The sequence below is a fragment of the Chiloscyllium punctatum genome, chromosome 6 (genome assembly GCF_047496795.1).
Source record: "Chiloscyllium punctatum isolate Juve2018m chromosome 6, sChiPun1.3, whole genome shotgun sequence".
Taxonomy (NCBI): Eukaryota; Metazoa; Chordata; class Chondrichthyes; order Orectolobiformes; family Hemiscylliidae; genus Chiloscyllium; species Chiloscyllium punctatum.
Genome location: NC_092744.1, coordinates 46906917 through 47195274, shown reverse-complemented (window position 1 = coordinate 47195274; position 288358 = coordinate 46906917). Strand labels below are relative to the sequence as shown.

The following is a 288358-nucleotide window of genomic DNA, read 5'->3' as shown; positions in this document are numbered from 1 at the left end:
TACTGTTTGGAGGCCTGCATCTAGTTGCCATTATGGTTTTTTCACTTTTGCAGTTCCTCAACTCTACCCACACAGATTATACATAATCTGACCTGATGTCGTTTCTTGCTATTGGTTTAATTTAATTATTTTACTAACAAGGCCTCTCTGCCCACCTGCCAGTCTTTTCGATAGGATGTATATCCTTGGATGTTTACCTCCCAGTCCTGATCCCCTTGTAGCCATGTCTCCATGATGCCCACCACATCATACCTGCCTATTTTGAACTGCATCACAAGCTCATTTACCTTATTTTGTCTTCTCCATGCATTCAGATACAACGCCTTCAGTGATGTGCAGGTCAGGTGAATTGGCCATGCTAAATTGCCCGTAGTGTTAGGTGAAGGGGTAAATATCGGGGAATGGGTCTGGGTAGGTTGCTGTTCAGAGGGTTGATGTGGACTTGTTGGGCTGAAAGGCCTGTTTCCACACTGTAAGTAATGTAATCCTCATCTAAAAATCCTCATGTGCTGATCGTTCCTCTTCTCATTGTCATCCCTTTATCCAGTGTGCTTGAAGTTTGATTCCTAACCCCTTTCCAAATGCTCTGTCTGTTTTGTGCACTGGTGACTTTAATAGTCTCTCCTGAGTTCTCCTTTCTTTTTATTTTTTCATATTTTCCAATGTAGTTGAATCCACCCCCAAAGATGTTAACCTGCTGCTTTGTTTCCCACTGGGCATTATACCCCTCCCCCCCCCAACCCCACACACACACACACACACACACACACACACACACCATTTACTAGTTTAGATTCAGGTAGTTGTCGAGTACAAACATAAGGATGTTATATAAATCTTCTATCAAACATTGATTTGGCCTCGGTGGAGTGTTATATCCCTTTCTGGACACCATACCATCATATCAGCATTGGAATATAGTGCAACCAAGACTTATGGGAGTGGTTCCTGGGATAAAGAACTTCAGATGGGTGAATAGATTGAAGAAGCTGAGGTTGACAGCAGTTGATAGAGGCATTTACAGTTATGATAGTCTGGACAGTGTAGACAGAGTAAAACTATTCCCGTTATTGGCAAGGTTGAAAAATAGAGTGCATAGATTTAAGATGGTTGGTAATAGAGCCAATAGTAACAGGCAGAGGTAAAAGTGGTTATGATCTGATCAGGTGTTGCCCGGAAATTTGTGGGAAGCTAGGGAAATGATTGCTGGGTCCCTTTCTGAGATATTTGTATCATAGATAGCCACAGTTGAGGTGCAGAAAAATTGAGGTTGGCTAATGTGGTGCCATTATTTAAGAAAGGCTGTAAGGAAAAGTCAGGGAAGTAAAGGCCAATGAGTCTTATGCTAGTCATGGGTAAATTGTTGGAGGGGATTCTGAGGGACAGGACACGTATTTGGAAAGGCAAGAACTGATTAGGGATAGTCAACATGGCTTTGTGTGTGGGAAATCGCGTCTCACAAACTTGATTGAGTTTTTTGAAGTGACAAAGAAGATTGATGAAGGCAGAGTGGTGGATGTTGTCTATGTGGACATCAGTAAATTGTTTGAGAAGTTCCGCATGATAGGCTGGCTAGTAAGAATAGATCACATGGGACCCAGGGGGAGCTAAGCAATTGGATTCAAAATTGGCTTGAAGATAGGAAACAGAGAGTGGTGGTGAAGGAATATTTTTTGGACGATAGGACAGGGACCAGTGGTGTGTCACAAGGATCAATGCTGGATCCACTGCTTTTCATCATTTATATAAATGATTTGGATGCGAATATAGGAGGTATAGTTAGTAAGTTTGCAGATGACACGAAAATAAACGGTATAGTGGACAGCAAAGAAGATTATCTCAGCGTGCAACAGGACCTTGATCAGATAGCTGTGGAGTGGCAAGTCGAGTTTAATTTAGATAAATGTGAAGTGTTGCATTTTAGTAAGGCAAACCAGGGCAGGACTTATACACTTAATGAGAGGGCCTTGGGGAATGTTGTCAAACAAAGAGGACTAGGGGTGTAGATCTATAGTTCGTTGAAAGTAAAGTCACAGTTAAACGGGGTAGTGAAGAAAATGTTTGGCATGCTTACCCTCATTGGGCAGTGCATTGAATATAGGAGTTGATGTCATTGTTGTAATTCTACAGGACATTGGTTAGGCCTCTTTTGGAATACTGCGTACAACTCTAGTAGCTGTTTGATAGGAAGGATGTTGTTAAACTTGAGAGGGTGCAGAAAAAATTTACAATGATGTTGCTGGGACTAGAGGGTTTGAGGGAAAAGCTGAAGAGGCTGGTACCTCTTTTCCTGGAGTTTTAGAGGTAGGGAAGTGAAGTTATAGAAGTTTATAAAATCATGAGGGGCATGGATGAAGTACATAGTCAAGGTCTTGTTCCTAGGGTGGGGGAGTCCAAAACTAGAAGTCCAAAGCTAGTATTAAGGTGAGAGGGGAAAGATTTAAAAGGGAACTAAGGGGCAACGTTTTCACACAGAGGATGGTGCATGTATGGAATGCGCTGCCACAGGTGGAGGTGAGTACAATTGCAACATGTAAAAGGCGTCTAGATGGGTATATGAATAGGAAGGGTTTAGAGAGTTATGGACCAAATGCTGGTAAATGGGACTAGGTCAGATTGGGATATCTGTTCAATGCAGATAAGTTGGATCGAAGGGTTTGTTTCTGTGCTGTACAGCTCTGTGACTATCTGAAATATGCTCTTTGAAAAAGTGATGGGGGCAGATTCAATTATGACTTTCCAGAAGATTTATGAGAAGCACTGGAAGGAAAGGAGTTGCTCATCATTATCTGTGTTAGCCTTTTGAATAAGAATTTAGCTAATCCTACTTTCTTGTGCTTTCCCCAATACAATGCTTTTTTTCTGTCAATTTGTTTGTTTCACTACCTCCTGAAGACCTATGTCTTCCTGAAGTCTATCACCTTCCTCCTCACCATTCAAAGTACCACCAAGTTTTTGTTAGCTAAACATTTTGAAATTGTGCCCTACGTACCCATCTTTAGGTCATGACTATATTAAATGCAGTCGTCCTTTACTGACGCCAGGGAACCCCATTGTAAGTATTTCTCAGGTCTAAAATTGATACATTCACCATTTCTATTTCCTGTAAGTTTGCCACATTTTCATCCATGCTGCCAAATCCTTTAACATTAATCTTTAAAAAAAACTTGTAAACTTTACTGACAATTCTAATATGTTGCACCTTATCAAATAACATTTGTAAATCCATGTACACCAGATCAACCACAATACACCCATCAACCATCTTTGTTTCTCATCAAAAGACTCAAGACAGTGAAATGCAGTTTTCCCCTTATTAAATCCGTACCATGTTTTTCTTTGTAATTCACATTTGTCAAATTGACTGTTAATTTTGTCTCAGATTATTGTCACCTAAAGCTTTCTTATCAGTAAGGTTCAACTGACTGACCTCCAGTTGCTGGGTTTATGTTTACACACTCTTCTTTTTGAATAAGGATGTAATTTTCGCTGTTCTCTTGAACCATCACATACCTAAAGAGGATTAGAAGCTTGTGGTTACATCTCTAATTTACTTCCTTTACTGTCCTCAGCCTTGTTCAATGCATACCATCTGCTTCTGATGAATTATCAACTTAACTACAGTGTTATGATTCCAGGCAATGTTATTGTGGAAAAGTCAGAGCCCAGAACTGAAATATAACTTGATAGATCATAAATTCTTTTTTTGGTTTTGATCAGGTGGTCTTTCACTAAACACAAACGTATAATACTGAAGATTTGGTTTTAACAATAAAACAGAAGTTTCTTATGCAAAAGAAATGAAGATAGACTGTAAACTGTTTGGTTTATTCTCATACAAAATTGAAGACTTTGAAACACATGGTAAAAGGCAATCCCATTAATACCAACAATACTCCACTGCAGTACACACAGCAGAGAGAGAACTTCCTTCTTTTCCACATCTATAGAACTTGATTTAACTATGGTTTCAATTCCACATCATCAGAATTTGATGGCCTCTTCGGATTCTTCATCCAACTGACCTTAGAGTTTCTCAGTGACAACTAACTCCTTCAGGGTTTTAACCAAACACTACTAGTGTGGACCTTTTAAACTAAACTCCTTATGGCGAGGTAACCTTTTTCTTTAGAGTTTTAAGTTATAACATGTTATGGAAAATATGCTTTTGTAAATTGAGAAATAAGAGGCCTTATGGGGATTAGGTTATGGTGGTTGGTACAAAGATATTGAGGACTTTGTGGATAAACTGAAGATGGGAAATGATAGTTCAACAGTGTTGTTATAGATCAGAAAATAGAGCAACTTTCTTTGTCCTGTTGCTTATTACATTATGCTGCAGATAAAAGGCATAATTTTGGGCTCACAGAAGGCAATGATGGTTTCAGGGAATGCTAGTCAGAGAACTTGAATGGAATAAAACTTTATCATTATCTTATGAGTGTGGTTTCCCATTGGAAGCATTGAATCAGAGCTCACTTGCAGTGAATTCGCTTTCTGAGCTAAAACTCATCTTTTTATTTTTTATGCCTTGCATTTACTGTTCAATCTCCCCTGCCATTGCACATCAGAACTTCTAATCAACTGTGTAGTTAACAGGTGAAATAATAACCAGTTTTTACAATTTCAGGATTCAACAACAAAATAAATTAATAAATGTGTTCTTAATGGTGGTGTGGGGGATCTTTGAGGCAAAATTCAACCATGTTGTACTAAACCGAACATTTGCTACATGACAAATTGATGTGGGAGAATCCATTATAAAAGTAGTCATGGAAAATTGTGCTGGAAGAAAATTGACATTAAATATGATTAAAATGCATAATTTGAATGGATCAGATAAGAGGTTTCCAACATTCATACATGTATAATTCTGTTAGTAATTTGGGATGAATTGTATAGACAGATGTTTGATAATCACTTGGTGTTTTTAGGATGTGGTATGATCAACAAGAAGCCGTGGTAGAAGCAGAATTAGTAATAACATTTAAAAGGAAAGGATGATGATTTATAAAATAATTTGAAAAGGGTTGGGAGGAGGAACTCTCCATATAAGAAGTGAATTGATGAGGTTGAAAAGGCCATCTGACATTTGACACCCAGTAAGGGCATTAGTGCAGATAGAATCCCTATTGCAATATGGCAGGGAAGCACCCTTCACATCCATGATGTGACCATCTTCTAGGGAGGTCATTGCAAAATTTCTTCTCAATTGCCTCCTCCCCAGTGGCTAAAGAGCTGATGCTAGAGTCATAATGGGGATTTTCTCCATCAAGAGGTACAGTGGACATGGTCTTCATAGCAAGAGAAGTCCAGAAAAAGTACAGGGAACAGCAACAACCTTTATTCCTGACATCCAGCAACTTTACAAAGGCCTTTATCATCTTCCCCAGATGACAGAATCAAAGTGCTTTCCTCAAATTTAGCTGTCCACAGAAATTTGTCACCATTTTCTGCCTGCTGCACATGCAAGTCACGATCCTCACCAATGGATCTACCACAGGCCCAGTATATGTGTAAACTGGGGTTCAAGAAAGGCTCTGTCATTGCACCATTGCTCTTCCCCATCTCCCTCACTGCAATCCTCCATCCCATATCCATTACAGAACCAAGACCATCCTAAGCTGCAGCATGGAGGCAGTGCTTGTATTTGTGTACATTTGGAGGCTGACCTCCAAACCATTGTTGGAGCTCCAATCATTCATGAAAGGAAATGAGAGAATGGGCCTGGGGTTGCACATTCAGAAGACAACAGTCCTCCATGAGCCTGCTTCTGTTGCACAACACTGTCCCCCAACAATCATGACCTACAGTGAGTAACTGGACAAGGTGGATCAATGTACCTTTAGAACTTCTCTCAGTGGGAGCAGACGTCGATGATGGAATTAAGCGTTGTCTCCAGTGTGTCAGCGCAACCTTTGGCCATCTGAAGAACAGAATGTTAGTTGGCAAAACCCTGAACCTGGCACCAAGCTCATGGTTTGTAAGGCAGCACAGTGCTACCTGCCCTCTGTATGCACTAGAGATGTGGACATGGTGTACACTTCAAATCCCAACAGAAACATCATCAGCGATGCCTCTGCAAATCTGGCAGAGTAGGTGCTGCAAGTGTTGAAGCACTGATTATGCTATGTTGGACATGCCACATCAACTGCATGTCTGACAGGAGACTTCCAGAGCCAGCATGCTGCACACTACTTCATCACTGCCAGCGGTTACCAGGACACAAGAGGAATTGCTTCAAGCATATCTTCAAAGTGTCCCTAAAACATGTAGTATTCCAACTGACTTGTGGGAATCTCCTGCCTAAGACATCCCAAATCTGGGAAGAGACAACAGCAAAGGATGACAACCATTCCCAACAAGTCCAGGTGTACGCCAGTTACAACAACAGAGGGAGCATATGAAAATCTGAACATCTTATCCACTGTCTCTGCAAACATTATTTGCCCCAAATGTGGCAAGGTGTGTGAAACTAGTATAAAATTATTGAGTTACCTCAGGACCCACAGGCCTGGAGCAGAAAAGTCATCCTTGGCTCCAAGGGACAGCCTAAGATGGGCTGAACAGCCTCATGTTTGTTGGAAAAGCCTGTGACTCTGCAGGTAAATTGTGTATGAAATTTTATTAGTGATACAAACATTATTTATCTCTGAGACTCTGTATAACCTTCTGATCCAGGACCAATTTAAATCAAGAGTACTTTCTAATAAAATCATCTTGAGTTGCCCTATGATGAGTGATGAGTGGTCTTCCTCTTGATCTACAGTGGGTTGATACAATTGAATAACTTTGAGGGTGTGGTGTTGGAAAAGCACAGCAGGTCAGGCAGCATTCGAGGAGCAGGAGAATCGAGGTATTGGGCAAAAGCCCTTCATCAGGAATGAGGCTTGTGAGCCGAGGGGGTGGAGAGATAACAGCACGAGGTGGTGCTGATACAGTCATCAATGTAGCAGAGGAAAAGGTGGGGAATGGTACCGGCGTGCCCACTGCTGCCACTTGTGCTGATTGCTTATTATTTTTTTCTATGCAGTTACACCAGTACCATTCCCCATCCTTTCCACCACTACATTGATGACTGTATCGGCACCACCTTGTGCTCCCATTAGGAGGTTGAACAGTTTGTCAACTTCATCAACGCGTTCCACCCTGACCTTCAGTTCACCTGGACCATCTCAGACACCTCCCTCCCCTTCCTGGACCTCTCCATCTCCATCAATGGTGAACGACTCAACACTGACATCTTCTACAAACCCACTGACTCCCGCAGCTATCTGGACTACTCCTCCTCCCAACCTGCCTCCTGTAAAATGCTATCCCTTATCCCCAATTCCTCTGCCTTCGCTGCATCTGCTCCCAAGAGAACCAATTCCACCGCAGAACACACCAGATGGCCTCCTTCTTCAAAGACCCCAATTTCTCCTCCCATGTGGTCGATGATGCCCTACAGCGCATCTCATCCACTTCCTGCACCTCTGCCCTCGCACCCCACTCCTCCAACTGCAACAAGGACAGAATCCTGCTGGTCCTCACCTTCCACCCCACCAACCTCCATGTGCATTGCATCATTCTCCGTCATTTCCATCACCTACAAATGGACCTTGCCACCAGAGATATATTTCCCTCCCCTCCCCTATCTATTTTCTGTAAAGACCATTCCCTCCTCAACCCTCGTGTCAGGTCCACGCCCCTCCACCAAACCACCCTCCCCTTGCGGCACCTTCGCCTGCCACTGCAGAAATTGCAAGCCTGCGCCAACACCTCCCCCTTCAACTCCATCCATGGCCCGAAAGGAGCCTTCCACATCCATCAGAGTTTTACCCTGCATTTCCATACATGTCATTTACTGTATCTGTTGCTCCAGATGCGGTCTCCTCTACATTGGGAAGACAGGACACCTACTTGTAGAGTGCTTCAAAGAACATCTCTGGGACACCTGCACAATCCAACCCCCACTGCCCTGTGGCCAAACACTTCAACTCCCCCTCCCACTATGCCAAGAACATGCGTGTCCTGGGCCTTCTCTATCGCCACTTCCTCACCACCCGACACCTGGAGGAAGAACACCTCATCTTCCACCTTGGTACCTGCCAACCACACAGCATCAATGTGGATTTCACTAGTTTCCCCATTTTCCCCTCCCCCTGCCTTATCCCAGTTACAGCCTTGCAATTTGGCACCGCCTTCATGAACTATCGTCCCTGACCATCTTCCTTCCCACCTATCGCCATTACCCCCATCTCTGTCTACTTATCGCACTCTCAGCTACCTTCCGCCCAGCCCCACCCCCTCCCATTTATCTCTCCAACCCCTCAGCTGAGAAGCTTCATTCCTAATGAAGGGCCTTTGCCTGACTCTCTCGATTCTGATCTCTTGCATCTGCAGTCCTCACTTTCTCCACAGTTGAGTAGCTTGTTAAACCATTTAAGTGGACAGTTAAGAGTCAACCACATTAATATTGGATGTAGTCATCTCGGACAGAATGGGTAAGGGCAACAGGCTTCCATCTGGAAAGAAAATTAATGAATCATTTGGATATTTACAGTAATGTAACAATTTCATGGTCATTTTTATTAAGTCAGGTTTCTATTTCCATATATCTAAAACTAAATTAAAATTCTGAAACTGCTATAGTTGGATTTGTACTTGGTTTCTGCTGACTTATTTGTTCAGACTGCTGAAGTACTGGTCCAATAAGGTAACAAGTACAAAGCCATACTTTATTTTTATAAAACCAATGAATTCAATTAACACAGAAATAAGCTCATTTACAAAAATATTGCCAAAATCATTTCTAATGCTTGAGAATCAACTGTTGGTCATTTTATCTTATTTTCTTATTCTTATATCTAATCTAATCTAATCTGATAAATTTCTTCTTGGCATTCATCAGCTTGATTCTCTTGTCCGTGATTCCCATGTTACTTCTGTGTTGTTGCTGTTTCATGTGCAAGAATGATGCACGTCAGTGTATGAGTATGTATCTAAATATAAATATAAACTTGTGAAGTTTATCATCCTTGCCTTTTCCATCATCACCAACAGGATACTATCAACCAACACATCTTTCCTTGCCTCCACTGTCAGTATTCTGCAGGGACTGTTTCTTCCACAACATCTTAGTTCACTTCTCTATCACTCCTAATACTTCCTCATCACCCTCCCCAATTGTGGCACCTTTCAATACAATTACAGAAGGTGTAGCACTTACCACCCCAGTCCTCACTGTCCAAGACCCTCTGCACACCATCTAGGTAAATCAGTGTTTTACTTGTATTTCTTTCAATCTGTATTATGAACAGGGAATAGAGTCTTTACATTGGCAAGACCCAAATGCAGACTGCTTTGGAGAACAGTTTGCTCTGTCCATAAGAATGAACCTTACCTTCCAATTGCTCTATTTCAATAAGCCATCTTGATCCCATGCTAACAAATCCTTCCTGGGCCAGCTGCAATGTTCCAATGATGCTCAACACAAGTTGAAAGAACAGCATGTCATCTTCGACTCAACATCCTTCAGGATTCAGGGCAACAACTTCAGAACATGTTACCTGCCTTTGATTATTTAAGTTACTTTAACATGTCTCTCAGCAGAGTGGAAGTGAATCCATTTTCTTTTTTTCTCGTGTATTATTTAGAACTATACCACCATTAGCATTTCATTTGTTTTTGATTCTGGGCACCATTACCATCTGTTCCATTAGCTCCTCCTTCTGCTCTGTTTTCAGCATTAAACACCTCCACAATTCATTTTCTCTCTCTTTTCTCTCTTCTCTCTCCTCTCTCTCTTCTCTCTCTCTCTCTCTCTCTCTCCATAGATGCTGCCCAATCACGCCGCATTGAGTTTCTTCAATATTTTCTGATTTCCAGCATCCACGGTATTTTGTTTTTATTACCCTGAAGTTTCTTACTCAGTATAAAGAATTTGTTTGTAACATGCTATCCCCAGAATAAATGGGCTTATGAAGTTCCACAGGATTGTACAATTTAAATATACCTGACATGACTGCTGTAAACCACATAGGTTTGTATTTTTACAGTTTAGAAAGATGTCCAGCAAATATTAGAACCTTTTATTAAATACTTAAACTTTGCAGTTAAGGCAGTTAAAAAGTTAGTTGAAAAGAAAAAGGATAGCAAACATATGGAGGATAGTGGGTTAGTGTAGGTTAGGTGGGCTTTGATCGGTGCAACATCGAGGGCTGAAGGGCCTGTACTGCGCTGTATTCTTCTATGTTCTATCATTATCATGATTGATTCAAATCAAACAAGTCTTTTTTTCTTGATCTTAAAATTACAGAAAGCCACTGGAGCTTCTGGTGGAGGTGTACCTAAGAAGAAATCTCAGATCATTTTTGGTAAGTTACTTCATTGATTTTCAGACGATTGCTTTGAACGGTAATTTAACAAAAGCAGGTTTTGTGATGTACATTTGAATTTCAGCTCTATGTTTGTTCTTTCTTTTAATAATATGGTCGGTTAGCTAAGTTGGCTGGATGGCTGGCTTGTGATGTAAGTTATGCCAACAGCGTGGGTTCAATTCCTGCACTGGCTGAGGTTACCAGGAAGGACTCTCCTTCTCAACCTCTCTCCTCACCTGAAGCACGGTAAACCACCACCAGTTGTGTTTCTGTAATGAGTGAGCAACCCTGTGGTCTAGCAAGACTATGGTGACTTTCTATAATCCCTTATACTATGGATACTGATTCCAGGCCTTTGCTCAGGTTGATCATTCAGTCATCTACAAGGATGAAGTCAAGTAATCAGCACATTTTTTCCCCTCTCTCCTTTTATCTCAGTAAGGAAGTGGTTGCTCTCTGTTACATTCACAGCCACAAATGTTTAGTCGAGTCAAAGAAACTGATTTTTCTTTTTACTACTAAAAATATTCACTTCAAAGATGGCACATGTTTCAGCAATATTCACAGATGTGCTAAAATAAATGGTATCTGGTGTAAATGATAATGCTTTGAGAAGAGTTGCTGTTGAAGCTACGAAAAGCACCACAAAATCTAATGATGTCACCCAATCTTTGTGTGGAAGAGGAGGAGCCTAGCACAAGGTCCAGTGGAGACAGGCATGTCACCTTTGTAACCATGCTCAAGGAGCCAATACAGCTTGTAGTATCTGTTACTGTCATGTGATAAACAACATGAAGTCTCTCTTCTAGTTAAAACCCAACAGTGGTTTTTCCTCTAACATTGCTAATTGTCCTTAGCTTCAGCAAACAAAGGGTTATGTATGAGCTGTTGTGACACAGTGGTAATGTCCCTACCTCTGACCAGAAGTCCTAAGTGACGCAATTGTTTCCAACCATTTCTCAATGTAAACCGAGTAACATGTTTGCATTTTTAATTATTCAAGGTCTTGTAATGCAGTGGCAGTGTCCATATTTCTGGACCAGACCCTGAGTTTCAGTTCTATCTGCTCCAGACATCTGGCATAATGTGTCTGGGCAGGTTGATTAAAAAAGTATTAAGAGGAGGATTCTGTTGATCTTTTTGATTTTATTTTTGTTACTGTGCCCTAGAAAGGGCTGTTCAACTCACTTCTTTCCAAAGAGTAGAGAGGAGAATTGGAGGCAGCACTTTACACAAACCCCAAGCCATCACTGACTAAAATCGCAACATAAGATAGTGCAAAACACAAACTTTTGACAGTTTCTTAAAGGAAAACAAAATCTCCTTGCTTAAGGAAAGAAGTCATAATTGTACAGATATGCATAATCTAACAGAAAACTAATGTGTTTAACAACTGTGTTCTTCATAATTGAAGTTTAAAAAGAATGCAAATGCACATAATTGTATCCATCTTTGATTCCACTGCCGAGCAAAGCTTGACACTTTTTTCAATCTCATTCAAGACCTTTTGCTTTTGCTTCCATCTTTGCACGTTCAAGTCCAATGGACTCAGCCTTCAGTAAGTCTAATGTACAGTTGGATTTGACAACGATCACCAGATCTGGCTTGACTTCATTATCAAGTTTTTGTTTTAAATTATTCTTGGAATGTTGGGATCACTGACCTAGTTTAGCTCATCACTAATGCATTGAGAAGTTGGTGTGTGAACTACCTTCTTGGACTGTTGCAGTCTATGTGGAATAAGTACACCTGCACTGCTATTAGGAAGGAGTTTCAGATGTTGATTCAGCAATTATGATAGATCCTATCTATCCTATCTTCTCTCCAAATTAGGACGATGTGTGACTTGAAATGAAACTTACAGGTGATTGTGTTCTTGTGAATCTGCTGCCTTTTGTCCTTCTAGATGGGAGATCCAGGTTGCAAATTTGGAAATTGCTATTGGTGGAGTTCTGGTGAATTACTGCAGTGCATCTTCTGGAAAGTATGTGCTGCTGCCACTGTGTGTCAGTAGTGAGGGGAGTGAAATAGTAGATGTGATGGTCATCAAGCAGGCCATTTTGCCTTAGATGATGTTGAGCTTCTTGAGTGTTATTGGAGGGGCTATAGATGAAGAAATCCCACAGCCCACAGCTCCGGTCAAAACTCTGTGGTTCCAACACATCCTGTCATGAATCGTTATGGACAGCAAGCAATCAGCAGGAAGAAGAGACTCCACAAATATCTCCATTTTCTATAAGAGGAAGTCAATCACTTTTGTTCAAATGTCCAGACTTGAATCTCTGGTAATCATCTTCATCCAGAAGTGCTGAGTAGAAGATTCCTGTGACCTTCTCCTGAGGACCCCACCATTAGGGATGTCAGTCATCAGCCAATTTGATTTACTCTTAGGCAACATTTGAACCCTCCAGATACCGCAATGACTTTGTGACCTGGCAAATTTGTTGAGATAAATTCATGTCTGCTGACTTGTAGATGAATATTAACAGGCTTTATTAAATGTAACTATGTTCAGGAGATTTAAGAAGACCACAGATTTTGGCTCCTATTCCATGTGATATGACATAACTACAATATAGCTCCTTGCGCACATGCCCAATAGATATTAAAGGTATAACTAATTCTTTACTCCACAATCCTGTTAATAGTACTAAAGAGCTACCTGCACCTGTAGCTAAGTTGGTCCAGTGGCTATACTAGAATCTACCCAACTACCTGAAAAGTTGTTTAGGTGTACCATGTTCAGGACAAATCCAAACTGGTCAATTACCACCTCAACGGTCTACTTAATCATCATCAAACTGATAGACAGTGATATTGATCTTGCTTTTGAACAGCATCTACTCAGAAATAAGTTGCACATCATTGCTCAACGAGGTTTTGCCAGGAGCACTCTTGATAATATGGATTAAAAGTGCTTAATTCCAGAGGTGAGGCACGGGTCATTGGACTTCACTTTGAGGCAGCATGTGACAGAGGGTGGCATCAGAGATGAAAGGGAAATTGAGTTCAGTTGAATTAGCGGAAAGCTCTCCACTGGTTGGAATTCTATCTGGCACAAAGGAAGATGGTTGTTGGAGGCCAGTCATCTTAGTTCCAGGGCATCACTGCAGGATTTTGGCTGCATAGTGTCCTAAACCCAATCATTTTCGACTGTATCATCAGTGACCTTGCCTGCATCACCACGTCTGAAGTGAGGATGTTCATTTAGTGTTGGATTAAAAGTGGCAAGAAACGTTTACACCAGACAAGTGCCAGGCGATGACCATAACCAGCAAGGCAGAATCTAATAATTTCCCTTTGAAGTTCAATAGTGTGCCTTCATTGTACTATCTTATCATCAACATCCTTTGGTAGGTCAGGGAGTTGCCTCACTTGGCGTATTGTGTACAGTTCTGGTTGCCCCATTACAGGAAGGATGTGGAAACATTGAAAAGGTGCAGAGGAGATTTACCAGGATATTGCCTGATCTGGAGTGAAGGTCTTATGAGGAAAGGCTGAGGGACTTGGGTCTGTTCTCATTGGAGAGAAGAAGGCTAAGAGGAGATTTAATAGAGACATACAAGATGAACAGAGGATTAGATAGGGTGGACCGTGCGAGTCTTATTCTGAGGATGATGACATCAGCATGTACGAGGGGGCATAGCTGCACATTGAGGGGTGATAGATTTAAGACAGATGTCAGAAGCAGGTTCTTTACTCAGAGAGTGGTAAGGGCATGGAATCCCCTGCCTGCCAATGTAGTTAACTCAGCCCCATAAGGGGCAATTAAACAGTCCTTGGATAAGCATATGGATGATGGTGGGATAGTGTAGAGTGATGGGCTTAGATTAGTTCAAAGGTTGGCACAGCATCGAGGGCCAAAGGGCCTGCTCTGTGCTGTTTTGTTCTATGTTCTGTGTACCTTTAATCAGAAACCTAACCATGGCTGCAAGGGCAGGTAAGAAGCAAGGAATTTTGTGGGACATAACTCCATCCATGTGCTGGGTCCTCCTCCACCACCAAGATACGCTAAAGTCTGTTCTCCATCTGTAAGTTAGAATGAGGAATGTGATGAATTATTTCCACCCGCTTGGATAAGTGAAGCTCTGATAACACCCAAACGAATGCAACACCATCCAGGTCAAGACAGTGAACTTTATTGGCATTCCATCCACTACTTTAACCATTCATTTTCACAACTGCTGATGCATTGTCACATATTTATGGTAAAATTTAAAGTTGTGCAATATTCATCCATAGGTTTGGGGGAGCAAATAGCTTCAGGTGAAATGTGATTTTCTGAGTATGTAGTACCTTTATGGAAATGCAGATTTGTTGAAAAGACTTGAATTTTACAGGAAGGAATTTTAACTTTTACATAATTTCATACATTTTGTTTGTATCAGATATAAATTGGTTATTTATGAAAATAAGTTATTTAAAAAACCTGTTTGGTTTACTTCACTTTCTATCTTAAGTGCTGCTGCATTTAAGAATCATGCTTTTAACATAGGAAAGTCTTTTAAAGCAGAAAAAATGTTTCAATGTCTCCTTAAATTTTTATGTAAATTATTGATTTGAAAGAAATATTTGTGACAATTGGAAATGTAAACTTAAACACAAACAAATGTTCGGCCTGTGCTGGTACATCATCTTTAAGCGTTAGATGATGTCTAATCAGTATTTGCATGCTATGGTAATGTTCCCTTTTATGTGTTTGGCTTTCTTGTGAGCATGTCACTTTCATAAAAATAGTACGTTGTCATTTAGTAACTGTCTACTGCTTGCCATTTCAAACTTAGGGGCTGGCCTGCAAAGGATCTTCCTTTTGAAATGAAGAAGGGATAGCTCATAATTCCAATGTGTTGTCAGAAGACTAATTTAGATTTATTGCCATCCACTCAAAGATATGTATGTAATTACATGACAGTAAGAGTGTATTTGTTGGCTGAGCCTGACAAAAAAACAGCAGCTGTTTAGTTGAACCTGCATTGTGCTGTAAACAAATCCAACTCTGACACAAAAAAGGGCCATGGCTAATATAGATTCAAATCTGTTACAAATTGACTGTAGAAATAATTATGAACAAGATAGCATCAGTCGATGTATTGAGTACAATTTTCATGATTCTGGCCATGGGGAATAATACTTTAAGGGTTTTGAAGAGCTCTGAGCTAGCCTGTGATATTGCTGATGATTCATCAGCAAGTGTGGCCAAAAGGGGGATATCATCGCTCAGTTAATCACAGTGTCCCTTTGTGATTGGATTTGTGGTATAGAATGTGGAGTAAGATAGGTGATGGCCTGCTGGTATTGTCGCTAGACTGTTAATCTAAAGACCCATGTAATGCTGCGTGACAGATGGTGGCATTTGATTTCAGTAAAAAAAAACTAGAATTAAGAGTCGAATGATGACCATCAGAAATCATTGCCAATTGTCATATAACCCATTTGGTTCATGAACACCCTTTAGGGAAGAAAATCTGCCCATCCTTACCCCTGTTCTGGCTTACATGTGACTTCAGACCCATAGCAATGTGGTTGACTCTGAACTACCCTCAAGGTAATTAGGGATGGGCAGCAAATGTCCATGTCCCTCAGCCTTTCCTCATAAGACCTTCCCTCCATACCAGGCAACATCCTAGTAAAATCTCCTCTGCACCCTTTCCAAAGCTTCCACATCCTCCTTATAATGCAGTGACCAGAACTTATCTATTTTATCTATTTATTAAAAAATCATAGTCCTGAGCAATGCAGACAATAAGGAGGGTGTGAAGGGGAACTACACTTTGACAGTCCTGGTGAAATTATTGTTTCTCCCTACAGGATAGCCACATCCTGGCTACAATCCTAGGGTCCTAGATGAAGTCAACTATTTACAGTCTCAGAAAGTTAGTTTTATAGAACATTAGAACTTAGAACATTACAGCGCAGTACAGGCCCTTTGGCCCTCGATGTTGCGCTGACCTGTCAAACCAATCAGAAGCCCATCTAACCTACACTATTCCATGTACGTCCATATGCTCGTCCAATGTTGACTTAAATGTATTTAAAGTTGGTGAATTTACTACCATTGCAGGTAAAGCATTCCATACCCTTACTACTCTCTGAGTAAAGAAACTACCTCTGACAGCTGTCCTATATCCATCACCCCTTAATTTAAAGCTATGTCCCCTCGTGTTCACCGTCACCATACTTGGAGAAAGGCTCTCCCTGTCCACCCTATCTAACCCTCTGATTATCTTATATGTCTCTATTAAGTCACCTCTGAACCTTCTTCTCTCTAACGAAAACAGCCTCAAGTCCCTCAGGCTTTCCTCGTAAGACCTTCCCTCCATACCAGGCAACATCCTAGTAAAATCTCCTCTGCACCCTTTCCAAAGCTTTCACATCCTTCTTATAATGCGGTGACCAGAACTGTACACAATACTCCAAGTTCGGCCGCACTAGAGTTTTGTACAACTGTAGCATAACTTCATGGTTCCGGAACTCGATCCCTCTATTAATAAAAGCTAAAACACTGTATGCCTTCTTAACAACCCTATCAACCTGGGTGGCAACTTTCAAGGATCTGTGTACATGGACACCGAGATCTCTCTGCTCATCTACACTACCAAGAATCTTACCATTAGCCCAGTACTTTGCATTCCGGTTACTCTGACCAAAGTGAATCACCTCACACTTGTCCGCATTAAACTCCATTTACCACCTCTCAGCCCAGCTCTGCAGCTTATCGATGTCTCTCTGTAACCTACAACATACTTTGTCACTATCCACAACTCCACTGACCTTAGTGTTGTCTGCAAATTTACTAACCCACCCTTCTACACTCTCATCCAGGTCATTTATAAAAATGACGAACAGCAGTGGACCCAATACTGACCATTGTGGTACACCACTGGTAACTGGACTCCAGGATGAACATTTCCCATCAACCACCACCCTCTGTCTTCTTTCAGCAAGCCAATTACTGATCCAAACTGCTATATCTCCCACAATCCCATTCTTCTGCATTTTGTACAAAAGCCTACTGTGGGGAACCTTATTGAAAGCCTTGCTGAAATCCATATATACCACATCAACCGGTTTACTCTCATCTACCTGTTTGGTCACCTTCTCAAAGAAGTCAATAAGTTTTGTGAGGCACGACCTACCCTTCACAAAACTGTGCTGACTATTCCTAATCAAATTATTCTTTTCTAGATGATTATAAATCCTATCTCTTATAACTTTTTCCAACACTTTACCAACAACTGAAGTGAGGCTCCCTGGTCTATAATTACCAGGATTGTCTCTACTCCCCTTCTTGAACAGGGGAACCACATTTGCTTTCCTCCAGTCTTCTGTCACTATTCCTGTAGACAATTATGATTTAAAGATCAATGCCAAAGGCTTGGCAATCTCTTCCCTGGCTTCCCAGAGGATCCTAGGATAAATCCCATCCAGCCCAGGGGACTTATCTATTTTCACACTCTGCAGGATTTCTAATACCTCTTCCTTGTGAACCTCAATCACACCTAGTCTAGTGGCCTGTATTTCAGTATTCTCCTCAACAACATTGTCATTTTCTAGAGTAAATACTGTCGAAAAATATTCATTAAGTGCTTCCCCTATCTCCTCTGACTCCACACACAACTTCCCATTACTACCCTTGATTGGCCCTAATCTTACGCTCGTCATTCTTTTATTCCTTAAATACCTATAGAAAGCCTTAGAGTTTACCCTGATCCTATCTGCCAACAACTTCTCATGTCTCCTCCTGGCTCTTCTGAGCTCTCTCTTTAGGTCTTTCCTGGCTACCTTGTAACTCTCAAGCACCCTAACTGAACTTTCACATCTCATCCTAAAATAAATCTTCTTCTTTCTCTTGACCAGAGATTCCACTTCCTTTGTAAACCACGGCTCCCGTGCTCTACAGCTTCCTCCCTGCTTGACAGGTACATACTTATCTAGGACACACAGGAGCTTTTCCTTGAATAAGCTCCACATTTCTAATGTGCCCATCCCCTGCAGTTTCCTTCCCCATCCTATGCTTCCTAAATCTTGCCTAATCGTATTGTAATTGCCTTTCCCCCAGCTGTAACTCTTGCCCAGTGGTATACACCTGTCCCTTTCTATCACTAAAGTAAACATAACAGAATTGGGATCGCTATCACTAAAGTGCTCACCTACTTCCAAGTCTAACACCTGGCCGGGCTCATTACCTAGTACCAAATCTAATGTGGCTTGCCCCTTGTTGGCCTGTCTACATACTGGACAAAAACTGACCCATCTATAGTACTCGTACTATAGTGTTCCCAGTCAATATTTGGAAAGTTGAAGTTCCCCATGACAACTACCCTGTCTCTCTCACTCCTATCGAGAATCATCTTTGCTATCCTTTCTGCTACATCTCTGGAACTATTCAGAGGCCTATAGAAAACTCCCATCAGGGTGATTTCTTTCCTGTTTCTAACCTCAGCCCATACTACCTCAGTTGACGAGTCCCCAAACATCTTTTCTGCAACTGTAATACTGTCCTTGACCAACAATGCCACACCTCCCCCTCTTTTACCATCTTCTCTGTTCTCACTGACTAATATTGTAATGTACGTTGCTTTTAAACATTTGGAAGTGATCTTTGCATATTATCAAGTCAAATGTATTTCTTGCCCTCCCAATGAGTTGGCAATAGAAACATGACTGACAATAATAGTTTGGCAATTGCGTGTAAGACTTTTTGATGATGAGAAAAGCCCAGCCTTCATTCATGTATATGACTGAATTGATAAGTAAGATGGAATGCAAAACAAGGTTTTGTTCATCTGATATATATTTTACACAGAGCTCTTACGATGCAGTGGTAGTATTCCTACCTCTGAGAAATAGGACCTAGGCTTAAGTCCATCCTGCTCCAGAGATGTGCAATAACATCACTGAACAGGTTGGTTAAAATATCTACATATTTCATAGAAATACCAGTTTTAGTTAATTTTACATTGAATTATGAACAGTTTTCTTTTATGGACTGTTGTGACTCAGGAGTAGATTGGAGTTATCTGACTCATTTCATGGTAAACCATTGACTTGGATAGTTTGAGCCAAGGATTCAAGGTGAAGTGAAGTGCCATTCCTTTATCACAATAGTGATGAAATATGGACTATCAATTTTTAACAGCGATCACCTGAATTTTACTCCTGGAGCTTCCGTGGACTGAACTGGTTTTAGAAAGGAAAGTCTCTGACTTGAAAATAGCCGTAGTTATCACCTGACCACAGGTTAATTTAATTTGCAGTATGCTTCCCATATTGAATGTGAAAGAGTCAGCTGCAATTGTCCAGGTTGGAAACAATGACTCGAATAACACAGGAATGTCACAAATGAGCTGTATTTGAAGCAACAGCTTTGGCAGAGTGGAAGAGATGGATTTGCAACAGCAGAACTGAAAAAGGTTGTATCTCTCTATTGTGTGCTCTCTTTTTCATATGCCTTCTCTTTCATTCTTTCCTTTGTGTGTACTCTCTCTCTCTCCTTTCATTCAGGAGAACAAAACAATCATTGACTGCACAAATTGGAGACATTTTTGAACACTAAGAACACAAAGTTATCTGCAATGTTCACAGCTGTTGCTGTGGCTAACTATGCAATCTCAGGCTAAACTAAAACAAAAAGTACTGGACAAACTCAGCAGGTCTGACAGCATCTGTGGAGAGAGGAGTAGACTTAATGTTTTGAATCCAAACGCTTTCTTTGGAACTTTAATTCTGAAGAACAGTTATTGGACTCAAAACATTAAACCTTTTTTAAATTGAAACAGCTCAAGGTGAGAATTGAGAATCCTAATGAAGGCACCTCTGGTGAGGCAACCATACCCAACTCCAACTTAAAGGCTGAGATACTCAAGCTTGCTTTTTTAATTCTGATGTTTAATGAAAAAGAGGTGCTTTCTTTACCCCTTTGAGCATTTAGCACAGCACTTAAAGTGGTCAGTCCAACTGACAAAGCATAATCTGAATGGGACCTGGGTGGGAAACTGTGCAATGATTGTTTCCAACGTGGAAAATCTGGATGTGTAATGGGGTGGTGCTAGTTCTGGTAGCACAGAAAGGCCAGCAACAAAACCAGTGTGTGTGGCATCAAAGGGGTCAATGTCTGCTCAGGCATTATTGTCGACAAGGCTAGCTGTCAGGAGTTTATGTTCAATTGAAACCATGACCGCCATCTGTTATTTAAACAACATAGATCAATTTCTAAAAACTGAAAGAACTGCGGATGCTGTAAATCAGAAACAAAAACAGAAATTGCTTAAAAAGTTCAGCAGGTCTGGCAGCATCTGTGAAGAAAAATCAGAGTTAACATTTCCGGTTGAGTGACTTTTCCTTAGAGATATTTTAGGTGTTGGAGGTGACTTCCTCAAATTCCAGGAGAGCAATTACTGTTTTATATGCTGTTGTATTATTTTGGAACTTTGGAGAAAAAGAATGTCAAAACAACAGAAGTTTTAAAAGGGAGAAGAACAGACAAAGGAAGCACATGGTGAGGGCAGTGCAGGAGAGAGAATGTTGAATTCTTGTATCGCTGGACATCGGAGTGCATCTGGGAAAATTTAAAAAGTGTAATTCACAACTGATCTTGGAGGAATCTGTTTGGGAGAGGTCACAGCACAGAAGCAGATAAGTGGATTTTAAGCGTGGCCTTAAAATAAGTCTGCAGTAGTGAGTAGAGTGGGTTCTTTCTTGATTATATGTTTTACTGAGCTATGTCTCTTGATTAAACTTAAAGTATAAGCCATAAGTATTAATTTAACCTGGAGCAATGTTTTATAGAGGAATACGACAATGCTTTTTTCTGGGTCTGTAGATTGAAAGAAGCAAAAATGGTCATTAGCAGAGTGATATGCTCTTCTTTTCAGATGTGGGAGTTTAGGGAGAGTTTACGGGTTACTGAGGATAATATCTGCAATAAATACTGTTGGTTGTGAATCCTATCAGATCGAATGGATCGGTTGGAGAGGCAGTTAGAGGCAATGAGAAATTTACAAGAGCAAGGGGATGTGATGGATGGCAGTTATAGGAAGGGAGGGAAGTCTCAGATGGGTTAACTCCAGGAAGTTACACAGATGGGTTAACTCCAGGAAGGGTAAAATAGTTAGGCAAGTAGTGCCTATTCTGTGGCTATCCCCATTTCAAACAAGTAATCTTTTTGGAAATGTAGGGGGTGATGGACACTCAGGAGTATGTAGTACGAACAGCCAAGTTTCTGGTATTGTGACTGGCTCTAATGCAATGAGGGGCATATCGGGTTCCAAGCAATCGATTGTGTTGGGGACTCTCTCGTCCAAGGTACAGACAGACGTTTCTGTGGCCAGCAGCGAAAAATCAGAATGATGCCAGGATCAAGGATGTCTCAGAGAGGGTGCAGAATGTTCTCAAGGGGGAGAGGGACCAGCAGGAGGTCATTGTACACATTGGAACCAATGACATAGGAAGGGAAAAGGTTGAGATTCTGAAGGGAGATTACAGAAAGTTAGGCAGGAGTTTAAAAAGGAGGTCCTCGAGAGTAGTAATATCTGGATTACTCCCAGTGCTACGAGCTAGTGAGGGCAGGAGTAGGAGGATAGAGCAGATGAATGCATGGCTGAGGAGCTGGTGAATGGGAGAAGGATTCACATTTTTGGATCATTGGAAGCTGTTTTGGGGTAGAAGTGACCTGTACAAGAAGGATGGATAGCACCTAAATTGGAAGGGGACTAATGTATTGGCAGGGAGATTTGCTAGAGCTGCTCAGGAGCATTTAAACTATGGGACCCAGGGAGCTAGTGAGGAAAGATTTCAACCTGAGACTTGTACAGTTGAGAACAAAGGTGAATCAAACAGTCAGGGCAGGCAGGGACAAAGCAGAGAACAAAGTAGGACTGATAAATTAAACTGCATTTATTTCAATGCAAGAGGCCTAACATGGAAGGCAGATGAACTCAGGGCATGGTTAGGAACATGGGACTGGGGTATCATAGCAATTACAGAAACATGGCCCAGGACTGGCAGCTTAATGTTTCAGGATACAAATGCTACAGGAAGGATAGAAAGGGAGGCAAGAGAGGAGGGGGAGTGGCATTTTTGATAAGGGATAGCATTATAGCTGTGCTGAGGGAGGATATCCCTGGAAATACATCCAGGGAAGTTATTTGGGTGGAACTGAGAAATAAGAAAGGGATGGTCACCTTATTGGGATTGTATTACAGATCCCCTAATAGTCAGAGGGAAATTGAGAAACAAATTTGTTAGGAGATCTCAGTTATCTGTAATAATAATAGGGTGGTTATGGTAGGGGATTTTAATTTTCCAAACATAGGCTGGGACTGCCATAGTGTTAAGGGTTTAGATGGAGAGGAGTTTGTTAAGTGTGTACAAGAAAATTTTCTGATTCAGTATGTGGATGTACCTACTAGAGAAGGTGCAAGACTTGACCTACTCTTGGGAAATAAGGCAGGGCAGGTGATGGCTGGAAAATGGGAAGCCTTCAGGAATAAGATAGCGAGAATCCAGAGAAAGTAAATTTCTGTCAGGGTGAAAGGAAAGGCTGGTAGGTATAGGGAATGCTGGATGACTAAAGAAATTGACGTTTCCGTTAAGAAAAAGAAGGAAGCGTATGTAAGGTATAGACAGGATAGATCGAGTGAATCCTTAGAGTATAAAGGCAGTAGGAGTATATTTATGAGGGAAATCAGGAGGGCAAAAAGTGGACATGAGATAGCTTTGGCAAGTAGAGTTAAGGAGAATCCAAAGGGTTTTTACAAATACATTAAGGGCAAAAGAGTAACTAGGGAGAGAATAGGCCCCCTCAAAGATCAGCAAGGCAGCCTTTGTGTGGGGCCACAGGAAATGGAGCAGATACTAAACAAGTATTTTGCATCAGTATTTACTGTGGAAAAGGATATGGAAGATATAGAATGTGGGGAAATAGATGGTGAGATCTTGAAAAATGTCCATATTACAGAGGAGGAAGTGCTGGATGTCACCAGGACCTGATCAGGTGTACCCTAGAACTCTGTGGGTAGCTAGAGAAGTGATTGCTGGGCCTCTTCCTGGGATATTTGTATCATCGATAGTCACAGGTGAGGTGCCGGAAGACTGGAGGTTGACTAACGTGGTGCCACTGTTTAAGAAGGGTGGTAAAGACAAGCCAGGGAGCCACAGAGCGGTGAGACTGAGGTCGATGGTGGGCAAGGTATTGGAGGGAATCCTGAGGGTCAGGATGTACATGTATTTGGAAAGCAAGGACTGATTAGGGATACTCAGCATGGCTTTTTGTGTGGGAAATCATGTCTCACAAATTTGATTGAGTTTTTTGAAGAAGTAATAAAGAGGATTGATGAGGGCAGAGCAGTAGATGGGATCTATATGGACTTCAGTAAGGCATTGGACAAGGTTCCCCATAGGAGACTGGTAAGCAAGGTTAGATGTCATGGAATATGGGGAGAACTAGCCATTTGGATACAGAACGGGCTCAAAGTAGAAGACAGAGGGTGGTGGTGGAGAGTTGTTTTTCAGACTGGAGGCCTGTGACCATTGGAGTGCCACAAGGATCAGTGCTGAGTCCTCTACTTTTCATCATTTACGTAAGTGATTTGGGTGCGAGCATAAGAGGTAATAGCAAGTTTGCTGATGACACCAAAATTGGAGGTATAGTGGACAGCGAAGAAGGTTACTTTAGTTTACAATGGGATCTTAATCAGATGGGCCAATGGCCTGAGAAGTGGCAGATGTAATTTAATTTAGATGTGAGGTGCTGCATTTTGGGAAAGCAAATCTTAGCAGGACTTATACATTTAATGGTAAGGTCCTAGGGAGTGTTGCTGAACAAAGAGACCTTGGAGTGCAGGTTCATGGCTCCTTGAAAGTGGAGTCGCAGGTAGATAGGATAGTGAAGAAGGCGTCTGGGATGCTTTCCTTTATTGGTCAGAGTATTGAGTACAGGAGTTGGGAGGTCATGTTGTGGCTGTACGGAATATTGGTTAGGCCATTGTTGGAATATTGCATGCAATTCTGGTCTCCTCCTATTGGAAAGATGTTGTGAAACTTGAAAGGGTTCAGAAAAGATTTGCAAGGATGTTGCCAGGGTTGGAGCATCTGAGCTACAGGGAGAGGCTGAACAGGCTGGGGCTATTTTCCCTGGAGCGTCGGAGGCCGAGGGGTGACCTTATAGAGGTTTACAAAATTATGAAGGGTATGGATAGGATAAATAGGCAAAGTCTTTTCCCTGGGGTGGGAGAATCCAGAACTAGAGGGTATAGGTGTAGGGTGAGAGGGGAAAGATATACAAGAGACCTAAGTGGCAAATTTTTCATGCAGTGGGTGATATGTGTGTAGAATGAGCTGCCAGAGGAAATGGTGGAGGCTAGTGCAATTGCAACATTTAAAAGGCATCTGGATGGGTATATGAATGGGAAGGGTTTGGAGGGATATGGGCTGGATTCTGACAGGTGGGATTAGATTGGGTTGGGATATCTGGTCGGCATGGATGAGTTGGACTGAAGGGTCTGTTTTTGTGCTGTACATCTTTATGACTCTATGACTCTATAAATTAGTAGTCTCTGAACTGGGTGTGCACAAACATTGATAGTGAGTAAATAAAAGAACTCCTCACCTGAAAGTAAGTTAAATCCAAGTGTACTGACAACAGAGATCATGGGAAATGTACAGCAGTATTACTGGTTAAGGTTTACTTGCAGAATAAATATGTAATGGGCCTTGTTTAAGGGTCCAGAGGAGAAGGCTGGGGTATTGGACCCTGAACAGGGAGACAGTGGAGGGGGATATGAAGATAGAAACAAAAGACAGAAAGGTAAGAAGCAAAAGCAGAAGGTAATAAAGCACATAGCACCATGGTCCAAAAATAGCTAAGATGATTAACAAGGTTAAAAAGATAGAAAATAGATACAAGAGTAGGCCATTCAGCCCTTCAACACAGTGGCTGCACCCAAAGTGGATTTTGAACCTTGTTCGGATGGAGAGAATGTGTGTTGAATGGATGTGCTGTTGTTCCATTTTTGTTTGTATTCTTAGTTCATCCAAACCTTGTAATGAAATGTACACCTTAACCAAGAGGGAGGTATTGTTTTGTTTCCCTTGAGGTGGGGAGTTGTCATGATAAGGATGGTTTATTAATTTTCTACTTCCATTATCTAATTTTAATACCTGGGACTTGCATGGACAAATGGTTTTAAAAAGGAAATGTGCTGACTTTAAAAAAATGACTACAGTGATCACCTGACCACAGGTTGAGCCAAGCTCCAGGAAACCATGTACAATAAACAAAATAATCTGATCTGTAATTAACACTTCTTTCAAGAGACTGAAACAGTATGAATGAACTCTCAATTCCTAATTATGGTTTATACTTGTATAATAATATTGGAGATGAAGGATTCACCTGCACTTATCCAGCTTGAAGCAATTATATCAGAATACAGAAATAAGCTGGATTTCAAACAACTGTTTGGCAGAGCAGAGGAGATGGACTTATCACAGAGCTGGAAGAAGTCCTCCTTTTGCTTTTGCTTAGAATGGACAAAATAGCTGGTGACAACACAAATTGAGCAAACACCTGAACGTCAAGAATTGAGATATCTGTAATATTCAGAGATACTATCCTGGTCCAGGACGCCTCTAACCAATTGGAATCTCATGTTTACATTCCCAGGGCACACTGAGGCCTTTAAACTGCATTTGTTTTATCTTTCCTTTTGTATTTGACATTATCTCCTTTGTAACTTTATGCTTATCTTTGAGTGTGCTTAATGTCATGCCTTTCATATTTTCTTAGGATTAAGAAATAATAAAATTCCTCTTTCTTTCAATCAAGGAAGTCCTGGCATTAACTCCTTAATATTTCGGGTGAACTAGTAAGCTACCTTTCAATTGTAGTGAGGTGTCGCTGCATGATTTTAAAAAAACAAAATTGTTTTGGCTATCCAAGAACGTTAAAAGGAGTGGAGCTGGTTTGCCACTCCTTATCTGGCCATAAGACCTTTTAAAGTTTGATAAGTGACAGCAAGAGAGGAGAAATGGCAAGATAATCCAGTTTGCTTGTGGCAGTGTTGAATTGAGGTATATCTTGTGACAAAATGACATAAAAAATCCTCCTTTATACTTATGTGACTAATTACATGTCAGCAGATGTCGAATATTAATATTTGCAGACAGAAACAAATGCTATTTTTATCACATGTTGCTATGTCACCACACTCTGTAAAATAATTGAGAATTGGAATGCAGGGAAGTATTGTATCGATTTAACTGGTGTGGTATTTAAACTACAAATTAAAGTCAGAATGTTGCGAGCAATAGTTCTAGTTCTTGATATTTCTATTTTGACATGATTTTCCATATCAATTACATTGCAAATTTACTCCTGTCTTTCAATGGCCATGCACACTAAAATTGCATGGTGTTTGAGTCTTTATCTCCTGCATTCAGGTTTTGTTCCATTTATAGGATATTTGTCATCCTGGTCAGAGATTACAGAAATAATGGGATGAATGCTGATGGAATAAATTACCCTATTCTATTCTTGTGTCATTATAATTTTTCTGGATTGAAGTGACATCCACTTTTTGTAATAAATTTAAATGAAGTGAGAAGGCATGCAGAGCCCTCCTCGTAAAATGTTGGGTTGAATAAATGAATAATCAGAAATGCATTAGTTTTGTTTTAATCTTGTTTTTTTTTCTTAGAACTGGAGAAGAATGAAGACCTCAACAATGAAGATTATGAATACGAAGATGAAGCGAAACTTGTTATATTTCCTGACCACTATGAAATTCCTTTGCCAAACATAGAGGAGTTGCCAGCACTGGTCAGTGAGTTTGTGCAGCAGCATCTATTGTTTATCTCTTTACAGTCTCAAGCTTCAGTACATTTGGGATAGAGAGGAGAAAGACTACTGTTTTTAGCCTCAACAGGCTGATCCTGTTATAGCAGAGATACTAATAGCAACAAAAAATGTGATACATAATTAAAGGGAACAATTTTTCATACACAAGTCAAAGTTACCCAAGTTTCTTTTTATGATTTGACTACGGATTTAGAGTCATAGAGCTGTGCAGCACAGAGTCAGACCCTTTGGTCCAACTTGTCCGTGCCGATCAGATATCCTAAATTAGTATAGTCCCATTTGCCAGCATTTGGCCCATATCCCTCTAAACCCTTCCTATTCATATACCCAGCCAGATGCCTTGTAAATGTTGTAATTGTGCCAACCTCCACCACTTCCTCTGGCACCTCGTTCCATACACACACCACCCTCTGGGTTAAAACGTTGCCCCTTGGGTCCCTTTTAAATAATTTCCCTCCCACCTTAAAGCTATGCCCTCTAGTTTTGAACTTACCCACCCTGGGGAAAAGAACTGCCTATTTACCCTATCCAGGCCCCTCAAGATTTTATGAACCTCTAAAAGGTTTTCCCTCTGCCTCTGATGCTCCAGAGAAGATAGTCCCAGCCTATTCAGCGTCTTCTTATAGCTCAAACCCTCCAACCTTGGCAACATCCTTGTAAATGTTTTTCTGAACCCTTTCAAGTTTCACAACATCTTTCCAAAGCAGGGAGACCAGAATTGCATGCAGTATTCAAAAGGTGGCCTAACCAATGTTCTGTACAGCCACAACATAACCTCCCAACGCCTATACTCAATGCACTGACCAATAAAGGCAAGCATACCAAACGTCTTCTTCACTCTCCTATCTACCTGCGAGTCCATTTTCAGGGAACTATTAACCTGCACTCCAAGTTCTCTTTCTTCAGTAACACTCCCCAGGACCTTATTATTAAGTGTATAACTCCTGCCCTGATTTGCCTTTCCAAAATGTAGCACCTCACATTTATCGAAATTAAACTTCATCTGCCCATTGGCCCATCTGATCAAGATCCCATTGTACTCTGAAGTCACCTTCTTCGCTGTCCACTATACCTTCAATTTTGATGTCGTCTGCAAACTTACTAACTATATCTCCAATGTTCACATCCAAATCATTCATATAAATGATGAAAAGCAGTGGCCCCAGCATCAATCCTTTTAACACACTGTTGGTCACATGCCTCCAGTCTGAAAAGCAATCCTTCACCACCACTCTCTGTCTTTTTATCTTTTAGCCAGTTCTGTATCCAAGTGGCTGGTTCTCCCTATATTTCTGTGTGATCTAACCAGTCTACCATGAGGAACCTTGTTGAATTGAAAATGTGTTGCTGGAAAAGCGCAGCAGGTCAGGCAGCATCCAAGGAGCAGGAGAATTGACGTTTCGGGCATGAGCCCTTCTTCAGGAATGATTCCTGAAGAAGGGCTCATGCCCGAAACGTCGATTCTCCTGCTCCTTGGATGCTGCCTGGCCTGCAGCGCTTTTCCAGTAACACATTTTCAGCTCTGATCTCCAGCATCTGCAGTCCTCACTTTCTCCTCAGAGATACTGCATGGCCCAGTCCATGAGCTGGGTGTGTGTCCCTGAGAACATTGTTTCCTTGCTGCAGCATTACAATGGTAACAATTACAATTGCAACCTTAGCTCATGCACTGAGTGTAGAGGCATGCTATGGATCATGAGAGTGTGCCATGAGGATTCTTTGAGGTTGGCATATATTGGATGCAGTGTCCATGGGCATGGAGTGTGTGAGGCTGGTGCTCATGGAGTGTACCCTGAGATGTCAGCCCCACAACAGTGAAAGGGTCCCCTTGTTCTCACCTACCATTGCATTCTGATTTCTCGCTGTCTGTGCCTCTGACTGGAGAGTCCCTATCAGAATCGATTGCTTGGAACCTGATATACCCCTTGCTACATTAGAGACAGTCTCAGTAGCAGAAATCTTTGCTACATTCCCCTGAGAGTTCATCACCCTCTACATTTTCCAAAACAGCATACTTGTTTGGGCTGGGAGTAGCCACAGGAGATTCCTGTGGGACCTGCCACCCTCTCCTATCTTTCCTGGTAGTAACCCATCTGCCTGACTGTATCTGTGGTTTGCTTCTTCCTTCCCACAGCTGTCATCCATCACACCCCTAGCTCTTGTAAATTCCTCATTGTGTTTCATTAACTATCTGCAGAATTTTAATTTGTGCCGTTGTTTTAAAGGCTTAAATTTGATGTCAATAGGTATAGAAATGTCTTTTAGAGTCATAGAGACGTACAGCATGGAAACAGACCCTTTTGTCCAACTCGGCCATGCCGACCACATATCCTAAATAAATCTAGTCCTATTCTAAACTCTTCTTATTCATATATCCATCCAGATGCCTTTTGTGTTGTAATTTTACCAACCTCCACCACTTCCATCAATATATGCACCACCGTCTGCATGAAAAACTTGCCCCTTAGGTCCCTTTTAAATCTTTCCCCTCTTACCTTAAATCTATAACAAATAATGTGAGATTAAATATAGTAAAGTAAATTTAGATTTTAAATAAAATACTTTAGAAATAAAGACTTGAATTTATATAAAAGCTTGCAGAAGTACCAACATTTCAAAGCACTTTACTGCCAATTAATTACTTTTGAAGTGTGTGAAATGTGAGAAAGGCAGAAACCAATGTGCGCACCACAAGTTCCGACAAACAGCAATGTGGTGGAGTGTGAACAATCTTTTCTTTTCGATGTAGATTGAGAGATAACTGCTTGTGAGGATTCTAAGGATAATTCCTCTGTTCTCCTTTAGAAAAGTGCCATGGGATCTTTTATATCCGCATATGAGAGGTGAAAGACTGTCATTTTAACATTTCCTCTGAAAGTTGGCCCCTCCAACAGTACAGCACCCTCACAATACTGCACTAGCATGCCTCTCTTGCTTTCTGTACCAAAGTAGACTCAAACACACATTCTTCTGAATCAGAGGTTCGAGCTGAACTATGGATGACATCAATATGTATGCTGAATCAATTTGTGTTGAGTCATATTTAACAGAGTTGTTTAAAACTGATAGACAACTTGAGTCAGTCATCATTTGTTTACATTCTTTTCCATTCTATCTCCAAAATAAAACATTCTGTTGAAGCACATCTGCTATGTTCTGATAGTAATGCAATCTATTCACTTGTCTGCAAACTAATGAGTTTGTTTAGCAAACGAAGGTGAATCTCACTATAAGGCGTGAGTGGGCTTTGCCATGGTAGCCATTCAGTTTACGACAATTTAGCATAGAAGAAAGTGAGGACTGCAGATGCTGGAGATCAGAGCTGAAAAATGTGTTGCTGGAAAAGCGCAGCAGGTCAGGCAGCATCCAAGGAGCAGGAGAATCGATGTTCCGGGCATAAGCCCTTCTTCAGGGATGAGGAAGGTGTGCCGAGCAGGCTAAGATAAAAGGTAGGGAGGAGGGACTTGGGGGAAGGGTGTTGGGAATGCAATAGGTGGAAGGAGGTTAAGGTGAGGGTGATAGGCTGGAGAGGGGGTGGGGGCGGAGAGGTCGGGAAGAAGATTGCAGGTCAAGAAGGCGGTGCTGAGTCCGAGGATTTCTCCAGCTTCCTCATTTCCCCACCTTATCTCAGTCCCAACCCTCGGACTCAGCACCGCCTTCTTGACCTGCAATCTTCTTCCCGACCTCTCCACCCCCACCCCCTCTCCGGCATATCACCCTCACCTTAACTTCCTTCCACCTATCGCATTCCCAACACCCCTCCCCCAAGTCCCTCCTCCCTACTTTTTATCTTGGCCTGCTTGGCACACCTTCCTCATTCCTGAAGAAGGGCTTATGCCCGAAACATCGATTCTCCTGCTCCTTGGATGCTGCCTGACCTGCTGTGCTTTTCCAGCAACACATTTTTCGGTGACAATTTAGCATAACCCAGAGTTGACTAGTTCAATCAGAATGTGTTACACTAATAGCACAATCCCATTTAATATCACAGTAGTTTAGGACCTCGCTTTAGTTACAGCAACTTTGTTAATTCAATGTCTGATCACTGACTCTTTAGCAACAATATGCACTGCACCATCTTCAGCTTTTTCATCATTCTTGACCTCAAATGATTATGACTTTCTAAATGCGCCAGGTGTGCCTCAGAGATTGAGTATTCATGTAGAGACAAAGCAAAGAACTAAAGTATGTATTAAGGAGGAGAGAAATCATTATGTTCAGGGAAGGATTGTTTATTACAGTCCCACTGCTGTGGTGATACATTGAATTCTTCACAGTTATAGAAAATCAATGGATTTCAATCCAAGAGAATTGTGTTGCACACATCCAAATCTGACAGTTGCATAAATCAGTGTTCCTTAGTGGAACAAACTGAGGCAAAAACCAAACTTATTTGTTTACCGTTGTGGTTCTGTTCGCCGAGCTGGGAATTTGTGTTGCAGACGTTTTGTCCCCTGTCTAGGTGACATCCTCAGGGCTTAGGAGCCTCCTGCGAAGCGCTTCTGTGTTGTTTCCTCCGACATTTATAGTGGAGGGTGTCACCTAGACAGGGGACGAAACGTCTGCAACACAAATTCCCAGCTTGGCAAACAGAACCACAACAACGATCACCCGAGCTACAAATCTTCTCACAAACTTTATTTGTTTACCTTTTATTAGCTTGATGTGATTGAAATTACAATGTTTCTTCACAACATCCTCTAACTGGTCTGAGTATATGACCAATGCACCAATGCTTTCCATAGTGTGTCAGCCAGTAAACTTATTTTCGCTGCACCTTTGCTAGCAGAGAAAAAATGAAAAGATAATTATTTTCCACAAAACGATGTACAGCTGTTTTTATTCTGTGTCAGTTACTATGAAAAACATTTGTTCTGGAAAGTATGTAAGCAATTCAGAACAAATTGTTAAATCAGAAATTACATAGCTTAGATTTAACATTCATTGTAGCAAGATAGGAAACTGGGGACCTGTCCTGCAGAATAGAGGGTTCATGACCTGCATGTAACATTAATTTGTATTTCCTAAATATGCATCTTGCATATTAATGCAAAGCATCAGAAAAATATCTGTGATATTTCCATTTTTATTTGTCATTCCAACACTGATGACATGTTCATTGTAAATGAAAAAAAAGGTGGATGGAGGTTGTTTGCTGATCTGGAGCATGGGAAGTGAATGCAATTCTGTTCTACTCATGTTCTTTCTAGCGTATGTTACTGTATAACCATGGATAATAGGAGACCAAGATTAAACATTGTCAGAACTCCACTGTAAGCATAATTTAGGAACCTGAGAAACCAGTAACTAACCTTAAATACAATATTTTCCAGAGGCTTCTGTGAAGTGTGAATTCTGAGTTTGATTTTAGTGTGCTCCAAAGGAAAACTGAAATTAACTGCAGCATACTAACTATTGAGCTTACCAGACATATCTGAGCCCATTCTGATTGTATGGTATCATTATAACTAGTCTCAGTATCTGTGACAACTGCAGCATTTAAAATAAACCAGCAGTGAACAGAATATTGAAAGACACTGAACACTATAGTATAGATAGTCTCAGTGGACGTGGAGGCTCAACAGTGTCAAAATGGTGATTTTGAACAGGTGCATTGCTAAAAAGAAACCCTTTTCTTAAGTTGTCTTGATATATTATCTTGGAAAGTAATCTCTGACAGAGTTCCAAAAAAGAATCTTTGAAGTTGGTCATAAAAGGTTGTGAATTTTATTTTGAGACTCTTTATTGAGTCATTTTTTTGACTTATTCTTATATCCACCCCACCAGGTAACAATAGCATGTGATGCTGTCCTAGCTGCAAGGTCTCCATTTGAAAAACAGGATTCTGAATCATGGGAAGAGGAACTTAAAGACTCAAAACATGAGAATAATCTTCAACAACTGGATAATGGAGTCCGTATTCCACCCAGGTCAACACCTTACCTACCTTAAACATGAGCTGTGAATGAGCCAGTCTTCATTTTCATTTGTTCTGAGTACTGTTCAGATATGAAATCATAATTTTTTAAATAACTTTTCATGAAATGTGACAAGATGAAATATGATAACATTTAAAATTGATAATACTTCCTTGATGTCCCCAGAGAGTTTTGTTCACCTAGTTTCATAACTAAATTATTTGACAAAAAAAATGTTTTGACCAATGGAACAATTCAAAAGGCTTTCCCAGCCAATTAAGTAGTTTTGAAGTATGGACACTGTTCTTAACACAGGAAGATCCAATAGGTAATGTCAGCAGAGCAAGATTTTATAAATGACACTGTGGTAAGAAAAGCTAATCTAAATGATCCTGATTGAGAAATAAAGAATGCCTAAGACAGCACTCCTTCTCTTTGAAAAATATTAAAGGATCTTTTGCATATATCTCTGAGGGAGTAAGGGACCCTGGTTCATTTGCACATCCAGTTAACGGCATTACTGAGAGTGCTGTACAAGATAAGTTTTGTGCTCAAGTCTCTGGAGTGCAATTGTGCATTTGAATTTCTGACACCAGCCAAATCATGTTTAAATAGCACTTTGTACAGCATTTGATTGTGGCACTACCAACCTGCTATTTCTTCCTTAGCTTTTCCTCAATATTTCTGAGGAAGGGGTTACTGTACATGATATAATTGAAATGTTTTTAAATTATGAAATAGAATATTATATTTTGTCACCACTTTCTCATTCATAGGTATTATTATGCTATTTATCAACTCTATGCATGGTATATTTTTGTGGACTGATAATTGCCTCTAATTTATATTTTATTCATTCTTGGAATGTGGGTCACTGGCCACACCAGCACATTTTGTCCATCCATAATAGCAGAGGGCAGTTGATAGCTCTGGAGGCTACAGAGGCTACTGTAGCTATGTAGGCCAGACCAGGTTCCTTCCCTCAAGAACATTATTGAACCAGATGTTTTTTTCCAAAAGTCAACAATGGTTTCATAGTCCTCATTAATGTTTTTAATTCCTGATTGGCCATGTTCGAATGTTCCAAAGTGATTGATGGATCTGGGAATGGCACTGCTGCAGAACTGTCCTATTATTGAACATATTTTCCAAACCACTGACTTTATTTATGAAGTGAGAACATACAGTGTTGCTTACATCAGTGTGTTGTCATTTGCATGTATTTGGAAAAGCAAGGACTGATTACTGATATTTCTTATCCTTTCACAATTTGTCACAGTGGCTGGAAATGTGCCTGGTGTGACCTGAGGGAGAATCTTTGGCTAAATCTGACAGATGGCACCATATTATGTGGGAAATGGTTCTTTGACGGCAGTGGTGGAAATGGACATGCTCTCCAACATTACCGTGAGACAGGTTACCCTTTGGCAGTTAAATTAGGAACCATCACTCCAGATGGCGCAGGTTAGTTCATTCTTTTAAATAACGAGATGTAAATTGATGATCTGGTTTATTAAATAATAATCTTATTGCTACTGGCACTGATTCTAAAATGATACCTTTTGAATTCTCTGAATTGGTTTGGCTGCATTTACAATACTGTGTACAGTTCTGGGCGCCACATTACCAAAAGGAATTGGACGCTTTGGATAGGGTGCAGAGAAGGTTTATGAGGATGTTGCCTGGTATGGAAGGTTCTAGCTATGAAGAGAGGTTGAGTGGGTTAGGTTAATTTTCACTAGAAAAAAGGAGATTGAGGGGGGACCTGATTTGAGGTTTACAAAATCATGGAAGATATAGACAGGGTGGATAGAGACAAGCTTTTTCCCAGGGTGAAGGATTCAATAATGAGACGTCATGCTTTCAAGGTGAGAGGTGAAATGTTTAAGAGGGATACATGCGGCAAGAACTTCATACAGAGGGTGGTGGGCACTTGGAATGCATTGCCAGCAGAGGTGGTAGAGGCAGGCACAGTAGATTCATTTAAGATGCATGAGTAGGTGGGGAGCAGAGGGATACAGATGCTTAGGAATTGACCGACAGGTTCAGACAGTACATTTGGATCGGCTCAGGCTTGGAGGGCCAAAGGGCCTGTTCCTCGACTGTAAATTTTCTTTGTTCTTTGTATTTCCTGAAAATGCAAGTTGGGGTTTGCATTTTCTTTTGCTTAAAGCAAAATTGAAATTGTAAAAACTGGTAATGCAAGAATCTAAAAAAAACGTGAAATATGCAAAAGGCTTTAATTTCTGAAAATAAATAGAATACAATAGAAACAAAGTTTTCCTGTGGCTATATATGGTCTTGATGAGGCCACATTCAGAGGATGTCTAATTTCAGTCTCCTTATTTGGAAAAGGATATATTAGCATTAGAAGTAGTTCAGAAGAAATGCATTCATGTCATTCCAAGAATGAAGGACTTATGTAAAAATGTTCAACAAGTTGAGACTTTACCTGTCACAGTTTAGAAGAATGAGTGATGACCTTATTGAAATATATAAGATTCTGAGGGGACTTACTAAGCATAGCTAATGTTTGATGTTTCCTTTCATGGGCAAAATTGGAACACAGAGCACAGCTTCAAAATAAGAGATCATCCTTTATAGGACAGAGATGAGATTTTCTTCCTCTCAGTGAATTGTTAGTCTGTCAAATTTTCTTTCTCCAAAACAATGGAGATGAGGTCATTGAATTTATTCAAGATAGTGTTTGGTAGATTTTCGATAGTCAAGGATTTCAGAGTTATGGAGATAGGCAGGGATGTATACTTAAAACTATACTTAAATGTATACTTAAGACTAAAGAATGGCAGAACAAGCTCAAAGAGTAGAGTGATTTATTCCTGCTGAGGAGAAAATGAGGATTAGATTAGATTACTTACAGTGTGGAAACAGACCCTTCGGCCCAACAAGTCCACACCGCCCCACCGAAGCGCAACCCACCCAAACCCCTACATCTACCCCTTACCTAACACTACGAGCAATTTTAGCATGGCCAATTCACCTGACCTGCACATCTTTGGACTGTGGGAGGAAACCGGAGCACCCGGAGGAAACCCACGCAGACACGGGGAGAACGTGCAAACTCCACACAGTTAGTCGCCTGAGGTGGGAATTGAACCCGGGTCTCTGGCGCTGTGAGGCAGCAGTGCTAACCACTGTGCCACCTGCCGCACAATTGCAGATGCTGGAGATCAGAGTCAAAAAGTGTGGTGCTGGAAAAGCACAGCAGGTCAGGCAGCATGTACTTTTCCAGCGCCACATCTTTTGACTCTGATTTACTCCTGCTTCTACATTCCTAAATTGTACAGAATACAACTTTTAAAGAGGAACAATCTGTTTATTCTTTAAATGAGAAAATTACTATTAATTATTTAAGTTAATACACATTATAACAGTCTATTTAAATAACAGACCTAAGGATAAAATTGTTCAAAATTCTGTTATTTGAATGATATTGAAATTTGCAATTAAGGGAAGAATGACAGAGAAATATAGGCTATTTAGAGAAAACCAACTTGGATTTGTAAGATAATTAAAACTAGAAAATACTGGAAGGGCTCAGCAGGTCATGTATCATCAAGAGTTAATGCTTCAGGTCAATATCACTTCATCAGATGGATAGTAACCTTCTGGTAGTGGAAGGAAATAGATGAGGAAGCATCTTTGTGCAAAGGATGGTAGAAGTGTAGAGTATTCACCACAAAAAGCAATAGATATTGGAAACTTTTAAGTCTGAGATCAATTTATCTTGGAGAGGCAAAGGTATAAAGTCAATTTGGTCAATATGCGTTGGTGATCAATCATGATCTCACTGAATGGCAGAACAGGTTTGAGAGATTGAGTGGCCTACACCTGTTCCTGTGTTACTGGGCTAATGCAGTCAGTAGATCTTTCATATGCCCATTTTGAGATGTGAGATGCCTGTTAAATATTTCCATCTCACATGACAGGACCTGTTTGTTTCCAACTGTTGTAACTACTCCGAGTGCCAGGAGCTAATATGTCAATGTTTAGCTCCACATGTTCACACAGACAGAGCACCTGATCTTGGACTATACATTCTACTTGATCTGTGCAGTCTGTTATTAACTCACGGATTGATACAGTAGATGATTGTGGTTGCTCAATGTTTTGATCTACCTGCCTAGGTTGTATAACTTTGTTAGAAATTTGTCCATATTAATTTCTTTATTAGAAATCTGTCCTTCAGATTCTGAAGTCTAATCTGGTTTAAATTTTGGCATGAGCTCATGGTAAATAGATTGTACTCATATTTTCATTTATTTTTAGCTGGAATCAGGAAGATTCATATTTCTCACTTTTCTGTCAATTTCAACCCAGCATATTTTAGATGCTCAGCCACCTTCTCCATTTCCCATATGCCACTGGCATTGCTTATGCGCTGTGTGGAGAGAAGAGGGTTTGGGGTTTCAGAACACACAGATGCTTGACTGGAAGTGAATTACTTTTTGTTTGCATTGAACTGATGTTTTTGATAGAACCATTTGTGGTCCCCTTTGACAGTAAAGTTTGTACTCAGACTCAGACGTGTTCCTAAACTTTTGCCTTATCAGAAGCTATGTTTGGTGGTGTTTGGAGTTCTGTACTTCACCAGAAAATTAGCTGTTTCATACTCAGTTTTCAACATCCATACAGTGTTTGTTTCCTAAATGCTTCTTGAGCTATCCTGATAGATCTTTCAGCTGACAATGCCAGATGATAAGGATGAATGAAAATATGTTTGATACTATTTTACTTGATGAAATTTTGGAATGCAACAGATTGAAATGGGGGCTCATATCTAACGCTAGCTCCTCAGGTAATAGAGTCCTAGAGTCATGCAGTATGGAAACAGACCCTTCAGTCCAACTCATCTGTGCTGACCAGACATCCCAATCTGACCTATTCCCATTTGCCAGCATTTGGCCCGTATGCCTCTAAACCCTTCCTGTTCATGTACATATCCAGATGCCTTTTAAATGTTGTAATTAAACCCGCCTCCACCACTCCCTCTGGCAGCTCATCCATACACACACCCCTCTGTGTGAAAAGATTACCTCTCAGATCCCTTTTAAATCTCACCCCTCTCACATTCAAACTTGAGCTTGTCTGTTCTTCATTAGAAGTTGCTGTTTGGACTCATGTTTTACTTTGATGCACTTCAATAAACTGTGTGATGATATGTGCCTTTAGGAGGAATTTGTTCTGTCCTGTTTCTCATGAAGAGGGCTGTTGTAAATTTGATGCTGAGGTGTCTGCTCCATGGAAAGCAGAATAAAAAGCTTCAGGTTTTTTTTTAAATAGACAAAAGAAGCATGAGTGACTGGAATCAGGCTGTCACAGACCCAGGGTTTTAGTTTTTGCTTTCAGCTGTTGAAGTTGGGTTTTTTGGAATTGAAGCTGCTGCGTTCAGAGGAAGGGTCACCGGACCTGAAATGTTAACTCTGATTTCTCATCACAGATGCTGTCAGACCTGCTGAGTTTTTCCAGCAGCTTCTGTGTGTGGGTTTAAAGAATGCTGCTATATTGGAACAGTTCATGAGTAGCAGTTAAATAATATATCATTTGTTAAGTATTTTGATAGAGTTAAAATTATGGCAATTTTTTTGTTTGTTCTAACTAGAGTGTACAAATAAAGTTGTTTTGCTTAAAGTCTAGTAGTTTGACTAATCAAATCACACCTGGAATGCAGTACCTTACACTTTCCTCTTAAAAAATGACCAAAGTTAGCGTCTAAAGCACCTCCTTGATATGTTTTGAAGGGGTTTGGTCTGGTCCATGAGAATTGTTATTGTAATTTTTCTTTTCATGAAAGTCTACATGAATGCTTTGAATTGGTCGAGTTAGCCATGATCACGACTCTGAAGTATTTTTGGTAGCTCATTTTTACATTTTTGGAAATGAGTGCATTTGCTTACCAGTGATTCCAGGTCATGATCCAAATCAGGCCAATAAATTAAATCTTTTGCTATGGGTTTCATATTGACTGCTCCTGTATGTTCAGTGTGGTGTTTGGCCAGAATCCCTTCTCCCAACTAACTAGATACTACCAGTCTGTGACCCCATGTGATGTGGCACTGCTTATAAAGTGACTCATTGTGGAATGGTTTCTGTTCCATGTCTCTACACCAGTCAACTTTTCTTCATCCATTCAGTATCGGTTTGGAGATTCTCTTCAACATGAGTCCTTAAGAACACAATGTAAGAAATAGGAGGAGGGGTTTGCCATCTGATGCATTAAGCCGGATCCACTATTCATAACTTATCTTTTTTGTGGACTTATCTCCACTTAACCCCTCTTTCACCATCACCTTTAATTTTTTACTGTTCAAAAATCTATCTTTGCCTTAAAAATATTAATAACATTACCTCTATGAGGTAGCCTCAATTGCTACCTCATTGAGGGAATTCCACAGATTCACAACCCTCTGGGTGAAGAAGTTCCTCCTCAACTTAGTTCAAAATCTGTTCCCTTTACTTTGAGGCTAGATCTAGTTTCACCTGCCAGTGGCAACAACTGTCCTGCTTCTACCATATCTATTCCCTTCATAATTTAATATGTTTCTATAAGACCCCCCCCAATCTTCTAAATTCCAATGAGTATAGTCCCACTCTACTCAATCTCTCCTCATAAGGCTGTCCTCTCGATTCCTGAATCAACCTAGTTAACCTCCTCTACACCCCCTCCAGTGCCATTGCATCCTTTTTCAAGTAGGGCGACCAAAATGGACACAGTACGCCAGATGTGGCCTCACCAACACCCTATACAGCTGCCACATAACCTACATGTTTTTAAACTCTATCCCTCCAGCAATGAAGGACAATATTCCATTTGCCTTCTTAATTACCTGCTGCACCTGCAAAACAACTTTTTGTGATACTTCCTGAGTTTCAGCTGCAACCTTAGTTGGTGTAATTAGAAAATGGTAAGCTGCTACTCCAATCATTAAGTTTGCACCTTCACTGCTTTTAAATTCTCTTACATTGCATTAGCATTCTCTTTCAAACTCTAATATTCCATATTGTTGTCATACAATCAGAGGTGTGCAGCCCCATGCTGTCAGATTTGATTCCAGAATAGCAACTAAGGGTTTGTGATCTGTTAGCATTGTGAAGTTTCTATCCAACAAAGATTGGTAGAATGCTTGTTTTGATTCCTAAAATGATTACAAGCACTTCCTTTCCTGTTTATGTGTAGTTGCAGTCACTCTTGGTCTGAGTTTCCCTTGACTCTTATTCATGACATTGCTGATCGCTGCTCTAATTCAATAGTTTGAAATATTATATACTAGTTTCAGGTTGTGATTTGTGTCATAATGAATGAGTGGTGTGCCGAGCTTCTCATATGTGCACCATTTGTATCTTGTTGTTCTTTCGATCTTTCCCTTTTCATAACTTTCTTGAATAAATCAGTAATGAATGACACCTGAAAAAAAGTAACCTTACACACATCCTTTGGATTTGGAGCACTATTAATAGTCTCCATCTTCCATTTTATTGTTTGCAACTTTTTTTTCCATTGAATTTTAGGCCAAGGTATATTAAGTCAAGTGCATGAAAGCATACATGCTACCTGTCAGCTGAGTTGTTTCTTAACACTCGAAGCTTCTCTTTCTTTATTGCCGTTATGATCTGAGTATCATTCTGACTGTACAAACAATGAGAACTCCTTGCGCAATCTTTCCCATTGTAGCTTGGAGGACTTTTGGAGCAGACTTCAGATTGTAGATTCCTATCTAAAGTTTTCTGATACCATATGAATGTTTGATCATGAGATACTGCCTGGTTCTCTCAAGTATAAGCATAAGAGAAATCCAACTTTGAATAACTTAGATCCTGCTAACTCTTACAATACAAGGTGTGTGATGTGTGATTTAAGTGCATAAATATCATTTAGGTTTGGATTTTTGAAGTTTGAAATTGTAGCCAAAAGTTTTATGTCATTAACTTGTAAGTACTTCTGTAGCCATGGTGATCATTTTTTTAAAAACATATTCGGTAGAGAGAGAAACTATCAGGGGAAAATGGGGATCTGTTTATATTGTGACCATTCACAAGAGAACAAAGTAGGCATTGTATTTTATTAGGCTTTCAGATCGAAGATTTTGAATATTTTTTGGATTCAGGGAAACCACAGATAGCTTTGGGAAAAAAGCTGTTTTTTTGTTTCAGTTCGGGCAGTTTCCCTGAAGTCTTGCATGAAGCTAGAAGTGTGAAACAGTTGCTCCTAAGAAAAGGGAGATTGTGTTGAACTATTCAGAAAAACGTTTCTGCAACATAAGTAGCTAGTTTATAAATTCCAGACCATATGTTTTTGGTAAAACCCTGAAGGTTATTTGATGGTAAGCTCAGTTGTGTGCAGTCATCTGGAAGATGCTATTAGATTCTCAAGATGGGGAATTGAAGGCAGTTAAATTCTATGGATATTCAATAAATCTGTATTAAATTATAATTCAATTCTTCTGACTTTATAAAACCCTACTGAGGTGAAAGAGAAGGAATCTCTCTCTCTGGCATAAGTGCTGTAAGGGATTGTTGTTGAGGTTAATGCAATTATACTTTACTGTTGTTCTGAGATCTTGAAATTTGTGTTATATGTAAATGGTTTTGTTTATTCTATTTTATCTTCTTTCCTTTTGCATTATAGGCTTCGTTATTAAACCCAAATCTGCATCATTTGTACTTATGATTCAGTGAAAGACCATCTCATTATAGCAAAAATATTCAAAAATGTGATCTATCAAGCCATCTTTTAGGCTGGGATCTGACTTGTCCAGTAATAACATGAGCTGGGATCATAACAGTCCACACTTAAATCTTTGGTGTTTGATAATGGATACTGCTCACCATCCACTCACCATTAATGTTGGAGGCCTTAAACCTGTCTCTTTTTGGCTCTGCTACAATTGGAGTTGTTCATTTACTGTGATCAGTGTACACAGTGCACAGTGTAGTATCATACACCATGTATTTCTTGATTCTTGCCTCCTCCTCACTCTTGGGTTTGAGAGTATAAGGAACCAGTGTTGCATGATATGATTTGTACCTAATTCTAATGTACACTTTCACATCTACTATGGCCACATAGTTGTTCTTGAAAATTTTGGTAAAAATATTCAATAGCTGATCAAACCACTTGTTCTCCTTAATTTGAAAGTTTAAAATAATAGTCATTGCACTTTGAATTGTTAGTATATCTTGCGACAATGGTGGGCAATTGGATTTGCTGTTATAATGGATATTGCACTGCACTTGTCTACATGCACATATAATTTCAACCAAAGTAGGATTGAACTAAGCTGTGCTCTGTGTTGGTGTTGCATTACTGAAATTTCTCTTGGTCATGTCTCTTTTCAAAATGGAGCAATCTGCAGTCACCTCAATGCACATATTTATATGCTGTTGATGAACGTACAAATGTACAAATGATTACTGGTGGCATAAAGGCTATACAGAGCAAGTTGCTGTTTACCTAGGCACTCTGAATTAATTTCAAGATTGTAATTCTATCCTTTGGATGCTATTGTTTTCCCTTATGATCGGAATGATTTCTCTTTTGTCTGTCGGTCAATAAATGATGGCAGTAGTGCCATTTTACTTAAAATTTAAACATTTGATCTTTCTGTGCTCAAGCTATATTCAACCAAGAGAAAATTCAGTGCTGACTGCACTGCTAACTGAGAACACCAGTTAAGTTCAAAACCTACTTGATGAGATGTTAGGCAATTGTGGACAAATGGCATACATATGGTTGCCATTGCAGTAATAGTAATTCACTAACCCGTTATCTCCAACACTCTAACTGGGGAAACCTAGTCATTAGACTTGGCAGAAACCTGTGAACAAAAGCTGGATGAGACACTTGCATAGGAAGAAATTCCCAAGCATTGTTGATTGACATCTCCATGAATGAGCAATCTTACACAACACCAACACGATTACAATGTTATGTGAGTTCAGTAACTGCAGGATTCTTTCCTTCATTCACCCACACACACACATCAGTCTGATTATATATAGTCTAAGTATGTGTCAAGATTTCAATGTAATGATAAATGTTCCAGTGCCAGAAAGTACTCATTGAATGTCTCAGTACTTTTCTGATTTCTGGATAAAAGTGTGAAGCTTTCTGCTAGCTCTACATTCTTAGGGTTGAAAAGTTCCTCTAAATTGCTGACGTCTGTTTTGGCTTTTGGGAGCAAGGAGATTTGTTGGCGTGCCAAACATTTTCAGATCAGTCCCCACTAGAAAGGTTGCTACCTCGTGCCCAAGCATTTCCTTATTCTGGGTCTTGGCCCCTTTACTTACATATTAAAATTCAAAAGCATTATTAGTTCTGAAAAACATGCCCATTCTCGCAGTACAAGAACTGCATAATTCTCAAACCCCCTCAGATTTTCTGAGCATTCGGATGTATTCCACCAGCAGAGCCATATCTTACAGTTTTCAAATATGGCAATGACAAAATAACTATGGCTCCATTCACTTTGCCTCTCAAAAACAGTGATACACTGTGTCATCCATGGACAGCTTGGGTGCAAGCAGACAAGGCGAATACGAGTGTTCATGATAAATTATCTCTAAGTCATCTGAGGTTGTAGGAGCTCAATCAAACAAATCTAGTTGGTTGTGAAAATGCCGTCTTAGCCAGATAACAGATTTTAATCAAATGCCTTTTAGGACCTTGCAGCAGTCTCTTTGTTGAGGAAACTCAGACATTGTCTGAGTATGCCAAAGCCAATAGCAAATCCTAATTTTTCTATTGTTTCTATGGTTGTAGTCTTTTCCTTTGGTTTCCAGTTCTGAGAGATTAATGAGAGAGCTTGGTCTGCTCTGGATGGCCTTTCAGGAACATGACCATGTAAGGAAATGGTACACACCACACAACCCACTGAAATCATCTTCATCCCAGCAGACACATCATTGGGAGCTAATGGGTCCTTTGCACCATGGTTGCTGCTGCTCTTCACGACTATATTTGTGGATTCTCGTCCCATCCTGTCTTCAAAATTTGTTCGCGATTTGAGTAGAACCAATATAAAAGACAAACCCCAAATATAGCTTGTTCACCTCTTGTTATTTAGTAGTTTTGCACTATGTAAGCTCATAATATATGAAAACCGTGCTCAAAATCCAAGAGAAACCATAGAAGGGTGTACATTTTAGATACTGTTTGCTTTCTTGAGTACACTTTAGCTTTATTAGCCTGTATAAGTGTAATATTTAAAAATCTAAACTTGTATCATATTTTTTGTTTATAATACAGATGTATACTCATTTGATGAAGAGGAAGCAGTGCTAGATGCAAATCTTGCAGAACACTTGATGCACTTTGGTATTGACATGTTGACAATGCAAAAGGTCTGTAGAAAATACTATGACTTGTTTTTGACAAGCAAACCAATTGACAAGCATTAAAATAATGAATCTTATTACAGCTGGGAACAAGCAATTTTGGTGGAATAAAATTTGTTCATAATTTTTGGAATAATCATAATGGAGTTAAAAGGAAGGTTGAGAAGATAAAACATATCTGATTTTAACTGAGCTAGCTATGTCCCTTCACATTTTTGTCCTGATTACAATTAATGACCTACTTGGCGCTGGCATATATTGTAAATATCTTCTTAAATTGTTTATAAAACTGCTTTGTAAAATTAGAAGGGCAGCCTTATTATAGTGACAGTCATAGTGTCTTTGTTAGCATTAACAATTTTCTTGTTTGTGAAATCACCAACTAATATGTACACAATGGTTTCATCAGAAATTTGGAGCAGCTAGAGTCTTTAGTATCACCACACAGGTTATCTGTGATTCATTGTCAGAAATGCATCTATACAGTATCAACTATGTCATGGTTAGTGTTGATGTATTGGATGCAGATTTGTGAAAGTATATGATCAGTTAATTATTTATTACATCTTTTTTGATAGTCAGAAAATGTTAATCCTGTCGAAATCAAACCACGAATCAGTGAGTGGGAGATGGTTCAAGAATCCGGTATGAAGTTGAAGCCAATGTATGGTTCTGGATACACTGGAATCAAGAACCTTGGAAACAGCTGCTACCTCAGCTCTGTTATGCAGATAATCTTCAGCATACCCGACTTTCAGCGGAGGTGGGTTTTTAATGACATTCATGTGTACTTGTGTAAGATTTTTGTGATTTTATTGAGGTATGATTTTGAGCTTTCATGTTATAACATTTGATCTTTATAAGGTATTCCCTGTTGCTCCACCTACAACCCTTTTCTCTACCACAGCCATTTGAAGATGTTGGCTCCTGAATTTTGCTTATCTTTCCTAGAATTCCATATTTTAGTCGCTCCAACTGGGTTTCTGCCCCACCCCAGTACTGGAACAACTTAGAACATAGAATATTACAGTGCAGTACAGGTCCTTTGGCCCTCGACGTTGCGCCGAACTATGAAACCAATCTGAAGACCATCTAACCGACACTATTCCATTCTCGTCCATATGCCTATACAATGACCATTTAAATTCCCTTTAAGTTGGCGAGTCTATAACTGTTGCAGGCAGTGCATTCCACACCCCTACTACTCTATGAATAAAGAAACTATCTCTGACATCAGTCCTATATCTATCACCCCTCAATTTAAAGCTCCCCTTGTGCTAGCCATCGCCATCCATGGGAAAAGGCTGTCACTCTCCACCCTATCTAACCCTTTGATTATCTTATATGTCTCAGTTAAGTCACCTGTCAACCTTCTTCTCTCTAATGAAAAAAGCCTCAAGTCCCTCAGCCTTTCCTCATAAGACCTTTCTTCCATACAAGGCAACATCTTGGTAAATCTCCTCTGAACCCTTTCCAAGGCTTCCACATCCTTCCTATAATGAAGTGACCAGAACTGTATGTAATACACCAAGTGTGGCCATACCAGAGTTTTGTACAGCTGCAGCTTGACCTCATGGTTCCGAAACTCAATCCCTCTACCAATAAAAGCTAACACACTGTATGCCATCTTAACAACTCTGTCAACTTGGGTGGCAACTTTCAAAGACCTCTGTACCTGGACACTGAGGTCTCTCTGCTCAACTACACTACCAAGAAACTTACCATTAGCCCAGTACTCTTTATACCTGTTACTCTTTCCAAAGTGAATCACCTCGCACTTTTCTGCATTAAACTCTATTTGCCACCTCTCGGTCCAGCCCTGCAGCTTATCTATGCCCCTCTGTAATCTACAACACGTTTTGCCACTATCCACAAAACTACTGACCTGAGTGTCATCCGCAAATTTACTAACCCATCCTTCTATGCCATCATCCAGGAGATTTATAAAAATAACAGACAACAGTGGTCCCAAAACAGATCCTTGTGGTACACCACTAGTAACTGAACCCTAGAAAGAACATTTCCTGTCAACCACCACCCTCTGTCTTCTTTCAGCTAGCCAATTTCTGATCCAAGCCCACCAAATCACCCTCAATCCTATGCTTCCATATTTTGTTCAAAAGCCTACCATGGGGAACATTATCAAATGCCTTACTCAGATCCATATACACCACATCAACTGCTTTACCCTCATCCACCTGTTTGGTCACCTTCTCAAAGAACTCAGTAAGGTTTGAGAGGAATGTCCTACCCTTCACAAAATTGTGTTGACTATCCCTAATCAACATATTCCTTACTTGATGATTATAAATCCTATCTCTTATAATCCTTTCCAACACTTTACCCACCACTGAAGTATGGCTCACTGGTCAGTAATTGTTAGGGTTGTCTCTACTCCCTTTCTTGAACAAGGAGACAACATTTGGTATCCTCTAGTCTTCTGGCACTTTTCCTGAAGACAATGATGACATAAAGATCAAAGCCAAAGCCTCTGCAGTTTCCTCCCTGGCTTCCCAGAGAATCCTAGGATAAATCACATTCAGCCAAGGGGACATATCTATTTTCACACTTTCCAGAATTGTTAACACCTCCTCCTTGTGAACCTCAATCCTGTCTAGTCTAGTAGCCGGTATCTCAGTTCTCTTCTCGACAACATTGTCTATTTCTAGTGTCAACACTGATGAAAAGTATTCATTTAATGTTTCCCCTATCTCCTCTGACTCCATGCACAATTTCCCACGACTGTCCTTGATTGGCCCTAATCTTACTCTCGTCATTCTTCTATTCCTGAGATACCTATAGAAAGCCTTAGGGTTTTCCTTGATCCTATTCGCCAACGACTTCTCATGGCTCTTCTTAACTCTCTCTTTAGATCTTTCCTGGCTAACTTGTAACTCTCAAGTGCCCTAACTGAGCCATCACATCTCATCCTAACATAAGGCTCCTTCTTCTTCATGACCAGAGTTTCAACTTCTTAGCAAACTACAGCTCCCGCACTCAACGACTTCCTCCCTGCCTGACAGATACATACTTATCAAGGACCCACAGTAGTGCCCATTCCCTGCAGTTTACTTCCCCATCATATGCATCCTAAATCTTCCCTAATCGCATTGTAATTGCCTTTCCCCCAGCTATAACTCTTGCCCTGCGATATATTCATATCCCTTTCCATCACTAAATTCTTAGAAACATCAACCTGTTCATGCTTGATCATACAACTCAGTGCCCTATTCCCACTTTTCCCCCATAACCTTTGATTTCTTTCGCCGTAAGAACTATATTGATCTCCTTTTTGAAAACACTCAACGTTTTGTTGTTGGAGTTCGTGGAACTCTGGAACTGATGGTTGATCTGTGGTCTGTTCAGATGACGAGTTCTCACCTTCCTGATTGGCTGACTCAGTGAATGTTCAGTCTGTCCAGATATGCATTTGTACCTCCAGTCGCTGGAGTATATCTGAATGTCAGAAAAATCTGTATGATCAGTGTAACAATAGCTCAGTGAAGGTCCCAGTTGTCATGTGGACTGACTCGTGTTGAGATTGTTGAAAATTTGTACCCTGCCTGGCTCTCTAGTGCACATCTCTGACAATGGCTTTGACAAAATGAAATTTGGCTTTCTGTCACATTTCATCTTGATGCTCATACCTATTACTACTTCTGATTCCTTTAGCCTTTTAGCTACTAGTAGATTAGTGTGGGTCCAGCATGCCATTAATCTTTGTACTGGACTACTTTCCAAGGCTTCAGTGGGATATGTTTTCCACTCAGTGCTGATCTTCTATAGTATATTTCCTCTCAATATTTTTAATTCTGCATAGATCTCCAAAACTGGAAGTCATTGCTGGGAATGATGTTGATGCACTGACAGAAATGTTTGGTCTTTGAGTGGAGCGTTGAGGGAATATTGCATGTATACATCTGTGCTGGATGTGCTTGATTTCTTTCTGATTCCTTTGGTAATTTTTTATTGGCACCACAGCCATTCCATTTGACTGGGGTTACTATGGTGATGATGTATGATGTTGAATGTCCCAATTCTTAATGAAGTAGCTGACTTGTTCAACATGAACTAAGGGTCATAGTCACTCATCACAATGTCTGGAATGCTGTAATGATCGAAATATGTTTGCAAGCATTTGACAATTTCACTGGTAGTCATTGTAGTCAGCTATTCTGATTCCCTGTGGTCAGAATAACAGTCTAATCAGTTCCTGAGTGAGTGAAGAGTTCTGTTCTCAGCTTCATTAATGACCTATCTGGAATGCCAAGTGGGTTTGGTAATGCACTAGCTTGATTAGCACTGGGTTCATTACAAACACTGCATTGGCTGATGTGGTCCTTGATGTCATTGCTCACATTTGGCCAGTAGTGCACTTGGCTTTCTCAGACTCAATTCAGTTCCTTCATGGCTTGCATGGATTCACTTTAGCATCTCTCCTCTCAAGTCCTTAAGAATAAGGACTTGAGAGGATTTAAGAATAAACTGTACTTCCTTTGTACAGTATCACAATCTCAGGCTGTTAATTCATCTCTTCACACCAAGCTCAGCACTACTCTTGCCCATATTAGGAACTCACTGGGCAATAGTTTATTGAACTAACTGAAAAATGGATGTCTGCAATGAGTGACCCATGGTGGAGTTCCCATGGCTGTGGCAGTACAGAAAACACATTTGTATAGTATTGCATTTCTACCCAAACAAGGTGTTAATTTGTTATTGTTTGTATCTACCAGGCTATTATCTCCTTATTTTGAATTGGGCAACAGGTAACCACTCAATCTATAGGTTCTTGGTACCAGCTAAGTATAAAATAGTTGCTGTTTTCCTCAGCAAAGAGGTGCGTGGAGGTTTCTATTGCTATATAATCTTTCACCTCTCTAGTTCCTGGCACTATAGCACAATTTACCACCATGTAACCTGACGGAATTTTAGACTAAGATTTTAAAAAGATGATTTACCATGTCATTTTTTTTCATTTTGTTACATTTCCAATAGTCAGTCATTTTAAAACTAAAAACTGTAATGTGTTCTTAAATGTGAAAATGATTGCACACAAGTTGGCTATTAGGAGGTTGTTTAATATCATAGATGGGAATGTGACACTGGTGATCCCAGTGGCAACAATCTAGAGACACAAGGCAGTGATGCAAACAGTCACAATATCAGCATATGGTTAAGTTTAACTACTACTTATGTTACAGTTTCCATTAAACAAATCTTTGGGCTTTATGAATTTGTGTATAAATATATACACAACTGTATAGTACTGTATTGTCTAAGAAGCCGTTGATGTTGATCTGTTTTCTAGTAGGTTCTCACAAACCCCTAAACTAATACACAATTATTTCATTAGTGATATTTATTTGAATATATTTGAGGCAAGGCGTGATAGATGGGGTTATGTGCTAGATGAATTGGCAGAGCATGGCATTATAAAGGCTGGTGGTTGGTACTAGAGTGTGGGTTGGCATAGGGGATATGGGGACTGGATTAGAGGAGGACAGTTTGACTGGATAATGAGTTCACAAAGAAGGATAGGACAGTGTATGTGGAGTGAGGGGTGCAACACATTGCTTGTGGACTGATGGTGGTCTGCGTCCCAGCCCATATCTGGGGCCAGCATCCTTTTGTCCTGGTTGTTTGGCCTGCCTTCCTGTGAACCCTGCTACCTGAGAATAAAACCTGAGAACAACACTACCTGAGGTTTGTGGATCCAGGATATGTCCTACCTCTACTCTTCCAATCCAGTGAAGATTAGGGACATGCACTTTTAAAACAGATAATGCATGTTAGTTTAAATCATGTCCCAAAAGCAAAATAAATAGTGAGAAAAATAAATGGGATGAAGAAAAAGAGAGTAAAGCAACAGAGAAGAAGTAAAAATAATTGTTAATTTTATATTTTTAAACCTCCACTTTACTGCCTAGAAGTGTGCTGGAAGTACATTTAATTGAGCCATTGAAAAGGGCATTAAATGGTTGTTCCTATTTAAATAATGTCCAGAGTTACAGGGAAAAGATAAGCCAGTGAAGACACAATTGTCCAAATGGTCTTCTGCACCATAATAATTAGCATTTAGCAATTAGTGGTTAGCTCTGTTGTCTCACAGCATCAGGCACCTGGGTTCAATTCCAGCCTTGGATGACTGTGTAGAGTTTGCACATTCTCCCCATGTCTGCTGGGCACTCGTTTCCTTCCACAGTCCAAAGGTGTGCAGATTAGGTGGATTGGCCATGCTAAATGACTCCTTACTGTTCAAGGATGTGCAGGCTAGGTGGATTGGCCATGGTAAAGGCACCATCTTGGGGATCGGGTGGGGCGGGGGATGCTTTTCAATGGGTTGGTGGCCTGTCTCCGCACTGTGGGGATTTTAATATTCTATGAATTCTATAAACAACTGGAAAAAAATTAAACTCCATGTTTGTTAAATTATATTTTCAGGACCAGGGAGTTTGATTGCACTTATCATGCAATTAAGACTTCAACTGCTCCTGAATGCATCAATCTTAACAACATTTGAATAGAAATGTTTGGGGCACACCTAGTGATAAGTACCCTAGGATCATGTTATTGCAGTGGTTTCTATTGATGACTGTATAGCGGACTGGCGCATTTCTGATAGCAGCCTCTGACTTCCATGTTTACAGATGCCCAAATCACTGTCAGGTTTCCTCTTTTATAACTATTAGTGTTCTGCTAGTCTCATTGTTGTTATCCAAGCTATTACATGTGAATAGTGTGCCCTTGTATTGCAGATACGTTGGAAACCTCCAAAGAATATTTGATTACTCCCCTCTAGATCCAACTCAAGATTTTGATACACAGATGTAAGTATTGAATTTTGTAACAATACTGCACTTGCTGAGCTGTGCCCAAATGTAATTGTTAGCTGTCAATAATTTATTTAAAATAATCATGTGCATGTTTATAATTTTGTTTGCTCCCATTAAGTAGGCAATTAAAAAAAACACAAACCAATGTATAGCTCATAAATCAGTAGAAATGTTGCAAAGTTATTCTGAGTTCCACCTTTTACAAAGATTTTGCTGATAGGTAATGAGTTTGATTTAAACTCTAAACTGAATATTTTTAATGGTGACTACTGACATGCAAATAATTTGAGATGTTGAGTCAGATGATGGGTGAGTCAAATTTTTATAGCATCCTTGGCACAAAATGGCTAACTGAAGTTCTAATAGAAGGAATGTATTGTGGGTTCTAAAAATCTGATTTGGCAACAGTAACAGTTGGTTTGACTTGGGTCTGGCAGCACCTGTGGGGAGAGAAACAGTTAATGTTTTGAGTTGAATATGACTCGTTCAGAATGGATGGAAGGTAGGACTATGATAGGCTTTATGTCTGAGAGGGGAAGCTCTAGGGTAGACAGCAGGAGAAAGTAAATTACAAAGCTATTATGGAACATTTAATCTCCACTTGGAGAGACAAGAATTATTTAAGGATAGTTACTGTGATTTTGTCAGGGAGAGGTCAGATTTAACAAATTTGATTGAAGTTTTTTGATGAGGTGGTTAGATGTGTAGATGAATGTAGTGCAGGTCATGCAGACTACATGGACTTAAGTAAGTCTTTTGACAAATTATCACATGGCAGACTAGTTAAGAAGCTAAGAGCCTATGAGATCTTGGGCAATCTGGAAAATTTTGTGACTGGTACCCTACGTCCAGTGATGTACCATAGATTTGGTACTGGGTCCTTTGCTCTTTGCCATACATATTGATGAATGATGCAGTGGCTTAGTGGTCAGCACTGCTGCCTTACAGTGCCAGGGACCTTGGTTCAATTCCACCTTGGCTGACTATCTGTGTGAAGCTTGCACATTCTCCTTACATTTAGGTGGGTTTCCTCTAGATGCTTCAGTTACTAGTGAGGTACTGCAAAGATCTGTTTTGGGTCCACTGCTATTTGTCATTTATATAAATGACCTGGATGAGGGCAGAGAAGCATGGATTAGTAAATTTGTGGATGACACTAAGGTCGGTAGAGTTGTGGATAGTGACAAAGAATGTTGTAGGTTACAGTGAGACATAGATAAGCTGCAAGGCTAGGCTGAAGGTGGAAAATGGAATTTAATGCGGAAAAGTGTGAGGTGATTCACTCTGCACAGGAATGCAGAGTACTGGGCTAATAGTAAGATTCAAATGAGCAGAGAGATCTTGGTGTCAAGGAATATAGATCCTTGAAAGTTGCCACACAGCTTGATAGGGTTGTTAAGAACGTATAAGGTGTCTTAGCTTTTATTGGTAGAGGGACTGAGTTTTAGAACCATGAGCAGCTGTACAAAATTCTGGTGTGGCCACACTTGGAGTATTGTGTACAGTTCTGGTCACTGCATTATAGGAAGGATGTGGAAGCTTTGGAAAGGGTTCAGAGGAGATTTACTAGGATATTGGCTGGTATGGAGGGAAGGTCTTACAAGGAAAGGCTGAGGGACCTGAGGCTGTTTTCATCAGAGAGAAGAAAGTTGAGAGATGACTTAATTGAGACATATAAGATAATCAAAAGGTTAGATAGGTGGACAGTGGGAGTCTTTTTCCTTGGATGGCTATGGCTAGCGCGAGGGGACATAGCTTTAAATTGAGGGGTGACAGATACAGGACAGATGTCAGAGATAGTTTCTTTACTCAGAGAGTAGTAGGGGCGTGGAAAACACTGCCTGCAACAGTAGTAGACTCGTCAAGTTTAAGGGCATTTAAATGGTCATTGGATAGGCATATGGATGAGAATGGAATAGTGTAGGTTAGATGGGTTTCAGATTGGTTCCACAGGTCGGCACAACATTGAGGGCCAAAGGGCCTAAATTGTGCGGTAATTTTCTATGTTCTGCAAAATAACGATCTAGATATACTTGTAGGAGGCATAATTTGTAAGTTTAAAGCATGAAAATTAGCGGTGTAGTAAATATTGAGGAAGAGAACCTTGGACTCTCAAGATGATGTAGATGGGCTGAACATTGTAAACTGGAATTTAATCCTGAAAAGTGTAAGGTGATATTATCTTGGGAGGACTGAGAAGGACAGGAGTACATATTGAATGGAAGTACCCTAGAAAGTATAGAGGACCAGAGGGACCTTGACATACATCTCCATTGATCCTTGAAAGCTTCAGGACAGTTAGATAAGATAGTTCCAAAGGCATTTGTGATACCTGCTTTTTGATGAAGGAATTGTAAACAACTAAAAGGTTATGATGAAGCTCTATATAATGTTTGGTCACAACGTTAGTACTCTGCAATTCTAGTCATCACACTAAGAGAAGAATGTGATTGCACGAGAAAGAGGGTAAAGGACATTCACCAGGATATTGCCTGGACTGGAGTGATTCAGCTATGAAGAGAAACTAGATAGGCTGTGGTTGTTTTCCTTAGAGCAGGGAAGGTTGAGTGGGAACCTGAATGAGGAGTACAAAGTTATGAAAGGTATAGATAAAGTCAATGGGGAGACAGTGTGTGTATGTTTATGGGTGGGTGTAGGGGTGTACAGTTTCAAAGAACAGGAGGTTTAGTGAGGATTTGAATAATTTTTTTTTCACTTGTAGATAGTGTGTATCTGGAAGTCGCTGCCTAAAAGGCTGGTAGAGGCAGGAATTCTCAAGACATGTAAGAAATATTTAGATGAGCACTTAAAACATCATAGCATACAAGGCTATGGGCCATGTGCTGGAAAATGTGATTAAAACTGATTGATTCTTATGACCAGCATAGACAGTTTTGGGCCAAGTGGCATCTTTCTGTGCTGTAATGACACTATAACTATAAAGGTAACAGTTTTGGTAGCAGTTGTAATGTAAAAAAAACAAAGCTTTTATCCAGTGAGTGTAAATGCCAGGATATTGAGAACAGCTTTGTGCAAAAGCAAAAAAAAGAAAAAAAACATAAAGAAGCACATGGCAAAAAGAAAAAAAATCGCATGGACGACTGAGTGCAAGGGGAAAATTGTTGAACCCCATTTTGTTAAACATAGCACCCTTTTCTACTTCAATATAAACTATTGTGGTCCATCTTATGTTTGTCTTACTGGGTGTAAGATGGAAGTCTTTTCTGACATTTCTTTCTTTTCAATAATATTCAAGTTCTGTACTTCCAAGAGATTAAAGTTATATTTTAATATTGGGCTTCTGAAGAATGGAAAAATTTTATACAGCTTCTGAAAACAAATGAGAGTAAGAATTCTGAAATGAGTACATTAATTAAAATGCCAACATTATCATGGATGTTTTGCAGAAATATAGCTTTACAAGAGTAGACAGCATTGTAGTGGTATGGTCATTAATTATCCAGAACCCAAGCCAATGTTTGGGACATTGGTTTTAATGCCACTGTGGTAGATAATAAAATTTGTAGTTATTAAAAACTGAGATAAACAACTGGTCTAATGGTTGCCCTGTAACCATTGTTGTAAAAACCCATCTGCTTTAGGGAAGGACATCTGCCATCCTTACCTGGTCTGGTCTACATGTGACTCCAGGTCCACAGCAGAGTGATTAACTCTTAACTGCTTAACTATTGGATGGGCAATAAATGTTGGCCTAGTCAGTTAAACCTACTTTCTATGAACAGATATTTTTTAAAAAATGAAAAATCTTAATAGTGATGTTGAAAGTAATTTCTGATGACTTTACAACATGGGCATAATTCTTTTAATATTTCCTTTCTTAAGGAGAATGGTACCATTTATCTTTGTCAGCTTGCTTGTGATATAATATGTATCAGTGCCACTGTGGTCCCAGGACATGGACTGTAAATTATAGTGTAAACAAATCAAAGAATATTTACTTTGCAGAATGAGACCATTGGACCTGATATGTCATTGCTGGCTCTTTGAAACTGCAACTCAATTAGTCCCACTTCCCACCCTCTTCACCATAATACTGCAAATTATCTGTCCTGGTAATTATCCTATTTGTTTTTGAAAGCCATGATTCATTAGGATACAAATCGTACTTATTTTTCACCAGGAAAGCACCAGGAACAAATCATAACAACTTGTTGGGAATGCAGATTTTTTTAAATCTTGGTGATCAAATGATGTTTCTAAATGACATGACCAATATTTTGAATTCAGTGCTAAATGACTGAAATTTATTATTCTGTTTGTTTCGTTTGTCTATTCACAGTTGCTCCACTGGAGGGAGCACTACTGAGAGTGAACATAGACTCATAGAGCTGTACAGCACAGAACAGACCCTTCAGTCCAACTCGTCCATGCTGACCAGATATCTTAAATTAATTTTGTCTCATTTGCCAGCATTTGGCCCATATTCCTTTAAACCCTTCCCACTAATGTATCCATTCAGATGCCTTTTAAATGGTGTAATTGTACCAGCGTCCACCACTTCCTCTGGCAGCTCATTCCTTAATGTACCATCCTCTGCGTGAAAAAGTTGCCCTTTGGGTCCCTTTTATTATCTTCCCCTTCTTACCTTAAATGTATGCCCTCTAGCTTTGGACTCCCCTACCCAGGACAAAAGACTTTGACTATTCACCCTATCTAGACCCCTCATGATTTTATAAATTTCTATAAGGTCACACCTCAGCCTCTGATGCTCCAGGGAAAATAGCCCCAGCCTATTCAGCCTTCCCAATAGTTCAAACCCTCCAACCCTAGCAATATCCAGACTAGCTTGCATGAGTCTCTGTCACAAGTCATTAATATTTCAAAATTTCCACAGTTTCAATCCCTTGCCACCTAAATGTGCCATGACCTATTTGCTTCTTGTTACCTGACCTAATCCCTGCTTTTATTAATGCCATTTCAGAATTTATTCCACTTTTTTTTACTCTCTATCCTCTGCTTGACATCTCCACAGAATTTATATCTTGGGTTCCTAAAAACCAAAATGGCTTTGCATCCTACAGGTGATTGATGCAGTAATGGATGTACTGTATTTACGATTTCGTCAGAATATTGGAACCTAAATGCATTCACAAGGAATAAATAGTATGTACAATTGTTTTGCATTAGAAGAAGCATTTGAAAATGGTACTGTAAATAACACGAAATAGGAAAACGTATACTTGTTGTAGATAATTGAACTGAGCATTCTGAACATTTATACAGGGCCAAACTGGGTCATGGACTTCTCTCAGGCCAGTACTCCAAACCTCCAATGAAATCAGAAGTGATTGAACAGGTGATGAAAGAAGAATGCAAGGTATTTGATTGCCTGTGTGTCATCTTGATACCTATATGTGGCAGAAACGATGTGCAAAAAAAAGTCAATAACTGGTTTCAAACCATACAGTATTGCATGATAGTAATGCTAACGGGAGAGTGTTGTGTGCAATTGACACAGCTTTAGGCACCTCCAAAGGCTTTCAAGCAGTTTTACTTTCAGTCTTCCAAACAGTAACTCCACACTCAAGAGGAATTTATTTTTAAAATATTGTAAGGGAATTGTGGGCTAACCTAAGAGGCAAAAGTACTCCATCCTTCTGCAGCACATTTTCTACAACTCCATTCTCTAATGTAGAATGACTGGAAATTAAGCCAGTGCTTGGTTGACTGACATTGGGGATTCTGTTTCATCTTCTAAGTAGTGGAAGCTCCATCGACCAAGCAGAGGTTACAGAGCAAGAGTTGGATCTCTCAGAGTTAAGAGAGAGTTATGGAGGTTAACAAAATAAAATTTTCTATCGAGCAATTTTTTCACATCCTACTACTTCTTTTAACTGCAAACATATCACTTTGATAACTGTTTTAATTCTTTAATTTTACATCACAATACCATTTTTAAATAGTTGTACACATACTTCTACACTGAACATAGTGAAGTATTGAACCTGAGTCTCTAACTTTTTGATTGCAATGACATTCCTTCCTTTTTTAGAGATATAACATTTGATTGATGGCTGTTGCCATCAGTATTCTCTTTCTGTATTAGTTCATTTCTGGTTGTTTTAACTTATCTGCTCTAAGCTAATGAAGTGTCGGTCGGTTTAGATCAGTATGCTGGGTGACTGGTTTGCATGTAGTGTGATGCCAACAGCATGGGTTCAATTCCCACACCATCTGAAGTTACCATAAAGTATTCTCCTTCTCAACCTCTCCCCTCACCTGAGGTGTGGTGAACCTCAGGTTAAACCACTACCTCTCTCATGCGACAACAGCGCCATGGTCTGGTAAGACTATCACAACTAGATTCAAGGAAATATTGAGGCTAGTGAATGATAATTCAGGAAAGTAAGTTTATAAAGTTTCCGGGAATAAAATTAATGTGACCAAAAGTAGTTAGAGGCTGAAACTGGCAAAATATAATGAATTACAAAGGAAATAGTTTAATTATATTGATGCCATATATAGTGAATAAAAACAAATTCTTGACCATAGGATTTTAGTTGTAATTTAGAAGTGCTTTAAATTGGTGCCACATTTAAAACAACTGTACATTTAAAAAAGAATTTTAACTTTTGGCCATTGCCATACTTGGTTTGAATAACATTGTAATTTAGTCACTTTATGTTAGAGTCTTGTGGAAATAGTCTTATTCTGCTTCACTTTGGAGTTATGTTGGGCTGCAACACTTGATTTCCATTCAAAGTTTATTTATCATTATCAGGTGTTTTATGCTATGGTTTGCTGCTAAATTTATGGAGTGTGATTAGATTCTGATCTTAATCTTTTAACATTAACAGCTTTATGGGCATGAGGAAGGTCAGTCAACCCAGGAAAATCTCTCTATAATGAGTTGGATTTCTATTTTGGCTCCTACTTTATATTTCTGGAACACAAGATCTGTGAACTTCCAGTTGAGTTCTGAGGTTGGGAGATCTAGACAAATGGTCTTTCTGACTATTTCATAGAATTTAACTGGAGGACAACTTCACCTATGATTCCTGATCATAAGAATTTGAATGATTGTCTGTGGGTTGTTTTACACAGAAAGTTTCCTTTGTAAGGTCAAGGTCTAAGACAAGTAGGGAGAGTGGGATTGTAAGAAAGTAGGAAGATTGTGTATCTAAATCATGGGAAGGTCCAGGTTATGGGTTGGAAAAGGAATTGGTGGTGCTTCATGAGGAGTAGATAGTGTTTGGAGTAAAGTGGGGTGTGATGTCAGACTTCAGGAATTGGTTAAGTAGCTTGTTAGGCCTGCATAAAATCCTCTCACTCCTCTTGACCTACAAGCCTACAAGGTTTAGAGGGGATTTGAGGAAAAATGTTTTCACATAGAAAGCGGTGAGGGTCTAGACTGCACTATCTGGGAGGGTAGGTGAGGCAGAAGACCTCACAATCTTTAAAAAGTACTTTGATGAGCACTTGAAGTTTCATAACATTCAAGGCTCTGAGTTTCATCGGGAAAGTAGGACTAGCAGAGGCAGTCGTATATTTTTGGTGGTACAGATTTGATGGGCCAAAGGGCCCCTCTGCACTGCATGATTTTATGATTCTATAAGCAGTGCTATAAAAACACTTAGCTCATTGTCATTGTTTCAGCTCGTTTTAGTTGTTGTATTCCCTGAGACAGGGGACACTTGGTCAATGTGACTCAAGTAGAATGACTGTTCAAATGAAAGCATGTAGCCTATGATTGTACTGAGATGACAAACTTGCCTCCTGTCAGCAGGATGGCCACGCAGCCATTGTCCTGCCTCTGTTAAAGTAGAGAGGATTTAACATGGTTTGGGTTTATATTTCAAATTTCTTTCATTTCTATTCCTGACACAATCCTGATTCCAACGTTTTTGATGGTTGGATAATTGTTCAAATTACAATATTAATATTTTAAAATATTTGCATTAATTATCTCATTCTTTATAATTAAATTCTGTTTTGAGTTCTAAGTTGAACACAAAAGTGTGCAACAAATGCTGATGTTATATTCCCAATGCAACATATGCACAAATACAGATTGATTTCTTTATGGAAATGAGACCCATCAAATGTGTAAGCAGTAACAGGGTAGCTAGATGGTTTCAATTTGAATGAATTTGACTTGCAAATGATTTTGTAAATTTTAATAGTTCACATATCTATTCAAACACTATGAGTAGTTAATTACTTCATAATTTCTTCCGGCAGTTTGTGTTCAATTTTGTTTTTACAATTATATTTAGGTTCAACTCTATCTGGAGTCTCAAGCCTTACTTCTAACAATTTTCACCCCAGGGAATGCCATGCAAGAGCATTTAAAATAATGACTCATTATTTAGCGCAGTATTTCTCAACCCTTCATGTCAGTTGCTGTGTTAGTATACTTTCCATTTCAAGTTCTATATAAAAGTTACGTCTACTGCCCATTTTAGTTTAAAACCAATTCCTTGTTCCCCCAGCTAGACATGTCAGCATTGGTGTGATGAGCTCTAAAAGAGTACATAAGGCAACACTGAGCTCCAGCTTCCTGGATCAGAGAGGAGCATTTTGTTGTGGAATGGTTACACTTGCACCTGAGCACAAGTATAAAAACTGACAGGATGCCCATTAAAATAGACAAATTCTGGCTCATCTAGATTAACGAGATCCCCTAGCAGTTTCTCACATATCTTCTCCAGTGGAAGTATTCATGCACATAGCATAGGAATACTGCAAGTTATACTAGAACCAACACATTGTTTGCAATCAACTAACTTCACTTCTGAGCCATAACGTATATCTCAACCTAAATTCACCAAAACGTTTGGAGTCATTCAAGCACTGGCCCAGGAACAAACCATTATTATCCATCCAGCTGAGGAGGAACCAGTGGAAGATTTCACTGGATTTTACAGTTTTACAGAACAAAAAACAAAGAGAGAATCAAGTGAGATCTCTTATGTTGTCATAAGAGAACTGTTTAACACTGTCAGTATAGGGGAGGTCAAAGTCTTCACAGAACTGATGAAAATTTTCAATCATCTGTCTTCTAAAACAGACTGTCAATGCTAGTGACATAATGCTGGATGAGCAGAAGCTCTGAGTCTGAAACAATTTACTTTCACTGTCAACCAACCACAGCAGCTGACTGAAGATGCCCAGCCTAATCAACAATTTGAGAGAGATAGTCTGCATATGATGCTGTAGGAGCAACATCACTGACTACACATTTAGGGCACAGTCAAGAATCTCTGGGGTCCAAGCATCCATGGTACTGCAAGGAAGAGATTACCTCTTCCATTTAGAAAATTGTAAACTGATCCAGGATACTACAAGAAAGTACCTATTTCAACAAGGCAGGAGCTTGCCAGGAAAAGAAATTCCAGAGATTATGAATCCTCCAGGTAACATTATGTGTTAACAACCACAAAAGATCTGAGAGACTGAGAACAGATTCTCCAGTGAATAAATGATCCACAGATCAAAACTAGGATCAACAGTTCTTCAACAAGAGACCTAGCATTCTTCCAAGGATGGAGACAGGTTTTCTATTCTAGGTTTTGGAGGATTCAGATGTATCCCTGCCAACTCCCCAATGGCCAAGTCATTATACCTGACCAAATAGAGTTATACTTATTGCTATTTTGTAATAAGTCTTGTTACCTAAGAACAGTGCCTCTTCTGTAGTTATTTTGCAGCACTTTTCAACTCATGCCACGTCAAGGTGAGCAGTGTGCTGTGAAACTCTCAGCTGCACTACATTGCATAGTGCCTTCTTATCGCATGCATGTGTGGAGATTCAGCGCCTGTGCGTGTGCAGGACTGAACATTCGAAATGAGAAGAAACTGCACATATGCAATAAAGAGGCATACATCGAAATAGCTGTCGAACTGGCCTGTCTGCCTGGATGTGCTTCCACTTTAGCATAGATTTTAAAGTGAATATTTTTGGAATTTCTTTACTTATACTACCTATCTACTTCTTGGAGTATAAGAAGAAATGGGTCAGTTTATTGTCAAAAGAGATGATTCCTCTGCTGGTTCAGTCAGTGAAAAATCTGAACTCAAAGGAAAAAAAAGAACTTCAGGGACAGAAGAGGATGTGGAGCTGCCTGTGTTGGACTGGGGTGTACAAACTCAGAAGTCACATGACACCAGGTTATAAACCAACAGGTTTATAATTCTAAACCTTTGGAATGCTGCTCCTTCACCTGATGAAGTGGAGGGAAATGTACAGGCATAGGATTTATAGGCTGAGAGATCAAAAGATAGTATGAATGCTGTGAGTGGAGTCATTCTTTGACTTGCTATTCAGCTGTAGACACTTTACTCACACTCTGATGCTTTTGATCACCTGCAGGGACTTGTTATTCGGTCTGTTGACACTCCACTCACGCTGTTTGTATTATCTTTAGATCTCTCCACCTATAAATGCTGTGTCTATGTGCTTTCCTCCTGATGAATGAACAGTGGTCTGAAAGCTTGTGATTACAAATAAACCTGTTGGACTATAACCTGGTGCCGTGTGATTTCTGATAGTGACAGTAAAATGAGAGTTATCTGGCCTCCTACTGTACCTCAGTCTAGATCCCATTCCCTTACTAAATTAATTTAACATCCTCTTACAAGGATGTTAGTCCCGTTCCAGTTCTGGTACAGTATGCCAGATTGTACAGGTCTCGCCTTCCTGAGTAACAAACCCAGTGATCCAGGAATGTTCTGCTCTCCCTGCTGTTCCAACTCTTCAGCCACACATGGATCTGTTCCAAGATCATTTTCCTAGGGCCAAGACAAGGAATGCTTGGTGGTAGTGGACTATTTGAAACAACCCTTACCCAGTACCACAAATAGTGGATATGTTAAAAGACACAAATTACTAGGATGATCCTCTGGGAAAATTCCACATCATGTGGTAATAAGTTTTGAAACTCAGTCTTAATGTACATATTAGTATTGCTTAGCTTGATAATGATTGATTGGTGGATAGGGTTGTTCAGGTGCTTGAGTGACAATCTATTTTACTGGTATTATTATTTTACAATAACATAGGAATAAGAATAAGCCAATTAACTACTTGCGCCTATTCCACCATTTAGTTAGATCGTGCTCGTCTGTACCATCATTTCATTTACCTTACTTTATTTCATACTGTTGAGATTTGAGATACTAATAAGTTGTTGATTCTTTTATTAACCATAGCCTCATCCACAAGGAATGGCACCCAGAATGTTTAAAGCATTAATTGGAAAAGGACATCCAGAGTTTTCATCAAATCGGCAGCAGGACGCATTAGAATTCTTTCTGCACTTGATCAACCTTATAAATGTAAGTCGCTGAAAGGCAATAATTGTTTATAATTTTTTCAGTTTCAAATGTTGATTCCAGTAGGTTTCAGGTGGATGCTGCCAGGTCTTTTCTTGATGGATAACTTTAGTAACAAATGGATCTATAACTAGATCATACAAGATCCTAACTTTTATCAATACCACATAGTTTTGCTATGTTCTCAGTTTTGACATAATGTTCATCTTGATCCTTTATTTCATGAAATCTTCTGGAAGCTAGACTTTAAATCTCATATAATATGTGATTCGTCTATTCCACATTGTTCTCACTGATTCGTCAGTTCTTTCGGGAAACACATACAAATGATCAACATTATGATTTAAAATAAACTTTCAAAAATGCTTCTTTATTTTGACAAAACATGTAATTTTAATTGAACACTATGTAGAAAGAGTGTAAGCATTTTCTTTAAAAAGGAAAAAAATATTGTATGTATGTAAATGCATAATAATGTCAATCTATTTGAATAAACCAAGTGTGTTTCAATTACCATACTGGATTCTTCCAGGCTGTTTTGTGATATGAGATGGCTCAGGAACATTGGGACACCTCTGAAAAGTTTAACCAGTTAGTCTGCATACAATCCAGGCAGACCTTTTGCAGTGATTGGAACCAAGTGGACCTTGTTAACTACAAGGTAGTTGATTGGAGGTGTTAACCTGGACCAATCAGGAAAAGAAACAGGAGATTAGAATCTCCTCAGTTAAGGACTGACTCTGAAAAAAAGTCTGTTTGTGTATATCTCCTCAATTCAGGGAACTGATTCTGTGCTGGATGGTGCCACAGTCAATGTGTTACTGCTGATACTCTGTGTTTTGGAGGAGGAGAGTTTTCTTTTTCTTTCCCCTCCTTTGAAAAAAAAATAATTGGAAGAGTGGACCTTGCCCCTGTGCGTTAACTGCACCTTTTGCAATGAACTGTATTCCTGTGAGTGGAAAAAAATGTATAACTGGGAGATTAGAGCCTCCTCAGTTGAGGACAGACCTGAGCTGGCTGGCCATAGCCAGTGTACTGTGCACTAATAAATAAATAAAGGGTGACCTGGTGACAGGACACCAGTCTTTGTGAAGTTATTTCATCTTTATACCCTTGCAGTGCTGGTCTTTTCAGTATTACCATTCTGTTTGTTATTTAGAAGATGATTAGATTGGATTCCCAACAGTATGGAAACAAGCCCTTTGGCCCAATAAGTCCACACCAACCCTCCAAAGAAGAATCCCCCCAGACACATTTCCCTCTGACTAATGCACCTAACACAATGGGCAACGTAGCATGGCCAATTCACCTGACCTGCCCATCTCTGGATTCTGGGATGAAACCGGAGCACCCGGAGGAAACCCACGCAGACATGGGGAGAATGTGCAAACTTCACACAGACAGTTGCCCGAGGCGGGAATTGAACCTGGGTCCCATGCACTGTGAGGCAGCTAACCACTGAGCAACCATGCCATTCATGGATATTTTACTCTCCAAATATCTAAGTTTTCTTTTAAGAAGTGAATCTAAGTAGTTAACAATACATTTATTTGAAGGAACATGGATTACTTAAACAATTAAGTGGGGATTCTGGCTATTCATGCCTGAATAGTTTAAGTTCTTTGAAAGAATATGTCATAGTTGTTGTTGAGTTTGATTTTCACAAGGGATTTGATAAAGTACTGTATACCAGGATTGTTATAAAATAGAAGCACATTAAAGGAATGATAGTAACTAGGCTGAATGCTTACTGAAAGTATGGAGATAGAGATTTGATGAATGGATTTTTTTTGGCTAGAGAATGTAGCAGGATTGAAAGATCAGAATAAAGGGATGCAAATTTAAGACTGAGTAAAGGGGGGATTTCTTATCTCAGAGGAACTTCTTACTACAGAGAGCTGTGGGGATAGAGTTCTTGTGTATGTATAAAACTGAGATAGATAGACTCATGATCAGTAGGAGAATCAAGGGTTATAAGGAAAATGCAGGACGATGGGTGTGAGGCATATCGGATCATCTGTTTAGTGCATTAATGACCTAGATTTGGGTATAAGGAATTAAATTTGAAATTTGCTAATGATCTAAAACCTGACATCTTAGAAAGCAGTTCGAGGGATAGTAGTAGACTTCAGGTGAACGTGGGTAGACAGGTGAAAAAGTTGATAAGAGGAGAGTTGCTGGCACCTTGTGAAAAGACAATTATGGATGTGCAAGAAATGCTGGTGAAGACAGTGACTCCCACATCATATGATTGAATGAAAAGTGCGAAATTAGGAAGGACAAAATTGGAAAGCTATAAGTTCTAAATGATGCTATATTGAAGACAATGCAAGAGAAGGCTGCATATTCAAGAATCTTTGAAGGTGAAAAGTTGACAATGTAGTTATGAAAGACAAGAGATGCTTCATTTTATAAATAGGGATTATTGGATACAAAACAAGTAAGTCATGATCTTTACAAATAAGGGATTAGGCCTCAGTTTGTCTAATGTGTATTATTCTTTTCAGTATACTTTAGGAAGGAACTTAGTGTCTTGGAGAGGCTGCAGAAGAGGTTTACCAGTCTGATATCAGAGAGAAAGGACTTCAAGTATGTGGAGATATTGGAGCAGTTGGGATTGTTCTCCTGAGAGCAGAGAATGATAAGTGTAGTCCTAGCAGAGATGATCAAAATGAGGAATGTTTTGATGAACAAGTAAGAAAAGATTGTGTCCTCTGGCAAATGTGTCAATAACCAGCGGTCATACATTTTAAGTAATTGATGAGCAAACAAGAGGGACAATTAAGAGTATTCATTTTCCATAAATAGTTGTTAAGATCTGGAATGTGCCAGTGAGGTGGTAGTGGAAACAGATCCTATTGGAAGATTCAAAATGAATTAAAAGTGTAGTTAAAAGGACTAAATTTGGAGAGTCATGGGGAGAAAGTTGAGCTGTAAGACCAATTTGATCAACTGTTTCAAAGAGCTGGTATGGCATGAAAGACTTCCTGTGCTTCAAGATTTTAAGATTTTATTTTTAACAATATCAGTATTATTTGAATTAAGAATCTTCCTCCATTATAATCTGCTGCTGATTCTTATGAAATTCAGACCTATTAAATTCAATGCTCTTATGATTGTTTTTTGCATCCCAGAGAAACAACAATGGCTCAGATGATCCCAGTGAAGTCTTTCGTTTTATGGTAGAAGACCGGGTCCAGTGTTGCCAGTCCAGGAAAGTCAAGTACAAGCAGAGAGTGGATTACATCATGCAACTTCCTATTGTCATAGAGGCTGCTAGTAATAAAGGTGTACATTACATATTTTCATGCTTATGTCCAACTTAGGGGAGCCGATGAGGAAACTACATGGAGTATAAATAATTTAAGAGTTCTCTGCTCACTAAATTCACAGTGCCAAAGAAATTTCTAACTACAGCATTTTGCTTTTGAAAAGATTTAGGACAAAATAATTATGGTTATATTTTTAAAAGGATATTTAACAATATAAAACTGGAATAATTTTGAAATGGTGGTTTTTAATTGATTTTTTAAAAAGTATGAATATTTGTTTTGTCGTGATTGATTTATACAAAATACATGGATTTTTTTCTACTTACTCAAAATAACTTTTTTACTATAACCTGTTCCAGCTTAAAAGTAACTTGAATATTGTGTAAATTGTGTACTGCAGTCATTATGTAATGGTGATTTGCAGTGATACTTGTGTGATTAAAATATTGGAAATCATACTGTTAAGTTAAAGACAACTTAAAGAATTACAAAAAAACTCCCATAGAAATGACTGCCCTTTCTGCTAGTGCATTTTTCTCCTGTTTGTGTAGTATCTGGGTTCCTCCCTTTTGAGTTGCAGAATCCAGTTGAGAAGTCAGTATGTGAACATGGTAATAGCTAAACCCTTTTTGTAATTTAGAACACTTTAGCGGACCAGGTCACAACTTTTATCGGACAAACTTTCAGTCTGGTGGGAGAATTCATTTAGATTAGATTCCCTACAGTGTGGTAACTGGCCCTTCGGCCCAACAAGTGCACACCGACCCTCCAAAGAAGAACCCATCCAGACCCATTTCTCTCTGACTAGTGCACCTAACACTATGAGCAATTTATATGGGCCAATTCACCTGACCTGCACATTTTTTGGACTGTGGGAGGAAACTGGAGCACCCAGAGGAAACCCACACAGACACTGCAAGAATGTGCAAACTCCACACAGACAGTTGCCCGAGGCTGGAATCAAACCTGGTTCCCTGGCATTTTGAGGCAGCAGTGCTAACCACTGAGCCACGGTGCTGCCCAAAGTCAGAGTATTTGCGAGGTTCATGTGTGAAGAATGCTGCACTGGGTTACAATAATAGTTGAAGATTCCTTTACTTTGAGATACTAGACTAGACATTTTGGCTTTCAGACTACATCCTAAAATCTAAGGGAATACCTCTAATTCACATTCTTAGTGAATTTTTATACATGTAGTTTTTCAGTACAAATTTAAAAATTGATTATGCTGTTTCCCAGAGGAGCTTTTAGCATATGAATTAAGGAGGAGAGAGGCTGAGATAGCAAAGAGACCTTTACGAGAAGTTGTCCGTGCCAAGGTTCCATTTAGTGCCTGCCTTCAAGCTTTTCAAGAGCCAGAAAACGTCACTGACTTCTGGAGTAGTGCACTCCAAGCAAAGTCAGCAGCAGTAAAGTAAGTGGAATTTTGGAAAATATTATTCTTGGTACTCACTTATTAAGTGAGAAATCTGCGGTGCTGAAGACAGTAAAATAATGCATTCACTTATCATACTAGTGCATGAACAGCATAAATGTTTCCCAGTTCTTGCCCAATAGGCAATTGCAATATCAAATAATTCCTGCAGTTTGATTTGAGTGTAACACAGTATTGATGAAGATTGTAGGTATTGTTCCTCTGAACTTTATAATAACTAGCTGAAACAGATGAGCTCTGCTGTTGTTTGTCCAAATATCTTGTTTCTTCCAGAAATTAGGAGAGCCAAGGCTTAGAGGATGACTCTGTCTGTTCTATCTATTGAGGAATAGTTATCATCATCTTTTAATAAGGGAAAGCAACATAGAAGGAAATGTTTTCTAGATGGAGGGAGTGGACAAACAGTCATTTTTGTTTTTCTTTGCAGTGAGCTTAAATTTGTTACAGCAGTTTATTCCATGCATTTCTTCAGAAATACACAGGTAGGGTTAAAAATAAAATGGAGAAAGTGAGGACTGCAGATGCTGGAGATCAGAGCTGAAAATGTGTTGCTGGAAAAGCGCAGCAGGTCAGGCAGCATCCAAGGGACAGGAGAATCAATGTTTCGGGCATAAGCCCTTCTTCAGAAATGAAGAACGGCTTATGCCCGAAACATTGTTCTTTTCCATTGCGCTTTTCCAGCAGCACATTTTCAGCTCTAAAAATAAAATGGGTCTCACTTTGGTCTGTTGACTCTCCTCATCTTGCAGAGGTAAGTCTGCCTCGCTGTGGTTGAAATCTGAACATAAAGCTGCCAGTTCAGGAGAAAAACCATAGAATACATTAATTCTGAAACTGAAAACAACTTCATTAGCAGTATGAGGTCACAATTTAGGAAACTGCTTGAAATCATCATAATACCATATCACTGCTACATTATCTGAGCACAGGTATTCCTTTGGTAGAAGGGCCCATTGTAATGTTTACTAAAAGACAAAATCACTGGAAGTCACAGGTGTGGGATGATGACCACTGACTTGAATAGTTTTATGCACCTAGTTTGGTCTACAGGTGAGCATTACAAATCATAAGAACACACTTTGTCACATCTGTTTACATGATAGGGGATCAGAGACTTAAAAGGAATAAATTGGAACAACACACTGATAATTTTCTCTTGCAGCTTTTGTTCCTCAGATACAATGATCTGTTTCACATTTTTATGTCATATAGACAATTTCATTGCAATGTTAAACAAAAACTGAAAGAACTGCAGATGCTGTAAATCAGAAAAAAAACCCAGAAGTTCCTGGAAGAGCTCAGCAAGTCTGGCAGTGTCTGTGAAGAGAAATCAATGGGTTCCAAGGAAAGGTCACCTATCTGAAACGTTAACTTTGATTTATCTTCACAGGTGGTGCCCGACCTGCTGAGCTTTTCCAGCAACTTTTGTTTTTGTTAATTATAATATTGAAACTCTCATCTGCTTTACCTTGAAGGATTGTATTGGGATCAACTAGTATCAGAGCACGTTTAGCCAATGAACGTTGAATTACTTGGATCAGGAAGGTTTCTAGTCAACTGAGCTTTTTTGCATCATTTTACCTATGCACTAAATCCTCAAGTTTCCATCAATTTCAAATGGATAATGATAGCGAATGCTTTCTAATGTCATTTAAGATGAATTAACTTTTTAAAATAGACTCTGCTGTTGTGAGCATGTGTAAAACCAAAATAAGTTGTTCCAAACTACTTCAATGTAATTTTTCAACCATTACTTTAGCCTGATTTTCTGAATATTATTTAATCAATTCCTGTTTAAACTTGGACAAATATTGAACTTTAACCGCATCATATTCATGGTTTGTGCAAAGTAGGAAATTTGGAATAAAAATGATATCCAAATTTACATACCAAATATTACAAAAGAATTTTGTTTTATTGTGTTCTGCAATTTAAAAAATTATAGATAAACACATACTGACATTTACACTTAACTTTGTGTTTACAGAACAATCCATTTTGCTTCATTTCCTGAATATTTGGTTATTCAACTAAAGAAATTCACTTTCGGTGTAGACTGGGTACCAAAGAAATTAGGTAAGCTCCTAGAAGCCTGTTCTAAATTTAACAATTTAGTACATTATATACATAATTTTATAAAGATGCTCATTGTACTTAAATAAATACAAAAGTGGAGCATCCCTGATTGCTAAGTGAATGAACATACTGCACATTGTAGAACTACACCAGGTCCTGACAAGTTGGGTCATTGCATTTGTAATTGCTTTCACTGTCCAGCCGTGGAGTTTCAGAGGTCATTTAAGAGCCATTTATGATGCTGTAGGTCTGAAATCCTGACTTGTTCTTGCAAATCACTATCCAATAATGCATACCAAACTCTGTATTATATTTTAGATGTGTCCATAGATATGCCAGATCTCCTGGATATCTCCCACCTGAGGGCAACAGGTTTACAGCCTGGAGAAGAGGAACTGCCTGATATTTCCCCACCCATCATCATGCCTGATCAACCCAAAGGTAAAAAAGAAGACAACGGCATTTGTCTTTGGAGTATAGAGGGTTGGAGAACATTTCTTCTCACTCAGTCGTGGACGTTGAACAAGAAACATGATACATCAGAGGCACGAAGGTGTCAGGAGAGCTAGTTGTCAGCTAGGGTTGTCATCAGAGTATGTATGGGAATTGATTTCATGTTTTCAAATCACGACAGAGTATGTAGATGAGTTGGGAAGATTTAACAGGAGGAAAAGCCATTGCAGGAGGTCTTTTGGTTATAATTATAGATAAGAATGGAACCAGGTGCATATAGTTCTATCTAGCTGAACAACAATGGAGTCGCATTGGAGAATGTCCTGGTTAATCATGTCAATAGCTGCAGTCAAGCTGATTAGTGATAGTTTGTTTTTATTACACTTGCATTGGATGTAATTTCTGCCATTGCTACGAGCTGATTTTGTTACGAGGCAGGGATGGAGACTTGACTGGAGGGAGTTCTAGGAAAGAATGGCAAAGAGGTGGGAATGATAAAAAAAAAATCTCAAGGATCTTGGATGGGAAGGAAGCTTGGAGGTAGCATGATAGTTAACAAGGATGGAAGTGTTAAAAAAATTTATTTAAGGAGAGGAATGATGATGATTTGAAGGAGAGGGACAATAGCTGAAGAGAGAGCTCTTAATATCAGCTAACTTGGGAGTCAGGAAGAGAAATAGGGTATTTCAGGAGTTTAGCAGAAGTAGAGTTAAGGGAGAAAGAGGGCGTGTGTCTGATGGACATGATAAAGTTGGAGAGTAACCATACTCATTCAGCATGAGGTGAAATAGATGGTAATTACAGATGATGCAAATTCAAGGCAGGGGACATTTAGAGAAGTCTGTCCCAGTAGGCTGGGGCAGAGAGTGCAGTAGCAGAGGCAACTTATTGAATAGTGCCAGTCCTGGTGACAAAACTATTCATGAGCTCCTCAGACTTGGTGGAGACAGAGGAGCAAGGTTTAAGAAGATTGTTTGCAATTGAGAAAAAGAGCCACACTTACCTTCCACAGTGATCCTGGAAAGGTTTTGGCAGATGAAAGCGAAAACTTGATATTGTTTTGTGATTCAGCTCTGCTGGGGTTGAATGGGCAAGTCACTTGTTCATCATAAATCTGGAACCTTTGGACTTAATATGAATAAGACTGCATGATCTTGAAAAGTTGATTGTGGTTCACAATTAAATATTGAATTTATAAAAAATAAAAGCCAAGCCATTAATGTATGATTTTACTTCATCTATTCAGAGAAAAAGTGCAGTGTTTTCATGAGCACAGAAATAATCCATTCTATTTTTCATCTTAGTTCCTGCTAAAAACCTGTTTTAATTTTCAATTATAGTCAATATTTGTTGCTTAGTTGACGATTCTTTTTCAGTCGTGTTTGATTCTTTTCCTTTTGTCTTTTTGGCTTCATTTCAGCCATTTTCTTTTTGAAACATTCTAATTTATTTAAAATTGCAAAGTGGGTGAAAGATATGTGACAGATTTTTGTTTCTTTACTTAAATGTTAGGACCAGAAATTTTACATTCTCCATCTAGTGTTTTAATGGAGTGAACTCAAACTAGGTGGAATTTTTAATGTGGTCATGTGAACATTGCAATTAAAGTTTTTAAAATGCTGATATATTCTCCCAGGAGACAGTCACAAGTTTGATTGCCCATTTAGAGTCATAGAGTCCTAGAAATGTACAGCACGGAAACAGACCCTTCGGTCCAACTCGTCCATGCCGACCAGATATCCCAATCTAATCCAGTCCCACCTGCCAGCACTCATCCCATATCCCTCCAAATGCTTCCTATTCATATACTCATTAGGATGCCTTTCAAATGTTGCAATTGTACTAGCCCCCACCACTTCCTCTCGCAGATTATTACATACACATACGACCCTCTGAATGAAAAAATTGCCTCTTAGGTCTGTTTTATATCTTTCCCCTCCCACCCTAAACCTATGCCCTTTAGCTCTGGACTCCCCCACCCTAGGGAAAAGACTTTGTCTATTTATCCTATCCATGACCCTCACAATTTTATAAACCTCTACAAGGTCACCCCTCAGCCTCCGATGGTCCAGGGAAAGCAGCCCCAGCCTATTCAACCTCTTCCTTTAGCTCAAATCCTCCAACCCTGGCAACATCCTTGCAAATCTTTTCTGAATCCTTTCAAATTTCACAACATCTTTCCGATAGGAAGGAGACCAGAATTGCATGCAATATTCCAACAGTGGCCTAATCAATGTCCTGTAAAGCCACAACATGACCTCCCAACTCCTGTACTCAATACTCTGACCAAAAAAGGAAAGCATACCAATATTTCAAAAGTGGCCTGACCAATGTCCTGTACAGTCGCAACATGACCGCCCAACTCCTGTACTCAATACTCTGACCACTAAAGGAAAGCATACCAAACGCCTTCTTCACTATCCTATCTGCCTGCGACTCCACTTTCAAGGAGCTACGAACCTGCACTCCAAGGTCTCTTTGTTCAGCAACACTCCCTAGGACCTTACCATTAAGTGTATAAGTCCTGCTCAGATTTGCTTTCCCAAAATGCAGCACCTTGCGTTTATCTCAATTAAACTTTATCTCCCACTTCTCAGCCCATTGGCCCATCTGGTCAAGATCCCATTGGCATCTGAAGTAACCTTTTTCATTGTCCACTACACCTCCAATTTTGGTGTCATCTGCAAACTTACTAACTATACCTCTTATGCTCACATACAAATCATTTATATAAATGACAAAAAGCAGTGGACCCAGCACTGATCCTTGTGGCACTCCAGTGGTCACAGGCCTCCAGTCTGAAAAACAACCCTCCATTACCACCCTCTGTCTTCTACTTTTGAGCCAGTTCTGTATCCAAATGGCTGGTTCTTCCTCTATTCCATGAGATCAATCCTTGCTAACCAGTTTTCCATGGGGAACCTTGTCGAAAGCCTTACTGAAGTCCATATAGATCACGTCCACTGCTCTACCCTCATCAATCCTCTTTGTAAGTATATTGGTTTATACTTCTGAATGTTAACTGCGTTGTTAGAGAAACACAAAGTGACCATATGGTAATTCTTAAATTCCATGACATGTAAAAAGGCACAACAAATTGAAAATTAAAACAGGTTTTTGACAGGAACTAAGATGAAAAATAGAATGGATTATTTCTGTGCTCATGAAAACACTGCATATTTTCTCTGAATAGATGGAATAAAATCATACTGACCAAACTTTGGAACTGATTTTAAGAGAATAATTATGTAACTATATAACTTGACCCTCCACTTTTTAAATGTTCTTGGATATAAGGAAAAAGAGGCAATTTTGTTTTAGGATTGTGACATAGCTCTGAGGCAGCTACGAGATTTTGTTTTTCTTTGCAATTCCTCTGCTCGCCTGTCTTTTTCTCTCACTGTCATTTCACATCTGTCAGTCCTAATCTCTATTACTGTACCTGTTGCAGTGATATTGAAAAAAAGACAGAGGTAGAGAACATTGTTCCTTCTCCTGGGAAGAATCACCTTGAGAATCAATTATTGGACTGGGGATTCGGCCTAATTATCTCAGGGATAGATCTCCATGAAACCTCACGGCGTGACTTCTGCAACTCTATCCTCATACCTCTAATTTACTTAAGCTCTAAACTATCTAATGTTCTTCTACCCGTGACCTGGCCAACATTAAGTCCTGTTCATCTCGTCCTCAATCCTCAAGAATCTCCAAAACGTTGAGAAAGAATACATCATTTTATACCCCGCATTTCCATTTAAAAATCAATTCCTGGCTTTGTCCAACATTTTTTATTGCACCTTTTCTAGTCGAATGTCCTAGCCATCAGCCATACTGTGATCTCCCTGCATCCTTTCTTCCTCCTTAATAACTAGGGCCTTCGTCCATGTTGGCCTTAATCCTTGGCACTGTCTCCAAAAACCCTGTGCTTTGCTACTTCTCTTTCTCATTTTCCTTTCAACATTTATACCTCATACATTGTTTATTGCCTTCTCTTTGAACTAGTCTGTTGTTCAATATCTGTTTCTACTTTCTGAAGCGCTTTTCTACATGTTCTACAGTACAGGAAAATCCTAGATTCACTTTTTAATGTTTTCAGAGTTGAATCAGTTGGAGTTAGGCATCAGTTGGGTCTGCAGTGTCATTTGTTTGGTCATGAGGGACGTTTGCCAGCAGTTGTTGATCCTGCTGTTAAGGAATGAGTTCTTCTTGTGACATTGTTAAGACAGGATTAGTTTGAAGTTGGTGTCACTTTTCATGAGGACTTGTGAATTACCTTGTGCCTCTGCACTCCAAAGGTCAGTGTTTTTGAAGGAAATGAAAGGAAGGAGATTAAAACCCATGAAAAAGACGGTAAAATAATTATCTGTTTTTATCTTTCAGGCAGTCTGCTGAACCATTTCATGGAGTGTATGTATCAGTTTCTGTCTTGTATTTGAGAAAATTTTGCTTGTGGTTTTTAATTTAACCTGTTAACAGATTGTTCGCTGCTTTAACCCTTACACTTCAATTTTCATGAGAACTGTCTTCATTTTTCACATTGAAAGATATTCCCATGGATATGTGATATGCTTTATGCCTCATATAAAAAAAACTGTCACTTCATTGTTAGTTTGCCAACACTACTGCTAATTTGATTAAAGCTTTCATTACAATACTAATGCAAAATGTTAAAAATCACACAACACCAGGTTGTAGTTCAACAGGTTTAATTGGAAACACGCTAGCTTTCGGAGCGACGCTCCTTCATCAGGTGATAGTGGAGGGCTCGATCATAACAGAACTTATAGCAAAAATTTGCAGTGTGATGTAACTGAAATTATACATTGAAAAATTGATTGTCTGTTAAGCCTTTCATCTGTTAGAATACAGTAATAGTTTCACTTCTTTCATGTGTAAATCACAAAACCTTTTTTAAAAAGTTGCATTCTCGGGTTAGCTGTTAACAATGGTCATAGCTAGACAATATGCTGAAGGCATCTCCAAATAATGAGAAATGTGTATAACTTATATGTTTTGCTCTGAATGTAATTCCATTTTAGGTATAATTTGTGGGCTACTGATCCTAACAGTGCATATTATCTGGTTTATTAATGTGTATTGTCTACAAATAATCAAAGAATTTTCCAAGCAATGTGATTCAATACCATTTGGAGAGATTCTTACTTACATATGCAGATATTGGACCTGTGGCTATTTGCTATATTGACACATTGTGCATTGTATTTACCATGATGGTCACTGTCTGTTTTTGTTCCTTTTCCTGCAGCTCCTGAAATTGATGAATCGGCAGTGATGCAGCTGGCTGAGATGGGTTTTCCGCTTGAGGCGTGTCGCAAAGCAGTCTACTACACAGGAAACCTGGGGGCTGAGTTGGCCTTTAACTGGATCATAGCACACATGGAGGAACCTGGTAAGCGTAGAAACCAGACAGCCAATACGTGAGCATAAATCCTTCTGGGTTTTTGATGAAGCGTGCAATAATAAATTCAATTTACAGTTTACCCTGAAGTGCATAGCTTTACTGTTAGACCTTTCCTGTTCAGGGAGTATTCACAGCTGCTAAGGATGAAAAACAGTATGAAGTATCCAGATGTCTTTTCTGAAAGAAGAAGTATGGATATACATATCTGTCTCTCTTGCTGACTGGAGGAAAGTTTGGCTTCCCATGATTTTAATCTGGCTAGTTCCTCCAAGAGATTTTACTCTTTGGATCTGGCTCCATCTTTTAAATTATAGCTGTATGGTATGTGAAAAGATTTCTACAAAACAGCAAAGTGAAGCTCAAATTGTCACCCTTTTCAGTTACTGAGGCTGTCTTTGTAATATATATCTGTGCAAAGCTATTATTCGCTTAGCAGATAGACTCTGTACCACTCAAATTATAGACTTCACAAGTGATGCCAGACACTGTAATCAATAAATATGTCTATGTTTTGTTGTTTGTCTGTTAGATTTTGCTGAACCACTATTACCAACAGGATATAATGATGTTAGTCATAGTGAAGTTGGCCTAGCAGGAGGGGCCTCTTCAACGGAAAACCAGCCACCAGAGGAAATTGTTGCCATCATTACGTCAATGGGATTTCCCAGGAACAAGGCCATCCATGCACTGAAAGCAACTGTAAGGCTGAATTTGTTATATGTTCATAGCAAAATTGGTGTCAGTCCTTTCTTTTTAATATGTAATCTGGGATAGCTGTGGCTAAACTGTTAAATGTTCACAAATAACAAAAAACAAAGGGCTGAATTTTTTAGGTGAGAGGACAGAATAGGTATTGTTCACACCTCCCTGCCATGACAAAAGCTGGTGACAAACTGACTGACATTTTTTAAAAAAGGCTGCCCTACAGCAGTAATAGACTGTTGGCACTGTAAGTAAGGAGAGAGTCGGATATCTGCCCTCAGTGTGAAGGAAGCCCACCTTTGAGAGCTGACAGCCAATCCGACTGGTTGAAATCTCTGGCAGTGTCAGTAGCTCCATAGTTCAGTGTTCAGCTAGTAATGAGCATGAATATTTCCTTTCACCATTCACAGTGGACAGCATTTGTTGGTGCTCAGTGAGCCCATGCTTGCAAACCTTTCAACATTGTGTCTAACATTAGATGTGATTCTGATATTGGACAGCATGTACTGAATAATCCTGACTGTACTAAGAATTATGCTTGAAAACAATTTAACATAATCAGTTGAGCTTACTGTGTGATTCATTTCTGCATGCTTAAATCTACATACATTACCATACACTTTCTTCACAGGCAAAATGAGTATATCCATGCATTGCACCAATTTTCAATGAGGAAACTGTAATGGAGACTGTCAGTCCTTCCTGAATTCCCTGTGGTAACACCCTGACCAATCAAATCTACTGCTTTTACCCAGTCAGATCTATCTGGCTAGTCTGAGGTTCCTTTCAGCTGAGATTAACAATTATCAGTTCCTGTGGCATCACCATGCCAATCATGATCCACTTAATCAGTATCCTGTTGTCATGCTGTATCAATTTTGTTTCACTTCATGGCAGATGGTGGAATTTGAATTCAATAAAAGTTTAGAATTAGGAGTCTGATGACTAGGAACTGATGTCAATTGTCAGAAAAACACGTGGTTCATAAATGTTCCTTGGGGATGGAAACTACTGTCCTTACCTCGTGACCCCAGACTCATAGCAACGTGGTTGACTCTCAAATGCCTATTGAGCAATTGGGTATAATTCAATAAATGCTGCCCATGGATTTTTTTAAAATAACATATGGGATCAAGGCAGTTTTTTTAGATTTCTCAGCAATTCCCCAAGATGTCAATGACACAGTGTGTAATCAAATCTCATAAAACTTTGCGAGGAATAACAATAATTTATTTTGCTGATCTGGCCTTGAAACTCTCTCTGAAGTGACTCTGTTGAGGACTCCCTCATTGACAGCTCCTGTTATCGATCACTCCCTAACCCAATATGCACCACCCACTCCCAATCCCATCCCCACCCCACCCTTCCTTGATCTGAACTTCCCTGGAGTCTGGTAAACATTCATTATCATAACTCTTTGCCAACAGCTAACCTTGGTGAGCCAAAAATACCTTTTTCCCTGAGTCTAATCTTGCATCTAGCAAATATTTTTTGTGAGGTTTTCACCCTGACTCTGTGTTGCACTGAAGTGTTTTGGTCACAGCCTTCCCACAACCCACCGCCAGTGACCATCTTACTTTTTAAGTTTCCTGGGATGTTTGAATCCTGATTCTAACACTGAACTGCCTACTATTCTCTGTAAATTCTTCCTGAGTCTGGATAGTGTAATCCAGCTACTTTTTGATTTCTAACTGAGACCCTCTCGAGATTATGGGAGTTGTGTTACCTTCCAAGTTGCACAGCCAACTGCAGCATTCCTAACATGGAGGCTACACCTCTTTCTCTCTCTCCTTTTCCTACTCGCTTACAGCCTGTAATCTTTAAACTCCTTTTCAGCGGCCCCAAAATTGTCCTCAGTGATCTATCTAAAACATTGTAATAAATCCTTCTCCTATTGCTGACAGAATTCAGTGTCACCACCTAGCACCATTGGGACGGAGTGTGCTCAAAATGTTATAAATCACAAATAGCTGGCTTCCCCAGTACAATTAAATACAAGATATGGATTTCATCACAAAGTAAACATCGAACATTACAATGCAGTACATGCCCTTTAGCCCTCGATGTTACACTGACCTGTGGAACCAATCTGAAGCCCATCTATCCTACACTATTTCATTTTCATCATCAGGCAAACCTTATTTAGCAACTGCCTCTGTAAATTAGTGGTTGCAAGTCATCTTCTTTTGTAATGTGCCTTTGTAAAGAAGGGATGAAAAGGGGTGCAGTTGTTAACATAGTGGTTAATCCCAAGAAGTTCCATGGTGCAGGATTCTGTGCTCTGTGGGCTGTTCACGGGGATGCATGTGGACATAAACAACAGCTATAAATAGAGGGCATTCAACTCAGTGAAAGCTGCTCTTTGTTCTGTCTGAAACCTGCTGGTCTTCCAGTCCAAAGAGCTGCCTGTGACTGACTGCAGACAGCCACTTTCCAAGGTCTAGGACAACCTGCTGAGGTATGCTGTAAAATTCAGGGCTACCACAGGAAAGGTCACCAGCTAAGACCTTTCAGCCAATACAATGAGGGGCTGGAAACTGGGTAAAACCCCTAATCTGTGTGGTTGGCATGTTCTAAATCTTGTAAATTGTTCGCTGTAGATGTAAATGTAATGAGTTACACACCAGAAGAGACTGATTTTGTTTGCATCATATATGATGTGAACTTTGACTAGTTATGAAGTTACTCTTCTATAACTTTTACAAGTATATTTTTGGGAATAAAAGTAATTGAATCCAAAATCTCAGCCACACGTAATTGACTTAAGTGAAATGTGAACCATTCCTAGAAGATCCGATGTTTTCTGAAATCAGTGGTGCATTTTAAATAATTGTTCACACCCTATTAGTAGTGTTGCCATATTCAGTGACTGAAAGTATTACAAAATATTGTAAAGGCTGGAAATTTGGAATGGAGGGAGATTATGAAACAGCTGCAGACCTGCAGCATCTCTTGGGAGTGTTTTGTAGAACACTGAACAGTACAGCACAGTACAGGCCCTTCAGCCCTCAATGTTGTGCCTACTCCAAGATCAGAGAGTAGACCTTTCCCAACTCATAAAATGGCATGGTATTAGTTAAGAAAATATGATGAGATTAGAAAAATGTGATTCTTGACATCAAGGAAAACTTTATGAATTTCCAAACAAGCTTTTAACATTAAAATGAGAATCTCAGCTGTGAGTGGTGAGAGAATTATTTGAAGGTATAAATATCTGATTATTTTTGCCCCATTAATATGGAAGTTGCTAGTTTTCAATAAATTGGAGGGAAATTAAATAGTGACAATTCCTAACATGAAAAGTCTGATTGGCTACCTGGGTCCTCCAGGCATCCATCTTCGCCAGCATCTGCCAACATCTTGGGGATGCTCAATGGACTATTATCTCCAGCCCCCAGTCCACAGAGGTTGGCATTGGGCATGCACTAGTGTCACCACATCAAGACTCATCTCTTACTCATTTGAAATACAGATTAGCACTTCAATACGCATTTTGTAACTTAAGTTATAAAGCTGCTGCAAGGCTATTTTGCATAAAGGGACAGGCACACATCTCGTGTATTGGTGCATGTCTGGGCTCTTGTTTTCTTAGTGCTCACTGCCTTGTCTTTCCTTTTTGCGTATTGCAGCCTCATTCAGAACTTACAGGCTGACAGTAGTTTTGTCTTGTTTTGCCTTTGAGCACAGTTGCAATGCCAGTAGCTTGCCACGTTTTCCAACAATGATCAGTAAAGAGTGGGCGTATTACTGTATGGGCCTATGCCACATCAGGGTCATTCCCACACCATGTGCCAGCAGCTTACGCAGCAAGCATACTGAATGTGCTGTAGCTAAATAGCAACTGGAAGTCTAAGGGGAATAGTTGTTAGTTAGGGAATCACCCAGTATATGTCCACGGGTTTGGATGTGTTCAGTTGGATGATTGGGAGCCAGAGTCGGAGGGTCTATACTATTAGAGTCATAGAACATAGAACATAGAAGAATACAGCGCAGTACAGGCCCTTTGGCCCTCGATGTTGCGCCGATCCAAGCCCACCTAACCTACACTAGCCCACTATCCTCCATATGCCTATCCAATGCCCGCTTAAATGCCCATAAAGAGGGAGAGTCCACCACTGCTACTGGCAGGGCATTCCATGAACTCACAACTCGCTGAGTAAAGAACCTACCCCTAACATCTGTCCTATACCTACTACCCCTTATTTTAAAGCTATGCCCCCTCGTAATAGCTGACTCCATACGTGGAAAAGGTTCTCACGGTCAACCCTATCTAAACCCCTAATCATCTAATACACCTCTATCAAGTCACCCCTAAACCTTCTTTTCTCCAATGAAAACAACCCCAAGTGCCTCAGCCTTTCCTCATAGGATTTTCCTACCATACCAGGCAACATCCTGGTAAACCTCCTCTGCACCTGTTCCAGTGCCTCCACATCCTTCCTATAGTATGGTGACCAAAACTGCACACAATACTCCAGATGCAGCCGCACCAGAGTCTTATACAACTGCAACATGACCTCAGGACTCCGGAACTCAATTCCTCTACCAGGGAGGAACAGTGAGTGGGCCATTGTTGTCTGGCAGTTCCAGTGTAACCGGCTGGGGCTTAGTAGTGAGTCAGTCGGGGATCTGCAATGAGACAAAAGAAGGAATCCAGTAGGATGAAAGTTGCTTGCAAAGCTACCAATGCTAGAGCATGGGGGAGCAAGCTATTGATGTCTTGGTGAGTGAGTAGAATGCACAGAGGGCAGGAAGGATTGGGGAATGGGCTGAGTGAGACCCATTGAGGGAAAATGCTGCAACAACAGTGAGAGTGGTAGATTATGAGTCCTAGTAAAGAGGTAAGATGAATTAGAGTGGGTATAAGGTGGCAGGGAGAAGATGGTAAATCTTACCCTTGCAGAATGCAGCAGATCATTTAAGTTTCTTCCTACAATGCTGACCATGTACCTGGGCCGTGGCCACTGCTCTGACCTGGTTGGCAGCCTCGGGTGGCGTTGGCTCCTTTGCTGATCCGTAGGAAAGCAGACAGTCCTCCTCTCCAACACCCAGTCCACCAAAACCTCCAGTTACCTGTCAGCAAATCGGTATGCCAAACCACCCTCTGTCAACCATCTCCAGGGCAATTCCTCTGAAACAACACTGTGTAAAGGGCTGTTCCTGGCAGGCAGTGTTTGAACTGGTGTACAGATGGGAGTTAAATATGGTGCTGGTGGCTGAAATCCTGGAAAGGCCCAACAATAGCGAGCAAATCCGGCATTGGTGAATGCACAATAGTGTAAATACACCACATAGAGATATGGTATCCACATGAAGTTGGCAGTCGAGAATTGTGTGAAATAACTCACCAGAACTCATGGAGAGAAACCCTCCATGAAACTCCCCAAAACTGACTGTTAGCAGAATGTTGTAAAATTCAGCTCGTAATTAATGTTTCCAGTCAATGGCCATTCATTAGAACTGCATATTTCCCTCATTTTCTCTTTTATAATTGATAAAACTGGTTGAAAACTTAAATATGGCTGATAGAAGAGCTTCTTGAAAAGGATATGTACAGGTAAAATCCTTATCAAAAATCCTGAACAAATCAGCTTTCTGAATTGTAAATGACATCTTTTGAGGCCTTTGGTAGTGGCAACTGGCTAATATCATTCGTCCAATGATGGTGACTTTGAATGATATAAATGGTGGGGCCCCTATTTATGTGTGTAATTTTCTGGTGCCTTTTCAATTTGATGATGTAATAGATGCTTTGTAGTTTTAGTGGGACATGATAGATTTAATCATGAAAGTAAATTTCATCAGTCCCTGGCCGTTTTTGTAGAATAACAACCTGGAGAGAGCATTGGACTGGATCTTCACACATGCAAACAATGAGGATGAGAACGAGACAGCCTCGGATATTGATACACAGTCACAAATTGAAACAAATGCAGAAACCGAACCAGCAGGGCCCAGAATCAAGGATGGACCTGGACGTAAGTCAACAGACCTGCATTTAACACATGCTGCCAGCTTGCAAAGATAGATTTGCTTCCTTGGCTTAATTTTGTAATAAAAAAAAACATGAATTTAACTACAATATAGTTAATTACCAGCACAAGTGTATATTATTTATTTACATAATGCTGATTTCCTACATTTGTTAAATATGTTTAGAAACATTAATATTTAAAGGGAAATCCAAACACCTTGGCTTGAACCTTCTAATTTGGTTTGGAATCCCTCTTTTTGACCTGGGACAGACAAAAAAAAATTATCTACTTACCTTCCCAGGATATTTTGGGCCTGACCTTTGCTATGGGATCCATCTTCACAGACAGTCCCGAAAGTCAGAATGGATCTTTGTAAAAGCTACATCCCCTTTTCACAATGTTGCTTTTCCAATTAAAAAAAAAACACTGATTTTAAATGTTCCAAAGTCTCTTTGACAGCTGCTGAGAGATGGTAAGTGTGTAACAGTATGGAGCTGGGTGATAGGAAGTGAGTAAAGGTTTAGTGTGGCAGCTGGGTGTGTAAAGGTGTTGGGTGGCAAGTGGTGCAAGTAATCGATGCAGATGACCAGCAATTGGGTGAGAGATGCAGGAGGCTGATAAATGAAAGGGTAGGTTGGATCAGGTGTCGAGGGAAGTGGTGAGTTGCCTGGGGGCTTCGTGAAGGGGCAGTCAGATATCAGAGGTGGGGTTGATTTTAGTGTTCAGCTGATGTCAGTGTGTGTAGCTGGGTCCACTGGGGAGTCGTGGATGGGGTGGGGTCAGTGTTATAGTTAGCTAGAGGTAAGAACAGACTTTGATTCTTCGAACATTTTCTGGCTAACTATGTATGCATGTCAGAAATCTCTTGCAAATCTCTGACGCTAACATGGAACTGAGACTTTTTTTATTGGTTTCAGACACTGGGTAGCTGTCATTGGAAGTTCCAGTTTCTTGGGCAATTACTATATAGTTACTGTCTCAGCCTTTGAGACATCATGGTACACATCTTGCCTGAGTATGTTTGGGTTCCAGCTATCTGGACACTGAAGATATGGGCACCTGTTTTAACCAATAGAACAATTTCACCAAATTTCACATTTGTTATAAGACAAAGCAATTAATCTAAAAGTCAGCTTGCCGACAGTCCAGAGCAAGCCATGTTTCATGGAGATGGGTGAAGCTTAGGACATACTTTGCGTTCAGCCGTTCTGGGTATTTGCTAAGAGAGTTAGTTGCAGAGAGGACTTTGTGTGGTTGGCAACTCATTAAGGGAAAGAGTTAAAGAAAAAGCACTAGTTTCATCATTGACAATGTAGAATGCAGGTGAGGTTTAATCTCAGTTCCAGTTTTGTGAGGGACTGGAAGCTAGAAGATTGCCTACTTTAATGCTAGTGGACAGTCAGCCTCACAGTATCCGATGGCAAAAGAAAGCAGCCAACCAAATTAGCTGGAAAATTTGGGAAAATAAAGGGACTGAGGCATCCACCATCAAGAGATTGTAAGGGTAGTTTTACTTCTGAAAATAGCAAGAGCTGAGAAAAATGTGAACCTTTAACTGGATACAGAGGAACCTCGATTATCCAAGTATCAATTATCGAAATATCAGATTATCCGAAGGAAATCTCAAGGGCCCAATAGAAACATTACATCCAAGAGCTATTTCAACCCTGATCGTGTCTTTTGTTTACAATGATTAAAAACGATCTTGGCTCACTGAAATGCTGCCGAGAACAGTCCTGGACATCGATGGATTCCCAGGCACCGTCTCCAAATGACTGACCTCCCTCTCTCCCACTCTCCCTCTATTTCCCCACACTTTCCCTGAAGTTCTACACAGGTGTGAACCTAAACCCCTCCCCCACTTCCCCAAATATTCTCTCTAACACTGCTCTGTACAGGGCAAAGGTGGAACTTGTCAAAGAATTTTGTCTGCGTGTGTGTTTATGTGCGCGTACGCTATTTGGAGATTTACCCCACGAAGACAGCAGCAGTCTTACTCTTGGTGTCCACTCTGGCTGCCCCGGTGGAGATGAGGTGGCTGACAGGTACAGGGGGACACAGGGGCCGGAGCGGCCGGCGGATGGGGGCAGACTGGGGGGCTGACTGAAGTCACTGCTGGTGGGGGGGGGGGGGGGGGTGGTGGTATTCTATGGGGTTAGGGTTGGGCAGGGGCAGTGTTTGGGGCAGGCAGTGGGTGGTGTTGGATGGGATTAGGGGATGGGTGGAGGAGGTTTGGGGGCAGGCGGGGGTGTGGTGTTGGTTTTGTGGATGGGCAGAGGACAGTGACGCGGTTGTGGGGTGGGTGTGTGAGGAGGTGGCATTGATGGAGTTGGGGAATGGGCAGTGGGGCGGCGTTGGATGGGGTTGGGAGGTGGACGGGGGGGTGACGTTGGACGGGGTTGTGGGGCGAGCGGGAGTTTTTTGGCAGGTGGGGGGGCAGTGTTGGACAGGTTTGGGGGTGGGTGGGCTGTGGTGGGGGGTGCAGGGCACGTGCGTAGTGTGCTGCAATCTCCTGAACGGGGAGCAGACTTAATAGAAAACTCAGAGCCCCAGAAGAAAGGCATTGAATCAATTAACCGAATAATCAATTATCGGAATGAAATAGTTCCCGACCATCTCGCTCGGACAGTCGAGGTTCCTCTGTATTCACAAAACATTAATTCCCTTACATAACTAACAACACTTGAGAGTCTTAATCCAATTTGCCAAAGTCAAAGTACAAGTCAAGAAGATAATTGTAATTGTGAAAAAGCTGTTCAGCCTATTGTAATTTATGCATCTAGGAAAACCTTAAAGTTCTCCCATTATAGCATTGAATTGTTTCTTAAATGATACCAGGCATTGTTGCTTTTCCAATTGTATTGTGTTTCCATGTGTTGATTACCCTTTAATTGAAGAATTTTCAAATCTCAGTTATAAATTTTCCATTTACATAATGTCCTCTTTTTTTTGTATTAAACACTATAAAGTCCTTCTTCAGATTTATTGTTTCAATTTTATTCACTATTTTCTTTGTGTAAGGACATATCTTATGTACATACATTCAAGGCCACATTTCTTGCCAAGCCAACTCTTAAATAACATTAAAAATTTAAGAAATATAAATCACGCAGTCAGTTTGTATAGAGCTGCTAAATTACATAGGAACTGTTCAGTACTTTCATAATGCAAAGATGCGTTGCTGACTAAACCCCTTTATTTTCCAGAATGAGGGTTTTTATTGTAGGTCTATCTTTGTAGAATTTCAGAAATCCATGTATTTTTAACTAGTAGAAATTTTAATTGGCACCAGCAAAATATTTTCTGTATTTTATGCTGACATAATATAAAATGTGATTTAGTGATCCATGGTTTTACCTGCAGGATATGAGCTGTTTGCCTTTATTAGCCATGTGGGACCATCTACAATGTCTGGTCATTATGTCTGCCATATTCGGAAGGAGGGAAGGTAAGCACTACTCTGGTTTTGAAAGGACCTATAATTCTGTATTTAACAACAAATCAATGTTATATATAATTAATGTGGGTCCAATTGTTTCTGTTGATGAATCTGTAATAAGAATGTTTTGAGTTACTGAAGCAATGTTTTATTTGTTCATTTGTTGAAAAACCATTGGAAAATGTTTTAGTTGGAAACTCATTGAAAAAAATGTTTTGTTTAAGAAAGAAAATTGAAAGGTCCAACAAAGTGATATGGATTTGTATGAATGCACTAACACACTTGAGCATCTTATACCATTTTAATTGTTTGCTGTGGTTCAAACATATGTAATTTCATGTTTTTGTTGCCTCCAGACTTTCTATTTCAGCACATTTCTGACACGTCCCACATGTTACCCTCCATCATCAAAAACCTGTTTGCCATATCTAATTTGCACCAAGTCCTGTTCCCCAGTCACCCACTGCTTCATTCACCTCAGCACTCACTGACCCACATTGGCTCCCTGACAAGCAATATATTGATTTTAAATGTCTCTTTCTTGTTTCCAGACCTATCCATGGCTTCACCCTTCCCATTGCTGTAATCTCCTTCATCCTCAAAACGCTCTGAGATATCTGCACTCCTAAACTCTTGTGCAAACCTGATTTTTTAAAAATTGCTCAGCTGTTGGTTGCTGTGTCTCAGTTGTCTAAAGGCTCCAAGCTCTGGAATATTCTGTCTGCACCTCTCTACCTCACTTTCCTCTTTTGCAACCCTTCTTAAATCCCACTTCTTGGGTATCTGATATCATAGAGAACCTCTATGTGGTTCAATACTTTGATTTATAATGTTTTGAGAAGTGTTTAGGATGTTCCATTGTGTTAAAGGCTCTATATGACTATAACTTCTCTTATTTTTGCATTTGTTAATTGCTTCTCCATTTCCTCCATTCAGGTGGGTAATCTACAATGACCATAAAGTCTGTGCTTCAGAGAAACCCCCTAAAGACTTGGGATACATTTACTTTTATCAGCGGATTTAGACCTATGTATGAAAACCATGACCTTCTTTCCAAAGATCAAAACATTAAAAGCTGCCAAAGATTTGGGAAACTATGGATTCTGTTATTACTGCGCAACTATTTTATTTATAGAAAACACAATTATAATCCAATAATATGTTTGATATGAGAGGGAAAATTTTTATTGTTTAATATATTGACCTTTTTTGTTTTTATTTTAAAACTGCATTTGGAGAAACTGAAGAAGTTTATCAGAGGTGTGTGCAATCAGTTTACTTTGAACTGACTTTAGCATTTTTTCAACATATCAAAACATCTTCATTATTTCTTCTATTGCTCTCTTTCCCTCTTATCTTACATCCTTTATGAATATGATTGTTCCATTTGTCTGTTTCCTGTTTGAATGGGCACTCCATAAAACATGGCTCTCTTTTAGGATACGTTCATCCCGCTCAGAAAGCCACAAAGTTTAGAGTTTTCCTTTCTAAATAGAAGTTCATAAAAGGAAAAGTTATTGTATTTAGCATTAACTAGGTATTTAGACATATAGATGTGCCTTGCAGTTACTGGTGAATTTACAATTTTGAACAAATCCATGGATTAATTTTAAAGGTTACATTTACAAAGTTAGACATAGAGCACAAGATCTATATGACCATACAATCTGGAACTTTAAAATATGTTAAGCAGTCAATTTTGGTGCAATATATATAATCTTCAACATGTCCATTCACCCAAGCTAAATAAAAAGACTTATCAGAAGCTAAACTTTTAGAATTCCACTTTGTCATTCATTTTTCATCATTTTATTTCTTGTTGCACATAGAATAACAATCTGGTTCTATTTAAAGAGGTGATTAGTGTCATCAAACAATGTTTGGAAAGTTACTGGTCCACTGTGGTGGCTTTGTTGACAGAAGCAGGATGGGTGTTGGTCTGATATGCTCCTGCCTCTGTCTGTTCTCATCAGAGTTTGGATGGAAACAGTAATGGGGTAAAAACAATGAATGAAAGTGCCTGGAAACAGTAATGTCTATCTGCCAGAGGATAGTTGCTGTTCAGTTGCTGCAGGAATCTTGCTGGTAGTGGTTCGGCTCTGTGCTGGTGCCAAAGCCTGTGCAATACATGCAGGCACTTTTGTAGTGAGCCCAAAAGTTGATTTTCAGTCTCCCCACCCTGCCACTGAAGATGAATGGATCAGTAGATTTTTTTTAGATTATATTATATTAGATTAGATTCCCAACAGCGTGGGAACAGGCTCTTTGGCCCAACAAGTCCACACCGACCCTCCAAAGAGCAACCCGCCCAGACCCATTCCCCTACATGTACCCCTGACTAATGCACTTAACACTATGGGCAATTTAGCCTGGCCAATTCGCCTAGCCTGCACATCTTTGGACTGTGGGAGGAAACCGGAGCACCCGAGGACACCCACGCAGACACGGGGAGAATGTGCAAGCTCCACACAGACAGTTGCCCGAGGCAGGAATTGAACCTGGGTCCCTGGTGCTGTGAGGCAACAGTGCTAACCACTGAGCCACCGTGCCACCCCCAATTGGAAGTAAGCCATAATTCAGTGGCAGACAATCCCATAGAGATGTATCCTCTCTACAGGCTTTACAGACAGCTGTGGCATCTGTTTATTTTAAGACTTACAGATTCTTCAAAGGCTACCATAGCTGAACTGCCCTCGTACTCAACATCTTGCTGCACTGTGCCCATCACCAGCTACCATCCTTCCAATCCATCAGGCCATTGGATTAGCCTGCAGCCTCAGCAATCCTTACTGGTGAATGTATCTAATTGAAAAGGCTATTCCCAGAAGGTCACATTGGTGGGCACGTTGCTGGCATATGTGGTATGTCACTGGAATATGTCTCACCCTGTAAGTGCTCTTAAAAGAGTGAAGATTTTATAAAGTTGCTTCTATTTAAACAGAATAATGGCTCATTTCAAACTTGTATTTCAATAAAGCTATGTCTCTCTGGAAAAGCAAACTGCATTCTTCAAATGAAAATAACCTCCATTTGCCATGTGATTAGATAAGCTATTTAAATGGCAAAGAATATCTGTTCAAGAGTTTTTAATTCACACCATGTAATATGGCCACACCTCACACCACCTCCCCTAATTACTGGAACAAAAAGACTAAGCTATTATCTGTTGTCAGATGAGACTAATGACAAGGTATACTGGTAAGACCTCTTGTTGTGATATCATTTTCTCCCCCCCCACTGTTGTGGAATAAATTGAGAACCTGGTAATAGAAAATGTGCTGGGGTTTGGTTTTACTGAAGTTCTATCTGATTTGTGCACCAAAGTAGCATCTAGGAATGGCAATGCATCTAATAAATGTTGTACTTTCATTCTAAGTGATCTGTTCTGCTGCAATATTATAGAATGTCACATCTAAATCATGCCATGTACTGATGGTTGCTTGATGGTTGCTATGTAAGGGATAGAAGTAAATGTACAAATGGCAAGGACATAAGTATGAAGGCATTTTAATCATCCTCATTGACTTTCATGCTGTCAGTTAGGTTCTTTTGGAGTGCATGTCAATGCAATTGTTTATTTATCACTCATTATGAGTGTTGTGAGATCACAGGGTCATAGATTAAATGATCATTTGTAGTTCTGCTTCTGACACCACTGAATCCTGAAATTTATTCTAGGTACCTTTTGTTGCAATTAATTACATGGTGTTTAAATGTGGACAGTCAAATCATTGTCTAAGAATAGATGTAATAATCCTTCTGTCTTATTGCATAGATCCCTAGTTATTGGTCTTGAGAACCTTGCACCAGATTGAATGAAAGAGCTGCATGATTTAAAAAAAATTCATTCACAGAATGTGGCCATGCCAGTATTTATTGACCATCCCTATTTGTCTAGAGGGCAATTAAGAATCATCCACATTGCTATGGGTCTGGAGTCGCATGAAGGCCAGCCCAGTTTCTTTCCCTAAAGGACAACAATGAGCCAGGGTTTTCCTGACAGTCAACTCAGGTTTCATACTCATAATTAGATTCTTAATTTCAGAGTTTGTTGAATTAAAATTCCACCATTTGCAAAGTAGGATTTGAGCTCAGGTTCCTGGAACATTAAATGAGTTTCTAGGCCATCAACTCCCCAATTGAAAGCATATCTAATATACTGATAAATGCAAAGGTGCCTGCATCCAGAGCAAAAATGAAAGCTTGTTAGCAAAGTGGATAGAATCTCATAACTATCAGTCTTAGTGCATTATAGCGTAAAGGTGTGTTTACTGCATGAACTGTTTGATAGGATGGCATTAGATTCGAAAAGTGTTGAGCCAGAAAAAGTACAGCAGGTCAGGCAGCATCCGAGGGGCAGGAGAGGGCTTATGCCCAAAATGTTGATTCTCCTGCCCCTCAGATGATGCCTGACCTGCTGTGCCTTCTGCAGCATCACACTCTTCCACTCTGATTCTCTACCATCTGCAGTCCTCACTTTTTCCAGGATTGCATTAGATGAAAAGAGAAGCAAAAATGTGTCTTCTGAGAATAGTTTGTATATCTTATAAGGATTTTTATATTTCATTTTCCCACCAGACTTGAGAGATATGAATGCTGGAGAACAGGGAACATTTAGAATATTAAGACCTTGCTTTCTTGCCTTTTAGATTTCATAAGATGTCCCTTGTGTTTTAAAGCACCTCTGCAACTGGTGGTGAAATAAATAACTGGTATGTAGACCAGATTGACTGACACCAGCTAACATGATGGCTTTTGTAAATATATTAACAATCATCACTGGAGTATGGGCATTCAACACAGTTACCTCAGAGAAAATAATCTCTGCCCTTATTAGCTCATGTTTGCAACATTAATAGTATTCAAGACTTCTCACTTGTTGATTGGAGTGGTATACAGTGATTGTTGGTTTGTAGAAAAAAAGATAATGGTAGTTGTTTGAGATGTTGGAGGTTGTCCTTAAAATTATTTATGTCGAGACTAATGAATTGGTAATGCAAATCCCAACTTGTAACTATGTTGCAATTCATAACTTTACAGAACACTAATTTTTCACTCACTGCAGTATCAGTAAAATTTGTTTTAAGTAATTTTTTTTACATTTCTATACTTTTTTCTATATGTTAAATTCAAAATTTAAGGAACATTTAACATCTCTAAAGTGAACTGTAAAGCAAAATACTCGACAATATTACCGTGAGGAACGTCAGTTGCTGACTTGCTCCCAATACTTTGACCAGCTTTGGTATACCATACTTTTGCTCAGATATTGCATTATTAAGGAAATGTTGTTTTGAAAGAAATCTATTAAGTTAGTCTATATCCATAGCACTATTTCAATGACTGAATTCTAAAACACAGGACTATTTTTCATACCTTTCACTAAATCAATCCATTAACTAAATAGAAATTATTTTAAAGTTGATTATATTGAACTAATTTTAATCTTAGGGGCGGCACGGTGGCTCAATAGTTAGCACTGCTGCCTCACAGCACCAGGGTCCCAGGTTCGATTCCAGCCTCGGGCGACTGTGGAGTTTGCACATTCTCCCCGTGTCTGCGTGGGTTTTCTCCGGGTGCTCCGGTTTCCTCCCACAGCCCAAAGATGTGTAGGTTAGGTGAATTGGCCATATTAAATTGCCCATACTGTTAGGTGCATTAGTCAGAGGGGAAGTGGGTCTGTGTGGGTTACTCTTCGGAGGGTCGGTGTGGACTGGGCTGAAGGGCCTGTTTCCACGCTGTAGGGAATCTAATCTAATCTCAAAGCAAAGTTCAATTTGGGCCACTGATGCAACAACACAAAATAAACTTAAAATATTTTCAGTGTATGACTTTGGTTTGGCTTTTTGTGACATGAGCTCTTGCTCAAGGTTAGATTGAGATTAGAGATAGTATTTTACAATAGATTTTTGCAGCTTGTTCAATTTATTAGGCAGTACTAACCAACTGAGAAGTCATTTTACATGCATTAGAATTTGTTGAGAGAATTATTTAAAAGTAAAAGTGTCTACATCTATTGTTGTCACAAATCAGAAACCTTATGAAGAGTGGTTAGTGTGTCAGTATGTGGGTTATGTTGATACTAAGAATTTGGCATTTTAAAAAATATAATTAAGGCCATAATGAGATCAACTATGCACTTATTGAATAATGGAGCAGGCTCAAAGGAATGAATGATTACTCCTGCTCCCAATTCCTATTCATAAAATTACACTTATTTCAATGTATGTGTCTGTATGACCACAATATAATTTCAATAATCTCTCAAACAGTAGATTTAACTGATTAACAAAACTTTCATGGCATCATTTTATCAATTGATCATATGACTCTTAATACCAGATTAATTTTGAACTTTAATGTATCTTTCCCTTTAGTCACTTGGTTACCATAACTGGCATGGTGAAATGTAGGAAACTCACAGTAGAATCTATGAAGGTGCAAATTACTGTTTTCAATAGGATTTAATAAGTTTTGCAAGTTTGAAAACTCCAATCTTTGTGATTTTGAGTATTTCAAACACATTCAAAAGTGAACACTTTTTATGCATTAAAACAAACTTGATCCCCTTTATCCTTTTCCTGTTTCACCCTTTTTTCATCCATCATTCAATTTCATTTCATTCATTCTTTCCTGCTTCTCCACATCCCATGTATATTCCCTGTCCTTTCCATTTTGTTTCATCACTTATTACAGCCATCTTCTATCCTTTTATGCCCTAACTTGTACCTCATCTCCATCAGTTTGAATCTAAAGACTGCTGTCAGCCAGAAAGGAAGGGAAGCAATATTATGGGATGGACATGACCTGGAGGGGAATGGCCAGTGGCGAATGTAACAAGAATTCCTATTTCTTACTAGCAGGCTGGTTTTACATATTTGTGAGTGCCAATATTCAAATTTAATTACTTTTGAAACATTTTCAGTGAATGTTGTGCCTTTGCCTTTCTATATTCTTTCTCTTATTTGTTGTAGCTGCCATTTTACTGCTTTGGTATTCAGTTTGACTGTATGTGAATACTGAAGCCATTGTCTCCTGTTTTCTCTGTTACACTCGCATCTATTTTTAATTTTGTATAAATGCAGCACTGGTGTTTTTCAGCGCGAAGTAACTATAGCATCATTGAGTTTTTTTTTAAAAGAGATAATCTATTTCCCATAATGGGGCAGAGTATCTCTGCATAGCTGTATCTCATCCTCAACTGCTGCTGTTTGCAGAAATTAGTGTCATTGGTGTTTATCATCAGTAATAACTGGAAATGTTGAAAAAGGATGGCACACAATTTTCATTGCTGCACAGTTGCAACTTGGAGTAATTAAATAAAATTTTGTTGAAATCTTGTATAGCTGAGTTTTCATTTAAATATATTATTGGCTGCATAAAGGGAATCATGAAATATTCATCTTCTCATGGTTACAGAACAATATAAAAAGTGAGGCATTGCTACATACTGCACAAGGAAAAGTAGAATAGAATGATAGAAAAACTGAACAATGAAACAATATGTTCTCATCTCAAATTCTAGTAATGAGCATAAAGCACTTGAACGTGCAGTGGTTAAGTGTAGAATGCTGTTTTGAAATATTTTTAACTTAAAATTCAAAAAATACCTGTATGGTCATTTGCTCATTATAACTGTCATTAACTTCTTTTCCTCATTTCCACTCAATCTTGGACCAATCAGCCTACTTGATTGACACTCCATTTACCATCTTAAGCATGCATTTCCTCTCCCACGGGCACACAATGGTAGCAGTGTGTACCATGTAAAGATGAATTGCAACAACTCATCACAGCTCTGACTGCAATACCTTCTAAAACTGTGAGATCCAACACCTAGTAGGGCAAGGGCAACAGACACATGGGAACACCAGCACCTAAAAGTCACCTCCATACCCACACCACCCTGACCTGACACAATATTGCCATTCTTTCAATGTTGCAAGATAAAAGTCTTGTAACTTGCTTCTTAATAGTGCTGTTAGTGCTCCTACACCCACATTCATTTTGTATAAAAGTGGATATTTGGATTAAAATACAATAATGAACAAAGTTCTTCCTTGTCTGCTGTAGTCATGTGACCTTGAGGCAGATAAATTGCAGTTGGCCATCTTTGTTTCACTTTAGTAAAGACTTTGTGTTAAACACATTGCTACGTTGCATGCATTGTAATGGGATTTAGAATTTAATGAGAGAAAAGAGGCTGTGGGCTGAAGTAGGTATTTGGCATATGGTTGGAGTAGAGAAGGTGGGAGAGGAGGCAATTCCTAGGGTTCTGATGAATTTGAATGAATTCTTCTGTTATCCAAAAGAAGCATCAGTTGTTTCTTAGTGGGGAGCTTTAAGCCTAGTTTATGGAAACTTAGTGGATCAGGGTCTGGGCTGCTGCAGTCCTGGAGAATAAGTTGTGGTAGCAGCAGAGTGGGCCCTGGGTCTAGCAGAATCCAGGTGTGAATCCAGGAAGGGAGTCTCTAACTTCTGCAAACCCAGGCAAGGGAACAAGGATGGCGAGTTCTGTTAACACTGCTGATGGTCAGAGAATCTGGCAGGTCTAGGAATGTGATTATAATAAGATCTGGCAATTTGCTTGTGAGGGGTGATGGTGGTATATGCTAAGGTTTCACCTTTCAAAGCAATGCTGGTTCATGCAAAATTCTGATTCATTTGAAGCTAGCTTCCATTCCATGTACAGCATTGATATTGCCTTCCTAAAGACATTAGCATCATTATATGACCACAGCTATGGCACATTAGCTCCAGTGTATATGGGGTTAGGATGGGAGGCAGTCCAGGAGCTTGAGGAAAACATAGCAGGATCTCCATGCCCCAGACATTTCAAATTTAATGACTTCACAATACAATTGTTTTCTCTGTTTGACAAAAATGACAGCCTGAGGAAGGAACAGTGGCAGGAGCTTGCAGCCAGAAACTGGGAACTGGAGGCTGTGATTCTGATGGAGAGACTGAGGCATCAAGGCTTTAGGGAGATCTGGGGCAAGAGACCATTGTGGGATGGATTAGATGCCATGGTTGGCAAGTGGGGAGCTGAATGTTTACTTAAGGTGTTGGAGGAGCATCTGGCTCTATATGCCAACAAGAAGTGCTATAGAAGACCTTCTTGAGACTGAGCTTCTGACTCCTTTTATTGCTGGTTCTTTGGAACAAAGGACTTACCATCACCCCTTCAAGGTTGTTGTGAGTCAGGTATGTGTCGGTTCAATGGTATGACTTATTAACTGATCCAGCTTATCTATTTATTGGCAAGGATGCCCCACAGTGGACTCAGCTAATTGATCCTAGAAAGCAGATCACTACTTGGGAAATTCATGTGCTGGTTGTCAAGGCCACAACACTGGGTTAAAATAGAAGTTATTGAACTATTTACACAATACAATTACTTATCTGAATTCCAAAGTGTTTCTCGTTCACTTGCAAATCCAACCAAGGAAAGCCCAGGAAGTGGGCAGGATGATGTTGGGATCCCAATATCCTCTTCAGGAGATTGGATATACTAAAGTTACTCTGATTCTGGCATTGCTCATGCTGAAATGTTTGTTCCACACTACCTTTGGCTGCAAACTCTTCTGGTCTTGCATGTAGTTTTATCACTTTTGGAGAGATGTCCCTTTAAGAGCTCTGGGTAATCCAAGATGGAGGACCGGAAAAATTTCTGGCTGTAACAGCTGCTCCTTTTGAGGTATTTTAGGTGCTGGTGATGATTTTCTCAAATTTCAGGAGCAACAATTACTGTTTTGTATGCTGTTGCATTGTTTTGGAACTTTGGAAAAAAAACGTCAAAACAACAGCAGTTTAAAAGGGAGAGGAACAGACAAAGGAAGCACATGGTGAGGACAGTGCAGGAGAGAGAGAAAAAAAACCTGCACAGTTACTGTCTTTACTGTTTGAATTCATGTATCGCTGGACATCGGAATGTGTCTGGTAAAATTAACAAACAGTGAAATTCACAACTAATCTTCTGTTGGGCGAAGTTCACAGCACAGAATCAGACAAGTTAATCGTAGTGTTAAGTGTGTCCAAAGAAAGGTTGCAGTAGTGAGTGGGTTCTTTCTTGATTATATTTGGAGATATGTCTCTTGATTAAACTTAAAATACAAGCAATAACTATTAACTTCACCTGGGGCAGTGTTTTGTAAAGGAATAAGATGGTGTTATTTTCTGGGTCTGTAGATTGTGAAGGATCAAAATGGCCTTTAGTACAGTGATATGTACTTCTTGTCAGATGTGGGAGTTTAAAGAGAGGTTAAGGGTTACTGCGGATTATATCTGTATAAATGCTGTTGGATGTGAATTTTATCAGATTGAATGAATCGATTGGAGAGACAGTTAGAAGCAATGAGGAATTTGCAACAGCAACAGTATGTAATGGATGGCAGTTATAGGAAGGGGGGGAACGTCTCAGATACAGTCACATAGATGGGTTAACTCCAGGAAAGGTAAGAGAGGTAGGCAGGTAGTGGAGGAGTCTTTTGTGGCTATACCTGTTTCAAATAGGTATGCTGGTTTGGAAAATGTAGGGGGTGATGGATTCTCAGGGGAACATAGCACGAACAGCCAAGTTTCTGGTGTTGAGACTGGCTCTAATGCAACGAGGGTACGTCGGCTTCCAAGGGATCAATTGGGTTAGGGGAATCTGTAGTCTGAGGTACAGACAGACGTTTGTGTGGCCAGCAGTGAAAGAGCAGAATGGTGTGTTGTTTCCCTGGTGCCAGGATCAAGGATGTCTCGGAGAGGGTGCAGAATGTTCTCATGGGGGAGAAGGACCAGCAAGAGGTCATTGTCCACATTGGAACCAACGGCATTGGAAGGGAAAAGGATGAGATTCTGAAGGGAGATTACAGGGAGTTAGGCAGAAATCTAAAAAGGAGGTCCTCAAGGGTAGTAGTATCTGGATTACTCCCAGTGATACGAGCTAGTGAGGGCAGGAATAGGAGGATAGAATAGATGAATGCATGGCTGAGGAGCAGGTGTATGGGAGAAGGATTCACATTTTTGGATCATTGGAATCTCTTTTGAAGTAACCTGTACAAGAAGAACGGATTGCACCTAAATTGGAAGGGGACTAATATACTGGCAGGGAAATTTGCTAGAGCTGCTCGGGAGGATTTAAACTAGTAAGTTGGGGGGTGGGACCTAGGGAGATAGTGAGGAAGGAGATTAATCTGAGACTGGAACAGTTGAGAACAGAAGTGAGTCAAACAAACAGTCAGGCCAGGCAGGGATAAAGTAGGACTAATAAATTAAACTGCATTTATTTCAATGCAAGGGGCCTAACAGGGAAGGCAGATGAACTCAGGGCATGGTTAGGAACATGGGACTGGGACATCATAGCAATTACAGAAACGTGGTTCAGGGATGGGCAGGACTGGCAGCTTAATGTTCCAGGATACAAATGCTACAGGAAGGATAGAAAGGGAGGCAAGAGAGGGAGGGGTGGAGGGGGGTGGGGGTGGGGGTGGATAGTGGCGTTTTTGATAGCATTACAGTTGTGCTGAGGGAGGATGTTCCAGGAAATACATCCAGGGAAATTACTTGGGTGGAACTGAGAAATAAGAAAGGGATGATCACCTTATTGGGATTGTATTATAGACCTCCCAATAGTCAGAGGGAAATTGAGAAACAAACTTGTAAGGAGATCTCAGCTATCTGTAAGAAAAATAGGGTGGGATTTTAACTTTCCAAACATAGACTGGGACTGCCATAGTGTTAAAGATTTAGATGGAGAGGAATTTGTTAAGTGTGTACAAGACCATTTTCTGATTCAGTATGTGGATGTTCCTACTAGAGAAGGTGCAAAACTTGATCTACTCTTGGGAAATAAGGCATGGCAGGTGACTGAGGTGTCAGTGGGGGAGCACCTTGGGCCCAGTGACCATAATTCTATTAGATTTAAAATAGTGATGGAAAAGGACAGACCGGATCTAAAACTTGTAGTTCTAAATTGGAGAAAGGCCAATTTTGACGGTATTAGGCAAGAACTTTCGAAAGTTGATTGGGGACAGATGTTCGCAGGTAAAGGGACAGCTGGAAAATGGGAAGCCTTCAGAAATGTGATAATGAGAATCCAGAAAAAGTATATTCATGTCAGGGTGAAAAAAAAGGCTGGTAGGTATAGGGAATGCTGGATGACTAAAGAAATTGAGGGTTTGGTTAAGATAGGATAGATCAAGTGAATCCTTAGAAGAGTATAAAGGAAGTCGGAGTATAATTAAGAGGGAAATCAGGATGGAAAAAAAGGGGACATGAGATACTTTGGCAAATAGAATTAAGAAGAATCCAAAGGGTTTTTACAAATACATTAAGGACAAAAGGGTAACTAGGGAGAGAATAGGGCCCCTCAAAGATCAGCAAGGTGGCCTTTTTGTGGAGCCGCAGAAAATGGGGGAGATACTAAATGAGTATTTTGCATCAGTATTTACTGTGGAAAAGGATATGGAAGATATAGACTGTAGGGAAATAGATGGTGACATCTTGAAAAATGTCCAGATTACAGAGGAAGAAGTGCTGGATATCTTGAAAGGGGTAAAGGTGGATAAATCCCCAGGACCTGATTAGATGTACCCAAGAACTCTGTGGGAAGCTAGAGAAGTGATTGCTGGGCCTCTTGCTGAGATATTTGTATCATCGATAGTCACAGATGAGGTGCCAGAAGACTGGAGGTTGACAAACGTGGTGCCACTATTTAAGAATGGTGGTAAGGACAAGCCAGAGAACTATAGACCGGTGAGCCTGACCTCGTTGGTGGGCAAGTTGTTGGAGGGAATTCTGACGGACAGGATGTACATGTATTTGGAAAGGCAAGGACTCATTAGGGATAGTCAACATGGCTTTGTGCGTGGGAAAGTTTTTTGAAGAAGTAACAAAGAAGATTGATGAGGGCAGAGTGGTAGATGTGATATATATGGACTTCAGCAAGGTGTTTGACAAGGTTACTCATGGGAGACTAATTAGCAAGGTTAGATCTCATGGAATACAGGGAGAACTAGCCATTTGGATACAGAACTGGCTCAAAGGTAGAAGACAGAGGGTGCTGCTGGAGGGTTGTTTTTCAGACTGGAGGCCTGTGACCAGTGGAGTGTCACAAGGATTGGTGCTGGGTCCTCTACTTTTTGTCATTTACATAAATGATTTGGATGTGAGCATAAGAGGTACAGTTAGTAAATTTGCAGATGACACCAAAATTGGAGGTGTAGTGGACAGCGAAGAGGGTTACCTCAGATTACAACAGGATCTTGACCAGATGGGCCAATGGGCTGAGAAGTGGCAGATGGAGTTTAATTCATATAAACACGAGATGCTACATTTTGGGAAAGCAAATCTTAGCAGGACTTATACACTTTATGGTAAGGTCCGAGGGAGTGTTGCTGAACAAACAAACCTTGGAGTGCAGGTTCATAGCTCCTTGAAAGTGGAGTCGCAGGTAGATAGGATAGTGAAGAAGGTGTTTGGTATGCTTTCTTTTATTGGTCAGAGTATTGAGTACAGGAGTTGGGAGGTCATGTTGCGGCTGTTCAGGACATCGGTTTGGCCACTGTTGGAATATTGTGTGCAATTCTGGTCTCCTTCCTATTGGATAGATGTTATGAAACTTGAAAGGATTCAGAAAAAATTTACAAAGATGTTGCCAGGGTTGGAGGATTTGAGCTATAGGGAGAGGCTGAACAGGCTGGGACTCTTTTCCCTGGAGCATCAGAGGCTGAGGGGTGACCTTATAGAGGTTTACAAAATTATGAGGGGCATGGATAGGATAAATGGATAAAGTCTTTTCCCTGGGGTTGGGGAGTCCAGAACTAGAGGGCATAGGTTTAGGGTGAGAGGGGAAAGATATAAAAGAGACCCAAGGAGCAACGTTTTCACACAGAGGGTGGTATGGGGATGGAATGAGCTGCCAGAGGAAGTGGTGGATGCTGGTACAATTGCAACATTTAAGAGGCATTTGGAAGGGTCTATGTATAGGAAGGGTTTGGAGGGATATGGGCCGGGTGCTGACAGGTGGGACTAGATTGGGTTGGGATATCTGATTGGCATGGATGGGTTGGACCGAAGGGTCTGTTTCCATTCTGTACATCTCTATGATTCTATGACTCTAACAGCTGAACATGCAGTTGAGCCAAGTCCCCAAATATTGTCACATGACCACAGGCTCTCTGTAGTGCTGGACTCAGCTGTGTGAGGTGATTGTTCTGTACTTTATATCTTAGTTTAGCTGTAAATGAATGCACCAGAATGTACCTCAATTTTATTTGCATAACACAAGAACACTGATATTAGATTAGATTAGATTACTTACAGTGTGGAAACAGGCCCTTCGGCCCAACAAGTCCACACCGCCCCGCCGAAGCGCAACCCACCCATACCCCTACATCTACCCCTTACCTCACACTACGGGCAATTTAGCATGGCCAATTCACCTGACCTGCACATCTTTGGACTGTGGGAGGAAACCAGAGCACCCGGAGGAAACCCACGCAGACACGGGGAGAATGTGCAAACTCCACACAGTCAGTCGCCTGAGGCAGGAATTGAACCCAAGTCTCTGGTGCTGTGAGGCAGCAGTGCTAACCACTGTGCCACCGTGCCGTGATATATTGCACAACCAGGATTTGTCTGCTTTATAAATAAGACAAAGAACAAACCAGCCTTAAAACTTGAAGGTCAAGGGGATCAGCAGCAAACAAAATAAAACAATAAAATAAGATTTTTTTTGTGAACGATATCTCCAAGTTGATCAGGTTTGTGCAGGTAGCCAGCTGATTCAAATCCCCCTATATGTAAAAATTATTTCAGATTCGAATGGTCTAAGTCCAAGTTTTACAATTGTACCCAGCCATTTTGATGCCATGGGAAGTTCCAAGTCTGATAACATATTGCACCTCAGGTGATGCAATTCTATCAATCAGCCCCTTTCATTCCTGATGAAGGGCTTTTGCCTGAAACGTCGATTTTCCTGCTCCTCTGATGCTGCCTGGTCTGCTGTGCTTTTCCAGTACCACTCTAATCTAGACTCTGATTTCCAGCATCTTTAGTCCTCACTTTTGCCTCTCAGAAATTGCAGCATTCACATGCAAGAAAGTATGAGCTGAATGACACCGAATACAATGGAATCATATATTCCATGAAACACACCACAAAGATCATAATAGTTCAAGGATGATACAATTAGTGTGTCTTCATCCCAAATCTCTAAACTGCCCTCGAAAGAGATGCCCACACAAGACTCCAAAACTAGATGAATTATATCCCAAATTCACCAGAGCAAAATTCTTCACATGTGGATGTTGGTTTGTACACATACTCAGAGAATCTCAGGTAATCACTCACATTCAAGCCAACATTGGGAAAATATTGTTTCCCAGATTACCTTTTGATTTATCTGGTGGTCCAGATCAGTTTAAATAGCATAGCATCAGAATTACAGAAAATATGCTGGAATATCTGTAGGTTGCTGAATGGCTCCTGATTTATGCAAAATCAAAGATGTAAAATAAAAGTCTCCCTCATGAGACAAAGCAGAGAATCAGAGACACCTTGGATTCTCCAATTTCTTGGCACCATACACAATGAACTTTTCAACAAAGCATCATCATTGAGAGAGCTAAAGAAAGATGTGTCATGCATATGGCAGAAGGACCATCAACATACAGCTGAGTCTCTCAAACAAAACATGTCAGCAGCAAATGGCACTCTGCAGTACCATAGCCAAAGAAAGCACCAACTTTCAGGATTCTAGCTATGTGGAAAGGGCTAGGACTGTACATGATGCAAAATGGAAAACCAATTGTATTTGAATCTAATCATCTAACACAATTTTTTGTGCTGGTATTACTAATCTCAAGATTCTGTACTTACCTGTATGGTAAGCAGTTCACTGTGGAAACCAATCAGAAACCATTGGAAATGATTTTCCACAAACGGTTGACAAACGCATGATATAGACTACAATAACTTCTGGTAAAAGTGCAGGGATGTGACTTTGCTGACTACTACAAATCTGATACTAAAATGATCATCTCAGATACACTGAGCAAGCTGCCAAACTTGAACAAGAATGCATCTACAATTGACAGCATGACCACTGAGGTGGGAGATTTTCTCAAAATCTAACTGTTGCATTGTGGACAGCATACACATGACTAGCTTCAATCAGAAACAGTTCACAATTCATTGCTAAAGATACTGGAAAATTATCATTGAAGGGTAGCTTGCTAAAATAAAAGAGGCATCAGGCATTCTGTGAATTATGGGCCTTACAGAGATAAGCTCAGAGAGACATTACTTTTCAAAGGAAAATAAGTACTTGTATCTGAAGCTTTCCACCAGTCTGTACTGTTGCAAGTACACCATGTTCATAGAGCATGGAGCAGACTGGGTGACCAGCACGCGATAGTGTCTACAGGCCAGAGATTAATGGTGACATTGAAATGTTAGTGAGGATGTGTGATGCATAAGCTACCTGTAAGAGTAATGTGGTGAACCTTTGTATCTTTCAACATTCTCAGTCCCACAAAAGGAAACACATGAAACATGCCTCAAACACCACCCAGTGGCTCTGACCTCCATAATCATGAAGTGCTTCAAGAGGCTGGTCATGGCCCACATCAACTCTCACCTCCCAGCCTGCCTCAATTCCCTTCAATTTGTATACTAATAAAATAGGTCCACGGAAGACGCCCTTTCCATAGCCCTGCACTTTCCCTGGAACATCAGGATAACAAGGACACCTACGGCTGGCTCCTGGTTATCGACTACAGCTCCACCTTCAACATCATAATCCCTATCAGACTGATTTCAAAACTCTGCGACCTAGGTCTTGGCTCTGCCCTCTGAAATTGGATTATGATCTTCGTAACCCACAGACTGTAACTGTTGAAGATTAGACAACGGTACCTTTTCCACGATAATCCTCAACACCATTGCTCCGCAAGAATGTATTCTCAACCCCCTACTGTACTCCCTGTACACCCATGACTGTGTAGCCAAATTCTGTATGAATGCCATCTACAAGTTTGCTGACAACACCACTGTGGTATGCCAGATATTAAACAACAATGAGTCAAAATACAGGAAGGAGATGGAGAGATTGGTGACATGGTGTGCTGATAATAATTTCTCTCTCGATATTGGCAAAACAAAAGAACGGATCATTGACTTCAGGAAGAAAGAAGGACATGTTCCACCTACATTAATGGAGCTGAAGTGCAGAGGGTCGAGATCATCAAGTTCCTAGGAGTGAAAATAACTAACAATCTGGGCAGAAGTGAGTACTGCAGATACTGGAGATTAGAGTCAAGATTAGAGTGGTGCTGGAAAAGCACAGCAGGTCATATGGTGCATCTGTAGAAGTTAGTGAGGATCCTTATTGACATGTTGAATTTCCTAAGCTGCCTGAGGAAGAAGAGGTGTTGTGCCTTCTTGACTGTTGCATCTACATGGGAGGTCCAGGACAGATTGTTGGTTATTGTCAAGATCAGAGTGGTGCTGGAAAAGCAGAGCAGGTCAGGCAGCATCCGAGGAGCAGAAAAATCATTTTGGGCAAAAGCCCTTCAATCAGGCTTTTGCCCGAAACATCAATTTTCTTGCTCTCTTCTTCCTCAGGCAGCTTAGGAAATTCAACATGTCAATAAGGATCCTCACTAACTTCTACAGATGCACCACATGAAGCATACTTCCAGGTGCATGAAGGCCTGGGACAGCAATTGCTCTGCCCAGGACCGTAAAAGTTGTGCACACAGCCCAGACAGAAGCTAATCTCCTATTCATGGACTCCATTTACATTTCTCGTTGCTGCAGAAAGGCTGCCAACATCAAAGACCCCTCCCACCCCAGTAACTCACTCTTCAATCTCTTCCATCAGGCAGAAGATACAGAGGCTTGAACATATGTACCAACAGGTTCAAGAACTTCTTCCCTGCTGTTATTAGACTGTTGAATGGACCTCTCTAACTTCAAATAATGCTGATCTTGCTAATGTTGACATTGCTTTGTGCACTCCCTGTGCAGCCATAAGTTTGCATGCCTCATTCATATATAGAACAGTACAGCGCAGAACAGGCCCTTCGGTCTTCGATGTTGCACCAACCTGTGAACTAATCTAAGCCCATTCCCCCTACACTATCCCATCATCATCTATATACTTACCTAAATGCCCCTAATATGGCGGAGTTAACTACATTGGCATTCCATGCCTTTACCACTCTCTGAGTAAAAAACCTGCCTCTGACATCTGTTTTAAAGCTATCGCCCCTCAATTTGCAGCTACAAGCTGACATCATCATCCTTGGAAAAAGACTCTCACTGTCCACTCTATCTAATCCACTGATCATCTTGTGTGTCTCTATTAAATCCCCTTTTAGCTGCCTTCTCTCCAATGACAACAGACCAAAGTCTGTCAGCCTTTCCTCATAAGACCTTCCCTGTAGATCTGGCAACATCCTGGTAAATCTCCTCTGCAACTTTTCCAATGCTTCCACATTCTTCCTGTAATGGGACGACCTGTACGCAATATTCCAAGTGAGGTTGTGCTAGCATTTTGTTCAGTTGCAGCATGACATAATGACTCTGGAACTCAATCCCTCTACCAATAAAACCTAACACACCGTATGCCTTATTAATAGCACTATCAACCTGGGTGGCAACTTTCAGGGATCTATGTACATAGACACCAAGTATCTAAGCACCCTATGATCTGTGCGTCTTTGCTTGCTATGGTCTGCCTATACAGCTTGCAAAACAAAGCTTTTCAATGTACTTAGGTACATGTGACTACAATAAATCTAAATCAAACAAATATTGCCACTGATCTATTTACTGTGAATGGAGAGGATTTCATCTTAGTCACTGATAAATTTTCTCTCAACTTCCTATTGTCAGACATGTAAAAAATACTTCATATGTCTGCCATGATCAAACTTGGAGTCCTGTATTCAGTTTGCTAGGTCACCTGAAGTAATCATTTCTGACAGTGGGCTGCAGTGCACAAGCACACCTTTCAGGAATACATCTGCCAAATGTGATGTTGAACCATGTGACATTTTTATACAATTTTATGTCAGCTCTTGCTATGTGAATGGGTCAAACCATTAAATTATTCATCCTGAAGAGTAGAACAATAAAACAAAATTTTTGTCATAACACCTCAGAGGTACACCTCTGGCTGTGAGGTCACCAACAGCAGATACAACGTATAGAAGTATGCAAGTAAAAAATAACGTTGCCAAGCCACTGCCTATCCAAATTCTTCAAAATGCAGGCTACACCTCAAAAAACAAGGGAGGATGAAAATGGTGTATGACCGACATGCAGTTGAGGCACCATGTCACCGACACATAGGTCAAATGATCAATGCCACATACCACATAGTGAGTACATGATGACATGCAGAACTTTCCAAAGTTCATAGGGAGCCGAAATCTTATGTAACCATGGCACCTAATGGAGCACCACTGAGCAGGAACAGAATTCCGCTAAGGGAAGTGTACACTATGCAAACTGTGCAGAATGAACACGCAAGAACGTAGCCAGATGGTGACATTGAGATGGAAAACCAGGACAGCAATCAACACATTAACCCTTCTGCAGATTCAAAACAGCTAAAAGCAAAATCTCTAACTTCCAGAAGGTTAGACACAACGTTCCCTCTCTTCTCTCCAAGCTTCTGTGCATGCCGACCAGCATCCACAAGCTGGAAGCCACAGTCACACATGGATCTCAGAGGCCTGTGCAGCCAGGAACAAGATTGGAGGGAACTCTGCTTAGATCATGATAAGATCAGATAGAGGTTTCAAATTGCTGAAATGATACATGGAGTCTTATGTGCTCACTAAACCCACCAGAGAACTTCAAGTAAGTGGAATTCATGTACCCAATTTGTGTTACATTTAGATAACTCAGAAATATTACATGCATGTGTGTGACGTAATAATATTCTTGAGTTTGGTATTTTGCACTACCCCCTACTTGTGCAAATTTCACTGGTTTGGCATATTCATCAGATGTTCCTCCAAAGAACTTCCTTTTTGTCTCTATCTCTCTCTTTGCTGACAGAAATGTTCTGAAAAGCTTGATTTTGACCAAGTTTTTGGTAATCTACTAATCTTCTACCATAATGATGGATCCAATCCATTTCTACTATTTTTTTCTTTTATATTCATTCTTGAGGCATGGAAGTTCCTAATATTTATCTTATTTCCTTTGAGAAAGTGGTTGTGAGCTGCTGCCTTGAACTGCTTTAGTCATCATTGGATAGATACACATACATTGCAGCTATTGTGTGTGAAGTTTGTGTTGTATCTCTAAAATATTGCCATTGTGTTTTAATTTCTTTGAATTTGGGCTCAGGATAGTCTGCCTCTCCTAAAGGGATGAGACTTCGTTAAATGGTGAAATTGAGTCTTGATCTAATCAGGACACTTGAAGCATTCGAACGATGATCTTGACCTCTTAACTTTTGAGTCTGACGAAGTTTTTCTTTGTGATGGTGAAGAGTAAGTAGGTGGATGGGATTTCCTTGAACATACCCATTTGTTTGTGCCTATTTGTGAAATTCATGAGCATTCTGAACGATGATATAAACAGTTACTTTTTTTCAAAGATAGTATTTTAATTGAGAAAATCTGAACAGCAAGTAACTTGTGCATATTTGACTTTATTTTAAATAACTTATCATGTTCTGTACATATCAGAAATCCTCACATGCTACACTGGCAGTCTTATTTTGTGCAAATGCCAGTATGAAGCCTCAAGAAAGTATTTGTACATTTGTATTACCTGCAAATAGTTTCACACCCTAGTGATTTCATCACTCAATGTACAATGGGGTCAAAGTCCCTCAGAACTAGACAGTTCATTTCTTACAAATAGTTCCCAAATGGAAACAAATTGTTTCGGAAAAAAGTTATCAATTGCTGCTAGCATAATCATGCTACTAAATTTATATTAAACAATATAAGGGCATTGAGAAAAATACTGTGTGGTTATGATCCTGGTTTTAAGAACCAAAAATGTTTACATAAATAGTTTCTGTATATTATCAAAACATACTTATAAACAGGCAAACAGAGGTGTGAATTAATGCAAATGAGAATTTACTTTCAATGAAAAATGGGGTAAGATTTCCTTTGTGCTTTCGGTGTAATAAAATCATAAAAGCTTTGCTAAAATATAGGTTAATACTTTTGCTACACCATGTGTGAGAAAATATTTTCCCCTCTCGTAGCTAACTATATTGTAGAGCATTGTTACTTTATAATTCATGCATTTAATGTCATCCATGGTACTTTTGACAAACTCATGCAGATGTACATTTTCAAACAGAGCCACCAATAATTTATAATTATCATAAATAAAGTTGATCTACCAATAAGAATTTCTATAAGATTAAATTATTACATTTGGATGCAATTCTCAAAAAATTTAAGAAGTTTTAATCTATGTTTGCTAGATGACTCAAAACACCAGATAATTGTTGCTAGACGAAAGTAGATTTTCAATGTGCAGCTAAAGCAATAATAGAAGTGCTTGAATACCGGATATCTTAGCATTAATGTTGTTTCATGTGTGTTAAAAGCAGCAGAGGATAAAGTGTGCAAGTATTCACAATGTACTGACATTTATGTCACTTTCTATCCCATTGGCTATTCTATGGGTTTGTTGAAATGTTCTCTAAAATAAGTTTAAGTATTTGAAGTATGCTCTATTTTGTTAAAATGGCATGTGAACTTTGCAGTATTTCTTGAAGTCCATTGTCATGTTGAAAACATTTGGGAGTAACACAGTTTTCCAACAGAAACAATTGTTTTATCAGCTTAGCCAAGTTTTCAATTAGTAGCAATGAAAATACAGTTTGAATAGTATTAAGTCTACTAAAACATCTCTGCTGGTAATTTTTAAAGATATGAAATTCCTATTGATTTTTAGTACAACTGTAAGATGTATTTCATGCTATTCAACAGTTGATTTGATACTTATCCCTCATCTCATGCACTAACATTACATCAAATATGTTGTAAACCACATCATATTTAAGGAAAAACAACTTCTGTAAAATAAAAGATTATGGAACACAAAGAAAAGAAGAATTGTCTTTCAAAGCCTAATGGTAACATTTTTGCATGCTAGGAATGTAGTTAGGTAATCCAAAACCACAACAGTGTTTTTCTCTCCCTATATTTATAGGAAATATATTTTCTGAATGGTGCAGCTTAAATACATATGTATAATGGCCAAATTCATTCAGTGCAATGCAGCATTTTAATTCTATTACAGCACGATATTCCTAAAGAACTTGTTACTGGCATAGAAATTGTTTTGGAATACAACGTGCTTTATAACATATTGATATTAAATTACTTTCCTTTTGCATGCTTTCTTTTGAATAACAAAACCTAAATTTTCAGGGTATATTCAGTTTTGAATCCTTGCTTGCAGATTTAGCAGCTCATTCTGCTTTATTCAGACAATTTTGCATTTCTGGTGTACTCTTTTGGTTTCAGTTACTACTGAGTTTAAATCCTGTGACATTTTAAACCTGGTACAAAAATATGTAAAATTTGCAGTGGCTTTGTTGAAAATTTTGCAAAATTATAAAGATGATAGATAAATTGAAACAATAAGTCATTTTATAGATGAGTATCGAAACTAAATCACAAAATTATTAAAATGAAATAAAATTTAACTGCTTTCATATTTAGTCATATTCTAGTCTGGATTCAATAGAAAATTTATTTTACTATCTTAATCTTTAAAAAGTTGACTCTTAACATACAGTAGCCAAAGAGTAACCCAAATAGGAGAAAACCAATTCAAACTTATACATCAGTTTTAAATCTTTTGGACTGAAGTAAAAATATTCTACAATAAGGGAAAGACCTAGAGAAATTTAATAGAACTGTGTTGATGCAGAAATATATTCCTTACAGCTTAATGAATGTACTTTTTGTAAATAACGATATGCTTTAAGGAATATCATTAACTCTACTGTGTGTCTATGCTCTCACACTTTCTATCTTTTTTTTCACCCCAGCAGAAGTTGTGTCTCATCACTTCCAGAATTATCATATAATATAGGTGGGCCTGTCAACGGCTGTGATGAAAAATGCAATCACCTGCAGGTTTGATGAGAGGGGAAATATAACAAAAGTCAAAGGTGTGGAGTAATAGAAAACAATCTTCATTATTGCTATCAAATAAAACTAATTAATGTTCAAGTTTTCTTTCCCTGAACTTATTGTAAAATTGAAGTGATACAAACAAGATTTAAATGGTGTTGCAAGGACAGCATGCAAATTCCTGACGTGTTTCTATCCAGCTAACTTCCACTTTCTGCAACAAGGCTTCGGTTGAGTTACTGTCTAGATATTTAAGTAACAAATCTTGGTCGAACTGAGTTGTTGTTCTGTAGATTGGATGCAGGTAAGACTTCAATGTTCAAATTTATACCATATAAGTACATTCGATTTGAAATGTTCACTTGATCTATCGATTCTTTAATTCATTCTTTATTGAGTTCTACTTCAAATTTTAGCCTTCATTGAGAGGGGATGTTCTGATCATATTCAGCATTTTAATTAAAGTGCATTACTTCCCAACTCGCAAGTGGGGAAAACAGTTACAATGATAAGTTTCAATGATCACAATGACTCGTGCACTGTTTATACATTCTAAATGAGGAAAAAAAGCATTATCTCACTTTATCAAATGTATGAAACATTGTTATAATTGTCATTTACCTTTTAAATACTCTCACCTAAAAAGTATACTGTATCTTAAAATAATAATTGGCTGTGAACAACACATTTTTGATTGAATTTTGATTAAATCCAATTTGTCTATTTTAAGAAAATGACTGTAAAACCATTGGGTACCATTTAGGAATGGTCAAGAACTCCCCATGAAAATTCTGAAGTAAACTTAACTGTAAAAATCCCAATACAGACAGCAAACTTTATATTTACATGGAAATCCCTACCATATATATCCTTAAATGTTGAATGTAAATCAGTCCATATTAAAGGCTTTCAATAAGGTATCAAGGTCTCCTACATGTGCTGCTTGAAAGAGTTCAGGCTGGTCCATCAGAGAAAGCGCTATCCTGACAGCTGTCCAGATACTGCCTGAAATGAATTGATGGCAGAATTGTGTGCTTCGACTCTTCCTCTGTAAGTTCAAGGCTGTAAGGAAGTTGCTGACAGCTTCTCTGTTTGAATACAAAGAGGATACATAAATTGTTTATGTTATTTCAGAAGGTTATTACCATATCAAACCTGAGTCCTATTTTATATGTACATATTTTGTTTTTTTTTTGTTTAGATTTACATTCATGTTAGAATTTTTAAACAAAATTATGCATATGATTCCCCTTTTTATGAGTCCACAGCATCACACAATGTTGGAGTCAGAAATGACAGCTGTAAAATATCAGCAGAAAACGTTCTGTTGTTGTTCTTTCATGGAATGTCAGTGTCACTGGCTCGGCCAGCATTTATTCCCCTTCCTGGGCAGATAGAAGTCAACCCCATTTCTGGGGGCCTGGATGCGCATTTATTTATGCCAGACCAAGTAAAGACAGCAGATTTCTTTCTCTAAAGGAGATGAGTGAACCAACTGGGATTTTACTACATTCAAAAGGGACTACACGGTCGCTATTAAACTAGTATTCTATTCAAGAATTTTATTGAATTCAAATTGCACTGTCTGCCGTGGTGGGATTCAAATCCATGTCCCCATAACATCAGCCTTGGGTTTTGAATTACTAGTCCATTGACTCCCATGCTGACAGACATTGCTGATGCTACATAGAAGACTGGAAAATGTTACATTCTCCAACAAACACATCTATCATTTTGATGAGGGCAAACACATATTAATATAATTAGCATGATTTGACTTAATATTGTAAACTACATTAAATTGTCATATATGGGACATTTACAGATTATTATTATTTAGTATCTTTCCATTAAACCTAGTGTGTTCCAAATAAAACTTTTGGTGCTACCACTTTTCTCAATTGAGCTGTTCTTGAATATTTGCTCTCAGTGGTAAAGGGGATGGAAAGTTGCTTTTTCTGGCAAATGAAGGCATATCCAGTAGACCCTGTTTAGCATTTTCCCAATTTAATTATTCTGATAAATGCTCAAATTAATTAATAAATCTGTCATATAATATGGTCAAACTATTCTTATTGATAAAATAAACTAACATCGTAGATGTAGAATCGACTGGTCATTTTTCTAGTTTTAAGCCAATGATGAGAATGCAAAGGAGACACACACTTATATAAAAAAACAACTATGGAATTGATTCTACTCTTGTTCCCCAAGAGGTAAGACAAAAAGTTAAAACTAGCAAAACATCAGGGATATTACTGCTCCAATGTAATTTTGAAATGTTAAGAATTTGTCAATTCAGGTTTAAGTATAATGTTAAGATACTAAGCTTTCTACTTTAATTCTGTGTTTGCAAAATATTTAGGTTGGCAACATTTTTGAAGACAAACACTTTTCACACAAATATGTGACAGACCTAGGCACCCCCATCCCCATCTATCCATGGTGTAAATAAAAGGGATAACCCAGCTTGGCCAGTTGTCCCCAGCAATTTATGGCAATTGGACCATTTATTGAATGAGTTTTCTGTCTCAGAGAGAAACTCCAGCCTCTGAGAAGTGTACTTAATAAAACAGCAGTTATGCCAGCAACACCAATGGCTGTTGCTGGGGAAATCATGCTGCATTGCAAGAGAGTCTTCCTGTGATGGAGGAGGAAGTGTGGGGATGGGGATGGGGGAGATCAGGGTGGAGATGGGGATTCCAATTTGCACGAGGAACCCCTAAAAAGAGGTATATATTCCCCACCTTGCCCAGCCATTTGTCCACAGGTTTCACCTACTGTACTGGATATTTGGTGTTGGCCTCCTTGCCTGGTAAAATCCAAGCAGTGGCCGAATCAGCCATTAATTAGTTACCAGAGGGCCTTACCTGACCTATGGGTGAACAGGCTGCCCCTTGACTCCACCACCTCTGGTAAAACTATAGTTGAGGTGGCTGGAAGGAAGGCAGAGTCTTGGTTTTCGGTTCTCCCCACCCCACCTTGTATCCTGCCATGGGAGAGTGTGCTAAATCCTAGCAATGAATCAAAATAGTATGTTTCTAGGTTTCATTCTCACATCCTTAATTGGATTATAGAACATTCAATAATTGAAGTGAATAATTCTGTCTTAGGTGAACCACCCCCCTCCTCTTTTTCCACCCTCTCTGTTCTTATTAAATGTTCTAAACCCTGGAACATCTAGCAAGCATTCCTCCCTGTGAAACCCACGTCTCTGTTATGGCCACAACATCATAGTCCCAAACACTGATCCATGCTCTTAGTTCATCACTCTTATTTCTGACATCCTTGCGTTAAAGCAGACACACTTTAACCAATCCCTTTGTTACATCACATGAAGAACCTTCCCGATAGATTCACTACATCCTGTCACAGCCCTTTATCTAATTGCCCCTCTCTCACATGTGTAGCTCTGGTTCCCACCCCCTGCCAAACTAGTTTAAACCCTCCCGAACTACACGAGCAAATGTCCCACCCAGGACATTTGTGCCCCTCCAATTCAGGTGCAACCCGGCCTTCATATATAGGCCCCACCTTTCCCAGAAGGCATCCCAATAGTCTAAATATCTGAAGCCCTCCCTCCTGCACCAGCTGTGCAGCCACATGTTAAGCTGCACTCGCTGCCTGTTCCTCACCTCACTATCTGGTGGCAATGGTAGCAAGTCGAAGAACACTACTCTACTCGTCCTGCTCTTCATCTTCCAACCTAGCTCTCTGTAGTCACTTTTCAGATCCACAATCCCTTTCCTGGCTATATCTGGTTATGACCTGAAATGTTAAATCTGTTTCTCAGTGCCTGGATGGGGCTGCCTTACTAAGTAATTCTTCTGCAGTATTTTGCTTTTGTGATAATCCACATCCTCTTGCCAGCAAATCATCTGATTATTTTAAAAAATTGAATATGAAAATACAATACAAACATTTATGAAAGGATAATTATTAGATTCCATCCTTTTTTAGAAAATGTATCAGTGAAGTGTTGACAATATTATAGAAGTCACGCTGCTGTTGTACCAGGGAACAAAGCCAGTAACTGAACAAACATTATCTTTGAGGCAAATTGCTGGTCGTGTGCATGACTGAGAATATTTTAAATTAGTTTAGATTACACCATGAGTGAAGATTGTTGCACAAGGTTACCAATCATTTTAGCAGTAAAATTAGGAGACACTTTATTTGAACAAACATTATCTTCAAGGCAATTTTCTGTTCATGTGCATGACTGAGAATATTTTAAATTAGTTTAGATTACACCATGACTGAAGATTATTGTGGAAGGTTAATAATCATTTGAACAGCAAAATTAGAAGACACATTATTTGGACAAGCAGTCAATTATAATTGTTAGACACAGACTTGAGAGTGAGCTGGCAGTACCTCTCAAGACGTAAACAATAATTTTACTGCCGTTTTTCATTGCCTACTTGTCAACCAATGACAATACACGAGGTAACTACAAGATCTTGACTCTATGGTGTAGAATCAATGTTCCATAGGCTGCAAATGTTTGGAATTGGGTAATGGGAATGGCAGACTGCAAAATTGTATACACTAAAAGTTTTAACTCCACAGCTTTCATCATTTGGTCCTTACAAGTTTCCCAGCCAGGAATCAATCCAATTGGCCAACTTAGCTTCATGTTGGCTAGGGAGCCATTTGGTGCAAATCATTAAATCATTCAGATTGAATCTGCAACTCCAGAGTGGAGTGTCTGATCCTGGGATCATTTATTGAAAATGGGGGAATCTAACCTTTTCCATAACATACATGCTACAATTCTCTACAGCCCTACAAATGTGATTTAAGTAAAGTTCTGTACTAGTTTGACATGACTTTCTGCCTTTTAATTCCATTCACCTGCAAGTCAACTTCAGTTTTTCAATTCTATCCTTCTGAATGTTATCCTCAATTTTTACAGTTAATTTCTTTATTTTGATCAGATCACTGCTGTTCCTCCTCACCTTAGCTACTAAGCAGTGTTGTTGAGACATTTAACATCTCCCTGAGGTTATCCTCTCTTCGCTTTAGTTGCTGGGTTTACTGAAGCCTAGGACAGACTGTACAGTCACTCATGAAAAGCCCTACTAACCACTGAGATTTCCCATCCATTCTTACACATTGTTAAAATCCTGAAATTGCAGGGTTGGAGCTAGAAATTAGGATTTTAGAATTTTCACCATCCCATATTCTCCACCCACCCTATCTGATCTACATGCTTGCGTGTACCAAAACAACCCTCAGTGTTTATATCACAGAATCTACTCATTTAGCTCAGCAATTATGCTCCGCCAAAGCCTCTTTCAACCTTTTGTTATCTAACCCTTTCAAGATAGCCTTCTTCCTTGTGCTTGTACTGCTTTTCCTTAGATACATACAAGTAATTGTTGCAGTTACTCCTCCTATTTCCTATTCATTCCTTGGGTTCCTGAATTTCCTGTTTGATTTATTAGTAATTCTCTATTGATGGCCTCTTGTTTTTGAATTCAATTTAAGCTGAAACATAATCTGAATATCCACTCCATTTGTACCCCTTAATCATTTTTTAAAACTTTATCAGGTCACATTGCAGTTATCACTTTCCTGGAGAATAGCCTTTCCCAATCTTTCCCAATCAATAGAATCTCTGATTTTTGGTATCATTCTTGTGAATATTTTGCATTCTCTCCAAAACATCTTACTCTTCATAATATGCAGAGTTGTGCGCAGTCCTATATTAATGGTTTAAATAGGTTTGGAATAAGTTTTATTAATGTCTTACTTTTCAATTCCATACCTCTAGAAGTAAACACCAGTTTTCAGTTTGTTTCCTTTTAAAAATAGCTTTTTAAATCTGCTTTGCTACCTTGTGATTTGTTTATCTGTCCCCAAATGTATCTTTGTTCCTCCATCCATTTACATTTATTAAGTTGTAAAAGGTCTCATTGTTCTTCCTACCAAAATGGACGATCTCACTTTTATCTTCATTGAAATTTGTTTACCAATTAACATTATTTCTGCAAGTTTTCTGAATTTTACACCATATTCCTCTGAATGAACTGCATCCTCCAATTTGGTGTTATTCACAAATTTAGAAAGTATATTTTTGTTTCCCAAGTCCAATCACCGGGATTGTGAACGGCAGCGGTTCCAGTGCCAATCCCTGTGGAACCCAAATTCCTACTTTTGTCTTGAATCACTGCCATTAATCCTTGGCATAAAGAAAAGATACTGCAGATGCTGAAAATCTGATACACATAAAATTGGAGAAACTCAGCAGGTCTGGCAGCATCTGTGAAGAGAGAAACAAAGTTAACATTTTGAGTCCAGTGTGATTCTTCTATCTGACAAATGCTGTAGGTATTTGCGAATATCCAAATACATTTTATCTATGTTTTACTTATCTACTCTTTAACACTACTTCAAACACTTCAAAAGTGGTTATGTGTGATATTTCCTTTTGAAATATTTGCTGATTATTCCTATTTTTGATTTTTAACCACCAAAATTACCAACTTTTGAAAACAGATGATCAAGGTGTGGAATAAATGTAAAGCCATTGATTTTGATGCAGACAATATGCACATTTCACTTTGCCTGCTAATTTAAATAATTACAACATATTACCAGTGTTGACTGTGCAGCCGAGTGGCTGTATGACTGAGCAGGGGAAGCAGCATTATAAAAGGGCCACACGAGTTAAAGCTAGCCTGTACCTCTGAAGAAGTGATGCGTTCTGGCTGCAGCAAGTGCTGGAACTCACTCTAGAATGGATTCTGACTTGGACAAGGCAAAGAATGGCAAAACAGGGTGGAGATCAAATTCCAGTCATGCACTGAAGGCCTTGATGCATTACTTAGAAAGGAAGACAGATTACACCTTTCTACAGGGTGCCTGAATGACCACCAGACAGACTGGGAATGCAGCGGGACTAGATGGCCATGGCGGTCAATATCTGAAGCTTTGCCCTGAGGACCTGCAATGCTGAATAAGAGTTCAATAACCCCATAACTGGCCAGAGAATCTTCAGTGTATTGTATGAAATGCCCTGCTAATCTCATACTCTATTCAATGTATTAGTTCGCTCTATCATTCATCCTGGTACTTTAACAAGCCTGCCAGAAAGCCTGTGGTCAACATCAAGGAGCATGAAGGAGTCAGCATCAGTTTGACACAGGACTTTGCACAGATCTTGAAATTCATTGCTTTCGGTGTGGAACCAGTGTTCACCTCCATAATTAAGAGAAACAGAAGCCATGCAACACGTAAGTTGACTGCAATCTGACAAATTATGCTTGCTGTCATAGTGCACACTGAAACCCTTGTAATAAAGTTGGTTGATAACAATCTTCAAAGAGATTCACTGGATCTTATTGCAGTCCACCAATCTACCATTCAAGGAACTGAGATTGCCCTGAAGTACCAGTGTCTCCATAGAGCATTAACCTCTTGTTTTATTCAGTATAACAGCATTCACCACTGCCACTCATTCAATGCCCTTGCTGCCAGACCAGAATGTTGCTCTTCATGATGGGACTCTGAAGTCTGAAGCCAGGCCTTCCAATCTCAGAGCTGCTTGGGATCACCCTGCCAGGCCACCTGCAGTCACCCTGAGAGTCATGATTTGGAGATGCCGGTGTTGGACTGGGGTGTACAAAGTTAAATATCCCACAACACCAGGTTATAGTCCAACAGGTTTAATTGGAAGCACACTTTAATTGGAAGCAGAAAAATGTGTTGCTGGAAAAGCGCAGCAGGTCAGGCAGCATCCAAGGAGCAGGAGAATCGACGTTTCGGGCAGAAGCCCTTCTTCAGGAATTGGAAGCACACTAGTTTCGGAGCGTCGCTCCTTCATCAGGTGGTAGTGGAGGGCTCAATCCTCACATAGAATTTATAGCAAACATTTAGTGTGATGTAACTGAAATTATACATTGAAAAATTGATTGTCTGTTAAGCCTTTCAACTGTTAGAATACCATTACAGTTTCACTTCTTTCATGTGTAAATCACAAAACCTTTTTTATAAAAAGTTGCATCCTCAAGTTAGCTGTTAACAATGGTGATAGCTAGACAATATGTTGAAGGTGTTAGCCCCCTGTGTTCTCTGTCTATGCCATGATGTTTAGATTGATTCTAATCTAAAAAGTGAGCTAACGGAGTTCTACATGAATGCATGCAGTTTTTGAGTAAAGTACAATGTAACCCTGCAAGTACAAATTCACCCCACAAAATATATGTGTGCATGTGGGTCTTTGTCTGTCTCTGTGTGTGTCTGTCTGGGTTGGGGGTTGTAAGTGTGAGAAAGTGTGTGTGTGTGTATGTGTGTGTAGGGAGTGCAGAGTGTCTCAAGTCTGTGAGGGGGTGCATGTGTGAGTGTGGGAGTGTGTGTGTCTGTAAGGGTGTGTGTGGGTGTCTGCACGTCTGTGTATATGTGCATAGGAGTGCCTCTGTGTGTGTTGAGAGTTGTAGGATGGTGTCTGTGTATAGTGCAATGCAAGGTGTGTCAGAGTGTGGACATAGATACCACCATTATGCGTGGGGACACCTCCCACCTTGTACATGGCAGGTACTCATGTGACTCTGCTAACGTTGTTTATCTTATACATTGCAGGCAAGGATGCCCTGAGGCATGGTACATTGGGGAAACCGAGCAAAGGCTACGATAACAGATGAATGGGCACCGCACAACAATCAACAGACAGGAGTGTGACCTCCCAGTTGGGGAACACTTCAGTGCTCCAGGACATTCGACTTCGGACCTTCGGGTGACCATCCTCCAAGGCAGACTTCAGGACAGGCAGCAGCGAAAAGTGACCGAGCAGAGGCTGATAGCTAAGTTCAGTACCCATAGGGAGGGCCTCAATCGGGACCTTGGGTTCATGTCACATTACAGATGACCACCATTGCACTATACACACACACCATCCTACAACACACACACACACACACACACAGGCACTCCTATACACACATACAATGGAAACATATATACACAGACTCACACACAGACACCCACACAAACTCTTACAGATACACACACTCCCACATGCGCCCCCTCACAGACTTAAGACACTCTGCGCTCACTACACACACACACACACACACACTTTCTCATACTCACAACCCCCAACTCAGACAGAGACACACAGACAGACAAATACCCACATGCACACATATATTTTGTGGGGTGAATTTGTACTTGTAGGGTTACATTGTACTTTACTCAAAAACTGCATGCATTCATGTAGAACTCCGTTAGCTCACTTTTTAGATTAGAATCAATCTAAACATCATGGCATAGACAGAGAACACAGGGGGCTATGTTATGTTAAATGTTAAATAGTCAGATGAGTTAATCATGGACAGTCCAAATAGAAAAACACTGTGTTGGTTTACAAGTGGGATATACACTGTGTACAAGGTAAAGGGAAGGAATTAATTGCAGTGTTAAGCTAAAAAATGGTTCTGTTAACACTAAATCAATGTTGATTGCCCTTATTGGAACATTATCTGGTGTGGATAGTGTCAGCAGTGTGTCTGCATCTTGGAGGCAAAAAGGTCCCTAGAGTATGAGAACTGAACAATATGGAATAAATGTTATCTATACCTAACTGATTTATAATTCAATGGGCTTGTTAGAACACTTAAGAAAAAAATACAAGAACAGTTTAAATTGGAACCAGGATATTACAGAACCAGCAAGAGTTTATTTGATCCATCTTATTTGTGCAAATGTTTTTTTCCACAGGAATTCCTCTCATTTGCTCGTTATGTTTTGAAACTCTTTTCTTCAGACATTATTTCATTTTTTGAAAAGGGAAGTTACTGATCCTCTTTCAGAGATGATCTATGAGTGACAATTCTATATTCCAATCAAGTGTGTGAAGGGACATTCTTAATTTCTAACTCTTTGATTACATTTGTGCTTGATTATGATTGTTTCACTAATCACAGGGAGTAATTTATGATTATTTACTAAATCATAACTCTGCAATCTTTGAAGATCTTCATTAGGTCATCCCTTGATTTATTTTTTGAGAGAAAGCTCATGTTCTCTATGTCTATTCATGTAGCATTATTTATCATTTCTATTAATATCCTTGCAACAAATTGTTCATAATATTTTTCTGCTTTCGAAAACATTATAATATAATTTCACTCTTCTGTTCAAGTGTAAGTTTGTGGTCCTTTAGAACTGAAAAAGCTAGTTACTGTGAAGTCATCACTTCAAATTCATATTAACATCAATAAAGACTCCTGGGATGATTCTTCGATAATACCTTTATACTTTTCTTTGGTGTGATGTATATAAATGAGACACATGAGATGTGTGCAATGTACACTGATTTTATCATATAACTAACAAAGCTTCTATTGTGCTGCTACAGATTTACAAGGAGTGCTATACTATAGCAGTGTCTCATTACAATCTTGTTTATTATGTAGTAATCAAGAAAATTATTTTATTGTGGCTTAAGTCAAATTCTGTTTTCATTGCAAAATTTTTATGATACTGTGTAATCATTGTTTTGGAGGTATAGAATTCTATAACTTGAATTAATCTGAATTCATAAATTAATAGTGTATTACAGTTTTTTTTAATTACAAAGGTATTTTCTTATCTTTTGCCTTCAACAACGTCTGGGATAACCCTGGAAACAGTAGGTAACATGTAACTAGCATGCTTTCAGAGAGGGGAAATTGTAGTTATTTTCAGCACTTACAAAGTTTGTAGGGTTTTGGTCAATTTGAGGGATGTTATCAGGTATGGAACACTGCAGAAGACGCTGCACTAGAGATGGGAAGGATGGCCTTCTAGTTTTTACTAACAGCACAAGGTGGGAACTTGCAAATGGTAAAATGAATGGTTTAGCCAGAGGGTCACTGCAGGTAAAGGGACGGTTGGAAAATGGGAAGCCTTCAGAAATGAGATAACAAGAATCCAGAGAAAGTATATTTCTGTCAGGGTGAAAGGAAAGGCTGGTAGGTATAGGGAATGCTGGATGACGAAAGAAATTGAGGGTTTTGTTAAGAAAAAGAAGGAAGCATATGTCAGGTATAGACAGGATAGATCGAGTGAATCCTTAGAAGAGTAAAAAGAAAGTAGGAATATACTTAAGAGGGAAATCAGAGGGCAAAATGGGGACATGAGATAGCTTTGGCAAATAGATTTAAGAAGAATCCAAAGGGTTTTTACAAATATATTAAGGACAAAAGGGTAACTAAGGAGAGAATAGGGCCCCTCTAAGATCAGCAAGGCGGCCTTTGTGTGGAGCCGCAGAAAATGGAGGAGATACTAAATGAATATTTTGCATCAGTATTTACTGTGGAAAGGGATATGGAAGATACAGACTGTAGGGAAATATATGGCGACATCTTTCAAAATGTCCAGATTACAGAGGAAGAAGTGCTGGATGTCTTGAAACAGTTAAAAGTGGATAAATCCCCAGAACCTGATCAGGTGTACCTGAGAACTCTGTGGGAAGCTAGAGAAGTGATTGCTGGGCCTCTTGCTGAGATATTTGTATCATCGATAGTCACAGGTGAGGTGCCAGAAGACTGGAGGTTGACAAACGTGGTGCCATTGTTTAAGAAGGGTGGTAAGGACAAGCCAGGGAACTATAGACCGGTGAGCCTGACCTCGGTGGTGGGCAAGTTGTTGGAGGGAATCCTGAGGGACAGGATGTACATGTATTTGGAAAGGCAAGGACTGATTCGGGATAGTCAACATGGCTTTGTGCGTGGGAAATCGTGTCTCACAAACTTGATTGAGTTTTTTGAGGAAGTAACAAAGAAGATTGATGACGGCAGAGTGGTAGATGTGATCTATATGGACTCTAGTAAGGCGTTTGACAAAGTTCCCCATGGGAGACTGATTAGCAAGGTTAGATCTCATGAAATACAGGGAGAACTAGCCATTTGGATACAGAACTGATTCAAAGGTAGAAGACAGAGGGTGGTGGTGGAGGGTTGTTTTTCAGACTGGAGGCCTGTGACCAGTGGAGTGCCACAAGGATCGGTGCTGGGCCCTCTACTTTTGTCATTTACATAAATGATTTGGATGCGAGCATAAGAGGTACAGTTAGTAAGTTTTCAGATGACACCAAAATTGGAGGTGTAGTGGACAGCGAAGAGGGTTACCTCAGATTACAACAGGATCTGGACCAGATGAGCCAATGGGCTGAGAGGTGGCAGATGGAGTTTAATTCAGATAAATGCGAGGTGCTGCATTTTGGGAAAGCAAATCTTAGCAGGACTTATACAATTAATGGTAAGGTCCTAGGGAGTGTTGCTGAACAAAGAGACCTTGGAGTTCAGGTTCATAGCTCCTTGAGAGTGGAGGTCACAAGTAGATAGGATAGTGAAGGCGGCGTTTGGTATGCTTTCCTTTATTGGTCAGAGTATTGAGTACAGGAGTTGGGAGGTCATATTGCAGCTGTACAGGACATTGGTTAGGCCACTGTTGGAATATTGCTTGCAATTCTGGTCTCTTTCCTATCGGAAAGATGTTGTGAAACTTGGAAGGTTTCAGAAAAGATTTATAAGGATGTTGCCAAGGTTGGAGGATCTAAGCTACAGGGAGATGCTGAACAGGCTGGGGCTGTTTTCCCTGGAGCATTGAAGGTTGAGGTGTGACAAAATTATGAGGGGCATGGATAGGATAAATAGACAAAGTCTTTTCCCAGGGGTCGGGGAGTCTAGAACTTGGAGGGCATAGGTTTAGGGTGAAAGAGGAAAGATATAAAAGAGACCTAAGGGGCAACTTCTTCACACAGAGGGTGGTACGGGTATGGAATGAGCTGCCAAAGGATGTGGTGGAGGCTGGGACAATTGCAACATTTAAGAGGCATTTGGATGGGTATATGAATAGGAAGGGTTTGGAGGGACATGGGCCGGGTGCTGGCAGGTGGGACTAGATTGGGTTGGGACATCTGGTCGGCATGGACGGGTTGGACTGAAGGGTCTGTTTCCATGCTGTACATCTCTATGACTCTATGACTTCAAATGAGGGGAGAAGTTGACAAGGAGTGGACTTCATAGTAATTTCAGCTCGTGCAGGAATTGAACCAATGCTGTTAGAATCACTCTGCATTACAAATCAGCTGGCTAGCCAACTGAGCTAACTGACTCCCCTTTCGATATAAAGTATTATTGTCTATCAATGGGGATGCAGAGGACTCAGTGTGTGGCATCATTGAGTAATGGTGGGTCACGGGCTCAAATCAATAGAGAAATGGCCAGATCAATCCTGGAACTTAATTTCCAGACTTCTCTTCAATGCTACCCTTCCAAACTTGCCCAACCCCCAAAGTCTGAACTATCCGCATTGGTCTCTGTCTTAAAGCTGCTTTGTTTAATACAACATTTACTGTTGCTGTAATTACTGTTTGCCCACTCAGAGCTTTCCAACACAATATATATGGAATGAGTAGAGTACTGAAGAAGGCTATTTGCCCCATCACATCTTTGAAAGCACACTCCACTTAGTCAATCCCAAAATCTCCACCTTCCCCATAGCCTGTGTTTATTTGACTCTTTATCCAATTTTCAAAATAATTTCAACAAATGAGTGTCTGATGCTTAAATCAGGCAATACGAAGGTTCCAGGTTTGCATGGGTTTTCCTGTCTCTTTGTGTTTTCAATCATTTCACAATTAGTTATCATCATTGGCTCAGTGCTTGAACTTTCACCACAGAATTAAGTTCTGGTACTTCTGTCTTATGCTGGAGACATACGCACAGAATCCAGGCTGGTATTTCAGTGTAATAGAGAGGTTGTTGCCATTTTTCAAATGAAAAATGAAACTGATGATGCAGAGGATTCATGGAACATTTGAACAGCACTTTTCCCGAACTTCTGGCCAATATTTATCTCTCAACAAACATCTCTAAAACAGATTATCTGGTCATTATCGCTTTATGATATGTAGGTCCATGCAGTGCATAAATCAGTTGTTACATTAGAATGACTACTCTTCAGATAATACTACATTGGCCGGAAAACACTGATGACTTGAAGTTGTAAAAAACACAATGCAAAATGCAAGTTCAAATCATAGATTGTGAATTCTTGAACCACAAGTTGCAAATAATTCTGAACATTGTGGAAGCATCAGCAAACATCTTATTTTGGAGCATCAAGATTGAAATAGTTTGGTCCAGGACCCTCTTCTGCACTTTTCTGAACAGAGTAACCAACCACATTTGAAAGAGCAAAAGCGCTATGCTGCACTTTGAAGCACTTGATTCAACTAATATATGTTCAAAATGGAAGAAATTTGCTCAAATCCCCAATTCTGAATTACTCTCTTCAATAAAACCAGTCAGAATAACAAATGTAAATATCAAGGAAAATCGAATTTAGCACTTACCTGTAAGCTCCCAGGTTTATGCAACTGATTCCCAGATTGTACCTTGATCGGATGAAGCCAGGTTGAATTTCCAAGGCTCTTTGATAAGCCTCAACAGCTTCTTCACTCCGATCTCCATTTGCTAACGTGGCTCCAAGACGATTCCACAACAAATAGTCCTTGAAAGTATGAAAGCATTTTAAAAACTATTGTCAGAGAAATTCAAATTGACAAAATTTACATCAGAATATTTAAAGCTTTTGTATCACAGTTCTGTGTGTTTTATCTCAGCTACTTTGAAAACTAAGTTGTTAATGCACTAAATTTAAATTTAATGACATCTGCATAATGATTGTGCATATAGAAACATGATTGTGATAATATTTGTTCAGAAATTCTGACTCTCATAAATTGCTTTTTTGTGGCATTCCAACGATACTAAAATACAATGTCTATTTTTTGTTCTTTCACGGAATGTGGCATCACTGCTGGACCAGCATTTATTATTGGCTCTTGTTATTAATAAGAGCAAAATACTGCAGATGCTGGAAATCTAAAACAAACAGATGCTGAAGAAATTCAGCAGGTCTGGCAGCATATGTGGAGAGATAAAACAGTTAACATTGAATTTGGTATGACTTTTTCAGTCACACTGGAGTTGAAAAATTAACTCTTGCTGTCGCCTCAGATGCTGCTAGACCTGTTGCGTTTCTCCAGCACTTTATCTGTTTTTACAGCTTACTCTGATAGTTGACATTGAGAAGGTGATATTGAGTTGCTTTCTCAAATTGCTGTGATCTATTTGGTGTAGATAGACCAACATGTGATGAAAGGAGCTCAAGGATTGACCTGGTGAAACTGAATGAAAACCTATATAGTTATGGGTGGCACAGTGGCTCAGTGGTTAGCACTGCTGCCTCACAGCACCAGGGTCCCAGGTTCAATTCCAGCCTCGGGCAGACTGTCTGTGTGGAGTTTGCACATTCTCCCCGTGTCGGCGTGGGTTTCCTCCCACAGTCACAAAGATGTGCAAGTCAGGTGAATTGGCCATGCTAAATTGCCCATAGTGTTAAGTGCATTAGTCAGAGGGAAATGGGTCTGGGTGGGTTACTCTTCAGAGGGTCGGTGTAGACTGAGTTGGGCCAAAGGACATGTTTCCACCCTGTAGGGAATCAAATTTAATGTAGGATGGTGTGTGGCTTGACAGGGAACCTATGGGTAGTGGTGTCCCCACATATCTGCTACCCTTGTCCGAAATGGTAGTGGTTATGGGTTTAGAAAGTGATGTCTAGAGAGCCTTGGTGAACTTCTACAATGTATCTTCTAGATGGTACACATATGGTGGTGAAGGAAGTGAATGTTTGTAGATGAAGGCCAATCAAGTGGACTGCTTCGTCCTGGATGGCATCAACTTCTTAAGGGTTATTAGAGCTGCACTCATCCAGGCAAGAGGGCTGTGTTCTACCACACTCCTGCTTTGTGCCTTGTGGAAGGTGCGCAAGCTTTGGTGAGTCACTCGCAGAATTCCTTGCCTTTGACCTGCTGTTGTAGCCATGATGTGCAAATGGTTGGTCCATTTCAGTTTATGCTCAATGGTAACTCCAAGGGTGTTGATAGTGGGAGATTAACCAATGGTAATGTCATTGAATTTCTTGGGCTGGTGGTCAGATGCTCTCTTGTTGGAGATGACCATTGCCTGCCACCTATGTGGTGTAAATGATATTTGCCACTTCAAACTTAATTATTGTCCGCGTTTGATAAAATGTGGAAATCAAGAAGTTTGTCTCAGAGACGTTCTGCTTGTTGCCAAATTGCAGAATAAATATATCTCTTTAAGCATCAAGAAACAGGAGCAAGGACAGGCCATTCAGCCCCTGTAGCCTGCTGTACTATTCAATATGATCATCCAACTCAGAATTCCATTCCACCTTATCCCTTTAAACCTAAGAACGATATCTAACTCTTTCACAAACGCATTCATTATTTTGGCTTCAACCCATTATTCTTCAAAAGTTTAATTCGAGTAATATTGTCCTAGCTTATGCAGTTTCTCCTGTCAGTCTTGCCATCCCAGGAATCAGTCTGATGAACCTTTGTTGCACTCCCTCCACAGCCAGAACATTTTTTCTCAGACAAGGAGACCAAACAGTGTAAAATACGACAGGTGTGGTCTCACCAAGGTCCTGTACAACTGCAGCAAGACGTCCCCACTCCTGTACTTGAACTCTCTCCCTATGAAGGGCAACACACATTCCTGTTCTTCACCACCTGCTGCACCTGCATGTTTACTTTCAGCAACTGATATGCAAGGATATTCAGGTCTCATTGCAGCTCCTGCTTTCCCAATCTATGGCCATTCAGGTATCAATTTGTCTCCCTGTTTTTGGCATGTTTCATCAGGATGAAGGGCTTATGCCCGAAACGTCTATTCTCCTGCTCCTCAGATGCTGCCTGACCAGCTGTACTTTTCCAGCACCGCACTCTTCGTCCCCGTTTTTGCTACCAACATGGATAACCTTGCATTTATCCATGTTATACTTCATCTGTCATGCATTTTCCCACTCACTCAACTTGTCCACATCTTACCAATGCATCTCTCCATCCTCCAGACAGCTTATCCGCCCACCTTTGTGTCATCTGCAAACTTAGTGATATTGTGTGAGGTTGCAGTGCTTGTCTGTTATCTTCAACAAATGTATCAGAAACACTCAGGGTTTGTCCATTTCACTGTGTCTCTTCAGTGTGTCAAGTTTTAATTGTTGCCCAAGAAGTGTCGAACAGAGATTTTCTTTACAAGAGTAGCTTCATCTGTTCAGATTTTATTATTGAAAATGACATAACATAACTTTTTAAACTGAACTTTCTCATCTCATTTAGTCTGTCTTTAGGCAGCTGTGCCTGACTTGACATCAAATTTACAGTTGTGGCACTCCAGGCTCAAGTTCTGAACCACTGATTAACAATTTTTCAATCTGACTGATTATGGGAACACACAGTTCCTAGCTGTTTATACAGCTCTCAGATGCTCTGTGCTTTCTGGTTAGTTAGCAGACAAGAATTTCCAGTGCAAAAACCTACAGAATGGTAATGGCCAAGTGTTCATTAATTTTTGATCACGAAATCGGGTTCAATAATGTTTTGCCCTGCTTACTACTATTCATATACAGTTTAATGATTAAATAAACCTTTTAGTTTATAGCTAATTCTCATATGAAATGAGAACCACATACATTACAGTGGGTTGAAATAGGACTATTTGTTGCTTATATGATCACTGAATCTGTTGTTTTGTGAAATAGTCATGTTGGACAATAAACCAATAATTCACAGGCATAAAAATGATCATAATGTTTCACTGTTCATTTCATCTTTCATTGTCATTGTATATAGGATTGTGGTAGAATGAAGCCAAAATGAAATATCAAAAAGAGAAAGGATAATAAATATAATAACCACCCCTTTCTAACAAAATATAACTAATTTTATTGTCATGGTCTCTTTCCAATTTAGTATTGTGAAGTGAAAAGGTGTAGCTAAGCCAGAAATTAGAGAATGCTTTATCATAAAAATATGCAATTGTTTAAAACAATGAGATTTTACCTGTGGTCTAATTGTGAGGGCAGCATTGAATGCCTCAACAGCTTTGTTGTATTCTCCACTGAGGTTAAAGAGTACACCTAGTCCAGTCTGAAGGTCTGGATCTATTGTATCAGAATTCTGTTGGGCTGCTTTCAAAAACAAGTCTTTCACTTCTGCAAGGGATGAACTGAAAATGTTTATAGGAATTGAGTATTGAATAGCTAAAAGCAATTTTTCTAATTATATCTATGTGAATTTATTGAATCATGCAATTAAAATAGGTTGTATGCAAATTTAATTTCTTAGAGTAGAATAGGAATTAAGTTTGTAAAACAAGTTCTTCAGCATAGCCTAAAACAATTCTGCATTTACCTGTCATCAATTTCTTTACATTCTTTTCTCCCAAGGGCTGGAGAGCCAGTTTTCCCCCGTATTAGATATTTGTACTTGGGGTTATGCCTAATCCAGTTTTTCAGGGCTTCACTGGCCTCTTGTTGCAGACCTGTGTTGGTCAAGCTTACTGCCAATGCCATCAGAGCAACCAAGTTGCAAGACTGCAGTTCTAGACATCTGGAAGGAACATCGATCTGCTGTTATTTCCATAGACTAGTGTGGTATAACAGTTTTCAATTTACATCATACTCAAATGCTTTGGAAATTATAAGATCAGAAGGACTGACAAGAGTCTACTGAAAATACAGTTAAATAGTGTGGAAAATATTAAGCCAAACAACTTGGGTAATTATATTATTAATTCTAATTAATACTACTTCAAATGACAGTCAGTCATTCAGTATATAATCCATCTTTCAGGAGATTCTCCATTGTACTTGGATTGATTAATTTAGATGTCTCACATCCAATGCAGCATTTTTTTTTTGCAGATTGTTTTAAAGTAATGCTTTAAAATCTAAAGCTGAAAAGTTGAAAGGGTTTATGTCCAGCAGAAATTGTTGATTAGCCACATGCACCAATTGTAGTAGAAAGCACCATATGTACATATTGTGCAGGCAAATGGACTTTGTATCTGTAGTCAACATATACCACTCACACATTCTCACCTTCAACTCGGTTTCCTTTACCAATAATATATGGGACCTAGTATGTGAAGTTCTTGTTCTTACTACATTGAGAATAAATGCCAAGTGAAGACAAGTATATGTTAAAGCGATTTGAAAGAGGAGGGGGAGAATGTCTTGTTCATTGCAACTTTGACCATGTTTTCTCCCTAAGGTTTATGAAGTCAGTCATAAACATTTCTGCATTTATAAATGTTCATATCAGATTCCTCCTCCTTACTAAACCCATTTTGATTATCTGAATTTTGTATAACTAACAAAAATTAACTCATTCATCCATGGATCAAATTATGTCATGCAGAGAAAATCACATATTATAATTAGCCTGTGCTGGTATAGAAAATAGTGGAGACATTTTGTTTTATCAGAGTTTACCTCTGGAGAGCAACAATGGCAGCTTGTTCATTTTCATTATCTGCTTGTGTGGTACCCAAGTACTGCCAAGCCTGTGGACATACCAACAATATTAATAATAAATTATGTTCAGGAAAATGCAATACAATTGCAATGTTTAAAGAAAAAGATACAATATTTTATAGATAACAGGTTTTTCGACATTGCCAGTTTCATCCTATTTCAAATTACAGGATTTTATATACACACACACATACATATATATACACACACATACATACGTATATATACACACACACACACACACATACAAAATTATTTATTGCATATCTTATATCTGCACTAAAAGGCAAGGCAAGACAGGCATATTATGAGCACAGATGCTCTGGATAAGATTACAAAAAGGCAAGGCAATTTAAAAGTCAGGGATGTTGTGAACATCCAGGTGGGCTAAGAATGAATGAGAATTATGACACCAGGTAAACAACCTGGAGACACAGCCTGATCCAGTCCAGAGGCTGGAATGCAAAGTGTTGTTGCAGCAACATTACAATGATTGTTGCTGGTATAGCCCAAGGTGTACTACTGAAGTGCAGAAGTGACCTGTAAATGGATCAGAGGTATGCTATGAAGGTTTTTAGAGTCTTGCACATACTGTATTAGAAACCGATGTCCATGAACATGGGATACACATGACTGGTGTCCACACAGCATGCCCTGAGATGTTGATGCCCAATTTTCAACATAGAGATTACTTAGATCAAGTGGTAAGATGAATCCACCAGGTTCTCAGTCTGATTTTCTTGACATTAAGAATATTTGGTGAGTTTGGTAATGGAAGGCTGTTTATTAGTGAGACGAGTGGGCTGTAAACGAGATTTTAACAAGAAATAATGACTGTCAATTGCCTAGTGAGATTCTTACCACTCCCCTTGCCCAAAGTGTAAAAGATGGTGTGTGTTGATCCCAATGTGAGATGGGCCTTGCTGCACTTAGGCAATTCTACCAAACATCCCACCATAGCTCACATCAATAGAACCCAGGAAGATTCCGCCCCAGTTGTCACATCCTCTATCATACATTCTCATATTTTTCTTATTCCTAATGTCACACTAACAGGTTAGTAGTTGAGAGTTTGTGGGTTTGGAAGTTATATGCATGCCATAATTTGAAACTTTGGAGATGGATTGTAGTAAATAGGTAAGGAATACATCAGCAGGATACATATTCTGGATTAGTGGTGCTGGAAGAGCACAGCAGTTCAGGCAGCATCCAAGTAGCTTCGAAATCGATGTTTCGGGCAAAAGCCCTTCATCAGGAATAAAGGCAGTGAGCCTGAAGCATGGAGAGATAGGCTAGAGGAGGGTGGGGGTGGGGAGAAAGTAGCTTAGAGTACAATGGGTGAGTGGGGGAGGGGATGAAGGTGATAGGTCAGGGAAGAGAGGGTGGAGTGGATAGGTGGAAAAGGAGATAGGCAGGTAGGACAAGTCATGGGGACAGTGCTGAGCTGGAAGTTTAGAACTAGGGTGAGGTGGGGGAAGGGGAAATGAGGAAACTGTTGAAGTCCACATTGATGCCCTGGGGTTGAAGTGTTCCGAGGCGGAAGATGAGACGTTCTTCCTCCAGGCGTCTGGTGGTGAGGGAGCGGCGGTGAAGGAGGCCCAGGACCTCCATGTCCTCGGCAGAGTGGGAGGGGGAGTTGAAATGTTGGGCCACGGGGCGGTGTGGTTGATTGGTGCGGGTGTCCCGGAGATGTTCCCTAAAGCGCTCTGCTAGGAGGCGCCCAGTCTCCCCAGTGTAGAGGAGACCGCATCGGGAGCAACGGATACAATAAATTATATTAGTGGATGTGCATGTAAAACTTTGATGGACGTGGAAGGCTCCTTTAGGGCCTTGGATAGAGGTGAGGGAGGAGGTGTGGGCGCAGGATTTACAGTTCCTACGGTGGCAGGGGAAAGTGCCAGGATTGGAGGGTGGGTTGTAGGTGGGCATGGACCTGACCAGGTAGTCACGGAGGGAACGGTCTTTGCGGAAGGCGGAAAGGGGTGGGGAGGGAAATATATCCCTGGTGGTGGGGTCTGTTTGGAGGTGGCGGAAATGTCGGCGGATGATTTGGTTTATGCGAAGGTTGGTAGGGTGGAAGGTGAGCACCAGGGGCGTTCTGTCCTTGTTATGGTTGGAGGGGTGGAGTCTGAGGGCGGAGGTGCGGGATGTAGAGGAGATGCATTGGAGGGCATCTTTAACCACGTGGGAAGGGAAATTGCGGTCTCTAAAGAAGGAGGCCATCTGGTGTGTTCTGTGGTGGAACTGGTCCTTCTGGGAGCAGAGGTGGAGGAATTGGGAATACGGGATGGCATTTTTGCAAGGGGTAGGGTGGGAAGAGGTGTAATCCAGGTAGCTGTGGGAGTCGGTGGGTTTGTAAAAAATGTCAGTGTCAAGTTGGTCGTCATTAATGGAGATGGAGAGGTCCAGGAAGGGGAGGGAGGTGTCAGAGATGGTCCAGGTAAATTTAAGGTCAGGGTGGAATGTGTTGGTGAAGTTGATGAATTGCTCAACCTCCTCGCGGGAGCACGAGGTGGCGCCAATGCAGTCATCAATGTAGCAGAGGAAGAGGTGGGGAGTGGTGCCGGTGTAATTACGGAAGATCAATTGCTCTACGTAGCCACGTTGGCCACACCTCCTCCCTCACCTCTATCCAAGGCCCTAAAGGAGCCTTCCACATCCATCAAAGTTTTACTTGCACATCCACTAATATAATTTATTGTATCCGTTGCTCCCGATGCGGTCTCCTCTACATTGGGGAGACTGGGCGCCTCCTAGCAGAGCGCTTTAGGGAACATCTCCGGGACACCAGCACCAATCAACCACACCGCCCCGTGGCCCAACATTTCAACTCCCCCTCCCACTCTGCTGAGGACATGGAGGTCCTGGGCCTCCTTCGCCGCCGCTCCCTCACCACCAGACGCCTTGAGGAAGAACATCGCATCTTCCGCCTCGGAACACTTCAACCCCAGGGCATCAATGTGGACTTCAACAGTTTCCTCATTTCCCCTTCCCCCACCTCACCCTAGTTCTAAACTTCCAGCTCAGCACTGTCCCCATGACTTGTCCGGACTTGTCCTACCTGCCTATCTCCTTTTCCACCTATCCACTCCACCCTCTCCTCCCTGACCTATCACCTTTATCCCCTCCCCCACTCACCCACTGTACTCTATGCTACTTTCTCCCTACCCCCACCCTCCTCTAGCTTATCGCTCCACGCTTCAGGCTTTATTCCTGATGAAGGGCTTTTGCCCGAAATGTTGATTTCGAAGCTACTTGGATGCTGCCTGAACTGCTGTGCTCTTCCAGCAACACTAATCCAGAATCTGGTTTCCAGCATCTTCAACAGTCCCTTCACGATGAACACCAGAGTTGGTGACCACTTACAACCATGTCATTGTTTTTACCTAGTATCTTATTTGTTTTATGTTGGTATTTTAAAAGACATGCAGGGACAGAGGGACCTAGGGAGCATGTATTCAAATCTTGGAGGTAGCAAGACAAGTTACACTGAGTGCCAAAAAGACATATGTGAACTTCAGCTCATAGAGAGATATAGGTACAAAGAAAAAGTTATGCTAAACCTCTAAACACACTGGGAAGTACAGTAGATCACGGTATATACACCACCCTAGTATAAAAGACATCCCCTTTTCTCTGTCACAAAAGTTATTGTTTATAAATTTATTTGGCGAAAACTGATCAGCCATTATGTGCAATACTCACAGTAGTTATGAACCTCAAGTTTACAACCCATAAACTGACATTTTACTCAATGGTATCTTATTATCTGCTTAATCACTGCACCTAGTGATAAGTGTTGGCATGTGAAGATGTGCCAGATTTTAAGACATGTCCAAACAGTCCCTTCATGATGAACACCAGAGTTGGTGACCACTTACAACCATGTCAACAGTGTATTTTTATTCCCATTTTTGCTGGGATATTTCAAGGTTTAAATCGTCAACTTATAAACCATCTTATATAGTAGGCAAATAATTGAAATACCATCGGAAAAGATGTGCAAATGAGAAAGTTTTTATAAAGGCCCATTTGATTGGTTGAATAAATCCCTCTATTTTGTGCTCCTATGAATTGTTTCTGTAAAGTGCCTGAGGTCATTTTTCCAAAGTTTACAGTGCTAGGTGGTTTCATGCAGAATAAGCAGGAAGAACATGATTCATACAAACACAGATGGAACATGGCCAAGACAAATTGATAACAGTGTTAAGAGGATATCATGTAATAAAATAAGTTCCTCTCAAAAAAGAAATGCTATGTTTCAACATAGCTGCGGACTGGGTGAATAGCATGCATATAAATAAACTGAATTCACTCCACAATATTTGATAGGGAGCAGAAACTTTACTTTCAGACTGCACAAGTAACTTCACTATATCGTTTCTTAATGAGGAATTATACTCTTGAAAGGAGTAGCGTTAAGAGATATGGTTTCAACATTGTCATGTGAATCGCCAACACATATTCCCAGTGGGACTAAGCTGTTTCAAGTTGGGCTGTGCCTAAAATGCTAGTCACACTTATTACAAGAAACATCATATTGTTTGGATGAAGAAGAACTCAGGCTTTTGCATATCGTGAGTGACAGGTAGCATTTCTGGAATACACAGAAATAATCTCTACACCCGCTGTATCAATGTAAACTTGCAAATTGACAGATGAAGTACCTTCAATGAAAGTAAGGTGAACAAAGTATACACAGATGTAAACCATCAAATACAATATCATAGGAAATAAGAACAGGAGCAGGCATTTGGATCCTCAAGCCTGACCTATCGTTCCACAAGTTCATGGCTGATCTGCCGCAGGCCTCAACCCCTCTTTTGTGCCAGGTCACCATCGTCCACAACTCCCTAAAATTGCAAAGATATACCACTTCCTCTTTAAATACTTTTGGTGATCTTGCCTCCACAACTCTCTGGGGACAAAAGTTCCTCTGGGAGAAAAAAGATCCTTTCCATCTCAGTTTTAAATTAGCCTCCCCTTATTTTGTAACTATGTTGCCTACTTTGAGAATCTCCCTTCACACCTTGCTAGTCTGTTATCCTTGACACTTTTATAGTGTCCTGCACAGTGAAGACCAAGCAAAATATTGGTTTAAATTGCCTTCTATTTCCTTGCTCCCCATTATTAATTTCCCACCAAGGGTTCCACATTTACTTTTCGATCAGTACAATATTCCATTCTGATTTCTTTTTACCACCTGGACAAAATACAGTGATGTTTCAAAACACTGCTTGATGAGTTTTGCTAGGTTTGAGCAAAGGTCTCTTGGATGGGATGCTTCTGCTTGATAGAAGTGACATGCAGGATTTTTCTGTATGACCATAAGACCATAGGATATCGAAGCAGAACTAGGTCATTCAGCCCATCGAGTCATGGGCCAACTAGGCCTTTCAAACATGAGGTTAATATATTTCTCAACCTCATTCTCCAGCCTTCTCCCCATAACCCTTGATCCCCTTACCAAGCCAGAACCTATCTCTGTCAGTCTATTTGGACAGACATTTCTGCCAGCAGAAATTCATATAAAAGCGAAGCAATGTGTTTGGGTGCTTGGAGATGAGCTTTTTCTGTGGCCAAGTTTAACTGCAACAATTGGCTGGGGCAGTAGCAAAGAAACAGAGTAACATTTGGATCAGTAAGTTTTGGGCGGCATGGTGGCACATTGTTAAGTGCCTCACAGCGCCAGAGACCCGGGTTCAACTCCCGCCTCAGGCGACTGACTGTGTGGAGTTTGCACATTCTCCCAGTATCTGCGTGGGTTTCCTCCGGGTGCTCCGGTTTCCTCCCACAGTCCAAAGATGTGCAGGTTAGGTGAATTGGCCATGCTAAATTGCCCGTAGTATTAGGTGCAGGGGTATATGTAGGGGAATGGGTTTGGGTGGGTGCGCTTCGGCGGGTCGGTGTGGACTTGTTGGGCCGAAGGACCTGTTTCCATACTGTAAGTAATCTAATCTAATCTACTTCACTGCTAGGCAGATGGAATGAACAGCTTATATGTGACTGTCCCATTCATCAGTGATGTATCTGGCATGGAGAACTAAAAGGGACAGAACAAGCAAGGTTAATACTAATAAATCTATAAGGTCCACCAATTTGGCCTCAGACTTTTCACTAATTTTAAATTGCGACACACTGGGAACCAAGCCTGTGATTCCACAAGCTCTGGAATTCCCACTCTAAACCTGACAACCAAGAAAAAGAAAGATTTGGCTCTTTGTATCTGGATTTATAACAGCAAGTATCTAAAGATAATTTACTATGATAATGGTGTTATACAAGTGTATATTGTTGCTTCAAAAGACTTAAATCAGTTTACATAGTAGGTTGCAAACATTAGTGATAAACTGTATAATCTGCTTTGTCTCAATAGTTATAACCCCACTAATAATATTTCAACATTCAGATTTACATGCAAAGCTCCTGCCATATGTTTTGGAATTATTATCAGTGTATTAACATATAATCCATGATTAAATATCATCAGCCCACCTCTGCATCATAGGGATCTTGCAAAATCGCTGATTCTAATAGTAAGACAGCATTGGGCAGATCTCCTTCCTTCTGCTTTTTAAGAGCTTCCTCAAATGCATTGGGCCAGTCTTTGAAGGGATTGTCGGTGTGAAAATAATAGCCCTGTAGTAAAGGTTAATTGGAATGAATAACATCTCTTGAAAAAAAGTTGCAAAAATTAATTATCTAATTTGTAGAATTAAATTGTTCTGTTACTGATAGCTTAATCTATTCACTATTATGTTGCTGTTCTTGTTTGTTGGGTTACAACAATTAATTAAATTGCTTCATTAATAATTAAAGCACTATCCACTCACCATTTGTTTGACTCTGTCAACTGTTCATTAGTCTACTGTTTTAAATGGTCAGTACCACAGTTACACCAAATCCACAAAGATTAAAATCTCTTACGTAAATAATGAAGTAATAATAGATTTAAAGGTTGCACTTCTTGTTCTGTATTCTCCTCACTTCTGCCAGGAACAACGAATTTGTTGTCACCATTTTCAGGTTGAATTTGAATATAAATAAGAATCAACCAAAAATTTGACACTTGTAAAAATGTAATTAGAAAAACAACAAATTGTGAAGATCATATTTTCAAGGTCACCTTCTCATGTGGGGAGATATTTGTATTTGTTGCTGGCTGTTCACTTCCTGCTATCCAATTCCTACGTGCCATTTCTTCCCATTCATCTTGCATTTTATCCCAGAATTCTGTGTCGGACTGGTAAATAATAATATAAAATAACATATAAAATGAAAAATGCTTTAACCACAAACTAATTTTGATTAAAGGAAACAAAGAGAATACTAGGTAGCAATTCGTTAAACATTAGACGTGCAAGTTAGCATTTTCTATAAATCAGAGCACAATGAGGTAGCTGCCAGAGGAGATGAAGTGTGAATGCTTAAGAAGAAATTATGATTATAAGCCTACTTTAGCTCACAAAATATAGTTCTTTTGAAGCTTCTTGTAGGACTGGTCTCTCAGATTTCCTTTGAGAGAAAATGCAACTTAAAGTTTGCTGGTTTCTCTTGTCAATTATATGTTTTCCACAATGCATACTCATGCTGAATACGTGATATGTGGTTAGTAATTGTTTTAGGTAAAAACGAGGACTGCAGATGCTGGAAACCAGAGTCTGGATTAGAGTGGTTCTGGAAAAGCACAGCAGGTCAGGCAGCATCCAAGGAGCAGGAAAATTGACGTTTTGGGCAAACGCCCTTCATCCTGATGAAGGGCTTTTACTCGAAACGTTGATTTTCCTGTTCCTTGGATGTTGCCTGACCTGCTGTGCTTTTCCAGCACCACTCTAATCCAGACTAGCAATAGTTTTGCCAAGGCAATTTCTCTTTTTCATAACCCTCAGCATCTGTACACATCTAAAAAAATGCAATCTACCATCAATTGATGAAGTCGTTAGGATCAACTGATGTCAGTTATTTCTTAGTTTATATTGTATAATGGATATTTGAGTTTTTATTACTGAATAAAAAATATCACCTAATATGAAGAATGTCAGATATGGAGTAGGAGTGAGCCATACAGCCTCTTGGTAGCGTAGGTTTGAAGGGTCAAATAGCCTACTCTCGCACCTATTTTCTATGTTGAGCCTGCTGTGCCATTCAGTGCAATCATGAGGGATCTGCTTCCAGTCCATTTTTCCACCTGCTCCCCATAGCCCTCAATTCCCTGAGAGACTAAAATTCGATCTGCTTCAGCCATACTTATATTCAACAATGGAACAGTCACAACAATCTGGGGCAGACATTTCCAAAGATTCACACCCTCTCTGAGCGACAACATTTCTCCTCAACTCAGTGCTACATGATCAATTTCTTATCCTGAAGCTGTGCCTTTATCTTCTAGATTTGTCAGTGAGAAGAATCACTTTCTTAGTGTCTACTAGATCTAGTCCATTTATAACCCTGGCATGATTCTACAGATCACCCCTCATTCTTCTAAACCCCTGAGATGTTGCCCAATTTACTCACAAGGTTTTCCGAGATTGCAAAGGGATCTTGATCAAATGGGTCAATGGGCTGAAAAATGGCAGGTGGAGTTCAATCTGGATAAATGCGAGATATTGCATTATGGTACCACAAACAAGTGTGGGGCTTAGATGATAGTAGGGCCTTGGGAACAAAGGGACTTAGGGGTTCAGTTGCATGATTCTCTGAATTTTGCATCAAATATAGACAGGGTGGTTAAAATGGTGTTTGGCACACTTGCCTTCATTGCTCAGTCCTTTGAATAAAGAAGCTAGGATGTTATGTTGAGGTTGTACAAGATATTGGTGAGGTCTCTTCTAGAATTCTGTGTCCAGATCAGGTCACCCACCAATAGGAAGGATATTATTAAGCTGTAAAGAGTTTAGAAGAGATTTACCAGAATGTTGCTGGGTATGGAAAGTTTGACTTAGAGGAAAGGCTGGATAACCTGGGACTATTTTCACTGGAGCATAGGAGGTTGAGAGGTGACTTTAAAGAGGTTTATAAAATAATGAGGAGTATAGATAAAGTAAATGGTAGTTGTCTTTTTCCTCAGTTACGGGATTTCAAGACTATGGGGCACATTTTTAAAGTGAAAGGAGAGAGATTTAAAAAAGACATGATGGGGATTTTTTTTTACACAGGGAGAGGTTTGCATATGGAATGAGGAAGTAATGGATGTGGGTACAAGTATAAATTTTAAAAGATAAGTACATGAATAGGAAAGGTTTGGAAGGATATGGATCAGGAGCAGGCAGGTGGGACTAGTGTACTTTGACACTATGTTCGGCATGGACTGGTTGGACTTAAGGATCTGTTTCCATGTTTTTATGACGTTAAAACTTTATAACCATTTCCTCAAAACTTTCATTCCAGAAAGCAATCAAGTGAACCTTCACTGTATTGTCTTCATACTCATTATAGGTATGAAGCCTAAAGCTCTGCATGATACTTTAGATATGGTCTTAGCAAAGCCCCACAGAATGTAGCTCATTTCTTTATTCCTGTACTGCAATTCCTTTGTGATAATAGTTAATATGATCTTTCTTTTCCTAATTGTTGTATTTGAATATTAACGTCCTGTGCTTCTCGTATGAGTAAACACAAACTTCTCTGACTATCAACTTTTAAAAGATTCACATCTTTTCAAAAAGATTCTGCACTTCTATTCTTACTACCAAAGTGAATACATTCTCACTTATCCGCGTCACATTCCGTCTGCCATCTTGTTGCCCATTGACGTATTGTGTATGTCCTCACAACTTACACTTCCATCTTGCTGTGCATCATCAACAAATTTAGATACATAACTTCTTCTTTTTCGTGTCATTAATGTAGATTGTAAGTAACTGTGGCACTGCTGTATGGCAGTCCATTGGTTACAGCCTATCTACTTGAAAATGATCTCTTTATCCTTTTCTTTACAGCATATCCACTATCCAGTCATTCAGTATGCTCAGATATTATCCCAAATTTGAGGAGTCATTATCTAGCATTGCAACCTCTTGTAAGGCACCTTTCCAAATTAATTTTTGAAATCCATACAAAGGATATCTACAAGTTTCCTTTTATGTGTCTAGTTACATCAGCAAAAATAAACTCAAATAAACTTGTAAACACAACTTACCTTCTGTTAAATCATGTAGATGGTGATGTTGCTATGTGCATTTTTAGCTCAACAAGGAAGGTATTAGAAGCTATTTCTAAATAAATTTCAGATAAATGCGAGGTGCTGCATTTTAGGAAAGCAAATCTTAGCAGGACTTATACACTTAATGGTAAGGTCCTAGGGAGTGTTGCTGAACAAAGAGACCTTGGAGTGCAGGTTCATAGCTCCTTGAAAGTGGAGTCGCAGGTAGATGGTGTTTGGTATGCTTTCCTTTATTGGTCAGAATATTGAGTACAGGAGTTGGGAGGTAATATTGCAGCTGTACAGGACATTGGTTAGGCCACTGTTGGAATATTGCGTGCAGTTCTGGTCTCCTTCCTATCAGAAAGATGTTGTGAAACTTGAAAGGATTCAGAAAAGATTTACAAGGATGTTGCCAGGGTTGGAGGATTTGAGCTTTAGGAAGAGGCTGAACAGGCTGGGGCTGTTTTCCCTGGAGCGTCGGAGGCTGAGGGGTGATCTTCTAGAGGTTTGAAAAATCATGAGGGGCATGGATAGGGTAAATAGACAAAGTCTTTTCCCTGGGGTGGGGGAGTCCAGAACTAGAGGGCATAGGTTTAGGGTGAGAGGGGAAAGATATAAAAGATATATAAAGGAGCATAGGGTGGTAGGTGTATGGAATGAACTGCCGGAGGAAGTGGTGGGGGCTAGTACAATTGCAACATTTAAAAGGCACTTGGATGGGTATATGAATAGGAAGGATTTGGAGGGATATGGGCTGGGTGCTGGCAGGTGGGTCTAGATTGGGTTGGGACATCTGGTCGGCATGGACAGGTTAGACTGAAGGGTCTGTTTCCATGCTGTACATCTCTATGACTCTATGACTAAATTATAGCAGGATACTTAGAGTCAAAGAACATTATTTAAAAATAATTTCCCTTTCACATAACCAATCTGTTAGAGTTCTTTGAGTAAGCAACGTGCCTTGGATAAAGGGATCCAGTGGATGTACTGTGTTAAGATTTCAAGAAGACATTTTAAAAGTGCTATAGCAAAAGTTGTTGCAAAAAATAAAGCTGTCATAGTGCAGTGGACAGCATATTAGTTTTGATAGGAGATTGGCGAGCTAATAGGAAATAGCATAGGTGTAAACAGGTCATTTTACGGTTGAAAGTTGTGACATGTGGTATGCCACAGGGATCAATGCTGAGGCCTGAACGCTTTTACAATTCTATATATAAGTTTCTTTCTTAAATAAGAATTTTTGAAGGTGCTTAAGGTTTGGTTGTTAAATTTTTTAATGACACAAGGATAGGTAGGATGGCAAGTTGTGAAGAGGACATTAAGACTTTCAAGAATGCCTCCAATAAATTTGTTGCATTATAACCTGGTGTTGTCCGATTTTTAAGGAAGATAAAGATATAGTTCTTAGAAATTAAAGGCAAAGTGGAAGAGGGTGCTGAGTTGGATGATCAGCCATGATCATAGTGAATGGTGAAGCAAGCTCAAATGGCCTACTCCTGCAAATAAATTCTACATTTCCTTAAGGAGGTTAACAAGAGATATTAATAGGTTCCGTGAGTGGGCAAAGATTTGGAAAGTGGAGTAAATTGGAGAAAAGTAAAATCGTCCATCTAGGAGGAATAAAAAGATATTGTGTCAATGGCGAAAGACTGCAGAGTTGTCACATGCAGAGATCTATTGACTCAGTGTCTCCTTTTTTAAGGAAGGGTGCAAATGCATTGGAGGCAGTTCAGAGAAGGTTTACTACATTCATATCTGAAATGGGCTGGTTGTCTTTTGAGGAAAGATTGCACAGGTTTAGCTGGAGTTTAGAAGAGTTGGAGGTGACTTGACTGAAACATGTAACATTTTGATGAGTATTGAAAGGTACATGTGGAAGGTGTGTTTAGACTTGTAGGAGAATCTAGAACTAGCAGCCCCTGTTTAAAATTAAGGGCCACACATTTAAAAGCAAAAGAAGGAGGATCTTTTTCTCACAAATAGTTCTGTGTCATTGGAACTCATTTCCTCAAAAGACAGTGGAAGCAGAATCTTTGAATATTTTTAAGGCGGACATGGATTCTTGATAGGCAAGGAGATGAGGTAGGCGGGAATGTGAGTTAATCAGGTGAGCCATGATCTTATTGAACGACAGAGCAGATATGAGCACCTAATTCATATGTTCATATAGGACCTCATTATTAAGAGCATTGTCTTGACAATGTAGATCAGATTAATTGGTCTGCGAAAGCTCAATTAAGACTGTATTTATCAAGAATTAGTTTACAGTAAGAAAAATGCATTATTCTCAATGTGAATGAATTCATATGAGCAACATTGATTTTATATTTGAAAAATTATAGCATTACATACCTTGAATAAGACAAACTCTTAAAGGTAAAGTTACAGGTATGCCCCTACTGCTCATAACAGGTATGCTGGTATTTTGTTGATGTTGCGCTATACTTTTGCGCTGACAGGAGCATTTGGGAAAATGTTGAGACTAATTCCGAATGTACAATTTGAAACCCTGATACCATAGTCTTCTTTTTATCTAACCAAAAAACATAGTTATAGCGAATCAGAATTCAGTTTCAGGATACAAATATGTAGGTTCTTATTCCACATTAATGGAGATATTTCACTGCATGGAAGCTCAGAAATACTACTTTGTTCAGCTGAACAGTAGAGTCATAAAGTTAGAGAGACGTACAGCATGGAAACAGACTCTTCGGTCCAACTCGTCCATGCCGACCAGATATCCTAACCTAAACTAATTCCACTTGTCAGCACCCGGCCCTTATCCCTCCAAACCCTTCCTATTCACATACCCATCCAGATGCCTTTTTAATGTTGCAATTGTACCAGCCTCCACCACTTTCTCTGGCAGCTCATTCCATACACGCACCACCCTCTACATGAAAAGGTTGCCCCTCAGGTCCCTTTTATGTCTTTGCCCTCTCACCCTAAACCTATGCTCTCTAGTTCTGGACTCTCCAACCCCAGGGAAAAGACTTTGCCTATTTACCCTATCCATGCCCTTCATGATTTTACAAACTTCTATAAGGTCACCCTTCAGCCTCAGATGCTCCAGGGAAGACAGCCCCAGCCTATTCAACCTCTCCTGTTAGCTCAAATCCTCCAACCCTGGCAACATTCTTGTAACTCTTTTCTGAATCCTTTCAAGTTCCATAACATCCTTCCAATAGGACGAAGACCAGAATTGCACGCAATATTCCAAAAGCAGCCTAACCTATGTCCTGTACAGCTGCAACATGACCTCCCAACTACTCAATACTCTGACCAATAAACCAAAGCATATCAAACGCCTTCTTCACTCTCCTATCTACCTGCGACTCCACTTTCAAGGAGCTATGAACCTGCAAGCAAGATCTCGTTGTTCAGCAACACTCCTTAGGACCTTACTATTAAATGTATAAGTCCTGCTAAGATTTGCTTTCACAAAATGCAACACCTCGTATTTATCTAAATTAAACTCCACCTTCCACTCCTTAGCCCATTAGCCCATCTGATCAGGATAAAAGAAGAAAAAAATGACTGACAGTGCAAGGCAGGAAGGCAGTAAATATGGCGAAAAATGTTATCCTTTCCCTGCTTATGAACAGTGTCATTGGAAATGATCCATTGTATTGGCAAATGCTTAGCTCTATTTACCCAAAATAGGTACTGTCCATCAGCATTGATGTTATAAATAGTAGTGATTGTACCGCTTAACTGTCTTCATGTAGTTTATCACTTCTGACAAAGCAAGTAATGTTTAAAAAATCTAATTTTAGAGGCATTGCATTGTATTCCTGAGTAGTTCTAGAATTTCATTAGTAACAATATGAAAGATGTAGTCACCACAGAAATTGAATATATTTGAAATTATATCAGAGTATTTATGGAACTGTTTCCTATGTTCTGATTTTATTGATTCTTTAAATGACCTCACTTTGCTTTGATATTCTGGATCAGAACTAGTTAGAATCATCATAAGTTATAGGAGAAAAGACTTTTGAACATTTATCACCCACACAAGACAATACCAGGGAAATATATACACCGTTTCAAGCTGAATTTCAAAAGGCATGAAAAACTGTTCTAATTGTTGACATGTTTCAGTTTAAAAGATCACAAATTGTTCTCAATTTGTCATTGTTGCAAATTTAAAAGAAACAATGCTATATTGCTTAGGATGTTTTAAATCTATACTGATTCAAACATTTATTAAGAAACAAAGGAGAAGACCCTTATTGCAGGTCATCGATGAAGTTGCAATAAGAAAGTTAATATATCTACAAATCTGAATATGATATAGCTTCATATTTTATTCACAAGGAGACTGTGTAACTTTTTTTGTTCATGATGAAGGCATTGCTGGCTAGGTCAGCATTAGTTGTCCATCCCTAATCGCCCTTGAGAAAATTACAGTGAGCTGCCTTCTTGAACTCTGTAGTCCGTGAGGTGTATGGACACACAGAGTGCTGTTAGACAGGGATTATTAGGATTTTTGTTTTCCCAGCAACAGTAAAGAAATGGCAAAACAGTTCCAAGTCAGGATGGTGAGTGGCTTGCAAGGGAATTTGTAGGCACTGGTTTTCCTATGCATCTGCTACCCTCATCCTTCCAGATGGCAAAATAGAGGGTTTGGAAGATGTTTTGCAAAGGAGCTTTGATGAATTGCTGCAGTGCAACTTGTAGATAGCATGCATTGCTGCTTTGGAGAAGGAAATAAAATAAATTAAGAATGAAGTACATGTTGAAGGTGGGGGATAGTGTGCCATTCAAACATCTGCCTTGTTGGTTGGAATGGAGCTTCTTGAGTGTTGTTGGTGTTGCATCCATTCAGGCAAGTGGAGATTTTTCCATCATAACTGACTTGCATCTTGGAGATGGTGAACAGCCACTGAGAGAGCCAGGAGATGACTTAGTTGTCTACATGGTGTCTATTCTTTCAAGATTCTTCTTGAATGTTAAGCAAAAATTAGTATCCAGATCCACAAACCGAAGCTGGAAATTAAATTCATCAAGAGCTTTGTCCATCACATGAAAGAGGAGGGGCATTACAAAACCGAAATGGCAATCTTATGTATTTGTGAACCTGCCTGGTGCCTGCCAGGACTGCTGGCTTTTCAATGTCTTGTCTAGCGATGGCTAATTGGTTACAACTGTGAGCAAAATTAAGACTGCAGGAATAGCTTACACCTTTGAAAACATCAATGCATCCTCAATCCTATGCAGAGGGTAAGCCTCCTACAAGAATTTGCATTGAGTGCCCGATAATTCACATAGATTTTATGATTTTCTTCCTCACAAGGACAAGTGGGGAGGCATACAGACAATAACTCTGAGCTTTCACCTCACTCCCAAAGACTTCTGCAGACAGTCCCAGACGTTCTACCAGTGATGGGGTGGGATCAGGTGGTAATGAACAGTTATCTTTATGCAAAATCCTGTGGCTTAACAGGTCACAATAGCCAATATCATCATCATCATCTCCACTGAAAGTTATCCCATATTTGCTGAGAGTAGAAACAAGCTGCTTCCTCTAGACCTCCAACTTACCCATGTCAATTTTTGAAATGAAGTCAGAGATGTCTCCTCTAGTTGGTCCACTGCCCATGACGGTTAGAGATGACTGAAATGTTCCATCAATAACAACGATGGTGAAAAAAAACAGCCTGATTCCCTGCTTTTCGAACAGTTCTAGGGTTAATAGACATTGAGCATGCCACATACTCTTGGCAGTCACCACACATGTTGTATGAGGACATCCGGATATCTCTTCACACTTTTAACCCCAGCACCAGAGGTATTCTCAACTTCCTTACCTTCACTGAAGTATTGATTGGGCCAGTCAGGGACTCCCAGAAATTCTTTACAATGAAAAGTGTGATTGAAGACAGACAGGGAGAGCACCAGAAACGTAACACAACATTCAAGCACACGGACAGCCGAAACTCTTGATGGCAGGGATTCTTTACTCCACTGGCATAAGATCTTTACAACACGAAGGGAAATTAAGTTTAAACTCAAAAAGCAGACTATTCATATAGAATTAAGCCCGTAGCTCACATTTGGTTGAGGAAATCCATGTATCTCCCTTGCCCCTTACCTCAAAAAGAGGGTCAGCTCGTCCACTTGAGCTACCTGTTTATTGCCCTACTTTAACTTTTGCTGTTGGAGGCCCTATTACATTATAATACAGGGGGAGCTAACTGAGGAAGCAGATGTAGATAGCTGGGCCTAGGATACTCCCCTGAGGATCTCTTGCAGTGATGTCCTGGAGTGAGATGACTGACCTCCAACAATCACAGCCATCTTTCTTTATGCAAGATATGGCTCAACCAGTGGAGAATTTTCCTCCTGATTTTCATTGACTCCAGTTGCGTGGGCACCTTGATTCCATACTTGGTCAAATGCTGCTTTGATGTCACTCTCACCTCACATCTGGAGTTAAGTTCTTTTGCAGTTAATAGAATGAAAAGGGGCAAATAAGGAATGAGTGAAGTAAGGGCATCAGGCAGTTTTGAATTCTGGGAAAAACTGAGTTAATGTAGAAGACTCTGATGAATCATAACCTGAGAACAAGGAAAGATATGTAGGGTGCCTTTTTTGGCACTTCAAAGTGAGAGTAGAAGTAAGGATAACATTGGAGCAGAATTGTTAAAATGTCAACTACAAACTGATAGCACGTAATTTGCAGTTTTGAAATACATTAAATAGAATCCAACAGAAAGAATCGTGATATCTTTAATGTGCAAGTGCAAAATACAATCCAGCCTTAATCTGTATCCTAATCTCAAGAAAAAGTGTGTGAAAAAATTCAGAGACCTCGACTGCTGCCTTTGCTCTTTCAAACTCTTCCTCTGTTGAATGGTTTCGGGTCAGTAACGCACTTCCCCAGCGTTGTTCCTTGGTCATCCGAGTCTGTAAAGTGACAGTGAAACATAGTTTCTATTATAATGAAGAAAGCTGAACTAAAAAGGACTTAAGGGAAATCCTATTTGTTTTTAAATTTCGTCTGGTTAAATGATCTGTCTTGTCAGTAAAACAACAATCCAGAATTACAAAGATTTATACTATAAAGGAAGTGTCTGACACACCTGATTAATGGTGTCAACCTGGCTAAAGATGAACTTAAAAGAAATCTGGGAGCAGTAACAAACTAATTATGCACAGTGATTGTGGACCAGTCAACAAAGCCAATAGCATGCTCTAAACTGTCAGATCAGTCAAGTATAAAATAGACTTTCCTCTTCACTATACCTAGAGGATGCTCAGTTCTCAAGCACGGCAAAGAGGTAAAGGAAGCAAGGGCCAGTTAGATACAACTTCAGCTCTGCCATATAGTCCAGGATTCATGACGGTTCACTAAATGAGAGTGTTCAGTCTGCAAATACATTAGGTAGAGGCTCAAAGTTAGAAGGGAGAAAAGGTAAGAGAAGAAAAACAAAGTCTGCAAGGGATGCCGAAGAGACTCTGCCACTGCGCAATGGAGGTTTGAATGGGTACATTAGTTTATGTCCATCAGAATTGCAGAGATGTGCTGCAATGCTGCAGCAGCAATTAAAATCCCAATTCCAGGAAGTGGGAGGACAACTGCAGGTCCCTTAAACCTGCAGCTTCACAGCCAAACTATTCTCTTGTTCTCGGGGGTGTGAGGTCCTGTCAGGCAACTGCCCTGTGCCAGGAAGAAATTTTGGGCAAGGTGTAGTTGTACCAATGCCTTGCATAGTTGCAGTGAAACATCCCTACTCCTGTTCTCAAATTGTCTCACTGAAGACTACCATACCATTTGCCTTCTTCACTGCCTGCCGCACCTGAATACTTAATTTCAGTGACTGGTGTAGAAGAACACTGACGTCACATTGCACCTTCCTCTTTCCCAATCTATCCCCATTTAGATAATCATCCGCCTGCTTGTTTTTGCTACCAAAGTGGATAACTGCACATTTATCCACATTACACTGTATCTGCCATGTATTTGCCCAATTACTTGTTGAAATCACATCAAAGCTTCTCTGCATCCACCTCACAGCTTACCCTCCCATCTAACTTTGTGACATCTATAAACTTGGAGAAATGATGCATTGTTTTCTTTTGTTAAATCATTAACATTTCATTAATAATATCTTCTCCTAATTTTAATAATCCTGAAGTATCTGAACCCCTACAAAAGGGGTACTTGAAATTCCGAAACATATCTGAGCTCCTCTAAATGGTCTCAGGACTATATTCATTAGGATACATTACCTCTCCAAAAAGGTTCCTTGGCTATCCATATGAATGCACAAAGTTCAGACACACTCTTAGCAGGTGTAATGTGCACACTCCAGGTTCAAACTATAAAGATGTCAAGATCCTATTTTCACTGAAGGCACCTTATTGTGTACATAACTAGTTGCTGCTTTTGTAAAACGTGTGCAAGTTCTCCACATTTAAAGTTGCCCAGTTTAATGTCACTTCACTTTAATCTCAGTAATTTATTTGTAGTGGACATCTCATTGAGCATGAGGTTTGTTATACTGTTCTTCAAGGTAGAACATTACAGTACCTGACCCAGTTGCCACTATTTTAGCACAACCTCTCCCTTTCTGATTTTCAGCCTGTCTTGGTGCCATTCTGCTGCCAAAAATCTGCAGCAGGAACCAGTGAACACCTGAGGATCACACATCAAGAATCATCGTAGAATCACAGAATCTCTATTGTGTGGAAACAGACACTTTGGCCCAACAAGTCCACACTGACCCTCCGAAGAGCGTACCAACCAAACCCATTCCTCTACCCTATTACTCTAGTCGGGGTAAATGTAATGCACCTAACCTACAGATCCTTGAACATGATGGGCAATTTAGCATGGCCAATTCACCTAACCTGCACATCTTTGGATTGTGGGAGGAAACTAGTGCACCTCGTGGAAACCCACGCAGACACAGGGAGAATGTGCACACTGCATAAGACAGTCGCCAAGGCTGGAACCTGCCTGACAGCATTCTCTTGAGAAGCTAACATTGCCCCAGAAGCCTCCACAGATACGACAAAGCTTTCACCCCAGGTAGCAATGTGCCAGCCAATTCAGGGTGTGGCAGCTTCCCTTCTACCCTGTCAGCATGGATAAACTTGGCAACCACTCCCGGGCTCGAAGGATGCTGGCATGACTGAACTCAACATGTATCCTACCACCAGCTACCCCTCCACTAGGCACCAGCAGTACTTAGCACCCCCTTTGGCATATAGGCTGTCAGCAGATCTGAGCTTGGCTGGATCCCCTGTCTGAGGAAGTGGGCAAGACAGAGGAGCCCCCTGCAGCCATAATGACCAGAGGCACGAGATGACTCTGGAAGTGGTGCCAACAAGAGGGGGCACTGCGGAGACCCAAACAGCACCACCAGGAAATGGTCACGACACGGCCAAGAACAAACATTGGTCCCAGCCTGATGAACAAAGGGCGACTGATCCTGATCTCAATCAGTGGTCTCTCTCTCTCTCCAGAGTCAGAAGGCCTTCTACAGGAGTTAGTGTCATTAAATTGTGACATTTTTCTTTTCTACAAATATTCCAAAATGTATTTCAAGTTGTTCAATTTACCATGCAGAAATTTAGTTATTTAAAGTACTATATTTCAACTAAGAGACACAGGTATAGTGTTTTATTTCTACAAAATAAGGGCCCTTGGAACCTAAGTCTAATGTAACATTAATTCCTTTCATTTAAAGTCACAATTTTCAGGAATGTACCCCAAACTTATAATTGAGGACCCTTCTATATAAAAACCTGACCTGATTCCAACCCAGTGACCCACAGTGGCATTAGCAACCATGTTGAAACTGTCTTGACTGCATCAGCCATTTAATGTGCAGTCTATCTTATGTTTGACCACGCTTTGCTAACATGAGGTAAGCATGAGTTAATCTTAAATATTAGACTTTTATGTTCTACCTGTATTATAAATGATTTAGAAACATTTTCTTCTCCGTTCAGTAAATAATAATGATTAAATGGTTATATGTTTGTGTAATTTTGTTTGGCATTTCACTTTAACCATGGAATCCTGCAATGTATTATCTTGCCCTTGGCTAATCCATACGTTATGGTTGAAACACAAAGATCCAGCATGTCCGGAATTCTCACAACTTTGATCACAACAATTTTTAATCAGATAGAGAAAGAAAGAGTTTTTGAAATAAGTCCAAATACTTCAATGGATTTTGAAGTGATACTTGAAATAATACTACACTTTTGGGTTCTCATAGATCCCTAAAGTAACATTTTGAACTTGCACCTGCATCCACAATACGCAATGGTAAGATTTGAAATTGGGCATTTCATAGAGTGTTCCACTGGTTGTATCCCACTTAAGAGATTATGTTATAAGATTTGTACATGTTAAAGTGACACATAGAACATCAAAATTTTGTTTCCAAATTTCAGCATTCTGCCCTAAACCCTGGATCAATTTTCCAGCCAACTATTGCTTCCTGTTGGGTTTGAACAGGAGATGAACAGATGAAATCTCCTGGATCTCATGCTGCCTACAGTTGATTGGTTTACGGCCCACCTTGATCCTTAATCACACATTTGCCACCAGGGGTTAAAACCCATTCTTTTAATGTCGAATATGTAAATGTCATAAACATTATGTCCTTTCATAAGTATCAAAAGTCCTGAAAGGATCGTTGTTCAATTTTCTTTTAAGCAAATATTTTAGCATTGTCACATGTTTTATTAATTCACTTTCCTTAATTCACAGTAATACATTCTACCTGTGCTGTTTGCACTTGGTCCAAATCTGTCGAAGTTGAATGTAGTTCCAACGAATTTTTACCAGACGCAAGTTCAGATGGGATCTTATTTTCTGTTGACCTGAATAGGAGAATATTATTTTCAATCCAAGATAGCACATCCATTCCTCATTGTGCAATGAAAGTGCAACCATAATTGGTTCAGTATTTCCAGCAGACACTTGCTATTAGATCAGCTGAAAGCTGAATAGAAAAGAGGATCACAGACAATTGTGGAAGTAATGAGAAAAGCTCTTTCAGTTTTGTGAAGAGTCAGAGAACTGTCTCAAGGATGTTCAAGAATTGATTACACAGGAAGATGAATTTAAATCAACTTGGAAACTAATTATCAGTTGGGACATGCAGGGATTGGGAGTTGGGTCCATTACACTTTACAATTTTTATGGATAACCTGGACGTCAATGTGTGGGCATGATCTGTAAATTTGCAGGTGATACTAAGATCTGTGTGAATATATTTTCCTCGCTTGCAGAATGTTTTCCCCATCTTCAATTGCCTCTGAGTCACCATTTAGATCCACCACACACCGTGTGGTGAAAATATATTAAAAGCTGTTTGAGAGGGAGTTCCAGGATTTTAAAAGTCAGGATGTTGGGTGACTTATAGGCAAGTTTGGAGATGGCGATGTTCTCATGCACCTGTTGCCCTTGTTCACAGGTTTGAAGGGATTATGTCAAAAAGCCTTGGCCATTAGCTGTGGTGCATTCTGAAGTGTTATGCATCGGAGCTATGGTTCACCAGTGGAGAATGAAGTGACCTGCACTCACCCAGAAAAGTGAAAATAATTGTACTACATTCCTGACTTATGCCTGAAAGAAAGGCTTTGGGGAGTCTGGGGCGGGGATCACCATTCACTGTGGAAAAAAAAACATTCTGATTTGCTTTAGTAGCCACATTATATATGTTTAGTTCGGTTGGTTTAGTTAAGTCTCTGGTTAATATTGACTCCCAGATATTGATGGAGTGGGATTTCCATGAAAGTAATTCGCTGAATGTCAAGGGAAAGTGGTTAAACACTCTCTTGTTGGAGATAGTCCTTGACTGAAATCCACCCCGAAGGTCATGCCCCCTCTTTACCCATATCCATCGTTACTTGAACCTAGATCCACATCTCTTCACAGAGGCTCGTGATTCAGGACTTTTTTTTGGAGTTCATTTTTTGGGGTAGTATGGTTGCCCATAGTGCTAGCAGTGGCCACTGCTTCCAACTGTTGCTATTGGGCTTAAAGAGCTACTGGCCACTGATTAGTTGCCATCTCTATAAGGCTATCCAAAGAGAAAGAGCAAATGTCTCATCTTAAAATTCATAATGCTGCGACCATAATTAAATTGCTGTAAGGCAGACTTCAGTATCGTGGGCCCATGACATTTTAGCCAGGGAGGCAAGAAACATAGTACACTGAAATATCCAGGCTATAACTTCTTGGAAAATTACACTAAATTTGAAGAAGACCAGTATTATGTATGTAAGTAAGGCAGATGCTCAATATTCATACAGCATTCTGAGAAAATCACTCAAGTTGAAGGAAAAAAAAATCTAGATTTTCTAGCAAAAGTACATGAGCAGTACAATGAAGCAATAGCTAGAGAAAACATTATTCTTGGCAGATTGTTCCAGTTGAATTAACTAGGAGAGGCTGAAGGGTCACAGTTTTAATTTTATAAGATCAGATCTAGGCTAGATGTCAGGTGGTGTTTTTGTTTGGCCATAAAAGATATTGTGGAACAGGTAGTTTCCTGTAATGGATGCTGGTTACTGAACAGGGACGAAAATGTTTCTAGTGTAATGGAAAGCTGGAACCCTATCCTACAAATGGTTGTGGGAAACAGAGTCAATTGCAATGATCAAGACGAAGTTCAACAGATTTTTGTTAGGTAAAAGTATCGAGATATGAAATTATGGCTAATAAATGAATTAATAATTGAAAAGATTCACAAGCTTTAATTGAAGAAATGTCTCCTCATTTAATCCTAAATTATTGACTCCTTATTCTGAATGTGCCCCCTTTTACTAGATTCTCACATTTGCGAAAATATTGTTTACTGTCCCATGTCAAATCTTTTCATAACCTTAAATGTTTCAATGAGATCGCCTCTCACTTTTCTAAACTCTGGGCAATACAGATCTAATTTCACTATCACATTGAGTAGTGAAATTGGGCTTCTTCTGCATTTGATGGCAAATCAATAAAATTATATGATGGGTGTTTCATGTATCAATTTAATTTTAATCATACTGTAATTGTGTTTTTCAAATACTGATTTCAACAAAAGGGAAGAGGTTTATTACATTGAGACAGATCTTGTTCCACAGATCACAAAATGTGTTCTACTGTGTGAAGGACAATTCACAAAAAGGACAACCTAATGGTCTGGAGAATTCTGCCATTCAGTTTTTAGATGGAATAGGAACTCTGGGAGCGATTACTCCCACTGATTAATTCTCAATTGTTTCAAGAAATTACCGAACAGGACTGCAAGTATTTTATAAGCTTTTGTTGAAATCAGAACTTCTCTGCACAACTTAACTCAGTTTCTGTATTTACGCATTGATAATCACAAGAAAGAAAGCTCATTTCATTGGATCGTGGACTATTACTGAGATGCCATCTTCCATTATATTTTTACAGTTTTAAAAACTTTAAGGTAAGTTATGAGGAAAGTAGTGGGAATATTGTTTATGAAGTTGAAAATGGAAAGCTTTTACTAGCAATGAAAGAGAAAAATGAAGAAGCATGATGTGTGGAGAAATCAGCAGAATACCAGCCCATGTGCAGATTGCCACTACAACACTGATTAATATACAAATTACTTTTTACCATAAGAACTCCTGTGAGGTAGTTCTGTTGGAGCGTCTCCTTTCTGGTACCCATTGATCCTCAGGAGTTTTAGCACTTTGTAGATTTACTTCTTCCCATTTCTCTAAGTGTGGAGGCATACTGACTAAAAGTGGAGAAGAAAATTTGTTATTCATGAGAAGAAAACTAAATACTGTATTTAGTTTTTATTGTGCTCCCAATTAAAATATAAATTCTGCAGGCAGCAGGTAAAACACAGATCTTTTTGAACCTTAAGTAAAGAGTCGGAGCTTTTATTAATTTTGAATAAAAATGACTTCCCTTCCAATTAAAGATGAGACAAAAGATTACTTCCAATTCTAATTTATTGATGGTCTACTGAACAAAGTTGCTGATCTAAGGGGTTTTAGGAATTCACTGGTCTTCTGAAATTTCTATATTTTACATTAAATTTGTATTCAGAACTTCTTTTCTGTCATTTCATTAGACAGCCATTAAGACTTTTGTTAGTAACCATCACATTTCATTTATATGATCCTTGATAGAAAACCACTTAAAAACTTTATTGTGACAGAAAATCTCCAACGCTGTAATTATAGATGTGCTAAACAAAAGGTCAGTACAAATTGGGTCATCTGATTCATAATTTGATTCTAACAATCAGCCTTAGTTGTCCGCATCAGATGTATTGCCTAGTTTTTACTTAGTCCCCAAAATCTTGCAAAGCATAATAGTCTGGGAAGGATGAATGAATGGTAAAAACCAAATGTTTTTGAGAGTCTTTCATGTGTCCCAGATGTCTTAAAATGCTTCACAACCAAATGTGGATACACCTACAGCACATGGACTGTAGTGGTTCAAGTACCTTCTCAGGGGCAGTTAGGGTCAGAAAGTAAATACTGGCCAGACAACAACGTGTGAATAAAATAAATTATCTTTAATGTGTGGTTGCTTTGTTTTATACAGCTGCTAGTAAGACAATATGAAATTATATAAATATTAGTTTACTTATACTGGTCATGGTGGTGGAGGGATGAGAGATTGTCAGAGTACTGGGAAAGCTCCTTTCTCTTCATAAAGTAACGCTGGGGTTTAACTGATCCAATAGCCTAGACGTATTGGGCTGAATAGCAGAATTTATCTTGTAAAGATTTTGTCGTCTGAATTATGTAAATTCTTAATGTAGCATTGAAGTATCAAATCAATGTTCATTCTTAAAATCCTCTGAACAGAGCTAGAACCGATCTTTACTGATACTCAATTAGTAATTACTGACTCTGGGAAGGGAGAATGAGGAACTAGCATCCAATTATACCTTTTCCATAAAAGCATATTTCTTGACATTCAGCACTAATATTAGATGCAAAAAAAATCAGCTTCATTGACTACGCTATCCTTAATACAATATAGAATTGGAAAATGGGGAACCTAAAAAGGGAAAAGAAATATGGTGAAACATGCATAAGATATAAAAAGGCAAGCAACCATAAAACTGTGTACTATTATAGCAATAAGTAACTGACAAAAAATCCCTATAAGGACTTTAATGAAGAAAGATATAATATGCTCACTCTTAAAGTCATTGGTCACACAGTTTTTGCCACCAATACTTGCTTTAGTGCTTAAAGAACACATGCAACTCAATTGGCAATGAACCATTTATCTTATTTGAATTTAGATTTGTTCTGCAAAGCATTTTCTACAACATAAGAACAATATCATAACGTTTACATAGTTGTAACTTGTATTGCAAATGATTGTTGAAAGAGGGTAGAAGTAGCAATGTTAACAGTAAGTTGCATTCAATTCTTCAGAAAAAGTCAAAATTAGAATCAAAATGATTTTACAGTAAGAATGGGCAATGCTACAAATTGTAATTTAATCACCTACCTGACCTTTAGTTTCTTAATAAAAACCTGAATAGAAAATGTTTTCACTGGAACAGACAATGAGTTTTTAAAAAATCCCCACTTTCATACTGAAATAAGACTTTTTAATGATTATGTTGAAAAGGTGTCTTAGTACCTTTTGTGGATCATGTAATTGAGGTCAAACACACAGAAAGATTAAATGTTTATTTGCATAAATAAAAATCAGAAAGAAACAGTAGGTATTTAACAGAGCCACCTAAAATGAAGTAGAAATTGGTTCATATTATGTCTATTTTCAAATTGGAAAGCTGGCCAAAAAAAACCTACTTTGGGGCATCAGTGTTAACCTAGACAGGGCCACTTCATGGTTTAGTGACGTTTTAATGGATGTTTATGTGCTAATTGAGGTCTTTAGATCTGTTAAAGGTGACTCTAATTTGTTTATGCTGTGCTGTGCTGAGCAGAGAACTTAGTATTTCTCAAAGTCAATAGAAAACCCATTATGCATTAATACATAATTGGCAACTAAAAAATCTGAATTTTTCAGTTGCCAATTATGTTCCTGACTCCACAGTAGTGCTAAGCATCTCAGTTCCTTTGTCCACCTTATGTAAAATACAGAGGTGTAAATACAGGGTGGCATGGTGACTCAATGGTTAGCGTTTCTGCCACCCTCGGGTGACTGACTGTGTGGAGTCTGCACATTGTCCCTGTGTCTGCATGGGTTTCCTCTGGGTGCTCCAGGTTCCTCCCTTAGTCCAAACATGTGCAAGGTAGGTGGGGATAAATTGCCCAAAGTGTCCAGGAATGTGTAAAATGCAGGGTTACACAGATCAGGTGAGGAGGTGGGATGATCTTTGGACAGTTGGCATGTACTTAATGGGCCAAATGGCCTTCTTCCACACTGGTCGGATTCTGTGATTCTACAAACAGAGGCATGACAGGCTCCAACAGCTAGTACATAAATGTTCACAAGACCTAGGCTACATGAACAGTTTCAAAATAAGAGGTCTTCCACTAAGAAAGGGAAAAGAAATTTCTCCTCTCTGAAGTCCATCAATCTTTGAGATGGAGAGTTCGAGGGAACAGTGGAGACTAGGATGTTTATGTATTCAAGACTAGGTTAAACCTATTTTTCCTCTAAAAGGGTGTCAAAGGTTATGTGGGAGTAAGGAGGAAGTGGGGAAGAGGAGATCAGTCATAATTTTAAAGGACAGGCCCCAAGAGTCGTATGACCTCCTGCTTCTAATTTTCATTTTTCTCATTAACCTTCCCTTGGCTCCACCAAATGTAATGTTGAGGTCCTTTGACATCATCAATGTCATTTTAATCAGCTAAACAGACACTGATCAGCCCACCTACTATGAGGAGCTAATCACCATGACATTGGCCACATTGAAACTCCATTTCAGATTGTACATCCTTCTTTCCTTTCAATGAGATCTTGAAAATTCATATAAAACATTAGTGGTCAATAAGAGCAAATCTCAAAATAAAAACCCATCAGAAGTAGTTCTTTTTCATAAAATCAAGCATTTGGCTTTTAACATTTAGGGATATGCCTGAAGAAAAAAAATACCTCAGGCTGCAAGTCAAAGTTGTGTGAACCTGTCCAATTGCTTGATTATATGTTGGATAATACATCTCACACTGGAGTGATTGTTACACTCCTCCACTGGTGGGTTTGAAGGCCATGTTGAATCCAGTTGGTTGCCTGCCTGGTATTTTACCCACCTACTCTAAACTACCCAAGCATGCATGTATTGCATCTGAGCTAGATTGTTTTTTTTTACACATCTAATAACGCATAATGGGTTTTCTATTGACTTTGAGAAATACTAAGTTCTCTGGCTTTCTTACCATTCTCTTTTATGAATTGCCATATGAACATGTACTAATGGTGGCCACAGAGTCTGCTTCACTGCAGATGGTTCACATATTTCATTTCAGTGTGAGGTTACTGAGGCCTTTGCACGTTTCCCATAATAAATAAAACATGAAATGTTGACAAAGTGGTGAGTGAAATTAATCACATCAATGGATGAAGAAACATTAACAATCCATCATGGCTACTCCTACATAGAGTGCATTTCCTATTGGAATGCATGCAGCAGGGGAGTCCATGTCAATCTTTCTAAATTGAAAATGATTCATCATGAAAGAGTGTGGCAGACTGCTATTTTTTGAGTAATACAAGGCATTATACATTGCATCTAAAGATGTTTTTTCCTCCTGTGCTGACACCATAATGTTGGTCATAGAGTCATAGAGATGTACTGCATGGAAACAGACGCTTCGGTCCAACTCGTCCATGCAGAATGTCAATGAGGATAAACAGATATCAACTGTGGACATACAGATATGAGGTGATTAATTTTCTAGGAAAAGCAAAGGGATAGCCAATGGCATACCAGAATATTTGCTGGAATCTTTCATGGAGGCAGTGACCTTAAACCACTGGCTGAAAAATCTGCCTCTGCTGTCATGATCAGATGTTGTAATTGTCAGGTTGTTACCTGCCTGAAGTAGTGGCTTCTGCCCCAACAGGGGAAGATGCATAACCAAGAACGTGCAAAATATATGGAACATTAGCTATTGCACTACACTCACTAAAAATAATGAAACGTATATCTATCATAAATTGAAAGCTGATTATAAGTTCTCATGAATACAAAACAATCTCAGTCAGTTATTCTAAAAACAAATATGATATGTCATTTTTAAAATATTTGAACATTAATCTTGTTGACGTTTTGTTATAAAGAATAAAACTTCATTTCAAAAATCCCTACACTAAAACCCTGCAGATGATGGAAATCTAAAACAAATTCAAAATGTTTTGGAAACCGTAGCAGGTTAGACAAATTTGCAAAGAGGAAAGACAAGTTAACAAATAGGTCACTGTTAAAATTAAATCTTCAAAGGATGATGGATTCTGTATTACTTCTTTCTTATCTAATGAAAATTGAAATTTGTATAAAATGGCAGAAAAATTTAAAATTATATTAATATCCACAGAGTAAAATTAAACACTTCAGGATTCATTCAATTCATACCAGCATCCAGTGATGGTCTCTGTGAGGCTTTGACATTCTGAATATTTTGTTCAACTTCCACTTTGATTAGCTCAGTGTCGTCTTGCTCTTTTCTAAAGGAAGCAGATTTAGCTGCTTCATTTCTTGATGGAACATCGGATTTCTTTGTCTTATTACTGCTTGTCATAGCTGGCTCCGTAAGGTCCAAAAGATCCAAAGCTGGTGACAAAACTATAATATTTAATGGTGTTATTAGGAGTAAATGAGCAATAAGGCAACCTTATTAAACTTTATTTACATTGAGCTTCTTTTATATAAACATTTTGATGAGAGCATCAGAGTCAATATTTATAGGAGTAATTTTCTGGCTTTGCATTCCCTGTACTGATCTTTACTTGTCAGTAAGATGTATTGTAACTTCAGGCACATTTTATACACAATTATTATTTGAAACAATGGAAAACTCTGTACAGTCTGATATTTGAATATAATTAGTAAACGAGACTCCTCGACAACAGAATGAAGTAGGGACAGGTTCAGCTATCAGCAGTTGCTACATGAAAATGTGGATCAATTACTGGTGTTTTAATATTCTGGATATAGGCAAGTCACTTCTAATTAAACTCAATAATGAATACTAATTGTGATTCTGTGATAGCACTCTCCTAATGAGGAAGCTGTGCCCAGAAGGACTGTGGGACTGAGAAAAGATTCTAATTTTGCAACCTGAATTCTTCAACCTATTTCCTATAATTCCAGATTCCCAGATCATCAAAATGCTTCTCATGCATGAAGAAAACAAGTTGAAGTGTTAACATTAAGTTGGTCTTCTGATTGGTTACAGGAGAGCATACTTCAAATATAATTTCATCCTTACTAATTTCTGTAGTCTTAACTACAATGATACTGCTTTTATCTTAATTGCAACAAGGGTCTACTGCAAATCTGTAGTACATTTATAATGTTTATTGAAATATCCCAGTTGCAAGTTATATAATTCTTTATCTTCTCCCTTAGTTTTGTCAATTACTTTGAAGGAAAGGGCTAAAAATTGTATTTCTCATTTTCAAAGGTTAGGGTTCCAATTTGCTATTAGAAAGTCCGGTTGAGGCAGGCAGGCAGTTTGGAAATTTTGTGCTGTCCCCTCATTCAAATGATCATGACATTCAGCTGAAGTGTGACACATGTCACTAACTAGCCGAAAGGTCAACAGGAGGCACAGCAATATGCATGGCTAGCACAAGCTTCAGCTATCAGTACATCTTAAAGGCAAGCTTCCCTTGTTAAAGAGGAAATATGTTTATTACACAAGATACTGCTGACTGCCTTTAGTGAAGATGGCTCCAAGGAAAAGGAGGCCAAATGGTGCAACAAGATGAGAGAGATGGATACTAACAAGTGCTAACAGTTGGACCTAACTGAAAGCAGAGCCAAATTTTGATGGCGAGTATTAACTGGTTTCAATTCATATTTGATAACTGAGTTCACGTTGAAATTGGTTTGGCCATATTCTGAAGCATGAGAGGTTGTTGAAAGAGGTGTTTGAAGGAGGTGACTTGAGATTTAGAGAAGAGGAAAGAGAGAATGATGGTGTTAGGTGAGTAGAACTTGAAAATATGAGAGACTACGAGCAACTAAAAAGAGATAAGTGCAAGACCATGAAGTGTGGCACTAAAACAACATGATAGCAGAGGTTACTGAGCTATCTTTTGTGTTTGTTTTGCCAGGCATCTAGCACATATAAACAATTAATAATTTGCTGATTAATTTTAAGAGTTATTGAGACTAGATAGTGAAAGGGACCACATAGTGAAAGGGACTGTTGGAGAATGCAGCAGAATATAGATAGATTGAAGAGTTGAGCAGAGAAAGAGCAGATGGAGTTCACCCGGGTAAATGCGAAATGATGCATTTTGGAAGATCCAATTCAAAAGCGAACTATACAGTAAATGGAAAAGCCTTGGGGAAAATTGAAGTACAGAAAGATCTGGGTGTTCAGGTCGATTGTACCCTGAAAGTGGCAACGTAGGTCGATTAGCGTGGTCAAGAAGGCATACAGCATGCTTTCCTTCGTCGTATGGGGTATTAAGTATAAGAGTTGGCAGATAATGTTATATTTGTATAGGTCTTTGGTTCGGCCATATTTGGAATTCTGCATACAGTTCTGGTCACCACATTCCCAAAAGGATGTGGATGTTTTGGAGAGGGTGCAGAGGAGTTTCACCAGGGTATTACCTGGTATGGAGGGTTCGAGCTACGAAAAGAGGTTGAGTAGATTAGGAATATTTTCATTAGAAAGGCAGAGGTTGAGGCGGGAACCTGTTTAAGACCGACAAAATCATGAGGGGTAATAGACAGAGTAGATAGCAAGAAACTTTTTCCCCAGAGTGGGGGACTCAATTACTAGGGGTCACGAGTTCAAGGTGAGAGGGGAAAAGTTTAAGGGTGATATGCCTGGAACGCGTTGCCAGTGGAGGTGGTAGAGGCGGGCACGATAGACACTCTTGAATGGTTCAGGTGTCTGCACGCTTTTTACAACAGCTCATCAGGATTAAATATTTTCCAGTCAGCTTTAGTTGTAACTGTTATATGGACCGTATATAAATACATTTGTTTTATATTTTTACATTATGCATTGTGTAGTAAAAGTTTATTATTTATGCGCTTTATATTTTCAAAGGTATTTTATATCTTCAAAGCTAATGGAAAGAAAAATGGGACAAGGTGTATTTTGATTAGCGAATCCCCAACTGCTTGTTTTGGACTTTTATCTAAGCTTAATTTTACCCCAGCTTGTTTCTACGATTGTAGGCTTTAGAACAAGGATACGAGATTAAATGCAAGAGATCGAAAGCAGACAGAAGTAGAACAATTACACAGAAGGCTAAGAGGCTGAAAATACCTTATATATTACTAACTATGAGGGATTTACATGAAAGAATAGAAGTCATTTCTTTTCTTTCTTAAGAGGGGAACAAGGATGTGGAATGAACGAACAGAATTAGTGATTGAAAAGGAGACTATACCAACATTTAAGAATAGATTACTGGTGACTGAAGGCAAAGGGAATAAAATGAACAGAGGGATAGTGTGGGCACAGGAGATTGAGGTTGCTTTACGTGTGAGGTAAACACCAACACAAGTCAGTTAGTTTGAATGCCCTGTTCTGCTGAACAGTGATATTTGACTGAGACGTTAACTGTATCTCTCACAACAGATGTTGCCAGACCTGCTGAGCTTTTCCAGTATTTTCTGTTCTTATATTTGCCTGAATGCCCTGTTAGCAATTTCTTTATAATTTATTTTTAAATACACTATTCTATGGTCAAATTACATTTTAAACAAAGACACAAACTTTCAATAATTGAGGACTAATGGTGTAAAAATCACAATGATCATAGCATAACATTACAGAGACTTTCTAATTTCATAACATTTCATTCTAATTTCTGTAAATAACATCTAATATTATTGTATATTGACACTAAATAAATTAGAATTTCTCTGGACTGTTAATGACAAAAAATATCTTTTAAATAATTATCAAGGTAAGTTTCTTTTCTTTGAAACACTCAGGCTCATGTTCACCTGCTGTGTTTGATGTTGGTGTACGTGAAACTCTATCGGCTTTTGCTTCAAGTAGGAAATCATCAATCGAGGGGCTCAGGAGGGGTCGACTCTCCTGTTGTTCATTCACCAGCTAAAATTATAAGTAAAAGAAGTCATAAGAGGAGGATGAAAGGGAGGCCTCAAATTATATTAAAAAAAAACAACTTGCAATGAAATGTCAATACTTAAAGACAGCCAATTTGAACAGAAGCCTTGGTTGCATTGCCTTTAGAAATGTTTAGCTTCAAACCAACTAGGTTAAATATTTAATCAATGTTGCTCAACAGAACTTTAAACTTTGCTACACATTCTTTGGTTCAAGCCAAATTCTATTTCTTAAACAAAAGGCATTTTTCCAATAACATATGATGAATGTAATATTGTAGTCAGTATTATTAAAACAAATATAACTGAAGCCTCATTTAAACAAAACATAGTGAACCATCAGTCAGAGTGAATGGTTGAACTAGAGGAAGGAAAAATCTATCTAAAATTGATATACCCTCTGGTGAATTGCAACATCCAAGTAAGTTTTGTCGGTTTGAAGTGATGCTCAGTGATTTGTTATATTGGCTGACACAAAGGAGAGACACATCGAGACAGGCACATTGGAAGTACTTTCTAATGTTGGAATAGGAATTACATAGAACAAGGATGGAAAATATTAATGAAGAACAAAGTTGATTTTGGTTTTATCAGTTTAATTTGTCCCCTGTGTCATCACACAGAGACAAAAATACACAACTGAATATTAATCAACGAACAGGTTATCTTAATTATCTGCAGTTTAATTGTTCTCTATTTCAAGTTATTTTCTTCTTTACCCTCTACTATTTAACTTGAAACTTAAAATTTTTTAAGCACATTTAACATCTTCATAATTAGTTTGTACAAATTCATGTTTATCTTTGTCCTTAACAAATTTTTAAATGATGTAACCATCCTTCAACCTCAAAAGGACACCTCCTGATTGAAATTTCTATTTCCTGCTTCAAGCCTTTTATTAAACCTATTCTGTGGGCAAAGTTTTTTATTTTTTTAAGTGGGGAAGGGAACAAGCAGCTGAGGCTAAGGCAAAGATATTGACAGATCTCAAATGAAGTAATGAAGTAGAAGTAACAGGATTCATATTGGGAAGTAAAACCACATTAGTGAAAGGATTGAGAGGGGCCTGTATTTTTCTAATCAACCTATTCAGAGATGTTAATACACACAGGTGAAACTTTAAGCTTGGCCTCTGGTCTAGGGGTAGCGATGGTACTGCTGCTCCACAAGATGGAGAAAGTGAGGATCGCAGATGCTGGAGATCAGAGTTGACATTGTGGTGCTCGAAAAGCACAGCAAGTCAGGCAGCATCCAAGGACCAGGAGAATCGGGCATAAGCCTTTTATCATAAGCCTTATGTCCAAAACATCAATTCTCCTGCTCCTCGGATTCCACCTGACTTGCTGTCCTTTTCCAGCACCACACTCTCTGCTCCACAAGATGGCCTGTTCATCAAGTGATTGAGCAAGTTGCAAAACGTGTGGCTGAGAATGCGGAGAGCTGAAAGGGATACTGTTACTTGATGCTATGCAGTTCTTCTGGGAGTGGTGGCCTGGTTCATGGTTACACTGTACCTGTGGCACTATGCTCTAGTTCTTGGGAATTGTAATCTAATGTTTTGTTTCAGAATGTTAGGCCTTAAAGGCAGATTGGCTGGTGAATAGTGCGTTATAATTTATGGTTCTTAAACCACAATGAATCTGCTTTCACCACACTATTGTGTAAGGAATTCTGTACTGTAAGCAATCACGGCACTAAAAAGCTTTTTCATATGATGCTATTTTTCTTTTGCCAGTTCCTTTAAAGTTGCCTTCACTGGTTCTCAATATTTCTATTAATTGGGGAAGTTTCTCTTTATTGACACTGTTTGGATCTGTATTGATTATGAACACCACCATCAAATCTTCTCGCAACTTGTTCTCGAATAGACTGAAGCTCCTTCTACAATTTTTAACTCCCTTATAGATCCTCTGAAAGTTTGGTTGTTCTTTGCCATGTGAAGATGGTTTTCAGACCTGGTTGAACATTTAAAATCAAAACCCATGTTTTCACCTGTTTTGACAGGATGCATGTTACCCCTTGCTATGACCATCTGAGAAAGGTAAAATGGCACCACTTTGTGCAATCTCCTCACTGGAAGTTTACCTTTTTTTGCATATTTTATATATCTCTCTGGTTAAAAATATACTTAAATATTTTTGCTATGAGTAACAAGGAGCTAATCAAAGAGCTTTTCTTGATTGTTATTTATTAATTATTAAATCTGAGGAAAATAATAAAACATGCACATCATACTTTCTTTGTGCAGTTACTCGGGCCCCACGTACAGACATACATGTACAAAGTTAAAGGAAAATAATATCCTATACCAAGGATGATTAAAATTATATAATTTAGAGTCCTTCACAAGTCTTTGAGGTGTATTTTTAATGCGAGGCTAATGTTGCTAGCTGGTTTCTTGAATAAAGTAAATTGCAGCAAATCTTGTAGTTATTCAAGTTCTTGGCCTCTTGAAGTTTCGCAGTAATTGCTTTTGTGGGAACTGGGTGCCAACTTCTTCAGAGAAACAAAAGGTGGAGATTACAACTTCACTTTAATCACCTGCTCAAAGAACTAAAAGAATCTCCCTTGGAATTCTGGTCCCAGTATACATTTCCAACAAGATTTTGGGGTGGATTTGTCCATGGCAGCCGTTGTTAAAACATCTGGGACTTTGCATTGGTTGACCATTCTGAAGAAGGGTCACTGGACCTGAAACATTAACTCTGCTTTCTCTCCACAGATGCTGCCAGACCTGCTGAGACTTGCCAGCAATTTCTGTTTTTTGTAGCAGTTGTTAATGTCTTCTTGATATTGTGGTACTTTGATTTGTGCAATCCTGCCTGTTAACCCATTATGGGAACAATCCATTCTTACAAGTTTCAATGCTTCATTCTCAGATTTCACTTATTATCCATTGATAGTGGCGGGAATTTGAGGTTGGGAGCTGTGCAGAAGGCAGAGTTTCAATCTCCTCTTTGCATTAACTTTCAGACTTAAGTCTTTGCTCAAGTTGAGAAGTTTTGTTAGCATGTAGACACATTTGAAGATTGGATTGTGTGTTATACAATACAGATGGTAATTTTAACGGACAGGTAATTTCTTGGATATTCTTTTCAGGATAGTGTAGTCAGTCCCAGTCATTCATTTCTACATACCGGAGAGTTGTCTATTTTCACAAACCTTGTAAAAAAACTTTCAGGTGACTTTGCAGGCCATTTTAAAATGTCCCAGTTCATTTTTAATTTATTCACTTTTCCAAAAATCCCAAGGTCCAGGATGTTTAATTTTGTTAATGAAACTTCAAAGATTAATTGACCATATTTTATCATCATGATATCCTTTAAGGAGAACAGATTAGGCCAGGCCTAGCAATATAGCATGCGCGATCCAACCATTTAGCATTGAAAATTGAAAATGGGTATCCATAATGTGTAGATTTAATTTACTGCGTAGATTAAGTTGTTCTGATCTGAAGTGCAGTACTTTAAAGGATGGTGGACGTGGATTATAAGAATAGTAGATCAGATAATAGGTAAAGGGGAAAGATATGGAGAGCTATGGGGAAAGAACTGGGAAATGGGACAAACTGGATGGCTCTGCCTTGGGCATGATGGCCAGATCATCTCCTGTGTTGTATAACTCCATGATTATTCATTGTGACATGCTCTGGGGGACTTAATTGGAAAGTCCATGCTAATGAATTAAAGTATTTAATCATCAAAAAGAATAAGTAACAGATGAAACTAACTAGATGATGGATTAATGGGTTATCATTTTGCCTTTAATAAAACTGTTCATAATTGTCCAGAAACAGCTACATCTTAGAAGCTAATGCAGAGTTGAAAAATTAACATTGTAGCAGCTGCTCTTCTCTGGAATTTTCCAGACCCACTCAGAGATTTTAGAAAGGTGAGCTGGGGAATTTAATAGGGTGGTAGGCCAAAGATTAGTTTCTGGTGGGTTAAGTTTACAGAATCCTTCAGCTGGATCAGCATTCTCGACCTCTCTGTTTTGCATTCAATAGAATGACACGAATACTTATTAACACCCCTACCCACTGGGATTATTATAATGGGTGCAATCCTGTCAGCCGAGAAACAGGTACATTCATTCATTCATTCCTGATGGAGGGATTTTGCCTGAAACGTCAATTTTCCTGCTCCTTGGATGCTGTCTGACCTGCTGTGCTTTTCCAGCACCACTCTAATCTTGACTCTTACATGAGATATACACCTAGTTGGGCAAACATCTTTCTCCAAGCCCCTTTAGAATCAAGGTGTCCTTTGATTTTGGTGTTCACAGAATTCATAGAATCTCTACAGTGTGGAAACAGGTCACTTGGCCCAACAAGTCAACACTGTCTCTCTGAAGAGTATCCCACACAAACCCTTTCCTCTACACTATTTCCCCTGACTAATGAACCTAGTCTACACATCTCTGAACACTATGGGGCAATTTAGCATGGCCAATTCACCTAACCTACACATCTTTGGACTATAGAAGGAAACCAAATCACCCAGAGGAAACCCACGCAGACACAGCGAGAATGTGCAAACCCCACACAGTCAGTTACCCAAGGCTAGAATCAAACTTGTGACCCTGGTGCTGTGAGGCAACAGTTCTAACCACTGAGCCAGTGTTGGGGCTGATACATCTCCAAGGTGATGAGCTCATGAGAAGTCTCAGTTATATGCAGTCTGGCTTGATGTATTTAAATGCTTAAATTGTTATGGATGAAGCATAACCAAGTCAACAGGCCTGACTAAGCAAAGCAGTCATCCTGGTAAAAACAATGACTGCAGATGCTGAAAACCAAATACTGGATTAGTGGTGCTGGAAGAGCACAGCAGTTCAGGCAGTATCCAACAAGCAGCGAAATCGACGTTTCGGGCAAAAGCCCTTCATCAGGAATAAAGGCAGTGAGCCTGAAGCGTGGAGAGATAAGCTAGAGGAGGGTGGGAGTGGGGAGAGAGTAGCATAGAGTACAATGGGTGAGTAGGGGAGGAGATGAAGGTGATAGGTCAAGGAGGAGAGGGTGGAGTGGATAGGTGGAAAAGAAGATAGGCAGGTCGGACAAGTCCGGACAAGTCAAGGAGACAGTTACTGAGCTGGAAGTTTGAAACTAGGATGAGGTGGGGGAAGGGAAAATGAGGAAGCTGTCGAAGTCCACATTGATGCCCTAGGGTTGAAGTGTTCCGAGGCGGAAGATGAGGTGTTCTTCCTCCAGGCGTCTGGTGGTGAGGGAGCGGCGGTGAAGGAGGCCCAGGACCTCCATGTCCTCGGCAGAGTGGGAGGGGGAGTTGAAATGTTGGGCCACGGGGCGGTTTGGTTGATTGGTGCGGGTGTCTCGGAGATGTTCCCTAAAGCGCTCTGCTAGGAGGCGCCCAGTCTCCCCAATGTAGAGGAGACCACATCGGGAGCAACGGATACAATAAATGATATTGGTGGATGTGCAGGTGAAACTTTGATGGATGTGGAAGGCTCCTTTAGGGCCTTGGATAGAGGTGAGGGAGGAGGTGTGGGCACAGGTTTTACAGTTCCTGCGGTGGCAGGGGAAAGTGCCAGAATGGGAGGGTGGGTCGTAGGGGGGTGTGGACCTGACCAGGTAGTCACGGAGGGAACGGTCTTTGCAGAAGGCGGAAAGGGGTGGGGAGGGAAATATATCCCTGGTGGTGGGGTCTTTTTGGAGGTGGCGGAAATGTCGGTGGATGATTTGGTTGATGCGAAGGTTTGTAGGGTGGAAGGTGAGCACCAGGGGCGTTCTGTCCTTGTTACGGTTGGAGGGGTGGTGTCTGAGGGCAGAATGTGCGGGATGTGGACGAGATGCGTTGGAGGGCATCTATAACCACGTGGGAAGGGAAATTGCGGTCTCTAAAGAAGGAGGCCATCTGGTGTGTCCTATGGTGGAACTGGTCCTCCTGGGAGCAGATACGGCGGAGGCGGAGAAATTGGGAATACGGGATGGCATTTTTGCAAGAGATAGAGTGGGAAGAGGTGTAATCCAGGTAGCTATGGGAGTCGGTGGGTTTGTAAAAAATGTCGGTGTCAAGTTGGTTGTCATTAATGGAGATGGAGAGGTCCAGGAAGGGGAGAGAGGTGTCAGAGATAGTCCAGGTAAATTTAAGGTCAGGGAGGAATGTGTTGGTAATTTAAGGTCAGGGTGGAATGTGTTGGTAATTCCCCCTCCGTCATCCCCCTCCGTCCACGCATCAATGAATTTAATACACGACGTGACATCAAACAATTCTTCCGTCGCCTCCGCCTCCGAGCTTACTTTCACAATCAGGACTCCCGCCCACCTTCCGAGGACCCCTTCGCCCACCTCCAACACATTGCATCCACCTGGACACCCCGCGCTGGCCTATTACCAGCCCTCGACCTCTTCATTTCCAACTGCCGCCGGGACATTAACTGCCTCAACCTGTCGTCCCCCCTCCCCCACTCCAACCTCTCACCCTCACAACGCGCAGCCCTCCAATCCCTCTGCTCCAATCCCAACCTCACCATTAAGCCAGCGGATAAAGGAGGCGCAGTGGTAGTCTGGCGCACTGACCTCTACACCGCTGAAGCCAAACGCCAACTCGAGGACACCTCTTCCTACTGCTCCTTCGACCGTGACCCCACCCCCCATCACCAAACCATCATCTCCCAGACCATACAGAACCTCATCACCTCAGGAGATCTCCCACCCACAGCTTCCAACCTCATAGTCCGGGAACCTCGCACTGCCCGGTTCTACCTCCTTCCCAAGATCCACAAGCCTGACCACCCTGGCCGACCCATTGTCTCAGCATGCTCCTGCCCCACTGAACTCATCTCTACCTACCTTGACACTGTCCTATCCTCCCTAGTCCAGGAACTCCCCACATACGTTCGAGACACCACCCACGCCCTCCACCTCCTCCAAGACTTCCGTTTCCCTGGCCCCCAATGCCTTATCTTCACCATGGATATCCAATCCCTCTACACCTCCATTCGCCATGACCAGGGCCTCCAAGCCCTCCGTTTTTTCCTCTCCAGACGTCCCCAACAGTACCCTTCCACTGACACTCTCATTCGTTTGGCCGAACTGGTCCTCACCCTTAACAATTTCTCCTTTGAATCCTCCCACTTCCTCCAGACCAAAGGCATAGCCATTGGCACACGTATGGGCCCCAGCTATGCCTGTCTCTTCGTTGGCTATGTAGAACAATTGATCTTCCGTAATTACACCGGCACCACTCCCCACCTCTTCCTCCGCTACATTGATGACTGCATTGGCGCCACCTCGTGCTCCTGCGAGGAGGTTGAGCAATTCATCAACTTCACCAACACATTCCACCCTGACCTTAAATTTACCTGGACTATCTCTGACACCTCGCTCCCCTTCCTGGACCTCTCCATCTCCATTAATGACAACCAACTTGACATCGACATTTTTTACAAACCCACCGACTCCCATAGCTACCTGGATGACACCTCTTCCCACCCTATCTCTTGCAAAAATGCCATCCCGTATTCCCAATTTCTCCACCTCCGCCGTATCTGCTCCCAGGAGGACCAGTTCCACCATAGGACACACCAGATGGCCTCCTTCTTTAGAGACCGCAATTTCCCTTCCCATGTGGTTAAAGATGCCCTCCAACGCATCTCGTCCACATCCCGCACCTCCGTCCTCAGACCCCACCCCTCCAACCGTATCAAGGACAGAACGCCCCTGGTGCTCACCTTCCATCCTACAAACCTTCGCATCAACCAAATCATCCACCGACATTTCCGCCACCTCCAAAAAGACCCCACCACCAGGGATATATTTCCCTCCCCACCCCTTTCCGCCTTCCACAAAGACCGTTCCCTCCGTGACTACCTGGTCAGGTCCACACCCCCCTACGACCCACCCTCCCATTCTGGCACTTTCCCCTGCCACCGCAGGAACTGTAAAACCTGTGCCCACACCTCCTCCCTCACCTCTATCCAAGGCCCTAAAGGAGCCTTCCACATCCATCAATATCATTTATTGTATCCGTTGCTCCCGATGTGGTCTCCTCTACATTGGGGAGACTGGGCGCCTCCTAGCAGAGCGCTTTAGGGAACATCTCCGAGACACCCGCACCAATCAACCAAACCGCCCCGTGGCCCAACATTTCAACTCCCCCTCCCACTCTGCCGAGGACATGGAGGTCCTGGGCCTCCTTCACCGCTGCTCCCTCACCACCAGACGCCTGGAGGAAGAACGCCTCATCTTCCGCCTCGGAACACTTCAGCCCCAGGGCATCAGTGTGGACTTCAACAGCTTCCTCATTTCTCCTTCCCCCACCTCACCCTAGTTTCAAACTTCCAGCTCAGTAACTGTCTCCTTGACTTGTCCAGACTTGTCCGACCTGCCTATCTTCTTTTCCACCTATCCACTCCACCCTCTCCTCCTTGACCTATCACCTTCATCTCCTCCCCCACTCACCCATTGTACTCTATGCTACTCTCTCCCCACTCCCACCCTCCTCTAGCTTATCTCTCCACGCTTCAGGCTCACTGCCTTTATTCCTGATGAAGGGCTTTTGCCCGAAACGTCGATTTCGCTGCTCGTTGGATGCTGCCTGAACTGCTGTGCTCTTCCAGCACCACTAATCCAGTAAAGCAGTCATCCTGGCTAATGCCAGGAGGCAGTGAGGACTACAGATGCTCAAGAGTCAGAGTCGAAAAGTGTGGTGTTGGAAAAGCACAGATGGTCAGGCAGCATCTGAACAGCAGGACAGTTGATGTGAGGAAGGGCTTATGCCCGAAACTCCGAATCTCCTGCTTTTTTGATGCTGACTGATCTGCTGTGCTTTTCCAATGCCACACTGTTCGACTCTGGCTAATGCCAGCATGTCTAACCCGGGGAGGCACACGGACCTGAACTCACACAGAGGCTCTATGTAGAAGAACATCTTTTGTGGTTGTGGATTTTGGTTTTTAAAAATCAACCCGCTCAGAGATGTTATTATAGGGCTGTGGAGCATGTTGCACTTGAAACAAGGCTTCTTGGCTTATAGGTAGGGATGCTACCACTGCACCATCAGACTGACTTTGTAGTTGTGTACTTGTCTCATGCAAGTTTTTGATGAATAGCTATCAGATCTGTTTGTTCTGGCTGAGATGAAAGGACAGTGACCTGATGATATTTGAGCTGCTGCATGTTCTGCTTCTTTCATATTTTAAAGGTGAACACTTGCAGATACTTGCGAGAGACAGTATCACTATGGTGATAATGGTGCTATACTGGAAGCTGCAGTGAAGTGACAGATACTGATTGCACAAGATACAACTAATGGAGATGTCTGACACCCAATCTCCTGTATGACAGTTCCCTACGGTATATAGCTGATAAAACTTTTCATTGTTTTATAGAAAACATACATGACAATAAACTGCTATTCTATTCTATTCTCATAGCAGCATGAAGCATTGGGTAAGTTGTGGTACATAATCTGGCAGAGTGCAACAGATCAATCATCCTCTCGGGGCACTGCAGCCAAATTCTCTCCAGGAGCAGGGAATGGAAAGCAACAGTAGTTTGCATGTGAGTAGGTCACAGAGATAGTGACGCATTTAAAAGAACAGCTGCTTTTATTCAGAAGCAATTTCTGTCACCCAGGTTTCCTCAAAAAGTCTAAATTTCCTAGGGTTCTTTTGAGAGGTCATGTAGTCTTTTACAAACATTGGGTAGCCTTCTGGAATAGTTAAGACATGAATTTCAGAAGAACTGGAATGGAATTATCAAGCTGTCAATTTATTCAAATTGCTCACTCTTTAAATGTTGAAAACAAAAGTCTCTTATATCATTAAATTTTTTAAAAATTGCTTGTGCTTTCAATGGTTGTTTGTTGACATAACCCTGAGCGCTATCATTACAGTATTAATATTGTTTGACTGCTTGCACGACCTGTCATTATCACAGCGAGGTCCTAGATGATCACAGGTTAACTGTGGTTAACTGGCCCAGGTGGTTATAAAATAATCTTTCTTTAATGTGGATCGATGACTAAAATGTTTGTTTTGATAGGGGATTGACTACTTGAAGGTTTTTAATCAGAGTGCTTTTTAAGATTGCAAAGTCTGTCATTTCATCTCAGAATGGCTCCCGACATCTACCTATGGTGAGTTTATATGGATAATATAAGGGTGGCCTTGGTTGGCATTAAGTGGGTATAGGGTGCTGTGAAGGGTGGGAAAAGGAAAGTTTGGCATGGAACATGTAGTTACTATGTGGGTGGAGGGGGGCATTAGGTGGCATAACTTGGAGTGGATGGTGTATTGGGAGCTTGTGGGCAGTAAGGACTGAAGAATGAAAACAAAAGGGTATTTAATGAGTTAACTATGACAGTGATGAAGTCCCACAGCATCACAGCTGGCCTGCCTTGACAATCAGCAATTCCTGCTGCAACCTCTCACTGTTTCCGGGGAGTGACGCATTCAAATCCGGTGAACAGTACCCTACTCCCCACCCCTAGAGCAAAACATCCAGCCATTTAGGGCCATTTATTTTTATTGAGGCTCAAGGAGTTGGGAAATTTCCCAACACTATGCATAACAGTTGGGAGTGAACATTCAGGGCAAAATTGCATAAGAGATTTTGGAAACCCAATGAGGAAGCAGTCATGGGTGCAACTCCCTATGCTTAAAATGTTACAATTTTTAGCAGCATTTCATTTAATTCTTTGCAGATTTTGCTATTCTATAAGCAGGAATTCTGCAGCAAATCTAGTTGATTGTGTTAGAAGATTCAGAAAACTATTTGCGTACATTTTTTAGACTTGACCTGCAGGTGGCAGTAGGTACCAAAAGTACAGTAATCATTTCCTGATGCAAGTATCTTTCACTTTCAGGAGTGTCATAGAGATGCAACCTCTATGACTCTATTTGGTCCAACCCGTCCATGTCGACCAGATATCCCAACCCAATCTAGTCCCACCTGCCAGCACCCGGCCCATATCCCTCCAAACCCTTTCTATTCATACACCCATCCAAATGCCTCTAAAATTTTGCAATTGTACCAGCCTCCACCACTTCCTCTGGCAGCTCATTCCATACACGTACCACCCTCTGTGTGAAAAAGTTGCCCCTTAGGTCTCTTTTATATCTTTCCCCTCTCACCCTAAACCTATGCCCTGTAGCTCTGGACTCCCAGGGATAAGACTTTGTCTATTTACTCTATCCATGCCCCTCCCTTCGAAAGGTTAGCTTTCTTCCATTATTGCTAAGAGAAAACTCTTGAAAATTGATACCAAAGTTTTTCTTTTAAAACTCTCATTAAAAAGTTTTTATACCAAGAAAACTGGGTAACAGTCATAATGCAGGATAACATAAAAGATGAAATGAAGGGAAAAAAAAGAGCATTTAGGTAGCATCTGGTCAGGTCATGTCCAAATCATTTCATATGTAACTGATTATTTTTTAGCTGTAATTACTGTATTTATCTAAGAAATATGGTGTTCACTTTGCATATAGTACCTTGGATTAATATTAAATCCAGTTCAATCCTGTTGTTAAACACTATTTGTATTGGTTTTGGGCTTAAAAATATCTTCAAATTAGACCATTAAAGGCTAATTAGAAAGGGTTAATTGGACATGACAACGAGCAACTGAAATGCAAAACATAGAACATTACAGAGCAGTACAGGCCCTTTGGCCCTCGATGTTGCGCCGACCTGTGGAACCAATCTGAAGCCTATCTGTCCTACACTATTCCATTTTCATCCATATGTTTATCCAATGACCGTTTAAATGCCCTTAAAGTTGGCGAGTCTATTACTGTTACAGGCAGTGCGTCCAACACCTCTACTACTCTCTGAGTAAAGAAACTACCTCTGACATCTGTCCTATATCTATTATCCCTCAATTTAAAGCTATGTCCCCTCATGGAAAAATACATGAAAAACAGGCCTGATACAAAAGCAGTCTGTTTTTACTGAGGGTAAACAGCCAGAGCCTTGAGGGGCAGTGGGGATCGTCTGCTTGTGTGGTCTGCACAAGCCTTGTTTTTCACACTAATTTTTCAGGCTGGAAAAGTACTGAAGCTATTGCAAACTGGGGATTCAACATAATGTTTATGTCAGGGACTTATCCCCACTCATCGGACTTCTCTTCATCAGGGTGGGGTTCGTGAGGCAGTGCAATGGAATCTAAGAAAGTGCTCCAAGTATGTCCATTGCTAAACTCCCCAACAGATACAGGGCAGTGGGAGACTCAATTGAATTGAACTGAATTGAATTTATTGTCACGTGTACCAAGGCACAGAGAAAAGCTTTATACCAGCCTCCACCACTTGTGAGCAATACAGGTAGGTCACATAGTTAACTAGCGTAAACAAGTAAATAATAGGTAAACAGCGGCAAAAACAAAACACAGGTACAGGTGAATGTTAAGAGTTTGAGAGTCCATTTAGTATTCGAACAACAGGAGGGTAGAAACTGTTACGAAACCAGCTGGTACCTGTGTTCGGTCTTCCGTAACTTCTCCCCAGTGGTAGAGGTTATAGAAAAGTATTGCCAGGGTGGGATGGATCTTTGAGAATGCTGGTGGCCTTTCCTTGACAGCGGGCCTGGTAGATGGATTTTGTAGATGGGAGGTTGGCCTTTGTGATTGTCCGGGCTGAGTTCACCACTCTCTATTTGTGTATTGTTTGCATGTATCTATAGGTTTGTGTGTGCGCGCATATATATTATGAAATTAAAGCTAATAGATTCACTCATTATAGAGTCACAGAGGTGTACAGCATGGAAACAGACCCTTCGGTCCAACTTGTCCATGCCAACCAGATATCCCAACCCAATCTAGTCTCACCTGCCAGCACCTGGCCCATATCCCTCCAAACCCTTCCTATTCATATATCCACCCTGATGCCTATTCAATGTTGTGATTGTACCCGCCTCCACACTTCCTCTGGCAGCTCATTCCATACATGTACCACCCTCTGCATGAAAGAGTTGCCCCTTAGATCTCCTTTATATCTTTCCCCTGTCACCCTAAAACTATGCTGTCTAGTTCTGGACTCCCCCACCCCAGGGAAAAGACTTTGCCTATTTATCCTATCCATGCCCCTCCTGGGAAAACAGCCCTCGCCTATTCAACCTCTCCCTATAGCTCAAATCCTCCAACCCTGGCAACATCCTTATACTCACAACATGACCTCCCAACTCCTGTACTCAATATTCTGATCAAGTTTGCATATGTCTCTGTACATGAAGTAGATTAAGTTAATAAATTTACTTCATATTAAAGTGTACATGTTTTCTTGTATTAATTTTGATCAGATCTTAAAGAATCTGTTAGGTACTTTCAGCCTAACAATACATTGCCTTTGCAAACATTTCATTCAAGAGTATTGATGCTACAATTTCCATTGTGACATCCAAAGCAGTTTTTAAAGCACCTACTGAGTTGAAGAAGAGTTATCCATTTTGGTGATTGTGGTTGCAGAAGGAATGATAGCCTGGACACTATCATTAAAACTCAATGCTCAGCTATGAGAAGTGTCGAGGGACCCATAATGTTGCATCTGACCTACCTTGATGTGATGTGTGCATAGCTACAAAGTTGGGAAAATATGATGAGAATGAAAAAAGAACCAAAAATCTCAATGTCAGGAATTTTGTTTCTGATTTTCCCCTTAAATTTTATATGACAACTTCAGAATTTCACTATTGAGCAGCGACTAGTTTATTTCCATGCAACTGCATTTTGTTATGGCCCCAACCCAGCTTATTTATGCATCACTTCCAATTTCGCTCTCCTTCCCTGAAAAGCTAGAAGGACAAATTCCTGACATGTAAGTTCGAGGGTTTCTGGTGGCAGTCATACACCAATTACATGTCTGAGCTGTCATCCAACTGTCCCTTCACCATAAAATCTCTGCATGCTCCATGGTCTACAAAATCTTTGAACCTTCATTTGCACAAGCTGGCAATGGCAAACCACTAGCTTCATCATATCATCATGCCAACTCTTGGGCTCACCCTCACATGGTTTCAGCCCTCAACATTTTAGTTTGGAGCTCAGGGTCATCTATGATTTGCTTGCTTATGACATACTGCTTTGCACAAAGGCATCAGCATAGGATGCACCTTCGAACTCTTATCATGCTTTCTTAGCTTACACCCTGCATTTATAAGTTGCCAGCCTTGGTGTCATGCAGTACAGAGGGAAAGGTAGGCAACTCGTTACAGTGGGGAGCATTGAGCAGTAAAGGGGGAGGGACATGTCACTGTGTAGCACCAAGGCACCTCAATGTCAGACCTATAGAGGTGTTAGCCAAGTGGTAAAATCACTGGACGAATAACCCAGGCTGACATTCATGGGGCACATAAGTTCAAACCCTACCATGGTTGATGATAAAATTTGAAGTCAATAGAATCTGGTTAAAACCTATATAGTTTAGTATTGTTGTCCTTTAGGGAAGGAAACCTGTCATCCTCACCTGGTTTGTCCTACATGTGACTCATGTGATTAAATTACTTACAGTGTGGAAACAGGCCCTTCGGCCCAACAAGTCCACACCGACCCTCCGAACAGCAACCCACCCAGACACATTCCCCTACATTTACCCCTTCACATAACACTGCAGGCAATGTAGCATGGCCAATTTACCTAACCTGCACATTTATGACTATGGGAGGAAATTGGAGCACCTGGAGGAAACCCACGCAGACACGGGAGAATGTGCAAACTCCACACAGACTGAGGCAGGAATTGAACCCGGGTCTCTGGCGCTGTGAGGCAGCAGTGCTAACTACTGTGCCACCATGCTGCCCATGTGCTTGACTCTTACTGCCATCTGAAATGGTCCAGTCAGCCATTCAGTTCAAAGGCAACTAAGGATGGGCAACAAATGCTGGACTTGCCATACAAGAATGCAAAAAAACACTCTGCTTGCACTTCACATAAGTGGCTATGTCTGGAAGACAAAGGGACTTATTGGAGTCAAGGAGAACTCCAGTCAGTTAAGGGGCTGGTTGGACTCCAAAGTAGGAGACTGTCAGTCAATCAGGTGCTTGGTCTTACTAGAATCTCTGAATTTGGGTCCTTGTAGTCCAGGGTTTGGGTCATGGTCAGTTCTTCAGCCCAAGTGTAACCAGTCTGGGGATTATAGAAGGTCAGTCAGAGTGCTATGGTGATATCAGTCCAAGGGGTGGGCCACTTTATCCTGTAATGAGACAAATGAATGGATTGAGTATGACAGCAGTGTGTGGAAGAGATGCTTGTGGTGATACAGGGGCAAGAGAGGTGGTCCCCACGAGTGAGTAGGAAGCATTTTGGGCAGAAAAGGACAGTAGACTGGGAGGATGAGGTCAGTGAGAGTATTGAGTAAGCCTTGGTGAGATGTGTGTGCAGTGGCAGAGTTAAAATGAATGGTGGCCCTGGGACTGCAAGGTAGCAGAGAGAAGATGCGATACTTATCCTTGCAGAGTGCAGATGATTATCAACCATTTTTTCCAGACTGCTCAGCATTCCTTTTAACCTGGAGGATAACAATGATTTATGCTGCTATCTCAGTTCAGGCTGAGCCTGCTAGTGTGGCCTCCTTTGGCATTCAGCAGGAGAAAGGATGGCCCTCATCTCCACCACCATGTCCATCAGCACACCCAGGACTTGGTTGGTGAATCAAGGAGAAAATTTGCCATTATGGTCTATGTCCTCAGTGGTAATGATCCAACATCACATCGTGGGGTGTAGTTCCTGGCTTGTAGTAAGTGGTGTGCAGATGGGATGCAAATTCAGCATCAGAATTGTGAACACAGAAGGACCCTGGAATCAGTTTCACAAGTCAATCTGCCTACAGACCTTGGAGGTCCATGCACTGAAAGAAAATATTAGAGAGAGTATTGATTGCAAGAGTGAGCATATCTATCTCTCTGGCCAAGTGATTTCATGAAAACGACACCAAAGAGCCTGGATATACAATGTAGAGGTTTGTATGAGAAAAGTCACTGAGTAATAGTGGAGCCGACACCAGGAACCTGACTTGACAAAACAAAGACAGAAAATTGGAAAATTCAGTCTTCAATTTTCACTTGAACAACTGGAACAGATAGCCAAGGTTTTGATTTCCACAAGAATACCTTCAATAGTGCAATACTTCCTCACTAATGCCATTCTAATCTACGTACTCCAGAGCTGGGCTTGAACCACATGCTATCAAATGAGCCTAGCTGGTCAAAACAAAGAGATTCTGCAAACCTCCAGAGGCTTTTCTTGATTTCCTGTGGAATGGGATTCTTTTCTCAGGACTTTCAACAAATCAATAACTAGAGAATAACTAGAGAGAACAAAACCAAACATTCCAGTCCTACACTGCTTCCTGCTGAAAAATCCAGTCAAAACCAGTTCACCAAAGAAAACTGCAGATACTGTAAATCAGAAACAAGGTCAGAAGTTGCTGGATAGCTCAACGGGTCTGGCAGCATCTCTGAAGAGAAATCAAAGTTAACATTTCAGGTCCAGGCTCTGAGGAAGGGTCACCAGACCAGAAATATTAACTTCAATTTCTCTTCACAGATACTCCCAGACCTGCTGAGCTTTTTCAGCAACTTCTGTTTTTGTTTAAAACCAGTTCACCCTTTGATTTCACCTTCTTTTTCAACATTATCTGTAGCTGCCTGGCCTCCCTTGATTGAACAATTCAACATCCAGTCAGCTGCCAGTCTCTGTGTATTATGCCACCTCAGTACGGTTCATTATATAGTATTGTTAGAGCAGTACTTAACCTGTTCCAGCTTTCCAGGTCAGTTCCCAACAACAAATAATCAGCTTTTTTCTTCTCTCTTTAATTAAAAACAAGCTGCTGTTCAAAGCTCAAAGTTCAAATCCCAAGTGCAACCCATAGTTCCAGACCATAAATTAGAAAAATAAAAGAAAAATAATGATGGTCTCAACATAAATCCTAGAATTATATACAATAGTCCTGCTGGATCTCAAAAGCAGTAATCCTTTTCTCTAGCAAAATCCTATGTATTCAGGCATAGTCAAATTAATTAGAATATTTTACTATTTCAGAAGGAATCAATGGTGCATTCAAATATTATGTCACATGCACTATGCATGATGCGAGATCTGACTAAACTGACTGCTGAGAATTTAATTTGTTCTTGTTAGTTTAGGTTATGAATGAAATACCAATGTAATGATTATTCATGCATCTCTGAATAAATTGTTCTACATGTATTAATATTTCATGGGATCCCAATGTTCCATCTTGAAATTCTAACTTATTAATTGCCTGTAATAAGTTTAATAAAGTCAGTCTTAGAATTCAAGCTGTTATCTTATCACATATTTCTTAATTACTACAAACATATTTTACATATATATAGTTTCCATGTCAGCGAGCCCTTTTAAAATGTGTTCTATACAAAAAGTTGCCATAAGGCACCTCAGTCCTTTCTTGTACTGCAGTTTGTCGACTCATAAGCAAGTGAGGAGTGATTGGTATAGAAAGAGTTCAGTAACATTTTACAGGGCAAAAATAGCCAACTCATCCTTGTTTAGTCATTTGGAAAAATATTTCATACTGTTTCTAAGGCTTTGAGAAAGGCATTTAAATTTCAGAACATGAGCATAGAGGAATTGCAACAATTGTCAATTGACTAAAAATGAATATAACTAAAAAATGACCAATGCCATGAATCTGATCGCTGACATGATAGGGTTTTAAAAGAGGTAATTGCAGTGATAATTGCTGCACCAGTTTTGAACTTACATGATTGCATAAATTTTGGAAAGGTCCCCATAAATTGGAAGATAACAACTGCACTGTCACTGTTTGAGAAAGGCAGGCTGTGAAAACCTGGAACTGCAGACCAATTAGTCAGCTATCAGTGATCGGGGAATGCTGGAATTTATTATTAAGGATGTGGTAATGGGGCACTTGGGAAATCACAACATGATTAGTAGGAATCAAAACAATTTTTGAAATAGAAATTGTGTTTAGTAAATATGTTTGAGTGTTTTTTTTGAGACTATATTTAGCTGGGTAGATAATGGAGCATCTGTAGGCCAGTATTTGCTGAGTCAGGATGGCTCAGGTAACTGTTAAAAAAGATGGTTAAGATATGATTTTGGGATTCACACACCCATTCCCATTTTCAACAATTTACCCAGTACAGGATATGGATTAAGGCAGTGAGCCCCAGGTAGCATGCACACCCTTGCCAGCAACATTACAATGGTGAGTAGCTAAAGTTTCTGCAATTTTAGTGGAGCTATGCACTTCAACATGTAAACATAGTTCACGAGGAGGCATGTACATTGGGGTGTCAACAATCCCAGCAGGAAAAAGCCACCTGTCTGAAATTTTTCATGAACACATTTTGTAATATAAAAGAAAATATTTATTCTTTATTAACTGTAATAGTTAGATGCTGTGTTGTAAATTAGATATGTGCTTACTGCAGTGATTGATTACAGGGCTCTGTCCTACAAAAGTTAAGTTAACCGATGCATTAATCAGCATTGTGTAAGTGTTGAGACATGTTAGAAGGCTTTTCCCATTTGAAAGACCTTTGATGTTTAACATGGTTGATACTAAATGGTTATATCTCTTGACTTGACAGTTTAAAGCTAGGGAGTCATACTGTCCGTTAAAGAAAATCAGTCATTCTTTATTTAGAGGATTGCAAATCTTCAGAGTTCTCTACTCCAGCAGTTTACAAGGGTTTAGTTAATGAATATATTAAGAAGCAAGGGTATTAAGGAATATAATGATAAAGTGGGAATGTACAATTGATGTAGAAATTCACTTATGATCTTATTGAGTGGTAAAGCAAACAATGGCCTACTCCTCACTTTTTATGGTCTTACAAACCTTACTTTTATCAAAGGCCTCCTTTTTCTGTCTTAATTTAATCTCCCTGGCCCAGATTTTGGAGTTGTAATGATGGTTAAACTCATCATAATTTGCATTGTAAAACCGACAACTGCCCGTGTGCAGTTAGAAATGGAAATCCCAAAATTGCTGTTAGTGATTTCCTGTTTGGTGTGCTGTTAAAGACCCTTTTGATGGAAATCTTAGAAATGAATGACTTCAATGGAAATGCATGTCCCTTTTCAAACTATCAGCCTGCAGTAAATCCTTTGAAAAAATGATGACTTCTTGAATAAGGTGATAATAAATTTGACACTAAATTCATATATATTCTTGAACAATTTGATTTCTGGATTTGAAGGAAAACTGTGTATTTCTGTATTATGAAAAAAATTCAAAATCTATTTTAAAAAGTTATTAAAACAATATTTCAGCTTTTCTCTAGATCTGATACTTAATCAACTCTCTGAAATTAGTCCCTTGCCAATTATTTTTACATGAGATTTCTCCTTGTTCTTTTCAACCCAATCTATACTTGATAATAATATGAACATCTTTTCCAAAATATTCTCCCACCAAAGCAAACTCAGCTCCAGATCTAAATCCAGCAATGCCTCCTTCGGAATCACACAACAGTTAAGAAAGCTTTCGTTTATACATTTCATGAATTGCTTTCCTTTTACCCTTCTAATGTCCTATCAATATTAAAATAATTGAAATTTCCATCATTACCTCTCTATTGTCATTGCAAGTCTTTCTAATTTATCTACAAATTTGTTACTTGATTTCTTTCCGAAGATGGAAGTCACACGACTTCCAGAGCTTTCACAGGGCTGCACCTTCATCAGGTGATGGAGCAACACTCCAAAAACATGAGATTTCAAATAAACCTGTTAAACTATAACCTGGTGCCGTGTGACTTCTAACTTGTCCACCCCAGTCCAACACCGACAGCTCCACATCAGTCCTTCCTAAGACTTAGTGGTTTATAATACACAACCCATAACACAACAGCTCATCTACTATTCCCTAATTCTAACTGAATTCAATCTGACTTTGGCTCCCTCAACTACAGCATCCTTCTCCAGTGTTAAATTAGGTAAGGATATCAAGAGTTATGAATCAAAAAGTAGATAAATAAAAATGAGGTACAGATTAACCATGATATAAATGAAGGAGAGAGTAGGCTCAAGGGTTATTTAATCTTAAAAGAGAAACTGACACTAACTGAAGTAGATTCAAGTTTCTAATAAAGGTTTTTTTTTAAACTTAAGTCATATAAAGAAGCTTCAAATGTTCGAATTTATAATGTGTAATGCATCACTTAAATTCTAGAAGCAAATTTCTGCAAGGAATTACTTGTGTTGCAATAATTTGAGTAAGCAAATATTGTATATTAGACCATACTGTTTCTGAAACTCTTACTCAAGAACTCTGCTTTACAAAACTGTTTGACACCCAGATTTCATTTCAAACTGTAGATTAGAGTATTAATGTCATGTTTAAATGTAGATTGTGATATCTTAATATAACATTATAATTAACTATTATTCTTCTTTTGTCAGTTTTTCGTTTTCTTTAAAATTGCTTTTTGCCCAATAATATGTTTATTAGGTGAATTATGTTTTAACTATTATGTTGATAATTCACAGTGCTGCGAATAAAAATAACATGTACTTTGACAGAAATCCAGACATGATTAAAGAAATAAAGGCTTACCTGTTTAGGTTAATTTTTAAGAACATTTTTCATAAAATAAATGGACGTTATTGAAATATTACAGCAGTGTATGGAATGAACTGCCAGAGGATGTGGTGGAGGCTGGTACAATTGCAACATTTAAGAGGTATTTGGATGGGTATATGAATAGGAAGGGTTTGGAGGGATATGGGCCGGGCATTGGCAGGTGGGACTAGATTGGGTTGGGATATCTGGTCGGCATGGACGGGTTGGACCGAAGGGTCTGTTTCCATGCTGTACATCTTTATGACTCTATGACTCCATTTACTCAATGTGTATCTCAATTTATTCAGTGAGAAAAGAATGGAATATTATAGGAGTTATTTCCCTGATTTCAAGTGACATATGAATATTTTCATTTTGCATGTAATTTTCCCCTTTTATTCCTCTAAATCTGTCATTCATCAACCCAATGGTTGTTAAGATCCTGACAAGACTGCCAAATATATGTTCCAGTCTGATTAGGGATGTTTTTTCACTTTAAAGTAGACAAAGTTTGAGATACAAGGTACTTGCTGAGAAAATTAAAACCACGAAGATTCCATGATTTTTAACACAGAATTACGACAGAAGGAGGCCATTCACCCCACCCATGCCTGCACCAGTTCTATTACCCACTGCCAACCTTCTGCCTTTTCCCCATATCCCTTGCACACCATCCAATGCCCTCCTGAATGCCTCAATTACATGTCTCCACATTTCCAGGAAATGCATTCCATACCCTAACTACTCTCTGTGTGAAATGGTTTTCCCTTATCGCCTTTGTGTCATTTGGAAAAAATAAACAAAATAAAATTTACTGTACCGAGTTAGACCAATAAACAAATTCACTCTATAACTATGCACATACATGCAATTTATAATCTAATGTAGTAAACATGAGTTAACAGACAAACAGACTGCACTTTAAATGATTAATGTGGTCATGACAGATCTGACCTAGATGTTAGGAACATTGTCAGTCACCAAATCTTATTAAAACTTTGTCACATTTAGAAGGGATTCCAATTCTTCCCTTTTGAAGATTTGATTCCAGTACTCCCTCACAAGCCAGTCCATCACAGATTATCACAACAAGTCAAGAGTGTGTTGCTGGGAAAGCACAGCAGGTCAGGCAGCATCCGAGGAGCAGGAGAATTGACGTTTCGAACATAAGCCCTTCATCAGGAAACCTCTCGACTCTGTTCTCCAGCATCTGCAGTCCTCACTTTCTCCCTGTCACAACAAGTATTGACATTCAGGCAGTTCTACCTCTTCCTCTCAGACTCCATTCCACTGGATTCCTGATACCGTACAGCACAATTCCAGTTTTTCTTTTCCTTTACAGATAGCTGGCTTCTCTAAATGACAAAACTCTTGGGGGTTTCTTAATTTCCAATATTTACTAGCCCTACCAAGCACATACTGTTGATCAGTTTCCATCACCTCTACTTTCGCTACTTGGAACTATCAATATTTCCCAAGAACTCCTTCTGCCTGAGCCTGCTAACATCAGTACCTGATACCGGGAGCTGCTACTTTGTGTCAGCACTCTTCTAATTCCAAACTGTAACTGTAACCATCTTCTAACATCAGAGTCAGATATATTGAAACCAGAGAGCCTTCCTTAACTCTATCCATCTCCACGATAACATTGCTGCATTAATGTACTTTACAAACATTCATAATGCTTTTGACTTTTTAAGTGCTTTTAACTTATTTGGCACTAGCTCCCAAAGCAAACAATTTCTCTGTACTGTCATTACTGCAGTCTTTGCAGACATCCTATCTCTAGTCTGAAATGTATCAATGAGCATACTTACCTGCTATGACTGCAGCAGCTCAAAAGGATGACTCACTACCATTTTCTCAAGAGCCATTGAGGACGGCATAGCCATGCTGTTCTAAGCAGTGACACCCACATTTCATAAAATAAGTTTTGAAAAAGGACTCCTGCTGTTCTCATAGTTCCATCACTTCTATTCTGATTCTAGTAAAGAAATGTATAGATAAACATCAGTGCTTCACCGGAGGCTCAGTGATGACATTATCTAGTATGGTGACGAAACATCTGAAAACAAACCTTCCAGCTCAACGAGCAAACTTACATCCACTATCGATAATCTCTTAGAGCAACATGACTCCATGTACTTCAACTGCATTTAGCCCAGTTTCTACACATTAATCTTTAACTTCTAAAACTACAAATTATATTCAAAGGAGAATACCGTCATCCATGAACTAGATTTTTACAACAAAATGAATCCGTTGGAAGCCCTTGAAGCCCTCAAAATGGCTGACATCAAATTGATTTTCTTTTTCAAAATAAGCAAAACTAGTATTTAGTACTCCTCAGAAATTATCAGTTGACAGAACAATGATTGTTAAAGTAACCTGGATATTGACTTCATTTGACATTGTCCTGAGATTTCCCAGCAGACAAATATCTAAGTCTTTCTCACCAAAATGAGAGCCCTCAAAGTGCAGTTAAAGAGGAATACTAAATGCTGGCCTTCCTAGCAATGCCTGTATCTTATGAATAAATGAAGACATAATTGTGGATTCAGTAGAGCAAAGTAAGAAATAAAATCAGAAACTTTGAATTACCCAACAGTCTGACAGCATATGTGAAATGAGGAACAGAACAACCATATCAGGTTAATATCCTTTTGTCAGAGTGTGAACAGACTTGTATTACATCATTCCATCTTACAGTAACATTAAGCTCTAACATGGTATATGGCTTCAGTGTCCCAAGGGAACTGCATATTCAAAGAGATGTATACTTAGAATAAATTGATCTGTAGATGATCTATTAAGTTGAGGTACTTACTTGTAGCTAGCTAAGAGCAATGCGCTGCCTCACCAAATTAAAGAATACTGCTGTAAAGCTAAAATTCATAAGTGACACTGAGTGCCTTGCTGAACATATGTAAGGTTATCCAATGTCAATTCTATTGACTGACTAAATTTTGGGCATTGAAGCTAATCCTACACATTTGAAAAGTTGTTCATCCTAATTTGACAAAATCAATATGTTTTTTTTTATAAGTCAGAGTTGAAGAGTTTACAGAACAGAAAACAGTCCTTCAGCCCACAAAGTATGCATCAGTCCATAACAAGTACCTAACAACTCTAGTCCCATTTTTTAGCACTTGCCCCAGAGTCTTGGCATCATAACTGCACATCTAATTATTTAACTGTTATGAGGGTTTCTCCTCTACCACCATCACAGGCACTGAGTTCCAGATTCCCACCACTTCCCTGGTGAAAATGTATTTTCTCACATCCCGTCTAAACCTTCAGCTCCTATCTTAAATCTGTGCCACCTGATCACTGATTCCTCCACCAAGAGGCAAAGTTCCTTTCTGCCTACCCTACCTATGCTCCTCATAATTTTGTACATTTCAAATTATGTCCCTCAGTCTCCTCTGTTCTGAAGAAAACATCTCAGTCTGTTCAGTCTCTCCTTACAATTAAAATTCTCCAACCAAGTTTGTTTTAATTTATTTATTGTTCCATTTATTTTGTTACAAAATACAGTGAAAAATGTTATATATAGTGTAACCAGTCCCTAGCGCCATCTTAAAGCACAGAAAAATAAACCAAAACATAGAATATAAAGGCAGAGAAATAAAGAAATAAAGAAATAAAGAAAAAATGCTGAACCTTACAGTCCTTCTTGTTAAATGCTCCGCCATAGGCCTGATGGCTTGGAGCGAGTCCCTTCGCGAAAGTCACTACTCCGCGAAAGTCACTACTCTTCCCCCACTCAACAACGCCCTCGATGGACCTTGCCAGTGCAGATGCCACTGATGCCACCGGGTACCACACCAACCCAAATTCGACTCAGTCACTACCACAAGTTCATTTTGGGCCCACCTTGCCACTACAGCAGCTGCCGGTGCTGTAGGGTCTCTTACGGGGTGCAGACTCATGTCCACTGCCTCCGTGAATCTGCGCTGGATGCAGATGCCGCCAGGAATCCAAACACCCCTCCGCAGCAACAGCCCAGAGTCAGTGCTAGGACTGCCTTGTCAATGCACCCATACCATCTCTGACACCACGAGTCTATACTGTGAGCTACTGAGCTCTTCAAGAAGAGGTAAGTAAAACTAAAAAAAAACAAAAGAAGAAAGAGAAAAAAAAAGAAAAAACAAAGTAAATGGAGTGGACATGCCCAGGCTCAGAAATCCTACTCCATCACCACTTTTCCAGAAGATGTTACCTAGAAAGCAACATCCTGGTAATCCTCCAAGGCACCTTCTCCAGTGCAATCATATCCCTCCTATAGTGTGGATTCCAGAACTGCACATTTTCAGAACTTCCAGAATCCAACTGTGATTTATATGGCTGCAGCATAATCTCTCCCTGTTCTTAAATTCAATGCCTTGCTTAATAAAAGCAAATATCCCGTATGCTGCCCTAACCACTTTGTCTATCAGTCTCGCTACCTTCAGGGATTTACACACTAAGTTTCCTCTGATCTTTGGCGGTGCCCAGGGTCCTAACATTCATGATGTATTCTCTTGCCTTGCATGTCCTGCCCAAGTGCATCACCTTACAGTTATCCAGATTGAATTCGATTTACCTGTCTATATTCTCCTGTAATCTAAGATTATCCTCCTCACTACTTGCGACCCCATCGATTTCTGTATTATCCATGAACTTTGTGATCAAACCTCCTATGCTTGTTTATATATACCACAGACAGTAAGGGCCCCAACACTGACCCCCTCAGGGAACCTCATTGGAGACAGGCTTCCAGTCATAAGAACACTCCTTGACCATCTACTCTGCTCCTGCCACTCAGACAATTATGGATCCAATTAGCCAGATCTTCCTGGATCCAATTAGCCAGATTTCCCTGGATTCCATGGGCTCTTACCTTTGCTTTCAGACTTGCATCTGGGACCTTATCAAAAGCTGTGGTGAAATTCAAGTAGACGACTTTGAATGTGTGTTCCCTCATCTCCACACCTGGTCACTTTGTCAAAAACTTCAACTAGTTGGTTAGACATGACCTCCCCATAACAAAACCATGCTGACTGTTGTTGATGAATCTTGGGCTTGCCAAATGCAGATTAATTCAATCCCTCAGAAATATTTGCAATAGTTTTCTCACCACTGAAGCTTGACTGACTGGCCTATAATTTCCTGATTTATTCCTCGCTCCATTCCTGAATATTGCTATGACATTGGCTGCCTTCCAGTTCTCAGGAACTCTCCTGTGACCAAAAAGGAATTGAAATTATTGCCATCACCCCAATTATTTCCTTTCTTGCTTCACTCAACAGCCCTGGTTATTTAGCTATTCTTAAGCCTGCCAGACTACGCTCTGTCAATGCTCATTTCTTTAATTATACTACAGTCCTTCTCCTTGATTTGCATACCATAACATCCATCTTACTAGGGAACATTGACACAAAGTATTCATTTAGAATCCTACCTACATTCTCTGGCTCCACATGCAAATTACCACTGTGGTCCATAATAGGCTCTACTCTTTCCCAAGACATTCTTTGACCCTTAATGTACATGTAAAATAATGGAGGATTTTCCTTTATTTCATCTATCATTATCCTTTCATGCCCCATTTTTGCTCTCCTAATTTCCTTTTTATGTTCCCACCTTGCACATACTCCCCTAGGGTATCTGTTGTTTTGAACCGTCAGAATTTGCTACAAGCCTACCATCTTCTCTTTATCAAACTTGCACAAACTTCGATATTTAGGCTTCACTGGATTTGTTGGTCCCAGCCTTTATCTGTGCTGGGACATAATGGCCCTGTATTTCCTTCTTGAATGCAGTCCTCTAGTCTGACATATCTGTTCTGAGCCAAATCATACCTGATATTATTAAAATCGGTCTTCCCCCAATTTAATACACTGATTTCATGCCCATTCTTCTTCTTTTCCATAACAAGCTTGAAACTTTTAATCGGTGTCTGCAAAATGTTCACCTAAGCCCATAATTATTCCTTCTCTTATAGGTCATTCGACATACCAACTTTAAAAGCACTTTTGGATGCATTTGAAGAATTCTGTTCCCTCTGAACCTTTCATGTTATGAGTACTCCAGTTAATGGTGGGGAAGTTGAAATCCCCTACTATCATCACCCTATTACCTTTGCACTTCTTTGAAATTTGCCTACGTAAAATCTCTTCTATTTCTTTCAGATTGTTAGGGGGCCTATAGCACTCTCTCAGCAATGGTTTTACATTCTACACATATGGCTTCATCTGAGGAGCCTTCTAAGATGTCAAACCTCTTTACTGCTTAATAGGGATAGAAGGTGAATGTGTGCACTATACCAACATATACAAAGCATCACAATACTTTGTAGATTGTTAGAAGACAAGTTAATGTTTTACATTTCTATTCCCTACATTGTTAACTTTCCACACTCAGGACTTTAAAGACAGTAGGTACAGCTTATGCTCTAAATATAGAGTGGAATTGCACGTACAATATCATTTTGATTTCAATTTTGAAATAAACCAATGAAAATCAGGAATTAGGAGCAGCACACCTGTATTTGCTTAATAAATGCACATATATGATATAAGTAGTGTTGACAATGCTCCAAAGTTGTTCTAGGATCTACAGGGTGTTAATACTTAAAGCTCCAGGACAATGCTGTGAGCAACACAGGCGAAAAGTCACTGGGCTACTAAAATGGGTCTTGTTCCGTTCCTGATGAAGGGCTTTCTAATGAAGGGCTTATGCCCAAAATGTCGATTCTCCTGCTTCTCACATGCTGCCTGGCCTGCTGTGCTTTTCCAGCACCACTAAAATGGCTACTAAAATGGGTCTTGTTCATTTCATTTGAACACTCTCATTTATTAAAATATCAAAAATGGGAAAGAAATCCCCTGACTGGATGAGTCTTGATTGTCAATCATTTAACAATCATGGTTGTGTTGGGCAAGGGAGAAGTGGGAAGGGGGTTTTGGGGTTGCAGTGCTGGGAGCTGCAGGTCATGTCAAAAACTTTCAATGACTTGGTCCACCCACAATTGGCAATTCTAATTATACAACATTTTAATATTTACTTTTATGATTTTTCTCCATTCCACCTACATCCATATACAGTCTGGGAGGTTATTTCTATTACACTGATACTCACATACACTGTTATGCAACACTCTTGATAATATGCTCCATTAAGAAGCCCAGATTACCACTAAATGAAATTTCCTTTAGTTACAACTCTGGGGTTCAGTGGTCATTTGCCACTGGGCCATAACTTGATGCAAATAGACTGCAAATAAATGTAATCTTCGAGTTAAGTTGGTTAACTTAAGCAGATTGGTAACAGAACATCAATTGATGAAATTTTACTAAAGGCTATTATAAACAGGGTGAATATAGTTTTGAATAAAATGTCCTCAAGATAGATAATGCAAGTTCTAAAAATAGTTACTAAAATAAACAAATGCAGATGGCAAATCTTCACAGCTCAAATTAGCCATGATTAAAACTTTATATTATAATTAAGCTGACACTTATCAAAGGGAACTGGCATTCTTTTCATAAAGACTGACTTGCACCTGTCATACTTCATTGATATATATTGAAAAAAAATCAGTTAGATGTGTAGAGTTTGCATTTTTCTTTCCACAAAAACTGTCTCAGCAATTCTAGTTTCAACTTATGTAAAATTATTAATTTTTCTTCAAAATATCCACAGAAAGAATTTGCATCGGATGAACATCTGGCAAAAAAATAAGCTCTTGCAATGTTTTTTAATCACTTCTTGAAATGCATCCAATTGAAGAGTGAATAGATGATGCACTGTGCTATTAAAAATGATGATGCAAATGAGAAGCCTGAAGGGACAGCACAAACAATAACAGCTTAACTCTCCAAATGTTCAGTTATGAAAGAGAAACATAACACCACACAGCCTAATTGTTATATAAAAGTGGACCATGATGTAATAGAATGGAAGGTAAAGAAATATAAAAAAGGAGCAGATTTATTTAAGTCTATGTTGAGAAACTGATCAAATTAGTTAAATGTTACAGACTACTAACTCACTATACATTTAGTTTGATACATTATGTGGTGCACAATTCCACTTGTCACAGCATAAACAGGTCAGTGCAAGTTGCAGGAGAAAGCAATTGTATGACTGACTTGATGAAGGAAATGTGTTATTTTGTCCAATTACCTAAATTGAACATTGTCCTATATAAAAAAAAGTTTACAAGATGTGGTTTCTGCTCTAAGGATTCCAGAAACTATAATAAAGACTAGAGATAAGAGTTCGATCAGAGATAGTTTCAAAACTTGGGCGCATACACTTGGTTTCACTGTGATCAGGCTTTTGTAAAGAGATGATGGAAACATAGTATTGATTCTTTCGTGGGAATTTAAGATAGGTTTCTTCTAGAAATAGTTTGGTACACAGATTGTGAGCAATGTGAAACATGACATAATTTGCCATAAAAATAAAGACTGCATTTATAGAATGCTTTTTCTGGCCACTGCACACCTCAAAAGCCAATCAAGTACCTCTGAAGTGTAACCATTGTTGTACTAAAATGAAACATAGCAATTAATATTTATAAGTCACAATGTGATAATGACCAGATAATCTGCTTTTCTGAATTTGGTTGAGGGGTAAATATTGGAGTTGACACTGGGAATAGCTTACCTGCTCTTCTTGAAATAGTGTCATTGTATCTTTTCCATCTTCCAAGCCAGTTTAATTTCTCATCCAAAAGATGGCATATCTGACGTTGTGGTGCTATTTTACAAAGTCAGTCTTAATGTTTGTGCTTAAGCCCTGATATGGGAATTGTGCCCAGATCCTTGTGAGTCCGAGTCAAGAATGGTACCAACTAACCATGTTAAGAGGACTTTGGAACTCTGGTTTCCACAACATTTTCAATCACTAGCATTTTCCCTGCCTTCTGTAAGGAAAATGGAAATAACCATACCTGGCACTATGCTAATAAAAAAATTATCAACCTCGTGAAGAAAAGGTAAGTAGCTTGAGTAAGAGGAAAGCAAAATGTTTGCTAAGTGAAGTAATCTTCAGCAATGTTGTTTAATCAAATTATTTTTAAAGCACCCACATTTCATGCAATTTGACAAGCTGGGTGCACAGTTTCAGCTATATTACACACCACATGGTGCCAGATCTGCTTGCAGCTGAATTATTATGGAATAGAATCCCGACAGTGTGGAAACAGGCCCTTCAGCCCAACAAGTCCACACTGATCTTCCTAAGAGTAACCCACCAGACCCATTCCCCCCACCCTGTTATTCTACATTTACCCCTGACTAATGCACCTAACCAATACATCCCTGAACAATATAAGCAATTTAGCATGGTCAATTCACCTAACCTACACACCTTTGGACTGTGGAAGGAAACCAGAGCACCCTGAGGAAACCCACACAGACACTGGGAGAATGTGCAAACTCCACACAGAGCAACAGTGGAGGATTAGACCCTTAAGTGGTCATCAACTGGAAATTTAATATCTTTAATTGGTGATGGAGTAGGATGGTCATAAACCTTCCCAACCAGAAGTGAACTGCAGACGAATCTTGTCGAGTACAAATAATTTCCCAGGATCCATACTTCAACATGTATTATTTGATTGTTTCTAAAATAATTTTGCAAAATTAAGTAATTTATTTATAAAACTGCTGAACATAAAGTTTTTGAAATTTGTCTTTTGAATTAAAAAAATATGCATTTATATGTATGGACAAATATACAGATCAACTTTAAATAAGATAGAAAGTACTGATCTGTTACTGTTGTGTTTAGGTTGGAAATGAAATTTCCAATATTTATTCTTCTTGTTGAAAAAGTCACCTCTGTCTGTATACTAAAATGTTTAAGCATGCGTATTTTGTAAAAGATATGGATATCAACTGAAAAGATTTGAGTAAGATTTTCACTTTTAAATGTATGTATTTTACTTTAGGAAATGTGTCAGCTGAGAGACAAAGATAGACTGATACAGAAAGGCACGTGTAAGAGGTGGGAAGAACACAGCAAGCCAGGCAGCATCAGGAGGTGGAGAAGTCATTGTTTCAGGTATAACTGAAACACCGACTTCTCCACATCTTGATACTGCCTGGCTTGCTGTGTTCTTCCCGCCTCCTGCTTGTCTACTTTGGATTCCGGCATCTGCCATTTTTGTGTCTTTAACAGAAAGACACATAGCAAAACACTGTTCCTATGCGAATTTAAATGTTGTTAACACATTAAAAAAATTATTTTATTACATCCTCTGAAGCAGGTAAGACATGAACCCAGGCCTCCTGATTTGGAGGTAAGGACACTACCACGAAACCTTAAGTGCCCTTTGAAAGTTTCTCAAAAGTACTAGCTTTAATTGCTACGAGATGTATCTTATTAATATATAATAAATATTCTACTCAGTGAGAAAGATAAAGCCAAAACGATAAAGAGATACATTCTGAGAAAACGTGCCCATGTCCAGAAACCAATAATGAAACCCTGACGAAATGAACCTAGATGGTGGTCAGGAGGACATACTTTCTTCTACTGACTGGCAAAGGAAGCCATGCCACCTGACTCAGCAAGCCTGGACTGAGATAATAACATAGGTCAGTGCAGTATTCCAGGTGAAACGCAATGCATGGTAAGGCAGGAAGAAGGTGAACCTTCTTTGTCCAAGTCAGCTGGCAAGTAAGGAGAAAATGAGGACTACAGATGGAGATCAGAGTCAAAAGATGTTCCAGTGCCACACTTATTGACTTGGGCGAAGGTTGGAGGAGAACAGTAACGAAGGAGGAAGCAAGGATACTGTGATGAAGATATAATTTGGAGATGCCGGTGTTGGACTGGGTTGTACAAAGTTAAAAATCACACAACACCAGGTTATAGTCCAACAGGTTCCAATTAAACCTGTTGGACTATAACCTGGTGTTGTGTGATTTTTAACTTAGTGATGAAGATAGAATTGGGTAACAGTCCAGAGAAGTAAGTGGCAGGTAGCTGCTACCAGCCAACCACTCTGAATTTTATGTTGGGAACTGGCAACATTTAGATTGTCATGGAATAAGAGTGCTACAAACAAATGAAGGTTATGGGCTTTTTAAGGACAGACAAATGCACAGAAATTAGTAGAAACTTTAAAGAGGGAAGTCTGAAATTGTGTTCTCATTTTCCTACATTTCTCTGATTACCCATGCCACTGAATGGAATGAAAAGTTCTGCCTAATGTTTTAACCATCTTTGAGAAGCATTGAAATAAATTCTGCCAGATCAAAATCTTCAATTCCTAAATGATAGGCTATTGGAGTCTGCAAATGAGCTAAACCTACATTCTACCCCCAGTTCTCCACAGTGGTGTCAGATATGACACTTCAAGTTCACCAAATCCTAGCACACCCCAATGCTACAAAATCCAGGGCAATGTTCAAATTGGTATTAAGTCCCACAGAACGCCAAATTCATTGTTTCCCTCAGTTTTGCTAAATACCAATAACTTCAACTAGTATATCTGACATACCATCCTGTTGATTACTGCAGAGTTAAAGTGACTCAAATAAAAGATAATGCTATGCAAAAAAGGTGAAGAAATGGAAAAATAAAAGGCACTAATGTTCATTTCTTTTTGGGATAATGGCTGCAGAATTCAATCTTCAAGTTACTATAAATCGGTAGTCTAAAAATTTTTATACCTAATAGAAGTTGACTTATTTGTGCACATAAAACAACACATCTTCATATACAAAATACAGAAACAAAATAATGAAAGATCTGTTAGTATCTTTTACAATGGCAGCATTTTCAAGTTAGGTTTGTTTACACGTAATGCAGACTTAGCTCAATAATTATACCCCTCCCACATCACCTTTGTTGAATAGCTACTGTCAACATCAAACAGACTCTAAGCTGAATTCTACCTTTTAAGTGAGGAGTGCTATATGAGAGTGCCATCAAGAGTTTTGGAGAGTTTTTGCTGTGGTTTGTAGCAAAATTACTAGCCGTATCTTATCTCAACTTCTTAACTATCTACCCTGCCCCATGTCATCCCTCTCATCCAAGTCTAGCCCTATGTTACCATGCTCCATTCACAGAATAACCCATCTTTCAGCACATATCTGCTGAAACACCAGCATGACTCTGGTGCCTGCACCATCTTTAAAAGGTCACTGTACACCTGGTGAAGCACTTGCATTCTGAAGATGCACTCCACAGTGATGTGCACAGTGTGAAGGTGTCAGAGAAGAGGAAGATGGCATTATGAGGTCATAGTGGAGTCCTGATCCAGAGGAAGGACATCAGAATAACAGATCACATCACCAGACCCTGGCAGCTTGGTCTGCGGTTGCCATCCAAAACACTGCCATCTCTACAGTGCGGATGATTGGCTAGCAGTGCTGGAAGAATGTCAATGACCATCTCCACTCTGCCAGGGTAAGTGCCACTCTTCTCTCTCAGCCAGCTCACACTCAGTCTCTCCCTGTTAATGCATCACCTCCCACCAAGTTTCATACTCTGTCACTTTACTATCACCTTCAACACCTTCCTTCACTCATTTTCACCCATTCTAACCTCCCATGATGCCTCCTTTCTCCTTTGTCTTGCATGTGTCAGTGGGATATTGATGACTTAGGTTGGTGGCTCTATCAGAAGCTACTATCTGGACCTCTGAGAACCAAGATCTCAGAGGAAGCATTAAGAAGGCTTACTCCTGCAGCCCTAACCAGGTCAGATACTAACAGCATGTTGAGAAAGCTTAGGAGCTGCCAGACCACTCGCTGTCAGTTAACAGCCTAAGACCAGGCCCCTACCCATCCCCAGACATGAGAAAACCCTGTGATGTCAGCAATCCTGGAGTTTATCCACATGCACAGGGAGGAACAGGAGCAGCACAGATGTGGGACACATTGACCTTGATCGCCCGGAGGGTGCTGTGGGGATCCAGCTGTGCCTCAAGCATGCGACTGTCTGGCTGCCTTTATGGACAGGTTGGCAGCTGCCAATGGGGAGCTAGATCTAGCATCTCAAGGTTTGGATAGGTGCCAACACCTGTACTGTATCACCCCAAATCTGGGTCCTCAGGACTGAAGGTGGAATGCCAGTGGGGGTGGGGGAATCTGACATACACTCAAGGTTCTCCTCCCTCTCAAGGAGACAGAGCAATGCCAGCTGGAGAAGAAATCACACACAGCCCTCTCAGAAGTCTCCTCTCAGGACACTCCACAAATGGACAGACCCTCCATCTCCATCTTGCTTGCACCCATTTTGACCCTTGGATGTTCAAGACAAGGGAAGGCCATTAGCTTCTAAGATACCCTTAGAATGTCAGGGCCATTCAGGCACAAATGGCCCATGGACTGTCCAATTAAAACACGAGGGCTGACAGGCTCCACTGCTGAACAAGCTGCCTGCACCCCAGTTGTGGTACCTGGAACAAGATGAAGTGGGAGGGAGAGAAATAAAAACTATTGAGGGCACTTTGGTTGCATATGTTGACATTGAATTGTATACAAAGTATCATGCTTGTATAAATTTACACGTTTTTGTTGGACTCTTTCTGTTGCCCCAAATGTAACTGTGGTACACAGGATGTACCAAGGATTGATGTCCATGTTGACAGCCTGCCGCAGCATGTGGAAGCAAGGTGAACAAGTAGGGCATGCTGGCACCATTGTCCCTTCAACAGCACTATTCTTTCCCTAGTTTCTGTGTGAATGAAGTAATCAGAAATAACTGGGGCAGGGATGTGAGCAGCACCACTAAGGGCCAAAGCCACAGGATCATGAGAGATTAGGGAGTCCACAGGTCGGCATCCTGTATCATGCATGGGTTTGTGTGTAATGTCCTTGCCCTCTAAAGGGTGTCATAATGGTGGGCCTTCCCTCCTTGAAGCCAAAATGAACCTGGCTGTATAAAAAGCCCTCCTGCATGACATCCATCCCATTCATGTTTTACAGTTTTCCTCCCCACTTCCCTTCACCACAGTCATCTTCCCATTCTCCCAGCCTGTTGCATCTAGACCTAATGAATAGATTCCTGTGCCCAATTCCTGCAGCAGTGGCCCCTTGGCATTCCATGCCTAAACCCCTTTCCATAAAATTTCTCTGGATAGACTTGATGAGCTGACCATGGCCAACTCCCTTGAGTGATCTAGCACACAGCCCCTGACCAGAGTACCAGACCCTGACTTATGCTAGTTGTGCAATTACTCCCCCCCCGGACTGTGTGCTACAGAGCCACAGATCTAACCGCGACTCACTCCCCCAACCCTCGGCAAAGAACACTTTGACTAGATACCTAACTATGGCCAACCCTGGACTGGTACTGGAGGCTGCCTTTAACTTACTGAGCCAGGATCTCACTGACTGACAGATGCCTTGATGCACTTCAAAGGAATATTGTCCTAAGAGTTTAAGACATGGTCGCTTGCTTGCTGCAAATATCGCATGCTTGCTGTGTAAGCTGCTGGCTCATGGTGCAGGTGTGAGGTGATGTATCAGACTGCCATACAGCAAGATGCATACCCCGTTGATGAAGACTGCTGAGCAGAAAAGCGAGCTGCCCGCTTGCATGACTGCAATTATAGGCACGGTAAGGCAAGGCAAAGTATCGACGCTGAGAATGCAGGTCGGCACCACATGATTGAACACCCTGATAGTGAGTGCGCAGCCCTGAGATGCAGCCTGGTCCAATCTATGAACTAGGTGCCTGTCCCTGTTTGCAGAGTGTTCTTGCAGCAGCCCTTTAACACTAGTTGCCAGTGCATCCTGAAATGCAGGTCTTTGCTTCCAATGTATCCCAAGAGAGGGCCATAGAGATGCGATGAGGATTCTGAGGTGAGTGATGATGCAGGGGGTGGCAAACATTCAGACGCAGATGATTGTGATAAGGGGGATATATGGCTGGGGTTCTGAGTTGGGGGTTGTGCCTTAAGATGCTCTTTGGTGTGGAACAATATGGCGACTTGTTGCAGTCAACAGCAAACTGAAGTTACCAGGCACTCACTCTGATTTCCATGTCATAGAATCATACAGACCATTCCATGCAACTAGTTTTCGCTGACCATGTTCCCAAACCAAGCTATTCCCACCTACCTGCATTTGGCCCATATCCCCCCAAACCTTTCCTATTCATGTACTTTCCAAATGTATTTTAAATGTTGTAACTGTACTTGCATCCACCTTCTTCCCTCTGGCAGTTCATTCCATACACTAACCATTCTCTGTCTAAAAATGTTGCCCTTCAAATTCCTTTTAAAATCTCTCTCCTCTCACCTGAAAAATATGTCCCCTAGTTTTCCACCTTTGGGAAAAGACCTTTACTCTTCACCTTATCTATGCCCTCAGGATCTTATAAACCTCTAAGGTCAGCCCTCAACTTCCTATGTTCCAAGGAAAAAATGCCCCAATCTTTACAACACAAACCTTCCATTCCTGGTAACATCCTGGTAAATCTTTTCTGAACCTTCTCCAATTTAAATAATATCCTTTCTATAACAGGGTGAGCAGAACTGGACACAGTACCCCAGAAGATGCCTCATCAGCGTCCTGTACAACCTTAACATGACATCTCAAAGGTCTGAGCAATGAAAGCAGCATGCTAAACACCTTTTAAACCCCTGCCTACATGTGATACAAATTTCAAAGAATTATGTACCTGAACCCTTAGGTATCTCTGTTGCACAACATTACACAGGGCTTTACCATTAATTGTATGAAGCCTGCCCTTGTTGAGAATTCTTGATATCCAGTTTGTTCTGAGTGTTCAGTAAGATTAGAAGCTTAATACTAATGGTTGAGTTATGCATTTAATAAGGCATTTAACAATCTATAATTCTCCTTAACTGGCGATCCACTCTGCCTAGTGAGAAACGTGCCTCACTGCTTAGCAAATGCATAGGAGTTGCAGTGAGTTGCTCCTGATGCTGAGATAGGCATTGCCAGACTTCTTGCGTGACTCTACCGGAGATCTCCCATAACCCATATCATTCAGACCCATATATGATTCTGCCCTCCATCTTAAAATAAAAAGAGATTTAGTTACAGTTAAAAAAGCCTCCCCCATGTACTTTAAACCAGGCATGTGCCTTAGCTAGACTGAATCAGTACTTTTTAAATCATTTAGTTTCCCTTAGTAGCTTTTTGTTGCTTCAACATTAAGTAAACCAATTCAACTTCTTCAAATGCTGGCTAGTGTATGAATTGCTAACTCAAATTCACTCTGAAATGGACTGAAAATGTATTATTCATTTAAGTATGGTGTTTACAAACCATCTGACTGGATTGGATCCTCACTCATATCGGAGCTGAATGAATTAATTAACCCTCAAGCATGATATTTCTCAACTATCCAAATTTTAAATTATAAATAAAAGTAATAAATAATAGTGTGCATTTTGAATATCATAGAATTAGAAAATGTCTCAAAATTGGTTAAATAAACTGTCTAATATTTAAAACTTTGCATGATTTACTTACAGGTCAAATGTAATCAATTAATTTTTGTGAATCATTTGCACTATTGGAAAATATTGGCCTAAAATTTTGTCTAAATTTGGGTGATGAATGAGTAGTGCACATCAGGAGCCAGAAGCACACAAGACATGACCAAAACTAAGCAGATACCTTTCAAGTCTCCAGACACAGATACTGAACTCTGAGATTCAATTTGGGCCATTAATACTATGGGGGTAAATATCATGGTAAAATGGGCTTGAAATTTTAGGTGAGGGCCTCCAGAAACCACCGATAAAGTTTGATGGTTGGACTGCAATAGGAATAATGGTTGCTCTCAGTGTTGACAAATTTCGAAGATGAGATCCTGGAAAATGCTCCAGATGCTACACATTCTGATGACTGCTTTAGATTTTAGTGGTGGCATCAAATGCATTCTGAACACACTTGGAGCTCAGGAGAAAGACCCGCAAAATCTAAATACTTTGCCTTTCTTCTGCACCCAAAAAGGCTGTGCAGTGGGGTCCAATTTCTATCCAAAATTCTTTGGATGACTCAAAACAAAAACACAAGGTGTCGGTTCCATAGGAGAACGCACTTTTAAAATTATTGCGATAGAAAGAATTTCATGAACCTATATTTTTGAACTCGAGCAAACTTCTTGAACTCTTTTAAAAAAAAGCTAGTCTGAAGTATTTAATTCTGGGTATTAGAATAACTTCCATCCAATCAAATTAGAAAAAGGAAAATGAAGTATTAGGTAGATGGTTTTCCTTTTTTAACATTATGATTGATCTGATTTTGTGACTTGTAAACCTACTTGATTTATCTATCAAAAGAATCAGATGATTATTTTGGGAATCCAATATGTTAAATTTCCAGGTAGTCTAAATAAGACTCTATGGGACTGAATCCATTGGTGAGTCTTCATGATATTTGCCTTAATTTCAGATTCATCGTAGAATATTTCTCAAAAAGCACTGGCATAAATGGACTGGACCAGTAGCTTGATCTGAATGACCTGCTTCATCTGTGTCTTAAGGCCATTTGCACTGAAGGAATGAGACTGAAGTGACACCAATGAGATATTGAGCTATTTTTTTCTGGAAAGACTTTGCTGGACCCAGCTGAATGTGTGTGCGTCTTGGGGTGGAGCAGAAGCTGGGGGGTGCTACATTCAGTAGTCTTGGTCAGGGAAGCAACTCAGATCTCTAGGCCCTAAGCAAAGATTAAACAAATGATTGTGTAAGATGCTGAATCTATCAAAGATAATAATAGAAATATGCAGGACCGTCTTGTCTTTGATACTTTAGCAGTAGGGATTTCTGTAGCATCAAAAGGTCTGGAGCTCCTGATACATTTGTATTGTATGGGCACTCAATACCAACCACACACACTGATACCATAATCTCTATTAGATCACACATTATGCCTACTTTTAGGGGCCTTGATATCCAAATATCTGAGATATTAGACATTCTGCAGGGTAGTATGTATTGGCTCTTCTTGAAGCCCTGGCTAAAATGCACAAGTTTCAAGCAGTCTACTAGCTCGGTTATCTGCCCTATTGCTTTAGCAGATTCATTGTATCCAATTTCCTTGGGTAGCTAGCTGCTAAATACATTGTCCATATTGGTTTTCATTGACTTATCCAATTTCCTCCTGTTCTTCTGAAGCCCTGCTCGATCAACATTGCACATTGCTATATATTTTTGGCAGATTACATCACGAGATGGGAGCAGAATCCAAATCCAATCAATTACTATGCATTTCATTTATGTAATGTGATTGCTGCTGGCAAGGCTGGCATTGTTGCCATCTCTGCTTTTCTTGAAGAAGTTGGTAGTGAGCCATTTGTACCCACCTAGTGCAGTGTGTATGATCCATGCACAGCCACAATACTATCAGAAAGGAAGGTTCCAAGATTTTGACCCAACAATAGTGAAGAAATGGTGATATACTTCCCAGGCAGGATGGTGTGTGACTTGAACAGGAACTTGAAGCTGGTGATGTTCTCATCTGTCTGTTGCCCATTTTCTCCTAGGTGGTAGAGGTTACAGGCTTGGGCAGTGGAACCTTGAATTTCTGCACTGTATTTTGCAGATGGTACACACTACTGCCACTGAGGCCTGATGAGAGTGAACCAATATTTAAGGTGTAGCTGGGGTGCCAATCAAGCAGGCTACTTTGACCCAAATGATATAGTGTGTTCTTGGAGTTACACTCTTCTAGGCAAGTGGAGAGTATTCCATCACATTGTTGTCTTGTATTTTGCAGATGGTGGACAGGTTTGAGAATCAACTGCAGAATTCTCAATCTGTGATCTGCCCTCATACCCACTAAATTTAATACTTATCATTCATAACTAAAAATATAATAGAGAATCTCAAGTCAATGAAATTTATTGAAGCTGAAAATATCAATGAAGTATAATGTCGAAAAATGTAAATTTGTCCACTTTGGTGGGAAGAATAACAAAGAGGCATATCCTCTAATTGGTGAGAGATTGCAGAGGGGTCTGAGTGTCAGAGTGTAGGAATCACAAAAGGTTAGTAGGCAGGAGCAACAAATAATAAAGGAAGTTAAATACAATGTGTTAATTTATTATAAGGAGAATTGAATACTAAAATATATATTTTAGGTATACAGGACATTAATGAGGCCACATGTGGAATGCTCTATACAGCAATAATCTTCCTTATGGAGGGATGCATATACATTAGAAGCAGTTCAGAGAAGGTTTACCAGATCAGTATCTGGAATGACCAAGTTGTTTAGCAGGAAAGGTTAGACAGGCTGGCCTTTTTCTGTTAGAATTTAGAATGCAATAAATGATGCAACTGAAACATGAAAGATCTTAGGGTCTTCGCAGAGTTCATGCGAAAAGGGTTTGTTGTCATGAGAGCGATTCTTGAACTAGGAGCCATGGTTTCAAACAAGGGGTTATCATTTTAAGGCAGAGCTAAGTTTTTTTTCCCCCACAAATAGTCATTGAAACTCTCTTTCTCAAAAGATGGTAGAAGCAGAGTCCTTGAAGATTATTCAGGCAGAGGTAGGTAGATCCTTGATAAGCAAAAGAATGGCAAGTTATAAAGGTGCAGGCAGGAATGTGGAGTAATCAGACCAGAAACAATCTGATGGTAGAGGGAGTTCAAGTTGCTGAATGGTCTCTTCCTGCTCCTAATTCAAAATGTTCATATGTATGTTTGTAATTGAATGCTGCTGTAACTTTCGGCTATGAACAGTTTATTTTTAATATTTTCATAATTTACAAGTCTATAAATGGCATGAAAATTTGTGGTAATGGGTACATTTCTGGGAAGTGTATTAAGGAGTTGGCCTGAGGCCATTTTGCTGACATTAAGTTTGCAGGTATGGATTCTAGAAAGGGGCCAAAAGTAAGGGAAATTTGCTGTGCATTTGGTTTACCCTCATATGCTCAACACCTTTCTTTCCACATTCTTTTATGGGATATAAGCATCACCAGCAAGGACAACATTTGCTGTCCATCTTTAATTGCCCTTATAAATGAATGATGGATGGATCATTTCAGAGGGCAGTGAAAAGGTTTGCCACATGAAAATGGGTCTCAAGTGTTACATAGGCCAGACCAGGTAAGATTTCTTGCCTAAAAGCAAATAATTGAACTGGATGGGTTTTTCTGATGATGAGTAACAGTTTCATAGTCACCGTCACCGAAATTAGCTTTCAATTCCAGAATTATTAATAGGAATTAAATTCCACATGTTGTCATTGTTAGATTTGAATCAGTATCCCCAGAATATTAGCCCAGGATTTTGGATAGTTACTTACCACCATGGCATTGCCTCCAACATATGACATGTCCAGTAAAAGTCTGCTAGTCCAAAGAAGTTGTCTAGCACCTTGGTGTCTGCCCCCACCAGCCCCTCATTGCAAGAGCCAAATTGAAAAGGAAAGGTGTTAATTGTGGGTCTACTTTTTTGAATTACTTCTAAATCTGGCCAAGGTGACTATGAACAAGATCATAGTGGGTGGCATGGTGGCACAGTGGTTAGTACTGCCGACTCACAGTGCCAGAGACCCGGGTTCAATTCCCGCCTCAGGCGACTGACTGTGTGGAGTTTGCACGTTCTTCCCGTGTCTGCGTGGGTTTCCTCCGGGTGCTCCGGTTTCCTCCCACAGTCCAAAGATGTGCAGGTCAGGTGAATTGGCCATGCTAAATTGCCCATAGTGTTAGGTAAGGGGTAGATGTAGATGTAGGGGTATGGGTGGGTTACGCTTCGGCGGGGCGGTGTGGACTTGTTGGGCCGAAGGGCCTGTTTCCACACTGTAAGTAATCTAATCAGGCAGCAGTCGGCAGTCAGTTGGGGGTGGTTTAGTCTGATCACCTGCCTCTCTTCTGTGGCTATGTCTGTGTGTGTCAGAGGGAGAAGGAGCACAGGACAACTGTTCTATACAACTGATGGGCACAGGAACTTGAGGGGTAGAATTTGTGTGTGCTTTACCAATTCTGGGTCTGTTATTTTAAGTTGTTTAAGTTACTACGCTTCCTTTAACTGTTTGAGTTTGTCTTAATGGAAAACCTTTAAGTTGCTTCAAAAGAGGGATATCAAGGATCACTTGTAATAAAATAAAAATACTTTACCTTTGTCTTTCAGGATCCAGTGACTAAACCTGGCCTGCATATACAGGTAAGACTCACATCTACTCTTAACTTGTGTGGGAGACACAAATAAACTTACACTGGGTCTAACTGAGGACGAGATTCACTGCAACTTCAAACGTGCAGAATCTTTTTACACTGATCACATTGTCAAGGTGTGTGATTCATTCACACTATATCTTGCAGGAAGCATCAACATGAGGCTGGGATTAGTTTTCAACTGTTATCTCAGATTCCTACAGAAGTTATGACGGGTGTTCGCTAGAATGGCCATAGCTTTGCAACACCAAATTTTTTGCGATTATTGCCACATTGGAAAGGGTAAAATTGCATAAATAACTCCATCAATTTCAATTAAACTGCAGAATGAAGAAATAATGAAGACTGAATGTGCCATTTGATATAGAAATAAGCAATTTACAGCTTTGCAATTAGCAACAAGGGAATATTCATGTTAAAACTAATGTAAAATGAAACCTTTTGGTGCATTAAGAATCATATTTAGTTACAACCAGCAAAAACACTGATGATATGTGAAGAAAAATGTAAAGGCAAGAAAAGGACCCATGTCACATTTACAAAGGACAGAACACACCACAAATATGAGTCATCACAGATGCAAATGAATCAAAAATACTAAACTCTCTAATTAGAAAATAGACTACAAACTTGAATAAATAAATATTATGCTTTGACATGGCTGGATAAGAGGGGAAGAATATGATCTGTGCTTTTAATCAGATTCTTCAATATATTATTTCATAGGTCTACCCTTTGTTAAATAAGTGAATATGATGCACTTTTACAGTTGAAAACTGATACGACTTGTAAGATATTGTAGTGAAGCCCATTTTAAAACTATATTTTTAAATAGACAGAAGCAGTACAGGATTCAAAATTGTATTCTTGATGTAAGTGGACTGAAGTTGGACTAAGACTATACCTTAGTCTATGTAACGTATCAAAACGCTACTTGTCTAGATTTGTCAAAACTGAGCTCAGCATTTGAGGAAATTATGAACAAACTGATGCCCCTCAAAATCAATTGGAAGAATGGGTCCGTCTGGTAACATGATTTGAAAGCAATTAACACAGAATGGGATGGATGTTAATGATGGTACAGTCGGCAAACATTAGTTAGATATTACATTATTAACTGAATTAATCATATTTAAGGATGTCTTCCATCTTAAACTGTGTTTCATAACATTGTCCTCATACATTCAGTTCACATGACTGAATGACCACATGCCAACCTGATGTTGGCATGATGCTGCCCACCTGTGATGTCACAGTGAGGAGGGGTTTTCCTTCTCCAGACTCCTCCCTCGGTATCTCCTTCATCACCATGGTAACACCCTTATCTGCAGCCCTAGCGCCTTTCCCCTACAACAGTGAAATCAACAATGACTTGTGTCAAAAGTCTTTAAGCTATTACTGTTCAATTTTTAATTTTTCTTTTCAATACAAGTTTTCTTGTTAAACTAACACTTTTATAACATTCTTAGAATTGAAATAAACTTTAAGGTTTAAATTGGTAACAAAAACATTATTTTGTAACCAAAGCATGAAGTGAACAATGGAAACATCCAAAAAACATCGTCACAACATCACTAATATTCACCATGGAACCGCTTGCCACAGATAATTCAATCACAAAAAAGGATCCATTAGCCCACAAGCCAGAAAAAAACATTGTACCATGGGTGAAAACTGTATGGCACACAAATTGCAAGGAAATATTTGGGGAACATTCTAACTACAGTGCTGTACAGACATTAAAAAAAATTGTATGTATTTTGCTTCTAAGAAAATAAAGTTATTAATTTTCTTACCATGTTTATCAAATATATACAAATAACAAAATTCCCTGTTTTTCGTTAATCACCTTGTTTCAGGGCTCACAATTATTTTATTCCTTTAAAACACTCATGGAGATTTTCTTTAAAATGCATATTTAATATGATTTATGGAAAAGCTTACCAGGTTCATGTGCACACAAGACTTTGAAATTTAAAATTTATGATCTAAAACTGGCTTTTCTTTATTTCCCCAGTATTTTTTCCACCATTATTTTCTTGGCACAATAATAATTGAGATACCACTGAATCAAATAAAGGACATGAAATGAAGAAGATTATCCGACTCTGGGAAAATAAACAATCTGAAATAACATCAGTAAACAGCTATTCTGGGTTTCATATTTGACTTTGTGTGTTAGCTCATGTCATTGAGTCAGGCACAGTAATTTCCTTGTTCACATTTAAATAGAATTTTTCTTTAAAACATCACTCTTGGGACTAACTACAAAAATATATGTTTTTGTTCAAGGTAATTATTTGTGTTTTTAAAGTGGCACTTTGAGATGAGACTCTTTAAAGATACATTTTAAAGATTTTAAAATCTGTATACTAATTAATCACTTGAGAAAATAAGAATGAAACACAAACAAACATGCAACCACCAAATCTGTATTTTTATATGCTGGTCTTGTGGTATTAGCCATACAGCACGGAAAGAGCAACTTCACATAACTATGCTGAGCACATAATTCAGATGCCAGCAGTCAAATTGCTGAATCCTGCAGTTATATTGTGTGCCTACAGCTTGCAATAAATGAGCCTGCCTACTGGACCATGATTGCAATGGGTTTACTGTTTCAATTCCATTGACAAAAATGTCACACAAGATGCCATCACTGTTCAGTTACTGCTGTCAACAAAGAACAACCGTTTTGTAACAATATTTTTCTACGGTTGTTATCTTACAAAATTCAGGATGAAATTAATGTCAATGAAAAAGCTAAGCTATATACTGTATAATTACTGACAAAATATTTATGCTGTATTTTTATTTTTCTATTCAAGCAGCAGGTCTCTTTTACAGTTGATTAGGGACTGTAACTTAGTTTAAAGTTCCTTAAGCAAGAACAACAGCCGACCAGCTGTTCACTGACATATTTCTTACTTGATCATTTAGATTCAGATGGTAGTTACCAGCATTTGTCATGCTTTGTCCATGTCACAATGTTCAAAACATAAGGAACAATGGAACACAGGACCATGATTTGTTATTTTTTCTTCTAAGTGGAGGTGTGGAAGTCTTTAAGAATGAGACACTCTTCCAAGCCCGACCAACAAGTAAGTCCATCTGATCAAATGTCAATATTGCACTTTAGTGACCTGACAGGGATCTTATCAAATCAGGTCACGCAGCCAAGATGTCCCATTCCCACCTTTAGCTGTCAGCCAATCAGATGCACACAGCCACTTTGAGGAGCAGCATCACCTTGCATGCAGAGGATGCTAGCTGTACAGTAGCTCTGAAAACCAGAAGGACGGGGACTCTAAGTGACTTTTGGGGTGGGGGTGGGGTGAATCAAGGAGTCATAGTCATGGGGAGTTGAGTTCAGAGGGATCTGTGTTCCACCAGTTCCCAGTTGGGAGATGATCAAGGCCCATTCCCAACACACAGCCAGCCCATCCTAGTGTATCAATCAGGAAGGTTGCTGTATTTCTCACAGGCTGGTAACAGAGGCAGAAGCAATCAGGTGAGCAGAGGACTGCAACCCTCAAGTGTCTATTAATTAACTGATAAATGGCCTTTATTGGCAACTCGTCAAAAAGAACACCTTTGCTCCTGCCCAAAATTTAACTCCTGAGATGGCATTAAAGGGGCAGATATCTTCCTGGCACCTACCTGATGACTTGCCCTTGCTGCTATCTTCCCCGCCACTTCTGGAGGGTGGGAGATGTCTCATCCTTAGGATCTCCATCTCCAAGAGATGGAAATTAACTGGATAGTGCTAATGGGTGGTAGGATAAAGGACTACAGATTTCTGACGTGTAACAAAACATCCACTGTTACTTTTAGTGGAATCTCTTGGACCTTTCATTCAAAAATGTATGGGCACACACTGTACATGAATGGACATTTTAAAAGATGAATTGTAACTATATTTGACAAAATTAGCAGCTTCGGTTTACTGAGAAATTAGTTCTTATTTTTCATTTTCATATTGACAGTGCATTCTTATTGACTTCTTTTCCAAGATTATTTTGTAAAACTGGCACAACTGGCTAAGGCAAAAACTGATGATGAATATATCAACTCCAATTCCTTTCATCGTTTGTATGAGTGACAAAATTATCTGCTCCAATTAATGCAAAATATAAGAAATGACTAGGCTCCATTGACAAGTAAAGATATATATTACATACAAAGGCATTATATATAGCTCACCATTACCTTCCCAAGGGCAATTAGTGATGGACAATAAACATTGACACAGCCTGCTTGCCCATATCTCATGCATGATTTTAAAAAAGTATGATGCTACGTATTAAAAGCTGGGATAACTACTTTTCATTGGGCATTCCATTGTAAAATAGACTTAAAACAAGATGACATGTACTGAAAATAATTTTAATCATTTGAGAAAATTATTTGTTATTGAAGGCCACTTCGGCAGATATAGTTCATTAAAATATGAAATTAGGTTTAATTACATGACTGCATCTCTGAAACAATGGGCTTGAACTTTACTCTGTGCATGTAGATGAGTTTTGAATGGGTTAAAAAATCAGACCAAATAACTCTAATTTAAGAACTACTTTTCATGCCATCACACAAATGAGTAACTATTATCTAAAGAATCCTAAACCCCAATTTCTTGGTTACTATTTAGGAGTGAAGTAATAGCTGCTTGAACTATCAATCAAGAAAAAACTTCATAAAATCAAAAGAAACCTGCACTGAATCTTACGTTTTGATTCAAAGTGCAAGTTTTGTCAAGATTCGTGGATGGTTTGCCTCCTCAAGGCCTAGCACATTTTTCTCACCATACATTACCAAAATCACCTCATTAACTACAAACCTTGACCCTCTCCTGTCCCTCACATCTAATTCCAGGCCCATCTTATCACGTGTTGTTGCCAAAACAACATTCCACTGCCAGGTTATCCAAGTATTAACTGGCATGCCTTTCAACAATGCCTATAATTAAAAGCCCATTGTGCTCTGGGGGTGACTCTCAGGTCTCGTCATATTGATGAGTGGGTCCCTATGCATTCTAGGAAGGAGTGCCCTTTGGTCTGCTAACTTTAGTGCCAGCCAGGTCTAACAGCGTGAAGCGAAGAAACTGGAGCATCTAAGAGCATTGATTGGGGCATTACAACATCGAGGAGCATTGCCTGGAAGAATACCAACATCTGGGATTACTGGCTTTTGTTTCTTTGTCAGAAATACTGGAAATCTGAGAGTACATAATGGAATAACTGCATCTGGGGACATTGGAGGTGGGATGGTGAGAAGAAGTGTTAAAGAATTGAGTTGTATTGATGGGGGAAGATACGAAGTCTGGCAGCTTTGAACTGGAGTACTGGAGAATCTGAACAGTCCCCTGATCTGATTCGTGCAGTCAAACCAACACCCCACACACCAGAATCTTGGACTCACTGGCCAGTACCAGGATAAAATAATCTCTAAATGTGAAAAGTACTTCTATATTGTATTTGGTGACTGTATACTTATCCAGTGACTAACACAGTGGTAATTAACTCCAATCTTTACAATTAATCAGTTAACTACTAAAAGACTCAAAAAATTTCATAGGGAAAGTAATTAGCCTGTTACTTAACTGAAAAGTTCTGTAAATTAAATAGTTTGCATTTTATGAAATTGTATCCTCAGAAATAAGCTTTCTAGACTAAGAAAAGGGTTGAATCTTACACTTATCAGTTAATTTTCAGTTTCATTGAATGTCATTTCCCTCTGCGTGAGACAGTGAGTTCTTTCACTGCAACTTCCCAAACACATCTCAGTAACAAACTATAGGAGAAAAAGTGAGGACTGCAGATGCTGAAGTCAACTAGTAGAAAGTAAGGACCCCACCCATAGGGCTCCTCTCATCTGATTTTGGCCTCATCTTACTACTCAAGGTATCCAGAACAATGTGCCACTGCTGGGAATATACCAGAATTCATGAGAATCATTGAATAATAGAAGCAGGTCATTTGGCCCATTGAGTCCACACTGACTGCCCCCCTGCTCCCCCCCGACACCACCCCCCTCCCCCCCGCCAAAAGAGCATCCTACCCAGACCTACCTCATCCCTGCAATTTCCTTTGATTAATCCACTTAGCTTGCACATCTCTGGACAGTGGGAGGAAACTGGAACAGCTGGAGGAAGCCATGCAGACACAGGGAGAATGTTCAAACTCCACACAGTTACCTGAGGCTAGAATTGAAACTGGGTCCTGGCGCTGTGAGGCAGTAGAGCTAACGACTGTGCCATCATATCATCCTGGTGCAGCATCATTTTTAAAAAGACCACTGTACACCCAAATAAGCATTTTTAAACTTGTGCTGCTCTGCAAGGTTCTTGAAATTTACCCTAGATTTGGCAGTAAGGAGAAATTAGTGCCTTGCTTTCTGGACAGAAGCCTGGAGATCTTGATGGACAGGGTGGTGCAGAACAATGCCCCCTCATTATATTTTGGTGCGGATATCTTCAAGGTCTGTGCACAGAATTGCCAGAGGTCGATGCATTGGCATGCTGATCGGCAAGTGCAGAGCCTCTGAAGAAGCTCAGAGTAGCAGCCATGTAGCCGAGAGGGAACATTGGTGCAGAAGCAGGACATCCTCTTCTCCCAAGACTAGGAAAGGAGGTCCAAATATCAAGTGACACCAGTTTGAGATCGCCATCGGGTCAGTGCAATATCATCCATGTGAAGCAAATGACCTTCTCCATGCTACCAGTGTAAGTAAGTACCACCATCTTCTCTCCAATGCCTTATGCTCACTCTACCTTTCCTATCAACCATCTCCAACCAAGGCTCATGCTCCACCATTCTCAATATTATTAGCAACACTTTCCTTCTTTCCCAACGTGACATTACTAACCCTGCATGCCCTCTCATTCAGGCAGGACACCTCTCCACCTTCACAAAAAGTAAAAGATCTGCACCCATTTCCATCTCTCTTAATTCCTGCTTGGTCATCGATCAAGGAGGAGAAGAGCCTGCAATAGGGCAGAACGAATCAAGATGGGTGATGGCTGCCTGACATTCATCTCACTCCTTAAGACAACAGAATCCTGACTCTGATTGCTCCAAGCAGCTGACTGACTTAGTCCAAACCCCAGGACTGGTACTGGAGGCTGCTGTTGACTTACTGAGCTGGGATCTCTATACCAAAGGCTACCTCTTGTGAGTTTCACTGAGGATCACTGACAACCAAGACAGGCTTCCTGGCTTCGTATCTATACTAAATGACACAGAAATACGGTAGCACTGAGAATTCGGTAACTCTGGCTGAGAGGCAAGGTTCTAAAAACACAAGGAGGGGCTGCTGTGAGCACCCAGGTACGCTCTAAGTGAGTGTGCACTAAGGCAGCAAAGGAACAGTCATAAGATGTAGCATGCTGCAGGCTTGGTTGCATGTCCCTGACCACTGTATCCTTGTTGCTGCATTATAATGATAGTTGCTGGTGTTCCCCGAGGTGCAGCACTGAAGGTACTGCAAGTCAATCGGACATTTAACATGAGGGTTCTTACAAGCTGGTATGTGAGAGATGCCAGTGTCCGAGGACATGCATGTCTGTAGCTGGTACCCATGGAGTGTGCCTGAGAAGCAATTGTGTGGTGGGACATGGAGGCTGTTCAGGCCTCTACAAGATACTGGCCATATTTTACATTAACATTGTAACCCTGTACCTTCTTTCACCAGTGATCACCACAGCTACTCCTGCTTTTTAACTTTCTGAAGTAAAAACATGCTTTTACATCACAGAGTGTTTGAAAACTTAGGAGCTAGATTTTCAACTTGCCATTTGTTTAGAAACAAGTGTACAGGATCACTTGCTCATTAAGGAACCTTCACCACATTCCTACAAACGTTTTTGATGCAAATTAATAGAGTGCCTGATCAGCGAGACAGTTTTAAACGCAGGCGGCAAATTAAAAATGACCTCACTACATTAAAATCATCTTCAATCCTGCATAAACTACAATTCACACAGCCACAATCTGACTTTTCTATAAATAAGTTATTCTTCTTATCTTTTAGTATAGCTTGGCAGTCTCATATAACAGAGGCTCAGCTTCTGTTACCAGATTCATGTCAAGCAATTCTTAGGCCTTTATATTTCAGTTCATGAGAAAAACAAGCAGCCATTTATATTTTGAAAAACTCTTCTGAGTTATTTAGCTCACTTACTTGATCTATTTCATTACTCATAGCCAAGGTGAGAATTATTTCTTCTCTTGTAGATGAAAGCAAATAGTGCACCATGCAAATGGTGTCTCAGAATATGTTCCAATTTAGTTCTGCACTTGTGTGGGAATGCTGCTGTTCAGTCATGTCAAGTTACAGTGCCATGTTCCCAACACATGGGAAACAAGAGTGGAGACTGTTGACTGGTTGGAGGTTCACAATACTGTAACAGAACCCGTCCTGGAAGTCAGCAACATACTCTCATTAATTACAAAGGAGGTCTAGGTGAGAATATTCTGAATGTACTAAGTCGCTCAATGCAAAATCCAACAGACTGCTTGGTCTTGCACCAATGATTTACCTGTTATAACTTTGCTAGAATTCCTATACTCTCTGACAGAGGAAATGATAAGTCCAGGTGCAATATGATCAAAACGGCAAAGATCTATCAGAAAAGAAAACCAAGGATCTGTATAGCTGTATTAAAGCTTCCCAATTTTATATCCCATTCCCCTTGCAATAAACACCAGCATTCCATTTACTTCCTTAATTACTTGCTTGGTCTGGATAGTAGATTTTTGTGATTCGTGCACCACAGTATCTAGATCTCTATGTTTTCTGATCTCTCTCCATTTAATTATTACATTGTTTTTCAATTCTTCTTGCCAAAGTGGACAAGTCCACATTTTCACACCTAAGGTGAAGGCATGTCATATTCCAGTATTTTGTGAGCATTCAGACACTATTTTAAAATTTTGAACATTAACAATTAAAATGTCTGTTGTTAGCCTGTAACTTTTGGCAATGAGTATATTTACACTCCATCAACTTAATTAAGCATTCTAATGAAACTTAGTTTATTCAAGTACAAACACCTATTTTAACCATAAGCACTGGAATTCATAGTCCCACATCAAACAGTCTATAACCACTTATCACTTTTGTTTTAGAAACTGCACAGTTGGTAGTGGGCACACCACACTGTTAGATTGCACTGGAGTATGATTTGAAATGGAATGAGAACTTAGGACTTTGATTGAAAGTGGAATTTAGTTGTAAGAATTTCTCAAGTTTAACCTTGTATTAGTGGTCAGACTCTTGCCTAGAATTTAGATCAAGGAGACCTACCTGTATTGGTAATTCTCTATCAATCAGCTGAAAGCCCTTTGTTCAATTGGTGCTAATCACTTTCACAATAAATTAAGAAAGCTAAAAACTCATCGAAATATTTCATTATAAGAAAAGGTTGGGGGCCATCCTGTTGCACAGTAGTAGTGTTCCTACCTCTGGACCAAGTAACTTGCGTTCAAGACTCACCTGCTCCAGATGTGTAACAACATATCTGAACAGGTTGATTAGAAAAATAATTTTTAAAAAAGCAGACCGAAAAGGTCCAAACCTGCTATGCCCTGGGATTTTAAGTTATCATCTAGACGCTTCTCCTGTTTTGCATGAGTATATAGCCCCACCACACCCTCAGGCAGTACATTTCATATTTCTACCACCTTCTGGGTGAGAAGACTTTCCTCAAAACTCCTCTAAACTTAAGCCCTCTGGTCTCAAATACAGCTGCCATGGGGAAAAGATTTTCATGATCTACCGTCTATGCCTCTCAATTTTATATATCTCAAACAGATCTCCCCTCAGCCTCCTTTGCTCTAAGGAAAACAAATCCAGCCTTTCCAGTCTCTCCTCATAACTGAGACTTTTTATCCCAGGAAACATCCTGGTGAATCTTTTCTGCACCATCTCCAGTGCAATCACATCCTTCCAATGCAATCACGTCCTTCCAAAAGAGTGGCAACCAGAACTGCACACAGTATTCCATCTGTGGCCTAACCAATGCTTTATAAAGTTGTAACAAGACTTCCTTGCTCCTATATTCTATGGCTTGGCTAATGAAGGCAGGCATCCCATATACTGTCTTCATCATTCTGCCTGTGTTGACACCTTCTGGGATCTATGAACTTACACACCAAGGTCCGTTTGTTCCTCAGTACCCCCCTAGGGACCTCGGTCGGGCCTAAGGCAGACCTTGAGCGGGCTCAGAGTACAGACCTTAAGAGGTCCCAGAGTAGAGGAGAGTGGGCCCAGCATGGAGCTTGAGTGAGCTTTTACTTACTTTTATGCAGCAAGCACAGGGCCTGGAATTGGCAGCTACTACATCAGCAGAGGTGATGTTGGTGAGGTACGCCCAGCAGCAGAAGATTGCACCCAAGGACTGGTGACTTTGTTGTTGGTTGGGTCTGGTGCTGGCAGTGAAGTGGCAGTGGAACGGATTCACAGCAATACTGGTGAAGTGAGTCCCAGCGGCAAGAGACACAACTCTGACATTGGTTGAGTCTGGTGCAGGCGGTGTCAGCAGTGGAGCATTAGCCCAGTGGCAAAGATGGTGCCTGAGGATCAGTGATTTCAATGTTGGTTGGGTTTGGTGTAGACAGTGGTGAAGTGGCAGCAAGAGGGATGGTGGCGCAGGCATCATTCATGGTGATGAACTGGTTCAAGACTAACTGATGGACTCTCTTTAAGCAATATCTTTCTTTTTTTCCTTATTCTTAATTTATTCAAAATGACACTGTACCACTGTTCCAATACACATCACCTCACACTTATCAGAATTAAATTCCACCTGCAATTGCCCTGCCCAGGTGATCAGTATCCGTTTGTAGCCTGAGACCATCCTCCTCACTAGCAATAATTCTAGTTTTTGTGTCAAATACATGTAGAAGTGGTTTTCTTTTTTTCAATTTATAAACAATTGTTTTGGGATGAAAGAGTTTATATTTTTATTATGTTTCAAAATCTTTGAATTGGTACTAAGTAGATATTTTGGTTCATTCTATGTTATCTTTATTTCTTTGGTAAACCTCTGTTTATTATTCATAAAAATTGTGCAGGATTGTGTGTTGGTGTTTCAGTGACGTATTATGGTTTTACTCTTTATTCTCACAACTGACTTGTCCAGTAAATCAACTAGATCTTAACAACAAACAGAAGGTATGATTTTGTTCCAGACTCAACACTTGACGGTATTTCAAATCTTGTAATAGGTTGCAGAATATTTTTTCCACATCAAATATGTCATGATCTCTATTAAAATGTTAGAAATATATTTTCTCTTTTCATGGCTTCCAGGGTATTCCCAGAGTGAATACTGCCTTCCTGCAGTGAAACTTTGAGATGGATCTGCTGAGGTGGAAAATTTCCCAACTCAAGCTTACTGCCTCTACAGCAAAAAAAAAGCTGGTTTGTCTCTGCAGTGCTGCCAGACCTGCTGGGTGTCTGCAGTATTTTATTTCGATTTCAGATTTTCAAAAAATGGAATAGTTTGCTTTTGTTTCAGTTTGGCATTGATTGATAATTCTTGGTTTCTTTTCTAAATGAAAAACCAAGCCATTACATTTAATCTTAAATTCAAAGTAATTAATATAAATAATTTATTCAGTGATTTATTAGAAATTGTTACTGATCCATGGATCTGTACGCCATGGTGTTGCTTTCCTGTGGGTTGTATCGTATGAAACCTGCCAATTCATAAATTGTGCACAAAGAGAAATGTCTAATTAAAACAGTGCATGATGATATTTGATCCTAAATTCTAATTAGTTAATTTAAGTTGGTTGTTTCAGGACAGATTATTAAAAAGTATTTAAATCTATACATACTAATTGGTCCTAATATTCTTCCCTTGCACATCTAGGCATTTATCAAAGTTGTAACGTCATCTGGATTTGCAAGTTCATGTCATTTTTTTGGCTCTGCTCTGTCCTACAAAAACATCAGATGGCTCTATTCCAGCCTCTCTTTCACTCTTGTTAACTAAGATTTCCCCAGGTTTGAAAGAGAGGAATAATGTAAATTTCTGTAAATTGTTTTCTGTGAAATCTATCTGCTTTTGAATTGTAGTTTCTTGCACTTTTGAAAAATGATAGTAATTGGTGTTGCTCTTAATGATATGTTTCTAATGTTTACTTTCATCATATGAATTTTCTTTTTGTTTTCCCCCTATATTCTTTGGAACATTTTTTCAGGTGCTGGTTCTGAGAGGAGAATGATGGGTGAATGCTGAAGCCTGGAAAATGAGGAAGGGTAATAGACTGTGAGGAACAGGTCAGGTCAGAGCAAGGGGAGAACATGCTTCCAATTTGACAGCAGTCTGTTTAACTTTACTTAATATTTGCCCAGTCCTTCAGGTTGCCTGAGTAATGGAGTTTGATGGTTGCTCATCTACCTGGGGTGAAGAGATAGAGCCACTGAAGCCAGGGCTTGAGAAAGCAAGGAAACTTGAGAAAGCATCAGCCTTGATTAGTTCCAACGTGGCCTAAAAAGACTCAGATTATTTTGGTGGTACTCAATCAGCATTGCCCCATTAAAAAGTACATCAACTTTACCTTATGCAGAGATTTCTTGCTTTCATCACCAGTGTTTGAAGAATACATGTTGCATATTTCAACTAAAACTGTAATTGGGAACTAGATTTCTTTGCTAGCTATGAGTCAGTTGCAATAGGTTTTCTGGAAGGTTTTTGCTAGAGGCCTGATGAGATCTCTTGCTTAAGTTGTCTCATTAAACACGCACCCTACCCCATGGTATGCCTCTCACCCAGTTCTAGTCCCATCTTACCATGTACTGTTCACAGAACAATTTGCTACCTTCAGCTGAGGAGGCCAAATCATGCTAGCCTGTCCTTAGGTTCCCACCCAGGTCAGTGCTGTCTCAGCCAATTAGTGAAATTCACAGTAATGTAGGAAAAAGGTAAATTACCTTCTCTACTCCACCAGCAAAGGTGTCACCATTTTCGATGCTTCACACTGACTCTATCTCTAGCACTGCATCCACCTTTTACCAAGGCCTAAGCTTTACCACTCTCACTGTTATCTGCAATATCTTCTCCACTCACTCTCACACCCAGACACCACTAACCTTGGATGCCTTCGGTGCTGACTACTGACTCACTCAGCTGTGCCACAGGACCCTTATGGGAACTCATAGGACTGAGTAAGGCAGCAATGTTTAAAGTAATGCTGCTCATTACTAAAAGATGTATTTTTCAGCACATCTATTCCTCCACAACAATGTCCTTCGTGATAGTTCTCATTTAATAGTGACACCTTTGAATGTTTTGTTACAAAAGGTACAGCAAAAGAACAACATATAGATGTCGAAGGTTAAATCTGTTGTACAAGCCATATGGATGGAGTGGTTGTGCAGATAGGAACAGCTGTGAGGGATTGCAGAGTCAGGTTTATCTAATTCAATAATTAATGTGATAGCAGTTCATTGGCAGCAGCAGAAATATCAAGATGTATATATTTCTTTAAATGCATATTTGCATCATAGAAGGCAAGTACCCCACAAAAAAATGCCTATCTCTGACACATTCAGAGAGACAGCATTCAAACAAGAATTTTCCCTTGCTTTCCTTCACCCTCCAGAAGGTGTGCACAAAGCTGGAACGTAAACCAGCAATACCCTCTCACAGAAATTCAGTTCGTAAAGAATATTACAAACTATTTTGCAATGATCTGGCACAGGAAAGTGGATACAGTTGGTGTGGTCCGGCAGCTACTAACAATTTCCCAAGTATGTTCTGCTCCCAGACAAAAATGAAGATCAGATATTGATCAGACCAAGACAAATGTCTGTAGACAAGGTTGAAGCATGTTGATCTAGGTCTTCCAGAATGAAGACATAAAACTGGTCCTTTACAGCTACACATATTGAGGAAGCAATTGGAACAGGAATGTTTGGAGGGATTGTGAGCTCAATATTGCAGATATATTTATGTTTTTTAAGGCAATAATTCACTTTAAATCAATTTGTAATGTTAGATTATTTGTTTTTATCGCACAAGTGCATGCAGTAAAGAGAAAGTGGGAACAGTTAGAAAGGCATGATACAAATTTAAATTTATTTCATGTCAATGTGTAATTGCACAACACTTTAATCAATTGAAGGCCAATGATTAAATATATTTCATTGAAAAATGCAAAAAAAACCCAGCAGGAAACTTGTCCAAATCACACTGAAGCATCTCTGCAACCTCCTCACAGCTCAGCCTCCCACCCAGCTTTGTTATCTGCAAATTTGGAGACATTACAGTTTGCTTCCTCATCAAAATCATTATTACATTGTTAACAGTTGGGGTCCTTGCACTGATCCCTGTGGTATCCCACTAGTCACTGCCTGATATTCAAAAAAGACTCATTTAGTCTGACAGTTTCCAGTCTGCTGACCAGGTTTCTATCTATTTCAAAAAACCTCCCCAATACCACGTGCTTTAGTTCTCCACACTTCTGTAGTACGTGGGACTTTGTCAAAAGCCTTCTGAAAGTCCAAGTAAATGCCATCCACTGGCTCCCCTTGATGAGCACTACTAATGATATCCTTGAAGAATTACACTAGATTGTCAAACATGAATAACCTTTCACAAATGCAAGCTGACTCTACCCAGTCTTGCAAATGCTTTCCAAATGCTCATCTATTTAATCTTTTGTAATGGCCTCTAGCACTTTTCAGGCTGACTGGTCTATAACTTTTGGTTTTCACTCTGCATCCTTTTTTTTTAAACAGAGGGGTGTCATTAGCTACTCTCCAATCTGTAGGAACTGTTCCAGAGTCTGTAAAATCTTGCTAGATGCAACTAGAATTTCTAGGATCACTTCCTTAAGCATGGAGATGTAGATTATCAGCCCTGGAGATTTACCTGCCTTCAACCCCATCAATTTCTCCAATACGATTTCAATGTTAATACTGATTTCCTTCAATTCCTCCATCTCACTAAACCGTAGGTCCCCCAACATTTCTGGTATGTTGTTTGTGTTGTGTTGTTCCTTCGCTTGAGTGCAGACTTCATCTTCAGCCTTGATGTGATAAATCTAAAAATAAATTTAACAGTATAGTAGATTTTGGAAGATGTTTTGTTACTTTTTGTTGTCAAGGACATGATGTATTCTAACTTTGGTCAGAGATGTATTTGAAACATCATCCATGTTCACAGAAGAAGCAATGATTCAACATGAAATATTCCATTAAAACCCAGGAGATCTACAAAGCATTCTGATCTAAAAGAACGCATTAAACAAGACAAAAATGGAGAAAACTGCAAACTGCAATATTGTGGAAAGTTTAACAGGTTTTTAAACAAATATTGTCTACATGTTAGTAAATAACTAAGAAGGTGGTAAGATTTTTTAAGTACAGCTGCAAGCATACTCAAGTTAGATTTATACAACAATCTGCCACAGTACTCAAATGTGTTAACACATTTCATATACAATCACTCTGAAGTGCAATGGGTACGACTATGAAATAAAGAGACTTACATTTATGTAGTCCCTTACATAACTAAACAGTGTCTGGCTCAAAATACATTTCAGCCAATGAATTATTTAAGAGTAGTCAGTGGTGTTCTGTCGAAAACATTACAACTTGGATTTAACATGGAAGTGGTGGCCCTACCCAGTGGTTGGAATGTTAGGCCTGGAAACCACAATGCTATTCTACACGTTTCAGGCATTTCACAAAGGTGATAAAAGATGACAAAAGATCAGAGTAGTAGGTTAAGTAGGGTGGTTCACCAGTGTTGGTCAGGGAGGCCTGAGTGACAGGTGACGGAGGAGCCATGGTAATTAGGAGGATATAGAGGTGGGTACAAATGGGTAAGGCAGCACGGTGGCACAGTGGTTAGCACTGCTGCCTCACAGCGCCAGAGACCCGGGTTCAATTCCAGCCTCAGGTGACTGACTGTGTGGAGTTTGCACATTCTCCCCGTGTCTGCGTGGGTTTCCTCCGGGTGCTCCGGTTTCCTCCCATAGTCCAAAGATGTGCAGGTCAGTGAATTGGCCATGCTAAATTGCCCTAGTGTTAGGTAAGGGGTAGATGTAGGGGTATGGGTGGGTTGCGCCTCGGCGGGGCGGTGTGGACTTGTTGGGCCGAAGGGCCTGTTTCCACACTGTAAGTAATCTAAAAATATCTAAAAATCAAGTAAGCAGCAGTGGCCCTTTCCACTAGTGACAAGAGAGAGGGAGAGAGACACCCCCCCCAACCAAATCTTCTGACTCCAGAGAGAAGATGAATTTTAATTGCATTAAATAAAACTAAATCCTATCAACCCTAATAAATCTCTCTATACCTTGCTCTCTGACAAGATATGCAATTTCTGTTAGAAATTCTTGCCGAAATTCAGCACTTCCTTGTTATGCTTAAAATGTTCACAGGGTGAATTTCAACTTAAAGTGCTTGTTCATCCATCCTTTAGGTTGTAGTTTTCCCAAATGTAGTCAACGTTTACAATAAAGAAATGTGTGTGAGAGAGAGTTCTCAACAATGATTCTTGACTTCATGATATCTCATGACATCAGGTCAAACACAAGTGGGAACACCGCCTGCTGATTACCACAGAGCATCCCCACTTTCCAGCTCATAAATTTCCATATTAAATATCACTGGAGAAGTACTGAGAGGTGCAAGAGTGGAGGACTTTAGTGTCCATCAAGATTGACTGTCACTTGGTCAAGATCCTGGAATACCTTCCGTAATGGCATTGTAGGTCTATCTATACCATAAGGACTGCAGTGGTTTAAGGCGACAGCTCACTACCACCTTTTCAAGGGCAACAAATAATCCACAATAAATACTGCCCAGTCAGCGACACCCGCATCCCACGTGTGATTTTTTTTTAAAAGGTGGTCCCACAACTAACAAATCATTCAGAACAGGACTTTGACCTGATGGTAATTAATTCAAGAATCAATGGAATAATAAGTCTCCATATATATCACCATTCCCAACTTTGACATATCCAAGCACAAGTGTAAACAAAACAGTTACAAATCAATCAGAAGTGCTGAATGGATAATTCATCTCAGCCTCCTCCTGAGGTCCTCATTATTGCAGTAGCCAGACTTGCCAATTCAGTTCACTTCACACGATTAAAAGCAGAACAAATCCAAATCCTGCACCAAGCTATTCTCATTGATGTGCTGACAAGGAGCACTTATTTGCACACAACCTGTTTACTAATAATCAGCTAGAGTTCTGACAAGGTCACTGTTCCAGAACACACACCCAAACAGGCCTTGTTTCAAAGATAGATAAAAGAAGTGAAATTCAAAATTGAGAATCACTACTCTCTGCATTAGGTTACCATTTGACCAGGTCCTACCTCAAGGAGCCTCAGTAGAACTGAAGTTAAAGGGAATTGTGGAAAAACTCTCAACTGATTGGAGTCATGTCTAGCACAAAGGAAGATGTGGTGATTGTTGGAGGCTAATCATCCCTTTAGGTGTTCATCAGGGTAGTTTTCTAGACTCAACCATTTTCCACTGCCTCATTTTGGTCCATCGTAGGCTCAGAAATGTGGATGCTAATTGATGATTGTACAGCATTCCATTGCATTCACAAAATCTCAATTAATATACTCATTCATGCTTACATGCAGCAAGATTTCTATAACATGCAGATCTGGACTGAAAAAAGTGACATGTAAAAATTGCACCAGAAAATGGACTGCTCATCTCCAACAAAAGCATGTCTAATTCACTAGATCTGCATTCATCCAGACAAAAGTTCAAAAAGTTCAAGACCATCGAAGACAATCCAGCTTGACTGGCACCTCACCCATCATCAATTCACTCCCTCCACTGATCCAAGCTCAACTGAAGTCTATACCATCTACAAGATATACTTCAGCAACTTGAGAAGACTCCAACAACATTTTCTAAAACCATTAACCTCCATCTCTGAAGGACAAGAGTATATGGGAACATCACCACCTGAAGGTTCGCATTCAGGTCACACACTATTATTGTCTCCAGGACTATAACCTTGAATTAAGATTAATGAGTCATTTTCTCAATCTAATAAAAAATGTAGATGTACCGACAGATGACAGTCTGTGTTGACACTGTCACAATGACAATTGAAAAAGGCAATAAACACTTGCCTGACCAGTAACTCCCACACCATAGGAATGACTAAAAATGTTATTGTGGAAATACATTTCTATGCCTGTTTTCACTTAACATGTTATAAATACAAGATATCTTTCTTGGGTTTTAATATAGAAAGGGTGAACTTCCTTTGGCGTCCCTTTGAATACATGATTTTTGACATTTTTCATTTGAGGTGGACATCATTGACAAGGCCAGCGTTTATTGTATATCCCTAAGTGCCCTTGAATTGATTGATTTGGTAGGCTATTTCAGAGATCAGTGAAGAGTTAACCACATTACTTTGTACCTGGAGTTACATGTAGATTAGAGTGTGCAATGCTGGCAGATTTCCATCCCTATAGGACATGGTGAAAGCTGTCAGGGTGGAATCTGAACCCAAGTCCACAGGGTATGATCTGGATTAGTAACCCAGTGACATTATAAAATGGCTCTCTTCTTATCTGGAATTTTGAGATTAGGGCATTTATAGAAGAACAATACAGTATGGCTGTTCTCTGTTACGTACTTTAGTTACAACAGGGAACAATAAAAAAAGCCGAGAGTAATTAGACAACAAGGGAAATGGATGGTACAGAATGTCAAACACCTCAGAGGAAATGTAACATGTCTAACTATAGGTCGTTTACCACAGTATCATGAGTACACAATGAATCTATTTCTGGAATGATTTGTCTGCAAAATATTATCAGAGGTTTAGAACCAGAAACCATTTGTATCTAGCAACAACCCTATTCATCCAATTATCACATTTTGTTAATAATTTAATGATTCTATGTTTTCAAGAATTACAAAACATTTTATAATCTTAATCATGATCTTAAAATTTATTTAAGCATCAGCAGCTCCCTTGATACACAGAACTGTGGTCCCTCCCAAATGAGTGCAAACTGCAAATGGGAAAGAAAAAGTCAAAAATTCTCAAAAGGGTTCTTCAGGTTTCTATCAACGTTTTCACATGGGAGAAACTGCACAGAATTTCAAGACAATATTTTTCCAGAAAGACTGGCCCCAGGAGATGTATGGCATTGACTAATAGGAAGTAAATGGAGGAATTGCTGTGAAAAGAACACTGCATCCACAGCAAATCACAGGGCATTCTGATTTATAAGCTGGAATTTACTTCCCTGAAGCCTAACTAATAATTAGGTTACTGTCTTAATAACAGGCATAAAAAGTGATAATATAGACTGGTGTCCACGAGCTAGAAACATCTATGATTAAACTTTTGCATTGCTCAACTATACAGCTAGGAATGGTAATCATAAGCTCAGATAACAAAGGATTTGAAAAACTGCTAAAAGGGGAACTTGGTGAGAATAGTGACCCTGAACTTTGACACCAAAAAGAGTAATTCCTCACTGCCACAGGAGAAATCTGTAACATCAGCTAATTAACTGTGTAGGTCAGTGTACATTGCTGATGGATGAAAATCTGTATCAAAACCTGTCAGTACACATCATCTTCAATGGATGTTGGGAAATAAGATCACAGAGTTTTGGGCTTTGTCAGAATTGTAGGCTTCTCCCAGCTGCAGATTATATGCACAACGTAACTTTGCAGGTAATGAAGGTGACAGTAACCATCACCCCACTGTGCAGCAGACTGTGACATGGGCTGTACTGAGGGCAAATGCATTAGCTTTGCAGCACCATGCATTACATTGGCACTGAACAAGAGGGCAACCTGGGACTAGGCATGCTATTGAAAGTAAGTTTGCAGATGACACGAAGATTGGTGGAGTAGCAGAAAGCATAGGGTACTGTCAAAGAATACAGGAGAATATAGATAGACTAGATAGTTGGGCACAGAAGTGGCAGATGGAGCTTAATCCAGGCAAATGCGAGGAGATGCATTTTGGGAAGGCTAATTCTAGAGCCAACAATACTGTAAACAGAAGAGCCTTGGGTAAAGTTGATGAGCCGAGAGATCTGGGAGTTCAGGTCCATTGTGCCCTGAAGGTGGCTGCACAGGTGGATAGAGTGGTCAAGAGGCATATGGTATGCTTGCCTTCATCAGACGGGGTATTGAGTATAAGAGTTGGCAGGTCATGTTAAAATTGTAAAAGACTTTGGTTTGGCTATATTTCGAATACTGTATACAGTTCTGGTCGCCTCATTACCAAAAGGATGTGGATGCTTTGGAGAGGGTGCAGAGAAGGTTTAAGAGGATGTTGCCTGGAATGGAATGTGCTAGATATGAAGGGAGGTTGAGGAGATTAGGATTGTTTTCATTAGAAACAAAGAGGTTGGGAGGGGTGGGAGGGAAAGGGATGGGGGGGGGAGGGGGAGGAGGGAGGGAGCCTGACTGAGATCTACAAAATCATGAAGGGTAGAGACACGGTAGATAAAGATAAGCTTTTTCCCAGGGTGAGTGATTCAATAACGAGAGGTAAGATGTTCAAGGTGAGAGGTGAAAAGTTTAAGGGGGATAAATGTGGAAAGTACTTTAAACAGAGGGTGGTAGGTGCATGGAACACATTGCCAGCAGAGGTACTAGAGGCAGGCATGGTAGCTTCATTTAAGGTGCATCTGGACAGATGCATGAGTAGGTGAGGAGCAGAGGGTTATAGATACTCAGGAATTGGGCAATAGATTTAGACAGTGGATATGGATCGGCTCAGGCTTGGAGGGCTGAAGGGCCTGTTCCTGGGCTGTAAATTTTCTTTGTTCTTTGTTCTTTTAACTAACATTAGGTGCACTGCATGTGTAGATTGCTATCCCGACTCCTGTTTCACCACATTCCATACCTAAAAGATATAGGCTTCCCAGTTATGTGCTCATTGTTCCTGAAACTCAATGCTGGAGTTCCAATCAGGTTTCCACCCATGTCATAACATCGTATGTAACCATGACAAAGGTAGAATGTTCCATCTCATCCTTTTCAACCTGCTCACTTTAACATGGGAATGACCATTCCAAGGTGAGGTTTTTCTCAGAGGTATGTGTGCACGCATGTGAGCTGGCTGCATACTCAGCAGTTCTAACCCCTTCTTCAGCCTTGCTTGGTAACTCATCCTATGAATTCTCCTGGACTCTCTATCAGTTGTTATAACATGCATCATTGTGGTGGTGAATAATTCAAACGGGGATAGTGACAGTGATATGAGGGCTGGTTTATCAGGATTGAGGTTGGGGCTTTAGTAAGGGAGATGCAAGACTGAAAAATTATGAACTCAAGATTGAAGTGGTGAATCCATGGACAAACTTAACTGCTTTTCTTATTGCTGCTTACTTGGAATAAGAGAGGAACCTTTGGGTGTCATAGCAAATCATCTTGGAGCACAGCAAGTGCACAGATGCATTGCCAGTTAAATGTAAGGCAAGAGGCTGGTAAGCAATACTTCAAAGAAAATCAATGTGGAAGACGACCTAATTTGCTTTCAACAATGTCCATGATTGGGCTCAGTTTCTTCCCCCTCCTACCGCCTGTAATACATGGGTCTGAAAGTGTTAATACTCGATTGAGTGCAGTAAATACCACCCACTTTAATAATGTCATGGAGATTTGGTCAGAGATTAAAGGAGGGGTTGGTAGGATATAGGTCGATGATTGAGTGCCCCCTATAGTTTCTGTGGTTATTGTCGGGCATATTTATGTAACCTGAATATAGTTGCAATAATGCACTAAACTTCAAGGCACAGACATTCCGATGGGAGGATGGTCACTGCAGTAGGATAGATGGGATTTGCACATCAGGAGCATGCAAAAGTCCTAATGCAGTTTGTCTCCTTGGGAAATACCCTGGAAGTTGAAATTTCTGATGAGCAATTGACCAGCAGCTGTAAGCTCCAAAACCATCCCCAACTCTGAGTTAAAGTTGAAGGATCAACAGGCTTCTTACTAAAGGTAGAGGAATTATCGCTTACTCTAACTCATGGATAACTATTCAGATGACCCTCCCTCTAACCCTCCCTCCCCCCACATATAGCTAATCCCTCTGCACTGTAGCTAACCCTACCTGAGCCCACCTCAGACACAGACCAGATGAAAAGTTAGGAGGCATGGTTCGCAAGTTTGTGGACGACAACAAAATTGGTGGTATTGTCGACAGTGAACAAGGTTATCTAAGATTATAAAGGGATCTTGATCAATTGGGCCAATAGGCTGTGGAGTGGCAGATGGAGTTTAATTTGAATAGATGCAAGGTATTGCATTTTGGTAAAACAAACAAGGACAGGATTTATACAGTTAATGGTAGACCCTGGGTCGTGTTGTCAAACGGAAAGACCTATGGGTTCAAGGAGATAGTTTCTTGAAATTATAACAGGGTGGTTAAGGCAGCATTTAGCTCAGATCTTTGAGTATAGGAGTTTAGATGTCATGTTAGAGGTTGTACAGAACATTGGTGAGGCTACTTTTAGAGAGTCCGGTTCTGATTCCCCTGCTTCAGGAAGTGTCGTAATTGGAATGCCGTCAACTCAGTGGATCTCATAGAATATGAGTTTCCTGATTGGGGCTGCTAACCTCATCCAATAGGGTAGGACTTTTTTCTCTGGATTGTAGGAGGTTGAGGAATGACCTTATTGAAGTTTATAAAATCATGAAGGGCATAGATAAGTTAAACAGTAAAGATTTTCCTTCGAGTTGGGGGACATATTTTTAAAGTAGGAGGAGAAAGATTTAACAGGAACTAAGGGCCAACCTTTTCATACATAGGGTGGTTCGTACATGGAATGAATTGCCAGAGGAAGTAGTACACGCAGGTACAGTTACACTGTTTAAAAGACATTTGGACAGGTACATGAATAGGAAATGTTTGGAAGGATATGGGCTAAATGCAGGCAAGTGGGACTAGTTTAGTTTGGAAAATGTGGTCAGCATTAACGAGTTGGACTGAAGGGTCATACAACATGGAACAGACCCAAACTGCAGGACCTGACACTCAATTCTCCTTGATCTGACCTTTTCCCAGACCCAACACCCTCCCTGATGAACCTAATACTACATGCCCCTGACTAATCCTCCTGACCTAACTGGATCCACCACGATCCCATACCCTGAACCCCATCCCCCAAACTCAAGACCTGATCCCACACTTCACCAACTCCCCATGGACCCAACCACACCCCCCGATATGACCACTCTGACCCCTCCGATCTTTTAGGTGACCCCAGGTCAGAACCCTAGCAGGACCCAAATACCCCTTTACCTCTCCCCCAACCAATAACCAAGCTCAGCATTCACACACTATCCACCACCTTTACCCTCTCATCCATTTGGCACTCTAACCCCTCAGTCACCTGCCATCCCAAAGCATCACCTCTATTGAACACTATCCCCATACTTGGCACACATAGCTTCTCTCAGTGACTGTGAAAGTGACATCAGGAGCTTTTAAGTCCTGAAGTATGTTAGAAATCATCATGAAAATGACACATGGTTTCAGGACTGATCTATTTCATTGCTGGCTGATTGGACTGCTTCAGCTCAGTCCGGCCTGGAAGTTCACAAGGACACTCGTCTAAAAGTAAGCATACACTTTTCTTTGCAAACAACAATGGAAATAGGGTCTATGCTCTTGATTGGAAGCTCTAGGCACATATTATTTATTTAACAGGACTCTTCTAGTTAGATCAGAAAGGCAGCTATCAATGCTAAGTTACTTTGTGCTTGAAGGAACCCACAAGCAACATCACCCTTGGTCACAGAGGATTACAATGCAGAAAAAAGGTCCTTCAGCCTATCAGGTCTGCATCGATGAAAAAGAAGCACCTATCAACTCTAATCCCATTTACTAACACTTGGCCCATAGCCTTGTATGCCTTAGCATCACAAATGCATATCCAAATACTTCTCCTTATACCAACTTTACAGGCAATGAATTCTGGTTGTTAATCTATCCACATTATAATGGGAAAAGTTCCTTCCAGTCTACCCTATATATGCCCCTCATAATCTTATACATCGCAATCAAAGTCCCCCTTCAGTCTCCTCTTCTCCAAGGAAACCAATCAATCCTGGCAAATCCCCTCTGCACCCTCGCCAGTGCAATTATATCCCGCCTATAATGAAAATTCCAAAACTGCACATAATACTCTAGCTGTGGCCTAATTAATGTTTTATACAGCTCCCTGCTCTTAAACACCATGCCTTAGCTAATAAATACAAGTATCCCATATGCCTTAACTACTTTATCTATCCTGTCCAGCTATCTTAAAGGACCAGAGCACATGCAAACCAAGGTTCCTCTCATCCTTAGGACTTCTCAGGGTCATTCCAAGATGGCAGTGGGGTAGGACTCCTCAACCAAAGCTTGTCCATTTCGTCTGTTCCTTTTTTTTTAAGATTATTTACCTTGTTTCTTCTCAGCAATATCCTAAACTCGTGACCTCAGCACAGAGTCAGGCTCTCAGACTCAGCGCAGCCCTGCATGGCATCCTCATGGCCATATCTTGGCAGTCCAGCACGACGGTCCCTCCCAGCCAGTGTGATGGTCTCTCAGTGGCTCGGCTCAGTGTTGGCTTCCCAGCCTCGAGAGCCTAAAGCTGAGGCATGGTGTAGTCTGGAGTCAAGGCCTGGCACAGAATACAGGCTAGGCATACTCAGCTGGAAAGACTGTTATTCTGAATTCCTTATTGTTTCTGTGATTTGTAATGCTGGGCCTTTTATTTCTTTATCTATCTAATTTTTCCCCTACAAATCTCTACCTAGGTATCTCTGTACCTAAGAGGGTGCCACAAGTGGCCACTTGTGAAGTTAATTCTAATTCTACTATTCATCATGTATTGCCTTGTCTTGTATGTCTTGCCCAAGTTCATCACCTCACACTTATCCTCATTGAATTCTATTTGCCTTTGATAGATCATCTGGCCACCTCACCAACATCCTCCTGTAATCTCAAGCTATTCCCCCTCACTATTTACATTCCCAGCAATTTATATATCCACAAACTTACAAATCAACGTTCCTACATTAGTTATATATACCACAAATTGGAAGGGCGTCAACACTGATCCATGTGGAACCCCAGTGAACATGGGCTTACAGTAAGAAAAACATCCCTTGCTTCCTGCCACTCAGCCAATTCTGTATCTAATTTGACAATTTTTCTTGGCTCCCATGGGCTCTTATCTTCGCTAGCAATTGCCAGTAGATTTTATACTGTTAAGATTAGACTGATTGATTTTAGGTTTCATGGTTTATCCCTTGCTCCCTTCTTGAGGGTATTGCATTGGCTCTTCTCCAGTCCTCAGGCACCTCAGTTGTGGCAAATAGAATTGAAAATTATTGCTAGCAGCCCTGTTATTTCCACCCTTGCCTCATTCAGCCTGAGAAACATTTCAGCCAGCCTTGGAGATTTATTTACTTTTAAGTTTGCCAGACCACTCAAAACCTCCAGTCTGTCTATGTTAAATTCTTTAATTATATCACAGTTCATCTCCCTGATGTCTATACCCACGTCATCTTGCTCATTAATAATCACCAACACAAAGTATTCATTTAGAACCCTAACTACATCCTCCAGCTCCATGCACAAATTATCACAATGATCCTCAATACTTGTAAAGTAACTTTAAATTTTCCTTTATTTTTATGTTACTATCCGTTCATGCCCTTTTTACTCTCCTAATTTTCTTTTTGAGGTCATCCTTGTGCATTCTATAGTTCTCTATGGTTTCTGCTGTTTTGAGCCCTCTGTATCTGCCATTAACCCCCCTTCTCTTTATCCAAGGTTCCTTTGTTGCCATTCTCCACTTTCTTCATTTCCTCCGGTCTATGAAGGCCCCCACATATTTCACCCTTAACAGCTTCCTCTTTGCCGCTCGCTTAAACCTAGTACTTCTGCGCCTTTACTTCAATCTGTTTCAGTCTTAACAAAAGCTGAAAGGTTCGAATGTGCTGCATATTGTGTACAGACAGCCCTGATCGCACAGGAATACCTGCTCATGTTATTCTGTTGCATTCCAGCACTTCAGCTTTTAACAATCAACTCAGGAAAGGGTGGCATAGGACACTGACAAGCACATTCTGCATTTCAAGCTCCCATAAAAGGAGCTTTGCATTTGATACCCAAAAAAATGTTATATATTCTTACTACTGATACTTTTTGTTATCTGGCTAGATAATTGTGAAAATATGATTTGTCAGTGTTCCTGTATTGCCAACATTTCAATTACTGGTAAGGCAATTGGAAATGCAGTGAAGATAAATAGAAAGTCAAACTTATTCAAGCTGCAATTGTATACTCTTAATGGCATCTCTTGGAAGCAGCCTCTTTTATGTCATCAATTCTGAAATACAGCCAATTGTGGAAATCATGTTGTAATTTTAGTGGCAATATTAAAAATCCCAGCTTGACACCATGCCAACACACTGTACAATAGCTTGTATTCATTTTTATATCATACTTATTGATTAAATACTTAATTTAAGCAGTTAATCTCTTATCATTCAGAAATAAATTTGGGAATAGTTGGGATTATTACTGGTTACTGATAAACAGAAATCAGGGTGAATTGTACAAGTTTGCATACTTTTTAAGACAGTACGTGCAGGTATTAATAACAAATTTGCTACATCTAAGGCTTTAAAATTTTTGAGCAATAAAGAAAATGTTAGGGATGAGCCATAAACAGATATTTACATTGATTATCATAGCCCCACATGATAGGAATGTTGAAACTAAACCTAGAAAATTTTTAAGAACGATATCCTGCTTCCAGTCCACATCATTTTAGCCTTTACATGTGTCAACCTGGTAACCTTTATATAATATACAAATCAATGTCCTCTAATGTAATACACTTTTGCGGTAGCAATGGATGAACTGAGCACCATGTATGTTCTATGAGCAATATAATCAACGGTCCCTAATTGGACAGATGCAGACTAATCGGAAAAGGTACATTCATGCTTTGTAAAAGGCCAAGAAGAGGCTGAATGCTTCTCCTAGCTTCATAAAATCCTTTGGTAATCTGTGACTGTCCCAGTGTCCACAATTACTTCAACATCTTAAACGCCTATGTCTGACTTCACTTTTAAAATGTTTCCCTATCAAATGCAGAATGGGAGGATGTTGCATTAAACATCCTCTCCTCAGATTCAATATTGTAACATTTTTCTCTTTTGCTGTGGCTACTGTATAAAATGGTGTGACTACAAAGGCCTGAATTGAGTCAGGCATTCATTCCAATGATTTACATCTTGTTAAAACTCATCATTCTGGGAGAGTCTTGGCATTCAATTAAGAGATTAGAGACTGAAAGAGACCAGGAGGGAGAGCAATGGAGGAATTTAAACTGGGTAGTGCAGGAGCACCAGATCAGTGGTCATAGCGGCCAGCAACAGTTCAAAGTCTATGTACGTACCTGGCAGAAACACGACTATTCCTTCCACATTAAGGCAGTTACTATTTAAAAATACTCTTGGTGCTGGTCTACAGCTGTGTCATTAGACTATAAGTGACAGTTCTGTAGGACAAACCAATTTGGTAAAAGATGCAAACAGCCATTTGGTGCCCCAAATAACTAAAATGAGCATGCACATGTGAGCACATACATTGAAGGCATTTTGCTCTGCTTTTATATCTGTAAGACTGAAGCATTCAATATGTGTGTGTGAAACAGGCACACATCATTGAATATCTGGGTCTATAATCTGAGTTATATTAATTAAATGCCATTCATCAATCCTTCATCCAATATCTGACCCTTTCCAAATCCTTTTGCATAAATTCTGCCTTTTTCCATGTTTTTTCTCTTGATGTCATCAATAAACTTAATAGTTCAGCTGTTAATATCCTTATCTACTCCATTTATATGCACAAAGACATTCATCATTGTGACAAATGGGCGAACTGAAATCATTGCAATTAGCGACTGTAGATGTTTCCCAGCAGTGTTTTGGGAGAATTTGTTCAATTCTCCAAATCAAAACTAAAACAATGGATTGAATGTTACCAAACATCTGCTGTCATTTTTGGCAATTTCTTGGAAGGTTTCTCTCCACAAACCCCAGCATATTTATTTGTCATCTTCCCAATCTTGACATTATGTATTGCAGAGCTGAAAATGTGTTGCTGGAAAAGCACAGCAGGTCAGGCAGCATCCAAGGAACAGGAGAATCGACATTTCGGGCATTCCTGAAGAAGGGCTTATGCCCGAAACAATTCTCCTGTTCCTTGGATGCTGCCTGACCTGCTGTGCTTTTCCAGCAACACATTTTCAGCTCTGATCTGCAGCATCTGCAGTCCTCACTTTCTCCTCCATTATGTATTGCAGACCTGTAAGGCCCTGCTCATAGGTGGATGATCTGACCACTGCCAGGATTCCTGACACCTGGATTCCTGCACTCAATCAATTTCTGCTAATGTGCACAGCTCCTATCACTTTCCCCAGACATGTCAAACAGAGAGTAATGGCATCCTGATTCCCTGATGGGATTTTAGAAGCCTGATGAATGGATGATGCCATGTGGTCACTGCTCATGGAGTGTGCCCTGAGATATAGATGGTCCAAGAGGAAGGCTGGAGGAGAGGGAGGTAAGCTGTACATGTTTCTGAGTTTCTCCAACACTGTTTTTATTTCAGATTTCCAGCATCTGCAGGAGTTTGCTTTTATTTCAGTAAGCTGGAGTTACCAGGTTACTGAAATAAAAGCAAACTCCTGCAGATGCTAGAAATCTGAAATAAAAAGTGTTGGAGAAACTCAGAAACATGTATGCAGAGTGAAACAGTGGTAATGTTTCAAGTCTGATATGACTTCTTCAAAATGACGTTAAAGAAGTCACAGTGGATACAAAACATTAACATTGTTTCTCTTTCTACAGGTGATACCAAACCTGCTGAGTTTCTTCAGCACTTTGTTTTTATTTGCCAGGTTACCACTCTGACTTTCATGTCAGAAATTGTTGCTGTCTCATTTCTATATGTTTAGTTGAAGAAAAGAAAACTTTCATCTCAATGAGGGGAGATCATGTAGTAATGAAGATGGTGAACAATGCTAAGTTAACGCACACAAATAGACCTCTCACAGCTCACGAGTGAGAATCACATCTCACCATTTAATACTTCATTGGAAAATGGGAATTTTTGTTCTCAACATTAACCTTATGTGATTCTCCCAACTTTCTTGGCATCACATTAGTTGGTCGAGGAAGATTTGAGACTTTTTCTCCCAAGAAATCTTATTTCTTTCATTATTTTCTTTCATATTGGCATGCATTTCCCATGGTTTATCAGCCTGGACTTGTCTCTGCAATATACCAAGTCCATATTTTGTCAGGATACTGTTATTCTAAAAGTTATTTTCTTAAACTACTTATAAAACCAGTATTTTGTATTTCTTGTGTTAAATATAGAAAACAACAGTCCACTCACGATCAGCTTTTCAGTTTGTTTGCCTTAGGATAATCAGTCTGTATTTTCTAAGCTTAACTGCTTCAAGCACATATGAACTGGGTAAAATAAATCATGGGGTGAAAGTGAGGACTGCTGATGCTGGAGATCAGAATCAAGATTAGAATGGTGCTGGAAAAGCACTGCAGATTAGGCAGCATCTGAGAAGCAGGAAAATTGATGTTTCAGGCAAAAGCCCTTGATCAGGAATGAGGCTGGAAGCCTCCAGGGTGAAGAGATAAATGGGAGGGCGGGTGGGGCTGGGGAGAAGGTAGCTAAGAGTACAACAGGTGGATGGAGGTGGGGATAAGGGTGATAGGTCAGAGAGGAGGGTTGAGCGGATAGGTGGGAAGGAAGTTTGGCAGGTAGGACAGGTCATGAGGATGGTGCTGAGCTGGAAAGTTAGAACTGGGGTAAGGTGGGGGGAGGTTAAATGAGGAAACTGTTGAAGTCTACGTTGATGCTCTGGGGTTGAAGTGTTCTGAGGCGGAAGATGATGTGTTCTTCCTCCAGGCGTCGGGTGGTGAGGGAGTGGTGATGGAGGCGACCCATGACCTGCATGTCCTCGGCAGAGTGGGATGGGGAGTTGAAATGTTCGGCTATGGGGTGGTAGGGGGGTTGATTGGTGTGGGTGTCCCTGAGGTGTTCTCACCAGCACTCTGCACTAATGAAACTTAATGGAGAGTTAAAAATCACATGACTGGTATGTTGAAGCCATTTGTATTTTTTCCAAATATGTAATGTTTTCATCAGATAAATAACCACTGTAGCTGGAAAATATTAACAGAACAAAGTCCTTAGCTATATGATAACTGGTGGTTTGCAATAAAGACTATTGATTTTATAATGACGATCTTGCTTAACCAGAGTTTCACAAGTTATGCATCTTTTATGATTGTTTTAAATAATTTCTCATTGTGAGATACCATGATTATGAGTGTCAATCCTTGGACCAAACTCAGGACTGTAGAATAAACAGACTAGATTAGCACCTGCGGTATTTTTATTCTACTGATTTTATTGGGATAAAAACAACAGCCTGGAGTTTTGCTGAGTCAGGATTACTCGAGCCATTTAAAAATATTAAGTAAGGGCCAATTGCATTTTTCTGGAGTCATTCATCGGCTTTCCAATTCTCAGGAGCACTTTTAAAGGGTGAGAGATGGTATGGGTCATGAGCTTGCAGGTAGGAATCCTGATCTGACCGGCTCCATTGCGGCGATAAACATGGTCTACTCCCCTCTAATCTTCATGCCATTGGCCAACTTTTTTTAAACACTCTGAGGCGTTATGAACCACATCTGCATCAGGAAACCTTTGAAGTTAAAAATATCCTCTTTATGTTCCTTATACCAGGCTATGCCCCTGACATAGAGGGCTGCAGCTGGTTGGTGTACTGTGCTGCTACCAAGCCTGTTTACTATGTTGAGTCTAAGCGCCCATCAGCTATCCATATTATAAGACAGACACCTATTCTGCAAAGTTAATAATAGCCCAGTTTTTGCAGACAGTGGTGAAAGGATGTCACTTGTTTGTCACACTTAGAGCTATAAATAGATGTTGTGTGGACTTCTGCGCAGCAATTTAAGGTATTTAAAAGTTATTCTCAGCCTGATGCTTTCTAGGGGATCTATAGCATCTGTGAGCAAGGTTATCAACAGCATCTTGAATAAAATTGATGAAACCTCTCTGATACATGCAGAGTATAAACCAATGGGTTTAAATTGGAATATTTAAGGTAAAATTCTAAAGTAAAATAAATTGGGGGGAAAAAAAATGGAATTGACAGAGAGAGAGAGGGGATAGAATGGCTGCTTAAAGGATGTTTCCCCTTGTGAGAGAGACTAGGGGACATCGTTTAAAAGCAAAGGGTTTCCCTTTAAGATGGAGATAAAGAGAATTTGTTTTCTCTCAGAGGGTCATGAGAGTTTGGAATTCTCTCATGTAGACACCTGTGGAAGTCAAGTAATTGCATATTTTTAAACCAAAGGAAGACTGACTTCCTTGTTAGTCAAGAATCTAAGGGAAAAGTGGAATTGAGACCACAATCAGATCAATCATAATCCCATCAAATGGGGGACCAGGTTCAAAAAGCTGGGTATTGTATTCCTGACCAATTTGTATATTTAAGTACAAAATGTCAAAAAACTTAAAAATTAAAATCAAAGCTGCTCTTTAACTTCAAACAACTTATCATTCAATATCATTTGGAGAAATGTTTGAGACCTACTGCACCTGGTTACATAAAGGACAGAACAAGAAGCAAAATCTTTTCTTCAGAATTGGAGCCTGATGATTTGAGTACAGACGGAGTTTGCACATCTGTAAACTTTTGCAAATAAAATTAATTAAAAGGATGATGTATTCACACTGCTTTGAGGCATGGTCAAATCACGACAAATTTATAAAAACTGATGATAGTACCATGGAAGAATACATAATGAAATTAAATAGAATATATGCAAGACTGCAAGAAATTAATTTGTAAATTCTCCAATCTGTGATGGCATTTAATGTATTGTACTGTGCCAAAATATTAAGTATGTTCAAACTCCTGGTTTAGGCAGGAGTTAAACTTGCAGATGAACATACACTGCTAGAACAAATGCCAGATGTTCTAAAGAATTCCGAGCAAAGCCTTCTTTACCAGCAGCACTTTGTAACGCAAAGTGGGCAATCAGTGATAGGACAGAAACTGGAGGACATTATTTTAACAAATTGACAAGACAGGTCACAGGCGACACTAAAAAGAACTGTAACTAAAAGAAATGAGAACAGAAACATGATTAATAATTTTGAGAAGCGGAGAGAATTTGGGATTTGCAAATGCTCAGTGCAGTCAATCAATACTCAGTGCAATCAATGTTTCAGGCATGATTCAAACTATTAAAGTATCATGAACTATTCAAAATAGTACAATACAATATTCAAATTTAATTATAAAATGGAAGATTGAAAGCAGAAAGATGCAGATACAAATCAAGGAGAAGGCATTGTATGATCACAAGAAGATCACAAGAAGTTGCTCCCAATGCGGTCTCCTCTACATTGGGGAGACCAGACGACTCCTCGCAACAGCGCTTCAGAGAACATCTCCTGGACACCCGCACCAATCATCCCCACTGCCCTGTGGCCAAACATTTCAATTCCCCCTCTCACTCTGCCGAGGACATGCAGGTCCTGGGCCTCCTCCAAATGCCACTCCCTCACCACCTGACACCTGGAGGAAGAAGACCTCATCTTTCGCCTTGGCACCCTTCAACCCCAGGGCATCAATGTGGATTTCACTAGTTTCCTCATTTCTCCTCCCCCCACCTTATCACAGTTCCAACCTTCCAGCTCAGCACCATCCTCATGACCTGTCCCAACTGTCAATCCTCCTTCCCGCCTATCCGCTCCACCCTATCATCTTCACCCCACCTCCATCTACTTATTGCACTCTCAGTTACCTTCTCCCCAGCCCCACCCCACTCCCATTTATCTCTCCACCCGAGGCTCCCAGCCTCATTCCTGATGAAGGGCTTTTGCCCGAAATGTCAATTTTCCTGCTCCTTGGATGCTGCCTAACCTGCTGTGCTTTTTCAGCATCAGTCTAATCTTGACTCCAATCACTTGCACATCCACTAATATCATTTATTGTATCTGTTGCTCCCGATGCGGTCTCCTCTACATTGGTGAAACTGTGCGCCTCCTAGCAGAGCGCTTTAGGGAACATCTCCGGGACACCAGCACCAATCAACCACACCGCCCCGTGGCCCAACATTTCAACTCCCCCTCCCACTCTGATGAGGACATGGAAGTCCTGGGCCTCCTTCACCACTGCTCCCTCACCACCATACGTCTGGAGGAAGAATGCCTCATCTTCTGCCTCGGAACACTTCAACCCCAGGGCATCAATGTGGACTTCAACAGTTTCCTCATTTCCCCTTCCCCCACCTCACCCTAGTTCTAAACTTCCAGCTCAGCACTGTCCCCATGACTTGTCCAGACTTGTCCTACCTGACTATCTCCTTTTCCACCTATCCAATCCACCCTCTCTTCCCTGACCTATCACCTTCATCCCCTCCCCCACTCACCTATTGTACTCTATGCTACTTTCTCCCCACCCCCACCCTCCTCTAGCTTATCTCTCCTCGCTTCAGGCTCACTGCCTTTATTCCTGATGAAGGGCTTTTGCCCGAAACGTCGATTTCAAAGCTCCTTGGATGCTGCCTGAACTGCTGTGCTCTTCCAGCACCACTAATCCAGACACAAGAAGTGTCAGTCCAGTGATGAATTTGTTGGTTGTAGAATCATTCAGTTGTACAGTGGGTGGGTTGAAAAGTGTGGCACTGGAAAAGCACAGCACGTCAGGCAGTATCCAAGGAGCAGAAGAGTTGACATTTCGTGCATAACGCCTTCATCAGGAACGTGGACCGGGAAGGGGAGAAGGGGAGATATGAATAGGTGGGTGGAGGTGGGGATGGGGTCGGTGGGGGGCGGGGGGAGATGACTGGGAAGCTGATAGGTAAATGCAGGAGGTGGGTACTCGCGATAGGTCAGGGGGAAGGGTGGAGTGGATAGGTGGGAAGGAAGTTGGACAGATAGGACAATTCAAGAGGGCGATGCCAGAGTTGGAGGGTTGGATCTGGGGTGAGGTCAGGGGAGGGGAGATAAGGAAACTAGTGATGTCGATGTTGATGCTATGTGGTTGGGGGGTCCGAAGGCAGAAGATGAAGCATTCTTCCTCCAGTCATTGAGTGGCTTGGATTTGGCAGTGGAGGAGGCCCAGGACTTCATATCCTTGGCGGAGTGGGGGGGAGGGGGGTAGGGAGGAACTGAAGTGGTCGGCCGCAGGCGGTGGGATTGTTTAGTGCATGTTTCCCAGAGATACTTCCTGGAATGTTCTATGGAGTTGATGTCCTGTCTCCCCAGTGTAAAGGAGACCACCATACCTTTCTGTTCTGATACTCCATCATCTGCAATCCTCACTTTCTCTCAGATGGTGAATGCACGGAATAAACAGGTTAAATCTAGACTATGAGTAATAAAGATTGAGACAAAGTTAAGGAATTTGAGAGTTCCACCAGTTTCAGATATGGGGATAATAACACATTAAAATCTACGAAAAGGGTGGTCATTCCTTTTAAAGTAGCTGGAATCAGTAATTTTATTAACACAGATGTGTTCAGAGCTTTTTTTTATTGTGCATGAAAGCACAGATGTAACTGAAAATGGAATTGTACGTGGAAAATCTGAAAATTTGCAGTTTAAACCATTAGGAGACTATTGTATTCCTTAAATGGAATATAACCTCCCCATTAAATAAATTTAGCAAATGTTATTTAAATCAGCGAGTAGACATTGAGAATACAAATAGTCACTTGTATTAAAATTACACAGGCAATTTTCCTCTCCACTCTTTAAATGGTTTTAAAATGTTAAAGGATGCAGGAAATAGAAACACATGGCCAAGAGTAGGTCTGCCTTCTCAAGAAATTTCAACAAGGTAGTGGCTCAATGACTATAGATTTAAAGGTATGGGATAAAAAATGTTACATTGTATAAATTTAGCAATCATATTTTGTTAGGCATCAATAATACATAGTAAAAATAAAGGAACAACTATGGTAATAGAAAAGGGATAGGAATTGGATTTGAGCCACCAACAATATTTCTCACTGATAAAGGGTGGGGAGGCGGGGGATGGAGGACTTTGCTAATGACAGATTTAGAGATATGTATGCAAATATGAAAAAATGATAGTTTTGACTGTGGCAGCAGAAAGCCCTTTTAGCAATAGGATGTGTGAAAAGAAGCAACTAGCAACACACAAATGCTTCAAATTTGGCAGATCAGCCAAATTGTCAATAAAGTATTCACCTGCACTAATGTGGGCTGCATGTGCTAAGAACTTCTTGCAGATGGTGCGAGCAAAAAGGCCATAGCAGTTAGTTTTTGGTAGGAATCCTAATGTTGCATTAATACTAAATAGTCAGTCCCCGGTGTGAGAGGGGGCCACAATCAGTTGTACTTTTTCAGAACATTTGAATATACGCAAACAGAGAGGCTTTTATTAAATGTAAAGTCTCAGAACATATTTGATGAGCCTTAACGTATAACAGAAGACCACCAAAAACCAATTTCAATAAAGTAGCTATTGTTTATTCTGAGAGACAGGCCGAAGAAACGGACAAGCTCAGCGAAGGTTGTTGGTAAGAATAATTGTACAGCTGGGAATCAGTCTGTTCAGATCCACCACTTAAGGTTGCTTGCTACAGTTTCCAAATTCCACATTCTGCAGGAATTATAGAAACTAAGGAGGAGCCAGGTACCTCTCATATCCAAAAGAAAACAAAAACCAAAGAACTGCGGTTACTACAAATCTGACCCTGAAGCATTGACTCTACTTGGGTGTCACAATGGCTCAGTGGTTAGCATTGCTGCCTCACAGCACCAGGGACCTGGGTTCAATTCCACCTTCAGGCAACTTTGTGGAGTTTGCACTGGTCCCCTCCAGATACTCTAGTTTCCTCCAATAGTCCAAAGAATTGTAGATTAGGTGGATTAGCCATATTAAATTGCCCATGGTGTACAGCTACGTGCAGGTGTATTAGCCATGCAGGGGTACAAGAATGGGGTGAGGATGGGAAGGTCTTTGGAGGGTCAGTATGGATTTGAAGGGCTGAATGGTCTGCACCTAAATGTATTCTATTCTACTTTCTCTCCACAGATACTGCCAGACCTGCTGAGTTCTTTCAGCTATTTCTGTTCTTGTTTCATCTCTCATATCTAAATGTTGCAAAGCTCTGTGGCACAGAGAGTTAGACGGTCACTTTTGACAGTTTGTCTGATGATGGACACTTCAGTTCTGATGGTCAATATGGAGTCCACTGTTCAGGGCAGAACTGTCAAAAGTGGGTATTAAAGTCAAATATTGACTATAACGGTCTTGTCAATGGAGAAATTGACCATTTACAGGGAAGGCCACTGGAATATATCAAAGCTGGATGAATATACAGGACGAGGAGGAGGTGGTCAGACCCATGGGTTGACAACAAGTTGCACAAAGATGACAACAAAAAAAAGTTGTAAGCTCAAATAGTAGGCCTGGGAACGAACATGCCCTGAGATAGAGAGATTTGAAAGAAGTTCAAGTATTAGGAGGGCAAGGTCAAACAGCAACAGTCTGGAAAAATAGAAGACAAGATAGATCTGAGGATGGATCACTCAATCTGAAACATTAACCGTGATTTCTCTCCACAGATGTCACCAGATCCGCTGAGCTTTTCCAGCAATTTCTGTTTTTGAACACGATAGAGGGCATTGTTTAATCAGGACAAGATATGAAGTACAAACCAAGATTACCATCAGCAGCAGATGGTCAATAATGAGGCCACTGTTCAGAGCAGAACTGATCAAGCATTTTGATTTTGTCACGAACAAACTCACAGGCAAGTTAATAAATATGCCAAATAAGCCCTACAATGTCAGAGGAAATTTGGGGTATATCAAGAGGTTCCAGATAGGCGAAAAACAAGCCCTATTGACTTGGTGGATATGCAATTAAAAGGTGTTTCCTGATGGAACTTAACAGGCTAAAGCAAGGATAGTGGCACAAGATAAAGAAAAACAGTGTTCCACGATCTAAGAACAGAATAATTAATGGAAGGAAACACAATTTTGAAAATTTTCTTAGCATGGGGGTATTGACCATGTGTAGAACATGAAATTTGTTATTTTGTGCTGCTTATGTAAATCTCTGTGATGGGTTCTCAAATGCATGAGTTTTGCTGAAAGGGGACATAAATGTTGTCCTTTAGCTTGGAACCTGAAAATATTAGAATAATAAAATGTATCTTAATTGCTGAAACTCTCAATGCTGTTGAGGCAGTAGGTATGGCATTTCTCTTAACAAAAATATTGAAAGAAATTCTAAAAAGTGATTCAACCTTAATACTCATTGAGTGTTACATTGATAATTAGTCAGTGTTGAATAACTTACAGCAAAACTTGAGAACGTAAAATGACTGAGGATTTATATTGCAGTTTTAAAACAGATGCTGAGAAATGGAGAAATCTCCAGATTGAAACAGGTAAAGGATGTGAGAGCTAATGGAGTAAGGGAACATGATGATGGGTATATTAAGGGTTTATTGAGTGTAAATTGTATATAAAAATGTGGAGAGCTAGTATTCAGTGGTGGTGGTGGTGGTGGTGGGGGGGGGGGGGGCAGTTTTTATAGTGTAGGTTCTGAAAGGTCATCATGATGGTTCTCAGTACTAATCCCATCATCTATCAAAGTTCAAAATTCATCAGTAGCTTGTGGAGAATGATTTTATGGAAATTTAGATCCACAAATTTATTTTCCTATTTAGTGTGGTGTTTAATTCTGTAAGTGTTTTTAATGAAAATTCTTACTTAGTGGTTTTTAAGGTTCCTTGATAAAGCATTAAATGGATCACTAAGATCAAAACGTTGATTAATCCTGAATTAATGTATCAATACTGTTCCTCACTTTGATTACAATGACAGGCTATTCAATGTAGGTCCTTTCAACCCTTTGGAATCTAATTAGAATGTAAAACATATATTTGATTTTGGCCACACAGCTGGATTCAATACGACTCTCATTACTGAAAATGATGTAGATTTTTATTATTTGGACCAATTCAATGCTCCAATACTTTCAGTGTAACTACAAAAGTGCCTCATAGGTTCTGATCTATTGATTTTACTAGAGGCAATGTCTTGGGCTCTGCTCTTACTGAAAATGTTGTTTCCCACTGAAAGCATTAATTTGGCCATGTCAAGCAGGTAGGCTTGATAACATCCCTGACAAAGCTACTGAATAGATTCTGTACTTAAATAATAATAGATAGCTTGATCCTGAACTAGAAGATCCCAAGTGTAAAGGCCATTTTTTACCGGTTTAGCAGAAACTGGCTAGAACCATGTTGAGGACCTGGAGGAAATCTCACCACTTAAACTGGAACCCAAGTTGTTGATGTGCTCCAAAAATGACCCTGCTAATGTACGTAAATTAGTATGAAGGCATGTAATTAGTTAAAATTTATGTTTCTACAGGTCTTGTATAACTGATGAAATTACTGAGATGATATTTGGCAAGGTGGTGGTACACAAAGGAAAACACGTAATTTCTTTAACATGTCCATGGAATTTTTAATTAGTTTTTTTTAAAAAAGAAAGTTGTAAGAATTTGTATCAACTCTAAATTTTTGAATTCGAGGAAATATTGGTTCACATAAGCCGGTGACCATAAACCTTGAAGCAGTACCAACTGTGTTGCTTACAGATGCAAGGAAACTAGAGAAAACGGAGGTCTACAACAGCGGGAAGGTACACTTATGAGTTTTGCATGTATAATGTAATTAAACAATACAGAAAGTCAAAGTTAGGGTTAAGCAGGAATTGTGCATTGGACAATTTTACTGTTGATCATTTAGTTTTGCCAGCGCCAATCTGGTTTATTCAAGGAACTTGATCAATGAGACTCTGGTGAATCTATAACATTAAGATTATTGTGAACCCATATGAAAAGGTTCTGCAGGTATATGCCATTTGGGGGACAACAGTATCTGGGGACCTTGGACAGTATACAGCTGCTGATGAGTGACTTCAGTGCTGAAATGATTGAGTGGAAAAGTGACAGATCTCACATATTAGAGGTCCAAGTTCTAGAACTTTGGATCTACATGTGGTGTCACATGTCTTTGCAGACTGATGTCAGTATGTGAGGCATCTGGCCTCATTGTACTGCAGGTTGAAAGGAAGAGGTGCAACTCGGAATTTTACTGATCACTATCCAGAGCCTTCTGTTGAAACCTACAGATTTATCAAGGTGAGACAAGATTGGTCATGCTTGTGACGTTTCCCAGGATTAAAACAGATCCTGTAATTATTTACTGTCTAAAGTGACATAATGAAGAATGGTGCTTTGGGGGAGGAATTGGCACCTTAGAATTACAAATATTCCAAGTTGCCTTTGAAAATAAGGGCAAAAACCAGAAAACAAACCTTGCTGAAATTCCCAAATGAACTCAGAAATTGCCTGCTGAGTTCAAGCTTCTTCGATGGCATTGCCCATAATTTATTGCTGCTGTGATGAATTACCAAGGGACACTTGCCTCTGCACCTGTGCTCCATGGCAACTTCCAACCTTTACTAATTTGAATCACTTTTCATTTCCAAATGATTTGCTATACGGCAGATAGGAAATAAAATCAACAGCGTTAAATCCCATCTAGTTATAAACAGTGCTAAATTTAAATGATATGCAAGTAAACAAATTGTAATTTATTGTATGTTCCAAAGAAGGTTGCCACTCTGAAAATGTATACTTATTTACAATTTTGCTGCACTTAGAAAACAGAAGCAACTTTTATTAATGGTTTTGAGAGGACATTCAAATTGTACGTCAAGAGTTCGATTAATATACACATGAATCTCACTGACCATGCGCCGTGGACCTGAATTAGCAGATAATACAGGAGGTGGCACAAAGAAGAATGAATACCTTTCAGGAAAGCTGACACTTCACTTTTGATAGTAAGACATGCTTTATTCCCTATTTAAAACCCGGATTTCTGGATTGCTGTTCGAACACTGTCAAGATTCCCACTTCTAATTTCTCAGAACATTATTATCCTTCAAGAAGCATCTCTTCAAAGCACAAATCTAGTTCAATGTAATTTTCGCAGGAAGGTGAACAATCTGTATGCCATTTGCAAGAGCCCAAGCAACATGAAGCAAAAATAATTAAAATGTACACAGTGACAGGGATCCTGAGAAGGTCATTTTTAAAAAATGCTAATGTTCTCAGACATAACGTGTGTAGAATGATAACGTTACATGTCACCATCCTTTGTCAGGTAGTTTTAAATTAGCCAATAGGGATTTAGCTTGTAGTTCAGATGACGTTGTTAATTCTTGTGGAAACTGTGAATCCCCAAATGGTGTGGAGAATTGTATTGCTTCATGTCAAATCACATTCTTAATTGAACCAACTGACAAAATGGATGGAAAGCTATTGTGGCACACTCCTGTTTTTTTTTCCCGAAATGCACTTCACAAATTGTGCCCAAAGCACAATCCTTCTGTAATATCAGCATTTCTGAGTTTTGGACAATATGCTCTGTAGTGTTGTGCAAATTACTTCACAAGCTGCAATATCAGCATTTACATAGCTTGTATAATCAAGTGTTTCTTTGATTAGGGATGTACAAAAGCTGATCAAATATTGGAAGAACTTAGCAATTCAATTTTCATTTGTAATTTGATAGGCTGGATCAATTAGACCAATAATTGTTATTAGCCAATAGTTCTCCTGAACAAGATTACTTTGTGGAGAACAGAAGCAAAATCAATTTGGAAATTTAAAAAGAAATATTGTACAGTAAACTCAATAGCCAAAATGGTCATGTGGATCGTGATGTCTATTTGACCTGTGCCCAATGTTTCACCATTAACTGGCTGGATACATCAACAGAGAGTTAATATCATGAGTGGTTAGTGCTACTCAATGTCACCATGCACTTCCTAAATGGGTGGTGGAAGGTGGCTGGAGTAGGAGTTTACAGTCATGCAACATATTGTCTTGGATAACATTGAGGAATGGCGCAACATGGGAAGAAAATGGGTTTTAGATCCTTTTGGCACTCCATCTGAGGCACTTGTGGAGGCTGTGGAAAACACCAGCAGACCTTCCAAACACGTGCTCAGAAAGCAACAAGAACAAATAGCTGAAGCCAAGCAGAGGAATCAATCCTGAGGAGTTGAACACAGTGCTGCCAGAAGTTCAATGGCCCCACATGAGTGCTCAAGGTCTTAGAATGTATCTTCAAATGCCAGATCATCCTACCCGCAACACTAGTTTCACATACTGCTCACTTCATCACATTCTTCATACACAAAACACTGCTTCAAGACTCAAAACTGCACTCAGACAAAACTGCCAGCTATTAAACCATGACAATTACACCAGCAAACCAGATTGCATCATACTCAAACATGTGCTTGCCTTTCCCTTTTAGAACAAGGCAGAGCATAACAGGAGGCAGCAAGACCTAGCTAGCAGATGCCAAGTACATTTTCATGACCTAACATTCTTAGAGGAATCCCTGCTGGTCATTATTGCTCTGGCAACCTCTGAGGCTGTGGTAAATAGTGGAGAAGAAACTAGTGAGGATAAAGGAATTCTGATTTTTAATCATCTTCCTCAGAGCATACCTCTCTACCATCACACACTCTCTTCTGATTTAAAAGCTGCCGATGGTGCAAGAATGCATCTTTCTCTATCTCCGTGCCATCCCCGCCCCATGCAATTACCTTATCCTTGTACCATGCTCCTTGCAGATACCTAAAATTTGTAAACTAGTCAGGCTTCAGGAGTAGGAAGAAGGCAGTGATAATGAAGATACACCGTCAGTCTAGTTCAGATTTCAAGCCTCCAACTCAGACACAGTGACACTGTGCATAAATTACAGGATAATAAAAAAAGGTGAAATCAGCCACAAGCAGCTCTAACCTGTGCAGGAATTAGGAGAGTAGAGATGCCAGCTAGACGGAGGGAGAGGCTGCACATAAGCACTGCTGCAGAGATGAGCACTTCAACAAGACAGCTTTCAAAACAAGGATGATGCAGGATAACAAAATACTTGTTGCATTAGGATGCCTGCCAAAAAGTATGCAGTCAATATCATGGTGCGGGGAGTCGTTCAGCAATAACTTGGCACAGAGTTTTGTGCAGGACTTGAAGCATGTATGGAAATGATGTTCAACCCCATTTGTACACCTGTGGACCCAATCTATCAAGTGCAGCACTTGATAACCAATGCCATAGTTTCTATTCCAGTGCCAACTCAACTCAAGCTCATACAGTTTGTGCATAAGCCTAGCTTGTTTTTTTGTTTTTCTCTATAGCTCAGCTTGTTACCATGCAAGTTCATATTGCTGCCAATACATCTGTGGTAAACAGTGCTCAAAGGGATATGCAGAGCCCCATAGCAATCTATTACAATAAACAGATTGCTAATATTGCTGAGGTGCCATCTGAGGGGAGTGGCAGTGGTCTCTGCAGAGCATGAGCCTCCAGTCCTCTGTTAGGATGACAGCATTTGTCCTCCTGTTGCTTCTCTAGTGCTCTTTCTATTGCTTGTCAGCCTGACATTCCAGGTGTGTGGTTGTCAGAAGGTGTTGCCCACAACCCAGCCTTTTCGCCAAAAAGGCCCAAGGTCATTCTTGAAGGTCATCTGCATTCTCCCTCACTGAAAGATAGTAGCCTTCCATAAATGCATATTGCAACTATAGTTTTAGCACTGGTCTGGGAACTCTGGGACAGGCAAAGGCACGTAGAAGATGGCCACTAAGAGTGATTATTGACTTTCACCTGCAATATATGATATGAATCGAGTTATAAAATTAGTTTGGAATGTTTAATTTCTGGTGACTTTAAGTTTTGTACGGTGTTCAAACAGGTATGATGACAGTGACAAAAGGAAGAACAAAAGTAAAATATGGACTGTTTGTGAAAGGAGAACTGGGGTCATGGTAACTGATTTTCCCCAGGCAGTCAGTGAAGAGAGTGGCTGAGCAGGTGGCCTTGTCCCTTTATGCTCTGCATCATGCTTCTGCTCCTGAGCTGCTGGTAGATAGATGTCCAAAGACTGCTGCACCTTCTTGATGGTGAGGGTGTGCAACAGACAACTGAATGTCTTTACACCCATTCTGCCAAGTACTGTCAAGCTCCTCCTGAGTGAACCAGGTAATCAAACATTCATTTTAGTAACAAAGGAAGTGAGGACTGCAGATGTTGGAGATCAGAGTCGAAAAGTGTAGCTGCTGGAAAAGCACAGCAGGGCAGGCAGCATTCGAGGAGCAGGAGAGTCAACATTTCAGGCATATGTCCTTCATCAGGAATTGAAGGGGCTTATGCCTGAAATTCAGTTCTCCTGCTCCTTGTATGCTGTCAGATCTGCTGTGCTTTTCCAGCACCACACGTTTTGATTCATTTTAGCAAGTCAGTGGGCTGCACCATCATGTTTTATCGCATCCATGCTGCACTTGCCTGTTTGAATTACTCACCAGCATCTTCAGCCATGCCATCAATAGCCAGCCTTTCCTTTGTCATTGTGCCTCAAATACGGCTGGCATAGTGGACTATCACAGAATGAAAGCATCAGGACTGCTGCCAGGGTATGAGGCATTGACCCGAATAACTTACTATGTATGGTCACTCAGCTGCTGGATGCTGAGGGTGTAGAATCCTTTCCAGGTCTAGTGTAGGACAGAGTTGCCACACAGTACTCATCAGACAATGTGCACACATTCTGTAGCATCCTGCACCATTAAAAGGAGTTGAAATCCTGACAAAGTAGTTCTCTGTCTAATTCTTTATCAGGAGAGAGACAATTGAAGCTCTCTCTTACTTAGTAAAAAATGTCAATGACCTCTTTCATGTCACAGTCTATGGCAAACTGTGAGATGCTGCAAATATTTTCAGCTGCAGCCTATAAGCAACCAAGTGTAAGGTTCAAGGCCAAGATCAATTTCACAGCCACTAGTAATGCAGTCTTTGGCCAGCTCTGAAGTTGCAGCATTTTAAAATTTAATTCATTGGACGTGGACTTTACTGCCTCAGCTAATACTATTGCCCATCCCTAATTTCCCTGTAGAAGTGGGTGCCGAGATGTCTTCTTGAATTATGCACTCCTTGGATATATGGGCACCTATAGTGTTGTTAGGAAGGGAGCTCCAGAGACAGTGAAGGAATGGTGAAATAGATACAATTCAGAACATTGTGTGGTATGTTCAGGAACTTTCAGGTGATAGTGTTTTCATCCATCTGGTGCCTTGTCCTTCTAGATGGCAGAGGTTGGGGGTTTGGAGGATGCTGTTTGGAGGAGCATTTTTGAGTAGGAGTGAGCCACGAGTTATGGCTACAGCAGGCTGATTTTAATGAGGATATCCTTTCTGAAGTGGAGCTATTTCACACATTGGGAAGAATTTTCCCCTCCCTGGAGGAGTAGAGAGAGGTGATGAGAAAGGAACGGGTATCTCACCAGGACTTGTGAGCCATCTTCCAAAATTCTGCAGATTCTGGAACACTGCTAGTAAATTGGATAGTGATGAATGTTAACTCCATAGTTTAAAAGTTGGGGTGGAGAGGGAAGAAAACAAGGAATTACAGAGCAATTAATCTCATGTCAGTAGTAAGATGCTAGAGTTGAATATAAAGGATGCAATACCAGGACTCTTAAAAACATCAATGGAATCAGACCATATCAGAATGGATTTATGAAAGGAAATGATAACTGACAAACCTATTGGAGTTCTTTGAGGAATGTAACTAGGAGAATAGATAAGGGAGAACTAATGGGTGTGATTTATTTGGAATATCAGAAAGCTTATGATAAAATTCAATGATATGTTATTGTACAACATCAAATCACATGGGATTGTTGGTAAGATACTGACATGGATTGAGAATTGGTTAACAGACAGGAAAGACAAAGTAGGAATAAATAGGGCATTTTCAGAGCGGAAGTAGTGACTGGTTAGGGTACCAGAGAGATAATTGCTTGGGCACCAACTATTCACAATTTGTCTCAATTATTTGATGGAATGAGGGAATCAGATATAATATTTCTAATTTTGCTGATGACAAAAATATAGCCTGAATTTAGAGTGGTGAGGAGTAACTAAAGATGCTTCAAGTCATTTTATTCAAGTTTAGAGAGTGGGCAAGTACATGGTAGATGCAATATAATATGGATAAGAGTTAAGTTATTCACCTTAGTCAGAAAAATAAAATAGCAGAGTATTATCTAAATGGTGATAGATTGAGAAATGTTGACATACAAAGGGTTCTGTTTTCCCCTGCACCCCAGTCACTGAAACTAACGATGCAGATGCAACAGGCAGTTAGGAAAAACTGGTATTTAGTCCCTCATTGAAAGAGCATTGGAGTACGTGAGCAAGGAAAGCTTGCTACAGCTGTACACGGATACATTGAGACCACATTTAGAATAGTGTGTGCAGTTTTGGACTCCATACTTAAGAAAAAGGTAGACTTACCATACAGGCAATACAGCAAAGGTTCACCAGATTCCTGGGATAGCAGGTTCGTCGTATGAGGAGAGATTGTGTCAACAAGGCCTATATTTACTGGAATTTAGAAGAATGAAAAAGGATTGAAACAGAACATTCTGACAGGGCTAGACAAACTGGATGCAGGGATGATGATCCCTCTGGCTGGGGAATCTAGAACAAGGGGTCATGATGATGGGCTTGTGACATGGGTTGACCATTTAAAACTGAGATGAGGAAAAAATGTCTTCATTATTAAGGTGGTTTCACATAACGTAGTAGAGGCCAAGTCATTGAATATATTTAAAAAGGAAATAGATATATTTCTAGATATTAAGTGTGCCAATGGTTATGGGGAGAAAGCAAGAATATGGCGTTGAGATAGAGGATACGCCATGATCATGTTGAAAGGCAGAGCAGGTTCTGTATTTCTATGTTATCTTTCATAAGCATTTTCCCTACTTGCCACTTCACCTGTAACGTTTTAGATTAGATTAGATTCCCTACAGTATGGAAATAAGTCACTCGGCCCATCGAGTCCACACTGACCCTCCAAAGAGCAACCCACACCTCTATATTTACCCCTGACTAATGCACCTAACAGGCAATTTAGCATGGCCAATTCACCTAACCTGCATATCTTTAGACTGTGGGAGGTAACCGGAGCACTCGGACGAAACTCAAGCAGACATGGGAAGAATGTGCAAACTCCACACAGACAGTCGCCCGAGGGAGGAATCAAACCTGGGTCCCTGGCGCTGTGAGGAAGCAATGATAACACTGAGGCACCATTCTGCCCTTGTTTTGGGCAAGAAGATCCAGTGGGTACCTTGTTAACCTCCCAACAATCAAGATTCTTAAAGTGATCAATTAATAGCCTTTAGGAACCAGGGATACGAATCCTGCAGTGAATAACATCTGTGGACTCTCCAAAGCCTTTTCGCAATCTACAAAGGCACAAGTCAAGAGTGTGAGGGAATATTTCCCACTTGCCTGGATGAGTGCAGTTCCAACAATCCTCAAGAAGCTTGACAGCATCCAGACAAAGCAGCGCTTTTAATTGGCACTACATTCAAAAACATCACTCCCTCTACCTCTGATGCTCAGCAGGAGCATTTATAAAATTCACTGCAGAAATTCACAGACTCCTTAGATAGCACATTCCAAGCCCGTAACCACTACTTTCTAGAAGGGAAAGGATCATATATAAATAGGAACACTGCAAGCTGCAAGTTCCCCTTTAAGCTACTCAAGACCTGACTTGGAAATATACTGCTGTTCCTTCAGTGTCACTGGGTCAAAATCCTGGAACTTCCTCTCTAACAGCATTGCACATTGACCTATCACACATGAACTGCAGTGTTTCAAACAGATAGCTTCTCACCACTTTCTCAAGGGCAACTGGGACGGACAATAAATGCTGACCCATATGGCGATGACCAATGCCAAGAATGAACTTTTCACAATTTACCAATTTAAGGGCCTTCCCAACTCTCTTCCCTGCCTGGCAAGATAGGTGGATTCTCCATTGGATTACCGAGGCAACCTGTCTGTTGGCTGGAAGGGAGGGCCTCCAAATGTCCCTATCTGGTGGATGGAGCATGAAAAATGGGGGGCAAGCATTGGCCTCCAAAAATAATTCCCTGCTCATCCCTTTGACTTCCTGACATTCATCTCTCCGTAACCAGAAGAAAATTAATCTTACTTTTTTGTTTTTGGATGCCCTGAGGATTAGGCCTTAACCGACGGTTTTCAGGTACCAGAAGCAACAAGTCAGTAATTGGCCAGAAGCATTGAGCAACCTGAGACATCAATGTCAAGCTTGAACCTATGCTCCGGTTTCCTCCCACAGTCCAAAGATATGCAGGTTAGGTGAATTGACCATACTAAATTGTCCATGCTAGGTGCATTAGTCAGGGGTAAATATCGGGGTAGGTCTGGGTGGGTTGCTCTTCAGAGGGTCAGTTTGGCCTGTTTCCATACTGTAGAGAATCTAATCTAATTTAAAACATTACAGGTGAAGTGGCAATAGGCCTGAAACTTGTTGAGCCTCACTAATTACCTTTTAATAAATAGATTGGTGTGTGAAAGGTCAAGCTTTCTCAGAGGTGGGGTGCTATGTTAGCAGACACCTAACATGCTCATGCCCATACTTAGTCTCAAAAGGGAAAATTGCAGCCACTGTTTCTTGCTGAGGTTCAACTAGGAGAATAGCTACTTCTAATCCCCAGAAGAATATTTTCTGTTGTTGAGAAGGCTTTCTCTTCTCCTCCTACATCCTCCAACTGGTCATACTCTGTGACCCTCAAGTCATGAGGGAATGGTGACCAGTTTACTTGTGTCTGAAGAACCTCGAAGTCAGCAAAACTCTTTCAGCATCTGGTACTTACTCCGCTACACATCTGCAACTTGAAATAACTAACTATCAGAACACCAACAATTGTAGAATCAGTTCTGAGGAAGGGTCACCAGACCCAAAACACTAATTTTATTTCTCTTCATGGATGCTGAGCTTTTCCAGCAACTTCTGGTTTTTGTTTGATTTACAGCATCCACAGTTTTTTTGGTTTTTAATTATAGAATCAAAGCTAAACCTAGAGGATATCAATCAGCAACTAACCTGTAAGCAATTCATGATTTCTTTAAATAGCATCAGTGCGGTGTGTTTTGTGTTTTGAACACATGTCCAGTTATGTAATGTTATGGGAGTGCTGAGTTCCAAAATGGCGCCACTGCATGACATGAGCACTGTGTGCTAATTGATGTCTTGGTCAGCCCGCTTTGCATACACCCAGCAGTTCACCTGTATATATAAAATGTACAAACCAATACATCATTCAGTGGGACTTACTTAGAATGTGGCTACACAAGCTCAAAAGGTACATGTAGCCTCCAAATATTGGGTGCTAAATGAGTCTAATATCTCACTCATTGCACAGAAACATAAGAAATAGGAATAGGAGTAGGCCATCTGGCCCCTCGAGTCTGCTCCACCATTCAATAACATCATGGCTGATCCTTTCATGGACTCAACTCCACTTACCCACCCACTCATAAAATTATTATTTTTTTAAACGTTGGCAATGAGAATATGCAAACAGAATGCAGAGTTTCTGGCATATTAATACACTTTAGTGTATTTATCATGAAAGTACATTGAATGCATTTGAAAAGTGAAATAGAGTTGCTGAAATTTTTGGAATGGCACTGCTTTCTATATTATTTTATTTTTTAATCTTCTTGCTGGTAAAAAATGTTTGTGAAATTCACCAGGACTGATTATTTTGAGTTGATACTTTTGACTGGCATACCGGACAGATAGAGGAGCTGAAGCAGTTGTCCGGTAAGTTGCACCAACAATAGTAATATATTGATTCTAGATTTCAAACTTAGTCCAAATATACTAAACCTATTCATCGTAAATGCAGTCTGTTCATTAATAACTGATTAAACATTTATAATACTTATTAATAATTTATGTGGCGCTCACATTAATATTGGCACGGATAATAGCATATCTCTACAATGGTGTACTCTGCATTTTTCTGTTTGCTTAAAAAGTATTCAGAAATAGCAAATGAAATAAATAACTCATTATGAATGCCCTTTCAAATGTGTTAGCCACAGATGTATATTTGAACTGCTCATCTTGTTGGAAGTAATTTGATTAATTTACTTACAACCTTCACTACTAGTACCTCAATTACTCAGTGCCAAAAGTAAATTTTAAAAATCAAGCATTAGTTACAAGGGAGACAAGCTCTTGGCACTTGTACTGTAAGAATAGTTTAGACTTCATCTTAACAAGAGGAAAAGTGAATGTAAATGTTCATCTGAGGATGAATTTAAACCAACTATCTAGTAGAAACTTGCCAAGTGAACAATTAGAAATGAACATGATACATATATTACTTGACACCTCCTTTAGTCTCAAATATTTATCTACAAGCTCTGCAAGTTGATGAAGAGTGTATATTTAAATTATATGGGAACCTCAGGAGTTATGTGAATTGGAATTCCTGGTAACATAACAATCAATTCCTGCATGTGCAGATTGTATAAACGTCCTACTGCACTGAAGCTGTTTAGTAGCTTATCAGAAGGACAAAGGGGTTCTCCATCCAGGCAAGGCAAAGAAATTTCTTTATAGAATCAAGTGAGGCAGAAACACTGTTCCAGGAATCACAAGGAAACTGTTATATTGACAAGTTTGACAAGACTGAAGGCCTACAGTCTGCTGGGATGACCTGGGTGACAGCAAGAATTTGAATTAAAAGATGAAGAAATGCAGGAAGAAATGCTGGATGAGCAAAGTAAAAAAACAAAGAAATAAACATAGAAATGATACAATAAGAGTTGGAAAATAAGATCTCTCATGAATAAATGTCTTTCAGAAGTACACTAATGATATACGCATATTAAAATAGAGATAGGTATACTAAGTCAACTAATGACACTGTAAAGAGACAGTCTATGACAAAGGATTTACAGAAGGATGAATGCAAATGCTAGAGAATTGAAATAAAAAAACAGAAAATGCTGGAGACACTCAATAGTTCCAGCAGTATCTGTATAGAGAGAAACAAATTTAATGCTTCAATCTAATATGACTCTTTTCTACTGAAGAATCATCATATTGAACTCAAACATTAATATTGTTTATCTCTCAGATGCTAACAAATTACTTAAGTTTCTCCAACCCTTCTTTAACAGAAGGATTTACAATTTTTTACATAATTGGGTAAGTGCAACTTATCAGCATCAAATATGACCCTGAAGGTCTACAGAGACTACAGGTGTGCTCCATAGCTTGCCTTTTCCATGGAAATGACTCACATTCTTGACATCATTGGGTCCGAAGGAAGTAGAGGTCGTTCAGCTTACCTTTCACAGGTTTGGGTTCTATTTGAGAGTATATTAAACTACACTTTGGTAAGCATGACCTTTCTAGAGGAGATGCATTAGAATTGTTGACCAAAACAGTCACTTACTCACCCTGTATGTTGGGAGAATGTTTACAGTGAAAAAGAAAATTTGTAACCCTTCTGAGGTTGATGTGCAAAATCAACATTGCTTTTCTTATGAGTTATTGACTTGATGAACAACTTGAACCCTGGCAGAATTCAATGGGCAGTAATTTGGCATCCTCCTTTCTTCCATTTTAGCCAGCTTTTGAGGCAAGGTCTTTCTTGAAAATACAGATCAGATCCCAATTTTAATCAATGGTCTGGATGGGGAAGTGATTGCTATTTCCCACTAAGTGATGAGAAAGACAACTCTGGGTCAAAAGATGCCCAAACCAGTAAATCTATAACACTTTGTCTTTCCATGAGGAACTAAAATCCCTCGAGTCTCACAAGGAACATTTAGAGTTCCCTTGCCTCAGACACCACTTCTTCTAATTCCTCTCTTAAAAACACTCACAATTTATCTGAAGGTTCAACTTACTCATTCAGAGCTTTAATCAATTCCTAAAATGGCAATTTCATACAAAATAAGAAGTTTAAAATGCATGAAAAGTGCTTAATTCACCTTAAAACTACCTTGGTGGTCAGGAGGCACATAACTAAAGTTGAGATATATGACTAGATTCTAATTTATTGTGGTTTTCATAGATTTTTAGCTGGATTTTACTCAAGTCAGGAATTAAAGACTAACCATTAAGGTTATGACATTTACCACAGTAATTATTTTCCACTGCTGGTAGCGACAGTTCTATTTAAATATGTAAATTTTTACAGCACATTTCATTCACTTTTACAAATTGATATTCAAGTTGTCAGTTATTATTATACTTTCACAAATAAAAATGTCCATCAAGAAACTGTGATTGAGCCTGTTCATGTTATTTTAGGTCATGTCAATTGCCTACCACCCCACTTCTACTGATAATTAGGACAGTTGGCAGATGGAAATTAAGAAAAACACAATTTCCTCCCTGTTGACTGCCTGAAGACCATAAAATATGTTTGAACTACCTTTAAACAGACAAATAGTTCACCTGAAACAGGGGAACCATTTTTAAAATTGATATAAGACCCTGATATACAAATCAAGTGACAGATGCTGTTTTCATGTGGGTGTTTACACTTATGTGGTTGTCAAACAGAATTCTGGGAGTAATTTATGAAACTGGTTTGTCAGGTTTCTCTTCAAAAGATTGTCACTGAGAATAAGAATCTGCTTTATTTCCTCCGATAACCCCAATCTCTCTTGTTTACAAATGAGCTATATTTGAGATAGAGGTGAACATCACTCCACCAATAGTGCTCAGAACATTTCTGCTGGAAGTCCACTTACAATGCAGTCTCCCTTGGATGTTTGTTCTGCATAGCATCTTCTTTTCAGTACCACCACAAAACATTGCAACTGAATTTGTAGCTTTGAACCTTCAGGAATGAACCCTATATTCCATAATTAGCTCAGCTTTGCATGTTGGCATGTATTGTGTTACCAAGATTGTTAATTTAAATTAAGACGTAACCTGTAATTTTAGAAAGTTTTTCTTTAAAACCAAAAGAATACACAGAAGCCCAGATTACACTTTTTAAAATTTTCCGATTCATTTTTATGAACCATTTTTAAGTATGAAAAACTTTTTCCAATAATGACCAAGGCTGTCTTTTGTTTTCTGTGATTTGTTGCATACAGAAAGTGCAAAGGATGAAGCATGCACACACACAAAAAAACTTGCTTATCTTGATTGAATTTCCAAGATCTCAAATACTCATGAAATATTAAAATACTATTACTTATTTCAAAAACATTAAACAATAAACACAAGAATAAACAATCAACAATTTTGATTAAAAATAAATGGGACAATTTATTTCTGAGCAGCATTGTACATTATTGTAAACAGTGATTGTTTCATCCCTTCGATCACCAAAATATATTAAGGCGAGAGTTTATAGTCTGAAGTAAAGATTACTAAACACACTGTAACTTTCCAAGAAAAGCAGTAAACCACTTCCTGCAACAATCAATTAAAAAAACCTACAGGAATACACTTCAGTCTTCCAGGAACACAGGATCAGTGGCCTTACTGTCCACATATCAAATGGAAGTCAAAACGATAATAGCATGCAAATCTGTCTATTTCTCGAAATCCAAATTAGCTACTTAAATTTAACAGATAAATGTATTGATTGAAGACAATATGTAATGCTAGTTTTTAAAAAATATTTCCCAAGTTTACCAGTTGAAGGTATAAATCAAGAACCATATATTCCACTATTGGAAAACTGTGTGCAATTTTGGTCTCCTTGCTATAGGAAGGATGTTGTGAAACTTGAAAGGGTTCAGAGAAGATTTACAAGGATATTGCCAGGGTTAGAGGATTTGAGCTATAGGGAGAGGCTGAAAAGGGTGGGACTATTTTCTATGAAGAGACAGAGGCTGAGGGGTGACCTTCTGGAGGTTTATAAAATCATGAGGGGCATGGATAGGGTAAATAGACAAAGTCTTTTCCCCCAACTGGGGGAGTCCAAAGGCTATGAGAGAATAGGTTGAAGATGAGAAGGGAAAGATATAAAATGTGTCTAAGGGGCATTTTTTTCATGCAGAGGGTGCTGCGCCTATGGAATTAGCTGCCAGAGGATGTGCTGGAGTTGGTACAATTATAACATTTAAAATGCATCTGGATGGATATATGCATAGGAAAAGATTTAGAAGGATATCGTCCAAATGCTGGCAAAAGGGACTAGACTTACTGAGGATATCTGGTCGACATGAATGAATTGGACTGAAGGGTCTGTTTACATGCTGTATACCTCTATGTCTATTATAAAGTAAGGCAAATAGAGTCAATGTTTGAAAAAAGAAAGAAAATTAAAATAGGCTTAAGTTTTGGTATCAAGGCATGCATTATCTGTACTGTGAACAGTATATCCCCTATAGCTGATACTTTCCCCAGACACAGTCTTTCCTGGAGCTCCTGCAGTACTAGGAAAACCCGTCAATGATAACTCCAGGCTGCCCGAATGAAAATTGTATAGTATTATTCTCTTCTGTCAGTGCTCTGTGAGCCATTATAATCTTATCCTCAATTCATAGAGTTACTCATTAAGATAACTAAGTAAATCTTTATATTTGCCTATCATGAGTAAAAGATTTTATGCATGAGGAAGGTTCATTGGCCGAAAACATTAATTCTGATCTCCCCACAGACCTGCTAAGCTTTTCCAGTTATTTTCTTTTTTGTGCTTTCTTCACTTATTTACTTACATGTATATTTGTGCTGATTCTTATTTACTAAGGAAAACACTATGTATCAACTAACAATTACATCACTTTTAAAAAAATCTTTAAAGCGGGCCATACCACTAGTCCTTCACCGGAGACTCACTGATGATGTTACCGAGTATGGTGATGAAACATCTGAAAACAAACCTTCTAGCTCAGCGAGCAAACTTACATCCAAAACCTTTCTAGTGAGCAGAGGTGAACAGGAGAGATTGAATATTTCACATTAACTAACTGGTCTGTCAGTCCATTGAACCAAAATTGTGGTATCGATTTTTACATTGCACCTAAACAATGCAAAATATTCACACTTTAGTCAAACAACACTTATCATGTACTTTTGGCCAAACTGTAACTATCTGCTATTTCTAAATCAGCTGCCAAAAGGTTACTAACTTAGCCAGGCTACAGTGAAATACGGCCGAGTTACAAAAAAAATCAAAAAATATTCACATCTGTAAAAGGAAGATCAAGTTGTTGCAGCAGCAGCAGTACAGTTCCAGGTTGTTGCCACAGATATTCCTCCACCTTCTTAAACTCTCACCATGGCCATCTGGAAGAAAGCTTCAAGTATGTTCCACTTACTTTAAATGAAGCATCCCTCTCCAAGCTTTCTTCACTTCAATAATTTTATTTTTTTTTCTCCTAACGTTTCCTCAACAATTCCGGCACTTGGCATTGTTCCGAGTGTAGTATAGTAATAGTTAATGCAGTGCTAAGAAATTGGAGGTTTAAGGTAGCTAAATGTTCATTGGTCTAATCAATGTGGCCATCAGTTTGGTGTATCACACTATCCTTTGGAAAGCCCTAGTAAAGCCCTGTACTCCTGCATCAAAATAATTTAAGCTTAAATACCTTTATTCAGAGGTATGGTAGCTGAATTATAATTACACTAACTAACTCAGGAGATTGTCACAATCATTTTGGTGTAGCACAGTCCACACTGAAAAACTCAAATAGGGCTCCACAAAAGAAATGACACACACACTAACACAGAAACATACACACATTCACAAGGTAGCAACATTTCACTTTCAACAGCTCAGACTGGCCAGCTGGACGACATTGGGAAACCAAAAGAATTGAGGAAGATTAGCAGAAAAGTAGAAAATAAAACAGGAAAGAGGAAAGCACATCAGACTTCAAGAGCTAATATTATGTGGAAATCCTTATCAGATGCTGTGATAAAACTTGCATCATATGTGGCAAGAACTGTCACTTGAACCACTCAAGACATTGTAATCTTGCAGCATGGTAAGATAAGTGAATACTGTTGGCAGTTATACCAACATCTTTAGATGGACATTTGCCTTATATCAAGTGAGCAGAAATAAGTGGGTATTGCAATCAGGTCAATAGAAAAACAAAATGGAGGGTCATCTTTCAGGAGAACAGGTATGGAATTTGGATCCAAATATAAAATGAAGACTTCTGATGACAAGAAATTGCAAAACATTTTTGGCTGGTCTTTGCATTATATAGAATGATGAAATTCTCATACACAACATCACTATTCTGCAGTCAACTATGGAGATGGTGTTCATCTCGATGGCAACTGCAATTCAGGATCCTTTCAGTATTATGTAGCACCAGTAGCAGCATTTCTCAGGGAGAATCACATTGGAGTCATGCATATTCTGGGATCAGCTACTTTTACCTTTGACTACAACAGCAAATAAATTAGAACTCGTCAACAGTTATACAAAATCATATCCCAGTAACAGCTCTCTAATGTGAATGTAACATGATGCCATCCCTAATCACACTTCTATCACTGGGGCCAGATAGCCCCAGCAGATGTCAATACATTGAGATCTAATTCAGGGTCTTAGACATTAGGAGCCATTGTCACCTCATTATTGTTTGATGAGCCAAAGCAGCCTTCTTTCTCCCATTTTACATTTTCTGACTAATCTGTTATTACTACTTAGCTCTGGAGGAGATGGGACTTGAACCCAGTCTCCTGGCCCAGAGGTACGGACACTACCATCATGCCACAAAAGCTTTTCTCGTCCCATTTTACAACCTCTTCAGTAATTATCTGGATTAGTTAATAAATTGATCTGTAGATAGGTCATCAACTTGAAACATTACATAATTTCTCTCCAGAGATATTGCCTGGTCTGAGTTTTTCCAGCATTTTCATTCTTATTTCAGATTTCCAGCATTGTATTTTTCTTTCAGTGAAACAGAGCTGTTCACTTTTTTTACAAGAAGAGCAAGCTTTCTGCCACCACTGAAGCCACAATGGTTTCTTCAGTAGTTGCTGATCTTATAACATTCAGTGCCATGAATATCAATGTTGATATTGAGCAGATGCTGTTGATTGTATGGTTGAAAGACAGGACTGTTAATATAGGTGAGCACAGATTGCTCATCTGATATTCTCTTTAATGAGCTGCTGCTGAACAATTCAAGCTGCAGGCATTTTTTGATTCCTCTCATTACCTTGCCATTCTGTGTGTCATCAGTACCTTTACGCATATCATACTGAACACCCTGTTCCAACACTGTCTTCATGCATTGTCCCAGTTACAGAGCAAGGTAAATGAACCACAACAATGCTAGAAACTCTTTTGAACAGGGCTGTAGTAAATTGCCAGACCTGTCCAGGCATTTGATAAATTGTCTGAAGGCTCCAATGCTTGATGAGGATATATGCCAACAATAAATCTGATTGCAAAGGGGTTCTGGCACCAATTGTGGATTGCAAGATAAATCAACAATCAATATGCCAACAATTCAGGGGACAGGGTTAATTTCCAAACAGCTAACTTGCTTTGCAGAGCCAAAAATTTGAATGGGTGATTGACATAATAAAAGGAGATGAGAGACACAATGAAGAAGGTACAGACGTGAGTCACATGGTGCGAAAATAACCCATAAGGCAACACGAGCTCTGTCAATAATGTGTTTGGCAGAATCTGCACTCTGTGTAATCCCCAGAGATTTTTCTTGTTACTTTGGAATATTCAATGTGCAAATGATATATCTTGAATGTTATTAATGCATGTACAATTGTCCATGATATTGCTGATTTTAGAAGGGGGCCTGAAGAGGGAGTATTCTTTATTGTTTCATGAAATATTGGCGTTGCTGGGAAGACCAGCAATTTTTATCCTCCCATAATTTGGCCCTTGGACTGAGTAACTTGTCAGACCATTTTGAAGGCAGTGAAGAGTCTGTTTTTCTTTAACTTTATATTGCATTTATTTGATAATTTGTTTTAGTAATAGAATTTTTTTTTTCAATAATAAGGAGCCATACGAACGTTTAATACTGCATTTCATACTGATGATCAGAATATTATGATCAGTTAGGTCAATGTGCTTAGGAGTGGCATTTAGAGTTTAATTTGGATAAATGCGAGGTTTTGCATTTTCGTAAAACAAACAAGGGCAGGAATTATACAGTTAGTAATACAGCCTTGGGTAGGGCTGTAGAACAGAGAGACTGAGGGGTTTAGGAACATAATTCTTTGAAACTTGTGTCACATATAGATAGTGTGGTTAAGAAGGCATTTATTGCACAGATCATTGAGTATAGGAGTTGCAACATCATGTTGAAGTTGTGTAGGATCATGGTGAGGCCTCTTCTGGAGCAGTGTACAATTCTGGTCACCCTGTTATAAGGAGAATATTATTAAGCTGGAGAGGGCTCAGAAAAGATTTACCAGGATGTTGCTGGCACGGGAGGGTTTCAGTTATGCAGATAGGCTGGGACCTTTTGCACAAGAGTACAGAAGATTGAGGGGTGACCTGAGAGAGTTTATAAAATCATGAGTGGTATCGATAAGGTGAATAGCAGGTGTCTTTCCCTAGAGTGGTTTCAAAACTAGGGGCATAGTTTTAAGGCGAGAGGAAAAAAAACTTAAAAATGACAAGAGGGGCAACTTTTTTTTTAAACAGAGTGGTTCCTGTGTGGAATGAAGTTCCAGAGGAAGTGATGGATGCAAGTACAGCTGCAATGTTCAAAAGACATTTGGAGAAGTACAAGAAGAATAAGAAATGTTTGGAGGGATGTGGGCCAAGCACAAGCAGGTGGGACCAGTTTAGTTTCAGATTATGGTTGGCATGGACTGGTTGGACTGAAGGGACTGTGCTGTATGATGTCAATAATATTCTCAGATACTCTGAACCTAAATGGTGTTTGGTCATGAAATCACAAATCCAAAACAAATTTTTAGCTTGGAATCTACTTGTAGCTCACACTGAGCGCAAGACAACAGTTATTGAAAAAAAAAATCAGTGATGCAAGGAAAGGTAGTTCCAAACAGGTCACACATGCACAAAATTAACCTTTTAAAATTTATTTTAAAATTTGCACGTTGTCATTGTGCAGTAATCCAGTTTACTATAGAGGTTTAAGCTGTCTGGTGAAAGTGGGACATTCTTTATACGTATCTTTTCCACTTCTATAGTTCACATAAAATGTGGAATTTCAGTCCACTTCAATTAATCATTGTACCATAGAAACTAACATAGATCTATATGTACAACAGTTATTGAATTATATATTGATGTAAACGCTGTAGCAATGAGACCCATTTTCATTTTTCTGCAAAAAGAAAAGCCTTTTGAAACTAAACGTGTGCTTGATCTTAAATTACTTGACTTCTTTCTCAATGCCATGTACATGTTTCATTGAAGTTAGTTTTGGGATTGAGATAATAAAAGCAGTTTTTCTCACAACAAACAAGTTGAAAAGAAATAAGTTTCCTTATCAAAATATGCGAGGAGAAAGTGAGGACTGCAGATGCTGGACTAGAGCTGAAAATGTGTTGCTGGAAAAGCATCCAAGGAACAGGAGAATCGACGATTTCGGGCATAAGCCCTTCTTCAGGATTCCTGCCTGACCTGCTGCGCTTTTCCAGCAACACATTTTCAGCTCTTATCAAAATATGCCCATGTTACCAATACAATAAAAAGTTAATCCTGTGTTTCATTCTTCTGAAATTATATCTTAAAAGATATGTACTCATGTCAACACAAACATTGTAAGAGTTATTTTGGTTTCTACCAAATTACATGGGTATTAAGCCAAAACAATCTTCACTTTTTTAAGCATTCTGTTGGCACTGATGCTCAACACAGTAAGCGATGCTTGTGGTGGCAAATGCAACTTTTTGCATTTCAGGTGTGAAGAATATGTGTGGTACGCTGGTGGAGGAGATTGCTGACACATCCAATTTTCATTTCATTGAAAGTATTGGAATGAAAATGAGATGGTTTCCATAATGAGCAGGCAATCTGTTACACTAGATTAGAATCCAATCATAATGAAAATTCCCTCCTTCCTGGTGTCAGTATTCAGCATTCCCATGACATAATGAAGCTAAAGATGAAGATAGAGGGATCTGGGGAATGTCAGTAAATATGTTAGTAAAGCAAGTATTTAGCAAAGCTAACAGAATATTATCTATGCAAGGAAAGTTAAATGAACTTGGGATGTTATTCTTCGGTTATACAGGGGAGATTGGTGAGATCACATTTGAAGTACCCCATGCAGTTTTGGGATCTTTGTTTAAAGGAAGAATGTAATATATTGGAAACACTTGAGAGAAGGTTCATTACACTAATATCTGAGATGGGGAGGTCGTCTTATGAGGAAAGGTCAGAGAGGTTAGGCTTGTACTTGCTGTGTTTAGAAGAATAAGAGGTGATTTGATTAAAACATAAAAGATGCTGGAGATCTTGACAGAGTGGATGTGGAAAGGATGTCTCTTCTCGTGTGACAATCTAGAACTAGAAGTTACCATTTAAAAATATGGCGTTATCTATATAAGACAGAGATGTGAGAAACCTTTTCTCTCAGAGGGTCTTTCAGAGTCTTTGGAACTCTCTTCTTTAAAAAGGTGGCTGAAATAGAGTCCTTGACTTTTTTTGCTAAGGCAGATGTTAAAATATTCTTGGGCTCAATAAATGAGATAGATCCATTGAGGATGAGAGAAGGAGATATTCGTTCGTGTAGGAATCTGTGATTTTCTCTTTCACATAGGGTGGTCGAGACTCTAGTCACTAAATAGATTAAAAGAAAAATTAGGTGGATTTCTAAACAAAGGCATCCAGAGGTATGGTGCTGAGATAGAAAATCAGCCAGGATCTTGGTGTCCATGTACACAGATCTTTGAAAGTTGCCACCCAGGTAAATAGTGCTGTGAGGAAGGCATATGGTGTACTGGGCTTTATTGGTAGAGGAATTGAGTTCCGGAGTCCTGAGGTCATGTTGCAGTTGTGTAAGACTCTGGTGCGGCCTCATCTGGAGTATTGTGTGCAGTTTTGGTCGCCATACTACAGGAAGGATGTGGAGGCATTGGAACGAGTGCAGAGGAGGTTTACCAGGATGTTGCCTGGCATGGTAGGAAGATCGTATGAGGAAAGGCTGATGCACTTGGGGCTTTTCTCATTGGAGAAAAGAAGGTTTAGGGGAGATTTGATAGAGCTGTACAAGATGATTAGGGGTTTAGATAGGGTTGACAGTGAGAACCTTTTTCCGCTAATGAAGTCAGCTGTTACTAGGGGACACAGCTTTAAATTAAAGGGTGGTAGGTATAGGACAGATGTTAGGGGTAGATTTTTTACTCAGCGGATTGTGAGTTCATGGAATGCCCTGCCAGTAGCAGTGGTGGACTCTCCCTCTTTATGGTCATTTAAGCGGGCATTGGACAAGCATATGGAGGTTATTGGGCTAGTGTAGGTTAGGTAGGCTTCAGTCGGCGCAACATCGAGGGCTGAAGGGCCTATACTGCGCTGTATTTTTCTATGTTCTATGTTCTATATTGAACAGCAGATCAGGATTGTAGGACCAAATGGCCTGTTCAAACTCTTATTTTCTACGTTTGTTTTTTTATAGGATTACATTAAACAAACAGATCGGTGCTTTGTAGCACTGAATTACTTATTATTCTTTCATAAGCAACACAACCAAAGACAGAGATCCTGGCAGGCTGTGTTCTAGTAAGAAACACACTTTTGAATATAAGAAGTGTCATCCAGCAACCCACCTGACAACTGTTAAAACTGCTCAAAGCCAGTCTGCTTATGCCTTGCAGCCAGTTTACTGTTTTGTTTTGAAAAAAAAACTTATTCCATGTTCTAAGTTTATACCAATTATGAAAACGTATTTAAGAATACATGATTAATCAAAACTTTAAAGCCAATGAAATGGTGACACGAATAAATTCACCACCCAACGTACTGCAAAGTTATAGTAATTAGGAGAGTAGAATGATCAGTCCCCATGTTTGAGATAGTTGACAAAAGTTCATATAAAAGTCCATTACATTAGATGCTAGATCAAACCTTGGATGACTAAGCCTCAAGTGCAGGGTTGAACTCAGGAATTTAGGGATTAAGGATACTGTTATACTACAGCAAGTGACTGAGAAAGGAGAAAGGAGAGCAGGTACCAGAAACTCGGTAAAACTATGACCTGCTTAATATGATCAGCACATTTATTATAAAATGGTTTCAACCTGTTATCATAATCCTCTTAATTACAATTACACACTATCCTCATCAAATGATGGTTACAGCAGTTGAAGCCTTAGAAATAACCAACTGTTGAACTGAATCAAGATCAGTGTACTTTTTTTTATACACCAGACACTTCTGTGTGTCCTGCAGGAGTCAATGGCAATTGGAGTTGTCTATCATGGGTACCCAGGAAATGCAGACTTGAAATGGCAAATGCCAGCAATTTTACCCGGACACTAAACTTTGTTTTTTTTTAAATCGAAGGCTTCGACTGTTATAACCATCATTTGACGAGGTATGGTGTGATTGTAATTAAGAGGATTATGACAATGGGCTGGAACCATTTTACAATAAATGTTCTGATCATGTTGATCAGGATGAATTGGCCATAGTTTTACAGAGTTCCTGGTACCTGTTCCCCTTTCCCTATCAAGCAGGCTTCTCTCATCACTTCCTGGCAAATAATGACTTCTTGGAGTCAGCTTGTAGTAAAACTGTCAATCCAACTCCAAGATGTCATGAAGAATAGAGAAACTGGAAGTGAGTCAACTGTTTGTGGCATACTCTAATGTGTTTCTTCAGCTAGACAATTTCACCACACACTGTTGCTGTTGATGATTGACTTTCAATTGGAAATTTCCATTATTTCATCCATTTAGTTCAATATGACAAATATGTAAATCAGTATTTGCAAGATACCAGTAAAATGCAAATTAGAACTCTATCTACTGTTTTAGTTTGCTTATTTCCAAAACAATTCCTATACATACTTCTCGGCCCCTAACACTTGGATTCAACAAGTTTCTTAAACTACTTGAGCCTTGAAACATACTGATGAAATTATGCACTCAATATTAGGTAATATAAAACTTATGCCTGCATCAAAAGTGATGCATTTCTCTCATTATACAAAAAGCAAAATATAAATTCCTGATCAGTGCTCAGTTACCTGATCTGACACAAAGGCTGTAAGGACCTTTCAAAAAGAAACACATTGACGCAAGACCAGGAAGAGTAAATATCAGCCTGGAGATGCTAAGCATTGCTCCCCGGAGACCACATTTGGAAAATGTGTGTATGTGGTTACTGGGTGACACTACAATGTCTGCACTCCAAAAGCAAAAGCCTGCTTGATGCTCTATGTTGGAACTTACATATGATGACTGATTATTTGCACAAAAAAAAAGGCCTATTAGTAGAATGGAAAGAACTAACAACCAATGTCACAATACTATGGAAAGCATCACAGAAAATAATAAATATCCTATTCAAACACTTTACTGCACTTGTAGAATTTTTTGTAGAATTTTTGTGGAGTGAATTTTTGTACTTTAATACAGGTTTCTTTCCATTACAAAGTACATATTTAATGTTTTAGAACCTAAATATATTTTCATTGGATTGTTTCAGGATTGAGATGAAATGTCATTTTAAAATTTACTTCAATAGAAAAGGTAGAAACCAGTTGAATATTTTGACAACAAGTTTAAGCAAAAATTAAAGTTTTAACCATGGTATTAACAAAACAGGTGAAAACATAATAGTTGTAAGCTTTTCATTTTCACACAATCATCGAAATGTTGTCTAAAAAAGATTGATTATATTAAACTGCATTTATTTCAATGTAAGGGGCCTAACAGGGAAGGCAGATGAACTCAGGGCATGGTTAGGAACATGCGACTGGGATATGATAACAATTACGGAAACATGGCTCAGGGATGGGCAGGACTGGCAGCTAAATGTTCCAGAATGCAAAAGCTACAGGAAGGATAGAAAGGGAGGTCAAAGAGGAGGGGGAGTGGCATTTTTGATAAGGGATAGCATTACAGCTGTGCTAAGGGAGAATATTCCTGGAAATACATCCAGGGAAGTTATTTGGGTGTAACTGAGAAATAAGAAAGGGATGATCACCTTTTGGGGATTTTATTATGGACCCCCCAATAGTCAGAGAGAAATAAAAACAGTTTAAAACAGTTTAAAACATAATAGTTGTAAGCTTTTCATTTTCACACAATCATCGAAATGTTGTCTAAAAAGATTGATTAGATTTATTATACCTAAGAGCTTAGCAGAAAACTATCGATTTTTCTTAAAAGAGTACATTGCTTATCTTACTTCTGAAATTGATGACACATTACTCTTATTTATTCATGGAGTGTGAACATCACTGGCTGGGTCAGCATTGATTGCCCATCCCTATTTACGTTTGAACTGTGTGGCTTGCTTGGCCAGTTCAGATTCAACTACAATTATGCTGGTGGATCTGGAGTCTTCTGGTGGCTGGACTCACTCTCAAAAGGACATCAATGAATCAGGTAGAGTCACGGCTTAATTCTATTCTTTTTATGAAATTAAACTCTACCATCCACCACCGTGGGATCTGAACCAGGGTCCCCAGAACATCAGTCTGTCACTCCAGATTACTAATCTAATGGCATTCCCATAATGTCTGCATTTTAAGATTGTTTTGTTCATTTTGTTGTCTTTTACATAGTGATCAATAATCAGAGCTACAAGGACAATATTTTAAGTTTCCAAAATATTCAGTTTTACCATACTTAATAATACTTCTGAAGGAGATATCTGTAGAGTTAGTGGAGGCATTAGTGATGATCTTTTCAGGAATCACTGGAGTCACAGTGGGTCCCAGAGGACTGGAAAATTGCTAATTTCCCCCACTGTTTAAAAAGGAGTAATGCAAAAGATGGGAAATTACAGGCCAATTAGCCTGACCTCAGTTGTTGGTAAGATTTTGGAGTCCACTTTTGATTTTGAAGGAAGATATTTCTGAATACTTTGAAGTGCATGATAAAAAGAGGGCAAAGTCAGTATGGTTTCATCAAGGGGAGGTCTTTTCTGACAAATCTGCGAGAATTCTTTGAGGAGGTAATGAGCAGGTTAGACCAAGCAGAGCCAATGGATGTTATCTACCTGGACTTCCAGATAGCCTTTGACAAGGTGCTGCATAAGAGGCTGCTGAGTAAGATATGGGCCTATGGTATTAATGGCAAGGTACTAGTCTGGTTCGGAGATGGCTGTCTGGCAGAAAGCAGACATTAGGGATAAAAAGGATCCTTCTCAGGATGACTAGTGGTATTCCGCAAGAGTCATTGTTGAAACCACAACTTTTCACTTTATACATTCATGATCTAGATGAAGGAACTGAGGGAATTCTATCTAAATTTGCAGAAGATACAAAGATAGGTAGAGGGACAGGTACTATTCAGGAGTCAGGGGGGCTGTAGAATGATTTGGACAAGTTAGAAGCATAGGCAAAGGAAAGGCAGATGGACTACAATGTGGGAAAAGGTGAGGCTGTGCACTTTGGTAAGAAGAATAGAGGTATAGACCATCTTCTAAATGAGGAGAAAATTCAGAAATCTGAAGTGCAAAAGGACTTGGGAGTTCTCATCCAGGATTCTCTCAAGGTAAACGTGTAGGTTGAGTCAGTAATTACGAAGGCAAATTTAATAATGGCATTTATTTTGAGAGAACTAGAATATAAAAGCAGGGATGTACTTCAGAGGCTTTATAAAGCTCTGGTCAGACAACATTTAGCATACTGCGAGCAATTCTGGGCCCAATACTTCAGAATTCTCCCTGGAGTGGGCCCAGAGGACCTTCACAAGAATGATCCCAGGAATGAAGTGCTTAACATATGAGGAACGTTCGAGGACTCTGTGTCTATATTCGATGGAGATTAGAATGATGAGGGGAGATCTAATTGAAACTTACAGAATACTGAACGGTCTGGACAGAGTGGAAATTGGGAAGATATTTCTATTGGTAGGAGAGACTAGGACGTAAGGGCACAGCCTTGGAGTAAAAGGGAAGATCCTTTAGACTAAAGATAAAGGAGAACCTTCTTCAGCCAGTGAGTGCTGAATCTATGACATTCATTGCCACAGAAGGTTATAGATGCCAAGTCATTGAGTAGATTTCAGACTGAGATACATAGCTTCTTGACTGTCAAGGGGATCAAGGGTTATGGGGAGAAAGCAAGAGAATAGGTGGAGAATTTTATCAGCCATGATTGAATGGTGGAGCAGACTTGATGGGCCAAATGGCCTCATTTCTGCTCCTATGTTTTATAATTGACTCTTCCCAGTCAGTTTTTAATCATGAGTATACGGGAGATGCATTGATTTGAATATTCAGTCAATTAATTTTTAAAAAGTGGCACTTTTTTTGAACAAAAGAAAGCTCTTTTGAAGTTACCCTCACACCACTTTTTATGTCAGAAACTTCTAAGAAAGTGTTACAATTGTGTTCATGAAATCCTGTTCGTAATCTTTAAATTTGTCAAGGTGGGTAAAATGCATGAACTGAACACATCTCATAATTGGTCCCTTAAGACTATAATTTTGCATGATATCTAAGTTCTTTGCGGTCATTATTCGCAAATAAATTTGCAGTGAAAGAAATCAAGTGCTTATAAACATTCATGCCCCTAATGCAGACTCAATTTTAGACAAGGAGAAAAGCAATTTAGTTTTTCACCTTACTTAAATCTGTATGATGTGAATGTAGTGAAGTGCTTTGATTTTAGCTAATCGTGTTATACAGAAAGTATTAAATTATATAAAATGAAAATTAATAGTCACAGAATATGACATTGATGCAACATCACTCTTTTTTACCCCATTAACTTAAATGAGTATTTTCTCCACTGAACTTAAGTAGTTTACAGGAAGAAACAAAAGATTGGATGAAAATTTGTACAGAAGAAATATTTCAAGTATAACTATCAAATAAACGATACTGTATAGTTCTCAAATTGCCATTAATGTGTTACATAATTTCTCAAGACAATGCTGTATGTTGCTATCATCTTTAATCAATAAATGGGGTCAATGTGTAACAAAGAACTAAGAAGCGTGCTATCAAGGTGGAAGCTGAAGTAATTATTTCAAATACAAATTCATGAACACTGGATTGTGTGAAAGTGTATGGTCAAACTGCCTGTTTTTGCATTAATTGTCAAGGTATTAATTTGAGGCATCCGATCTGTGACCACCCTGTACTGAAAATGAATATTAGTCACACCTGATCTCAGTAATCCCTGTAAATATACAGAGACAAACCATTTGGGAAAAACTGCAACATCAAATACATGCCTAATAATAATTCCATTAAATGAGAAAAAAATGTGGTCGTAATGCCTACTTTCCATAGAATATCTGATCTCATACGTATTTGTGAATTTTTGGTGGAAGGATAAGCAAAATTCTGGGGCAATCAAGTTCTGACAGCCCAGCAGTGTAAAAAGTCAGACTGCGCATTTATATTATTTTCACAACAAAATTGCACAGTACCTGAATAACGTCACTTTCCTGTGTTGCTAAAACATGTCAGTACAGAAGTTTTCCCACAGTTAAAGAGCGATGAAAGGACAATGAAGTCTACCAGCCTGTTGCCTGTATTGACAGGGTTCTGATGTAACAGTTCGTGCGGAACATAGATAAATGATAAGATCGATACACGCAATAAATAAGAAAATTGCTTTATTGTGTACAAAACTATTGGGAAGAAATTATGTCGGGACGAAATATGTGAGCAAGAATAAATGTGAAAATTCTAAATTATCATCATCACTGGGAATCCAGTGCTTCTGTACAGAAACAGTGACAATCATTCACACCAAGATTTCCAATCCAAGCATTGATCAGTTGGTTTGTTTAATACAACACCCTCTCAAAACTCATGCATGTTTAATTTGTGACGCCTGTAATAGCTATTTATTGTCTCAAATATACGATGCGTCCATGTTATACACGCGGCGACACCTTACTGTATCTGCAAGACATACATTGTACATTTCTGCCTTTTCTTCAGCAACTAAGCATTTGCATTAAAACGTGCAAAACGTGGCAGAGGCTTTTCTGCCTCCCATCTATTATACCTTGCCCTTGAATCGACGAGAGTCAGGCATCATATTTCTGCGTAATACTTAAATGTATTAAAACATGTACTAGATGTAAGCTACACCGCAGTTCATGCTAACCTTCTTCATAATGTGGAATTACGATCCAGTTTATGCTAAAGTAAGCTGCTGTCATTGATAACATACACGCGTATTAATTTAACCACCGATGATATGCCTGTCAATCCATCCTGAAGGCACAACTGAAAACTTGTGTTTTATTGGATATCATTCTGTAACTATCACAGCCAGATCACCTTGACAATCATTTTCCTTATCATTTTGCATGCCATTTTCTCGTTTCGCTCTGAATTGCATTTGACCATTGAAAGCCAACGTTCATGCTGAGGTTACCTCGAATTTGATTTTTTTTAAAAAAAAATAAAATTACACAAACACATATTCGGCTGCATTCTGACTGACCTGCATGTGCCCCTGGTACATCCTGAATGGATTCTTTACTGCAGACGAACTGCACGCTTGCTGTCTGTCTGGAAGCAGTCGGGGCTGATGTGCAGTTTACAGCTTTTACAGGCTCTCTCTTCAGAGGTGACTGGGAAAGTGACTAAAGCTGTGTGTCCGTGCTGCTTGGGGCCGGCGCTGGGATTGAACCCGCCCCCCTTTCTCTTCCTCGCTGTCAGTCTCCTCCTCACGTGCCCGGTTCGGGAGCTGTGCGTGTTCCGTCACAATGTCACGGACAAGTATCTTATCAGCCTGGAGGTCAGCAGGTCGAGCCCGCAACTGCGTTGCCTGTACCCGGAGAGCCGCGCACACAGGCAGGAGGATGTATGTGAGGTCTCTCTAACTTCCAATCTCAACCGTATACAGCGAGTTATCACCTTGTTCCTTCCCGCTGATGACCTGGGTCGATTGCATGTTTTATATAGCGAGCACTAAAGTTGTGAGTTGCATCACAATGAAAACAAGTCAAACACATTTTCATTCAGTACAAGGTGCGCTGGCAAAATAAAGGACGTTGTTGCCAAATTGGGAAAGTTAAAGGCATCATCGGTACGGGCCATAGTGGAACTCTGCACAACCAAAGAGCATCTAACCCGTCCCCGCCCCTTCCCATTAAAAATGAAACTTCCTGAACACGCCAAGTAAAACCTGGTAGCCAGGTAATGTAAAAAATCAGCTAGAGGAACCTGCATTGGGAGAATCACCAAATGCCAAGCAGCAAAGTATAGTAGCTCAAAAATCAACTTTCTGCAAAGGGAGCTCACAATCTAATGTCCTGGAAACATGGTGATTCAAGGTCCCAGCCATCAAAGGTATAACCACCTCAGTGCACTGGAATACCTGAATACATCAATGCATTGGAAATTTGCATAAATGGAGACGGCATGGAGAAGTCTTGTGCCCATTTGAATGGAATATTTGGGAAGGGCTATAAATAAAGCTGTCAGTGAGACTGCACGGAGTCAACTATGGAACTCTAATGTCAACTGAATTTAATCAAAACTCTGACTCCTTTCATTTTGACTGGCTTTCCGCATTTTCATCAACTATTAAACTCTAAAGGCAAGGACAGATAGGAGTTTCAAAAGCATCTCAATACTGCAGCGTGGGTTCTCATACAGAACAGTGGGAGTTCTGGGATGCAGCCACATGACTGTGATATTGGCACCATGAGATAGGCATTCAATGTTCTCTGTCAAAATGACAATAAACCTCTTCCCTATTCTCACTGGTGCCAAAAAGCTAGCTTATCCAGATTGTCACTCAGTGCACAACTCAGTACTGAAAGTATTCTAATGTTTAACATGGTTTACATTCGGTAGGATTACATTATTCCATTTGTCTATGTTTACAAGACACTGGCAGTCTGTAGTTGGGGTAGTGTGCCACCACCTATCCTCCTTCCTACTGTATCTAAGAACCTGTTTAGCTAACAGTCAGCGAATGAATAACTGCTATGTATTAACAAAAAGAGGCATTTATTTAAACCGCAAGAGGCAGTTTATTTGTGTGATATCAATAGTTACAAGATCCATTGACTAGTTAGCCTTAGTAATTGTTTATCAGGATGAAGAAAACGTTAAGTCTGGGTGTGATTTTAAGCAAAAGGCTGAGAGATGGGTGAGTAAGGGCAATCTTGATCTCTTTCTAAATATTTGTACTTCATAGTGATCTGTAATTTGCTGTTTAAATTCTACATTTAGTCTGGGCTTAAGCAGGGATGTATAAACTTTCTAATTCAGAGCAGCTGAGGTTAGTCAATTATAGAAACCAATTTAAATTTTTTTGTAGCTGGAGCTGTGCTAGTTCAAAGTATATACGTAGAGGCATTTTAGTGAGACTTAGCACCGAATATGACTTTGAGCAGAATGCTGGGATATACAGAGGAAGTTGGTGTACCTTAGCTTCTCCTAACTTCTTCACTTTCCAAAGAATTGGTTCTCTTTATTAAGTGGTAGGAATCTGCTAAGAGGATGAAATTTGAATATTATAGGAACTGCTGATAAGGCTAAGAAAATAAACGTGAAATAAAATAAATAATGGTCCCAGGAATGATGAACATTTGAATACTCAGGGTTTATTCTTGATGGGGTTTGGAAGGATGAGGGGGGTATCTAATTGAAGCTTACAGAATACTGAATGGCCTGGACAGAGTGGATGTTGGGAAGATGCTTCCTTTAGTAGGAGAGACTAGAACCTAAGGGCACAGCCTTAGAGTAAAGGGAAGACCTTTTAGAATGGAGATAAGGAGAAACTTCTTAAGCCACAATTCTATAGAATTGACTGCCATAGAAGACTGTGGAGGCCAAGTCATTGAGTATATTTAATACGGAGATAAATAGGTTCTTGATTGTCAGGGGGATCAAGGGTTACGAGGAGAAAGCAGGAGAATGGGGTTGAGAAACTGATCAGCCATGAGTGAATGGTGGAGCAGACTCGATGGGCTGAATGGCATAATTTCTGCTCCTGTGTCTTCTGGTTTTATAATTCATTGGTTAATTGAAACATGTTGAGGATGGCAGGACAGGTGCTGTATCAATGCTGCAGCATATGGGAAACTTTGGGTGCCAGTGAGTTCTAGCACAAACATGTTCAGCAAGTGTTTGAAGCTCAAGGAGCTTTAGTACAAAAACACTGAACTGGAGGCTGAGCTGTAGATATTGTGACACTTCAGGTTAATTAAATATACCTGGATATTTTGCATGAGGAGACATCATGTCATTTAGGATGAAGTGTGGATTTGATTTGATTAGTGGTCAGGGACAGAGGAGAATATCTGTAGCTGAGGTAGACAATGGGACCTGGAGAGCAGGAAGATTTGCAATTGTCCAACAGGTTTGAAATTATTTCAGCTTGCTTGGATGACAATGAGACCTGGAGGGACCTTATGATATCATGTCCAGGAAGCCATTCATGTTGGGGGAGCAAAAACAAATATTGGGAGACATGAGAAGGATTGACACTGCAGCAAAGAGCAAGATTTCATAACGCTGTGTTTCCTGCCTGATGCCATGGTTTGAGACATCTGCTTAAGGTTGGAGAGCAACTTCCATTGGGAGAGGGAGGAATCAGTTACCATGTAGGTACCACTGACATAGGCAAGTTAAGGAGAAAGGTTTTGTATAGTTGGACACCAAATTAGGAAGTGGAGCCTTGATAATTGATAAACAGATTGATAATTACCTGAGATATATGTAAATTGATATAAGGCAACTTTTAAAAAATTCATTCACTGGATATGGGCATCACTGGTTAGCCCAGCATTTATTGCCCTTCCCTAATTGCCCAGAGAGGAGTTAAGAGTCAACCACATTGCTATGAGTCTGGAGTCATATGTAGGCCAGACCAGACAAGGATGACAGTTTCCTTCCCTAAATGACATTAGTGAACCAGATGGGTTTTTCCAACACTGGATTAATGGTCATTGTTAGATTCTTAATTCCAGGATTTTTCTTTCCTGGTTTTGGGACTGTTTCTCAGAATAACTCATTCTGGAGTTAACCAGTGAGCAGACGATACCAGATTTTGTATTATGCAACAAATAGGATTTTTAATGACTGCAGAGTGGAGGTGTCCCCAGGTAGCAGTGAAGATGATATTGAATTTTACATTTAGTTTGAGGGAAATAAGAGTGGGTCAATGACTCATATTTTAAACATAAATAAAGCAAATTATGAAGGCATGAAAGCAGAGCTAAAGTGAAATGACAAATTATGTTGTGATAGGTCCATAAGGATCCAGTGGCAGACATTTAAGGGGATATTTCAGAATACACAAAATAGATACAAATCACTAAGAAAGAAAATTCGAAGGGGAGGACTCAGCTCATATAACTAACTGAAAATGTTAAAGATTGCACCAAATTTGAAGAAAAGCATGTGTTTATGAAATGACGGTCGACATATCATAAAATTGGACAGAATTTTTTTAAATTCCAAGAATAACTAATAAGTTAATAAGGATAGAATGAGGAGTGTGCAAAAAATGTACCTAAGTATACAGAGCAATAATCTTTCTAGAAATTTTAAAAATAAAATAATTTTATGAAAATAGCAACATCGCAGAAATTGTTGTAAATCAGAAAATGAAAAGGAACGCAGAACTCAGGAAAATTGCAATCACCAAAGAAAAGATACTGAACAATTTCTTGGAGCTGCAGGCTGATAGGTGGCATACCGTAATGGAAGTCATCCAAGGTTCTTAAAAGAGCAGCTAGTGAGAGGGTTGATGTGATGGAATCAATGGGAATCAGGAGCAAATTCCCTGCTGGTTGGTGACATACCTGGCACATAAGATGGCTGTGGTTGTTGGAGAACAATCATCCCAGCTCTTGGACATCTCTGTAGGAGTTCTTCACAGTAGTGTCTGAGGCCCAATTGTCCTCAGATGCTGCATCAATGACCTTCCCTTCATTACAATGTCAGAAATGAGGATGTTTGCACAATATTCAGCACCATTCATGACTCCTCAGTTACTGAAGTAGTTCATGTTCAAATGCAACAAGATCTGGAAAATGTCCAACTTGGGCTGACAAGTGGCAAGGAACATTCACACCACACAAATGGCAGGCAGTGACATCTCCACTGCTCTTTAAAATTCAATGGTGTTACCATCACTGAATCCCCCACTATCAACATCCTTATTCACCAGAAACTCAACTGGACTCCACTTAAATACACTGGCTACAACCGCAGGTCAGAGCTAGGAATACTGCAGCAAGTAATTCACCTCCTGACTCCACCAGAGAGCCTGTCCATCATCTACAAGACACAAGTCAGGAGTGTAATGGAATACTCCCCATTTGCTTGGATGGGTGCAGCTCTGACAACACTGGTGGATGTGGAGAGGATGTTTCTGTTTATGAGAATCTGGAATTAGGAGTTATAATTTTAAAGTAGAGACAGTTAAGGCAAATGAGGCAATAATTTTTCGTATGGAGTGTTTTAAGCAACTGGAACTTTCTCTTTCAAAAGGCTGTGAAAGCTGAGACTTTGAATATTTGTAAAGCAGAGTTAGATTTTTAATAAGTAAGGTGGCAAAATATTATTGGGAGTAGGTGGAAATGTGATGTTGAGGTTACGGTCAAATTAGCCATGATTTTATTAAATGGAGGAAGTCAAGAGATCAAATAACCTACTCCTGCTCTTAACTTACATGTTCCTTTTACTTGTGCATATTTTACGGGGTAGGTAGGAATATGGAATATTTAGATCAGCCATGATTTTATCGAAGATGGAGCAGACTAGAGGGGATGAATGGTCTGTTCCTGCTCCTGGTTCATGTGATCTCTTTGAGATCAAGAGCTAAATTCCTTGACTCTTCACCCAAGATTGTGTGACATCATTAAATTGAATAAGCTGAATGCAATATCAGACATTAGTTCTTTCAGAATAGATACTGTATACAGCAGCTTTCTCCATCTTCCCATGCTGCAAATTTAATCTATGACCTATCCTACAACAACATTTTACTGGCCCTCTTCCACTTAAATGTAACATTTGCCTGATTGAAAAATAAATATACAAGCAATAGTAACATAATGGTTTTCACTGGACTATTAATCCATCACATCAGCTGAAGAATTTTAATTCAATTAATGACATTTTAACATTCAGTTGATAAAACATCTTGAGTAAAAGGCTGGAGGCAATAATGATGTGATGGCTTGGTGGTATTATCTCTGGACTGTTAATCCAGAGACCCAGATAATGTTCTGGGGATTTGAGTTTGAATCCTAGCATGGCAGATAGTTGAGTTTAAATTCAATAAAAATCTTGAATTAAGAATCTAATGATAATCATGGATTGATTGTTAGGGAAAATGCAACTGTTTACTTACGTCCTTTAAAGAAAGGAAACTTCCATTTTTACCTGGTCTGGACAACCAGCAATGTTGTCTGTTGACTGTTGACTGTTGAATGTTGACTGTTCTGGAATGGGCAATAAATGCTGGTCCAGCCAGTGACACTCTCATCCTGTGAATGAATTTTTTAAAAAACTACCCAATTGCTGAACACTGTTACTGTCCAGGAAATAAACTTTTCTCTCCTCACTTGATCTAGTCTATATGTGACTTCAGAACCACAGCCATGTGGTGTATTCCTCTAAAGTGGCGTGGAATCCACTCAGTTAAAAGTAATTAAGGATAGACAATAAATATTGTTTTTTTCAGTAATGCCCCCATCCTGTAAACAAACATAATAACTTCTTTATGATTGGTAACCTCCATATGTAACAACACATCATGTAAATATTTATTGTAATATAACAGACAAGTACAAAGTAATGAGAAGCCAAACAATCCTGGCATAGTACATGCTCCCCCTCGATGGCTCCACATTGCCATTTCTGGGGTTTCTCTTCAGTGGCTTAGTATAATTCATTGTATTTCACTGCCCGTTCTCTAATAAGGATGACTGTAAGATTTTTTGCAGACCTGGTCTCTGTTAGGGAGACGATGCTGGTTACACCTCTGACACTCGCTCCTGAGTAGCCTAGTTTTAAAGGTGATGTCAGATCATTAGGTAGTACTGAGAGATAGCTGTACCAGGGCAGGCTAACTCGAATGATTAGGAGAAAGTGAGGACTGCAGATACTGAAGATCAGAGTCGAGAGTGTGGTGCTGGAAAAGCACAGTTAGTCAGGCAGCATCCGAGGAGCAGAAGAATTTCTGATGAAGAGCTTATGCTTAAAATGTCGATTCTCCTGCTCCTCAGATGCTGCCTGACCAGCTGTGCTTTTCCACCACCGCACTCTCGACTCTACCTCTAGTCATTACCAATCCAAAGGCTCCTGGACGTGGACTCCCACCTCTCTGTGAAATAATTAATCTAACAAGAGGTCCCAGATTCAGAAAGCTCTGTAAGTCATCAGGATGCTTTGTGCCTGCCACAATCTGGAAATTAGCAGGATGTTGTTTCTTCTCTATTTCCACTGCAGTCTGTACTTCGGTAGAGGGGAAAACTAATTGAGAAACATATGCTAAGTAGGAAATCTGGTGGTATCCCCTGGTTAAAGTGAGGAAAGGAGTATTAGGGCTGTGGAAAAAATAATTGTTAGAGGGCACAAATATAGGACACGTGATATTTTTGTTAGGTTTCCTGGTTTGGGTGCTAGTGGTATGCCTCTCCTCTCCTGCATTTCATCCAGGTGGGTTTGCAGATCTATTTTTGAAAAATTGCAGCATTTTATTCTTTGAGTCTGTATTATTTTCTACATGCTTGGTGTAGTTGTCTCTGCCAAGTTGTCCAATGTCAGACATTTCTAATCTGTAGACAGTTGTGACACATACAGCCAAATGAATTGACAATCAACTGATCCAGTTTAGCAATGTTCCTTAATTATATGCTGTTCTTTGAGGATGCTACTACAAATTTTAGCCAGAATTGATTTTCAAGGGCTGCACTCTAATTTCCACACACCACAGCAGTTTTGGATGGGTTTTTTATCAATCATTTCTGAAATAATTTGCAATTGCGAGGCCACAATTTTGGCATCATTACTTCTGCATATCAATAATGGGCACAACTCACGTTTCGTTGCTAACAATGGTCTAATTTATAGTGTCACATTTTTAGACCATTACATTCCCCACATTTATCAAATGGCTTTTCTGTGAAATTATTGTTCAGAACTTCACCATATTCCACAATTAGTGTTGTTTCTAAGGAGTATTTCCTGCAGGGATCACAATTGATTCCACTGCACTACTGGTACATGAGCACCAATGCAGCTTGAAACTCTCTTTGAAACTTTCTTTGAAACTCTCACAGTGCCTTTAATTTAAGAAGTTTAGCATCACAGTGTTGTTCAGAGGGCAATGAAGATTGAATGATCTGTAAGAGGTGAATGGACAGACATTGTATCTACAAAGGATGCATGTGCTACTATTGCATGAAAAAGACCCAGGTGAAGGGCAACTAGAAGTCAGTGTTTGAGGAATCAATAAATCAATCCTGGAATGAATTCTCTGTCTGGAAGTTGAAGAGAGGAAGGGGAAGATATGCTCAATAGTAAGTTCTTATTGTGTTACAACCTGATGAATTTGTGGGTTAGTCTGATGGAAGTTGAGGACAAAAGGTATCCCTCTGTTGTGCAGAGCATTGGAAAGGTGAAAGTGGAGGCATTAGAAATAGATTAGGTTTATGGTTCACGAAAATAGACTTTGCACATTTGTAACAATTTATAGCGTTTTAACATAATTGTCTGTTATGCATGTTTTAATTTTAATGCAATTATTTGTTTAGTGATGAGTTCTAAGTATATATTGTGTAATTTTAAATATTCTTCACCAGTGTGCTTTATCATTTTGCTATAGTGTCCCTGTATTGAATAAATTCATCTAGGCTTAAAAGGGACTCAAAATCTGTCCTATAGTGCAAGTACTTGTTCAGGATATGCATCTGCCATGTCTATTGTCAAAATGGATAGGTAACAAAACAATATGATTAAGAGGTACAAAGCCAAGAAAATGCAATTTACAATGATTTTGACTGCAGACACACCCTGTTCATAATGTAATTCTATTTTATCTATTTGGTGACACTGTGTTGAGGGTGGAAAGCTTTGTTTATTGCAAAACAGGGTTAGAAATAGAATTAGAAAACAGATATAATGGAACACACTAGTACCTATTGACTAAGTCAACCTCCCATTGAGCACTGCTTACTAATGAGAATAAGGATTGCTGAATTTAGCCTTAGGTACTAGCCCATTGCTTGTTTTGCATGTATGTACTCAATTAGTGTCCTTAAATTTGTTATTTTACAGTAAAACAATTCTGCCAAAAAGTTTGTTGTTGACTTTGAGCAATATTCCTTAATGCATCAAATAGAAACTGTCAGATCATTGTGAATATGCATGATAGATCTTTAATTTTCAGAAGTACTTTGACAATTCTGAAATATTATTGACGTGTATTTTGTGGTCAGTAACAAATGAATGGCCTTGCTTTTCATTAGGCTTAGAGCTACCCCCACTTTTGCATACAGTCTGTGGTGTTCACGAATCTTAAACAGTCTGGAAGCCTCAGCAGGGAATTTGGGATCAGGACAAATAACAGCATGTATCCTCAATGAATCAGCCTGAATTATGTTCGGTGAGATGCATGCGCCTAAACCAAGGAATCTCAGTCAATTCGACATAACATCATCGAAAGCAAGAAAAATTAAAAAAAGAAAAAAGAAAAAGTTGGTGTTAAGACAGATATCAGTGGCAGAAAGAAAAAGTTAAAATGTTTAACAATATAAATTTTTTAACATCTGTAATTCTTAAAATTTGAAGGAACAAGATCATGCACTTGAAAATTAATTTTTCAGTGCAAAGAAAGTTGTTTGTATACTTTGTATTTATCATATTATGAATACAATTGCCTACTTTTGACTAGACAGGCCAAATTTGTCTTGTGTCTGAATGGGTACCCACTGAATTATCACAACTATGTGCCAATCCTCTGTTTCACTACTGATTCTTGTTGGGGTATCATTATCATTGGTCTCATTATTGATATGAAGCAGCTTCTGGAGTAGCAAGGCAAATCACCACATATGTCATGATTTCCAGATTTAACTGTGCATCTGGTGACACCAGAAGTTGTTGTCCTATTTACTCTTAATAGGTGAGCACTGATAACCTTAAAGTTATTCCTGCTACAAAATCCAGGCCAATATGATGCAGGTCAATTCAACAAAATATCAGAGCACATTTATTAGCATTAGTGCGGTATTTTTGTTTTAAATTCTTTGAATTTGCAGTTAATAACATGAAAGGTTGTCAGCAGGATTTTCCACAGCCTTGAGAAGCATTGGTAATGGTGAGAAAGTTGCGAGAATATAGTGAGAATGAAAAAAAAATCAAATTCTCGACATCAAGAAATTTTGTTTTCGTTGTTCACTTAATCTTCAGTGAATTTTGAATCTTGTTAATAATCGTGATGACCTTATTTCCAGTCATTTGCATTTCATTCTTGGCTAATTTCTGTTCAGCACCTGATTCTCCCCTTCCCTGAGGAATTAGATGGTACCAATTTCCAACATGAAAGTCAGTGCAGTTAACCTGCAGCAGTATCTTGCTGCTTGCTTCTCCAGCTCTTCATCCATTGCCATCACCATTACCCTGCATGCTCCATGGGCACCATCCTCTCCACCCATTCTGGCATATAAGCAGGCATCACCATATTGTCAGTTTTACTACATCAATCATGGCTACTTTCAGAACAACTTACACACCACTTCAGCTCCTCAGGACTTGGAGCCAAGAGATACTGTCCTTTTATGCTGCTGCCAGGTCACTTTGCACACGCTGGCATATCATGTGTCTAAATAGGATGCATCTTCTGCCTCTTACTTACGTTGTAAGTACTCACATGCTTCAGACTGAGTTTGAGGCTGCTAGCCTCTCTGGCTCCATGTTTTTCTTTCAGACCTTTGATCCTAAACTACAGGCTGTCAGTTCTCATTACTTGCATTACACTTCAGTGCACAAGGTGTTTAGCATAACTTACAGGCGACCAACTTCACTAACCTACATTGTTTGTTGACACAGAGGGAGAAGCAAGCCACTTATCATTATCCAGACTGTAGGGCTGGATATGGCATTGTGCTGGGCTATGTCAATATCACACCAACAGCAAGTGCCAGCAGCTAGTGTAGCAAATAGACTGTGTGCCTCAACCAATTTGCCTTGTCTGAAAGTCAAAGGGAAAGAGATCTTATTGGAGTGAAAGGGTAAGTCACAGGGTGCTATCCAGGGCTTGGCTATGGTTTCAGTCCTGGGGTTGGCTATGGTTAGTCTGGCACTTGATCTGTCCAGAGTCTGACGATCGGTTAGGTCATTGCTGCTATATCAGTTCCAGGGTTGGGTCATGCTCAGTCAGAGCTGGCTTTCTAAGTCAGTGTGGGAGGGATGGGCCATGCTCAATCCTGGTGCTTTGTTTGTTAATGGTCAAGGGGCACTCCATGCAGCCCTGAGGAAGGAGGAAGCACAAATCTGAGCTTGGGGTTCATTGGACATGGAAGCGGAGGGAATGACAATAGTGAAAGGGGGCAATCCAAGATGGAAAGGTGAGATTTCACAGAGCATAGGAGAGAACAGGAATCTGCAGGGGGTCATGGGTCGATCTCATAACTAACATTCACAATAACAATAAAGTCAACAAAGACAGGGCAACAGAGTAAATTAGGGATATAGACCATTCTATAAAAGAGCTGAATGGAAGCAGGAGTGTCTGAAATATCATCGGGGGTGCAGGGACAATAACATAAAATTGAGGGAATGATCATTAGTCTCTTGAAGCCTGCAACTCACCCACAATGACATGAAGCTGGAAGCTTGACATCCTTGCATCAAACTCAACTGTGCAATAAGAAGAGAAAACAGCTGCTATTGTCTGCAAAGTAGGCAAAGTAAGTTACTGAGGAAGGGTCTCTCAACCCAAAATATTAACTGATTTCTCTCCACAGATGCTGCCAGACCTGCAGAGCTTTTCCAGCTATTGCTATTTTTGTCTTAGAGTAAGTTACTTTTTTTTGGCGTGGAGTATAATTCTCTGCATGTAAAGCTCAGCTAGCTGCAATTGTATTAACCATAGATCCACAGATTCTGTAATGTCACCCATCTCCATCAAATTGGACTTAATTGAATAATAATTTTATGGCAACGAACATTAAAAATTATGGTCCCAAGCATTGATGACAACTATATCCTTTACATCAATTGGCTGCTGTCATGTCTACACAAAGCTATGCAGATGTAACTTAGAAGTCTCACCTGGAATGACCATTTCTGCATCACGTTTCATACCTGATCATGGAAAATCATGCTTTGGAACTGCCGCATTGCACATCTAACTGCAAGTATGCAACATTGTGATGTTTAAAAGGTGGCTTTTCTTGACTACTGCCTGAATTTCATTCCCATAACATGGCGTTTAAACAGAAAATAGATCTACATGTGGTTATGTTGCTCAGAGTTTCTTATCGAGGTATGACATTGACCTGCTTGAGAATGGGAAGCCTCCATGCCACATTGTGTGAGGTCATAATGTATTGCTTCATTCCAATCAATGTGACGGATCAGGAGTATCGTTGCTGATATGTTGTTCTATTTCTGATATTCCTCACAGATTATCTGATCACTCATATGAAGTAGAACAGCACTCAAAGCATTTCTAGTGGTTAGAAATCAGGTATTGAAAAAGACATCAATTAGAATGTCATCTCCAAAGTCCAGCAAGAACAGGAACATCTAATGGCTACTGCACAGCCTCCAAAGAGGGAGAATCATCAGTTGAAGATCCCCCAAGGAGGTGGAGGAATATAACCAGACCTCACATTTACCAATCTCAAAATGTGCAGCCGTCAGAGAATCATGGTAAACAGCTGACGCAGTCGTGACAGATAGAACTACACGATTCTACAACTAATGGATTAGTTCAAAGCTCTTTCACATCCAACCATGAAGGAGGTGCCTTCATGAACATCACTGCCCTCAATATTGGCAGATAAAGCAACAGAAAAACAAAACTGCAGCATTAGCAACCATCTTCAGCCAGAAGTGCCAAGTGGATGATTCATCTCAATCTCCTCCCGAAGTGCCAGAACTAAACTTTCAGCCAATTTGATTTATGAAATAAAATCAAGAAGTGATTGAGATGAAGCAATATCTATGGTGAAGTGCTGAAACTGTGTGTTCCAGAACTGGCTGCACTTTTGGCCTCGCTGTTCCTGTACATTTCTGGTATCTACCAAACAAAAATTAAAAATTGTCCAGGTATATCATGTCCACAGAAATCGAGCCAAGTCCAGTGTGACAAATTTTCACCAGGTCAGGCTAGTCTCAATCATCAGCAGAATGATGCAGGTGCCATCAACAGTGCTGTCAAACAGCACTTACTCACCAAAACCCCCTCACTGATATTCAGTTTGGCTTCTTTCAGGATCACACAGTTCCAGCAGTTATAACAGCTTTGGCCAAGAATAAAAAGCTGAACTCCAGAGGGAAGGTGAGAACTAGGCAGCATTTTGACTGGGTGATACCAAAGAGATTTAAAAAAATTAAAAGTCAGTAGGAATTGGGGGAAAAGCTTTCCATTTAATCTATTCTACTAGTCTACACCTATTCCATAACTTTTGGCAAATGCTTTTTCTCTGTCTTTTGAACTGAAGGCCAACTTGGTTGTTTTTAATTTCAAGGCCAAAGACCTTTTAAAAACCAACAATCACCCAGAATTTCAGCTGAGGCCTTACCTTGAATTGCTTACCTCTGTCATATCGGAGATTCTGAAGCAGAATCATACCAGACTCAAAAAATTAACTCATTTCCTGTCTGCGCAGATGCTGCCAGGCCCTGCTGAATTTCTCCAGGATTGTTTGTTTCAGATTTCCAGCATCTGCAGTTTAAAATTTTTGTTGCACCAGAGGTTAAGTTGAGTTGTCCAACAGATACTTACATTAAATAACCGTGCAGCTTCAAAATAAAACCTCTAGACCCTGATGTCAAATGAATGACAACCTTTAAAGTTAAGACAGGACAATACAGATTAAACACCTTCTCAGCAGATGGACTCATTAAATTGGATAACTGCAGTTTCATAACTCTCATTATCCCACTCTGACCTGCTTAAACAAACAGAGGTCATGGTGAGTATTTGAAGTGGTTGGCAATTTCTAAAGTCCAGAATTATAATGATCCATACAAATTCAATTTCCCCAAAACTAAAGCTACCTCAAAAATGTCAATGTAAACCATGAGTGATTATGACAACACCAAAATACGGTTTATAAAATCCTGAGGGGCATAGATAAGGTGAATAAGAAAGGTCTTTTCTGTAGGGTGGGGGGAATTCAAACCTAGGGAGCATATTTTTAACTTGAGAGGAGAAAGAGTTAAGAGGGACAACTTTTAAGAGGCAACTTTTTCACACATGGTGGCTCGTATGTGGAATGAACTGCCAGAGGAAGTAATAGTTGTAGGGACAGTTACCACATGTAAAAGGCCTTTGGGTAGGTACATTAATAGGAAGAGAGATAGTCCCAAATGCAGGCAGGTGGAATTAGTTTAGTTTGGGAAACTTGGTTGGCATAGATGAGTTGGACCAAAAGGTTTATTTCTGTTCTGTATGACTGTATGGGTGATGTCATCGAACACAAAAGGAAGATGGTTGCAGTTGTCGGAAATCAACTACCTCAAATCCCAAGAGATCACTGCAGCAGTTACTAGGAGAGTGACTTAGGCACAACTAACTTCAACTGCTCCATCAATTATTTTCCATCCATCATAAAGTGATAAATGGTGATGTTTGCTGGTGGTTATGTAGATTTCAGTTCCATTTGTAACTCATCAGATAATAAAGCAGTCCGTGCTGCAAGTAGAAAGAGCTGGACAATATTCAAATTTGGGCTGATGTGTGGCAAGTAATGTTCATGCAATTCATGTTCCAGGCAATGACCATCTCTAGCAGAAGAAAGTGTAATCATCATTTCTTGATATTCAGTGGTATTATCACCACTGAGTCCCAATTGATCAATATCCTCAGTGTCACTATTTATGAGAAGATAAACTTAAACAGCCGCACAAATAATATGGCAACAAGAACAGATCAGAAGGTTTCAATTCGGTGGTGAATTTTCTTTCCACCGTCTGCAAAGCACAAGTCATGATGGGATAAAATGTTAGCAATATCCCTGGAGGGAGTGAGGTTGCAACAACACTAAAGCAGCTCCTCATTATTCAAGACATCATAGACTACTTGGCTTGCTCCCCATTTACCATCTTAAATATTGGCCACACCTCACATCAGCACATTGTGGTTTCATGTCTAACAGCTTGAGATGTACTTGCTAAGGCTATTTTAACAGCTTCAGGGAAAATTACTACATAGAGAAAAATGAGGAAACTTGCCACATAGGTACACCATCACCCAGAATTACTCCTCCAGTCATTCTTGCTCCTGACCTGGAAATAGATCACTGCTCTTTCATTGTTGCTGCATCAAAATCCTGGAACATTTTCCAACAGCACTATTGACATACTACATCACATGAACTTTGGCCATTCATGATCACAGTTGATCACCATCATTCAAAATGTTTACGATGAAATGTACCAGCAGATTCAGGCTGAGGACACAGCTTTCTGAACCAGTGTTACCTCAAAAAAACTTCAGCATGGTCATCAACATGATTATGGCCACGTTCCTTTATAATGTGCCCATGTTAAGGAGGTACTTTCTGATCCACAACACCATGTCCAACTTAAGAAAAAGCATGTAATTCATGATCAAAGATGAGCCACTTCACAAAGGTGTATACATTATCAAAGATAGACTTCATTAGTTCAAGACATAGAAAACTCTGTTCCTGAGAGTGAAATACAACATGCTTATCCCATCAATGACAGTAAACATCACATCATTTTAAGGATTGTTTATTGAGTTTGCAGGCAGCTAAATGACTACCCTCAAATTTGGTGCAAAACTATTGTTCACTTTACTTTGAATCAGTGTTCACTGAGGAGAGGGACATGATGAATTTTGAGATTAGAGATACAAGTTTGATTACTCTGGATCACATTAACATAAGTAGGGAAGATGTGTTGGGTAGGCTAGAGGTTATTAAGGTGGACAAATCCCTAGGACTGGATGGGATCTATCCCAGGTTGCTGAGGGAGGCGAGAGAGGAAATAGCTGGGGCCCTGACAGATATCTTTGTGGCATCCTTAAACACAGGTGCTGGAGGGTTGCTCATGTTGTCCCCCTGCACAAGAAGGGTAGTAGGGATATTCTGGGTAACTACAGACCAGTGAGCCTGGCGTCTGTGGTGGGAAAGTTGCTGGAAAAGGTACTGAGGGATAAGATCTATTTCTATTTGGAAAAGAATGGGCTTATCAGTGATAGGCAACATGGTTTTGTGCGGGGGAGATCATGCCTGACAAACTTAATAGAGTTCTTTGAGGAAATGACCAAGTTGATAGATGAAGGAAGGCCTGTAGATGTCATATAAGGTTCCCCATGGTAAAATATTGGAGAAAGTGAAGTCACGTGGTGTGCAGTGTGTTCTAGCTAGGTGGATAAAGAACTGGTTGAGCAACAGGAGACAGAGGGTAGTAGTTGAAGGGAGTTTCTCAAAATGGAGAAAGGTGACCAGTGGTGTTCCACAGGGATCAGTGCTGGGTCCACTGTTGTTTGTGATATTCATAAATAATCTGAAAGAGGGCATGGTTGGTATGATCAGCAAGTTTGCAGATGACACGAAGATTGGTGGAGTAGCAGAAAGCATAGGGTACTGTCAAAGAATACAGGAGGATATAGATAGACTGGAGAGTTGGGCAGAGATGTGGCAGATGGAGTTCAATCCAGGCAAATGTGAGGTGGTGCATTTTGGGAAGTCTAATCCTAGAGCGAATTATACACTAAACGGAAGACCCTTTGGAAAGTGTTGATGAGCAGAGAGATCTGGGAGTTCAAGTGCATTGTATCCTGAAGTTTGCTGCGCAGGTGGATAGAATGGTCAAGAAGGCTTATAGTATGCTTGCCTTCATCGGACGGGTTATTGAGTCTAAGAGCTGGCAGGTCATGTTAAAATTGTACAAGACACTGGTTCGGCTGCACTTAGAATGCTGGTTGCCACATTACCAAAAGGATGTAGATGCTTTGGAGAGGGTGCAGAGAAGGTTTACGAGGATGTTGCCTGGTATGGAAGGTGCTAGCTATGAAGAGAGGTTGAGTAGGTTTGTTTTCATCAGAAAAAAAGAGATTGAGGGGGGAACCTGATTGAGGTCTACAAAATCATGAAGGGTATAGATAAAGATAAGTTTTTTCCCAGGGGGAAGGATTCAATAACGAGAGGTCAAGCTTTCAAGGTGAGAGGTGAAAAGTTTAGGGGGGATACATGCAGCAAGTATTTTACACAGAGTGTGGGTGGTGCCTGGAACACGTTGCCAGCAGAGGTAATAGAGGCAGGCACTGTAGATTCATGTAAGATGTGTTTGGACAGATGCATGAGTAGATGCGGAGCAGAGGGATACAGATGCTTAGGAATTGGGCGACAGGTTTAGACAGTGGATTTGATTGGCTCAGGCTTGGAGGGCTGAAGGGCCTACTCCTGGTCTGTAAATTTTCTTTGTTCTATTGTGGAAACATTTTCTTCTCCTTGTTTCCCACCCATACTCCTGCCAGACAGAACATTCTAAATTTAGTGACACAACTATTCCTGTTTGTGGAAGGCAAGAATTATAAATCTAGTGTGCCACACAAATGTCAATCTAGAAAGTTTACATTCTATCTTCTGTAACCAAAGGCTTCACACTGGAAGATCCCTCGTGAGCGTATATCAAGGTGATCCATAACAGACGATACACATATGTATCTTTCATATATTTGCAGATTCTGGGTCATTAGGGCGACAGTCACCCTCCTCACTTCACTTCTATCATTTCTGCAGTTTCACAAAAGTTTAGGTGATTATTGTGCAATTTGTGCTGGAGTGTCATAGGAGTTGAAACAAGATGAAGATGACAGTATTGAGTGAATCACCTCATCCACATCATCATTGAACATAGTTATTGCCCAATGCAAAAATGGTTAACAAAATCATGGCAACAACTGCAAGATTCTAGTTTTAGATAAATAAAAGCACTCACTAGCAACCAACATTTTTATTCTGTTCTTCTTGAGATATTTAACAAATAACTGGAAATTGATGTAACAAATTCCAGAATCACCACTTTGGTTGTCAACATTTTTACACAACTTATTTATAAAATGGAATTTGTCAGCAACCATCACTACAAATTAATTACAATTTGTTTCTAATTTGTTCTTGGAGTTCCTGGGAAGCTATGAAAATCATCACCGTCTGACATTGTCATGCAACCCATATTCAAATGATGGTGTCATATGATCCAGCAGGGTGATCAAGGAGAGTCAGTGAGCTAGCATGTCAGGTGGAAAACGGAGAATCATAGAGATGTACAGCATGGAACAGACCCTTCAGTCCAACTCATTCATGCCGACCATATTCCTAAACTAATATAGTCCCATTTGCCAGAACTTGGCAAATGTCCCTCTAACTCCTTTCTCTTCATATACCTATCCTGATGCCTTTTAAATGTTGTAATTGTACTTCACCACTTCCTCTGGCAGCTTGTTCCATACATGCACCACCCTCTGTATGGAAAAAGTTGCCCTTCAGGTCCCTTTGAAATCTTTCCCCTCTCACCTTAAACCTATGCCCTCTAGTTCTGGACTTCCCTGCATGGGAAACAGACCTTAGCTATTTACCCTATCCTTGCCCCTCTTGATTTTATAAACCCCCACAAAGGGTACTCCCAACCTCTATTTCCTACCATCAAGCCAATTTTGTATTGTCATGGCTAGGATTCCATATTGCTGACCAGTATACCATGTGGAACCTGGTCAAATGCCTTGCTGAAGACCAGGTAAACAATGTCCATTGCTCTGCATTCATCAGTCTTCCTTGTCACTTCTCCAAAAACTCAATTAAATTAGTGAGACATGATTTTATAAATTGCTATTAAAGGTCACCTCTCAGCCACTGATACTCCAGGGAGAACAGTCCCTGGGTATTCAACCTCTCCCTATAGCTCAAACCCTCCAAACCCAGCAATATAGAGGTGCATTGGAGAAAGTACAGAAAAGATTTACCAGGATGTTGTCTGTTATGTGGGATTTTAGCTATGAAGAAAGGTTGGATAGACTGAGTTTGTTTTCGCTGGAACACAGGAGGGATGATCTGAAAGAAGTTTGTAAGATTGTGGAAGACACAGATAGAGTGGA

At 39.8% G+C, this 288358-nt stretch overlaps 2 protein-coding genes across 6 annotated transcripts in view; one reads left to right on the top strand and one right to left on the bottom strand.

Moving 5' to 3' along the window:
* usp13 (ubiquitin specific peptidase 13) overlaps positions 1-92703 on the top strand; it is a 110800-nt gene extending 18097 nt beyond the window's left edge. The window contains exons 3-21 of one of the 4 annotated variants that reach the window (XM_072572567.1): positions 10301-10358; positions 27059-27180; positions 33007-33149; positions 34417-34601; positions 44404-44498; positions 45071-45255; positions 51251-51322; positions 56573-56666; positions 62501-62626; positions 65758-65911; positions 67135-67309; positions 69318-69406; positions 69725-69847; positions 74240-74266; positions 75126-75269; positions 75811-75980; positions 81808-81961; positions 85322-85406; positions 92141-92703. In XM_072572567.1, coding sequence (XP_072428668.1) covers positions 10301-10358; positions 27059-27180; positions 33007-33149; positions 34417-34601; positions 44404-44498; positions 45071-45255; positions 51251-51322; positions 56573-56666; positions 62501-62626; positions 65758-65911; positions 67135-67309; positions 69318-69406; positions 69725-69847; positions 74240-74266; positions 75126-75269; positions 75811-75980; positions 81808-81961; positions 85322-85406; positions 92141-92234 — 2295 coding nt within the window. In that variant the 3' untranslated portion in view covers positions 92235-92703. Of the gene's footprint in view, positions 1-10300; positions 10359-27058; positions 27181-33006; positions 33150-34416; positions 34602-44403; positions 44499-45070; positions 45256-51250; positions 51323-56572; positions 56667-62500; positions 62627-65757; positions 65912-67134; positions 67310-69317; positions 69407-69724; positions 69848-74239; positions 74267-75125; positions 75270-75810; positions 75981-81807; positions 81962-85321; positions 85407-86333; positions 86492-92140 lie in introns of those variants that run through there. The other 3 variants (XM_072572569.1, XM_072572570.1, XM_072572571.1) reach the window with 3 other exon arrangements.
* Positions 92704-106039: 13336 nt separating this feature from the next.
* Positions 106040-269704, bottom strand: pex5la (peroxisomal biogenesis factor 5-like a). 2 transcript variants are annotated; one of them, XM_072572565.1, is made up of 14 exons: positions 269528-269704; positions 203153-203257; positions 160145-160256; positions 156578-156787; positions 151672-151795; positions 148814-148913; positions 144882-144977; positions 135048-135164; positions 134417-134560; positions 127880-127950; positions 126798-126995; positions 126447-126612; positions 122868-123025; positions 106040-109608 (listed from the first exon to the last, which is right to left on the bottom strand). In XM_072572565.1, the coding sequence occupies exons 1-14, from the start codon at positions 269546-269548 to the stop codon at positions 109410-109412; spliced, it is 1821 nt and encodes a 606-aa protein (XP_072428666.1). In that variant the 5' UTR covers positions 269549-269704; the 3' UTR covers positions 106040-109409. The 2 variants fall into 2 exon arrangements, with proteins under 2 accessions (XP_072428666.1, XP_072428667.1); XM_072572566.1 differs by lacking the exon at positions 203153-203257.
* Between the last annotated feature and the right edge of the window lie 18654 nt (positions 269705-288358).

Excerpts from the sequence above, each read along its gene's own strand:
- pex5la (XM_072572565.1), bottom strand. The coding sequence starts at position 269,548 with ATGTACCAGGGGCACATGCAG. Across the intron at positions 135,165-144,881 it reads GAGCAAAGGCAGCAGTCGAG|TCCGACACAGAATTCTGGGA; the intron begins GTCTCTGAATTT and ends ATTATTTACCAG. Across the intron at positions 127,951-134,416 it reads AAGATCCCTATGATGCAGAG|GCTTGGCAGTACTTGGGTAC; the intron begins GTGGGCTGATGA and ends GTATGTCCACAG.